General features: G+C 42.8%; 5 protein-coding genes, 1 long non-coding RNA gene, 1 other non-coding gene and 1 pseudogene across 16 annotated transcripts; 4 read left to right on the top strand and 4 right to left on the bottom strand.

Moving 5' to 3' along the window:
* Window positions 1–3,129: 3,129 nt before the first annotated feature.
* LOC129545108 (mitogen-activated protein kinase 14 pseudogene) lies at window positions 3,130–4,079 on the top strand (annotated as a pseudogene).
* Window positions 4,080–20,885: 16,806 nt separating this feature from the next.
* On the bottom strand, window positions 20,886–71,069 carry METTL9 (methyltransferase 9, His-X-His N1(pi)-histidine). 3 transcript variants are annotated; one of them, XM_055409662.2, is made up of 5 exons: window positions 70,985–71,069; window positions 55,920–56,110; window positions 51,629–51,838; window positions 43,920–44,104; window positions 20,886–23,165 (listed from the first exon to the last, which is right to left on the bottom strand). In XM_055409662.2, the coding sequence occupies exons 1-5, from the start codon at window positions 71,027–71,029 to the stop codon at window positions 22,960–22,962; spliced, it is 837 nt and encodes a 278-aa protein (XP_055265637.1). In that variant the 5' UTR covers window positions 71,030–71,069; the 3' UTR covers window positions 20,886–22,959. The 3 variants fall into 3 exon arrangements, with proteins under 3 accessions (XP_055265637.1, XP_055265636.1, XP_055265635.1); XM_055409661.2 differs by lacking the exon at window positions 70,985–71,069 and adding an exon at window positions 68,457–68,864 and having other exon boundaries at window positions 20,886–23,162; XM_055409660.2 differs by lacking the exon at window positions 70,985–71,069 and adding an exon at window positions 68,457–68,844.
* IGSF6 (immunoglobulin superfamily member 6) lies at window positions 25,633–35,292 on the top strand. The gene is made up of 6 exons (XM_055409663.2): window positions 25,633–25,745; window positions 29,909–30,265; window positions 32,544–32,650; window positions 33,475–33,522; window positions 33,866–33,946; window positions 35,097–35,292. The coding sequence occupies exons 1-6, from the start codon at window positions 25,679–25,681 to the stop codon at window positions 35,151–35,153; spliced, it is 717 nt and encodes a 238-aa protein (XP_055265638.2). The 5' UTR covers window positions 25,633–25,678; the 3' UTR covers window positions 35,154–35,292.
* Window positions 68,913–120,142, top strand: LOC148773665 (uncharacterized). 6 transcript variants are annotated; one of them, XR_016036615.1, is made up of 6 exons: window positions 68,913–70,039; window positions 83,758–83,994; window positions 89,060–89,212; window positions 90,845–90,949; window positions 106,223–106,483; window positions 118,426–120,142. It is a non-coding gene; the product is annotated as an uncharacterized LOC148773665 (long non-coding RNA). The 6 variants fall into 6 exon arrangements; XR_016036616.1 differs by lacking the exon at window positions 118,426–120,142 and adding an exon at window positions 92,816–92,918 and having other exon boundaries at window positions 106,223–109,569; XR_016036614.1 differs by lacking the exon at window positions 118,426–120,142 and having other exon boundaries at window positions 106,223–109,569.
* On the bottom strand, window positions 90,450–136,919 carry LOC129545447 (solute carrier family 68 member 1-like). Of its 2 annotated transcripts, XM_088833120.1 has the most exons (7): window positions 136,299–136,919; window positions 132,298–132,472; window positions 129,878–130,603; window positions 123,275–123,429; window positions 120,018–120,101; window positions 115,907–116,029; window positions 90,450–90,648 (listed from the first exon to the last, which is right to left on the bottom strand). In XM_088833120.1, exons 1-7 carry the CDS (start codon window positions 136,352–136,354, stop codon window positions 90,516–90,518), a joined length of 1,452 nt encoding a protein of 483 aa, XP_088689246.1. In that variant the 5' UTR covers window positions 136,355–136,919; the 3' UTR covers window positions 90,450–90,515. The 2 variants fall into 2 exon arrangements, 1 of the variants encoding a protein (XP_088689246.1); XR_016036613.1 differs by lacking the exons at window positions 115,907–116,029; window positions 120,018–120,101; window positions 123,275–123,429; ... (1 more) ...; window positions 132,298–132,472; window positions 136,299–136,919 and adding an exon at window positions 114,536–114,611 and having other exon boundaries at window positions 90,517–90,648.
* A 158-nt stretch (window positions 136,920–137,077) lies between these two features.
* Window positions 137,078–164,155, top strand: CDR2 (cerebellar degeneration related protein 2). Its single transcript, XM_055409658.2, has 5 exons — window positions 137,078–137,489; window positions 149,204–149,316; window positions 161,546–161,694; window positions 161,952–162,116; window positions 163,167–164,155. Exons 1-5 carry the CDS (start codon window positions 137,411–137,413, stop codon window positions 164,029–164,031), a joined length of 1,371 nt encoding a protein of 456 aa, XP_055265633.1. The 5' UTR covers window positions 137,078–137,410; the 3' UTR covers window positions 164,032–164,155.
* A 9,870-nt stretch (window positions 164,156–174,025) lies between these two features.
* Window positions 174,026–206,832, bottom strand: POLR3E (RNA polymerase III subunit E). 2 transcript variants are annotated; one of them, XM_055409654.2, is made up of 21 exons: window positions 206,684–206,832; window positions 200,725–200,798; window positions 199,179–199,229; window positions 194,923–195,000; window positions 194,102–194,217; window positions 193,587–193,669; window positions 190,494–190,601; window positions 190,117–190,166; window positions 189,707–189,826; window positions 188,520–188,605; window positions 188,228–188,272; window positions 188,044–188,135; window positions 187,104–187,224; window positions 184,402–184,483; window positions 183,100–183,159; window positions 182,836–182,993; window positions 182,296–182,357; window positions 181,216–181,718; window positions 178,886–178,963; window positions 176,548–176,673; window positions 174,027–175,462 (listed from the first exon to the last, which is right to left on the bottom strand). In XM_055409654.2, exons 2-21 carry the CDS (start codon window positions 200,758–200,760, stop codon window positions 175,406–175,408), a joined length of 2,112 nt encoding a protein of 703 aa, XP_055265629.2. In that variant the 5' UTR covers window positions 200,761–200,798; window positions 206,684–206,832; the 3' UTR covers window positions 174,027–175,405. The 2 variants fall into 2 exon arrangements, with proteins under 2 accessions (XP_055265631.2, XP_055265629.2); XM_055409656.2 differs by lacking the exon at window positions 190,494–190,601 and having other exon boundaries at window positions 174,026–175,462.
* A 165-nt stretch (window positions 206,833–206,997) lies between these two features.
* Window positions 206,998–207,079, bottom strand: TRNAL-AAG (transfer RNA leucine (anticodon AAG)). The gene has a single exon. It is a non-coding gene; the product is annotated as a tRNA-Leu (tRNA).
* Between the last annotated feature and the right edge of the window lie 11,483 nt (window positions 207,080–218,562).

Below are 218,562 nucleotides of genomic sequence, written 5' to 3' on the forward strand. Positions count from 1 at the left end.
ACAATTCAGTAAGTAGAAGATGAACAAGCCAACAGGGACAAAATATGAACCTAAACTTCATTAAAAAAAAAAAATACAAATGACCAATAAGCATCTAAAGGACTACCAGTGTCATTTAGTTCAGTTCAGTCGCTCAGTCGTGTCCAGCTCTTTGCAAACCCATGGACTGCAGCACGCCAGGCAAATATTAGTTTTCAAGAACATGCTGTTGATAACTAATGAGATACTGTAAGTGAGCCAGACCCTGTGGAGCCTTCCCAGAATGGACCCTGCCAACTCCAACCACCACCACCATGTCCTCTGCCTGCCTCTTGTGTAAAGAAAGACTTTGGCTTCCTAGGCCGTCCCCAAGTTCCAAAGAGTAAATTTAATCAGAGAAGTGAGAAAATGCAGAAAGGAAGGGAAACAGTCAAGCAAGACAAAATAATAATACTTTAGCCATTAAGCAGTGTCAAGGACCTTTAGTTTCTCCTCAAGGACTAAAGATAATATTCTGAGCCATGTCATTTGAGCCGTTTTGTAGATACTAAAAAGCCCTCAACAGGTGGAAGAAGTTAACTGTATTCTGCCCCTGCGTGTGTGCATCCTCAGTCACTTTAGTCATGTCCGACTCTTTGTGACCCCATGGACTGTAGTCTGCCAGGCTCCTTTGTCCATGGGATTTCCCAGGCAAGAATATTAGAGCAGACTGCCATGCCCTCCTCCAGAGAATCTTCCTGACCCAGGGATCGAACCCAGGTCTCCTGCCTCTTCTGCATCACAGGCAGTTTGTTTACCACTGGAGTCCCCAGGGAAGCCAGTATGCTGCCCCACAAGCACATAAACCCCAGACCAGTTGGAACCAGATGGTCACTCCTGATTACCTCACCAGCAACCAATCAGAAGAATGTCCATGAGCTGATCACCCCAAGTCCCTCCCCTTCCTTCACCCTGTCTTTAAAAACCTTTCCCTGAAAGACTTTGAGGAGTTGAGGGAGCCTTTTAAGCACCTGTTGCCCTGGACTCTTTGCTTTGTGCCCTGCAATAAACACAACACTTTCCTTCACCACAACCTGGTGTCTGTAGATTGGCTTTACTGTGTGCAGGCAGGTGGACCTAGATTTGGTGTGGTAACAATTTCACTACATTGCACTAGAATGGCTAAAAGTTGAAAAGATTAACAATGCTAAGTGTTGACAATAATGTGGAGCAGTGTGAATTCATACATTGCTGATGCAGCCACTTTGGAGAACTGTTGGGCAGTGTCTTATAAAGTTAAATATACAGTACTCTACAATCTAGGAATTATACCCCTAGGTATTTACCCAAGAGAAATTGAAACATACGTCCATACAAAGATTTGTAGAGTTCCATTCCAAAAATAAGAAACAACTCAAACATTCAACAGTAGATGAAAGGTTAAACAAACATGATATATCTGCTCAATGGAACACCTCTCATCATAAATAAGGAATGAGTTGGACTTTCTCTTCCAGCTATGATGGAGTAAATGGCAGTAGATAAATTTCCTTGCCTTAAACAATTAGAAAACAAATGAAGCAAAGGTTTTCAGACATTGGACAACAGGTAGAACAAGACTGAGACCCCTGAGAGAAGGAAAACTGTGAGAAAATAGAAAATATTTATTGGTTTCTGCCCCCAGTTCATGAAGTAGGGCCACTAAATACCTTGTAATTTCCTAAATGATAAGAGCACGAGGAGCATCTCTTGTTCTAATACTTAGTTTTTGATCCATCCCTGATACAGGGCTCCTAAGTCCTTGCAAATTCTTAAGTGATATGAGAACTAGGAGCAGTGAAGCCACTCTGGAGAACAGTGTGGAGGTTCCTTAAAATAAAACAGAGCTACCATAGATGACTAATAAGGACCTACTGTATAGCACAGGGAAGAGCAATCCTACTCCTGGGCATATACCCACAGAAAACCATAACAGGAAAAGATAACATGCATCCCATCGTTCACTGTAGCACTATTTACATTCCATCCAGGACATGGAAGCAACCTAAGTCTCCATCAACATATGAAAGGATAAAGAAGATGCAGAACATACATATAATGGAAAATTACTCAGCCATTAACAAAAAGAATGAAATAATGCCATTGGCAACAACATGGATTGACCTAGAGACTGTTATACTGAGTGAAGTAAGACAAATATCACATGATATCATTTATATGTGGAATCTTATAAAAGACTACAAAAGAACTTATCTAGAAAACAGAAGCAGAGTTACAGATATAGAAAATAAACTTATGGTTATGGGACAGGGGAGGGCGAGGGGTAGATTGGAAGATGGGGATTGACATGTACACACTGCTGGGTATGAGAGAGATACTAATAAGGACCGACTATATAGCACAGGGAACTCTACTCAATACTCTGTAATGATGTATACAGGGAAAGAAACTGAAAAAGAGAAGATAAGGGCTTCGCTGGTACCTACCTCATAGCATCATATGAGGATAAAATTAATGAAGTAAATCACTTAGAACAACACTTGGCATGAAGAACGTCCTACGTATGGGTTTAGGAAATAAACAAGCCAAACTGATGTTTTCAAAAATCAAATCATGGGACAGTGTGGAGAAAGAATGTTCCAGAAAAAGGGAATCAGAAGTGCAAAGGCTGTGATGTTAGGAATGCAATTTACATGTTCAATAAATCACACAAAGATGACAACAGTAAGTGAGATTAGGTCATCACAAGCACCTTGACTCCTACTTGGAGGGAGATAGGAGCCATTGAGGGATGTTAGAATGAGAGCGGACTTCACCAGTGGCACAGCAGTAAAGAATCGCCTGCAATGCAGGAGACACAGGAGGCCTGGGTTCAAACCCTGGGTTGGAAAGATCCCCTGGAGAAAGAAATGGTAACCCACTCCAGTATACTTGCCAGGAAAATCCCATGGACAGACGAGCCTGGTGGGTTATAGTCCATGGGGTCACAAAGAGTCGGACACGACTGAAGTGACTGAGCACAGCCTGAGTGTGAAAGCCATGCTCTGACTTTTAAAACACTAGCTCCATAAACCCCAACTGCTTGTTGAGAATACTCTGAACAAGGGCAACAGATAAAGCAAAGAGACCAGTAAGAGGTGAATAGTGATGACTTAGTCACAGATGGCCAAAAGAACCTACAGAGAACTGCGGTTACTTAAACATATGAAGCATGAAAATGTGATTGGTCTGTTAGATGTTTTCACACCTGCAAGGTCTCTGGAGGAATTCAATGATGTGTACCTGGTGACCCATCTCATGCGGGCAGATCTGAACAACATCGTGAAATGTCAGAAGCTTACAGATGACCACGTTCAGTTCCTTATCTACCAGATTCTCAGAGGTCTCAAGTATATACATTCAGCCGACATAATTCACAGGGACCTAAAACCTAGTAATCTAGCTGTGAATGAAGACTGTGAGCTGAAGATCTTGGATTTCGGACTGGCTCGACATACAGATGATGAAATGACAGGCTATGTGGCCACCAGGTGGTACAGGGCTCCTGAGATCATGCTGAACTGGATGCACTGCAACCAGACAGTTGATATTTGGTCAGTGGGATGCATAATGGCCGAGCTGTTGACTGGAAGAACGTTGTTTCCTGGTACAGACCATATTGATCGGTTGAAGCTCATTTTAAGACTCGTTGGAACCCCAGGGGCTGAGCTTTTGAAGAAAATCTCCTCAGAGTCTGCAAGAAACTGCATTCAGTCTTTGACCCAGATGCCGAAGATGAATTTTGCAAATGTATTTATTGGTGCCAATCCCTTGGCTGTCGACCTGCTGGAGAAGATGCTTGTATTGGACTCAGATAAGGGAATTACAGCAGCACAAGCCCTTGCACATGCCTACTTTGCCCAGTACCACGATCCTGATGACGAACCAGTGGCTGATCCTTGTGATCAGTCTTTTGAAAGCAGGGACCTCCTTATAGACGAAGGGAAAAGCCTGACCTATGATGACGTCGTCAGCGTTGTGCCGCCACCCCTTGACCAAGAAGAGATGGAGTCTTGAGTGTCTGGTTTCTATTCTGTTGACCCCACTTCACTGTGAGGGGAAGGCCTTTTCACGAGAACTCTCAAAATATCATTCAAGTGCCTCTTGTTGCAAAGATTTCCTCCATGGTGGAAGGGGTGTGTGTGTGTGTGTCTGACTTTGTGGGAGGGTAAAACATGATGAGCAAACTATCACAGTGACTCTACGTGGAGTGACGGATGCTCCGTGGCGGCCTCTGCTTGTTCTTGTTCGTGAGAGGCCACGAGGCAGGCGAGAGCTGCCACTTTGTATGGTTTGTTAAAAGCAAAGTAAGAAAATATTAAACATCCAAGACCCCAGTCATGCTTTTGCCATCTTGGCCTCTCCTGTGGCCCTGCCTTGATGCTGAGGGTTGGCTTTGACCACATCCCACAGTGGCTCAGAGAGAAGGCTCACACCTCCTGGCTGCTTCACACGGGGCACCATCCCTCATTCTGTGTCAGCCGGAAAGGACCAGCTGGCTTCTGTGCACTAGTCCGTGACTAACTTGATTAGTGTGGTTCTCAGAACTCAACTATGGCAAGCCACTCAAGGACTCTTGCCTAGAAAATCGCATGGACAGAGGAGCCTGGTGGGCCGCAGTCCATGGGGTCGCTACTGGTCGGACACGACTGAGCGACTTCACTTTCACTTTTCACTTTCACACATGGAGAAGGAAATGGCAACCCACTTCAGTGTTCTTGCCTGGAGAATCCCAGGGACGGCGGAGCCTGGGCAGCTGCCGTCTGTGGGGTCGCACAGAGTCGGACACGACTGAAGTGACTTAGCAGCAGTAGCAGTCACAGATGGCAGTGAGGGTGTTAAGAAGTGGTTGGAGATATTTTGAAGGGTTGTTGCTGTTCAGTCACTCAGTCATGTCCAACTCTTTGCAACCCCATGGACTGCAGCATGCCAGACTTACCTGTCCTTCACCATCTCCCGGAGCTTGCTCAACCTCATGTCCCCTGAGTTGGCGATGCCATCCAACTTGCCTGTCCTCTATCGTCCCCTTCTCCTCCTGCCTTCAATCTTGCCCAGCATCAGGGTCTTCTCTAACGAGTCAGCTCTTGGCATCAGGTGGCCAAAATACTGGAACTTCAGCTTCTGCATCAGTCCTTCCAATTAATATTCAGGATCAATTTCCTTTAGGATTGACTGGTTTGATTTCCTTGCAGTCCAAGAGACTCTTAAGAGTCTTCTCCAAAACCACAGTTCAAAAGCATCAATTCTTTGACACTTAGACTTCTTTATGGTCCAACTCTCACATCCATATGTGCCTACTCGGAAAACCATAGCTTTGACTATACAGACCTTTGTAGGCAAAGTGATGTCTCTGCTTTTTAATATGCTGACTAGGTTTGTTATAAGGCACAAGCATCTTTTCATTTCAAGGTTGCAGTTACCATCTGCAGCGATTTTGGAGCCCAAGAAAATAAAGCCTATCACTGTTTCCACTGTTTCTCCATCTATTTGCCATTAAGTGATGGGCTCAGATGTCATGATCTTCATTTTTTGAATGTTGAGTTTTAAGCCAGCTTTTTTACTCTCCTCTTTCACCTTCATCAAGAAGCTCTTTAATTCCTCTTCGCTTTCTGCCATAAGGGTGGTAGCATCTGTATTTCTGAGGTTGCTGATTTTTTGAAGGGTGTCGATCACAATAAACTGTGGAACATTCTGAAAGAGATGGGAATCCCAGACCACCTGACCTGCCTCTTGAGAAACCTGTATGCAGGTCAGGAAGCAACAGTTAGAACTGGACATGGAACAACAGACTGCTTCCAAATAGGAAAAGGAGTGCGTCAAGGTTGTATATTGTCATCTTGCTTATTTAACTTATATGCAGAGTATATCATGAGGAACGCTGGGCTGGAAGAAGCACAAGCTGGAATCAAGATTGCTGGGAGAAATATCAATAACCTCAGATATGCAGATGACACCACCCTTATGGCAGAAAGTGAAGAGGAACTCAAAAGCCTCTTGATGAAAGTGAAAGAGGAGAGTGAAAAGGTTGGCTTGAAGCTCAACATTCAGAAAACAAAGATCATGGCATCTGGTCCCATCACTTCATGGGAAATAGATGGAAAAACAGTGGAAACAGTGTCAGACTTTATTTTTTGGGGCTCCAAAATCACTGCAGATGCTGATTGCAGCCATGAAATTAAAAGACGCTTGCTCCTTGGAAGGAAAGTTATGACCAACCTTGATAGTATCTTAAAAAGCAGAGACATTACTTTGCCAACCAAGGTCCGTCTAGTCAAGGCAATGGTTTTTCCCGTGGTCATGTATGGATGTGAGAGTTGGACTGTGAAGAAAGCTGATCGCCGAAGAATCGATGCTTTTGAACTGTGGTGTTGAAGAAGTCTCTTGAGAGTCCCTTATACTGCAAGGAGATCCAACCAGTCCATTCTAGAGGAGATCAATCCTGGATGTTCATTGGAGGGACTGATGCTAAAGCTGAAACTGCAATACTTTGGCCACCTCATGCGACGAGTTGACTCACTGGAAAAGACTCTGATGCTGGGAAGGGTTGGGGGCGGGAGGAGAAGGGGACGACAGAGAATGAGATGGCTGGATGGCATCACCGACTCTGTGGACATGAGTTTGAGTGAACTCCGGGAGTTGGTGATGGACAGGAAGGCCTGGCGTGCTGTGATTCATGGGGTCGCGGAGAGTCGGACACGACTGAGCGACTGAACTGAACCGAACAGAGCCAATAAACTGAATGTGAGGAATAAAAGGCAAGCTACAGACACCTCCAAGGATCTGGACCTGAGCATCCAGAGAGATGGGAAATAGGAAAAAACTGTAGGATTTGCAGATTTGAGGAAGATGCCCTGGAGATGTGGACAAGCTAAGCTTGAGATGACCATAAAATATCCAAGTGGACAAAGCAAGTAGGCACTTTGGCGTTTGAGTCTGCAGTTAGAGCAGGGCTCAGACTGGAGCTATCTACACAGAGCAGCCAGCAGATACCTGAACCCAGGCCACTGGATGAGATCACCAAGAAAATAAGCACAAGGGAGAACGTGGGTGAGCTTTAAGGACTGAGACCCAGGCGTTCCTTTGTTAAAATGTTAGGTAGACCAGGTGCAATCAGCAAACTCAAGACTGTAGGAAACTCCCCAGAATCAATGACCTAGTTTCTTCAGCAAATACACTGCGAAGAGAGAGACAGACACAGACACACACACACGTACACACAGAGGAAGGAACTAAGAACTTAAAAAACTCAGGAGCTATAACAATTATTTGTAGCATATATACTTTCTTTGGATCCTAATTCAAGCAAACCATGAAAAACAAAAACTATGGGGCAACTGTGGAAACTTGCTCCCTGTCTGGATATTTGAACATTTTAAAGAATTACTGTTAATGTTTTTAAGTTTGATAACAGAAATGTGGCTATATTTTTAAAGGAGTACTTATCTTTTAAAGGAGGGATGTTGGTTAACAATCTGGCCCCCATACAGGTAGGGTAAGGAGAGACTGGAGAAAGAAGCAGCCCCTCCAGATTGGTAGATGGCAGATGTACTAAGCAAGGACACTTACTTACAATGCTTGTCTTTTTGTTGTTGTTGCTGTTATATTTTTTTTAATAATTTTTGTAATTTATTTTTTATTGTGCTCCGTCTTCATTGCTGCCCAGGCTTTTCTTTAGTTGCTATTAGCAGGGACTACTCTTCCTTGCAGTATTTCACCTTGTCATTGGGGTGGCTTCTCTTCTTGCAGAGCACTGGCTCTGCAGGCTTCAGTAGTTGCTACTCAAGGGCTCAATAGTTTCGGTTTCCAGGCAATAGCGCACAAATTCAACAGTGTGGCTTACTTGTTTCATGGCATGTGGGATCTTCCCAGACCAGGGATCAAACCCACATCTCTTGCACTGGCAGGTGGATTCTTTACCACTGAGCCACCAGGGAAGCCTGTTAAATGTTTTAATGAGGATTTTTGTTTTGTTAATTTTTCACTTTATATCGTATAGTTGAGTTATAATTGTCAAGTTGGTTCTTCTTCCATGTTATTGTCTTGTCACGCATGCATGGATGCATGCTAAGTCGCTTCAGTCATGTCCAACTCTGTGCGACCCTATGGACAGCAGCCCACCAGGCTGTCCATGGGATTCTCTAGGCAAGAATACTGGAGTGGGTTGCCATTTCCTTCTCCCATGTCTTGTCATAGCAAAGAGTTGAAAGGACAGACCAGTTACACATCAAACAGGCAAGATTTACTGGGCATGCTGTAAGCAGTACAACCTCCAGGTGTAAGACCTGACCAACACTGCCCCGCCTTGGAGTGACCCTGTCCTATTTTGGCTCCCTCCCCTGTTCCCTCCCCGCAGTTTCCTGGGCTCTGATTGGCTATGCCCTATGCAAATAGAGAAATTGTATTGTTTCTGGGGTCTGATTGGTTACGTGCAAGACCAATCAGAGAAGAGGGTGTGTTTTCCCACCGGAGGTTTTTAGTCCCTTGGGAAGTTTCCCCGTTTTGTTTTTTTCTAGCAGCTGCTTCCTCTGACTGCCATCTTGGACCCTGTTCCCTAGTCTACCTACCCCGCACAATGTGTTAGTTTCAGGTGTACAGCAAAGTAATTCAGTTATACATATACATATATCCATTCTTTTTCAGATTCTCTTTTCATAAAAGTTATTACAGAATATTGAGTAGAGTTCCCCATGCTATACAGTAGGCTTGTCTTGAGAGGCCCCAAGATGAGTAGATCTCTACCCTCACCTCCCCAGAATCTGGAATGTTTACACAGATCTCGGTCAAGTCCAGGTGGTCTCAGCAACACATTGCTCTCGCAAGGTTCCGTTCCGTTCCGTTGCTCAGTCGTGTCCAACTCTTTGCGACCCCGTGGACTGTAGCCTACAGGCTTCTCCATCCATGGGATTCTCCAGGCAAGAATACTGGAGTGGGTTACCATTTCCTTCTCCAGGGGATCTTCCCGACCCAGGGATCGAACCTGGGTCTCCCGCATTGGAGGCAGACGCTTTAACCTCTGAGCCACCAGGGAAGCCCCTCTCAAGGTTACGTCCCTGAAAAAACGTTCCCCTGGTGGGAACAGTGGGCAGAACATACATTCCAAGGATGGGGGAGGGATGAGGAGGCTCTGATTGCTCTGGTCCAGCTTGAAGGTCAATGAGTGGTCAGACCATCCTTTACATGACCTCCTTCAAGGAGTTAGCTAACTACAACCCAAGGGCCAAATTCACAGGTTACCTGGTCTTGCATGGCTCACGAGATAAAAATGGTTTTTACGTTTTTAAACAGTTTCAAAAGAACAATATGTCTGGACGATGAAAATTTCAAGTATGCAATTTAAATTTTAGTGTCCATAAATACAGTTGTATTAGAGGACGACCACTCCACTCACTTAAGTATCGTCTATGGCTGCCTTCACGCTACAGTGGCAGAGCTGGGAAGCTGCAACAGAGGCTATGCGGCTCCGCAAAGCTGAAAATACTTACGCTCTGCTCCTTTACTGAAAAAGTTTGCCAAGCCTGCTCTAGAGCTACATTCTTATGTTTGAGATGGTTTCAACATAATACAGGAGGGAGGAAATAAGTATGGAGGAAACAAGTTGAGAACTGAAGCTGAAGCCCATTATATTCCTGTATCGACCTTTGTATGGGTCAAAATTTTCTGCATACAAAACATAAATTATTTTTTAAAAGAAAAACAAAATAAAAGAAACTGTGTTTTTATTTTTTAAAAAGCGTGGAGAGATGTGGAGGAACTGGGAAAGGGTTCTGAAAGGAGTGACCAGAGGGCTGATAGGAGAACAAGTGACTCCCAGGCAGCTCACAACCCAATCCCCAGTTGCCACCCTCTCAGGAACTTAAAAGGAGCCCCACAATGCACATCCACGGTTTCTTGAGATTACTTTATAGGCACCCCAGCATCCTCTAATACAGATTTCCCTGCTATTGTCTGACTTGTTATGCAAATAGATTCTCTATCCCTCCAAGGGGACTTCCACAACCAGCTTTGGGAACAGTTACACTCATTTTACTGCTCAGGGCAAAAACAAACTGAAATTTTGGAAACCTCCAGACACGGAAGGCAGCACATTCTAACAGATTCTGAGTGAAACTGATCTCAAAGCACTTGGTAGACGCCTTCTGCCCCATCAATCCTACACCGCAGGTGGGGATGTTCAGCTCACCTAAGAGCTCTTACTGGCTTTGGGACTTTGGGGAACCTTTGGCCCTTTTTTCTCCCTTCCCTTTGGTCAGCTGCCCTGGGGCATTGGCCTCATTCACAGTTCTCCAGTTTCCCAGACAATGAGGCTTCTTGTGCTTATTGCTGCAGTCTCCCTATTAATTCTACAAGGGGTTTACAATTACTGAAACAGAAGCCCCACTTTCTGCTGCACATTAAGTCTTCGTTCCAACGAAATCCCAGTCCAAAGCCAGGATGGGATTTGGTTTTAATTAAAAGTCCCTCAGGTCACTCTCTTTCAGGAGCTTGGCCAAGAGAGTTAAAAGGACTGAGCTGGGCAATGGTGATTTGGGGGTCGATAGCTTTCTCCATGCATCCAGCCCCCTCCCCACCCAAAGGTCTGCAGATGGGCGAAAATCAGGCAGGCAAGGACTGCTTTGAAGGAACTCAAAATGAAACGAGTAACAATAACCACAAACCTGAACTGAACGTGGGTGCCTAAAAACCTTGACCGTCGGGGTTTCCTGGGATTAAGGGATTCTGCTTTAAGACCTGGAAAGTTGCAGGCAAACCAGGATGAGCTGGTCATTCAATGGATGAGAGACATTTGCAAAGATGCTGGGAGGTTCCCCCAATGCTGGGGCATCCCGTCCCAGACAGAAACCAACAATTCACAATTACATGGAGTTTTACTGTCTGCAAAGCAGTGCTATTTAAGGTCCATATCATGTATACAAACATACAGGTCTACCTGGAGATTTTCTACTGAAAGCAAAAAAATAACCCCACCAGACCATTTTCATTAGTATTAATGCAAAGGGGTCTAACTTGTCTGGTTTGTAGGCTACCAGGTTATTTGAACTGGATTTAGATTTCATTTTGAACTGTGGTATTGAACAGCCCCATCCCTTGAGTTCTACTCAAGGAATGTGTACTTTCTTTCTAGACTAGAGGCATCAGGCCTGAGTGCTGCTCCCAGGTCTGTCCCTAATGGTGAGACTCTGGCCTGTCATTCGCCTCCCTGTCTTTGAGTCTCAGGAGAGCAAAATGGAAGGCTTGGGATTCTGTGATAGAAGGAGAGAGAGGAGGATGCTGTCTCACTGGGCATCCTCTACCTGCTGGACCAATTCATTTGCTCCATCCACCAGCCCTGAAGGTTTACTTGGTCTCACAGGCGAGTTCAGCAGACACACAGAACTCAAAGAGTGAGCAAATGGCAGAAGGGGGGCCCAGATGCAGGGCCACCTGGCTCTCTAGTGATCATAATTGTAGCGACCATTGAATGAGAACGAAGCCCGCACCCCTCTACACACACTGCGTCACTTAGTCCTTGCAGAATCTTTGAGGCAAATATTACTGCTATTTCTATTTCACAGACAAGGAAATGGGTTTTAAAAGGTCGAGTGGCCTGCCAAGGATCACACAACTATTAGGTGGCAGGACCAGGTCCCGAGCCCTGAGCTAAATGATTCCAAGCAGTAGCTCTGCTCTCCAGCCTCTGCTTCGTGGCCCTGAACCTAAACTCCAGATGACCAGTGCCACCTCAGGGCTAGAAGCCCCAGTTTTCATTTAGACCACTGATTACTAGCTGTGTGCTCTTCAACAGACTCCTTGACCTCTCTGGGCTTACGTTCCCTTGTCTGCACAATGCGGATGGCGATAATAACTCACAAAGACAGGGGTTTCCCTGGTGGCTCAGATGGTAAAGAATCTGCCTGCAGTGCAGGAGACCCGGGTTAGATCCCTGGATGGGGAAGAGCCCCAGGAGGAGGGCATGGCAACCTGCTTCAGTACTCTTGCCTGGAGAATCCCACGGACAGAGGACCTTTGCAGGCTTCAGTCAGTCCATGGGGTCCCAAAGAGTTGGACATGACTGAAACCCCTAAGCAGGGACAAAGACTGTGTAAACGTTTTTTTAAAGTTCATCAATTTATCCAGTGCGTAACGGTGCTGTTTGCTCTACCTGAATATTCTCATTTCTTGCTCACAACAGCCATGAAATATAATTTGAAAAATATGTAAAGAAATTTTCTTGTATGTAAATTATGTAAAAAAAAAACAAACCTGGCCCCAGCACTGGCACATACAAACACTGGACAAATAGTAGCTATTATTACTGATGCTACTGTTGTTGCTATCGATATTAGCATAACAAAGTCCTTGCCTTCATGGCTGCTCTTATTAAGTGGGTTCGGATCCCTTTCTTAGAAATTTCCTCCCCTCCCCTCCCATAGACGCCCCCTCCCCACGAGCCCTTCAAGTCGCCCGAATCTCCCTCTGCCCACTCTCCTTTCTCCCTCTGGCCCCCGCCGACCCCCTTGGAGCTTGCGCCCCTTCTCCAGGCAGCCAGCCCCCCGCGGCGAGTCCCTGGACCCCGCGGGGGCCTCGTCCCTGCCGCCCGCGCCTTACCTGCGGTGCCCGGCGCCGCTGCTCCGAGTCCAGCGCGCGGGCGGTCCCTGCGGCGGCCGGAGTGGAGACCCGGGCCAAAGCGCCGTGGGGGTCACAGTCCCGCAGCTGCAAGACGCCAATAAAGGCGCACGCTCTCCCTCGCCCCTCTCCGAAAGAGCGGCGAGGAAAGAGGCTGAAGGGCTCTCAAAACACATCCACCAATTGCGTGTAGGGACTTTACTTGGATCTGAATTCAAACAAACAATTTTTAAAATGATGGAACAACTGGAGCAATGTGGTCGCTGGAGGTTTACTGGTTAGTTTTTTTACCTGTGACAATTTCAATATGGCTCTTTTTTAAGAGTCCTTATCTTTCGCAGATACATATTTACAAAGCTGAAACATGATGTCTGGGACTTGCTTGGAAATAATGGGGACCGAGGAGTGGCAGGAATCTGGGTGAAACAAGACTGGTCCTGTGTTGATACTAGCTGCCTCCCAAGCAGGGGTTATTATTATCTATTTTCTTCTTTTTCCTGTGCTTGGAATTTTCCATAATACAACGGCAAAAAACCAAAAGAACTGTAAAGATATTCAGACACCTTGGTCAGTAAATGTGACCAAATTTATATAAAGGGGAAAAAAATCATCAGAAGTAAAAAAAAGTTTGTGCACCAAAATATTTAATGCAGCTGCACTGCATATAAATGCAAAAGGAGGATCAGGTAGGAAGAGATCCAATTTGGGTTCCCATTAAGGAAATGGTTACATGAACTATACTACATCAACTTCAGGGGTTACACAGCTCTTTAAATGGGTATGAACGAAGACTGTGTAATAACACACAAGGAAATAATTTTATATCTAAAAAAGTCAAACATGAAGTCATATGTGTTTATGTAAGGGCTTCCCAGGTGGCTCAGTGAAAAAGAATCCACCTGCCAATGCAGGAGACACAGATTCCATCCCTGGGTTGGTAGATCCCCTGGAGGAGGAAATGGCAACCCTCTCCAGCAATCTTGCCTGGAAAATTCCATGGACAGAGGAGCCTGGAAGGCTACAGTCCAAGAGGTTGCAAAGAGTCGGACACAACTGAGCATGCACACGTGCAACATATATGCACTTGTATTAAAACAGGAAATACATTGAAGTGTTAGGTGTGCATGGTGGAAGTATGCATAACTATCTTTCCTATCTTTTCTAAGCTCTATACAGTCAACAAAAACAAGGACCAGGAGCTAACAATGGCTCAGATCTTGAACTCCTTATTGCAAAATTCAGACTTACATTGAAGAAAGTAGGGAAAACCACTAGACCATTCAGGTATGGCCTAAATAAAATCCCTTACAATTATACAGTGTAAATGACAAATAGATTCAAGGGATTAGATCTGATGGACACAGTGCCTGAAGAGCTATGGACAGAAGTTCGTAACATTGTACAGGAAGCAGTGATCAAAACAATCCCCGAGGAAAAGAAATGCACAAAGGCAAAATGGTTGTCTGAGGAGGACTTACAAATAGCTGAGAAAAGAAGAGAAGCAAAAGGCAAAGGAGAAAAGGAAAGACATACCCATCTGAATGCAGGGTTTCAAAGAATAGCAAGGAGCTTTAAGAAAACCTTCCTCAGTGATCAATGCAAAAAAATAGAGGAAAACAATAGAATGGTCAAGACTAAAGATCTCTTCAAGAAAATTAGAGATACCAAGGGAACATTTCACGCAAAGATGGGCCCAGTAAAGAACAGAAATGGTATGGACCTAACAGAAGCAGAAGATATTAAGAAGAGGTGGTAAGAATACACAGAAGAACTATACAAAAAAGATCTTAATGACCCAGATAACCATGATGGTGTGATAACTCATCTAGAGTCAGACATCCTGGAGTGTGAAGTCAAGTGGGCCTTAGGAAGCATCACTCCAAACAAAGCTAGTGGAGGTGATGGAATTCCAGCTGAGCTATTTCAAATCCAAAGAGATGATGCTGTGAAAGTGCTGCACTCAATATGCCAGCAAATTTGGAAAACTCAGCAGTGGCCACAGGACTGGAAAAGGCCAGTTTTCATTCCAATCCCAAAGAAAGGCAATGCCAAAGAATGCTCAAACTACCCCACAATTGCACTCATTTCACATGCTAGCAAAATAATGCTCAAAATTCTCCAAGCCAGGCTTCAACAGTACATGAATCAAGAATGTCCAGGTACAAGCTGGATTCAGAAAAGACAGAGGAAGCAGAAATCAAATTGCCAACATTTGTTGGATCACAGAAAAAGCAAGAGAATTCCAGAAAAACATCCACTTTTGCTTCATTGACTATGCTAAAGCCTTTGACTGTGTGGATCACAACAAACTGTGGAAAAATTCAAGAGATGGGAATACCAGACCACCTTACCTGCCTCCTGTGAAACCTGTATGCAGGTCAGGAAGCAACAATTAGAACTGGACATGGAACAATGGACTGATTCCAAACTGGGAAAGGATAACATCAAGGCTGTATATTGAAACTCTGCTTATTTAACTTATATGCAGAGTACATAATGCAAAATGCCAGACTGGACAAGCTAGAATCAAGATTGCCAAGAGAAATATCAATAACATCAGATATACAGATGACACCGTCCGTATGGCAGAAAGCGAAGAGAAATTAATTAAAGAGCCTCTTGATGAAGGTGCCTTTTCATACTGTTCATGGGGTTCTCAAGGCAAGAATACTGAAATGGTTTGCCATTCCCTTCTCCCATCACTTCATGGCAAATAGATGGGGAAACAGTGGAAAGAGTGACACACTATTTTGGGGGGCTCCAAAATCACTGCAGCCATGAAATTAAAAGACACTCCTTGGAAGAAAAGTTATGACCAAGCTAGACAGCTTATTAAAAAGCAGAGATATTACTTTGCCAACAAAGTTCCATCTAGTCAAAGCTATGGTTTTTTTCAGTGGTCATGTATGGATGTGAGAGTTGGACTGTGAAGAAAGCTGAGCACCGAAGAATTGATGCTTTTGAACTGTAGTGTTGAAGGAGTCCCTTGGACTGCAAGGAGATCCATCCTAAAGGAGATCAGTCCTGAATACTCATTAGAAGGCCTGACGCTGAAGCTGAAACTCCAATACTTTGGTCACCTGATGAGGAGAGCTGACTCATTTGGAAAGACCCTGATGCTGGGAACGATTGAAGGCAGGAGAAGAGGATGACAGAGGCTAAGATGGTTGGATGGCATCGCTGACTCAATGGACATGAGTTTGAGCAAACTCTGGGAGTTGGTGATGGACAGGGAAGCCTGGCATGCTGCACTCCATAGAGTCCGCAAAGAGTCAGAAACAACTGAGCAACTGAACAACAAATCTTTTCTAATGAAAATATAATTGTGAACGCTAGAGATTTTCTCGCAGTCCTTTACATTTAATGAAACACATCTCAATGCCTGAAATTTTTTAAAAACTGAAATGTATAATGCTGACATTACTTTGTTGGTGGCAGAATTACATATACTCTTCAAAAATGACCGACTCCGCTGCTCTGTTGCTCAGTTGATAGTTATTTATAAATATTTATTAATATGTTATTTATAAATAGTTATAATATCTATCAGCATCCTCAAAAACATCCTTTTATTCCTAGGCTCCTGGTTTAATCCTTCAAACAAGAAGCTTACTCTCAAGGACTAGATGATAGAAAATGTCTTCCATCTTTTGTCAATTTTTGATTTAAAAAATAGGTGTCTATGTGTTTCACATGATTCATCTTGGAAGAAGGTATCTTTTATTGTCAAAATTTTTAACGTTAAAAATTTGTAAATGTGTATGTGTGGGCACACACAGATATGTAAAAAAGTCCAGAAGGGTATATACCAAAATGTTAATAGTGGTCCTCTGGAACTGAACTGAAGGGTTATGGTTCAGCTAAAATCTACTTGCATGTTCTTTACACCTGTCTGTATTTTCTACTTTTTCTATAACAAACATGCTACTTATAATGCCAAAACCAGTAGTGTTTTATGATCAGTCACAGCCACCTTAAAAATAATAATAAAAACAAGATGGCAAAATCAAGTGTAGGGAAAACTGTTTTGTTCTGCTGAGTATAAAATGGACTGCCAACATATTCTCAAACATTTCAACTCTACCATTTGAAAAGCATTGAGGGTTCCAAGTTTAAAACCAGTGTCCTGCGTCTTGGTTCCTGGGTTTCCACACCAAAAAAAAAAGACAACTTAGAGAACACACTTACGGTTGCCGGTGCACAATGCTCTATATAAAATGGATAACCAACAAAGGCCTACTGTGTAGTACATGGAACTCAGCTCATTATTACGTGGCCAGCTGGAGGGGACTTTGGGGGAGAATGGATACATGTGTATGTATGGCTGAGTCCCTTCACTGTTCACCTGAAACTACCACAGCATTGTTAATCGGCTATTTGTTGTTGTTGTCTCAAAGTCGTGTCTGACTCTTTGTGAGCCCATGGACTCCATGGACTGCAGCACACCAGGCTTCCTTGTCCTGCATTATCTCCCAGTTTGGTCAAACTCCTGTCCATTGAGTTGGCATACTGGCTATACCTGAATACAAAATAGTTTTAAAAACTGAAAAAAGATGAAAATATAAAATAAAACCAATGTACTGTTGATTTCTGAACAGAAGAAAATAGCATTGGGACATCATATCTGTTCTTAATTATTTTCCACAATTAATAAATGCAGGTGTGTAAGACATTCCAGATTTACATGTTCATTTATTTGGGGGTGTAAAGAGGGGGTCTTTACTTTTCATTTTATACTTCAGTTCAGTCGCTCAGTCGTGTCCGACTCTTTGCGACCCCATGAATCACAGCACGCCAGGCCTCCCTGTCCATCACCAACTCCCGGAGTTCACTCAAACTCATGTCCATCGAGTCAGTGATGCCATCCAGCAATCTCATTCTCGGTCGTCCCCTTCTCCTCTCGCCCCCAATCCTTCCCAGCATCAGAGTCTTTTCCAGTGAGTCAGCTCGTCGCATGAGGTGGCCAAAGTATTGGACTGAAAGTAATTCTTAAATGGTCCTGCACAAAAAATACACTAGTATTTAACTCATGTGAATACAGCATATTGACTCTAATATCCAGAGGGAAATCTTAAGTTCTAGTTATGGAATAATAATTCTAATTCTCCAGAAGTATGAAATTTCACAATGAAAATACTTTGGTATCAGTGTACACTGAGTCCAATTCTTTGATATAAATATGGATAGCAAGCTACAAAGTACAGGTCACTAGTAAATGAAACCCAATGCCATACAAGTTGTACTATAAAAACAAATCACCAGAGAAATGCAAATCAAAATCACTGTATACCACCTCATATCCACTGAACAGCTACTATCAAGAAAAATACAAAATAACAAATGTTAGGATGTGGAGAAATTAGAACTCTTGTGCACTGTTAGTGGGAATGTAAACTGGTGCAGCCACTGAAACAAGATGGCAATTCCTCAACAAACTAAACATAGAATGAGTGTCTGATCTAGAAATTCCACTTCTGGGTATAGACCCAGAAGTGAAAACAGCAACTCAAAACAGATTATTCATACCCCCATGTTCATAGTCACATTATTCTCAATAACAAAAGAAATGCAGGTGTCCACTGACAGATGAATGGATAAGCAAAAGACACAATGGAATATTCAGTTCAGTTCAGTCGCTCAGTCGTGTCCGACTCTCCGCGACCCCATAAATCACAGCACGCCAGGCCTCCCTGTCCATCACCAACTCCCGGAGTACACTCATTATTCAGCGTTAAAAAGGGAAGAAACTTTGACACATATGATAACATGGATGAACTCTGAGATCATTGTGCTCAAATAAGCCAGTCACACACAAAATAATATTGTATGATTCTCCTTATATGAGGTACCTAGAATAGCCAAATTCCACTTTCCAAGAAAGTAGAATGGTGACTGCCAGGGCTGGGGGTGGGGGACGGGGAAGGGGGAAAGGACTAGGGAGTAGTGTTAATGGCTACGGAGTTTCAGTTCTGCAAAATGTGAAAACAGTGAAAATGGGTTATGGTGATGGTTACGCAATATGAATGTACTAAATACCATTGAATTGAGCACCTAAAAGTGGTCAAGATGGTAAATTTCACATGATTTTACAATAAAAATTTGGTAAAAAAATATAAATAATGGTACCGTGTCAATAAACACTAAACAATTTTAAACCTAAGCAACTAAATGGGATGTAGTATGCTGAACTGGCTCCTGGAACAGAGAAAAAGGTCAATAATGGAAAAATGGGCAAACTGCAGTAGTCAGTAGTTTACTAATAGGGTACCGATATTAATTTCTTAGTTTAGACACATAACGTGGCTACTATGCCAGACAATGTTAGGGGGTTAAGGGTATACAGGAACTCTCTGCACTATCTTCGCAAGGTTTCTCAAAATCTAACATTATTCCAAAATAAAAGTAACAACCAAATATGTCAGAATCAACTCCTACACAGAAGATACAAGTGCATATGTGCTCAGTTGTGTCTGACTCTTCACGACTATATGGACTGCAGCCCACCAGGCTCCTCTGTCCATGGGACTTCTCAGGCAAGAATACTGGAGTGGGTTGCCATTTCCTTCTGCAGGGGATCTTCCAGACCAGGTACCGAAACCATGTCCCCTGCCTCTCCTGCATTGGCAGGTGGGTTCTTTACTACTGAGTCACCTGGGAAGCCCACACAGAAGACAAAGGCAATACAAATCTATTAGAATTGATAAAGTAGACACCAAAATATGAACACCTATACAAACAGCTACAGAAGATGTGAAATTATTTTTATTGTGTCGTTCACTATTGCCTAGCTACTGTCTTATCATACAATTGCAAAAAGGCAGGCTATTGAATTTTATATTGTGGTAATATTTCCTTCATGATACTGGGTGCATTTTTTCACTTAGATCTTGCATAGATAGTGTGATCTTCCTTCTGCCAATTCATGATTTTATCAGTTCAGTCACTCAGTCGTGTCCGACTCTTTGTGACCCCATGAATCACAGCATGCCAGGCCTCCCTGTCCATCACCAACTCCCAGAGTTCACTCAAACTCACGTCCATCGAGTCGGTGATGCCATCCAGCCATCTCATTCTCTGTCGTCCCCTTCCCTTCCTGCCCCCAATCCCTCCCAGCATCAGGGTCTTTTCCAATGAGTCAACTCTTTCCATGAGGTGGCCAAAGTATTGGAGTTTCAGCTTCAGCATCAGTCCTTCCAATGAACACCCAGGACTGATCTCCTTTAGGATGGACTGGTTGGACCTCCTTGCAGTGCAAAGGACTCTCAAGAGTCTTCTCCAACACCACAGTTCAAAAGCATCAATTCTTCGGCGATCAGCTTTCTTCACAGTCCAACTCTCACATCCATACATGACCACTGGAAAAACCATAGCCTTGACTAGACGGACCTTGTTTGGCAAAGTAATGTCTCTGCTTTTTAATATGCCATCTAGGTTGGTCATAACTTTCCTTCCAAGGAGTAAGCGTCTTTTAATTTATGATTTTATATCTTTGATAATTTGTTACTTGGTGAGCATCCTGGTTGTTTCAAGTCAATGACAAGTCCAGTTTTGTGCTCAGCGGATTCCTACCCAGCACAACTCAACCTGGACAGCCCTGGCTCAGTGCACTGGCTTCCAGCTGTAACATAGGTGCATTGGATATAAGCCTATTTGAGGAGTACTTAGGTATCTGCACAAATGTGCTAAGTCACTTTAGCCACTGGAAGCCCATGTGGACAGACGGTACTGTAGCTTTTAGAGAAAAAAGATCATGAAATGCTTTTATCAGTAACTAAGCAGGAGCAAGCAGTAGGAAACAACTGGTGAAAACATCTTGCTTCATTATGAATCTGCTTGAATACTCTGAAGAGTAGATTTCAAAGTTAATGAAACATGTTGGAGCTAAGTGAAAACAAAGCTTTACTCAGAAAGATGACTCGAAACAACTAAGTTTTACTTTATTTCCCAGCCCAGCTGCTTTTCTGTTAAAGGTCAATTATGTAAAAACTGATGTGACATAAGAGAAGGGTAGAAAATACACTGTCTCTCTTAACAGCTCTGCACAAGGGAGAAATGACTAAGGCTATTGTGTCTTCTTCCCTTCCATTCTCTGACATCAGTGGTCTAAACACTCCAGAGGCTTACAGCTGCAGGTGCAAAGAGCTTTGACTCACAGGTGCAGCTTGCCTTTCCTTTCTCTGTGACCTTTAAGGTCAACTGGTTAGCTTGCTTTGACTGCAAATAGAGGGCTTCTTAATTCCTCTAGTACAACATTAACTTGATATGAAACACTTACACAAGGAATGGTGCAGACAAGAAGGCAGTTTATTGTTATCAATACTTTGGGGAGAAAAAAGAAAAAACATGATTCCATTTAAGGGGAAATAAACAGTCATTGACGCTCAGTAAGCAACACTGCCATCTAGTGGAATGATGATATACCACCAAGACTTTCAAGACCAGGCATGAAATGTGAGCGGATTTGCCGGTTTAAATTTTCACCAAAAAAACGGCACTTTTGAGAAGATGATTTTCAGAGAACCTCAGACTTTGAGAAAGTATTTGTCTTTAAAATGCATAAATGTATGTACTTTCTCTGATTTGGGGGGGGAAAGAAGGAGGTTTGTTTCTTTTTTTTCCAAATAATCAAATTAATTCTCAATTTCAAAGTTAATGAAACACTTTGGAGCAACCTGCCTCTTTGAGCATCCGTCACTCTTGCACTCTTGTTCAGCAGTCTAAACAGCAACCCCTGATGATGACAGCTTATAAAGAAGTAAAACTCAACTGTACAAGAACTACATAAAGTTTACTCATTTCCTCTATTTTTACAATCTAAGGTGCTAATAAGTATTTGCACTTCACTTATTTGAATTCCTGGAAAAAACAAAAAGCATTAGAACACACCAATAACGCGTTTTCATAAATCACATAACCCAACTCTTATTATGTCTACACAATAACAGTGGAAGATACAGATGTGAGGACATGGGAATGCTGTTCTTGATGAATAATAAAGTCATTCTTCTCAAGGCTTTAATTCTCCTTTATACTCAGGTGCGCAGTAAATGTGCTGATTTGATGACTTCTATGAGCATATAGATGAGAATATTTAATAAAACACCTGGCTGACAAAAGCAAGTTGTGAGAATAATATATTGTTAATAGGCATGATCTCAAATTGGCAACTCTAAGATTACTGAAATTTTAGATTCTGGGTTAAGTGCTCTGCTCTTTGGAACATCCACAGTGGTTACTGATCTTGGTAATGAGCTCCTTGTTGCAACATTTCTGGATATATGGTTGGAGGCACTCACGGATTCTAGAATGTATGAGTCTGACATGGTTTTCTCAAACCATACTCCTGGCAAACTATAAACTCAGTTAAGGATTTCAAGAAAAGCCAAGTTCTGTGAAAGAGGTATACAAGGACAGTTAAGAAGCTGAATTAAAACAATTTTAGGCTGTGTTCTTGTCAGGAGACAAAACTGAATGTTCCAATTCTGAGAACCTGAGATTGTCCAGAAAAGCAAAATTCTGAGTGTATGACACAAGTTACCACAAAGTCAGAACCCACTGCTCTGCGTTTCAAAAAAAAAAAAAAAAAAATATATATATATATATATATATATATATGAGTTAGGGAGTGAGGGTAGTCCCTGAAGTACATCTGAATGAGGTTGTTCCTTTGAGAGTTAGTCCGGGCTGCTTGTGCTCACCACACTTTGCCATAATCACCACACCCCCAGTCTAAAGCCTTCCTGTACCGTATATTCTAGTCTACTTCATCTTTCTTTCAAATATGCTACTACTTGCGCACCCCTGAAGCAAAGCAATTAAAGATGCTTGGGAAGCCTACAGTAACTCCAACATGATGCCAAAGTAACCTCCAAAAAAAGTTTATTAGCATGATTAAAAACATTTTCTGGAATAATGACAGAATTTCTAAACATGAAAGAGGATCAGTGGTTATACTTTATAACCAATATTTGCAACTGGAAAGACAGCTTTATTGCCCAGTCTTCATTTTATTACAAACAACCCACATTTACTGCTTCCCTGTGAAGTCATGACTATTGCTTTGGGAATGAGTCCCTACTGCAATTAAGTATAAAAAATATCTTCCATAATCGGAGTGTGACCTGCATTATTGAGTGAAGAGTTGATAAAAATCCTCAAAGAGTTGGTTTTTTTGTTTTTTAAAAAACATTCCTTTTACACACTACAAAGCAATAATTAGTATTTTGGCTTTTAAAATTCCTACATGATATTTAGAATGGCAGTCCCCAAAGGTCCTCCCTTCACATAACTGAACTCGCAGACCCTCTTCTGGAGTGTACATTCTTGGGGTGGACTCTGAAGACCTCAACCTCCATGTGTTTATACGGGTTTGAGAACAAAGACAGCGTCATCCAGAACGTAGTAGTCATTATACATGTCGCCTTCACACAGGTATGGCAGTCTGGTGAAAGCTTCAATAACAAAACCAGCTTTTCTGAAAACTTCAGGCAGACTATTCACTTGTTCTTCCCAATTCTGTCCCTTGATTTCCAAAATTTCCGATGGTTTATCCCACTTGCCACCTACTAAAACAAAAACATGAAGTTAAATTCTTGAACAAACAGATTATTCAAAAGAGGGAAGAGGGGAAAAACAGTATCTGCTAAGGACTTGGTATGTGCCAAGCACTGGGTGCTTTGATGAATGATCTCCCGGGTGACCCAGCAGTAGGACAAAGAAGAAGTAGAGACTTAGGAAGACTGAAGAACGTGCCCCAACTTGCAAGGTTAATGAACACTGGGGCAGAAATGTAATCCCTCATTAAACAAGACCCAAAGCCCACACTACTACCTTCTCTGACAGTTTCTTGATATCACCTTCCCTTAGACTGACTGGTGTGTAATGCTTAACAGGTTTGGAAAACTGCTTATTAAACACTGGAATATTGAAGCAGAGTGTAACAAAGTTTGAAACAGTGCTTTGGATAAATAAGAAAATGCCACTCGTGTAGTAAAATTATGCCACATATTAACTAGAGAGGTTTATCAGGCTGAAAGTAAAGATAGGTTAAGAGAGGGTTTTAATTTCTAAAAACAGATCATTTGGTGTGCTTTTCAAGGGAGGTCAATCCACTCTCTAACTTTTCGGAAGAATTTCATACAAGTTAACCTCCAGAACCAGAGAGAGGATAACACACTGGAATGGCTGAATCAACCGAGCATTTCTTGGAACAGTGACTCAAGTCTGTGTTACGTTAGTCATTTCCAAACCCATGAGCGTCAGATGCCCAGGTACTGCGTGGTGAGAAAAAGTCTTCAGTTCACATATATACCAAGCACTGATTACAGAAACGTGCACGCGGGGGCACACACACACACACACAGACACACACACACACGTATATATAAAATCTGGGGGGTGCTTTCAGATGCAACAATGATGTAAAAAAAAAAATACATAGTAATGTTAAAAGTATTACTAAATACAGATTGAGAATAACTTTCTGTAAATGACAAAATATATCATCAACAGGCACCAAGCATACAAATAGTACAGTGGAGAGGGTTTCATTGTTTCCAGCAGCGAGCACCCCTCTTCCCCGTGGAAGGCAAAGCCTGGGGGAGCAGCTTCCCCCTCCACCTTCTTGCAGCTCAGGCACTTGCTCATGACCTAAGCTCAGAAACACTCGCCTGAGACCTGGAATGAGGAGCAAGTGGCCCAGAGGAGTGGGCACGTGAGGCTCCTTCTCTGGGAAAGTGGAGCAGTGGTGTGAGTCCAAGCAGCTCGGGCAGCACGGAGTGGTGCTACTGACAGGCTGTGGTCCACGCCAAGGCAGCAATGCTTGCTGGCGGCAGCATGCTCTTCAGATCAGCTCTACAGCAGATTCCAGGGCGTGTGTCTTGCATGTAGACCCCAACACATGATTCTCCAGTCCTCCCGGGGACTTGCTGTGCTACCCTCAAATCCTTTCAATAAACTCCCTCTCACTTATTAAGTCAGCCCAAGTCACTTTCTGCTGTTTACAAAGAACCTGACTGATGAAGCCCCGGAGGGCCTAGGATGGGGTTCTGGATGACAGAGATTCCACACATTTATTTCACAATAAAAGCAGTCGCACAAAACTGGGGCACAAGGGCTTCCCAGGTGACTTAGTGGTAAAGAATCTCCTGTCAATGCAGGAGATGCAGATTCGAATCCTGGGTTGGGAAGATCCCCTAGAGAAGGAAATGGTAACCCACTCCTGTATTCTTGCCTGGGAAATTCCAGGGACAGAGGAGCCTGGCAGGTTATAGTCCATGGGGTCGCAAAGAGTTGGACATGACTTAGCGACTAAACAAAACTGGGGTACAATTTAGTTAATGGCACCCAACTTATTTATTCACTGTTCACTGATTTTTCTCTTGTCTCTACATGAAGATGGACTTCCCAAGTGGCGCTACTGGTAAAGAACCCATCTGCCAATGCAGAAGACGGAAGAGATGTGAGTTCAATCCCTGGGTTGGGAAGAGCCCCTGGAGGAAGGCATGACAACCCACTCCAGTATTCTTGCCTGGAGAATCCCATGGACAGAGGAGCCTGGTGGGCTGCAGTCCACAGGGTCACAGAGAGTCAGAGACAACTGAAGTGACTTAGCACACTACATGAAGATATTTCCTTCTGCTTCTCCTTGATTTCCAGCGGTTATCAGCCCAGCACCAAGAACAAGTTAGAGGCCCAAGAGCAGAGACTGAACTGCTCTAGAAAATTTAAGTATGAGTTATCTGTCAAACAATACTTTCTAGGAATATGCACCCAGGTAAATCAAAATCTCACCCAAAACATCTAACATCTTTGAGGATTTGTAAAACCCAAGAAAAATGTGACTATACAAACATTTAGAAATGTGCTCTAGGCTAAAATCTCAACTCTAAATGGTGAAACTGGATTACAAACAATCTTTACACAATTTCAAAAAGTTCCCAATCATGGTTCCTCAATAAGAGTTCCTCTCTTTGGTTCTTCAAGAGTTCCTCTCTTTGGTTCTTCCTTTCTTACAAAAAAAAAAAAGCCAAAACTCTCTTCAAATACACACTCCCACACCTCATACATACACAAAGAAATGGAGACTGTGAACAGAGCAAAGATCATTCTCGGTCTGGAACTCAATCTGATTCTGTTTTATGTCGGTAAGGTTCTTTTTTTTTCCCTCCATTTTATTTAAATCAATTGCTACTTTTCATCTAAAAATTCATTTACATTTTAAACCCCTACAGATTTTTAAATGTATAACATTATGGAAACTGTCTAAGGTGACAAATTTCCTTTTTTCTCAGAGAAATAGGTAATAAAAGAACAGCTAAGAAAAAAAATTAATATTAACATTGAAAATTTCCTTTGCTATCATGCTGCTTTAGAGAAGAGTACCTCACCAAACAAAGGCTTGAAAATATTCATAAAATCACGTTAATCATCATCAATTCAGTTCCCATACAGGCAAACTGACTCTGCACTAAATATTTGAATATTTTTAAAGAACAGTGTTTCAGAAAAAAATGAATTTCTATAAATTGAAGTACCTGTGATTTAAAAACACTGCAATGGCTCCTTCCTTGAAAAATAACCATGTCACAAGTATATGGATACTTCTGCCTGTTTTTTCTTTATGAGAGTTTCCTATATCACAGTTCTAATAATTTCACCACTGTTTAAAAAAATCTCATAATCTCAGATTTGCTCACAAAGTTTGGGTCATAGGCCAGGAAAGGGAACAAAAGCTCTTATTTTTTTCTCATCTGTAAAGAAATATTTTTAAATATTAACAGTGACTTGTTGGGGGCGGAGTGGTGAAAGGACCACGGGTAACTTTTTTGCTTCTACTTTCAGTAATAAGTCTATTTATTCCCTAATAAGTATATATATTACTTTTATAGAGTAGTCTGATTAGTATTATTTTTTAAAAAGAATTATCTTTCAAAGATATATACTGAAAGATGTGCAGACAGATTATCTGAATTTTGCCCTAAAATAACACGAAAGTAAAGGCACTGGAGAAGGCAATGGCACCCCACTCCAGTGCTCTTGCCTGGAAAATCCCATGGGCGGAGGAGCCTGGTAGGCTGCAGTCCGTGGGGTCGCTAAGGGTCGGACACGACTGGGTGACTTCACTTTCACTTTTCACTTTCACACATTGGAGAAGGAAATGGCAACCCACTCCAGTGTTCTTGCCTGGAGAGTCCCAGGGATGGGGGAGCCTGGTGGGCTTCCGTCTATGGGGTCACACAGAGTTGGACACAACTGAAGTGACTTAGCAGCAGCAGCAAAGGCCCAAGCAGGGAGAAGAGCGGAAACAAGACTAGGCTGAAGTCAGGTGATGGCGGAGAACTGACTGTGCTGGTCAACTACTTCTGCGTCTGTTCGAAATTTTCCATTAAGAGATTTTTTTAGAAAGTTCGAAAACTATTTTTCTATGTATTTCTAGCTTGGTCTTCAAAAACAGTAATCTTTTTTTATTCCCTCCACTAAGAAGATAAACTTTCAACCTTTTCAGAGGGTACTGTGTTTAAAAAGAAACCCTACAGAATGTGAGAGTTCTTAAAGTGTAGCTCTTCACAGGAGTGGGCTGCAGGCTGACACATTATCCAGACTTCCCTTTTGCCCTAAGCTGCTGCCTCTCATTCATGGCGCGGGGGAGGGAGCAGCAGTCTATTCACGGCCTGGGCTCTCACAGGAAACCACCCCACCGGTTTTCTCCCTTCTGAGGCAGTCTCGAGCAGAGATATGAAACTCCAAAGTTGCAAATATTTCACCCTGGAACACTAGTTCTCCAAGAAAAATGTTAAAAGATAGCTTCCCTTTTAAAAACTACCTTAGGGAGGACTTGACACTGGGACGTTGCTGATTAACTTCATGACTCTGACAGGTCCATTTCCACTTCAAGTTCCCACACTTTAACGATTACTAGGGACGGGGATGGCAACCCACTCCAGTGTTCTTGCCTGGAGAATCCCAGGGACGGGGGAGCCTGGTAGGCTGCCGTCAGTGGGGTCACACAGAGTCGGACACGACTGAAGTGACTTAGCAGCAGCAGCAGCAGCAGCAGGGACGGGGAAGCCTGGTGGGCTGCCGTCTATGGGGTCGCACCGAGTCGGACACGACTGAAGTCATTTAGCAGTAGCATACCTTATAAAGCCGTTTCTCTACTTCTAAGGTGACTAAGTCTGGGTAGGAGACCAGCAGTCGCAGTTACCAAACTTAGGAGTGGCCCCTCGGCTGAAGATGCAGGAAGCCTGGTCTTCTCCAGTGACTTGACTTTACCCACTCATCGGGTTTACCTTTACCAGGTTGCTAAAAAGCTCCCAGCTCATCTCCAATTGGACAAATAACAAAAATTACAACATGGTAAGAAGAGATCTGGGTCACATATACCATGATTCTAGTTTTAATTCTTCTGCTCTGGATCAGGACCTATTTAAGAAAAATGTTAAGGGACAAAAAGCTCACATGAAACTTATATCAGACAACTTGGATTATTTTTTAACTTTGTGTACAGTAGCAAAGGGAAAAGTCAGACAAATAAGACCATGTGGAAACATGTAACCACACAAAGTCAGAGTGAAAACATGTACAATTCCAGTTTGCCTCAACCAACAGGATTTCACCCAAAACGGCTGAGGGCAGGTCTTCCCAGTAATAAATACCTGAGCAGCTTTCCAGCTTCACGAACCTGGGATTCGACAGAATCTGGGCCACATAAGGACCCACCCCCCATGACAGGGAAGCAGCATGACATGGTGGTAGAGAGAGTATTGGATGGGGTGTCTAATCTCGGCCCTGCTGACGTGATGCTGTGAAGTGTAGTGAAAATCGCTCAGTCGTGTCCAACTCTTTGCGACCTCATGGACTATACAGTCCGTGGAATTCTCCAGGCCAGAATACTGGAGTGGGTAGCCTTTCCCTTCTCCAGGGGATCTTCCCAACCCAGGGATCGAACCCAGTTCTCCCGCATTGCGGGTGGATTCTTTACTAGCTGAGCCACAAGGGAAGCCCAACAATACTGGAGTGGGTAGCCTATCCCTTCTTCAGTGGATTTTCCCGACCCAGGAATCGACCCAGGAATCTTGTACTGCAGGCAGATTTTTTACCAGCTGAGCTATCAGGGATAGCTATCTCTATTTAGAGCTCTATTTAGAGGTATCTCTAAAATGGGCATATGATACTGTGGGGACAGAAGTAACCAAGGCAGCAGAAATAGCTTCTTTCATTAAATTCTTATTAAGACCCAGGTAAGTAAATATCCCCTGTGCACTGATGACCTCACTGAAACTTCCTGCTAACCTCACGATACTCACAACCCTGTCCCCCTTCTGCTAATGAGGAAACGGACCAGAGAACTAGGAACTAGCAAGAGTTAGGATCCGAGCTCAAATGTCTGCTCCGAATCACAATACTGCTCAAGTAGATTAAAGCTACAAGAGGCTACAAAGCAACACACAAGAGCCAGGAAGGAAACCAACCTGCTGGGCAGTGGCATAGCCAGCTCATCAGGCCTCTGCTCAGCAACGCAAGGCTGGCTAAGTCAGGGCTGCAATTTCCCAGATGAACATCTTGCCTTTATATTTCCCTTTGGGGCAACTAGACTCCCTGAAGAACAACTGTAAACTGTCATGAATTCCTAGCAATCACAACTTCAAAAGGCAGGAAAAAATCCCTGCTGCTCATGTTCTCCTCATTTGCATGAGGGGCTTTGATACCTATTGCTACACTGTATGCAATACTCCTATGAGGCCAGGGGTACAGATAAGGAAACGGGCTCCAAGACAGCAACTGATTAGCACAGGGAGATCAAAGGACACCTCATAAGCACGCCATGAGTGTACACGTGGACCCCGAACTTCTGACTCCGGATCTGCTGTCACCTCCAGCAATGGAGATCCCCACCCCACCCCCAGGGCTGCCCCTTAAGTACCAGACATCACTGTGCTCCAGCAGCCTGAGGTCAGGAAACTCAGAGGGAAAAGAAAAGTGAGGAACACCAGTGTCTACCTTTTTTTCTAAGTCTCAATTTTTTGGGTTGAAGTAAAGTTAATGTACAAGTTAAAAACAGTTACGGGTGTGCTGTAACTTTACATTAGTGATTCACAATTTTAAAGGTTATACTCCACGTATAGTTATCATAAAATATTGGCAACAGTGTCTACTTTTATAGTCTTGTCTGTGCTGAGAGTGAGGTAAAAACAAGAAAGACATGGTTTTCACTGGATTCTTCACCCCAAAATGTCACTAAAACAGGAGCACGGGACAAAGGGAGGTGAGAAGCCCACTGAACAAGCTCATCTGCTTCCTCCTACAGGGGTCGCGGACGACTGCGCTGTCTCAGTATCTCAACCACCTGAACTTGAAGTGGACTACACGCAAAAGGCCGTAACCTTGCCCTGCTCCTTCACCACAGTGGGGTGCCCTGCAGAGCAGCCAACATTCCTGTGGTTTCGCTACGGGACTCACGAGCCTGAGAACCTGTGCTCGAATGGATGCAAAAGTGAGACAGACAAATACACACTTGAGAATCCAGCAAAAAAACGGGTTTCCCTCACCGTGAACAGGCTGACTTTCAATGACAGTGCAATCTACGTCTGTGGAATAGCCTTTCCCAGCTCAAAGCAACCGAGAGCTAAGCAAACAGGAGGAGGGACTGTGCTTGTGGTAAGAGGTCAGTCAAAGCTTTATTCCCACACACTGTGTTCTGCTTGGCCCCTTAAATGCATCACTTACTTCTATGCAGAGATTAGGAGATAAATCTGATAACTTAATAGCTGAGCCAGTGAAAAGCGTGACCTACACACTAGCCAACATGTAGTTTGGATTGAAGAACTACTCCAATCCCATCTCTCAGGCTCTGCAGACAGAGTCAGGGTTATGTCGGGTGCTATATTCTCTGTGTCCAGACTTTACTGGCAAAGGCTGACCAACCATGTCCTCCTCTCTCCATGTTACACAGACTGAAACATGACGTTTAACTGACAGCCTTGTTCGGATCTGGTCTGGTTTTGCACCATCTAGAATAAAACACTGGAGAAGCATAAGCAATCCATCAATTGAACCCATAAAAAAAAATATGCATTATGGAGAATAAACACAAATTTTAGGTAAAGCCACTGGGGGACCCCTGACCTTACCTCCTTGTGCATAGATAATGAACAGAAAAAGGGTCAGTGTGGTTGTGGTTTCCTGAGATTTACTAAAATCCATGACAACTTCCTCATGCAAGTGAGGACACTGAGCCTAGCTAAGACCTATAGATTATGAAATTCTGAGGAAAAGCTTCACATGATTCTGGGGAAAGGAAGAGAAGAACAGTAACTCCATGTTTTTCTCAGACCTCTCCCTTTTAAAGAAACTCTAGTATGATGAGCTCTGAGATCATTAAAACGTAAACTCAAACTGACCAGGCTTTTGGTTTTAAAACAGGACTTCGAGAAGCCCAAATCGTCCTATATTACAATCCTTACTTTGGCGTTCTAATGAACTTTTGCTATTCCACCATCATTTAATATTAGTTTATGCTCACCTGTAGGGGTAAATGATAAATTAGTTAATGCACATAAAGCACTTTTAATGGTGCCTGTTTTATAGCAAATAATTAATGTCAGCTAAGGAAATCAACTCTGAATATTCATTGGAAGGATTGATGCAGAAGCTCCAATACTTTGGCCACCCGATGTGAAGAGCTGACTCACTGGAAATGACCCTGATGCTGGGAAAGACTGAAGGCAGGAGGAGAAGGCAGCGACAGAGGATGAGATGGCTGGATGGCATCCCGGACTCAACGGACTTGAGTTTAAGCAAACTCTGGGAGATAGTAAAGGACAGGAAAGCCAGGTGCACTGCAGTCTATGGGATCGGAAAGGGTCGGACATGACTAAATAACAGATGTTAAAACAAACACACAACAGCTGTGGCAATCTGTATCTCTCACTGCATATAGTTGTCTCCTATAAAAAATAACAGCCAGAAGAAAAATGGTTTGTAAAGAGAAGGAGGTCTCAAACCTGCAAGTTTATGTGATGAAACGCCCTTCTTTAGGAGTAGGAGTGAAAATACCACTGAGACAGAAACAGCGATTTTCTACCTTTATAACAGAGCCTCTAATTTCACACTTGAGACCTTATTTTTTAAGTTTTACAGATATGGTTGCTTTGTTAAGTTTCACAAGAAAAATGTATGTTGTACAAACTGAGCTCACAGGATAAACATCTACAGGCTTATTTAGTTGAAAAGTACAAGTTATTCAGGTAACAATTACAAATTTAATTGGATTCTGTACTTCAAATAATTGCATACTTGAAGATGCGGTATGTTGCTTCATCATTACCTAGAGAACAGGATACTTCCTGCAGGGAAGGAAAGATTCAGAATGTACGATGGATTCAATAATTCTACTTCCAGTTTTACTAGAAAGAAGAGACACACAACAACACTGCACAGACAGGCATGCAGCAAGCACCACAATCTCAATGTATGGCCTTCTCAGGCTCTTCAAAGACTGCACTGTTTACCGATGTGTACAGTTCAAGGTTATAAACATATGTGGCAAAGAATTTTAACCCCATAGACTCTGGGTGACACCTGTACAGTGTATCTACTAAAAGAAACTTGAACAACCTGTCCTGAAATGTTTACCTCACTTTAAGCAACACTTTATATAAAAAGTGATTCTTAGCATCATGACAAATAATTAATTGAATTTATTAAAATTTTAAGTTTTAAAAATGAGTAACATTTTGAAAGAACTAATGAACTGGCTTTAACTATATCATATACTTGAGTGCCTTCTAAATCAAGAGCCCCTGAATAAACTTTTATATGAATAGCCAAAGAGCATAAGCTCGTGTGTCCCCCTTAACCTTTAGTTTCAATTACACTTTATACATATATTTGCAATATGTTTCAATAGTGACTGTGGCTCTTTCTCTGTCTGTAATTAACAGAAATGAAGGTTCTCAGCAAGGAACTGCAGTCCGTCTTGATAGCCCTCTTAGTCCTGTTCTCTATCTACATCACCACTGTGCTCGGGATCCTCATCGTCCTCACCAAAGTAAGTCAAACGTCTTGCATTAGATGTCCCTATGGCCTTGAAAATTATCCTAAGGAAATAATTTCCATCTCTCTACATGTTAGGAGCCTCAGAAATAGCTCACCTAATTAACATCTCCCTTTGCATCTGCAGGAAATACCTACTGCAGAAGAGGTCTGCAGAAAAAAGCAAAAAGTTTTCATCCCTGAAAATTACTAACCAGAGTACACAATTTATATGGTTTTCTTTCCATAAATGGGAATAAGAGATCCTTCTTTATAACCGTCAGACACACGCTACTTTTCCGCTGGTGGGGGAGGTATGAAAGGCCTAAGAACGATCTTTAAGAGTAAAAAAGGTTAACGACAGTGACTGGAGGGACTTCAGTCCTAGCCACTGAAGGCTAGGATTCCATGTTCCCAATGCAGGGTGACCGGATTCAATCCCTGATCAGGGAACTAGATCCCACACGATACTTCCAAAAGTCCTGCATGTTGCAATTAAGACCCGAAACAGCTAAACAAATATTTAAAAAAGAGAGAGAGATTAGACACTGCCTTAAAATATCTTTAAGAGGCCTAAAGTTTTTGACAAAAACTATACTTCTCATTGTTCACATACTATAAGAGAGGGTCTGTATGCGTTATATTAAGTTACCATAAATCTTATTATCAATATCAGCTTGAGCTATTAATAAAAACACCTCAGAAGTGACATGAAAATTACTCTTACTGCATATTACTTAAATATTAAGTTCATTTAACCTTATTATGGTATGATATATCTGCCATGATTGTTCTGAGTACATAACATGTCTTGTAAGACTTTCTTTTTCTTCCTGACAGTCAAAATCTAACACTCAAAGAAAGAAAGAAACAGAAGAGTCACAAAAGGTACAGACCAATGCTGGTAAAACATCTTCAGAATTGTGGTTATTAACTATTTTACATTGAAAATAACTTAAGAAACAGAATATCACCACAGAACAATTTTCATACTGTTTCCTATTGTTGAGAAAAATGATATTCAAGTGGTAGAATATGTGGCAAATTGATAGTTCTCAATCATAAATTCTACTTAATATACTCAGAATATAAGAGTTAACTGTAGGTACAGATGTGTTGGGTGGGGTAGTTTCTAAGACTGGTGGCCAATAAAGAAAAGGCTCAGATAATGTGCAATAATCATTGCTTTTAATCATAAGATAACATTTTTTTTTCTTATTTGTATTTATAGAAAAAGAGTGCCCGGCGTATTTTTCAGGAAATTGCTCAAGAGCTATATAATAAGAGACATGTGGAAACAAGCCAACAAACTGTAAGTGTAAAATATCAAAAAGATGTAAAGCTAAAAAGCATGTTTAACTAAAAAGATATAAAGCATGTTTAACTAAAAAAACTTAGCTGCCAGCAAGCTGTCAATAATCAAGTTTTTCTTTAAAAAGTCTGAAAGAGGACTTTGATAAAATGCATGTGTTTTGATAAATACGTAACAAAGGATATCTGATGCAATATCAAATAGACTCCAGGCTGGCATCTTAGTGACATGAAATCTTTCTGAAATACACTGGATACAGGTAATGCTTTCAATACAGACAAGGATGCTTTTGTGGGTTGAAAGCTTCTTTGGACTGTATCTTGCATCAGTAGTAACCATTAAGCAAATGCTGCAAACATCTGCGGATCAAATTATACAGAAAACTTACTTGTTCATATTAGAAAAGACAGATAATAATAAAAAATGAGTATTTCTTCAGTCTTTGATGTTTAGTGATAGGAAGAATGTATATGTTGACTATAATACATTCTGATAGTCCTTGTACAGTCTTAAAGTCCTATAAAAACAGGTTTTTCAAACAAGACATTGTTTTAGAGCTAGCAGAGCAGACAGTTTCCATGATACCTGATCAAACTGCTCAGATTTAAATTAAAATGTATACAAAATAAAGAACTTATACACTAGCAGAGATATTTTCCTCTTAAACAGCAGCCATGAGGGCAAATGAAACAGAATTCTGATATGAGATGTGATTTTTTTTTAATCTAATTTCTAAAAAGGATTTTCATCCAGGAAATAATATCATCTATGTAGTCGCTTCATCCTTCAATGTATACAGAAGTACATAAAGAAGTGGTTTAATTATAAATACCTAAGATGCCACTCTGAATAATTACAAATGTGTGTTCACACTCTTCTTTTATTGACACAGCAAAGAGGCCAAATTAAATGGCTAGAAGACAAGTCTGGAAGTAGCAATTTTAAAGCCCTCAGTCAGGGCTTTGACAATGGCATGTAAACAAGAAAGTTATTCTTCAGTTCCCATGTCTTACTCCAAATAAAGGGGAAGTGGAAACTGGACCTTTATGGTTACTGGAAAATGCAAGACGGCACTGTAATTAATATGTCACTCTTATATGGTGTTATTGGTTACAAAACTTAAAATGTGGCTTGTTATTTACTATTGCAGGAAAAAGACAACACTTATGAAAACAGAGCAGCGCTTTCTAACTATGAAAGACCATAGAAGTCTTCTGACTTTCAAGGAAGTCACTGAAAATCCAACTCCAGATGTTATGAAAGTATTAGTGGATATACACCCATCAGGGTTTTTTTAGAAAACAATTTAAGGTAAATGGAAACGTCAACTAGCTACAAGAAGGATGCCAGAGAATATAATGAAACTATTACTAATGGAAATTACCAAAATACTAAAACCTAACAAAATGCAACTGAAAAATACTTTCCTAATTTGCTAGGTAGGAGAATTTTAAGCAGTCAAGCATCTTCAAAAACTTCCAATTAAAGCATATGTCCTCCGGTATGTGCTCCATGCACTATAACCACACGATGACTGATGCCCTGAAGATGATCTGAAGTCACACCAAGTGCCTCAGTCTTGCCTGGAAGAACCGTCTTCACGGTTTCTAGACATGGTGGGCCAAATAGACCAAGTTGGCAGGGAAAGAGGACCAGAGGGAGGAAGGAATGTGTCAAAATCTGAGTTAGAAAAAAATCACCTTGAACAGTATTCTGCAGCAAATATTATTTCCTCTAGTATTGCAATGAGCCAGTGGTATAGTACACATTTCCCTGCCAGGTATGCAAAATAACTTACATCATGCTACCAACAAAAAGTGAGAGCACAACAGAATACAGTAACATTTTAGTTATTATAACACTTTAGTTATTTTAACAAAAAATCCAAAGCAGAAGGTTCAGCCAGAGAAAACCTCAGAATAAATAAGCTACGATGGCCTGTAGGTGTCAGTCTTGCGCCAAATAACAGCACCAGGGAAGGCTTGGCAAAGCACTGGAATTGATCAAGCCTTTGCAATATTATTTTCTTCTCTTTTAGTAAGTCATTGTATTACACACACACATACACACAAAGATATACGTATGCACACACACACATTTATACAGACCTACACTTTATACATAATTGGGATCATAGAGAGTATATAGTTTTGTATTATGCACAGTAGTGTGATTTTTAACCAACTAAGGAGGGAAATGTTAGACAAGGGGCAGTGTACAGCAAGGAGGCTTATGGCACTTAACTGCCATCTCACTAAGAAAACATGTTATAGAATTGCTCTCTGAAAGTTACTTCTGTGTAACAAAAAATCTATTTAAAGTACCTGCAAGTATATATTTGCTATTAAACCTGAATTACAATCTATTATGTTTATTTAAAGTGTTTCTCTTAAACTGGTATAAAATGAGATGGATTCTTATTTTTAAGCCCCAGATTAAATTTTCAAATATTTTAAGATCCTTTTAAAAGCATTTTGTACTGATGGCTTAAATCAGGGACCTCTAACCTTTCCATCTGGGTTGGGAGGGGGCACATAACCTCATTTTGTGCGTAAATATATGTGAAAACACATGTGAGTACACACGTGCTTCGTGTAGTTTATGCATATACATATGAGTGTGCATATGTGTATACACAAAAACAAATTAAACAATAGGCGTTAAAAGCAACATAAATAAAAATGTTAACATTTACCTCCTGTACCCCAACATAAAAAGTCTTGCATACTCCCTCAACTTTGAGGCCACTGGCCTGACTGAAATAAATGAACTTCTAAACCAGATGGCAGAAAAGGTTAAGTACTACCACCATCTAGGTGAATAGAAGGGATCTGATCATTTCCTTTTGAATTCTGAAATTCATTACCTTTTGGTCCTTTCAGGGATGAAAATATACCATTCTTCACGTAACTAATGAGGAAACAAAATCCCTAAGCCAAACTTGTATTTGATTCAGAATAAACCTTTCCCTATACAAGCAAGGACTGTGTTTCAGAGACTAATTTTTAAGCTAAATTTTAGAACATATTTTCCCAAGTAGTTATATTCCTTGAGGTCGTATATGAGTGCCTGATATATATAATATTCATTCTTTTATTCATCCAACTAGCCAACAATACTGATTGACCGCTATACTGTCATACAACCAAAGGGTTCTTTGGCATGCTATCCTTGGGTCTCACTGAACTGGAAACCCCACCTGGGAACCCCACCTTGTTCACATCTTATTGCTGTTTCATATGCTGTTTCCTCTGCTTGGTGAAACACTCCATAGATGCAAACACGGGTCAGATGTCACCCGCATGAAAACTTGCCTCACTCCTCCAGCAGTTAATGGAACTCTCCTTCTCTAAACTCATGGTACTTCATGTTTCTTTTCAGACTATCCTGCCACTGTCTGCTTACATCTTCTGAACTATTCTCTAAGTATCTTAAAACTAGAAGCACATGTCTCACTTCTTTTTACTTCTACTGCTTAGCACTGCCTGGAACATAAAAGTATTTTAAATACTCTTACATGAATGCAACTGAACAATGTTTCTACAGAAAAATATTTTTTCGGCCCTTCAACTGAGATACGAAGCACACTTCTCTCCTCAGCCATTGACCCTCATGCCTTGTCATAAGGACCATTCATTGAATCCCTAATATTAATTTTCCTGCTATCTGAGCACCCAGAATTTCTACTGGAAAGGATTAAGCTGTAGTTTTCTGTTTAAATTCACACTTCCCAAGACAATCAGAAGACAATAAATTGAAAACAACTTAAGATGAAAAAGAACAGACCTGGTTCTACTGGCTATACACTCTACCCTCTAGTCTAGAGCAGTGACACCACATACCAAAAGGTGTTAATGAAATTTCCAGAATAAGTCATATCTTTCTCTCTACTATGTAAGTACTAAGAGAGTCTGGAACCCTGGGCTAATAGGCATATATTTCAGTGTCTGTGGAGTCGAGTCACATAAACTGCTGTTTAAGGCACAGATTTTGAGACCAAGCTAAAATGCAAAAATATTGACAAATACTTCAAAGTGAAGGACTGTGAACAAATCTAAGAAGCCACAAATAAAAATAAAGCAAAAGAACAGGATGGAATGAAACAAATCTAACATGTATCAAACACCAATTCTCAGACAGACATGGTTGGGCACTATCCCATACACTGTATTATTTCATCTTCACAACAAACCTCAAGGTAAATATCAGAACCATTTTTACAGATAAAACACTAAGCTTCATGAGAGGCTCAGGCAATAAGGGCTGACTCATATTTCAAAACAGGTTAGCCCTCAAAAGCCCATACTCTTTCCACAAAGCAGTCCTGCCAGAGTCTTGCTTATTTCTATTAAGACTGATGGGCGCTTTAAGACAGAACATGTCTAGTTTAACCCAAACAATCACCCTGGAAGAAAGTGAAAAAGTTGCCAAGGGCTACCCCTCAAAATGTACAGGTTTATTTAGCTGGTTTCAGAGAATTCTATCAAATCTTCAAAAACAATAACCACAATGCTATTTAAACTGTTCCAGAGCATTAGAAGGAATTCAGAAATTATTTTTTACAAAATCAGCAGAACATGAGAAAGATAACATCTTCCAAATAAAAGATTAGATCAGACCATCATTTACCAATAATATTAATGTTAATATTTTTATTTAGAGCTTTTATAAATACAATCTAGTGATACATAGAAGATGACTATCCTACACAAGCGCAGAGCTGCATGAGTGGATATGTATTAGAAAAGTACCATTGATTTAAAAAGACAAGAGAGAAAAAACCCTGTCACCATAGAGGCTGAAAACAAAGGTGACAAAATTCAGCACTGACCCCTGATTTTTTAAACTCTTAATAAAACAGGATTTTTGAAAAATACTGTATCTCTAGTCAAACATCCATCTCAGGCCAAAAGACAGAATCATACTTTTCATTAAAGTAAAAACCAAAGGTTTCCATCATTTTTTAAACATTTTCTGGAAGTAACTACAAATTCACTTGGACCAAAAAAAAAAAAAAGGCTAAAAATAAGAAGTAGCAAAACCATTTGCAGATGTTATACCTGTCTTTTTTAAAAACCCCGACAGAATCAATGGAGGAAACTACTGGAAACGCTAAAATAATCCAAGAAGGTAAATAGTCACAAAACTGGTACAAACACACACACAAAACTGCTTCTCTTGTGTTGTGCATAATATCCGGAGGGCCATCTGAGACAACATGGATAAAACCGCAGGACATTATGCTACCTGAAATAAACTTGATACAGAAAAAGAAATACTACATGATCTCACTTATACTTGAAACTGAAACAAGTCAAACTTGTAGAACCAGAGAACAGAAGGGTGGTTTGTCAGGAGCTGGTGGGTGGGGGAACTCAGATGTTGGTCAAAGGATACAAGCTTTCAGGTGTAAGAGGAACAAATTCTGAGGACCTAGTGTATACTCTGGTGGCTACAGTTAATAATGGTAAAGTGTATACTTCAAATTTGCTAAAAGAATACATTTTAAGCATTCTGCAGACACACACACAAAAGGTAACTATGTGAGGTAATAAATGTGCTAATTGACCACAGTCATCATTTCACAATGTGTGTACTAAATCATCATGTTGAACACCTTAAATCCAAAAAAAAGTTTGTCAGTTATATAAAGCCAGGAAGTTTTTATAGTTTAAACAATGAAGAAGAATCCTATTTATATTATCACACACATCATTAGAATAAATCTAACAAAGCTCGTGTAGGATCTTTATGAAGAAAATTTTGTTATGAAAGAACATAACTGAACAAATTAAAAGACATACTATTATCAGCTAGAAGACTCGATACTCCCTAAATTAACCTATAAATATAATATAGGGGAACTAAGCAAGCTAGTGCTAAAGTTGATCTGCTAAATAAATAAGCCAAGAAAAATCTAAGAGGAACTGATTAGGAAAGACTAGTGCTATGATATTAACATGCATGATGTAGTTACAGTAATTAAAATAGTTTGGTATTGGCACACATATAGAAATATGAATTTTAAAAGAATAGACACAAACATATTATAGAACTTCATGATAAAAGGGCTCCCCAGGTGGCACTGTGGTAAAGCACCTACGTGCCAATAGAGCAAACATAAGAGGCCTGCAAATACAGCAGATATAAGAGATGTGGGTTCGATCCCTGGGTCAGGAAGATCTCCTGGAGGAGGGCACAGCAACCCACTCCAGTATTCCTGCCTGAAGAATCCCACGGACAGAAGAGCATGGTGGGCTACAGTCCATAGGTCGCAAAGAATCGGACACAACTGAAGTGACTTAACACACACAATACATGATAAAGGAGGCATTTCAAAGCATTAGGGAAAGATTATTATTCAATAAATGGTATTAGGTTCACAGAGTAGCTATTTGGAAAACTAACTTTTTAACAAGGAGTTCCACTCCTAGAAATGTATCATCCAGACAACCTTAAACATTATTTCCTTCAGCCTTTTCCCTACATCACTCTCTCAGTGAGGTCTTTCCGGGAGTATCCTCTTTAAAATTACAGCACCTAAGCCCAACTCCCAATTCCAAGAAGCCGCTTACTTACCTTTATTGTTTATTTTTCTTCATAACACTTATCACCAACAACATGCCATTTGTTTACCATATGTCTTCCTCACTAGATCTAAGCTCAATGAAGACAAAAATACGTCTATGTTTTTTGCTCACTTATCTCCAGCATCACTCAGTAAACGCTTGTTAAATGATATTCTGAGTCACAGAGGTATCCCTTCCACCTTCACTGCAAGTTCAGTGCCTATGAGCATGCTCAATCACACAGTCGTGTCCAACTCCTTGAGACCCCCATGGACTATAGTCTGCCGGGCTCCTCTGTCCGTGGAATTTTCCAAGAAAGAATACTGGAGTGGGTTGCCATTTCCTACTCCAAGGGTTCTTCCTGGCCCAGGGATCAATGGGACCTAAAGTGTGATGTACCAGGGAGATTTCTGGAAAAGGTTTCCCTTACTTAAAAAAAAAAAAATGTATGGGAGAAAATGCTTCTTTCTTTCCAAGGCTCTGTCATGCCTACACACGATGCCTGGCGCTGCATCAGCCATTCTGTAACTGCAGGGGATGTCAACACACGGAAGATGAAGAAATGAAAGCAAGTTCTGAACTTCAATGGGTGCTTTCATCACTGAATTAACCAACCTTGGAATCACTCTTCTAAAATAAACTCTCATTTTTCAGTTGCGCCTTCTGTTTCTTGAAACAGATAACATCCCAATACCTACTTACACATGCGTGCAAGACTTGCCTAAGAATATTCATTTCACTTGTCTTTACCAAGCAAACTGCCAGTATCTATAAGTACATCAACAGAGGCCTCATCAAGTTACCAATGCCCAGCAGTGTACTGGTAAATGTTTACCAATAAGCTAGAAAAAGGAAGAGTCTATTTGTAGAGTTTGCCTGTTTCCATGGTGTAAGTACTCCCATCAAGGTCAACTTCAATAATGGCCAAGTTTAACAACCAGCTCACTAAATTCCTGCCAATACAACAGTCAGCCCTCCTGAGCCCGTAAAACCGGCTCCAGCACACCAATGCTTACACACAGACAAGGACACAGACACGAATAATTTCCTAGATGTACTTAAGTGAAAAAGGGCAACAAAACTATTTATAATGGGCTTGGATTACAGAATCAATTTTTTTCATGTCCAAGCATAGTTGCATAGACTATCTTTAGAAAAATAGTCAAGAAACCTGAACAAGATTGTGGAACTGGAGTGGATGAGAAAATTCATTACATACTCTCTAGGAAGCTGCTTAACACATTTTTTTTTTTTACCATGAATTACCTTTTTATAAAAATCATAATTTTTAAAAATTAAACATTATTAAATTTTCAGTTTTGCAATATAAGTCTACTTTTCTTGATTACATACTTTCCCCCTTTTTGATGCTTGAAACAATTCTAGTGAGATTTAACCCCTAACCAGAACTGGGTCAGTACACCAAACAAACTGAAATTAGAAAGATATATTTTGCATTTTTCCCCTAAATTAATCTAAGCAATAAAATTGCTGTTGTTCAACTTTAAGACCAATCAAAAAAACTACACCAGTAATTACTTCATCTACAATTGCTTTTGTTAAATGGAGTCAAGAATGCAAAGTACACTCAGATATCCTTAAACCAGTCCTGTATTCACGAACTCGCACAGCAAGATCACTTTGTACCTCAAGAGTCTTTCGCATGGGGTCACATGGAAATCATCAGGATCTAACTCAGAGAAAGGAAGCAACAACAGAGGACCACAAGCCGTCTCCAAAACCTAGAGGTCACTAAAGGTCACCCACAGCAACAAGGCTCTGCATCTCAGGTTTGCTCTACACCACACACCAGACCCCTTGAACTCAACAGGCAATTCGGTGCATCCACAAGTAAGGAGTCTGTTTTCAGTCCTTTACTAGAGTCTGCCCTCTTGTCCAGTTTAACTTCCTCTCAATTTTTAGTGTCAGAGACACAAGGAAATAGATTTCATGTTTAGACTGACATTTCTTCCCCGGCTCGTGTCCACCTCCTGCTATGCCAGGAAATCGCATTAAAGTTCCATCGTGAGGTTGCCCAACAGGACACAGGAACCCTGGACCCGCCAGCTGATGACTAGTGATGGCAATGCAGTGAGATGGAGCCGTGGTATAATTACAGAGGGAACAGCACTTGAAACAATGTCAGCCCACTGAACTATCAAGGATGACATTTACCAGGTTCCACCCTACACAACAAACACATGCGTAGTATGGCACACACACGTTCAAGCAGTTTTTTCTTTACCATGACAAAATGGCTCAACAAAGGAATGTAAAAATGGAGATGCTAGATGGGGGCAGGGGGAGCGCAGGGACATCTATTCTATCTATTCTCTTCCTACCTTCCTATGTCTAAAGAATTCTCCATTTGCCCTACCATCAAAAACAAATCTACAACATTCGGTAAACATTAAAGACAAGCATTGAATCAGAAGGGACTAAGACCTGAGGGGAAAAAAATAAGAACAAGAAGAAACAAAGAAGCAAATAAGTGGCATCATAAATCCATGGTTTTAAGTAAACTTGAGCATTATTCCTTAGGATGAAGTTTTTACAGGTATTTGATAACTATGATGCTAGCAAAATATTACTGGACTTCTCAAGAATGTCAACAAGTTCTTAAAGAGGTTTTTGAACCCAAAGTTGAACAAGGCAGTAAAAGAGAAAGATTTTCAAATATTAACATGTGTTACATAATAAATAAATAAATTTTACATTATTGTACAATAACTTACAAAAATGCAAACGAGGCTTAAAAATCAAAACTTTCAACATGATCGAAAATGCAAATCACATAATCTAAAGTCAAGTGTGAATTAATGTGACTATGGCCAAAAGTCATAGTAAATATGAAGCAGTATAAAATCCAACCATTTCTTCTGAGATATTCTTCATTCAGTATTGTTAGAGTAAGACCATGCAACTGAAAAACCAAACGTCAAAGAAATGATACATGTTGGGACATAAATGGTCTTCAAAAGGGAAAATGGATAACAATAGCATTTATCATTTTAGGGACAAGAGACGTAAAATACAAGATAGCTATGACATTTAACAAGTATATTCAGATAGATTAAAAGGCATCATTTACTGCTTGACTCAGCTCAAAAAGCTAATAAGTTAGTGGTGAAGGCTCCATTTAAAAGCATTTTAGGCTTTTAATCTTGAGCAGGCAAATCCAGCTCAGTATTAATTATCACCACTGCAAAGAGAGCACAAAGAGAGCACTATAAAATCCACGTTAAGACAACATTAACGGAGGCGACATTTTATATGGGTTAACTGTACTTTGTTAAATCTCAGGGTATTCTAAGAAATGCCAGATCACGTCTAATTGTGCACAGCACAGACTCACAAACACCAATGCTGGATAGTAGGCCTACTAAGCGGGTGTCCACACTTACCGTTCTCCACATAGGGATGGAAAGGCAAGACCAGAGCAAGGATGACCCTGCCTCTGGTTGGCTCCAAGACGCTTCTGATATCTTTTAACAAAGTCAGAGGCTGATCACAGCGATCTAGCAAATTTAAGCAGCTGATGACATCATACTGGAATCCTGTCTTCTGCCATTCATTTATACCAAGCACTCTGGAAAAAATCATAAAGATACAAAAACCCTTAAAGACATCTTTAAAAATATTTAGATGCCAGTAAAGACTTTAATTTTGTCTTCCAAATCAAAGTAAGTTCAAAATCTTCATTTATAATTTGTATTTGCAGTAATAAAATGGCCATGCAAAAGTAAACAACCGTATTTCTTTAAATTCAGCATTTTACCTATTTCCAAAACATACAAAGTTTCCTTTGTAAGAATTAGTATGTTGAATAAGCATGAAGATACAGGTGATAAAAATGGTTATGAAACTAGGGCATCAAATTCTTGAACATCAATTAATGAACGAAGAATTCTACTTTTACATTCCCTGGGATGTAACTGTAGAATACATCATATATTCGTGTTTTCTATTCCTAGGGTGTCTCCTATTTTAAGAATGGCTAGGGTGATATAGCAGCAGCAGCAGGGTGATATATGTTCTTGCCTGGAGAATCCCAGCGATGGGGGAGCCTGGTGGGCTGCCATCTATGGGGTCACACGGAGTCGGACACTACTGAAGCGACTTAGCAGCAGCAGCAGGGTGATATAAGATAATTTCCATTTACAACCTATGATCTTTTGCACACATCTATGTTCTAGGAAAGAGATACTATTTCATACTCTAGAATCTTCATCTAAATAACTAAGAAAAAATAAAGCACAGGACATCCTACTAAAAGAGTCAGTGAAGACCACGGTTAACACACCTCTCAGTGCTCAGTATCTCATGCACATATAGTCACTCTCTCTCCTGCTCCTTCCCTCTCTCCCCTCCCTGCCTTCTGCGCCCTAAGAACACTTTCTAGTCCTTTATAATGCTTTACTCACAGAGGGTAGGAGTCCTTATATCAACAGTCTTTGTTTGTCACAGTGTTAAGGCAATTCTATTCATTACTCACTCCTGCGTGGTTATATCAATCAGAATACGACAGAGACAGGAGCCAAAGCAAACAAGAAAAAGGACCTTTTAAACAAGTCTCTGATCACACTGAGCAGATATCTTATGACATTTCACATTTTTGCATAGAATAAAAAGAAAGACAAACTACTCAGATGCATCTTCTTTTCAATCTGTATTTTTTAAAAAACTAAAGCCGCCTCCAAAATAACACTCTGACGAACTTCAAGGAGCTAGTCAGATTTCTGTCACTTGAAATAAGTGGTGCATTACAGCTCCAAAATCACTTTTAAAGGCTATTTGTATATTAATACCTTAGCCAAACAGCTAGTTTAAATTCATAAACTTGCAGAAGACAAACTATATATCTGATTCAAAAAAACAAACAAATAAACTTAGACCTGATTACAACAAAGCAGAAGCCAAACATCACTGGCATGTTTTAATCTAGAAAAATCTCACCAAATCCATCTCACAATCACTTGAAGATAGGTAGTTTCTATGTTGGTTATTTTGAAAGACAGAAACACATGCTTATAACAGAAAATCAAAATCTTGATAGCCTTAAAGCCAGGACAGTTAAAACTATACTTATAGAAGTCCAACTTCATCTTTACTTCTGTTTTGTGATTTCTACTTGTAAACTGAGTTCCACAGATAAAGACAAATTTACCAGCCCCACTCAAATTGCATATTAGCCCAGGAAACCTAACAAGATGTTTGAATTTTCCTCTCTTATAAGAAAAACGAAAGAAGTGACTTGTCCAAGCTCTTGTAAATCACGAGCAGAGTAGAAATTACAGCTTGGAAACTCTCCTAGTGGTTATGCAAGACAATGAACCTGCTCTCTCCATATAGGTGAGAAAGAACCTAACAATCAATCTTTGTATAAATGCTTCCAGGGTGGTGGGTTAAGAGTGAATGGCTATCCATTCAGTTTCCAGTATCTTTCAATTTAAAAAAAGAAGAGTCTAACATAAGGAATAGAATTAACTACAATATTTTCCTTTCTTTTTAAGAAAGATCCTTAACTTATAGATAATGCATTAAAGTCAAGCATCTTTAAAATTAACATTAAAGATCTTTGTTCTCTGGTGTCAAAAATGTACACACAACCCCTTTCGAACTACCCATGTATGACTGACCCACGCAGATGTAATTCCACGCCCATCCCCACTACCACTCTGCATTCTGCCACACACTGCCATCCTCCACCATCTACGAAACACCATTCAGATCACATAATCTAACATTCACATTAACTTTTGGTAAAAGCAGTCTGAGGAACTAACCATGCTGCCAAAATTGTTTTCCTGCCAAAGAACAGTTTTTATTTCTGTCATTTGAATTGTGGAATTCTTTGTTAGCGTACATAATCAAAACATTATTAGGTTGGTTCAAAAGTAACTGCAGGTTTTCACTGTTGAACTCTGCCATTTGATATTGGAATACATTCTTAAATAAATGTGGTTATGTTATATATCATTTCAATGTGCACTTCTCGCTTTATGTTTTTTTTTGCTAATGACTTATTATTTGCTGTTTATATTTATTTTAGATTGTAGAAATGGTGTGAGACAGAAAGCAAATTCAAGTGATTTTTTTTATTTGTCATAAAGCAGCAGAGACAATTTGTAACATTAACAATGCATTTGGCCCAGCAACTGCTAATGAACAGGCTGGTTCAAGAAGTTTTGCAAAGGAGACGAGAGCCTTGAAGATGAGGAGTGCAGTGGCTGTCAATGGAAGTTGACAACAACCAATTGAGAGGATCATTGAAGCTGATCCTCTTACAAATACACAAGAAGTTGCCGAAGAACTCGACGTAGACTATTCTAGTTATTAACCATTTGAAGCAAATTGGAAAAGTGAAAAAGTTTGATAAGTGGATGCCTCATGAGCTGACCGAAAATAAAAAAAATCATCATTTTGAAGTGTCTTCTCTTATTGTGCACAAGAACAATGAACCATTTCTCAATCAGACTGTGATGCTCGGCAAAAAGTGGTCTTTACATGACAACCAGCTATGACCAGATCAGTGGCTGGACCGAGAAGCTCCAAAGCACTTCCCAAAGCCAAACTTGCACCAAAAAACAGGTCATGGTCACTGGTGGTCTACCGCCAGTCTGATCCACTATAGTTTTCTGAATCCCAGCAAAACCATTACATCTGAGAAGTATGCTCAGCAAATCAGTGAGACGCACTGAAAACTGCAACGCCTGCAGCCAGCATTGGTCAACAGAATGGACCCAACTCTTCTCCACACCAATGCCCAACTGTATGTTACACAACCAACACGTGAAAACTTGAAAGAAGGGGTCTATGAAGTTTTGCCTCATCCGCCATATTCACCTGACCTCTTGCCAACCAACAACCACTTTCAGCATCTCGACAACTTTTTGCAGGGAAAACGCTTCCACAACCAGCAGGAGGCAGAAAATGCTTTTCAAGAGTTGATCAAAACCTGAAGCACAGATATTTATGCTACAGGAATAAACTTATTTTTTCATTGGCAAAAATGTGCTGATTGCAATGGTTCCTTTTTGATTAATAAAGATGTGTTTGAGCTCAGTTATAATGATTTAAAATCCATGGTCCAAAACCACAATTACTTTTATACCAACCTGGTAACTGTATAGGACTTCCCTGGCGATGCAGTGTATAAGAATCCACCTATCAATGCAGGGACACAGGTTTTATCCCTGGTCCTGGAAGATTTCACATACTGTAGGGCAACTAAGCCCGTGCACAACTACGGGAGCCCATGGGGTGCACACTCTACGGCCCACAAGTCACCACTACTGAGTCTGTGTACCCTAAATGAGCCTGTGTGCCCTAACTGAGCCTGTGTACTCTGAGTCTGTGTACCCTAACTGAGCCTGTGTACCCTGAGTCTGTGTACCCTAACTGAGCCTGTATGCCCTAACTGAGCCTGTGTGCCCTAACTGAGCCTGTGTACCCTGAGTCTGTGTACCCTAACTGAGTCTGTGTACTCTAACTACTGAAGCCCGCTCAGCGAGAGCCTGTGCTCCACAACAGAAGCCACCACAATGAGAAGCCCATGCACCGCAACAAAGAGGATCCCCTGCTTGCTGCAACCAGAGAAAGTCTGTGCAAAGCACTAAAGACCCAGCGAAGACAAAAATAAATTTTTAAAAAACTTAACATTGAAAAAAAAAGTAATTGTAATAATCCATTTCTAAATATCTATGGCTCTTACAAAACAGCATTTCTAACCCAAGAAGAAAGGTGTCTGTTCAGGGGGTTATTATTTCCAAGAAAGTGAGTTAAGTAATAGTTTGCCTTCCAGGAGGATTTAAAGTACACCTTCCTTAGAGAAGTAACAAAGCAATCAGTATTGTGATAAATCCTAAATAAAAAACCAAAACACCAACAATGTAAAGAAAAGTTTTAATTTTTTTAAAAAAATCTAAACCACATCCTTAAATTTTACGATCAGGCTTTCTGGCATAAACGATAGTCAATGCAGAGGGGAAATCTGGCCATTTTCTGTTTTATTGATTTATTTCAAAAATGAAATCCAGAACCTTTATTAAAAAGCCAGGATTTTGTGGGCCCATATACTGAAAAACAAAAAATAGCTACCTCCCAAAAAGAAAGACAGAAAGAAAAAAAAAAAAACATGGAAGTAAACTAAAAGTCTGCCCGACCATCATGGATTAGGCAAACCCAACCACTTGTCCATTAAAACCTCAAACTGCACCAAAAGTTGCCACTTTTGTGAATATGCTTTTATTTCATAGTAACAACATCATAGAGGGAGTGTCAACCAATATGAATTCCCTATCTAGGTCAAACTGCAAAAAGACTTTGGCATGTGTATTAGGGGGGCAAGGTCAGCTTTTGTTGTTGATTCATTTTGTTTTTGGCTGCTCCATGCAGCTTGCGGGATCTTAGATCCCTGATCAGGGGTTGAACCTGGATCACAGCAGTGAAAGAAAGTGTTGAGTCCTAACCACTGGACCGCCAGGGAATTCTCCCAAATTAAGTATTTTTTACAAGGTGTACAAGTTTATCAGGTAACATAACATGTAAACTCTACATGTACTGAATCACTAATGTGAACATCTGAAATCTCACTTAAAATTCCATTTGGCCACTTAGTCTCTAGAAGGGTTTAAATGGCAGGCAAGCAAGCAAAGACATGGCTCAGGGTAGGTGGGAGAAAAATCACTTGAAAATATATTTCTAACATATTCCTCCCCATTATTTACTTCAAAACATGGAAGACAGTCAAATTAGGAATTGGGCATGATTTAAGTCACTGTTGTAACAAAGGTCAAAGCCTTGACATGGTGAATTAACTTCTAATTGAAGGAATATATTTCAAGAACCACCACACAGACCCACAAGGATCTAATCTGAGCAGACTACTAGATCTTACAAATCAACCTCACACAGGTAAGTCTGCTGTAACGTCCCTAAGAGCCACTTAAACACTGACAGCGACAAGGACTTGAATGCTCAAGCTCTTAGGAAGGTCAACTCCCTTACCTTTAACTCAACTTCTCAGGCTTTGTTGTGCTTGATTACACCAGAGACTACACCCTCTTCCTCCTTCCATTTGGTAAGGAACCTGCCTGACAGTGCAGGAGATGTGATATAATCCCTGGGCCAAGCAGATTCCCTGAAGAAGGAAATGGCAAGCGACTCCAGTATTGTGCCAGGAGCACTCCCATGGACAGAGGAGCCTGACATCCACACGGTTGCAAAGAGTTGGACACCACTGAAGCGACTTAGCATGCAAAACCCCACTTACAGTAACCCTTCCCCCTCCTTCCGGCTTGGTATTCTCTTCCTCAGGCTAAAAAAAAAAATCTATGTTTTTTCCAAAGTTTAAAACGAATCCTGCTCCAAGAGCTATGCTAATATGTTGTCTCTAGGGTTAGTCTGTTCCTAAATTAATCTCTTACTTACAAACTTACATGGGTAGGAAAGTGAGGGAGTATGTAATTGATCTTTCTAAGTCTAAGGCTGGCTTCCAAAACATCAAAGGAGACAGGTTATATACCTCTACCTCTCAAATTCTATACTCATTCTATACTACTTCTTCTTCCATTCAACAGAATCCATAATGAATAAAGAATAACCTTCTTCCTAAGTCTCTCAAGCAGAGGATGGTCTGAAAACCAAGATTTCTCATGTCATGTCCATTTGGAAGAATATTATCAAAAAAAAAAAAAAGATCAGAAAACAACAAGCATGGCAAAGATGCAGAGAAACTAGAACCCTTGGACACTGCAAGTGGGATGTAAAATGGCGCAGTTGCTGTGGAAAGGTATGGCATTTCACCAAAAAATTAAACACCAACTTACCGTATGATCAAGCAACTCCACTTCTGGGTATGTACCCCAAAGAAGGGAAAGCAGTGACTCAAACAGCTATCTGTACACCCATGTTCATAGCAGCATTATTCACAATAGCTAAAAGGTAGAAGCAACCCAAGTGTCTACTGACAAATGAATGGATAAACAAAATCTGGTATATACATACAATGGAATATTATTCGGGCTTAAAAAGCAAGGAGATCTCGACACATGCTGCCACATGGATGAACCTTAAGACATTATGCTCAGTGAAATAAGCCAGTCACAAAAGGACAAATATTGTACAACTCTTCAAGGTTTCTAGAGTAGTCATAGAGACAGAAAGTAGAACAGTGTCTTCCAGGGGCCACGGGGACAAAAGACTGGGGAATCAGTTTAATGGTTTCCCAACGTTTTAGTTGGGAAAGATAAAAAGGTTCTAGAGATGAATGGTCACAGTGGTTATACTATAATGTGCATATACTTTATAGTACTGTACCCTTGAAAATTGTTAAAGTGGTAAATTTTTTGTTACCACAAATTTTTTAAAGTTTTTTTTAATTAAATAAATAAACAAAAAACAAGATTTGAGAATGTCAGGTTCAAATTAGGGAACAAGTCCCTACCTTTGACCTCTCTTTTCCACACTGTCTCTCACCTGCCTTGTTCCTCCCCGTGTGTTTTGTGAGTCACTTAGTCATGTCCAACTCTCTGCGACCCCACAGACTGTAGCCCACCAGGCCCTGCTGTCCATGGAATTCTCCAGGCAAGAATACAGGAGGGAGTAGCTATTTCCTTATCCAGGGTATCTTCCCGACCCAGGCACTGAACCTGGGTCTCCTGCATTGCAGGCAGATTCTTTACCATCTGAGCCACCAGGCAAGCCCTTTTCTTCCCTACAGTGCCAAAATCTCAAGTTCAGAAAAACACTGCCACGAAAGATGATTTCTCTCAATTTCCACTTGATTGTAAGCTGACCCTTGAACAATACTGTTTTGAACTGCCTGGATCCACTGACACATGACCCATATTTTTCAAAGGAGAATACTACATGGTCTGCTGCTGGCTGAATCCATGGATGTGCAGGAACTGCAGATACAGAGGACTGACTATGATAATACGTGAATTAACCCCTGCGCTGTTCAAGGGTCAGCTGTAACATGGAAAGATCTTTTTAAAATTCCTCATCATGGAAAACTGTTTCTGATTTGTATCATTTAAATAAAATAATATTAAGAAGAAACACATCTAAAACCAAGAAATACACTCTAAACCATGTCTAAAAACTACACCTGTATTTCTTCTTCTGCAGCTGCCATATCATAGTTTCAGACAGCTCAGTGGCATAAATTTCTTCAAAATGAGGGCTCATGATTTTTGTGACTTCTCCATCTCCAGCACCTAAATCAAGAAGTCTATGGGTTTTCCAGTCTGGATTAATTTTAAGCAGTCTCTGAAACTGATCTGGTGAAAACACAAACATTGAGCCTCTTCCTAGCAACCTGGAAAAGAGAAAAAGGACAAAAATGGATGACTGTGTACGAAGTAAGCACTCCCACCCAACATCCACACAAAACAGTGACATGGCACCAACAGCCTTCTGAATTTACAAAATGCTTATTTTATAAGATTATATGATTAAAATAGACATCTTCTACATGATTCATGGTTAAAAAGCAAAGTTAACAACATAAGAAAACACCTCCAAATATCATCATCTGTCTCTGAGGCTCCAAACAGCCCACCCAAAAGAGTGGGGACAGGGAAAGGAAGAAAAGGTGTGAAGGCAGGAAGAAAAAGTTAAGAAAATAAAAGATGACTGAAAAACTGAAGTCAAAATAGGAAGGCGTAATAGAAAACATGTATATCAGTTTAAAAAAATGTCAGGCCAAAAGAATCAGACCACAACACTAGCCAATAACACTGAGCAGAAAAAGCAAATGGCGGGGGCGGGGAGAGGCATTTACAATATGAAACTGAACAATGAATATAAAAAACAGGTCTAGATAATAGATTTTTAAGAGACACTAGAGAAAAGAGGAAGAGTGGTCCTTGTGGTATCAGTTAATCTGCATTTAAAAGTAGATTCATACTTGGGTCAGTTTGTATGTTATACAATTGGCTAGGTCCTCTTATTTCTAAAAATCCTAAAAAAACCTCTAAAACTTAGTAATGTCTTTGAAAATAGAGGAGTTAAAATAGAGATCAAAGAGTGCTCTAAGAAAAGCAGCCACAGATCACACCAAGTCTCAAGGAAGCATCGTCTCGGGAAATAAAATGTGTCCCTACTTAGAACTTGTTTTCTAGCTCTGAAATCCCAGTCTGTCTAGGGCAGGGATTCCAAACTTCCTGTAAGCAGCAGGAGCATTTCTTTAAATGAAGCAGATGTTACTCAGACAACGTAAAACGTAACAGAGAGCGAAGAGCGCCAGCACTGCTGCCAGCCCGTTTCCACCCTTTCTCTGCAACCTGAAGCAGCTCCTCAGGCGCTTCCTCTTCAGAACCAGGAAAAGTCTGAAAACCACTGGTCTAGGAAATGGCAGGGAAATCTGTACTGGAAACAATCATAAGGTACAATAAGCTTATGCAACGACTGGAAGGATGTGTGCAACTGGGTGTTCCTGGTAAGACTGGTTTCAGAAAAAAATTAAAATTATGGAGCGAGTTCCTCCTCTCCTTTCCCTTAGGAGAGGTCAACCAAATCTAACAATGTGTTTGCAGTAAATCTTCTGCCCCGCAGAAATGCTAAAAAAAATGGCACAGGGAAACCTTCAGAGATTTTCACCAATACAACCACCTCCAGAGAAAACTTCATCTCCTAAACTTTGTCTTTGACTCTCAATTGCTCCTATCTTCTAATGGGAAAACAGGATGAAAAAGAAATCTGAGAAAAGGAACTGAACTTTCTGAAATAGCTACGTAAAACTTCACAGAGGAACCACAATCAGAAGGAGAAGAGGTAAGAGAGGTTACAAGCCTGGGGGAGCTTGGGGGATGCATGTTTCAAAAGTTGGTGCCCACCTGACATAGAAAAAAAAGTAAATTGCAAAATAGTTACATGGCTTCAGCTTTCCCAGTTATAAAATAACACGCTTCCCTTGCCATATCTTTTGGAATCTAAGGACCCATGATATGATAATCATAAAATTCTAGAGCTAGAGGTCACCTGAGGTCAAAGCTCATGTCGAAAGGGCATCAGAGAAAGAAGCATTGCCCTATATCCAAAGATCATGAGCAACAGAGGCTATACCAAAAGATTTAAACAAAATCTCACAACAAAAATCTAAATTCATCGAACCCAAATGACCTTAGCCCTCTAGGGAGCACTAGGAGTAAGTGGGAAGAGTTTTGGGTGGTCACAAAGATTTGAGGGTGCTACTGTCATTTAGTGGGCAAGGTCAGAAAAGTCAGACTTCCTGAAATGTGTGGGGCAGTTCCAGACACTGAAGAATTATCCCACTTAAAATACCAAGACAATGACTTTGCTCAATACAAGGTTTCTGGCAAACACATACCATGGAAAGGTATGGCTCTCTAATTTGTCCTTAAGTCCCAAAGTTAGTGATGTCCATGTATGCATATGTATGTATGTGTGGGTGGGTCACGCACGCGTGCGCGCGCGTGTGTGTGTGTGTGTGTGAGAGAGAGAGACAGAGAGAGAGAGAGAGAGAGCCATTCTAGATTCTCGCCCTAAATTCTCTGTAGATTTGGAATCTACAGAGGAAGTATGCCTCCCTCCCCACTCCCACCCCACCCCCATCCACAGGCTCAGTTATGTCTGACTCTTGTGACCCCATGGATTGTAGCCAACCAGGCTCCTTTGTCCATGGATTTCCCAGGCAGGAATAATGGAGTGGGTTGCCATTTTCTGCCTCTGGAGATCTTCCTGACCCAGGCATCGAATACCATGTCTCCTGTGTCTCCTGCATTGCAGGTGGATTCTTTACCCCCGAGCTATCAGGGAAGCCCACAGAGGAGATATACCTCCTTACAAATATCTTTATAAAAGAATACAGCTATCAAGTCTCCCTTTCTTGGTTTTCTCCTTTCCCACAATATATAATATGTATCTTACTTTTTAGTTCAAGAAGGTTACCACACTAATTATTTCTGTAAGAGACAGCCACTCATGGTAATAAGCCACCACCACCATGGAGAGAAGGTATCACTGGGCTCAAAACTAAGCTTCCAGCTGAGAACAGGGCACAGGGCAGGAGATGATTTTGCTTTATTGCTGGAGGGGGCATTGAGGGTGGATGATGGAACGGGTGAGCATGGGGGTTATTTAAAAAAGAAAAGTAGAAGAGCTGTAGATGAAGGAACCCACAGGGGACTTAGTATTGCCCCTCTGACCAAAATGTGAAATCCCAGCGCAGAGAATTTTAACCAGGGGCCAATAGGGTAGAGGTAGGAGGAAGGGTTAGAGTTTGAAATCTCCCCAAATTATAAGCAAAATGTTAAATGTAAGGACTATTTGAACAGAGAATTTCTACCTTACATCACTTTCAAAGAGGTACAGAACCCCAAAAAGGCTAAAAATCACTGCTGTGGTGACTAGCCTGGTCCCCTCCCGCAACAAAAAGGTATAGAACAGAAATTCAATGCAGTGAATTTTAGAAACAAAATGGCAGACCTAGTTGTATAAATTCAACTACCAACACAAAAATAACAACTGTTTGCTGAAGCCAATTAAAGGCAACTTCATATAAACAATGAAGAAAGTTAAGAAATCTTGAGAAATGGCTCATGGTGCCTGAAAACATATTTAAGGACCAGACGACAGACTGGGAGCCAGACGAGACATTCAGTAGAAGCTGGTTCCAAACCTGAAGAGAAGGAACAGTGGACCCAGCCAGTAGCTATAAACGGTCCAACAGGCTTTTCAAGCACTGAGCACCGCCACTTCTCTCTTTGGAGTTCTGGATTCTTAGGCTTTGGGGTTTGAAAAGTTGGCTGAGAAAGGATAAAAATACTACTACAGTGTTTTCCATAGATTTAGGTGAGAGAACCACTCGAGAGGCAGAGAATTTTATAAGTTTACAAAATCCTGGTGAGTCTAGACTTTACATAAGAATAGAGGGAGAATCCGTCACTCAAACAAATCCCATTTACTGCTGGGCTGAAGTAAATTAGATCCTTCCCCAGAATACCTGCTTCTGGGAAGTGTGCTTACGGCAAAGATCTTACTCTTCGGCCTATAGCTTGGTTCCAAGTATCCTGTTCCTCTCTAATAGATCAGCAGCAGGATAGGCATTACCTGGGAATGGGTTAAAAATTGGGACCACAGAAAGTGTGGTCCCACCCCAGACCTGCTGACTCAGACTGTACTTTAACCAGATGCCCAGATGATTTCTGTGCACATCAAAACTAGGACGCACTGTATCCCATCACAGAAATACAGAACAATGAGGCTCTTTATCAAGTTATAGGGACTTTTAAAAGCAACCTGCTGAGGCTGAGACACAGGGCCAAGGATTTTGACTACAAGCGTTGTAGCTGTGGAGATGGTCAACATCTCAACGAGGTAACTTTTCTTTTTCTTAGACCTAAAGATAAAGAAAAAATTATCCAAGATTAACTTACCCATTGATAGATGTTCTAGACATAAACAGGCTAAAAACAGATGACACGAAAGAGTGATATAATTGGATAAATAGCCAGCCCGATTTCTCAATGCTGTTGTTTAAGAAGATCTGTGTTCCTTGATCAAGGTAACTCTGAACAAAGACAGCCTGGAGTGACTCGCATAATTTCTCTCTGTTGCACACATACCACTAAAAAGAAAGAAGAAGAAGAAAATGAAAACACAGAACTGAAGCATCACCTAAAAAATCCAAAAACGAAAACCAGAAGACTTAATTGGGTCTAAGATTTCCAAATACCATAAATCTCACGGCACTTTGAGAATAATCATCTCTTATACGACCCATAAGGTATAAAATACTTCCTCCTACCTAGTTTCTGGTTTAACTCTCATTCCCTTCAGGGGCAGGTAAGAGAGTGGAGGAAGGGTGAAGAGGCTTGCGAGCCATGCAGCTTGGTAGGTGACAGAGCCAGGCAAGTGCACTGACTCCTGGCCCAAAACTTCTAGCACTATGGCCCGCTGTGCCCCGAGATTAGGAAAGCTCTGTTGGCCTCTCCTTCACGGAGATTCAACGCAAGAAGGCAGTAACTACCAACATAACCTTGTTTTCTATCTAAAAACACTCAATGCAGTGATTTCACTTGAAGCCACCAAACACATCAATTAGCAGGATTTAACATTCCAGTGACCAGGGACTTCCCTGTAGTCCAGTGGCTAAGACTCCATGTTCCCAATGCAGGGGGTCCTGGTTCGATCCCTGGTCAGGCAACTAGATCCCACATGCTGCATCTGAGAGTTCTCATAATGCCATGAAGATTCAAGACCAGATTTAGCTACCCTTTTTATTGTGGGCTATAAAGAGACCTGTAGAAACACTGGTGTGCTTTACCAGATCATTTAACACTCTAACAGACAGGAGCTAAATGTGCTTGAGAAAGATTAAGATCTTACTTAAGGTCATATGCAAACAATAAGAAGACAAAGTAATAACATGCTAAGAAGCAGATTACCAGGAACAGGCTCTACCCAGAACACACATTTTAGAACAAAATTCAAGGACCTCAATTGTGGCTAAAGTGTGATCTTGTGTAATAAATGTTTCCCATTTTCACTGAGAGTTAGTACACCAAAGCGGGAAGCAGCCTGTGGGGTGCAGCAGCTACAGAGTGAGCCCACCATCAAGTCCCGGCTCAGCCATTCCTGTGTGTGAGCTCATACAATCACTTAAATCTCTGAGACTCTGTAAATTCATCACTGGTTTCTGTCTATCCTGGTAGGTTACTCTGAGGATTAAACGAGTTAATGCAGGCTTACTCTCAATACAGGGCCAGACACCAGACTCCTACAATAACAGCAATGAGATAAGGGTCCTCTAACACGGCCTGATAAATAAAAGTCAGTCCATTAAGTATACGATGAAACTGCTGAGTAGATTAGTTACTATTAATCTCTTATCAAGTAAGAAACAATTTCCCCCAATGAAGAGACAAAAGTAACCTGCTTACCCTGACAAATATGACCATTCATCAGCAGTAGGTGTCCCGTAACTGCTTACATAACCAATGGACCAATTTTACAGTCATCCAAAGCTTGCTAAAATACTGAAAGAAATCTTGGGTAACATTGCCAACACTAACGCTGATATAACCAAACAAGCACATTAAAGTTTCAAAGATTATTTTTTACAAACTCTGTGCCCTGACTTGATAAACCAAATCTTTCAAACTGCTAATGGTTTTGGGTTAATTTACCATTAAACACTTTTACCAAAACTGCTTGAACTTGATACTCTTTATTTTTCCCACTAAATGATAAGCTATGAAGCTTTTTACATTCACTGCCTACACTTTCTATCTTGGTCTGAAAACGTTCGTGCTTAACCATTAACTAATCCTTAATACCCATTGTGCCTGAAGTTATGCCCCAGTGCAGGCCATAAACCATTTTTTATTATACTCCTGACCTCCTGGTTCACATTCTAAACTCTAATACTGAAGCCATTCTAACTTTTATTTTCTCTTAATTCTCTGAAATGACTAATCAAGATGAAAGCCATCACCTGGGTAATAGGCAATCAGGTACATTCTATTACTGTGGACAAGAAGTCATTCACGTGGAACAGAGGAGCTACGAATTCCTTGGCACCCACTTGTAAATGGACAACCAGAACAATAACAGACTCTGACTTCCAGAACTAAGCAAGAACTGGCACCATTAACTGAAAATAATGCTTACAAATGCCGCCACCCACTAAAAAAGCCTCACGTTTTAACAGCATTTCTCTCAATTCATCAATATTAACACATGTGGTTGAACTTTTACTGCCAGACAAATCTTTCAGAAAAGAAAATGCTTACTGATCAGAATATGCTACAGAATAAAAGGAGTAATGCCCTTCTCTTTAAAGATGAAGGTTGAAATACATGTTCCTCCTGACAATTTGTATGAAACAAATGTCAATTCCACGGCAGCATTATTCATAATTACCAAAAAGTGGGACAATCCCAATGTCCATCAACTGATGAATGGATAAACAAGATGTAACTGATCCATACAACAGTGTGAATATCAATCAAACATAGAAAGGAATGAGGCACTGATGCCTGAGATCTGAACCATGATTATTATGCTAAGTGAAATCAGCCTGTCACAAAAGGCCACAGATTACATGATTTCATTTACACAAACTGTCCAGAATGGGCAGATTCAGAGACAGAAAGTAGATCGTGGTTGCCAAGGGTTTGGGGAGAGGACACAATGGGGAGTGTCTTCATGCTAATGAATATGGGATTTCTTTATCAAGTGATGAAAATGTTCTAAAATTAAGAGAATGGTGATGGCTGTACAATTTTGTGAAATCTCCTACTAACCATTGTACACTTCAAAAGATGAATTTTACAGTCATGAATTGTATCTTGATAAAACTTTAAAAAAAAATACACAAATATCAAAATGTAGGTGGCATTTTGATCTTCCAGAAATTAAAAATGGTTTTAAAATTTAAGGAACTAAACATATTTCTCTGAAACCGCAAATTTTTAATTGCAAATCTTATCATGTCACAACCCTGCTTCACAGAAGTCATCTCAAAATAATATTCAAAATATTTAATATGGCTTAAAAGGCCCTACAAGATTTGTCCATTCTGTATCCACAGCCTCAACTCATGACGCTATCAACCCATAACACCCAGTCACTCACTACGTCACAACACTGCACCCTTCTTTCTTTTTCTGGAAGGCTCATTTCCCAAAGCTGTTTCACCTGGTATTTGCTGTCTCCTACATTTCCCACTACCCCCAACTGACCTAAGCCTAAATATTTCCCTTGAACTTCCCTGACTAGGATGGATCCCCTGTTCTAATACTCTCTCACATCTCATGTCTCCTCAATAACATTTATAACCACTGATCTGAATCAGTTCAGTTCAGTCACTCAGTTGTGTCTGACTCTTTGCAACCCCATGGACTGCAGCACATCAGAACTCCCTGTCCATCACCAACTTTTGGAGTTTACTCAAACTCACGTCCATTGAGTCGGTGATGCTATCCAACCATCTCATCCTCTGTTGTCCCCTTCTCCTCCCTCCTTCAATCTTTCCCAGCATCAGGGTCTTTTCAAATGAGTCAGTGCTTCGCATCAGGTGGCCAAAGTATTGGAGTTTCAGCTTCAGTATCAGTGGCTGATCTCCTTTAGGATGGACTGGTTGGATCTCCTTGCAGTCCAAGGGATTCTCAAGAGTGTTCTCCAACACCACAGTTCAAAAGCATCAATTCTTCAGTGCTCAGCTTTCTTTACAGTCCAACTCTCACATCCATACATGACCACTGGAAAAACCATAGCCTTGACTAGACAGACCCTTGCTGGCAAAGTAATGTCTCTGCTTTTTAATACGCTGTCTGGGTTGGTCATAACTTTTCTTCCAAGGATAAAGCATCTTTTAATTTAATGGCTGCAGTCACCATCTGCAGCGATTTTGGAGCCCCAAAAAATAAAGTCTGACACTGTTTCCCCATCTATTTGCCATGAAGTGATGGGACCAGATGCTATGATCTTAGTTTTCTGAATGTTGAGTTTTAGGCCAACTTTTTCACTGTTCTCTTTCACTTTCATCAAGAGGCTCTTTAGTTCCTCTTTGCTTTCTGCCATAAGGGTGGTATCATCTGCATATCTGAGGTTATTAATATTTCTCCCAGCCATCTTGATTCCAGCTTGAACTCCTCCAGCCCAGCATTTCTCATGATGTACTCTGCATATAAGTTAAATAAACAGAGTGAAAATATACAGCCTTGACGTACTCCTTTCCCAATTTGGAACCAGTCTGTTGTTCCATGTCCAGTTCTAACTAGTTGCTTCCTGAACTGCACACAGATTTCTCAAAAGGCAGGTCAGGTGGTCTGGTATTCCCATCTCTTTCAGAATTTTCCAGTTTGTTGTGATCCACACAGTCAAAGGCTTTGGTAAAGTCAATAAAGCAGATGTTTTTCTGGAACTCTCTTGCTTTTTCGATGATCCAATGGATGTTGGCAATTTGATCTCTGGTTCCTCTGCCTTTTCTAAATCCAGCTTGAACATCTGGAAGTTCATAGTTCACATACTGTTGAAGCCTGGCTTGGAGAATTCTGAGCATTACTTTACTAGCGTGCAAGATAAGTGCAATTGTGCGGTAGTTTGAGCATTCTTTGATATTCCCTTTCTTTGGGATTGGAATGAAAACTGACCTTTTCCAGTCCTGTGGCCACTCCTGAGTTTTCCAAATTTGCTGGCATAATGAGTGCAGCATTTTCATAGCATCGTCTTTTAGGATTTGAAATAGCTCAACTGGAATACCTGTATATAAATTGCATGCTCAGGGTCTGTCTTCCCAGGTAGATACAAAGCTCCATAAAAGGTCAGGGACAATGACTGACTTCAGTGCCTGGTACGGTTATAGATGAACAACAAAATGTTCCTCTATTTAACAATTACTGTTAAAAAATCACAGGCTATCTAACAGATAGAATTTAGTGTTTCTAGTAAAATCCGGAAGAGAACACAAGGATAACCATGGAGACAGCTGTCACTGGGTTTTGTCAGTTTCTAAAACTTTAAGGTTTTTGCAAGACCTTGCTTAAACCCAATTCTGCAAATAGCGGTTAAGCTACCCACCCACCACGGAATTACATTAGTACAGCAGGCAGTGAAGGAAGACGCAGAGTGCCTACCTTATACCAGGCACCTGGCAAAGCACTGCATGTTTCGTTTCGCACCTTACAGTACCAAATAAACGGGCTGCTGAGCACTCCCAACTGATTCAAACTCCTGTTCCAGGTGCTTGTGGTTTTTTAGATCTTTTTTCCAAGAAGCTTCTCTTTGCTTCGTTCTTTCCAGTGTGTCTGTCTGTGAGATTCAATTCCAGAAAAGAAAGCAGGACTATTCTGCCCAATTACGACTGGATAAATGGGTCTAAAGATAATCTGATCTAGATAATAACAGAATTACACTAAGCCAGCGTTTCTCAACCTCAGCACTATTGACATTTGGAGCCGGATAATCCTTGATCTAGGCTGTGGGATGTTCAGCAGCATCCCAAGCCAGTGCCCATCAGATGCCAGCAACAGTTCCCCACCCCCAGTCATGACAAACTAAAATGTCCCAGACATTGTCAAGTTTCTCTGAGGGTGCAAAATCACCACTGCTTAAGAACTCCTACATGGGCTTACCCAACTGCTTTAAAGTAAAAATGCAATGTTCCTATAAAATTGTATTTGCTTATCAGACTGAGGAATAGAGTTAAAAGTTTTTCTGAAATTACTTTGAGTTCCTCAACTAGTTAGACACATGGCATATAATAATCTTTTCTTCCAAAATACAAAAGACTTGAGCCCATTAAGAAAATGAGAATTAGAAAGTTATTTTAGAAAACGAACTTTCTGATTTCAGGTAATGTCAGTTCAGTTCAGTTGCTCACCTGTGTCTGACTCCTTGCAAGTGTCTTAGGTAATGTGGTTCAATAATAAATAAATATTTGGTCTTTATCCCCAGTTCCCAGAACAGAGCTCCTAAAACCTTGGGGAAACTCCAGAGTGAGTGTAAGGTAATGTGAAGGCCGGGAGGGCAAGATGGAACTTTCAGTCCCACCTCTACTATCCAGGGAGGGGAGAGAAGATAGAGATTGAGTTTAACCAACACTGGCCAAAGATTTCATCAATCACACCTTGGTAATGAAACCTCCATAAACCCCTAAAAGACAGGGTTCTGGGTGCTTCCAGGTGGCTGAACACACGGACATGCTGGGAGGATGGCTTACCTGGACAGGGCCTGGGAGCTCTGTGACACCCTCTACCTTCCCCTGCCAGTCCCTCGCCCTATGCCTCTGTTCCATTTGGCTGTTCCCAAGTTGTATCCTCTATAAGAAACTGTAAACAGAAATCATGTGTTTTCCTAAGCTCTGTGAATAGTTATCTAACTTGATGGGGGGTTGTGGAAACCCCAGAATTTGTAACCAAGTCGGACAGAAGCATGGGTAGGCTGTGGACCCTCAACCTATAGCTGGCATATGAGACACACACGAGACACGTGTGAGGACAGTCTTGCAGGAGGGAGCCCTTAAATCTCTGGGCTGTGTCAAACAGAAGTGAATCACAGAACACCTAGCTGGTGTCAGAGAATTGGTTGGTGTCACAAGAAAGACACCACAGTTAAGACTTTTGTTCCCCAATGTTAAATGTGACCAAAGCATGCACAAACTGGATAAAGGCCAGAACTTCAAGCACTTGTTTTCATCTTTATCTACTCACAAACTGCAAAGACAACTTGTATTGTTACATAATATCAGTGTCTACACAGAGCTCCACTAGAGTGGGTACAGCTTGCTATTAAGAAGGCAACCTACTTTCACAGCCCTTCCGGCAACTAGGCTTGCTAAGAGGGACACCATGAAACAGTGGGGAAAGCCTGGGCCTTGAAACCAGACAGAGCAGGATTCAAAATTCCAACTCTGCTGTCTGTTAACCATGCTCTTAAGTAAGGTTCATCGCTCTTAGCCTCTGTTTGTAAAATGGGGCTGTACCACCTACCTCTAAGAGTTGTTATAAGGATTAGAGAGGATAATATATATACACAGTGCCTGACACTTAACAGAAGTCCAATAACTTGATTTTCTTTCCCTTCCTATTCAAGGTTCACAAAAGCCAGTCAGAGAACTGAGGTTTAAGAGAAAGCCCAAAACCACACTGTAGGTCTCGGCACTCTGCTATTCTCAAAAGAAGCGAGTGACCAAAGACCTGAGATATTCAATACCACTAAAGGCAACCAGAAAGGCTCCACTAACGGAGTACAGGAGAATCTGAGCTACTACAGTGGGTGGGAAGACCAAACTGAGGACACTGACCTTGACAGCTAAGGATTCAAAAATCACATTCTAAGTTCTACAATGCAATCATATCAGTCCAGACATTTAATCACTGATGCCTTGTGTATCAGATACAGTGATACCTTGTACAAGGGCCTCCCTAGTAGCTCAGACGGTAAAGCAACCGCCTGCAATGCAGGAGACCTGGATTTGGTCCCTAGGTCAGGAAGATCCCCAGGAGAAGGGAATGGCAACCCACTCCAGTATTCTTGCCTGGAGAATTCCATGGACAAAGGAGCCTGCTGCTGCTGCTAAGTCACTTCAGTTGTGTCCGACTCTGTGTGACCCCATAGACGTCAGCCCACCAGGCTCCCCCGTCCCTGGGATTCTCCAGGCAAGAACACTGGAGTGGGTTGCCATTTCCTTCTCCAATGTGTGAAAGTGAAAAGTGAAAGTGAAGTTGCTCAGTTGTGTCCGACCCTTAGCGACCCCATGGACTGCAGCCTACCAGGCTCCTCCATCCATGGGATTTTCTAGGCAATAGTACTGGAGTGGCTTGCCATTGCCTTCTCCGACAGAGGAGCCTAGAGGGCTACAATCCAGGGGGTGGCAAAGAGTCAAACACAACTGATCAACTAACACATGCACACCTTGTATATATGCACAGCACAGGTGTAAATATTCAAATCATTCATTCTTTTTCTACAAATGATACAAACCTAAACCAACAACCTCTTTATAGGAGACTTGAAAGCGCAGAGTAACAAGATACCCTTGTACTTCCATGCAGGAAAGATTAGATTAAATCACTTCAATTTTGATTTAATAAACAAATTACTGGCAATCTTCATTTCAAATACTCACTAGCTGTTAGTATTTTATAATCCCAAGACTTTAACAAAGCTTCAGATAATCTGAAACAGTCTTTTACAGGAAGTAATCAGGGTCCGAAGGGCACCTTCACAGGGGAACATAAAGGCCTCTGGTATACCCCGAAGAAGAGACCTTCCTTGTGATCTGTAAAACTGAAGCTAACACTTGTTCAGGGTTTCAACACAGGTTATAAGGAAGGAAAGAAACTCTTTTTCAAAATCTCTTTGGTATTCCGCTACAAAGGCCTCCGGACTTTCAAAGGCAGTTCAGAGGACACAAACCTATCTATCAGCATCTGTCTGGCTAGCTGGCTGACCCCTCTGGGCACTGTTAACTCATGCCTAACTTTGGTCCACCTCCACAAGGTAAGTGGGGAGTGAGGAGCAGGAGACAGAACCCGTGCTTTAGCACAACCTTTGACCTCTGGCTGTGATGTCCAAGTACTGATATTTTTTCATCTGAAAGAAAATCCAAATTGTTTCAGTTCTATCTTAAATCCATCATTGCTTATGGCAGAGCACATTTCTGAGTTTACATAAGAAGGTAAAAGAAAAACTAAGATATACACATATATGCAATTTTAAGTTACCTTATATTTTTATTAAATTATTTTTCATTGAAGGATAATTGCTTTACACAATTTTGCTGTTTTCTGTCAAACCTCAACATCAATCAGCCATAGGTATATATATATATCCCCTCCCTTTTGAAACTCCCTCCCATCTCCCTCCCCAAGTTACCTTATTAATTCCAGATAATGTTATCTGTGCTCTTAAAAAACCTGGCAGTATATCAACTGGAGAAACAGTCCTGGCCTGGTTCCAGGGAGTTCTATAACAATTCTTTTGTCACTCCATCAATTGAGAAGCTGTTGAATGACTCTTATTATCAAGAACCTAGTTAGTGTGGCCTAAGAGTTCTTTCAAGTTTCAATAGCTCTTTAACAGTTGCGTTAACTAGCAGGTGCAATGCCTCAAAAAGACTAGATTCAAAGTTATTGTCATTACTACTTTCTAAGTTCCGGGTCGGCCAATATCGAAAAGTCATATATCTAGTTTCTCACTACCTGCCTCAATTTCTTCCCAATAAGTCAAACTACCGAGCTTTCAATCTGTGATTAAGAATGTGCTGCTGATTAAGAAAACTGGAAAGTTTCTCTGAAGCAAACTTCTTAAAAAAAATTTTTTTTTTCCCCTCACTTTACATTTACAGTCTGTACAAAAAAGTCAGTGGTGCCTATTTGGCCGGCAAGCCATATCCATCTGTGCTGAGAAACCCCTTCCCTTCCTTTTCACTTTCCCAAAATGAAAAAACAAATCCCAGTTGTGAAACTCGCACACCAAGCACACCAAACCAAGGCATTAAAATGGTGCTGTGACTATGGTTTAGAGCTGCTTTAGCCCAAAGGAGCCTTGCCTCTCCAGGATTCAGTAACTAAATAGCTATTTTTAATGAACAAACATTGCCTAAGATCTCTCTTTTAAACACAGAATCCACCACCACAATTTCTTAATCAAACATAAGGAAAACTTGTAAGTATAGTTCAATCAAATCCATAACCCTACTTCCATGTAACTGCAAAAGAACCAGATGGCTGGCTATGGAAGCCACATACCCACGAACACGAGACGACCTAGTATGAACTATTAACTGGAAGGGAGGGAAAGCATTTAGAGTTAAGTTACTTCACAAGCAACAAAGTTTATAAGGATCCTGGAACACAAAGCAGATAACAAATCATCAACTCAGCCAGGGCAGAGAGAACAGTTTCCTATTTCATTTATTTCACTGTGGTTTCCATAAACATCTCTTTTGTTCACTTTAATCTTTTATTCATGGACAGTATTTTCATAATGTGAATGCATCAACTCAAAATAATATCTTGAGTGACTGTTTCAAGGAAAAGAGCCAATCTTCCCCCTTCCACTCAATATTCAAAAAGCACCAGATCAGTCTTCATTTGGAGAAACTAGCAGCCCAAATTGTTATGTGCAACTCGTTAAAATACACACTTATTACACATACTTGAGTATCTTAGAAACATAATGAAGCAAAGAAGGTATTGGAAACCAGCATTAATTTTCCTTAGAACTTGACAGATCCAACTTTGAAAAAGTACACAATTAGAAGACATTCTGAGATGTCTTGTTAGGACATCATCTGAGGCTGTGTCTGCAACTATAATTCTACCTAGGCCCCATAAAAATCAAGTGACGTAAACAGTTGGTTTTTCCAGTGGTCATGTATGGATGTGAGAGTTGGACTGTGAAGAAAGTTGATCGCCGAAGAATTGACGCTTTTGAACTCTGGTGCTGGAGAAGACTCTTGAGAGTCCCTTGGACTGCAAGGAGATCCAACCAGTCCATTCTAAAGGAGATCAGTCCTGGGTGTTCATTGGAAGGATTGATGCTAAAGCTGAAACTCCAATACTTTGGCCACCTCATGCGACAAGTTGACTCACTGGAAAAGACTCTGATGCTGGGAGGGATTGGGGGCAGGAGGAGAAGGGGACGACAGAGGATGAGATGGCTGGATGGCATCACCGACTCAATGGACGTGGATTTGAGTGAACTCCGGGAGTTGGTGATGGACAGGGAGGCCTGGCGTGCTGTGATTGATGGGGTCGCAAGAGCCGGACATGACTGAGCGACTGAACTGAAACAGTTTTTCAGTTTTTATAATATGTCCATTTCTTTTATGAGCACTGAAAACATCAAGTATACTGAAGTAGTAGTAATCTCAAGTGTTATAATAAACATCCACAATCAAGAGACTCTACTATAATTCCACGTCAATGGAAATAAGCCTCCTTATCCTACCCAGAACTTTATTTCTACCAGCTGTTAAAGATGACATTTCTACTCACTGTTTTATACATCATTATCCATGTTACTTCGAGATATATATCTTAGAAACTGAACATTATCACTACAGTATAACCCTAAAAATGACTAATCCATTGCAGAGAATGTGGTTTTACAGGTTAAGGTCACCTACTAAGTTTATGTACACCCCTAACAATATCGTAGGAGTGATTAACAAAGTGTTAGTACAATACCTGTGGGATTACAAAAAAATTCTATGGACATTTATAGATTTCCCTTAAAAATAGAAAAAGCCCACTACAAATATTTTCTAAATAAAAACTAAATACTATTTCTCTGAATGAATTGTTTTATCTCCTTAGAGAATTCTTTAGTTTCATTAGAACACATGAAATCAACTTCAGGGTAAACACCTGGCGTCAAAAGAAAAGTAATATATGAAAATGAGAAATCGTGAAACTGATGAGACACAAGATGGGGAGTAATTAGCTACCGCTCTCTGGGAAAGCAAAATGTACTAACTGCTAGCTATTATAAACCAATACTCCGGCAGAGTTCAAAAGCCAAGACTTTCTTCTCAATGTCACGTTAACCGCAAACTACATTATAATCAAACACGAAAGACCTCACCCTTAATTCTGCAAATGCACATACTTAAGTGGCACAAAACTAAGATAATGAAAAAGACTATCCAACCAGCCATGGTGCACAACTACAACTCTTTTAAAGCATTCGCTCCTGCCCAGTTCTAATAACCCTTCCAGTGAAAGCTTGCATCACCTTTCTTGTTACCACATCTCTCCGGTCAGATACCAAAATCACAGTCTGAATAAGATAATCTCTGTCTTAGGTAGGAGGGGAAGGTTCGACAGGAGAGAAGTGACGACTTATCAAACACATTTTTAAGTGCTTGCGGAAAATATCACCCGAACGAGCCCAGAGAGTTAAATGGCTCACGCTGCACGGTTAAATCTCTTTATGGAACCTTTGTACGTTCAGAGATTCAACCAGACAAAAAGAGGGACCGGCTTTTCGGCGTGATGCTCGGGGCTGAGGGAGGCTGTCGGGGGTAATGGGTCTGGTCGGGTCACTCAGTTCCCAGGCCTCGGTGCCAGATGGGTCCCCAGACGGGCCGCCACGCGCCGGCCCGAAAGTTGCTCCGGCCGGCCGCCGGGAGCGGACGCCGAAGCGGCCGAGCGTCTGCAGTCACCCGCCGGGACGCGGGAACAATGCGGGGCTCCGGGGCGCTCGCGCCGGGGCCCGGGAGGGAAACCGGAGGCCGTCCTCCTCGCGAGCCGCCGAACAAAAGGAGCCGCGGGGCGCCGACCGGGCGCGCGGCCCGGAGGACGGGGGCAAACTTTGTGAGGGGCCGGCGCGGCGGGGCGCGGCCCGGGGGGCGCCTCACGCCGCGACGCCCCGCACAATGGCCGGGCCGCGCGCGGGAAGGCTGGCCGCCCCGCCCCGCCGCGCCGCGCCCGGGGTCGGGGTCGGGGTCGGCCCCGTACCTGGTGGTTCTCCTTCCTGCCGCCCGCGGCCGCCGCCGGCCCGCCCGGGCCGCTCGTCATGTTCACGTACAGGGAGCGGGTGAGCGGGCTCCGCAAGGTCCACATCCTCCGCGCCAGCCACACGGACGCCAGGCTCAGGCACAGCCAGCCCGCGAGCAGTCTCATCGGGGGCCGGCGGCCGCTCGCTCCGATCACCGCCGGGGCGAGGAGGAGGAGGACGCGCCGCCGCCCCCAGCCGCTGCCGCCGCCGCCGCCCAGGCTCGAGCCATCGCGCCCGACTCGCCGCCCATCCAGCCCCTGCAGCGCCGAGGCAGGGGGTGGGGAGGAGCGGGCGGCGCTCCACCTTCCCGCCTACCCGGTCCTCTCCGCCCCCGGAACGCCGCCGCCGCGGAAGGCAGTTTCCACCCGGAGCACAAACGCCACGCCTGCGGCGCGTTCTCTCCGAAGCGCGTTCGTTCTGCCCAAAGAGCCAGCCGGCCGGGAGGCGGGACAAAGGGAGCGCGCGTCCGCCTGGCGCGCGTCCCCGCCTCCCGTCTGGTTGCGGCTCCTTACAATGGCGGAGGTGGTTTTAATATTAATACTTATAGCCAGGGGTGATCTTTCCGAAGGCGGTAACTGAAGCCTCCCCGTCCCTCCAAGGTAGTGTCCGCAGTTCTTCTGGTCTCTCGTCGCCTCAGTCTTTGCCTCTGGGCCCCTCATCCACCCCTGGGCGGGACTTTTCTCCAGGTTGTGCAGATTGACCCCGGGGTGACCCTCAGCCCTTTCGTACATCCATTCAGACGAAGTCAGAGACAGAGATTGCCAGTTTTAACATAATTGTCAAGCTACATGGCTTCCTATTCACATTTAGAGCCGGCTGATGCTAAGGCTGAAACTCCAATACTTTGGCCACCTCATGCCAAGAGTTGACTCACTGGAAAAGACTCTGATGCTGGGAAGGATTGGGGGCGGGAGGAGAAGGGGACGACAGAGAATGAAATGGCTGGATGGCATCACCGACTCGATGGACATGGATTTGAGTGAACTCCGGGAGTTGGTGATGGATAGGGAGGCCTGGCGTGCTGTGATTCATGGGGTTGTGGAGAGTCGGACACGACTGAGCGACTGAACTGAACTGAACCAAACCTCCACCCCAAGGACCTACACCCTGCTTCGCAGGAGCTGCAAAGTAGACGTAAATCTAAGTGCAAAATGTTACCGCCAACCCCTCCCCACCTACCTGCCCAGTTCCTCAAGCCTGGCAGGTTGCTGGCTGCCTGTTTCTAAGAGGCATCGGCGAAAACCCTGCCTCTGTTTTTGGAAGCTTCTGCAGTTGGGGCACCTACAAGTTATGTTCCGGTGTATTGATGACCCTGTCCACGAATGAAGACCCCAAATTCGAGTCCCTGCGTGCTTGTTTCCTTGAATTAACAAACGGAAGTTGGATCCAGTACTCTTAAAGCCAACTAAGATTTGCGAGCAGTATTTACCCAGATGTGTCTTTGATCATTTATAGCACAGGAAGACCTAGCAACGTTTCAAAACTGAAAGGTTACACTGTGTTCCTGTGTCTGAAGCTCTTCCTGCTGCCACCAAAGCTACAAGTAAGGAGTCAAACATCTCATGGGTCCTATCCCTTTAACACCTCGCTAGGTTTGTTTAGAAAATGCCTCTAATTTAACTGCACTAGACATCATGTAATACATTTTAATTCAAAACAAAAGAAACCTTTCTGTTAACTCCATTCGTGCACTTCAGAGATTGTCATTTAAAAGTGTAGTGGTGATCACTGATAAGGAACAAAGCCCTTCCTTATCCACAAACATTGTTATTAGCTTCTAAGAACCTCAGCTTGGCACCTTTCACTAACAGGGACATCTTGTTGCCTAATGTAACACAGGCTATAACAAACAAACCAAAAAGACAGAGAGGGGGAGGGTACTTTGTGTTCTCTTTCCAGCATACTCCTTAACTGCTTCCAGCCAAAATCCCAAACAGCCTGCACCTTTAAATCTAGTTCAAACCTCTAGTGGTCCTGACCCAAATCATCAAAAAGGAACTACAGTAGCAAGCTCAGATAATTCAGACTGCCTCTCAGGATCAGTGTCACAGGTAAAGCAACTCTGCCAAAGAAAGCCTTCATCTTTTTAGAGGGGGTGAAGGGGGTTGGGCAGGGGGCTGTAAAAGACAGCATGAACGCATAGAATGACATATTTCATTTCTGCAAACAAAGGAGACCACAAGATAAGCCCCTCAACTATAGAGTAAGCCTGGTGAGCTGAGAAGCAGCAACTAGATGGCTGCTGTTGTCTGAAGGGTTTAGGGTCAGTTGACTGCCATGAAGCCCAGCATCTCAAAGAAGCAGATTTTCACTTCAGACCTGAGCAGGTGGCCTGGAAAAATAAATCAGTCTCACATTTAAATACTCTATAATAATCACAGAATATTCAACTACATGTTGTTTACACTTAGCAAGCACAGGACCACACCAAAGCACAGCATGACCAAATGATTTGCCTAAAGGTAGCAGAACAAATTCAATAGCAGACCTTTTCATAGAACCTGGTATCCCAGCTCACAGTCCTTCGATCCATCTAAGAAGCCTTGCTGTCTCTCCCTTCTCAGAGAGCCTCCTGAATTACAAATGAGGAGGAAGGAAAACAGCAAGAGTAAATATACTAAGCAGAACTTCAGATTGCCCTCAGGGACTGCCCCTTTCCTACATTAACTAGCATGTCACTGGCTGTATATTAAAACCTCAGTTATCCATCACGGAGAGGGGAAGAGGCACAGATAACACAAAAAGCCGGCTAAGAGCCAGTATTTTTTCTGGCCTTGAAATGCAGTGATATTCAAAGGACACATAAATGACACCCTCTGTGCTGGGCTCTGCTCAGTGCCCCCACTGACCGGGGCTCAGGTGTCTGGCTTGGGTAATAGCTCTGTGCATAGGTCCCAAATCTTGAATGGATCACTTTCCTATCTAGAACTCTAGGCAGGGCGCTTTTTGTTGTAATTGTTCTTATCGGTTGCAATTTACGGCATTTTGATGTTCTCTTTTCAGTTACAAAGAGAACCTATAGAGAGAGAGCTAGATCTGTCGAGAAACACAAAATGTGCTGCCATGGTTGTTCGTTGTCATCTTGTTACAGAGATAATGATCTAAAAAGAGTATAATCACATGTTTTCATGGACTTAGGTTGTTTTTATGCTTCTTAATATTTTGCAGAGTATAAGAAGGGTGCAGGTTTTCCCCAGTGTATTCAGTAGATGTTCCTTGTGGTTATTAAGCAGTGAGCACCTCTAAAGAAATAAAATTAGTGAATGTATTCAGTAAATTTTTATATTAGTAAATGTAACGGACTTTTATCTGAACTTTGTTGACATGATTTCAGGCATATGCAATGACACCACTATGGTCTCTGATAAAGTGTAAGCTAAGGCAAAAGTGCAAACAGAAAGAGAGAAACAAATACTATATATTAACACATACAGATTCTGAAAGAAAATGGTACTGATGAACATATCTGCAGGGCAAGAATAGAGACACAGGCATAGAGAACAGACTTGTGGACACAGTGGGGAAAGGAGAGGATGGGATGAATTGGGAGAATAGCAGTGAAACCTATACATTACCACGTGTAAAATGGATAGCTAGTGGGAAGCTGCTGTGTAACACAGGGAGCTCCACCTAGGGCTCTGTGACCACAAAGAGGGGTGGGATGGGGTGGGGGTGGGGAGGTTCAGAAGGGAGGGGACATGTGTATACCTATGACTGAATTACGTTGTTGTACTGCAGAAGCCAACACAACTTTGTAAAGCGGTTATCCTCCAATTAAAAGTAAAAAAAATAGAGTGTTTAGTATAGTGCCTCAGGACATAGTAAGTTCTCAAAAAAATGTTAATTTTCTCTTGCTTTCACTATAACTTGGATAATTCACCCTCTCCTGAACCTCCCTTTCCTCATCTGTAAACTGGGGGCCATGATTTTGAGAGCTTCCCTGGTGGCTCAGTGGTAAAGAACCCACCTGCCAATGCACAAGATGCAGGAAACGCGGGTTTGATCCCTGGCTTGGGAAGAGCCCTTGGAGGAGGAAATGGGAACCCACTCCAGTATTCTTGCCTGAAAAATCCCATGGACAGAGGAGCCTGGCGGGCTGTGGTCCACGGGGTCGCAAAGAGTCAGACTGAGCACACACACACACACACATGATTCTGAACCACTTAGTTCAACCCGTCTGTGAGAATCAGGTGATCTAAATGCCTTGTAAACTACAAAAACTCAACCAAGGTTATCAAAATAACGATGCTTATTCCCAATGTGACTGATCTCTGCAAAGCTACCTTCCATAAGACATTCCTTTAGAGCCCAGGATGTTAGCTCCTCCTCCTGTGTCTATTCGCAGACCTGTTCCTGAGACTTTGAACTAAGAGACTGAGGATGAAAGTGGCTGAAAGGAATATGAAACACAAAACTGCTTAACATTCAAGCCTAAGAATCACAAAATCAGGCAGCAAACTCAAGTTTATGTACTTGTCAGGCGTGCCTATCTTCTTAGTAGGAAAACCTTTGCTCCTCTTTGCAGCTGGCTCGTTTGCATCACCTCTGTGCCAGCCACAGCACTTCACCTACTTAGAACCTTCTGGACCCCACAGCCTCCCTCCCATGGCAATCTCATACCTGTTTCAATTTATGTCAGGGATAAAATTGGAAAGACAAAGAACTACCACTTTCACACTGGCAAAGAAGGTTTGTTGAGTACATGCAAGACGTAGGCACTGGACTAAATGGAGCGGAAAGCAAAATAAACACAATGACATCCTCAGCGCTTACTATTTAAGAGGGAGGATTACTTTGTGGGTCCAAGTAATCACAAAAGGAATAGTTCACTGCAGTCTGCTGAGTGCTACAAAAGAAGTATGCATTGTTAGGAAAATGAAAGCTGTCCAGAGGAAGTGTGGCTTTGCAGCCCTCGTTTTGACATCTCCTTGCTAAGCCTGAGAGCTTCCGAGTTGCCCAAGTTCCTCTGGACTACAGGTGTATCCCGTAATTGTGGGATAAAAACGTGAGGTACCTCTAAGAGTCCTCTGGGCTGCGAACATCACAGTAAGCCACCTATGTGCTTATGTTGTACATGTATGCTACTGCTTCTAGGATCCCTAAAAGAAATTTGCCCATGTAATAGTTTGATCCATTTGAAGGAAAAATGTTATTTCTTTAAGTGTATATTTCAACCTGGCAAGGTCTTTCTAGCAGCAGGTCTGAATCAGAGCTCGGATAAAAGAGAAGACTTGTTTTCCTTCACTTTCTGGGGCATTTTCAAAGGTCCAGAACTCTTTGTTCATCTTGTTTTACGTATATTTTCAAAACATCCCTATCCTTGGCCTCTTAATTGCAGTCTTCTGCATGTATGTGGGTTTGATCCTGTGAAGGGCTGCTTCCTCTCCACCCAACTCACCCTGTAACTTCATGCCACTGTGTTTTCATAGTCTGATTTTGAAAATATAAAGCCTTCTCATTTAGTGACTCTAAAATATTCAAACATATGGTCTATATGAAATACATGAAAACATTGCATGGTATGTTAAGAAAGCTTTTAAAACTTTAAATATTTTATAGTAGACAAGGCATGTATGTATGTATGTACATAAACGTGTGCTAAGTCACTTCAGTCATGTCCTACTTTGTGCGACCCTATGGGCTGTAGCCCCCCAGGCTCCTCTGTCCATGGGATTCTCCAGGAATCTGGAGAATACTGAAGTGGTTTGCCCTGCCCTCCTCCAGGGGATCTTCTGACCCAGGGATGAAACCCATGTCTCTTATGTCTCCTGCATTGGCAGGTTTGTTCTTTACCACTAGCGCCACCTGGGAAGCCTGTCCATAAACCTAAGTATCTTAGTTTGCATAACATACCACAGAACCACATCTCTGCTGGCATGAGAGAAGACCACTATTTTATCTGCACAACCACAACCACAGACTGGTCTAAAAATGAGAAAGAATACATTTATGAAAGATAACACTTGAGCAATCAATCAGCCTGAAAATCAGACAGAACCATCTCCCTTCTCTGTGAAAACTGATTGATTTGTTAGTAGCCACAACTAACGTGAGTTTGTCTTACAACCTAGCCTGGGATCTTCCTTAAACTTATTGTGTGCACAAATCATTAAATCCAGGCGAAAGGCATTCAGTTATTAGATAACCAAAACCTTAGATTTTTGAGATCCCTACAATTGTTCCATATACTTCCCTAAAATTGACAAATACCGAAAGCAGCTATGAAGCTCTTCTACAGTTGTTGTTGTGTAAGATGCTCAGTCGTGTCTGACTCTTTGCGATCCCATGGAATGTAGCCTGCCAGACTCCTTTGTCCATGGGATTTCCCAGGCAAGGATAGGGGAGTGGGTTGCCATTCCCTTCTCCAGGGGATCTTCCCAACCCAGGGATTGAACCACATTGAACGCAGATGCTTTACCATCTGAGCCATCAGGGAAGAAACTTTATTTGCATGTTCATTAGCTTTCTATGCTCAAGTCTTTTTTAAAAAAAGTTTTAGATATGACAGCAGCCTTTCCTCCACCACAAAGACTTGTTCTGAGCCAAAAGAACTCAGATCCCACCTTCCCCTCTTGCCTCCCACACCAGGCCCGAGAGGAAGCGGGGTGGGGTCGGGGGTCGCTGGGGAGAAGCCAGTTTTGCTCAGGAAGCTCACTAAAGTGAAGTTTGGTATTTGTGAATATAGAACAGGCTGTTCTTCCTCCAGGAACGATCTGTTTCATAACCAAAACTATAAATGATACTGGAGCCAAATTTGTTAGTTTTCAGACATCTTACAATTTAAACAAATTGCCTTGGGTTAGTGAAATGCATCTTTTTTGCTTTCATTAGGAGACATTTATAGATTATTTTCATCACATCTACAATGCTCATCATGATTATTCAGTGGAGTAAGTCTTCAGGAAAATAAATCCAGGTTATTCCTGTAGGGTTTGATAGTACGATGGATTCATTTTTAGAATCTCCAACCCCCTGTTTGATTCATGGACTGGAATTTCTCCACTGTTGTCTATAAATAGCAGCCCATGTCTGTAAATACATGAGTGTATTTTCATCTTGACACTCGGTAACTCATGTCATATTTGAGTACATCTAACATTTGTTAGCTTTTTTAATTTGGAACTTATGTGTCTGTTTGGACACAAGCATCAGGAATAAATTATTTTTTGACATATGTTTAAGGATGTTTCGAGAAAAAAAAACTGTCAGATTTTTTTTTGACATGGTTAGTGGAACATGGAGTCAATCGTAAAATTGTATTCAAAAATTCTGGAAACTGGAAAGTAAAATTGCTGAGAATCACACATTGGGTTATGTGCTCTAACCCAATGCACACAATGGGTTAGAGCAAAGTGATGCAAAGTCACGTTTAAAAAGGCGGGTCCCCAAGCCAAGACTTGACTGCACATTGACTGAAGGAGGGTAATAACATACTAAGAATTAACCGCTCATTGTGGTTGGAAGATGGAGAGGATTGGATCAGCCTTAGGAAGTGGAAAGGCAGGTTGATTTCACAGTGGCTCTCCACCATAAGCCCAGGAGACCAAAGTCTGGTCTGCTTTGCTCCAAGAAGCAGGAACCACTCTGTGTAGCTGGAGATGGGCACATTCATTTTATCAAGCACCATGTCTTCGTCCATTAACATCATCCTGAATTGCCATGTCCCTCATTCCCACGTGTTGTATTCCTTATATAGCATGAAAATGTGCTGATGGGGGAACACAGCCATCTAGTCCATGGATAGTTTTGTATCAGAGTATAAATTAATAAATACATTTGGGGCTTTTTTTTCTGCATTGGTCTGTGAGTTATATCCATGCTAACTTCCTGTTAGAGATGATTCCATTCTCAATGTACCAATGTATTAAGTTTCTATAACAATAAAACCTCAGACAGTGATGAATTTACCTACATCATACCTGCCTCCTATGAAACCTGTACGCAGGTCAAGAAGCAACAGTTAGAACTGGACATGGAACAGTGGACTGGTTCCTAATTGAGAAAGGAGTACATCAAGGCTGTATATTGTCACCATGCTTATTTAACTTATCATGAGAAATGCTGGGCTGGATGAAGCAAAAGGTGGAGTTAAGATTGCCAGGAAAAATAGCAATAACCTCAGATATGCAGATGACATCACCCTTATGGCCAAAAGCAAAGAAGACCTAAAGAACCTCTTGATGAAGGTGAAAGAAGAGAATGAAAAAGCTGGCTTGAAACTCAACATTCAAAAAACAAAGATCTTGGCATTCAGTCCCATCACCTCATGGCATATAGATGGGGAAACAATGGAAACAGTGACAGACTTTATTTTCTTGGGCTCCAAAATCACTGCAGATGGTGACTGCAGCCATGAAATTAAAAGATGCTTGTTCTTGGAAGAAAAGCAATGACAAATCTAGACAACATATTAAAAATCAGAGATATTACTTTGCCTACAAAGGTCTGTATAGTCAAAGCTATGGTTTTTCCAGTAGTCATGTATGGATGTGAGAGCTGGACAATGATAAAGTCTGAGGGCCAAAGAACTGATGCCTTCAAAGTGTGGTGCTAGAGAAGACTCTTGAACTGCAAGGAAATCAAGTCAGTCAGCCCTAAAGGAAATCAACCCTGAATATTCATTGGAAGGACTGATGCTGAAGCTCTAATACTTTGGCCATCTGATGCAAAGAACTGACTCATTGGAAAAGAGCTGATGCTGGGAAAGATTGAAGGCAGGAGAAGAAGGGGACGACAGAGGATGAGATGGTTGGATAGCATCACTGACTCAATGGACATGAATTTGTGCAAACTCCAGGAGATGGTGAAGTACAGGGAAGCCTGGTGTGCTGCAGTCCATGAGGTCACAGAGTCGAACACAACTGAGCAACTGAACAATAGCATACTCCTTATGGGAATGATGATGACCAGTCAGCCTTCCCTCACCCAACAAGTATCAGCCCTCACTTGCCTGAAACCCACAATGTATGGGAATGAGGCTTTCTCAGATGCCTGTGGTTCTTATTCAAAACCTTTTCTATCCCCCCACAGACTCCCTCCCAGTCCCTCGTCCCCATATCAGTTTGTTCAGCCCTCATCTTTACCATCAAAAACAGGATGAATACTTACTGCAGGAGGCAGGAAGTTAAAATTCTAGTTACAATCCTGATACTTTCTGTGTGACCTTGGAAAATCGTATAACCTTAATCATTTTGTCTGTAAAATTGGAGATTAATAAAGACTACCCGTGCATAAGGTCATGGACTTGGATCAGAGACTTTTAAAGTCTCTGCCAGTTATAGGATCTGCTCCTTCATTTGCTTACTTTCTTTTGTGAATTATAAATTCTGTGGATTTTCCCCAAAGGTTAATATAAACATATCTATACTTACATAGTGGTATAATTTTCTGTGTTTCCCCACATACTTTAAAAACAGATCTCATAAATTCAGAGTTGCATAACACTCTATAAGATAAATGAGAAACAATTTCCTGCAAATAGTGCATACTGTGACAAAGTTTAGAAATGGAGATTTTTGGTTTTGAGAGTGATGTGCTTGACTAATTGTCAGCTCCTTATGACCTGAAACCAAAGCCCTTGCATTTCTGACTCCTCCCACCCCATATTCATCACCCTCTCCTTTACCTCCACTTGCTGTTTCACTGTATGAGACTTGCCTAGTCGCCTAGAAAGTACCTGGAGGAAAAGCACTCTGGAACTGTGGTAGAACCACATGAAATTCTTCGTCTGAACCACAGCCTCACTGTTCAAGAAAAGGAGCCTCCTACAACAGCATTGCCGGAGTATCACACATGCTGCTGACAAGGACAGCACGTACCAGATACCAGGCTTTGTGCTAACACTTTTAATCCTCACTACTTGAGAGTCCCTTGTACTGCAAGGAGATCCAACCAGTCCATTCTAAAGAGATCAATCCTGGGTGTTCATTGGAAGGACTGATGCTGAAGCTGAAACTGCAATACTTTGGCCACCTCATGCGACGAGTTGACTCACTGGAAAAGACTCTGATGCTGGGAAAGGTTGGGGGCAGGAAGAGAAGGGGACGACAGAGAATGAGATGGCTGGATGGCATCACCGACTCTGTGGACGTGAGTTTGAGTGAACTCCGGGAGTTGGTGATGGACAGGGAGGCCTGGCGTGCTGTGATTCATGGGGTTGTGGAGAGTCGGACACGACTGAGCGACTGAACTGAACTGAACTGAACAATTTAATAAGGTTGATACTATTGTTATCATTTTTTTTTTTTTACAATAAAGAATCTAAGGCACAGAAAGCTTCCATTGCACAGCAAATGAGCAACTGAAGCATGGCTTGAAAGCAGGCAGTCTGATCGCAGAACCCACTTTCTTCACACAAAGCTCTACTGCCTCCTAGTGGTAACTAACCATCCTTAGACCACGAGCTTCAGACTCCTTGATGATGCTGATTAAACGCAGTTTCTTGGGCCATTCCAGGTGTGTTGATTCAGAATCCTGCTATAAATAGAGTTTTCAACATGTTTCACCAGGGAGAAGTCAGAGATAAGATCCTTAGCAGAAGCAATATGCACTTTAATTAAAAGTATTCAAAAGTCATGATATTATTTAATTTTTGACTGCATTGGGTCTTCATTGCTGCAGGTTGGCTTTCTTTTTGTGGCAAGCAGGGACTACTCTCTAGTCATGGTGTGTTGGCTCAGTAGTTATGGCACACAGGCTTACAACATGTGAGACCTTCCCAAACCAGGGATCGAACCCATGTCCCCTGCATTGACAGGCAGATTCTTAACCACTAGGCCACCAGGGAAGTCCATGAAATTATCCTTTAATGAAGCAATTCTTTTTTTAAGTGTGCAGATAATCCACAAGAGGAAAACAGCATTTCTAAATAGCAAATTAAATGGTATTTGTGTAATTGCTTTAGGACAGTCTTCCCAAAATAAAATGAAAACAAATGCTATGGTCTGTAAATTTTTTCCAGTCACCCTATGTAGTGTACAATTTGTGAGTCTTGACAAATGCATACAACTCTGTGTGTGTGATAGTCGCTCGGTTGTGTCCGACTCTGTGATCCCATGGACTGTAGCCCACCAGGCTCCTCTCTCCATGGAATTCTCCAGGCAAGAATACTGGAGTGGGTAGCTATCCCCTTCTCCAGGAGATATCCCCAGCCCAGGGATGGAACCTGGGTCTCCTGCATTGCAGTCAGATTCTTTACCGTCTGAGCCATCAGAGAAGCCCACCTGCTGTTGTTCTTTAGTTACTAAGTCGTGTCCAGCTCTTTGTGACCCCATGGACTATAACCCTCGAGGTTCCTCTGTCCACAGGATTTCCCAGGCAAGAATGCTGGAGTGGGTAGCTACTTTCTTCTCCAGGGGATCTTCCTGACCCAGAAATAGAACCCGAGTCTCCGCTTGGCAGGCAGATTCATTACCTCTGAGGACCCCAGAAGTATCACTTAGAATATAATACATCCTTTTTCACCAGGAAATGCTAGTACTGGGTGTGGGGATCAGGGAGGGTCTGCAGGCCACCAATTCTGGTCAGAGGCTTGGTTAGGTAGCCAAGGTAGAAGGGAAACAGACAGCTCATCTCACATATTCCAAGTTCTTGAATAGTCCAATGACCTCAACTGTACTAAGAGAAGCAATTTCAACATTTGGCTAGGCTAATGCTTATTAGAAATCAATATGATTTGAAAAAGCAAAACATAAAAACTAATGAATTCAGTATACAATTTTTTTTTTACAATTGCCCTTGTGTACCTTTTCATTGTATTAGCTGACACTTCACTGCATTTAACAAAGGTAATCCCAGGTAAATTTCTTGTTGATGCTTATGTTTCCAAATTCTCAACTTTTCCAGCATTTGTAGAAAAAGCAAGAGAATTCCAGAAAAACATCTATTTCTGCTTCATGGACTACACTAAACCCTTTCACTGTGTGGATCACAACAAATAGAAAAATTCTGAAAGACATAGGAATACCAGACCACCTCCTGACAAACCTGTATTTAGGTCAAGAAGCAACACTTAGAACCAGACATGGAACAACAGACTGGATCAAAATTGGGAGAGAAGTATGTCAAGGCTGTATATTGTCACCCTGCTTATTTAACTTATATGCAGAGTACATCCTGAGAATCGCTGGACTGGAGGAAGCACAAGCTGGAATCAAGATTGCCGGGAGAAATATCAATAACCTCAGATATGCAGATGACACCACTCTTATGACAGAAAGCAAAGAGGAACTAAAGAGCCTCTTGATGAAGGTGAAAGAGGAGAATGAAAAAGCTGGCTTAAAACTCAGCATTCAAAAAACTTAAGATCATGGCATCTGGCCCATTCACTTCATGGCAAGTAGATGGGGAAACAATGGAAACAGTGACAGACTTTATTTTCTTGGGCTCCAAAATCACTGCAGATGATGACTGAATGAAATTAAAAGATGCTTGCTCCATGGAAGAAAAACAATGACCAACCTAGACAGCATATTAAAAAGCAGAGACATTACTTTTCCTACAAAGATTTGTATAGTAAGTTATGGTTTTTCCAGTAGTCATGTATGGATGTGAGAGTTGGACCGTAAAGAAGGCTAAGAGGAGTGGGGGAAAAAAAAAAGGCTGAGCACCGAAGAATTGATGCTTTTGAACTGTAGTTGGAGAAGACCCTTGAGAGGGACTCCAAGCAGATCAAATCAGCCAATCTTAAAGGAAATCAATCCTGAGTATCCACTGGAAGGACTGATACTGAAGCTGAAGTTCCAATACTTTGGCCACCTGATGCGAAGAGCCGACTCATTGGAAAAGACCCTGATGCTGGGAAAGATTGAAGGTAGGAGGAGAAGAGATGACAGAGGATGAGATGGTTGGATGGCATCATCGACTCAATGGACATGAGTTTGAGCAAAGTCCGGGAGATGGTGAAGGACAGGGAAACCTGGTGTGCTGCAGTCCATGGGGTGGCAAAGAGTCAGACACAATTGAGCAACAACCAGCATTTATAACCTTTAAACAACTTTTCAGTGTGGTATCACTGATATTCTGTAAATAGTGAAATTCAAGAAACATTACCTCAATTAAAAAGTATTCTGAACTCTACTTGAAGTTGTCTCCAAATATTTTGGCAAGGAGTCGTTTCAGTGTATTCTCTGGGGCCTAATCAGAACTGAGCTTCTACTGCAAGCTTCACTTTGTTCACACCACTGCTGGGCTTAGCAGAATGTGGCCTCTCTGATGCTGGATCAGTGTTGTTCTCTCTCTATAGCCTTCCCACAATATTTATCTGTATAGGATTTTTCCTCAGAGTGGACTTCCTTGTTTTTATTGAGATTTGAAGCTGAAGGCTTGCCCACATGCAGAATATTTGAAAGGTTTCTCTAGTGTGTGGATTTTGAGATGATGAGTAAGACCTGACTTCTGACTAAAGACTTTGCCACACTCTTTACCTTGATAACACTTCTCCTTGTTGTGAATCCCCTGATGTTCAGTAAGATGTTCTCCACTTAAGAAGGGGCTTCCCCAGTGGCTCAGTAGGTAAAGAATCTTGCTGCAATGCAGGAGACCTGGGTTCGATCCCTGGGTTGTGAAGATCCCCTTGTGGAGGGCATGGCAACCCACTCTAGTATTCTTGCCTGGAGAATCCCATGGACAGAGGAGCCTGGTGGGCTCTAGTCCATAGGGTCCCAAATATATCTGACATGACTGAGCAACTAACATGCACATATACCCTTGTGAAGGCCTTGCCACATTCAGGACATCGGTAGGTCTTATCCCCCACGTGGATTCTTTTGTGATTTCTCAGGCCAGTTAATTGTGTGAAGGTCTCCCCACACTCATCACACATATGTTTTCTTGGTTTAGGAAGGTTTCCATGCTTCCCTTCTAACTTGTGTTTGTTAAGCCTGGGTGTTGACTGAAGGCTTTACCTCACTCATCGCATTTATAGGGCTTCTCCCCAGTATGACTCCTCTGAGAAATGATCAGGGTTGAGTTTAATAGAAAGGTTTTTCCATACTCACCACATTCGTAAGGTTTTTCCCCTGAGTGAATTCTGTGATATATTACAGGTTCTGAGCTCTGACTAAAAGTTCACCACATACCAGGTCATCATTCAAAAAGTTTCTCTCCAGTGTGGATTCTCCAGAGTTGGTTAAGTCCTGCATACTGAATGGCTTTTGCACATACTTTACATTCATAGAGTTTTTCTTTACTGTGAATTCACTGATGTTCAGTAAGATTTGAACACTGCCACCACAATCAAAATGCAGAATATTTCCATTGTCTAAAATCCCTGTGTCCCTTAGTAGTCAGCCCATCTCCCCGCCTTCAGGCCCTGACAACCACTCATGTGTTTGCTGCCCTGATAGTTTTGCCTTTTCTAGAATGTCATGTAAATGGAATCGTACAGTAGATAATCTTTAAGTCTAACTTCTTTCACTTAGCATAATGCGTTTGACATTCATTTATGCTGTCATTGGTATCAGCAGTATTGCTTTTTCATTGACGTGTAGCATTCCACTGAGTAGATGTATCACATCTTGTGTACCAGTTAACCAACTGGAGGACACTTGTTTCTAGTTTGGAGGGGAGTAATTATAAAGCCATAAACAAATGTGTACATATTTGGAGTGAACATAGTTTTTCCTTCTTCTGGGAAAATAGCTTGCAGTGGGAATTCTGCAGTACATGTCAAGTGTATATTTAAATTTATAAGAAGCTGCCAAAAGTGTTTTCCAGAGCAGCTGGACCATTTTAATTCTACCAGGAAGCATGAGAGTTTTGGGTGCTCCACCATCTTGTCAACATGCAGTATTATTAGCTTGTTTTTTAAAATTCTGTTCATTGAAATGTGGATTTTCTTTTTTTTTTTTTCCATGCCACGCAGCTTGCAGGGTCCTATTCCCTGACCAGGGATCAAACCCAGGCCCACAGTAGTGAAAGTACAGAGTCCTAACCACTGGACTGCCAGAGAATTCTCATATTATTAGCTTTTATTTTAGCCATTCTAATAGTTACATAGTGATATCTCATTGTGGTTTTTAATTTGGATTGTCCTAGTGACCAGTAATGTTAAACATCTTTTTCTTGTACTTATTTTCCATCTGTGTATCTTCTTTGATGGAATGTCTGTGCAACTATTTTGTCCATTTTTAAAATTAGGTTGTTTTGTTATCTGTTCACTAGTTGTGAGAGTTATTATTCTACCTGCAAGTCCTTTAAAAAAGATGAACTTTGAAAATATTCTTCCCCAGTCTATGGCTTATCGATCCTTTTTCTTAACAGTATCTTTCAGTGGGGCCTCTCTGGTGGCTCAGTGATGAAGAGTCTGCCCACCAATGCAGGAGATGTGGGTTCAGTCCTTGGATAGCGAAGATCCCCTGCAGAAGAGCATGGCAACACACTTCAGTATTCTTGCCTGGCAAGTTCCATGAACAGAGGAGCCTGGCAGGTTACAGTCCGTAGGATCACAAAGAGTCAGACACAACTGAAGTGACTTAGCATGCATGCATGCAGCTGGAGGTTTGTACCTTTTGGCCACCTTCATCCAATCCCCACTTCCCCTTCCCCTCCACCGTCTCTGATAACCACAAATCTGATCTCTTTTTCCGTGAGGTTGTTTGTTGCTTTTGAGTTATACTTGATATGCCACACTATGTCAGTTCCTGGTATACAGCATGTTCTGTTCTGTTCTGTTCTGTTCAGTTGCTCAGTCATGTCAGACTCTTTGCGACCCCGTGGACTGTAGCCTACCAGGCTTCTCCGTCCATGGGATTCTCCAGGCAAGAATACTGGAGTGGGTTACTGTTTCCTTCTCCAGGGGATCTTCCCGACCCAGGGATCAAACCCGGGTCTCCCGCATTGGAGGCAGACGCTTTAACCTCATAGTGAGTCTATATTTCTGTACACTTCAAAATGATCACCATGATAAATCTAATTACCATCTGTCACCATGCAAAGATATTACATAATTATTGACTTATATTCCCCACACTGTAAATTTCATATCCAACACTATTTTGTAATGGAAAGTTTGTAAGTTTATATCTTTCAATCTCCACCTATTTCTCTTCTCCTCCATCTCCCTCCTCTGGCAACCACCCATAGATTGTTTTGACTGTTCAGGGTCTTGTGTGTTTTCATACAAATTTTAGAATTATTTGTTCTAACTCTGTGGAAAATACCATTGGTATTTTGATAGGGATTGCAATGAATCTTGATAACTTTGGTATGGTCATTTTAACAATATTAATTCTTCTAAGCTATGAACGTGGTATATCTTTCAACTGTTTGTGTGCATTTTCCTGTTTTTCTGCATGCTCTTGAGTAATTCTTATTATTGTATCTCCACTATTGGTTTTTATTTGTGCCTCACTTTAAAAATATGTATTTAGTAATTGCCCTAGAGTTTAGAATTAAAATCTTTAATTAATTAGATTCTACCTTAAAATATTGTATCTCTTCCCACCTAGCATTAGAATCTTATGACACCCAATTCCTCCCATATTCTAGGGTATTTTTGTCCTACATTTTATTTTTGTATATTCTGTAATTCTATAATACATTATATAAAGTACTGTTCTTTTTACTTCAGATGGTCAGTCATCTTTTATTGAAGTAATTGTAGATTCACATGCTGTGGTAAGAAATAATAGAGAGATCCATGTACCTTAACCCTATTTACTAGGGTTTATAATGGGAACATCTTTCAAGCTGTAGTATAATATCACAACCAGAATCGACACTGACATTAATACGATCCACTGATCTTATTCTGATTTCCAGTCTTACTTGTGTGTCTGTGTGTGTGTTTAGTTCCATACAATTTTGCCACATGTAGATTTATGTATTTGCCACCACAGCCAAGATTCAGAGCAGTTTCATCACCACAAAGATTGCTCATGTTGTCCTTTCGTCACCACACCAATTTCTGTACCTCCTCACCCTGTCCCAAACCCCCAAAGACCATAAATCTGTTCTTCATTTCTAAAATTCTGTTATTTTTAAAACTGTTACATAAACTAGTCATGCAGTATGCAACCTTTTGTGAATGGCTTTTTTCGCTCAGTATAATTCCCTTGAGAGTCATCCAAGTTGTACCATTTTTACTGTAGAATAGTATTTGATGGGTTATATGTATCACAGTTTATTTAACTATTTTCCTGTTGGAGGACATCAGAGCTATTCAGTTTTGGGCTATTGTGAATAAAGCTGCTATGAATAGTCATTCACAGGTTATTGTCTAAACCTAAGGTTTTTGTTTCTCTGGGATAAACGCACAAGAGTACAATTGCTGGTTTGCATGACAATTGCATGTTTAGTTTTAATAAGAAACTGCAGAACTGTATTCCAGACTGACATTACCGCTTTACAGTCCTACATAAATGTATGAGGGATCCTCATTTACCTTTTAAAGTGATTGAAAAATAAGAAAAAAATGTCTTTTATACTTATCTTCATTTTAATCACTTTCAGAGATTTTCATTTCTTAGTAAAGATCCCAGTTTCTACCTGGTAACTTTCTTGAGCATTTCATATAATTCTGGTGTGTTGGTCCTGAATTCTCTCAGCTTCTGTTTGTCTGAAAAGTCTTTATTTCACCTTAACTTTTAAAGACATTTACACTGTGTATAAAATTCTGGGTTAACAGATTTTTTTCTTTCAAAATTTTCAAGATGTCATTCCATTGTCTTAAGTCTTACATAGTTTCTGACTTACAGTCTGCTGTTATTAATTCTGATTTTTTTTGTCTCTCTGTATGTAACATGTCTTCTCTAGCTGCCTTCAATAATTCATCCTTATCTTTGGTTTTTATCAGTTTGAATATGATGTGTCCCTCATATTGATGTGTCCATCATATGAAATGGTTTTGCCTTATAAGTTTGTTTGTATATTTATCCTGGTATTTTATTTATCCTGGTTCTCTGAGCTACTTGGATCTTGAGTTTCTTGGTTTGCTGTTTTTCATTATATAAAGACAACAAACAAACAAATAACAAACGCTTGATTATTGTTTCTTTAAATATTTCTTGCTGCCTGGTCTCTCTTTCTTCTTTTCTTTGGCATTTCATTCAAAAGTGTGTGTGACTGCTCCACATTGTCCCAGACATCTTGGGTATTCTATTTTCTCTCTCTCCTCTTTCTGTGTGTGCGTTTTTCAGCTTGAATACAGGTATATCTTGGCGATCTTGTAGATTTAGTTCCAGATCACCATAATAACGTGAATACCACATTAATTTTTTGGTTCCCCAGTGAACCTAGAAGTTATGTCTACACTCTGTGAAAGTGTTAATCACTCAGTCATGTCCGACTCTTGGTGACCCCATGGACTGAAGCCTTCCAGGCTCCTCTGTCCGTAGAATTCTCTAAACAAGAATACTCGAATGGTTGCCATTTCTTTCTTCAGGGCATCTTCCCAACCCAGGGATTGAACCAAGGTGTCCTGCATTGCAAGCAGATTCTTTACAGTCTGAGCTACCAGGGAAGCATACTATACTGTAGTCTATTAAATGTGCAATAACATTATGTCAAAAACTCAATGTATACACTACTATATATAAAATAGATAACTAATAAGAACCTACTGTATTACAGAGAGAACTCTACTCAATACTCTGTAATGACCTATATGGGAAAAGACTCTAAAAAAGAGTGGATATTTATAACTGATTCACTTCACTGTACACCTGAAACTAGCACAACATTGTAAATCAACTATATGCATGCATGCTAAATCACTTCAGTCATGTCTGACTATTTGAGGCCCTATCTACTATAGGTCCCCAGGATCCTCTGTCCATGGGATTCTCCAGACAAGAATAGTGGACTGGGTTGCCATGCCCTCTCCTCTGTAAGTCAACTATACTCCAATACAAATTTTTTTAAAACCCTATGTACAGAATGTTAAAACACTTTATTGCTAAAAAATGCTAACCATTATATGAGGCTTCAGAGAATTGTAATCTTTTTGCATAGTAACATCAGAGATCACTGATCACAGATCACTATAACAAATATAATAATGAAAAATTTAGAAATACTACCAAGAAGTGAGAAAATGCTTCTGGGAAAATGATGCTGACAGACTTGCTGGTCTCAGGGTTGCCACAAAACTTCAATTTATAAAAAGAGCAGTGTCTGTGGAGTGCAGTAAAGTGAAGCACAGTAGACTGAGGTATGCCTGTAATTTCCATTAATGTAGCTTCAAGTTCACTTGATTCTCTGCTCGCAGGATATGCTGCACGTTACAGTTTACACAAATACAAATTTCTTCACAATCTTTAGCTTCCCTTTTAAGATTAAGTGTGTGAATTTATGATTAACAGACCTTGCTGGAAGATAATGCCATCAACATCACTGTCTCTGGCCTTCCCCATCTCCAGGCCCTGATAGAACTTTGCTGATTTCAAGGAAAGCAGAAAGAAAACAAATTCAGGAACTACACTATTTTGCACTCTCTTACTGCAAAGGCCTGGCTTGAATCAGAGAAATCAGAATATGAATCAAGTCTATTCCACCTACACCCCTTACACTTCTTATTGAACATGCCCACCCACAGACCAAGTAGCAGCAACACACATGGTACTTTTGTGAAGTACACCCAGTGGTAAGCTAACTGGAGAGAGCCATAGCTAACTTTTCATGTCATGGCTGACTGAATGCAGTTCTGAAGTGTGTCTTCATTATTTGTTTTGTCTTCAGGTCAGTTCAGTTGCTCGGTCGTGTCTGACTCTTTGCGACCCCATGAATCATAGCACACCAGGCCTCCCTGTCCATCACCAACTCCCGGAGTTCACTCAAACTCATGTCCATTGAGTCGGTGATGCCATCCAGCCATCCCATTCTCGGTCGTCCCCTTCTCCTCCCGCCCCCAATCCCTCCTAGCATCAGAGTCTTTTCCAGTGAGTCAGCTCGTCACATGAGGTGACCAGAGTATTGGAGTTTCAGCTTTAGCATCAGTCCTTCCAATGAACACCCAGGATTGATCTCCTTTAGAATGGACTGGTTGGATCTCCTTGCAGTACAAGGGACTCTCAACAGTCTTCTTCAACACCACAGTTCAAAAGCATCAATTCTTCAGCAATCAACTTTCTTCACAGTCCAACTCTCACATCCATACATGACCACTGGAAAAACCATAGCCTTGACTAGACAGACCTTGGTTGGCAAAGTAATGTCTCTGCTTTTTAATATACTATCTAGGTTGGTCATAACTTTCCTTCCAAGGAGCAAGCTGGATGGCATCACCGACTCTGTGGACATGAGTTTGAGTGAACTCCGGGAGTTGGTGATGGACAGGGAGGCCTGGCGTGCTGTGATTCATGGAGTCGCAGAGAGTCGGACACGACTGAGCGACTGAACTGAACTGAACTGAAAACAATATTTAGGTTGGAACTACACTCCTTGGTTAATGATATGGGTGACTTTTTTTGGAATTGAATGATAATCAAGCATTTACTCATAGTTGATTTCATGACTATTATTGCCAATATAGAAATTTCTAGTGGAATATGGAATTTGTAAGTAATAGCAAGTTATGGGACCTCCCTAACAGTGCAGTGGTTAATACTCAGTTCTTCCATTGCAGGGAATACAGGTTCAATCCCTAGTGAGGGAACTGAGATCCTGCATGACTCACCCTGTGGCCAAAAATAAGGAAAAAGAAAAAGAAACAGCAAGTCATGCTGAAATTATAGGTATATGGAATTTCCGAAAAAGGAGCCATGTTTTATTATGATTTGTAAGTCATATACTGTACAGATTTTTATCAGTAAAATTTATAATAAAATTACATATGTATAAATGCTTACTTTTTTCCCATAGAGCCAATCATTAAGCATTTCTATCACATCAGTGTGTCCTAATGTGTCATGCTGGTCCAATTATCACTGCTGGATAAGAGAATCTGGACAGGCACACAGAGTGCAAGTCAGTCAGATGAAGGTGGGTGACTGAACTGAAATTTCTGGTTCTCAGCCAGTTGAGAGAGAGAGAGAGGAGAAGAGAGGGAGACAATGAGAGAGAAAAGCCTGAAGGTGACAGAAACAAACAAGAGCACCCTGACTCTCCCCTCTGCTGCTGCTGTTGCTGCTAAGTCGCTTCAGTCGTGTCTGACTCTGTGCAACCCCATAGACGGCAGCCCACTAGGCTCCCCGGTCCCTGGGATTCTCCAGGCAAGAACAGTGGAGTGGGTTGCCATTTCCTTCTCCAGACTCTCCCCTCTAGTCCTGTTTTATTTCCTGTCCCAGATTCCCCTGAATTTATCTACTGCATCCTTACCAGAAACCTCTCTTTAAGACAGCTGAAGTTGAATTCCTGCTTCTTCACAACCAAAACCTCTGCAAGCAAGGCAGTGAACCACATAAATCTGGACTATATGGGTCCTCTTATCCTGGTCCCTGAGATTCCCAAATCTGATGACTGTTAATCACAGGGAATCTACAGACGATGGTGAAAAAGTATTACTTAATGAAAAGGAGGGGGAGGATGTATCACCAATAAAATCAGTCAAATAAGCAATATGGGGCTTTAACAAAAAATGACAGTGGTACACAGAGTCAGGTGAGTTCTGGGAACCCCAAAGCAACTCACATAGCAATTCAGGGGTAAGGAGTGAAAGGTTGTGTTCAGGCTATGAGACCACTTGGAAATGGCCAACTTAATTCATATTTAACGTTCTTTTAAAAAAATATTTATTTATTTATTTGGCTATGCTGAGTCTTAGTTGTGCCATGCAAAAGTTTTTAGTTGTAGCATGTGGAATCTTTAGTTGCAGGATACAGAATTCACTTCCCTAACCAGGGATCAAACCCAGGCCCCCTATATTGGGAGCACAGAGTCTTAGCCACTGGACCACCAGGGAAATCCCCATATTCTTATTATGGAGTCAAAAACTTCTACATTTGATGGACTTTTTTTTTGTTTATTTTTTTTCTAAACAAATCAGAGGTTATAAAGAACATTTTTGCCCTGTGGCATAATGTAAACTCTATGAAAACAAACAACTGAAGTTCATTTGACTCCTGTAATGGCTGGTGTCACCCTTAGAAGGCCCCTGTGTAGTCTGTCCTCTTCCTGATGGAGAATGGGCTCCAAACCAGGATCTGAATTGCTGCGATGCCCAGTGGGACCAGGCAAATCAAATTAAACATGGCGTCATGAAGATCTAAGGTTGTACTGAGAGGGGAAAAACATATTGAAACACAGTTAGTTTCTCCAGTGGCTTCTTTTCTTATTAACTCAAAGCTATACAACAAGAAGTTTCAGAAAAGTTTTGATACCTACTGAGCCCATTTAAAAAGTCAATGAAATTTTATCAAATAATTTTAATTATTTAAAATAACTGAATAAGTAAATAATCCCTACCTTCCAGTTGGTTCTACCAGGGGAGTTGATACTCCTTTGATCACAAAGCCTGGGGAGAAGTGCTGTGGCCACAGTGAAGGACCCCACAAGGCGCAGAAGGACAGAATTGGAGGTGGGTACAATGCATTCAAATATGTATCTACAGACTCATAACACTTTAGTCTTGAAAGCACCATCCAGAGAGTTTCAAACAAAGAGGCAAGAGATGGGCATTCATTTTTATTACTAAACTGACTTCCATTCTACACCATTTGAGATTATGAGAGGAAAGCAGGCTTAGTAATAATATTAAGAAATGACACAACTTTTTCTGCCAAGAACTTCATTAAGCCCAAGATGCCTATGGTTCTCCATTATATTTAGCAGATAATATTTTTTTCATTTAAATCATACACAGTAAAAGAGGCCTCCTAGTTATTTGGGGGCTGATTATCTGGTTTGCAGCTTCTCTTTGGTTACTTGGGCTACCTAAAACAGCACCTCGTTGATCAGCCAACTGAGATAAGTGGAAAGATCAAACTATACGATACGAGAAAAGGAGGTGGTTTGTTATATTTTCATACCAGAATCAGTTGATATTACCAGAACATATGTATCATTCAAAAAATGATTTAAAAAATAGGTATTGTGTGATTATTAATGTGCTAAGCACTGGGTTCAGGACTGGCTATCCAATGGTGGCAAAACTGACAGATATCTTACTTCATGGAGCTCACCTCCCAGTTCTGGAGATAGACCTTAATCAAGTCATCACAAATAAGATGGACTTACCCATGATTACAAATGAAGAAAAAAAATGCTGAGATGGAAAAAAGCAAAGTATTAGATAGGAGCTCATTGTCAGAGCATTTTCAGGTAGAGTCTGGAGAAGGTTCTCCCAGGGAAGTGGGATTTGAGCTGAGTCCTGAAGGATAAGTAGATATTAACTAGAAGACCCCTGACTAGAATCATGGGAAAACATCCAAGCATTGCTACCTCTGCCTCTAAAGGCCACAGGCAGGAAACTCTTGGGTGCTCTGGACTGGATTGCGTTTGCTTCCAATTACTGCTTCACAAAACCTCTCTTTACCTTGAATCCTAGTCAATCCAAGAATTGATGACTATGACTTTCCCCATTCTTTGCTCCTCTGCTGTTACTTTCTTGGCTCTGAGACAATCGCAAAGGTGTGGGCCATCAACTGGACTTCCCAACACACCTTGACTGTAGCCTCTGGAAGTAACAGAGGAGCCCATATGCTGCCAGGACACAGTTACATTTCTGCTCCACCCAGACTATCAATGAAAAACTTCATTTCTAGGTGCACACGGTGTTTTGTCTTCCTCGCATTTCTTCCTTTAAGAAAAATCTGCCCTCTTCCTGTTTCAGTCCTGAAGATTCAGTGGATGTCAACTACCCTGCTCCCACACCAATGTCAGGCATACACCAAGACCTGGTCAGTGTCAGGCTATATAGCTACTGTCTCAGGAATGGACATGTGACTCATGCAAAGCCTTTCAGGGCCCAACTCGGAGCTTCTGCTGTGCTACTGGGACAAATGTTTCCTCTAGGATCTGGGTCTATAGGCCCATGTAAAGCTGGAGTTACCTTGCTGCCACGTGGTAAAAGTTTGTACTCAACACAGAGGGAAAGTCATGGGCAGAGAAACAGATTCCTAACATCATTTGAGTACTACCTACACAGAGCCCAGCTCTGTCTGACTTTTCAGTTATATGAGCTGGTAAGTTCCTTTTTCATTTGAGCTTACTTCCATTGAGTTTCTGTCACTTGCAGCTAAACTGGCCTGAAAATTGTATCTTTACCATTGGCACTCATGTCCAAATTACCATAATTTGGCCTCCAACCACTATAGGGATGCGATTCAGTGATTTCTAATTGGTCATTACTAAGAAAGACACAGGAGGTTTGACTGAGCTGATCACAGATTTCGAGAATGAGAAGACATGGTCATGACTATACTTTTGAACTTGATGTATGTAGAAACACGATGCTTCTTTCCCCACCTTTGACTACTCTCTGACTGGAACCACAAGACAGACCAGATCAGGGGACTGGGTCAACAATGGGTGCAAGATGCCAAAAGGTAAGGGAAAATCAAGTTCCACGTTGTTGGTGGTCTTGTTGTTCAGTCACTAAGTCGTGTCCGCCTCTTTTCAACTCCATGGACTACAGCCAGCCAGGCTCCTCTACCTGTAAGATTTCCCAAGCAAGAATAGTGAAGTGGGTTGCCATTTGCTTCACCAGGGGAATCTTCCAAAACCAGGAACTGAACTTGCATGTTCTGCCTTGGCAGAGTCTTTACCACTGAAGCCACCAGAGAAGACCAAGTTCCACTTTGTCACAGCCTAAATCACACACTTCTTAAACACACAGAAAAAGAAAGGAAGTGGCCTAATCAAAACCTTTAATGGACAAAAAAACCACAGAGCCATGACCATGAACTGCTAGTCAAGGAATTATACACTATGTGCTCAAAGCCCAGTGTTCCATGAAAAGACTGGTTTCTGCTTGGCTGAAGCACCTGTGTGCTTTCTGTCTCAGTGCTTAACAACAGGAGCGCACTGTCCTTCTGAGTTCTCTAGCTATAGCAGATTCCAGTTTCAGAAATATCAAGAAATTGGATTCCAGCTGATATGGGTTCTCTCTGGGAGATTTCTGATCTCAAAGACAGAACTGTCTTTTTCTCTTTTTTCCAGGGTGAGAGGAGACGTAGAGAATATCTGTGATTATCTGCAGGCACAAAGCCTCCAGTGAGTGTGCTGACAACATTACAGGGAGAGAGCTTTAGGCTGGAAGTTCAAGGGAAGCCAGCAGAATGAACATTTAAATGACTAAGGCAGTTTGATAAATACCATGTTGTGGTCTAACCCCCAATGCTTTCAAGGCTGACACCATTATTACTGAAGCTGCAACCATTTTCATTTCCATATTACTTCACTGAATCACTTGATGCTCTTCAAAAATTTCCTTGATCTTCCTGCTCTTTTCTTAAGATTTCCTCTTCCTTTTAAGATGTTATTCTAATCTTGGAGAGATGCCCATGATTTAGAGAATTTCTTTTCTTCTTTCACATTGCATACCCTCTACTGGGATATGGATGAACTTAGAGAATAGCAAGGAGAGATAAGAAGGGCTTCTTAAGCCAATGCAAGGGAATAGAGGGAAACAATAGAATGGGAGAAAAAGAGATCTCTTCAAGAAAATTGGAGATACCAAGGGAATATTTTATGCAAGGATAGGCACCATGAAGAACAGAAATAGTAAGGACCTAACAGAAGAGGAAGAGATTAAGAAGAGGTGGCAAGCATAATATACAAAAAAGGTTTTAATGACCTGGATAACCACAATTGTATGGTCATTCATCTAGAGTCAGACATCCTCAAGTGTGGTCAAGTGGGCCTTAGGAAGCATTACCATGAACAAAGCTATGGATGTGATGGAATTCTAGCTGAACTATTTCAAATCCTAAAAGATGATGCTGTTAAAGTGCTGCATTCAATATGTGAGCAAATTTGGAAAACTCAGCCTTGGCTACAGGACTGGAAAAGGACAGTTTTCATTCCAATGCCAAAGAAGGGCAATACCAAAGTATGTTCAAACTACCATACAACTGGGCTTATTTCACATGCTAGCAAGGTAATGCTCGAAATCCTTCAAGCTAGGCTTCAACAGTACCTGAGCTGAGAACTTCAGATGTTCAAGCTGGATTCAGAAAAGGCAAAGGAACCAGAGATCAAATAGTCAAGAGAAAGCAAGGGAATTCCAGAAAAACATCTACTCCTGCTTCATTGACTATGCTAAAGCCTTTAGCGGTGTCAAAGGCTTTTTCACAACAAACTGTGGAAAATTCTTAAAGAGATGGGAACATCAGACCATCTAACCTGTCTCCTAAGAAACCTGTATGCAGGACAAGAAGCAACAGTTAGATATGGAATAATGGACTGGTCCAAAATTGGGAAAGGAGCATGTCAAGACTGTATTGTCACTCTGCTTGTTTAACATATATGCAGAGTTCATCATGCAAAATACCAGGCTGGATGAATCACAAGCTGGAATCAAGGTTGCCCTGGAGAAATATCAACAACCTCAGATATGCAGATGATAGCACTCTAACGGCAGAAAGTGAGGAGGAACTAAAGAGCCTCTTAATGAGGGTGAAAGAGAAGAGAGGAAAAGCTGGCTTAAAACTCAACATTCAAAAAACTAAGATCATGGCATCTGGTCCCATCACTTCATGGCAAATAGAAGGGGAAAAAGTTGAAACAAACAGGTTTTATTTTCCTGAACTCCATAGAAGGCTGACAGCGACTGCAGACTGTGACTGCAGCCATGAAATTAAAAGACACTTGCTCCTTGGAAGGAAAGCTATGACAAACCTGAAAGTGAAAGTTCGTCACACAGTCATGTCCTGCTCTTTGCCATGCCATGGACTGTAGCCGAACAGGCTCCTCTCTGTTGATGGAATCCTCCAGCAAGAATACTGGAGTGGGTTACCATTTCCTTCTCCAGGGGATCTTCCCGACCCAGGGTTTGAACCCGGGTCTCCTGCATTGCAGGCAGATTCTATACCACCTGAGCTACTAAAAACCTAGACAGTATATTAAAGACAGAGACATCACTTTGCCAGCAGCAGTCTGTATAGTCAAAACTATGGTTTTTCCACGTGACTACATAGGTAGTCTTGTACAGATGTGAGAATTGGACCATAAAGAAGGCTCAGTGCCGGAGAACTGATGCTTTCAAATTATAGCACTGGAGAAGACTCTTGTGAAGGAGACCAAACCAATAAACCCTAAAGGAAATCAGCCCTGAATATTCATTGGAAGGACTGATGCTGAAGCTGAAGCTCTAGTACTTTGGCCACCTGATGTAAAGAGCTGACTCATTGGAAAAGACTCTGCTTCTGGGAAAGATTGAGGGCAGGAGAAGGGGGAAACGGAGGATGAGGTGATTGGATGGCATCACTGACTCAATGGACATGAGTTTTAGCAAAATCTGGGAGATAGTGATGGACAGAGAATCCTGGCATACTGCAGTTCATGGGGTTGCAAAGAGTCAGAGGTGACTTAGTGACTAAACAGCAACAAAGTGACCAGTTGGCCTTTAATGCTTTCAGAATGTCAATTGCAGCATTAACAACATTTTTGAACAAATTTCTGGTAGAAAAATAATACCTAAGCTCTGCTTATAATTTAATTCACTCAAATATTTATTGCCCACTTACTGATTTAGGTTCTTACAGTGTAGAGTAAATAAATCAACAATGATTCTTACCTTCATCAAAGTTTATGTTCTAGTGGAGGCAAAGAGACGATAAATATATTTCATTTTATCTTATAATAAGAACCTCTGCTTATAGAAAAAATTTTGCACCCAATTTTCTCTCACAATGCTCTACTTTTAAAAGAAAAATATCTATCTGCAGCTTATTACATTCTAAAATATTGTCTGGCATCTTTTTCTTCATTTGCTTAGCTTACTTTCTTAGCTTACCTTGCTACACGATTTATAAATTCAGCTCTATAGGTAAAAGGGGGGCAAAAAAATCATCCTGTCACCTCCAAACCTATCACACTGGGGCTCTTCCACATCTAAAAATGAAAGCAAAGTTGGCGTCCTTTCCACTCTCCTTCTCTGCTATCAATATAAGCTCAAAAATGTATAAAATTAATAATGTTGCTTCCTAATTGGATCAATGAAACGTGTTGATGGTTGAGTTCAGTTCAGTCGCTCAGTCGTGTCTGACTCTTTGCGACCCCCTGGACTACAGCATGCCAGGCCTCCCTGTCCATCACCCACTCCCGGAGTTTACCCAAACAAATGTCCATTAAGTCCGTGATGCCATCCATCCATCTCATCCTCTGTCGTCCCCTTTTCCTCCTGCCTTCAATCTTTCCCGTCATCAGGGTCTTTTCAAATGTGTCAGCTCTTTGCATCAGGTGGCCAGAGTATTGGAGTTTTTGCTTCAACATCAGTCCTTCCAATGAACACTCAGGATTGATCTCCTTTAGGATGAACTGGTAGTATCTCCTTGCAGTCCAAGGGACTCTCAAGAGTCTTCCCCAACACCACAGTTCAAAAGCATCAATTCTTCGGCGCTCAGCTTTCTTTATAGTCCAACTTTCACATGCATACATGACTACTGGAAAAACCATAGCCTTTACTAGATGGACCTTTGTTGGCAAAGCAATGACTCTGCTTTTTAATATGCTGTCTAGGTTGGTCATAATTTTCCTTCCAAGGATTAAGCATCTTTTAATTTCGTGGCTGCAGTCACCATCTGCACTGATTTTGGAGCCCAGAAAAATAAAGTCGGCCACTGTTTCCACTGTTTCCCCATCTATTTGCCATGAAGTGATGGGACCAGATGCCATCATCCTAGTTTTCTGAATGTTGAGTTTTAAGCCAACTTTTTCACTCTCCCCTTTCACATTCATCAAGAGCTCTTTAGTTCTTCTTCACTTTCTGTCATAAGGGTGGTGTCATCTGCATATCTGAGGTTATTGATATTTCTCCCGCCAATCTTGATTCCAGCTTGTGCTTCATCCAGCCCAGCGTTTCTCATGATGTACTCTGCATGTAAGTTAAATAAGCAGGGTGACAATATACAGCCTTGACGTACTCTTTTTCTATTTGGAACCAGTCTGTTGTTCCATGTCCAGTTTCAACTGTTGCTTCCTGACCTGCATAGAGATTTCTAAAGAAGCAGGTCAGGTGATCTGGTATTCCCATTTCTCAGAATTTTCCACAGTTTATTGTGATCCACACAGTCAAAGGTTTTGGCATAGTCAATGAAGCAGAAATAGATGTTTTTCTGGAATTCTCTTGCTTTTTCCATGATCCAGTGGATGTTGGCAATTTGATCTCTGGTTCCTCTGCCTTTTCTAAAACTAGCTCAAACATCTGGAAGTTCATGGTTCACGTATTGCTGAAGCCTGGCTTGGAGAATTTTGAGCATTACTTTACAAGCGTGTGAGATGAGTACAATTGTGTGGTAGTTTGAGTATTCTTTGGCATTGTCTTTCTTTGGGATTGGAATGAAAACTGACCTTTTCCAGTCCTGTGGCCTCTGCTGAGTTTTCCAAATTTGCCAGCATATTGAGTTCAGCACTTTCACAGCATCATCTTTTAGAATTTGAAATAGCTCAACTGGAATTCCATCACCTCCACTAGCTTTGTTTGTCGAAATACTTCCTAAGGCCCACTTGACTTCACATTCCAGGATGTCTGGCTCTAGGTGAGTGATCACACCATCGTGATTTTCTGGGTCATGATCTTTTTTGTATAGTTCTTCTGTGTATTCTTGCCACCTATTCTTAATATCTTCTGCTTCTGTTCAGTTCAGTTCAGTTCAGTCGCTCAGTCGTGTCCGACTCTCTGCGACCCCATGAACCACAGCACGCCAGGCCTCCCTGTCCATCACCAACTCCCGGAGTTCACCCAAACTCATGTACATCGAGTCGGTGATGCCATCCAGCCATCTCATTCTCTGTCGTCCCTGTCTCCTCCTGCCCCCAATCCCCCCCAGCATCAGAGTCTTTTCCAGTGAGTCAACTCGTTGCATGAGGTGGCCAAAGTATTGGAGTTTCAGCTTTAGCATCAGTCCTTCCAATGAACACCCAGGATTGATCTCCTTTAGAATGGACTGGTTGGATCTCCTTGCAGTCCAAGGGACTCTCAAGAGTCTTCTCCAGCACCACAGTTCAAAAGCATCAATTCTTCGGCGATCAGCTTTCTTCACAGTCCAACTCTCACATCCATACATGACACGGGAAAAACCATAGCCTTGACTAGACGGACCCTGGTTGGCAAAGTAATGTCTCTGCTTTTTAATATGCTATCTAGGCTGGTCATAACTTTCCTTCCAAGGAGTAAGCGTCTTTTAATTTCATGGCTGCAATCAGCATCTGCAGTGATTTTGGAGCCCAAAAAATTAAAGTCTGACACTGTTTCCACTGTTTCCCCATCTATTTCCCATGAAGTGATGGGACCAGATGCCATGATCTTTGTTTTCTGAATGTTGAGCTTCAAGCCAACCTTTTCACTCTCCTCTTTCACTTTCATCAAGAGGCCTTTGAGTTCCTCTTCACTTTCTGCCATAAGGGTGGTGTTATCTGCATATCTGAGGTTATTGATATTTCTCCCGGCAATCTTGAATCCAGCTTGTGCTTCTTCCAGCCCAGCGTTCCTCATGATGTACTCTGCATATAAGTTAAGTAAGCAGGGTGACAATATACAACCTTGATGTACTCCTTTTCCTATTTGGAACCAGTCTGTTGTTCCATGCCCAGTTCTAACTGTTGCTTCCTGACCTGCATACAGGTTTCTCAAGAGGCAGGTCAAGTGGTCTGGGATTCCCATCTCTTTCAGAATGTTCCACAGTTTATTGTGATCCACACAGTCAAAGGCTTTGGCATAGTCAATGAAGCAGAAATAGATGTTTTTCTGGAACTCTCTTGCTTTCTCCATGATCCAGCGGATGTTGGCAATTTGATCTCTGGTGCCTCTGCCTTTTCTAAAACCTGCTTGAACATCTGGGAGTTCACGGTTTACATACTGCTGAAGCCTGGCTTGGAGAATTTTGAGCATGACTTTACTAGCATGTGAGATGAGTGCAATTGTGCGGTAGTTTGAGCATTCTTTGGCATTCCCTTTCTTTGGGATTGGAATGAAGACTGACCTTTTCCAGTCCTGTGGCCATTGCTGAGTTTTCCAAATTTGCTGGCATATTGAGTGCAGCACTTTCACAGCATCATCTTTCAGGATTTGAAATAGCTCAACTGGAATTCCATCACCTCCACTAGCTTTGTTCGTCGTGATGCTCTCTAAGGCCCACTTGACTTCACATTCCAAGATGTCTGGTTCCAGGTGAGTGATCATGCCATGGTGATTATCTTCATCGTGAAGATCTTTTTTGTACAGTTCTTCTGTGTATTCTTGCCACCTCTTCTTAATATCTTCTGCTTCTGTTAGGTCCATACCATTTCTGTCCTTTATCGAGCCCATCTTTGCATGAAATGTTCCCTTGATATCTCTAATTTTCTTGAAAAGATCTCTTGTTTTTCCTATTCTGTTGTTTTCCTCTATTTCTTTGTATTGATCGCTGAGGAAGGCTTTCTTATCTCTCCTTGCTATTCTTTGGAACTCTGCATTCAGATGCTTATATCTTTCCTTTCCTCCTTTGCTTTTCACTTCTCTTCTTTTCACAGCTATTTGTAAGGCCTCCTCAGACAGCCATTTTGCTTTTTTGCATTTCTTTTCCATGGGGATGGTCTTGGTCCCTGTCTCCTGTACAATGTCACGAACCTCCATCCAGAGTTCATCAGGCACTCTATCAGATCTAGACCCTTAAATCTATTTCTTACTTCCACTGTATAATCATAAGGGATTTGATTTAGGTCATATCTGAATGGTCTAACCTTCCCTAACTTTCCCTAGGAAAACCTTCCCTACTTTCTTCAATTTAAGTCTGAATTTGGCAATAAGGAGTTCATGATCTGAGCCACAGTCAGCTCCTGGTCTTGTTTTTGCTAACTGTATAGAGCTTCTGTTAGGTCCATACTATTTCTGTCCTTTATTGAGCCCATCTTTGCATGAAATATTCCCTTGGTATCTCTAATTTTCTTGAAGAGATCTCTAGTCTTTCCCATTCTATTGTTTTCCTCTATTTCTTTGCACTGATCACTGAGGAAGGCTTTCTTATCTCTCCTTGCTGTTCTTTGGAACCCTGCATTCAGATGGGTGTATCTTTCCTTTCCTCCTTTGATTTTCACTTCTCTTCTTTTCACAGCTATTTGGAAGCCATCCTCAGACAGCAATTTTGCTTTTTGCATTTCTTTTTCTTGGGGATGGTCCTGATCCTTGTCTCCTGTACAATGTCATGAACCTCCATCCAGAGTTCATCAGGCACTCTGTCTATCAGATCTAGTCCCTTAAATCTATTTCTTACTTCCACTGTATAATTGTAAGGGATTTGATTTAGGTCATACCTGAATGATATAGTGGGTTTCCCTACTTTCTTCAATTTAAGTCTGAATTTGGCAATAAGGAATTCATGATCTGAGCCACAGTCAGCTCCAAGTCTTGTTTTTACTGACTGTATAGAGCGCCTCCATCTTTGGCTGCAAAGAATATAATCAATCTGATTTCGGTGTTGGCCATCTGGTGATGTCCATGTGTAGAGTCTACTCTTGTGTTGTTGGAAGAGGGTGTTTGCTATGACCAGTGCGTTCTCTTGGCAAAACTCTATTATCCTTTGCCCTGCTTCATTCTGTGCTCCAAGGCCAAATTTGCCTGTTACTCCAGGTGTACTCCAGGTGTTTCTTGACTGCTTTTGCATTCCAGTCCCCTATAATGAAAAGGACATCTTTTTTTGGTGTTAGTGCTAGAAGGTCTTATAGGTCTTTATAGCACCGTTCAACTTCAGCTTCTTTAGCATTACTGGTCGGGGCATAGACTTGGATTACTGTGATACTGAATGGTTTGCCTTGGAAACAAACAGAGATCATTCTGCTGTTTTTGAGATTGCATCCAAGTACTGCATTTCAGACTCTTGTTGACTATGAGGGCTACTCCATTTCTTGTAAGGGATTCCTGCCCACAGTAGTAGATATAATGGTCATCTGAGCTAAATTCACCCATTCCAGTACATTTTAGTTTGCTGATTCCTAAAATGTCAACGTTCACTCTTGTCATCTGTTTGACCACTTCCAATTTGCCTTGATTCACAGACCTAACATTCCAGGTTCCTATGCAATATTGCTCTTTACAGCATCAGATTTTACTTCCATCACCAGTCACATTCACAACTGGGTGTTGTTTTTGCTTTGGCTCTATCTCTTCATTCTTTCTGGAGTTATTTCTCCACTGATCTCCAGTAGCATATTGGGCACCTACTGACCTGGGGAGTTCATCTTTCAGTGTCCTGTCTTTTTGCCTTTTCATACTGTTCATGGGGTTCTCAAGGCAGGAATACTGAAGTGGTTTGCCATTCCCTTCTCCAGTGGACCACATTTTGTCAGATGTTGATGGTTGGTAGTGTAGACATAGACATCTCTTGTCAAAAAGTTGATATCAGAAGCAGTATCGTGAGCGCTCCTGCAGAGAAATAGGAGCCCAGGGTGATCTAGGCCAAAGAAACCTAAATATGGTTTCTGTGGCCATATAGTCTCCTTTCAATTAGGGTCCAGAATACCTGAGTCCATGTGAACTATTACTTCCTCAAGAAGAAATTTCTCCTTTCTAGGGTGATTGATAGGGTCGCAAAGAGTCAGACACAACTGAACCGACTTGGCGCACATGCAGGGTCAGCCTGATGAGCCCCTTGTAAGAAAAGTGATGGCATAACACGTATGGCAGACTTTCTGTGTACCATGCCCTGTTTGACATTTTTCTCTTGTTGCTACTGATTTTCACAATAACCCTGAAGAAGACACTAAGGTTTAGCCAGGTTTATTACATCACCCAACTTTCCACAGCTGTTTGGAGCTGAGATTTTTATCTGCTGCTGCTGCTGCTAAGTCACTTCAGTCGTGTCTGACTCTGTGTGACCCCATAGATGGCAGCCACCAGGCTCCCCTGTCCCTGGGATTCTCCAGGCAAGAACACTGGAGTGGGTTGCCATTTCCTTCTCCAATGTGTGAAAGTGAAAAGTGAAAGTGAAGTCGCTCAGTCGTGTCGGACCCTTAGCGACCCCACGGACTGCAGCCTACCAGGCTCCTCCATCCATGGGATTTTCCAGGCAAGAGTACTGGAGTGGCTTGCCATTGCCTTCTCCGGAGATTTTTATCTAGATTTAAACTAAAAATCTCTCCAGGAAAAAAAAAAGATATTTATAAATTTATTAGAAGGGAAAAAAACCCTCATTTTGAAGGAGAAAGTCATATACTCTCTGCAGAAATGAATTCAGAAACTCTTGTGAAGAGACAACTGTCTACAACAAATATCAAGAACAAGAAAGAATAGCTCGATAAGGACTTCCCTGGTGGTCCAATAGAATCTGCTTTCCAGTGCAAGGGACGCAGGTTCAGTCCCTGGTTGGGGAACTAAGATCCCACATGCCATGGGGCAACTAAGCCCATGCACTGCAACTAGAGAAGCCAGTGCTGCAGCTACTGAAACTACTGAGCCTGTGTGCTCCAGAGCCCACGCTCCACAGCAAGAGAAGCCCAGGGGCCACACAAGAGAAACCCGAGCACTGCAACCAGAAGCCCTTGAGTCACAACAACGGAAGCCCACGTGCCGCAACTAGAGAAAGCCTGTGCACAGCAAAGACCCATTGCAGCCAGTTAAAGAAAAGAGTAGCTTGGTAGATCACATTCCGTTCCGTTCCGTCGCTCAGTCGTGTCCGACTCTATGTGACCCCGTGGACTGTAGCCTACCAGGCTTCTCTGTCCATGGGATTCTCCAGGTAAGAGTACTGGAGTGGGTTACCGTTTCCTCTGAGCCACCTGCTGACACGGAAACATAGAGATTTAACTTCTGATACACCTGCTTTTCTTTGCCAGAGGTTGGAGGCTATTGTTAACGTTTCCAACTATAAAGACTAAATGGAAAAAAATAAGATCATAATATTTCTCCAAAGAAAAATCTTTAGTGTTGGTTATATCCTCCTTAGGACATAATCTTGTCCTCAGGCAGTCCCTTTGCAAGAAACATTATGACCCTTATTTACAGAGGAAGAGAAGTGAGCCATAGGGATGAAATCAATACAACATTGATAATTCTGTGGCAAAACACAGGATATATATTATTATGGTCCTATGAAATTCCAGATAGAATTTCCTACACAAAAATTTTCACATCACAGCCTCATTTCTGACACTATTAATAAAGTTTTTCAGCTTCAGTTAGGATATTTTAGGCAAAATATTACTAATAATTTAGAATGCTACAAGTGCTCACATGTTCATCACAGTTGGAATATGGACTTACTATAAGAATCTTATTAAAAACTGATTATCCCAGGACTTCCCTGGTGGTCCAGTGGCTAAGACTGCACTCTCAAGGCAGGGGGCCCAGGTGTGATCCCTGGTAAGGGAACTAGATTCCACATGCTGCAACTAAGAGTTCACATGCCACAAGTAAAAAATGTTCCCACATGCTGCTTCAAAGATCCTGTGTGTAGCAAGTAATACCTGGTGCAGCCAAATAAATAAATAAACATTTCTTAAATTCTAAAACAAAAAAAAAGATTGATTATCCCAATATTCATTCTAGCAACCCCAACGAACGTACATGCTTACACGTGTGTGCATGCTCAGTCATGTCTGACTCTTTGCGACCCCATGGACTGTAGCCCAACAGGCTCCTCTGTCCACAGGATTATCCTGGCAAGAATACTGGAGTGGGTTTCCATTTCCTTTTCCAAGGGATCTTCCCAACCCAGGGATCAAACCCACATCTCCTGCGGCTCCTACATTGCCAGGTGGATTCTTCACCACTGAGCCACCTGGGAAGCCCATATCCTTATATGTACAGAGTTCATATGCACAACTGTAAGATACTTTGTATATATTATAATCTTTTGTTCCCAAACAGACAGTGATGGGGAAGATGAAAGTCATGTCTCACCAAAATACAAAATTTGAGGTTCTGAATACATGGAGAGTTCTAAATTGCTGAGTATTTCTAGCTCTCCTAGTGATCCTATAGCAGGATGCATGAACTCCTCAGAGAAAGGGCTATTATTTTTCCCTTTTTAGTCCTCTATGCTTCATCAGTAGCCTCATAAAGCAAGAATATGTAAAACTTTAATAAAGAAATTCACAATAAGCATATCATAACTACAACGGAATCAACAGTATAACATAGTTTTGATACTTTGAGAGAACAAGATCCATCAGAACCAAGTATAATACATAAGACTAGTTCATTTCTACCCTAGGTAACTTAATCTTTAACACTAAATAAGACTACTGATTTCATCCTAATATGGAACAGAAGTCAGGAGAGATTCTTGCCTAAGGATCTCCAGGCTGTCACTATGGTAAATCTCTAGTACTTGTTTTCAAAAAACAGTTTTAAAATTGATTCTAATGATGAACTCAGTTCAGTTCAGTTGCTCAGTCGTGTTCAACTCTTTGCAATCCCATGAATCCCAGCACGCCAGGCCTCCCTGTCCATCACCAACTCCCGGAGTTCACTCAAACCCAGCTCCATCGAGTCAGTGATGCCATCCAGCCATCTCATTCTCTGTCGTCCCCGTCTCCTCCCACCCCCAGTCCTTCCCAGCATCAGACTCTTTTCCAGTGAGTCAGCTCGTTGCATGAGGTGGCCAAAGTATTGGAGTTTAAGCTTTAGCATCAGTCCTTCCAATGAACACCCAGGATTGATCTCCTTTAGAATGGACTGGTTGGATCTCCTTGCAGTCCAAGGGACTCTCAAGAGTCTTCTCCAGCACCACAGTTCAAAAGCATCAATTCTTCAGCGATCAGCTTTCTTCACAGTCCAACTCTCACATCCATACATGACCACGGGAAAAATGATTAACTACATATAGTTAAATACCAAGAATGCTTTCGTTATTTAAAAAACATAGGGTTGAGATGCAGATATAGAGAAGAGACTTGTGGCCATAGTGGGGGAAGGAGAGAGTGAGACAAGTGGAGAAAGTGGCATAGACATAGAAACACTACCATCTGTAAACCAGAGAGCTTGTGAGAAGCTGCTGCATGACACAGGGAGCCCAGCCAGATGCTTTCTGCTGATCTAAGGGTGGGTTAGTGGGAGGGGAGGGAGGCTCAAGAGGGAGGTGGCATATGTATAATTATGGCTGATTTGCACTGTTGTATGGCAGAAACCATCACAACGTTGTAAAGCCGTTTTCCAGCAATTAAAATTTGTTTTTTAAAAAAGCAAGAGTTGAGGTTATTTTTTCTGTCAGATATTCAACCCTGAAGCAACTCATCTTGGTTCTGCTTCTTTGCTAGAGTTGAAAACAGTATTGTTTACTCTGTAATTAAGAGAAAAGTCATTTCCTAAACTTTTGTTACAAGTATAATTTGGGAAGTATCTATTGTGAGGCTTCCAGAAAAAAAGACAAGAAAAAGGAAGGCTGCATACTTTGACACATTGGAGAAGGAAATGGCAACCCACTCCAGTGTTCTTGCCTGGAGAATCCCAGGGACGGGGGAGCCTGGTGGACTACCGTCTATGGGGTCACACAGAGTCAGACACGACTGAAGTGGCTTAGCAGCAGCAGCAGCAGCGGCATATATAATATTTAAAAACACATTTGTATGTATGGCAGATTGATCTAGAAGACTCTATTTGGGTATGTGAAGGATTTTATTTACATTTCCTGTAAAGTCTTTACAGATGACACTGTAATTCAGCAAAGAAATTGACAGACTTTGACCACTAGAAAAATGTGTGTTTCTATTGCAGAATATGCAGCAAGCGGCAGGAATTTGGCCAGGGCTAAGAGACAGTGCTGCCACGTGGAGTCAGCTCAGTGCCGAGCCCCCGAGGGCCAAGTCTGTGCTCTTGCTGCACTCCGTGCTCCTCTTAACCTTGGACTTGGCTCTTTGCCCTGGACTTTCCGGTCTGCCGCCCCCACTAACACCACATGAACTACGAAGAGGTGGAAAGGCAGCACGTCGTACGACTCCTCCTTTATCCCAGCTTCCAGCTCAGTGCTAACATCCAGTAGGTACCCCGCGAATGTTTACTGATCAAAGCATGCAAGTGTAATTAATTGAGCAAATGGACAGAGTAGTCCTTTTTCTATAATACACCAGAATTTCACGGCTGTTTATTTTGTATAAAAAGTGTGGACTTTCTTGCAATTTTTTAATAGAAACTGCATGTATAAACTAATTAGGCAATCAATTTCTAATATTACTACATGAAATACCTTATTCCCTATAATTAGAAGAGAATACATGGTGCTTTTCTTGCCTAAGTACCTCTCTTATGAATCTCCAATAATAATAAGTTGAACCATTACATTTACAGGCTACTGCATAGATTTACTAAACTTAGAAAAACAATCTACCCCCTGCAGAACAAACATTTCTCTAACTATAACAGAGTCACAGACCATCTTGCAAAAATCACAGTTGGAGAGAATACTATCCCTGAACCGAATAGCTCTGTATATTGTAAAATATTAATCTGATAGTAGAAAACTCACTTGCAAGTAGGAAATTTACTTCAAATAGACATTTTTGCTAACTTTGTCACACTGGTGACTCTCATAGCACTCTCTGATCATCAGCCCATATCCTGGTAAGTATACAGTTGCCTCTGGACTTCAGTCAGACACTTTCAGATTGGCAATAACTATGTGAGGCCACGAGATGCCAAATGTCAAATTATCAAAGATAAATGATACTTGAGTGCCCTGAACAAGTTTATAACTCTAAAAAATGCTTATGATATCACAAGATTAGACTGCCAACGTGTCTGGTTGTCAACATATCTATGCCTGAGTCACCAAGAATTAGTCTCCAGGACCTCTGTTTTCAAGGAAGTCAATCTGCAGGTCCTCCACGTCGGCTGCACACTAGAACAAGCAAGGGAGCTTTTATAAGTACTGATGCCCAGATCTCACTCCCAGAGAATCCAGTTTCACTGGTCAAAGGTGTGACCTGGGTCTCAGGACTTTTTCAAGCTCCAAGTGATTCCAGTGTGCAACATGGTTGAGAACCATTGTTTTAGAGCTTGTGTTTCTCAAAGAAAATTTGGAGGAGCACAAGGTCAGTGCACTGTTTTTCTCTCCATTGCTCTCACATCCACCAGCAAATGAGCTTTGAGTCCTTTCTACCCCAGAGTCTGTTCCTCTCCCCTTTTATTAATAGTCACCATGGTTTTCTTCTGCAACATGGTTTGAGGTTTTTAAGGCTACTGAGATTTCAAGCAGCTTCCCTATTGCAGGTAGAAAACATTCACTTGCTAGATGGAGAAGCTAAGACTGAGAGTTTCTTCAAGTTCTACCAAAAAATGTGTTCCAGAACAGTCCATATACAATTCTTTCATATATGCCACTCATTGCTTAACACACAGTTACCCAATTATCAGTCATGCCTCCAAATCCAAGGATCACTAAATTCTGTTGATTCTGACGCCCTAATCTCTCTTGGGTCAGGCTTCTCCTCACCTTCGATGTGACAGTGCTTTAGCTCAGGCCCTCATCAGCATTTTGCATATAAAACCAACTCTGGCCTTCAAATTATTCTTTCTCTAGGATTTGGCTAAGCTCACTTCAAACCATTCTCCACATCTCCAGGGTGATGTATTCAAAGACAAGTATAACATTATTACCCATTGGTTTAACAACCATAATATTTCATTCCTTTAAGGAGCAAATCCATACTTCTCAAACTCTGCTGAACCATGTGCAGTTCCTCCAAGCATGTCACATGATCTCTCTGTACTTGCAGACTCCTGCTACATTTTCACAATTCATCTGAGATCATTTCTTTGCTACCCAGTCTGAATTATGTGCTCAGGTAATGTGTTCTTCCACAGCATCCCACACTTACTTATATCGATAACACCTAACACATAGCATTATTTAATGATCATTAACTGTGAGCTTAGTCTCTTTGTTCTTTGGGCTCAGCACAGGAGCTGGTATACAGTTAAGTGTTCAGTAAATATTTGTTGAATGAATGTCCCATCATTTCACATGTCCATGCTTTGCAATATTCATTCTCTTCCCTGGTTACGTCCAGTCTTTATTTATAGTATTAATGTCTCCTCTGAAATGACTGAAGCATCTTTTTCTATGTACAGCCTTCCCAGACTTGGTTTCTGAAGCAGTGTCTTATCACACCCACATTTTAGCCACTGTTATACGTTGCATGTACTTCTAATTATGGCACCTACCACTCTGTTCTGAAATTGCCTGTCCTCATATCTATCACCTTTACTAGACTGTAGGCTCCTTAATGGCAGCAACCTATTTATCTTTGTATCCTGAGCACTTTTTCTATAGTAGGTGACCAGTAACTAAGGTTTAATTCCCTCCCCCTTCCAGTCCTTTATAGAATACTTTAAAACAAAATTCAGATTATGTCTTGCCCAGGTTTAAAAATCTTAAGTTACTTCCTTTACCTGCAGCAGTCTTCCCCAAAGTACAGTGTCTGTACTCCTGGTAGTACATGTGATAATTTTCGGATGATACACAGTAGTTCTCTTTCAGTGTTTAAATTTGTTAGGAAAGTGAAACCCACCAAATGAATGATTCCATGTATACTTTCTAAGTAATTTAATTTAATTTTTGTTCGAGTATAGTTGACTTACAATGTTGTGTTAGTTTCAGGTGTATAGCAAAATGATTCAGTTTTACTTACAATGTTGTGTTAGTTTCAGGTGTATAGCAAAATGATTCAGTTTTATATGTATATCATATATACTTTTGCTTATGATTTTTAAGTTTATGATTTAAAATAAATTTAAAGAAAAATGTTAAGTAAATAATAGTACATAGAGTACTCACATAACAAAAGTTTAAAAGTTATCACATTTGGGACACGCTGATGAATATGACTGAGAAAATTTAAATGCAGCATCATCCCCTGACCTTTCCAGTCTCACCTCCCTCCAGCTGCCATCAAGCACAATCATATATCATGTGTTGTTAAACTGCAGGTTTCCCATGTCTTACTCCTCTCATTCATCTATTTCTCACAGCAGCCAGAAGGATGCTATTAAAAGATAAGTCCAATCAGGTCATTACCGTACTCAAAACTCTTCAAGCAAGATGCTTTTATTTTTAGGACATGTAAGCTAACCTACGGAGAAGGCAATGGCAAGCCACTCCAGTACTCTTGCCTAGAAAATCCCATGGATGGAGGAGCCTGGTAGGCTGCAGTCCGTGGGGTCGCTAAAGGTCGGACACGACTGAGCGACTTCACTTTCACACGTTGGAGAAGGAAATGGCAACCCACTCCAGTGTTCTTGCCTGGAGAATCCCAGGGACGGGGGAGCCTGGTGGGCTTCCGTCTATGGGGTCACACAGAGTCGGACACGACTGAAGTGACTTAGCAGCAGCAGCAGCAAGCTAACCTATAAGATGTACATAAGCTATAAGATATATGACATGCTACTCTATTTGCAACTTAACCAAATACATATTATGCATGTAGGCATGCATGCTAAATCGCTTTAGTTGTGTCTGACTCTATGCGACCCTATGGACTATAACCTGCCAGCCTCCTCTGTCTATTGGATTCTGCAGGCAAGAATACTGGAGTGGGTTGCCATGCCTTTTGCCAGAAATGCATATTATATACACATAAACACAGGTAAGGCCGAGGGCACAGTTCAAAACTGTTGAATCTTAAGGAGTGGGTGCCTGGATTTTCTCAATATTTTTCTTTCAATTTGTGTTTAAAATTTTTCATAATAAAAAGTTATAAAGAAAAACAGGGGAGGGAGCTAGGCAGTAAGTTCAAAAGGGAGGGGATATATGTATACCTATGGCTGATTCATGTTGAGATTTGACAGAAAACAAAATTCTGTGAAGCAATTGTCCTTCAATTAAAAAATAAATAAAAATTTTAAAAAGTTCTAAAGAAAAACAAAATGACCTGATATATATAGATAGAAGGATGGATACTTTTATCCATATGTGCTAAAATTAATATAGTAAGATATAGTTGAATTTAGGTGGTGAGTATATGTTTTCACTGTACAACTTTTTCAACCTTTTTGTATATTTGAAAATATTTATAATAGAGATACGAGGGGTATAAGGAAAACTTTAAAAAATCAATTTCTGTCTGTAGAAAATCCAAAAGAACCAACAACTAAAAACGAAAAAGCAGTCTCTGAAACTAACAAGTATTTATAGCAAGGTTGCAGGTTAAAAGGTTAACATACAAAAGTCAATTGCTTTCCTGCTTCCCTGGTGGTTCAGAGGGTAAAGAATCTGCCTGCAATGCAGGAGACCTGAGTTCAAACCCTCAATTGGGAAAATCCCCTGGAGAAGGAAATGGCAACCCACTCCAGTATTCTTGCCTGGAGAGCTCCATGGACAGAGGATCCTGGTGGACTACCGCTCATGGGGTCACAAAGAATCAGACTCTACTGAGTGGCTAACATTTTCACTTTTCACTTTCATACCAGCAATGGAACTTAAAACTAAAAGTGTTATACCATTTACATTAGCACCCCCAAAATGAAATACTTAGATATAAATCTGACAAATATGAAAGAAATCAAAGATAAACTAAATAAACAGAGAGATATTCCATCTTCATGGACAGGAAAACTCAGTACTGTCAAGATGTCAGTTCTTCCTAACTTGATCTATAGATTCAACACAAGTTGTAACAAAATTCCAGCAGGTTATTTTGTGGGTATCAACAAACTGATCATAAGTTTTATATGAGAAAGATGAAAAATAGCCAATGCAATACTGAAAAGGAATAAAGTCAATGGACTGGTATTACTTGACATCATGACTTACTATAAATCTACAGTAATAAGACACTGTGTTGTGTCTATCAATATATGAGATGATGGATATTCACGAAACTTGTGACAGTCATTTCCTGTTATATGTAAGACAAATCATGCTTTACACCTTAAACTTATTCAGTGCTGTATGTCAATTATATTTCAGTAAAACTGGAAGAGAAAAAATACACCGTGATATTGACAGAAGGGTAGACAGACAGATCAGTGGAGTAGAATGAAGAGGCCAGAAATAGCCCCACATAAATACAATCAACTGATCTTTGACAAAGGAGCAAATAAAGTGAGGAACAGGTTCAACAAATGATATTAGACATCTACATGCCAAAAATTAACCTAGATACAGATCTTTTACCTTTTACAAAAATTAATTCAGAATGGATCACAGGGCTAAAAGTAAAATGCAAAACTATAAATTCCTAGAAGAAAGAATAGAAAATCTAGGTGGCAAAGACTTTTTAGATACATCATGAAAGGCACAGTACATGAAAGTATCATTGATAGGCTGGACTTCATTAAAATTAAAAACTTCTGTTCTGCCAAAGACATTGTCAAGAGAATGAGAAGACAAGTCATACATGAGAGAAAATATTTGCAAAAGGCATATCAAACAAAGGACTGATATCCAAAACGTACATAGAGATCCTAAAACTCAGCAATAAGAAAACTAACAACCTGATTTAAATATGGGCAAAAGACCTGAACAGGTACCTCACCAAAGACACACAGTCGACAAATAACCAGGTGAAAAGATGTTCCAGATAATATGTCATTAGCAAATTGCAGATTAAAATGAGATACCACTATACACCTACTGGAATGGCCAAAACCCAGAACACTGACAATGCCAAATGTTGATAAGGATGTGGAGAAACAGGAACTCCCATTTCTTTGCCAGTGAGAAATTAAAATGGTATAGTCACTTTGGAAAACATGTTGGCAATTTCTTAGAAAATGAAACATACGTGTATAATGTTATCCAGTAATTGTGTTCCTTGGTCTTTACCCAAAGGAGTTGAAAACTTGCTGCTGCTGCTGCTGCTGCTAAGTCGCTTCAGTCGTGTCCGACTCTGTGCGACCCCATAGACGGCGGCCCACCAGGCTTCCCCATCCCTGGGATTCTCCAGGCAAGAACACTAAACTTACGTCCACACAAAAACCTGCACATGATGTTTATAGCTGCTTTCTTCATAATTGCCAAAACCTGGGAACAACCACGATGTCTTTCAGTAGGTGAATGAATAAACAAGCTAGGGTACATCTACACAATGGGATATTTATTCAGTGCTAAAAAGAAACTAGGGCTTCCTTGGTGGCTCGGGCAGTAAAAGATCTGCCTGCAATACAGGAGACCCGGCTTCGATCAGCTATCAAACCATGAAAAGAAATGGAAGGATCTTAAATGTGTACTACTAAGTGAAAGAAGCCAATATGAAAAGTATGATCCCAACTGTATGACATTCTGGAAAAGGCAAAACTATGGAGACAGTAAAAAGATCAGTAGCTATCAGTGTTGGGGGGAAGGAGGGATGGATATACAGAACACAGGATTTTTAGGGCAGTAAAACTATTCTGTATAATACTGTAATGGTGGACACATGTCACTGTCCATATGTCATTATTCTATGGGTTATTTGTCAAAATCCATAAAGTATGTAACACCAAGCACAAACTCTAATGTAAACTCTGGACCTTGGTGATAAGGATGTAAGCTCGTGGATTATGTACCACTCCGGCTGGGGATGCTGATAGTGGAGGAAGCTGTTTGTGTGGGAGGGCAGAGAATTTATAGGAGCTCTGTGTACTTTGTGCCTAATGTTGTTGTGATCCTAAAAGTGCCCTAGGACTTCTGTGGTGGTGCAGAGGATAAGAATCTGCTTGCCGTGATTTATGTCGGAGAGTGTTTTTAGAACTGCCATATGATCCAGCAATCGCACTCCTCGGCATACACACTGAGGAAACAAGAATTGAAAGAGACACATGTACTGCAATGTTCATTGCAGCACTGTTTATAATAGCGAGGACATGGAAGCAACCTAGATGTCCATCTGCAGATGAATGGATAAGAAAGCTTTGGTACATTTACACAATGGAGTATTACTCAGCCATTAAAAAGAATACATTTGAATCAGTTCTAATGAGGTGGATGAAACTGGAGCCTATTATACAGAGTGAAGTAAGCCAGAAAGAAAAACATCAATACAGTATACTAACACATATATATGGAATTTAGAAAGAGGGTAAACTTAACCCTGTATACGAGACAGCAAAAGAGACACAGGTGTATAGAACAGTCTTTGGGACTCTGTCGGAGAGGGCGAGGGTGGGATGATTTGGGAGAATGGCATTGAAACATGTATATTATCATATGTGAAACGAATCACCAGTACAGGTTCGATGCATGATACAGGATGCTTGGGGCTGGTGCATGGGGATGACCCGGAGGGAGGATACGGGGAGGAGGGAGGTGGGAGGGGGGTTCAAGAAGGGGAACACATGTACACCCGGGGCGGATGCATGTCAATGTATGGCAAAACCAACCAATATAATAGTGTAAAGTAATTAGCCTCCAATAAAAAAAAAATAAAAATAAAGAAAAAGAATCTGCCTGCCAATGCAGGGGACTCGGAATCGACTCCTGGTCCAGGAAGATTCCACAGGCTGCTCCACAACAGCTAAACCAATGCTCTAGAGCCTGTGAGCCACAACTACTGAAGCTGATGAGCCCTAGAGCCCACATGTGGCAGCGGCGGAAGCCGGAGCAGCCTACAGCCCGTGCTGCACAACCAGGGAAGCCATCACAATGAGAAGCCTGTGTACTGCAAGGAAGAGTAGCCCATGCTCACTGCAACTAGAGAAAGACCAAACAAACGCAAAGAAGACCCAGCGCAGCCAATAATAATCATCATCAAAGTGAAAAGTGAAGTCGCTCAGTCGTGTCCGACTCTGTGACCCCGTGGACTGTAGCCTACCAGCCTCCTCGGTCCATGGGATTCTCCAGGCAAGAATACTGGAGCAGGTTGGCATTTCCTTCTCCAGGGGATTTTCCCGACCCAGGGATCGAACCCAGGTCTCTCGCATTGTGAGCAGACATTTTACCCTCTGAGCCATCAGGGAAGCCCAATAATAATAATCATTTTTTAAAAAACTGCTCTAAAAAGTGTCAGATAAACAAATGAATAAATCCTCCACTACCTCACCATCACCATTTACCTCGTAGTGAAACCAGAGCAATAAAGAAGGGCTGCAAGGACCAGTGGATTTGGTCTCTACCTGCTCACTCTGCTCCAGTCACACAGGGAGCCTCCTCATCAGACCGAGTGCCAGACCTGCTGCACTTCAGTGCTTCTACACTCATTGTTCTTTCTCCTGGGAACACTCCTACCGGAGAGCACCCTGCTTCCCTCCCACCTTCCTTCAGGTCTTTATTCAAATGTCACCTACTTGGCACCTTATATAATAATGCAGCTTTCCCCAAGCCTTCCTGTTCTTCTTGTTTTATTTTTCGCCAGAGGACATCTCACCAACTAACACACTATGTATTTTACTTAGCTAATTTCTTGTCTGCCTTTCTCACTCTAGAACATAAGCTCTGTGAGAGCAGAGGCTTCTGTTGTTTTGTTCCCTGCTGTTCACTGCCTTATCACAGAGCCTAGGATGTGGCAGGCTCTGGACAATGTTTGTCAACTGAATACATGAATACCTTCATGAGTGTTCTCTCATGCTTCCAGACATTTGCCACACTGTTTTCTCTGCCTGGAATGACATTCCTCTGGGTTCAGAAGAGAGAATCCACTCAACCTCCAAAATTCAGCTCAAGAAACCTTTCTTTTGCAAAGGGCTCCCTGACTTTAGGCAGACAGAAGTAGGTAGGACCCTCTTCCCTGCATTGCCACAGTGTCCCGTTATCACCAAAGGCTGGTGGGGCCTTAGACAGTGTTTTGCAAGCTGTGGGGCTCCATGGAGACTACTTATTTATCTTGTATCCCCAGCACCTTTGAACCTGGCAGATAACAGCCAGCTCTCAGAAACATTTGTGGAATGAAATGATAAATGAGTGAATGACGTAGAAAAGCAATCCATAGGTAGTTTAGTGTGAATTATGTAGACATTTGTAGCATACATAATTTAAAGAATACCCTTAAAGGCTTCCCTGAAAGTTCCATTGGTAAAGAATCCGCCTGCAGTGCAAGAGACCCCGTTTTGATCCCTGGGTCAGGAAGATCCACTGGAGAAGGGTAGGCTACCCACTCCAGTATTTTTGGGCTTCCCTTGTGGCTCAGCTGGTAAAGAATCTGCCTGCAATGTAGGAGACCTGGGTTTGATCCCTGGTTTGGGAAGATCCCCTGGACAAGGGAAAGGCTACCCACTCCAGTATTCTGGCCTGGAGAATTCCATGGACTGTATAGTCCATGGGGTCCCAAAGAGTCAGACACGACAGCAACTTTCACTTTACTTCACTTCAAAGGTATTCCTACTGAAGTTTGTTTGACATTAATACTTTTTATAATAGTTTACTCACAACCTGTAAGTTAATGACTTATACTGTCCAAAGTCTGAGATATCACCCAGTCATCAATGTAAAAGGTTGAGTTTGCATTCACATTTCTATTACATTGTTCCAAAGTGTTTTTTTTACTCTACCTTTTGTTTGGGTTTCCATATCCAAACTGGTTTAGCCTTGAGAGTATCACCATGGGAGCTAAAGACTGAGCAGGTTTGGTAAATAAAGCATTGATGCCAAAGACCATGGAGAAAAGCGGTGACCTGGAACAGAAAAAAGTAGCAGAGGTCTACGTCACACACAAATTACATGTATGTATACATGTAAGTGTGTAAGTGTATATACACATACATAGTGTATGTGTATACACTATGTGTATGTAAGTACCAAGGACCTTTCTGACTATTAAGTCCTACTTGAGCCTAAATAGACAATAATAGAAACAACCTATAAAATGCTGACCATCATCTGATAATGCACAGTTGTCATAAACCTGCATTGAACAAGTCTGTTTATCCAACAGAATTTTCTCTTTCTGCCTCTGAGTCACATTTTGGTGATTCTCGCCATATATCAAACGTTATCATTATTATGCTATTTGTTTCAGTGATCTGTAATCAATGATCTCTGATGTTACTATTGTAGTTGTTTGGACATTTCATTTTTTAGCAAGAAAGAATTTTTAAATTAAGGTACATACATTTTTAGACACAATGCTATTGCATACTTAAAAAACTACAGTCTAGTATATACACAACTTTTACATGCATTGGAAAAACAAGGAATTTGTCACTTGCCTTAGTGCCTTATTTGCTTTATTGCACTGGTCTGCAACTGAACCCACAATACCTCCAGCAACAACATGTATTATTTCACATAAGCCCCACAACAATCCTGTGAGGAAGGTATTATCACTCCTGTTGTAGGGCTGAGAGGACAGACTAGCTTCTCCACAGACACGCACCTAGCAACTAATAGAACTGGGATTCACACCTAAGTCTTCCTCCTCAAATTTTATAAAGGATTACTTTAATACATTCTCAGTGAGAATCCTGCCACATCATTTTTTGATAATTAAGTTACATCATATAAAATAAATCAAGGGCATTGCCTGAATAAACTGAAATTTTGTCTGTGTTTCAACCAATGATGGAAAACTTGCAACTAAGAAAGAAGAGAAGAAAAAGGGGAGATGAAGAAAGGGAAGAAAAAAAGAAAAGGAAAGAGAAAAGATGAGGCCAGAGAATTGGAAGAAGATGGATCTGACCATAAGACCTTGAGTTTCATCCCTCGTTCTTCAACCTGTGCTTACATTACTCTGGGAAAGTTAACTCCTCAAGAGTTTTAGTTTTCTAAAGATGAGGATAATTATGATTTCATGATAATATAAAAAGATAACCGCCATCAGTATCCTCCACTAGACCATCCAAGTCACAAGGGCAAGGGTTATATCTGCTTTGGCTTTCTGATTAAGTTCTTATCTGACATGTTCTTAACTGACAACACCAGTTGACTGAAGCAAAAAAAAAATCATTTTCAGAAGAGGAGACATTGACCATTCTATTTCAACTTAACTATATTCATTCACTTATCTTTTTTTTGAGTACAGGTCCACTGATGAAAGTGCTATGCTATCTTTCTGGCACATATACTATCCATACAACAGGATCTATGGTTTCTACCATCAGTTATAGAGAGAACCTAAAGTTGTTTACAAGGCATTCTGAATACAGAATACTTTTAGAATTTTCTATTTCCCTAAACATTTAAAGTTCTCAAGACATCAGGTATGATAGTAAATTTTTTATACTTTATCATGTCTTTCTAAAGCATTCAACTTAGTTTTCATAGAAATGTTTAATTTCATACATATATTTCCTAAGTTTATAAAATATAAGTGTAACTACATGTAATTAGGGGGCTTTCCAGGTGGAGCTAGTGGTAAAGAACCGGCCAATGCAGGAGACATAAGAGTGGGTTCGATCCCTGGGTTGGGAAGGTCCCCTGGAGGAGGAAATGACAGCCCACTCCAGTATTCTTACCTGGAAGATTCCATGGACAGAGGAGCCTGGCAGGCTCCAGTCCACAGGGTCGCAAAGATTTGGACACGACTGAAGCAACGAACTGAACTGAACTGAACTGAAGCGACTTAGCACAGCACAAATGGAATTATAATAACAATTGCACCTGACATTAACCTATTTGAAACAAAAAGTACTGACTGTTGGTAAGGATACAACTTATGGGAGCAGAAAAGCATGTGTCTCTTCAAGAATAGCCATTCAGTTAGAAGCATCCAGCATGGGCATAGGAGAATATGTTTTTAGGAGGGATTTGCTACTACAAAACCTGCTGTATTGTATCCTTAGCATTGACCACAGGGCCTGACATACAGGAGGCAATCAATAAATATTTTTTGAGTCAGTAATATCCACCACACACAGCTGGTATGAGACTTGAATGAGCAAAAGCCATACAGTGCTTGTACACACTGGCATTTGGTAAATATCGGTGCCCTTCCCTTTCCAACTGTTTGAGGCATTTTATTCATTAGTACCCAGTTTCATTCAAAAAGTATTTGAGTGTTAAAAGATGTTAACTGACATTTCTTCTTGTTAATTTAAAAAAAAAAACTGATTTATGTCTGTCATTTTTCTAGGCAATCAGGGGCATAGTTCTGAAAATATGACTTAGCAACAAACTCTGAAACATGGAAGAAATTATTTGAAGAAGAAATCACCAAGTTGGGTTGTCAAAGCTTCCTTCAATTTAAGTTACATTAAGAGACATATTTTGTCAACAAAGGTCCAACTAGTCAAGGCTATGGTTTTGCCAGTAGTCATGTATGGATGTGAGAGTTGAACTATAAAGAAAGCTGAGTGCCGAAGAACTGATGCTTTTGAACTGTGGTGTTGGGGAAGACTCTTGAGAGTCCCTTGTACTGCAAGGAGATCCAACCTTTAGTCCATCCTAAGGAAATCAGTCTTAGGTGTTCATTTTAAGGACTGATGTTGAAGCTGAAACTCCAATATTTTGGCCACCTGATGAAAAGAGCTGACTCATTTGAAAAGACCCTGATGTTGGGAAAGATTGAAGGCAGGAGGAAAAGGGGACAACAGAGGATGAGATGGTTAGATGGCATCACCGACTCAATGGACATGAGTTTGGGTGGACTCCAAGAGTTGGTGATGGACAGGGAGGCCTGGCATGCTGCTGTTTGTGGGGTCGCAAAGAGTCGGACATGACTGGGCGACTGAACTGAACTGAACTGGAAAAAAAAAGGCCATGCAGTTTCTACTAAAGCTAATACAGACTGTGCTGGTCTTAATACATTCCTCTCTAATCCATAAAATAGAGCACATATCAGAAAATATTTGTCAATAAAGTGAATTTTATGGCTGATCTAAAGCATTTATAATAACCATACCAAAGAACAAAACCTCTCATCATCAGCTTACACTTTTTCAAGTAAAAAAAGGATAAGATGGACCTTGATTTTCAATTTCTTGTGATGCTACAGAGTAAAGGTCACTTTGCCTGATCATCCAGTGCAGTACAGTAAGTCCCTTACATACGAATGAACTGTGTTCCAAGAATGCATTCATAAGTCCAACAAAGTTAGCCTAGGTACCCAACTAACTCAGTTGGTTATATAATGCTGTACTATAATAGTCTGTAATACCTTTCACACAAATAATACATAAAAAACAAACACAAAACATAAAGAAAGCATTTTTAATCTTATAGTACATTACCATACAGTACAACAGCTGGCACTGGGTGAACAGCAAGAAGAGTTACTAACTGGAGGAGGGAGAAAAGATGAGACAAGATGAAGCTGAAGGATTGTCAGCAGTAGGAGGGCAAGCTGAAATTTCACTTAGCCTGAAGCTGATGCACATCTGTGAACGTTCACAACTTGAAGGTTCGTACGTAGGGGACTTACTATATTATAAAATAAAGCTATTTGAGATTTCACTTTGGTTTCTGAGATTTAACCTTGTCGTAGCACCAGCCGTATGAAGCTTTGGGATGAAAAATTACCATGTCCTCTCGAAAGCAGGGACAAGTTGCCCAGGGTGAACAACTGTGACTATCTTATTATGTTCTGCTCGCTGACTTCCGGTGCTGCTTCTTATGACCATCTCTCAGTGACGTGATTTGTAGTGGCAATATAACAGATACGGAGACACTAATGTGTTCTCCCTCCATGTGATATCTGTATAGCTAATATTTGAAAAATATACTTACTGCCGATTGAACTTCAGTAAGTCTGCATCGACCATGTCAGCCAGTGGCAGGTTAAATAAGCAAAAAGAAGCTTGCACAATCACCCTAGAAACAATTGTAAAGCACACATATGAAAATTCGATAACTAGGAGACACAAATTAGTTTAAAAATCAAATGACAAAGTTGACATTTGGTTTGCAGGAAAGGAAAAATGAAATAATATGGTATAAAAATAAAAATATATTAGGCACACACTTCTATCCTCCCAGAATGTATCTATGAATATATAATTCTCTTTTAAAAATAAGTACATTTTGAAAATTTTACTATGCTTTTTACTCGTTCTCAGTTGACTACCTGTTCATGAAATCTGCTTAAATTATGAATAGGTTCTAAAGAACAAAACATGCCATGGAAATTCATTACTTTTCTCCTTATTTTCCTTTTTCCCCTCCTTTTCCCCATGTTTTTCCCTATAGTTGATCACTGCCTTAATAAATACGAACTTTAGCTTCATGAGCATGGTAATAATGACATGGAGTTTTGGTTTAAATTTTAAACCGAATAAATATTTTGTAAACTGTACAATAAAACAAGAAGTGAGAATCCACTTTCTCCCATTCACATTAATATATAATTTAAAAAATTATCTTTGATAACAGAAGTCAAGTACAGGAGATATTTTAGACTTTTTCTCAGTTTAACTTTAAAATCTACTGCTTATGTTTGCTAATTGTTTATCATAAGCTAAGGAAAAACAATGAGATAACTAAAATATTGCATATTGTAGTATTTAATAACATAAATTCCAGGGCTTTCCTGGTGGCTCAGTGGTAAAGAATCCTCCGGCCAATGCAGGAGACTCGGGTTCAATCCCTGGTCTGGGAAGATCCCACATGCCACACAGAGCGGCCAAGCCTTTGCACCACTACTGAACCTGTACTCTAGAGCCCAGGAGCCACGACTGAGCCCCCTACTGCGACTACTGAAGTCTCAGAGCCCTAGAGCCTGTGCCCTGCAACGAGAAGCCACCGCAGTGAGAAGCCCACGTGTGTCAGGTAAGAGTAGCCCCCGCTTGCTGGAACTAGAGAAAAGCCTGTGAAGCAACAAAGACTCAGCACAGCCCCAAAATATATATATATATATATATACATATTCCAATATATTTTAACTGGAGAAGCGTTTAGAAAGTCTTCTAGTTCAACATCACACCCAATACAGAAATCTTTTGGTATCAAGAGGAAAATTAAGAACTACTAAGGGACATAAAACATTTTAATTATGATAGAAGAAAGAAAATGGGGGAATGGTTTAAGTAAAAAAAAAAAGCAAACAAAAATTTTCATTCTAAAAAATCACTATAAAAATGTCTTTTAAATATGACATAACCAGAGCTACCACTGTAGATTTACAGAATAGTTACCTATATGGGGTTCTAAGTCTTCAGGTTTTACAGAGATCACTGCTGCTGCTGCTAAGTCACTTCAGTCGTGTCCGACTCTGTGTGACCCCATAGACGGAAGCCCACCAGGCTCCCCCATCCCTGGGATTCTCCAGGCAAGAACACTGGAGTGGGTTGCCATTTCCTTCTCCACTACTTTGAGTTAATTACTATATTTGCCACTTCTGATTTACTCAAAATGCAGTTAAGTCTTCATGAAAAGTTTCTCAAATTGTTCCAACAGGGACCTGGAGTTAGATTTACTAGTTCGTTCACCCAAAACACATTTTCTAAGGATCAACTATTTGCAAGAACTGTAGTAGATAATGGGGCCACAGTAATAAGAAACTAGACCTTGTTCATAATAAAGCTCAGTCCAGTGGGGGCCAAAGGCAGTCACAGACAGGAGGATCAATGCTACAGCAGAGATAAGCGTGGGGCATTGGGGTCATTCAGGAGGTACACCTAATCCAGGTGAGGAAATTGTGGAAAGCTTTCCAGAAAGCACGTCCCTGAGCTGCAGCCTAAGGGAACAGTAGGAGACAGCCGGGTTAAGAATGGTGAAAGCTCCTCAGGCATAGAATGCTGCATGTTAGACAAGGAGGTGTCTGAACCTGGCACTGCAGAGTGTTTCTCTAGGGCAGGAGTTCGTTGTAAGCAGAGTAACAAGAAATGGAGATGTCGCGGTAAACAGGGCCTGTATAACAAAGGACCTCATATGTTATCATTTTGCATTCTATCCTGAAAGCAGGGAGAAGCCACTTAAGATTGTTAAGCAAAGGAATGATGCGCTCTTCTCAAAGCAACTGGGGACTAGGGGCAAGGGGACCATGTAGGAGGTTATATGGAAATCCAGGTAGGAGATGACAAAGACCTGAGCTAAAGGAATGGCAGTGGGAACAGAGAAGGGATGGATTCAGGACATATTACAGAGCTAAACGGTGAAGGCAATGGCAACCCACTCCAGTACTCTTGCCTGGAAAATCCCATGGATGGAGGAGCCTAGTAGGCTACAGTCCCATGGGATCGCGAAGAGTCCAACACAACTAAGCAACTTCACTTTCACTTTTCACTTTCATGCACTGGAGAAGGAAATGGCAACCCACTCCAGTGTTCTTGCCTGGAGAATCCCAGGGACAGGGAAGCCTGGTGGGTTGCCATCTATGGAGTTGCACAGAGTCAGACACGACTGAAGTGACTTAGCAGCAGTGGCAGCAGGGAGCTAAAACTATTAATAATTGGTAGCTTATTAGATGTAGGAGACAAGAAAGGGATAGCAAAGACAACTTCTTAGTCTCTGACCTGGGCAACTAGATAGATGGTAGAGCCATTTCCCAAGATGGCAAAGAACATCTTTTGGGGATAAGATCTTTATTTGGCAGCGGGATTTGCTAAACGATGCACTTTAACAGGTTAGAAAGAGGAACTAGACTTTACTACAAAACTTAGCATTAGAAATCTCTGCAAAAATGAAGACAGAAAAGTGGGCTTCCCTGGTGGCCCAGTGGTTAAGTCTTCACCTTCCAGTGCAGGAGGTGTGGGTTCAATCCCTGATCAGGGATCTAAGATTCCCATATACTTCCTGGCCAAAAAACACCAAATATAAAACAGAAGCTATATTGTAACAAATTCAACAAAGACTATTTTTGGTTAAAAAAGGGGAAAAAAAAAAGACTCCACATTAAAAAAAATCACCCCCAAAATAAGAAGACAGAAAAGTATAATGACTGCCTAGGACTGAATACGAAACACATTTCAGATCAAAGCTGTTTCACTGCTTAAAAGGAAATGGCAAGATCTACTGTAATTTGGGGATTGACACTGGCATTTACTTACATGATAACAGTGAGATACAGAGCCAAAAAGTAATAGTACTGCTGTCCGAGAAGCAACATGACAATGGAGGCTGTTCCTTCTAGGTAGAACGAAAATAAGATAATTTTATAGTAACCAAACTTCCTCAGCCAGGACTGGCTGATAAGTACAAGGCACTGAAATGGAAACAGATGGGCATTACATTAAGATGGAATCCAGTGAAATAGGTTTACTCTTCCTGACAACAAAACGAACATTCTCAGCAAAAAATAAACCCTGGTCATAATATTGCTTCTGAATCATAATATCGGTTGAAACACACAACTAATACTACCTATCATGGTTAGAAGTGTTATTATCCATTTATACCCATAAAAGTTGACTAATATACTACAGAAAAACAAAGAAACAGCTATTATTTCCTATAAAATGAACAAAGTGGGAAATAGTTTCATACATTTTTATTTTCACACTAACATGAGGAGGTTTTAATAAAACCAACTATGTTTTTATTTATTTATTTGTGTCAGGTTGCAGCATGTGGGATCTAGTTAGCTGACCAGGGATCAAACCCAGGCCCCCTGGATTGGGAGCACAGAGTCTTAGCCACTGGACCACCAGTTCAGTTCAGTTCAGTTCAAGTCCTTAAAACCAACTAAGAAAGAACCATCACTTTGAAACAACCAGCATTGCTTTATTGTAATGTGAAAAGGCCACCTCAAATCTAAAATAAATTCAGATTTTAAAATTGGGGATTAAAGCTCAGAATTCACATCGCACACAGTAGTGAATAGTAAAAATAAACATTTTACTATTCTTCTTAGTAAGAATTTCAGATATATCTGAAATGTACTTTTTTATCCTAAAATCAAGCACCAGAAATTAACAATAGTTTATGATTGTATCGACATTTCTTCTGTTTGTGTTTCTTGTCTAATCTCATATAGTTTCATCTTTCTAATAGATTCATGTTGAGAGTTCAATTACATTTTTTCCTACATTTCTTGCTAGCAATGAAAAAGTTCATTGTTCTAGACCAAAAAGTTAGTGCTAAATATACATATGTACGTTAACAAAGATTAGAAGATACTCTTTGTTTTCAATTTAAAAAGTACATTGTTTAGCCCTGAATCATTTTCACTAACTAAATGTACATACAATTAGAAGAGAATTTTTAATGATGTAAGTATAATAATAATATTCTTTAACAAACATAAGGGTTTCCCCCCGACTGATTTTTTGGTTTACTTCTCTACTTTCAAGGAACAGGAGCCCTTTTTTTCTGGATAGTAAAACGGTGATTGAGAGGATCCACACCATTTCTCAGAGTTCTGTAAGATAAAGTATGTAAAACAGACCAAGTCCCCTTATATTCCTATATATAATAATAATACTGTAAATTTACACAGTTCCACATTTTGAAATGAAGCTTCTTGTTCTCAATCTCCAACACAAAATACTACACAAGATATAAGAGTAATTCTCTAAGAAACATGTGACAAAGTAGACAGTGCAAGATTTTGAAACCAGATTCCTTAGTGTCAACCACAAACCGGCACTTGCCGTGGGTGCTGCCGTCTACCTCTAAAAGGATTAAATCAAGTTCTCTGGAAGCTGTTGACCTCCAACACTCCCCTGAAAGGTTTAGAGTGAGAGCAGAAATGAGGCACTCTGTGCTCCCAGGAAACTGACAGGACAAGTCTTCAGTAGTAAGACATTCTCAGGAGCTGAGTCAAATTCTTGTATCTCCTCATACCTAGAAAAGCACTAAAGTCCTTCATAGTGACGACTGTTTTTTTGTGACTAGCGGAAGCTTCACAGGACCAGCAGAAACTTTCTAAAAAATAAGCATGCTTGATTGCATGTACTCCCCCTTTACCAAAATCACGTATATACTGTCCTCTACCTCTTTGGAACAGTTTCTCAGAGTTGTCTCTCAACAACTCAGACAACAACCTGAGTTGTTATCTCCCGGGCAGCACTCCTCATATTGCCCCAAATAAAACTTAACTCGCAACTCTCATATTGTGCATTTTTCTTAAAGTTGACATTGGGTTGAAATTCCAGCTCTGTCACTTTTACCAGCTTACTTTACATAAGAACCATTTCCTCCTCCCTCTAGCACTCCCCCTCTGTCTGTCTCTCTCATCATACAAAGTACTTAATAATTAGTAGTTGTTATAATTCTGTCCAGTGTAAAAATATATGAGCCAATGATGAGTAATATAACAACAAAAAGAGACTATTTTTTCTTGTACTAAAATACAGCCTTCCACAGACTGAGGATTTTGGCTCTTCATTCATGTGTTTATTAAATAGAAGCTTGTGAATAATGTGTCCCAGCACAAGTGTTAGCAAACAGATGCCAAAGAAGCTTAAATCAAAACAAGGATAAAGGCAGTGCTGTGTTTACAGTGAACATTTAATAAATATTTGCTGTACTGAGATTTAATAATAAAAGTTAATATTTCTAGAATGTTTATTTTGTGCCAGGAACTGTTTCAAGAACTTTGCATGCCTTACAAAGTTAATTCATTTAATTCTCATTATAATCTTTAGGCACCATTTTTATTTCCATTTTACAGAGAAGGAAACTAAGACACAGAGAGCTTGAATAACTTGGCCAGGGTCACACAGCTAATAAGACGGGAGGCAGGCTTCTCCCTGGCAGCCTCCATGCTCCTAACCCATTTACTATTCTGCCTTTTGGAGGTTAGTGGGATGTGAAAGAGTCACAAACCTATTAAAACAGTTATTACAGAGAAAGACCACTTCCTCATTCTTCTTTCCTTTCATTTATTCAACTCCGTAAAAGAAAGCTATGGGGTAGACACTCTGAGAAAATGAAAATGCAGCGCCTAGCCTTCATTACCAGAACCAACAGGCAGTGTGCTAAAGTGACCTAGCCGAATAAATAACAGCAAATACCAAAGAGCTGTCTTTTATGCTCCCAATAATTTATAGGTGTCACTTTTCGAGAAATCAAGAATAAAATTTAAGGCAATTTTGGATTTCCACTTTATAATGATTTTTTATTGAGATCAACAGAAACACATATTAGTATGAAGGTTTGAGAAAAAGAATCATTGAAATCTTTTGGCTATACTTCTCTTAAAATTTAGTAGCCAAGAGAGACTGGAAGAAAATATTGCTGAGCATACATCTAAACATTATACAATTCAATTTTTTATTTATTTTTCTTAGTTTTTGACATTTTAATTTCTTTTGAATACAAGTCACTTTTTGCAAGCTAGGAGGCAGATCAAGCTAAGGCAGTCCAGTCTCTAGAGATCCAGGCCAATTCTTAAAATCTTCAGCAGAATGACATTAATACAAGGTGCTAACAATAGGGTTATAAACTCTATAAATAATAACCATTCGTCTACATTTCTTCCTTAGGAAACAGCCAAAAGTCTAGTCCATAAAGGTATGATATAAAAACATCTTGATCTACACAGGACAGAATGACCCAAATTATATGCTGGCCAACCTATCAGTGAGCCAGATCACAGCTGGCCAAGGATTGGTGTACAGAGAAAAGTGTTTACATTTTGAAAATTTGCTTTGAGGTTTAAAAAATTCCTGCTGCTGCTGCTGCTAAGTCACTTCAGTCGTGTCTGACTCTGTGCAACCCCATAGACAGCAGCCCACCAGGCTCCCCTGTCCCTGGGATTCTCCAGGCAAGAACACTGGAGTGGGTTGCCATTTCCTTCTCCTATACAATTCAATTTTTTAAAATTTGAACAAATAATTTATCAAAAAGATATATGCATGGCAAGTAAGCACATGAAAAGATACTCAACATCATTAGCAGTCATCAGGAAAATGCAAATCAAAGCCACAGTAAGATACTGCTGCTTCACTCCTACTAATACGGCCAAAACTAAATAGCCTGATATAGTACTGATGAGAATGTGGAACAACTGGAAAACTTTACATTATTGGGAGGAATGTAAAAGGTGCAACCACTTTGGAAAACACGCTGTCAGTGTCTTCAATAAACATACACCTACCATGCAGTCCAACTATTCTACTTCAAGGGGTTTACCCACGAGAAAGAAAAGAATACGTCCCTACAAAGACATGAATGTTCATAGCAGCTTTGTCTATAATAGCCAAAAACTGGAAACAACCCAAATGCCCGTCAAAAGGTGAATAGGTAAACAAACTGTTGTATATCCATACAATGGAATATTATTCAGCAATAAAAAGGAGTGAAATATTGATACCACAACAATGCAACAGAAAAAAATGGTACATATTATATTATTCCAGGTATATAAAAATCTAGAAAATAGAATTAAAGGGACGGATTACAAAGAGGCACAAACACAATTTGGAGAGCAATGGGTATGTCTATTACTTTGATCGTGGTGATGGCTTCATAGTACAGACATGGGTCAAAATGTACCAAGTCATATAGTTTAAATACATGTAGTTTACTGAGAGTCAATCATACCTCAGAAAAACCATAACCAAAAAACTACCTTATTTCAACTCATACATATTTTTTTTTAATGAAATGTGCTAAAATTGACTGTAGTGAGCCTTCCATGGTGCCCTGCTGCTGCTGCTGCTGCTGCAATCTGGGTCCAGTCTCTAGTTAAGGAACTGAAATCCTGCAAGCTGCATAGCACAACCAAAACGTTTTAATTTTTTTAAAAAAGTAAAACTGACTATGGCAATGGCTGTATGTGTCTGTGAATATACTAAAACCCACTGAATTGTCTACTTTAAATGGGTGAATTAATAAGTATGGTATGTGAGTTACATCTCAACAAAGCTTAAAAATACCCATGTGTGTGTGTGCTCAGTCACTCAGTCCTGATTTTTGTGACCCTATGGACTGTAGCTCGCCAGGCTCCTCTGTCCATGGGATTCTCCAGGCAAAAATAGTGGAGTGGGGTGCCATTTCCTTATCCAGGGGATCTTCTTCCCAGGGAGCTAACCCATGTCTCTTGTGTCTCCTGAATTGGCGGGCAGATTCTTTACCACTGTGACACCTGGGAACTCTTCAAAAAAAAAAAAAAAAACTTAGGTAAGAGTTTAACAAACTTGTTTCTGCCTGGAGAAAAGGAGATACTATAGCAAAGTACATGATTAAAAGTGAAAATGTATATGTAGCCTAGAATCTGATGATAACAAATAGAGACAAGAATTCAAGCAGCTCCCCATTCTGGGTCATTGAGCACAGCAACAGACAGCTTGAAAACTCTCAAACTGCCATTAAGGGAGAGTATCATTTTATTATGTACACATGGTACCTGGGACTATATCGCTAAGCCAAAACTGATACTCTATTTGGTAACCTCTGCTAAACAGACCATGAAGAATCTTAAAGTGCACAACTTTAAAGGCCTCTGAGCCTCTCTTTTTTCATTTGGAAGGTTTTTCTCTCAAAGATAGTTGTCAGGATTACACAAGATAATGGTAGTTAGGATTACACAAGATAATGTATATGATGTACTTGGCATAGTCCATAGTACACAGTAAGCACTCAAAAAATCTGAGTTCTCAATATTATGGTATATACAATAACCAAACTATGATAAAGGCCTTGAGCTAATGGCAGAAAGGGAAATTCTATTCCATATACTTTGCTTAAGAAAGTGTGGCAACACTTAGAACATTTCAGAACTATTTCTATTCCACAGGGCTTAAATCTTTGTAAAAGTTAGTAAATAGTAAAAACTCATCTAAGTTATTCAACTTACTCTCTGAAGAGTATAGATTACATATTTTAATTGTGAAAACAGGAAAAATCCATATCATAGGCTAGGTCAAGTCATATTTTTGGAGGATAGATTTAGGTTAAGGGAAGCAATTTTATTCATGAGTTCTCCAAATCGTGTAAAAAACAACAGGCTGGTATATTTTTTGAAGGAGGACACATGCTCTACAATAATGGTCATGGTCATGGAATTTTACTAACACTCTGGAATTCTAGGACTTAGTTTTTTAGCCAAGTGCTTTTGAAACCTGCCTTCAGGAATCCATGATCAAAAATAACTCTTCTTCCTTCTAACAGCCAGAGGAATCTTAAATATCAGGATAAAGTAAAATTACATGCTCACAGGAAGTCATGCATTTTCTTCCATAACTCTGCAGAGGTTTAAATGAGGAAGCTCAAGAGGACAAAATTCAAAAGCTAAAATAGTAAAAACATCACACAGCTCAGCTTTTATTGGGTTCTCCTTCTTTTCTCCTTTGCATCTCTTGTTTCCATCATATTCCTACTGAATCTTGTCTAATGTAGGGACTCTGAATCTTTGGGCCTCTTAATAAATCTGAATCATTTTTTCATTACTGATACAATCAGGTTTTTAATTCTCAGCCAGGTAAGTTGCTAGTCGCTAGGTCATGTCCAACTCTTTTGAGATCCCATGGACTGTAGCCCACCAGGCTCCTCTGTCCATGGGATTTCCTGGGCAAGAGTACTGGAGTGGGTGACCTGAAAACTGCCATTTCCTCCTCCAGGGGATCTTCCTGACCCAAGGATTGAATCTGCATCTCCTGAAATGGCAGGTGGGTTCTTTACCACTGAGCCACCAGGGAAGGCCCTAGCCTAGGTAAGAGTTATATCTTTAATCCCTGTAGGAAGATACATGAAGAATCATCACATACCTGTGGGCAGATAAAGCCTGCCCCATACATGATGCTCCTTACGGAAGAAGGAAGAACATCCGTGGGAATGAGGTTATCAACAAATATCATCATGAAGTTACTGAAGAAGGTTAAATGGAAGACTTGGAAGAAATTCACCATCAGAAAAAGGCGAAAGTTTTTCTGGGTCAAGATTTGTCTCATCAATGAGATGACGGAGGTCCAAGGGAGATCCTGTACAGTTTCTGAGAAAAGGTTTTCCTCGGGGCTTCTTTTAGGTTCTAAGTGACTCATGTGGTACATGCCACTATAAAGGCTGGCAGTAGCCAAAATGGCAACAACAACAGCTATGACCTGAAAGTTGAGCAAAATTTCCATGTTATCAGAGACGAGGCCACAGAAAAGGATACTGGTAGATCCTACCAGTGACGCCACTTGGTTGATTTTAATAAGCTGAAGCCGACTTTCATATCTAGTGAAAATTTCTGCAAACAGTACACACTGGGCTTGCTGAACAAAGGTAAGAGTGCTATCAAAAGCACATAATGATACCACCAGGTGAAGCCCACTAAGCCAGTCACCTTCATGATAGTGTTTCCAGGGGAACCAAGGAAGCAAGAAGGCTGCTGCATATAAAGGGGCACCATACAAAACAGAACTGTGACGATTGGAACAGCAGTCAGCCTTAGAGTTGTTGTGAAAATACCCCGTCAGGTCGTTAAGAGCATTCCAGATCATTAAAATCATCTAGGAGAAAAAAAAACAAACCACAGGATTATTTTAGCGTGGTTTACACTGATGAAAGTAACTTGAATTTTTAATTAATATGAAGTAACCCAAGTTGATCAGTTGGAAAAAAAAGTCACTGCATCCAGAATCTGTAGGAAGTATACATACTGATATAATAATTTCAGCTAATACTACCCCAAAACCAGAGTGCATCCACTTTGTGTTTAGGCACTGAACAAGTTTTTACATGAATTATTTCATTAAATCCTTAAAACAACCCTATGAAGTAGGTACTATTCTTATCCCTTCTTATAAGGAAACTGAGGGTCAGAGAAGTTAAGCCATTTGCTCGGCTAATAAATGACTGAACCAGGGCCTGAGCCAAGGCAGATGACCCTGGAGTCCCTGCTTTCAATCATTATGCTACTCTGTCTCCCCACAAGGCACATGGCCACGCCTTTGCAAAGAATGATGGCCTGTTTCCAGACCATGGCACTGCTGCTGCTGCTGCTAAGTCACGTCAGTCGTGTCCGACTCTTTGTGACCCCATAGACGGCAGCCCATCAGGCTCTCCTGTCCCTGGGATTCTCCAGGCAAGAACACTGGAGTGGGTTGCCATTTCCTTCTCCAATGTGTGAAAGTGAAAAGTGAAAGTGAAGTCGCTCAGTCGTGTCGGACCCTTAGCGACCCCACGGACTGCAGCCTACCAGGCTCCTCCATCCATGGGATTTTCCAGGCAAGAGTACTGGAGTGGCTTGCCATTGCCTTCTCCATACCATGGCACAGTTTTACATAATTTCATTTGGAAAGGTTAAAATATTAGTGTTTGCTATCTCAAAATGGATAAAACACTTATTAGATCAAGGATGTTGTTGTTAGTAATAAACAAGTAATATTATAAACCACATGGGTTTTTAAGACCATGAACTCTATCCATCCTGACCACCTAATTGGTAATGAGTTACAATTTGTGAATATATGGGCCTTTTCGAAGCATAGAATATCTTAATAATAATTCTAATTTTTCCACATAAGGAATTTTTCCAGATAACCAAAAATGTATCCACTAAACTCTGTCATTATTTATTATAATTAGGATATAGTTGCTTTACAATGTTGTGTTAGTTTCTGCTGTACAAGGAAATGAATCAGCTCTATGTATACATATATCCCCTCCCTCTTATCCACCTCCATCCCACCCATCTAAGTCACCAGAAAGCACTGAGCTGAGCTCCCTGTGCTATACAGCAGGTTCCCACTGGTTATATGTTTTACACATGGAAGTGCACATCAGTTCAGCTCAGTTCAGTCGCTCAGTCGTGTCTGACTCTTTGCGACCCCATGAATCACAGCACGCCAGGCCTCCCTGTCCACATACGTCAATCTAAATCTTTGGATTCATCCTAACGCGCCCGCCCCCACCCCACCCATCGTGTCTACACATCTGTTCTCTACATAGGCATCTCTATTCCTGCCCTGCAAAAAGGTTCATCTGTATCATTTTTCTAGATTTAACATATATGCATTAAAACTGTTTTAAGTGACCATCTTTTAAAAGTCTCTTTGCCTTTAAACAGAGGATCTTGGACATGGATAACTTTTTCTTGATAACTCTTTCAACTTGTGAAGAATCAGCTTTTTGGAAAATCACAAGGCACAACTAAAAGGAGACACTTTCCTCAAGTTAAAGGACAACAAGGGCTCCATCTCACCTGGGCTTGGTAAAAGGCCACTTCTGAAACCTTGTACAGATGTAAAAAAAGCTTTACATAGTAGAAACTGAAGACAGAATTTAGCATTTCAGTCCCTAATGTTATTAGAGAGAATGCCCAAGCAATGGGTTTGATATTTAAAAATGTCATTTTCCATGCAGAGGAATTCTTCTTCCTTTAGTTTAAGAGAAAAAGAAATGGTTAACATTCACTACTTGTGTACAAGAGCTGATGGGTAACAAAATTCCACCAGATACTAGTTAACTTTAGTTAAATAAAAGTCCAAAAGCACTAGCTGTGAATATCCAACCAGATTTAACACTTTACTTTCTTAATCCACTTACTCGACAATTTTTGAGACGTTGCCAGGAACACTGTTTTGCATAGAGTGTGGCTTTACTTGAATATATATTTTAATATCTCTTCTAACTTATAAAAGTGAAATATATCAAAGAGTTTAGACATGTTTAACTAGTGACCAGGGAGATGTGTTTATGGCATTATTATCCTCTTTACTTGGGAGGGCGCAACAGAAGAGAAACAATGAGGTAACATCCTCGAGTAGTGCCTGAAAGAAAGAATAGAAGCAAGCCTTTCGTATTAGTATAAAGTTGTCCATTCAGTAGTATGGACTTGCATTGGGAGATTCATTTTTTATCTTCTCTTGTTGATCTTTTGATTCTCTTTTGATCTTACAGCCTATGTAACTTTGGCCCAAAGGACATGGCTAAGAGAGGTATAGAAAGAACTCATTTGGTCCTTGCTGTCATGTAAACCTTCCTCTTAAATCCGGCCTATTGTTTTACCCATCCACGGACTTGATTGATCCAACTGGAAAGCAGGAAAAGGTTAACCAAGCAAGAGGTAGGGATAGACTCATCTTGCTTTTTAAATCTGGACTATAGTTTTAAGATAACACCAGAATTTTCCTCTTTTATAATGGTGTGTGTGTGTGCTAAGTCACTTTAGTCATGTCCGACTCTGTGCGACCCTATGGACTGCGACCTGCCAGACTCCTCTGTCTGTAGGATTCTCCAGGCAAGAATACTGGAATGGGATCCCTTCTCCGGGGGATCTTCCCAACCCAGGGATGGAACCCATGTCTCTTACATCTACCTGCATTGGCAGGAGGGTTCTTTAACAGGCAAGTCTCCAAAATCTTACTCAAGCAGAGAACACAAATATTCAGTTAATTCGAGAGATGCTACTTGTTTAAATAATCCCTGGGAATTAAGCAGGCACCTCAGTCTATACAACCCAATTTCCTTGGGATGCGGAGAGCAAGTTATAAGGGGGAAGTGGACATTTGGCTCAAATGATCAAATTACCTAAGTCCCTGAGCTTCATTTTGCATCATGTAGATGCAAGAATGATTTCAATTCTATAGGAAGTAGAGAATTATCAAAAAGGGTTAATAAATCCATTTGTAGATCAAGCATTGTCTATAAACAAAATACAGACTATCTGCCTGTTTGTGTACTCAGTTCAGTGCAGTTGCCCAGTCGTGGCCGACTCTTTGCGACCCCACGGACTGCAGCACGCCAGGCTTCCCTGTCCATCACCAACTCCCAAAGCCTGCTCAAACTCATGTCCATCGTACTTACTTGTGTACTAGCTTTCTTAAAATGTCTGTAGATTCTGCTGTAATGATAAAATACATATATATCAACTTCTTTGTTACTATGCATGCTCAAACCTTTGAAAAATACAAGTACTATTATGTGGAGATGAACCAACATTTTTGGCTATGAAGGTAATTCTTCAGTTTGAAAAAGCTGGGAACTACTGCTGAAGACCTCACTCTAGGGACTTACTTTGGGCATAAGTGAGAATGAAGACTGAAGCCGAGGCCACTGGTTACTAAGAGAGCCAAAAACAAGGAGGTCAGGAGAACCAAAAGCCAAGATACAAATTTGTTGTTGTTTAGTCACTAAGTTGTGTCCAACTCTTTTGTGATCCCATGGACTGTTGCCTGCCAGGCTCCTGTGTCCATGGGATTTCCCAGGGAAGAATAGTGGAGTGGGTTTCCATTGCCTTCTCCAGATCTTCTCAATCCAGGGGCTGAACCCGCGTCTCCTGAATTGGCAGGCGGATTCTTTACCATTGAGCACCAGAGAAGCTCTACGACACAAATTTAGCCCAGCAAAATCTAGGCACTCTTCTTTTTCTTAGTTTTATTTCAGGCACGCTAAAACAAGAAGCGTGCCACACCTTCTGAACTGATCTATCATTAAGTCAGAAGGCAGGTATTTATAAACTCAGAATTTTGCAAGCAATCATAAACTTGCTTAGCTGAGTTCAAATTTTTTAAAAAGATTTTGAGTTAAGCACCCATCTTGTCTGAAACATAAAGTTAATGTCATATATCTATATACACACATATATGTATATATATGGTGGATACAAAGTTTTGATAACATTATAAAAAATTCCATAGCCTGAACTTCTGTTTATGACAAAAGGAAGTAAATATCTTTCTTATTTCCATCTGCAAAAAGAACTATTGATATTGTGTTTTATTTTCATTATAATAAATACTTATTTCAGTAGGTATCAAACTGAAAACCACCACTTACAACCACTTTAAAGTGAACACTACTTAAACTCTCACTTGACTTTACTATAGCAACAAAACACCAAAGAACAAGAATAGTAAGTATATCTTTACAAGCAGGAACAAAGGATTTCTGAACCTGGTTCTTCTTTAATACAAAATGTTTTATATAGAAAAGTTTAAAAGTAGCAAAATGGTGTAATGATTAGGCTGGGAACATGCACTAAATACTGGTGAATTATTAAATGAAAACCCAAAACCCTCCTTTCAGAATCAATTCGGGTTGTTATTGTTAACCTATTGTTAAACCAAATAATAATGTTGCTGAAGAGGCTGCTTATGATTGCTTCTCAGCTATGACTACATGGACTCTAAATAACGATGGAGACCCCTTGAAAGCAGGGCTTTTAGCACTGAAAGCTAACTTGTCTTTTTCAGTGCAATTTTTGTTCAAGCTTTTCCGGGGGGGAAAAAGAAGTTCCCCCAGTGTCCTTAAAAAGAACACACTAATACTAAAAGGCATAAAGTCTGGTGTGTTGGGTTTTGTGTGGACTTTTGCCATTTAATATCATCAATAACTTTAATTCCTCAGATCGTTCTTTTTTGTTTTTGATTTGCAATTGCTTTTTGAAGAATGCTAAAGAACATTTCAATACAGTTTCCTGTTTGATTTGGAGTCAAAATAAGCTTTTGCCATGGAGAAAGGGTTAGCATTTTCAGTTACTAGTGGCTATGAAAGATGAGTCTCTTGAAGGTCAGAGGCATGATTCCGGCCCTTCACTTTCAACAAATCACCATCAGCAAATCCTAAATCCAATCATCTCTCTTTCCAAAGAGCTTTATCTGTTCAGTTCCGTTCAGTCGCTCAGTCATGTCCGACTCTTTGCGACCCCATGAATCACAGCACACCAGGCCTCCCTGTCCATCACCAACTCCCACAGTTCACTCAAACTCATGTCCATCGAGTCGGTGATGCCATCCAGCCATCTCATTCTCTGTCTTCGCCTTCTCCTCCCGCCCCCAGTCCTTCCCAGCATCAGTCTTTTCCAGTGACACACGAGGTGGCCAAAGTAGTGACTTGTAAATTAAGATAGTTATTTTCTTTTGGCTGTGGACTAATACCTCTACCAGAATAAGGGCAGTTAGGGCAGAACAGTGAACCTAGTTTATTTCTTAACCTAACAATAAAAATAGATCAGTAACATTTTACTTTTTAGTGTGCCTGGATTTAGAAGAAAAGGATTTGTGAGTTTACCATTCCTCTTTTATCACCTCTGAAACGACTGTCCTTTCTAAGCTTATTGGCAGGCATTCTACCATAGCTGTCTTCTGTCAGCTGTACCTTTACCATTACATCAAGGCTAAGAACACTGACTTTCTGATCTGTCACCCTATTTTAGAATTTTTGTGTTTTGTCTGCAAGGAGATGGTAAAAGCCACAACCTACGAGCGGTATTTATTTTGGTGTGTGCAAAGAACAGCTTTCATTGTCCTACAGGCCATCAAACGCTAGGGCTGCATTCTCCTCTCTACAGGTGTAATGTCACGACTCCAGATGCTTAACTTGTGATCTCTCTTTTTAAAAAAAAAAAAAAAGTGTGCAAAAACGCTTGCAATTTTTTTCTCGGGAGTAGCTTCAACTGCACCTTCAGACGGGTCTGAGGCCCACCGTTTCAGGAGCAGTACAAATGCTTAGCGATTTGGAGGTGAGGGCTCAGATATCAAGAAGAAAAAGAGTTAACTGCCTTGAACTTCCGACCGATCCTCGATTTCCCGGCATCAAGCAGAGCAAATCTGGGAGTCAGAAGACCAGCAGGGGTCGGCGGGGCAACGGACCTCAGGGTCCCGGCACGCCTCACGCCTCGCGCCCGCAACCGTCCGCTGCTCGTAGACCGTACTTCTGACCCTCACGCCCACTTAGCCCGTCCACCGGCCGGGCAGCCGGGCACCCACCACAGGGGCAGCGGAGGCCTCCACCTCCCCACCCCAGCTCGCCGAATGCACGCCCAGAAGCGTTTAGAAGCGAGGAGAGGGCGGGACCTTCGGCCGCACCCCTTGGCCTTTTCCCGCCTTCTTTGTTTCCTTCGGAGTCACCATTGGCTGCCTGCCCCTGATACTGGGCGAACCGCGGGCCTGCGGCGAGACGCGATTGGACGACGTCGCCGCCGCTCGGCCGGCGGCCTGCTCGCGATTGGCCGAAGCGCCGCCGGGGGTTTGAATCGCAGCCCCGGTCCGGGAGGGTTCTGCCAAAGTGCCACGTTGGGCCCGGCAGCGGCGTGAGGAGCCGGCTCGGAGAGCCGACTCAGGCGCTCGCGCTCGGGCGCCGGCCGTTGGGGCGGTTGGGCGGCGCGAGGGAAGCCGGTCCGCGCTGTTCGCTGCGGGCCGCCCCTCGGCGGCGCCGGCGGCTGTGGTCGGGCGTCGCGGTGGAGCCTGGGCGGCGGCGCGTCCTGCCCGAGGGCGGCTCTGGCTGAGGGCGGAGGGGCCGGCGGAGAGCCCGGGGCAGCGGCTGAGGCGGGCCGGCGGCGGCGGGGGCCGCTGCCCCCGGAAGAGCCGGCCGAGATGCTGGCGGAAAACCTGGTGGAGGAGTTTGAGATGAAGGAGGACGAGCCGTGGTACGACCACCAGGACCTCCAGCAAGGTGAGGGTGCGGTCGCCAGGCGGGCCTGGCCAGGGCGGCCGCCGGCTTGAGGCTTCGCCTCCTGGCCGCGAAACTGTTAAAAAGTTGATTTTGCTCGGGGCCCCCCGACGCCAGGGCCGGGGAAGGTCTGGCGCTCACCTGGCGTTGGGACTGTCGCGTCTGCCGGTCCCGCGCGGGAGGACTGCGCCGCGCGGGCCTGGGCTCCTGCGCGGTAATCAGCATCCCCCGTCGTCCCCGCCACTGCTGCGTGTCCGGAGCTGACCGGGCGCCGGGGATTAACTGATTTAATCCCCACGGAGTTCCTCGGAGCGGCGAGGGGCGGCCCCTTCCCGGCTGTCCGCGTCGGGGAGGAACCACAGCCGGCGAGTCTGAGCTGCTGCAGGTGGTGGACCCGGCGTGGCAGCGCCGTGTGGCAGGAGTCGCGCACACATTTGATCCGCACAACAACTCCGTTGAGAGAGTAACTCATACTGTTTCCCTTTTCCAAATGGGTAACGCGGATGCTGAAGCGGCCAAGTGACTTCCCTCAAATGTGGGAGCAAGTCGTTTTTTGTTTTTTTGACTGATTTTTATTGTAGTATAGTTGATTTACAATACTCTGTTAGTTTCTGCTGTAGGGCAAAGTATTTTTGAACCCGCACACTCAGAATGAGGAGTCGTCCTGGTCACTGCTCAAACCCCTGTCTCTTCTTCGCCACCTGGTTTACAGCTTTCAGTTTGTGTTAGACGGGGTGAGAGGGGGGCTCCTTAGGTGTAGTTTACCTGATGCCAAGGGAATGACTTGAGGGCACTTCTACCTCAGCTGCTTCTTCACTTTGCCCCTACCTTATTAACAACAGGCATTCCTCTCTTGGCCTGTCGTGGATTTCCTGTCTCCAGAGAAATTTTTTTCAGGCATCTTCTATTTCAGCAATTCTGTGTAAGTCAAGTATTTCATCTCTCAACTGGCATAAAAAGTTAACATCTCATTTAGTTGAATATTAAATGGCCATGGTGTTTGTTCATGCTAACCATTGAACCTAGAGGGGGAAAGAATGTAGGCTTAAAAGACTCATACTTAGAAAATAAACATAAGGAACTCTTTTGGGGGAAGGTGATTTCTTAAATCAATATGTCGTGGCCTGTCGCTTAAATCAGAGTTTATATAGTCTTTATATAAGTTAAAGTTTATGTAAGGAATTATGCTTACATAGTCCAACCTGTTCAGTGGCTGCAGTGCAGTATTTGCCATCATATTCACAGCATCCACAAGGCAGATTTGTCTTACGTTTTAACCTGTTTTCAGAATGCCCCAGAAGGATTGATGGCCTAGTTTGATACTTTCACCAGAATTTATGAGGCAACCATTTTGCAATTGCAGTCTTTCCCTATAAAGAAATGAAGCAGTTTGCCCTATAATCAAAACTAAATAGTTTTCTTTACTGTATTTAGAAAGTGTACAGGTTTTTGTTTTTGTTTTTAATCTATCTAGCACAATACTTAGCACATAATAGAAACTCAATTTTAACATTTGTTGACCTGAACTGAGGCCCTCACACAGAATTATTGTTTTCATGGCCCTCTTCCACCAGGCACATTAGTCTACACTGCACTTCCCCCCTGTGGGAGGTTGTTAGGAACAACCACTTGTAATATTTCAACTTAACTGAGGAGCAAATGTAACATATTGAGGTTAGACATGGAACTCTGTAACCTCTGATTGAAATCAAGTCATCAGGTGTAAAAATTCAATGAAATCTTGAAGCGCACAGGTCCAAACTTCCTAGCACCAGTTTCCGTTTGGAATTTGGTCTGTTCTTTTCAGAGGACTTTTGTATCTGTTATCACAATGGACTTTGACATAACCCTGTGTGTCATTACCAAGTGTGTGGGGTAGTAATAGATGTGAAATTCCAAGTCACAACTGTGCATTTGGCCTGTGAAAGAATGAAGGCTACAGTGTGAATAGAAGGGTCTCTTTGTCCCACTCTCATTACATTATATGTTAACTCCTAAACTTGTAATGGATCTTTTGTTAATTTTTCAGAGATTGTATTTATTCTGTGCCAGGTGTTCAGTGAGGCACTAGGACTACAGGGCCTGTCCACAGGACAGACAGGATCCTGCTCCTTTACTAGGAATCTGTTGACTGGAGGTGCTGCCTCCTGGTGTGCCCGCTACAGTGCTTGGCAGTGGGTGGGCCCTCACTAGATAATTTTGCTGCTGAGTAAGGTTTGGGAGCAAGTCTGTCCTCTTAGACTGATAAGCAGATCTAGTGGGATTTTATCAAGTGCAGACACATGTCTGTTCATTTTTTAACATCCTCACTGTTAATTTTACTGAGCGCCTTATTTGAAGAGAGTTGCTAACACAGTACAGTTTTCTAAGATCCTGTGCTCAGTCATAGAACTACAGTTTTTTTTTTCTTCAGCAATAGAAGCATTACTTAAGTAGATTGAATCTCTTTACCAAAGTTTGCTTGGGGCCTTCTTTGTAAAAATTAAAATTGTTGAAAGTTTCTAACCTCAGAAGGCTGTGGTCTACCATTCATACCTTGTTAGAAACATGTGAAATTGTGTGCAGGCAGAAGAAGAAAACCCGTTGCTTTTATAAAACACTTTGAAGAGAGCTTCTTTTGTCAGAGGGCTGAGTTGACAGAGTAAGAATACTGACTGTGATCTCTGTGAGTAAGATCCTTTCTGGGACAGCAGGAGCCTTCTCTGTAGGTAATGATGGTGCTTGCTTTGAAATGTGCCCCTGAGAACAAGGTGGAAAGACTTCAGAGACTCGGTTTTCTTTTAGACCAGCTGCTGTTGTAATTGTCGTTTGACGAGCTGTACAAGCTTCGAATAAGGATTTGGGTTTCTACTGTATGGATCAGCAAATGAAATCTTAGTTTCAATTAAGATTTCTACTTTATAAGATGAGCACATTTTCCATATGAGCAACGAATTTGCTGAATCACTGTTTGGAGGGTCATTAAAACTGACACCATCATTTTTCTTGATGTTTATATTCAGATTTTTTGCTTTCCCAATTATAGTAACATCGGCAACAGGAGTTACACAGAAGCATCACCGGATGACGCATTTGTTTTTGTAATAGGAAAAACTTTCAGCCTTAACGTTATTGAATGAATGCTAGAGACTACAGCTAACATGGGAATATGTCATCCTCTTCAAAGAAAAACAACTGAAGAAAAATGTAATAGCAGTGAAATTTAAAGATTTCAGAATTCTGGAAGGAAGGAAGTTCTTTTTTAAAAATCACCTGACTGCTAGAGTTAATTTTTTACCTAGGGCATAGGGCTGAGTAGACTATCTGTTTAAAGCTAATAGTTTATATTGTTAAAATAGATTAGTATCACTTGCAAAGACTGATTAGTGGAAGAATATTAAACATAAAGGTATTGAAGTTGCAGTTCTCAAGCCTGCAGTAAATCTGCGGTATTTTTAGTGGTTGCCTACGCCAGTTCAAGAGGATTTAGAAAAGACAACCTCTTAATGAAAATCCTTTTTGTAAAGTGAGATGAACAGGTGTATAAAGCTTCAAAACTATATTGTTTCCTTTTCTTTTGTGTGTTAAGTAAGAATAAAGGACACTGAATATTCTCCCAGTCCCTCCACAAATTATTTAGAAAACCTTCTTGGGCTTGCTGCCAGCTTTTGGCTCCTTTTGGTAATGGAAGCCAGATGCTACACAACAGGAAATAAACTTCTTTTTTTTTTTTTTTAAAGACCAAAAAAGACTTTTGTCTTTAAACTAACAGATGAAGTAATATCCTATTATACAGTGTGACTTCACAGACGCTTTCTTGTAGTTGAGACTTGTTTTGCCAGAATACTATCCTCCACGTCCAATGAAATATTTAGACGACTGAGACTTCGGGTTACTGAGCCAGGCTTGGGTTTTGTTTAACTCAAAATAAGGATTGCGATAAGGACAAGTCTCAAATTCTTCTCTGTTTGATATTGACTGCAAGAGTGCTATACTTGGCATCTCTTCTGCGACAGCAGGAACAGGAAAGGTGCTCCTGGCTGATATTAAGTAACATAGGTAGTTTCCTAACTGAAGGAAATAGCTGTTCAGTTCAGTTCAGTTGCTCAGTCGTGTCCGACTCTTTGCGAAATAGCTGTAGATGGTCTCAAATTAGTCTTGTTTCTGGAAGAGGTTTTGGCTCAGGTTTTGGTTGCTGGATGAGAATATCTTTGGTGAGTCTCTGGTCTTTCCCAGTGAGGAATTACTTACCACTTTGTAGAAGGCCAGGAGAGACTTAAGTAATGTCTAGGTAACGTTTGCTTTGTCCTTAATAATTCAGCATGATGGTTCCTTTGTGGGGCTGTGTATACACATTACACACCCTATGAGTGTAAAATAATTATTTCTGGAAATCTCAGCTGTACGTAGTTCCTTTTTCATTTAGAGAAAACAAGATAACAACTTGCCTGGGGTTGTATATGCTTTCCCTGGCAGCACAGGCAGTAAAAGCCAAAGAGCTCAACTCTAGTTTCTCATTGTCATCTAGGAAAACAAGTAAAAAGACTGAGGAACTCTGTACCTTAAGCAAAGATGTGGACATCCCTGTCAACAAACTTAAAAGTGTGTAGATATGGATAATAGAGAATTGTAATGAGGGTGAAAGTTAGAATCTGTTGACAGGGATTTCTCTTTTGCTTATTATGACTCACCACGTGGAATTGGTCAGATCACTTTCTAAGCATCTCTGTGCTTCTTATTTGAAAATCTGAGTTAACTACCTTGAAAAGATATAAAAAATTAATGTCAAATGTTCGCAATGTTGAACAGTTTGTAAAGGGTTTCGATGTCTTGTGAATACAAGATATTATTTCATAGATTTGGTATATGAAGTCTTAAGTACATTAATAGACATTGTTAGTATTTAAATCACAAGAGAATGTATTTTAACACTGATCTACCAAAAGTATACTGTTTTAGTTTAAATGGGTGTAAGATGTTTTAAAATGAGCTGGAGTGGTATATCGTGGGTTTTGCTGCCTTCTGTTTTCCTTGTGAGGGAAAACTAACCAACCACAATGTTAATTATGCCCTCAAATGGCCAGTACCAGGTAACAAAAGTTGCTTTCCAGTTACCACTTATTCTGGGTTCAGTTCTAATATTGGTTTAATGAATTAAATGTTAAACCTTGTTTGTCAACCTCTAAAAATTGTTTTAAAATCATATGTGGTGAGGTTCCCTCTTTTGATAATAAGTGTAATAAGTATATTTTTCGACACTGGGTGAAATGACTTTCCAGTATACTTAGAATAAAATCTAAACTTTCCTTACCATGGCTGATAATACTTTCTGTAATCTGAACCGTACCTGCTCCTCCAGCTCCCATACCACTCTCCCCGGTGAGCTTCTGTCACACTGGCTTTATGTTGGGCAGCTGTTGTTCAGTCACTCGGTTGTGTCCAACTCTTTGTGACCCCATGAATCGCAGCACGCCAGGCTTCCCTGTCCATCACCAACTCGCGAGCTTGCTCAAACTCATGTCCATCAAGTCAGTGATGCCATCCAACCATCTCATCCTCTGTCGTCCCCTTCTCCCACCTTCAATCATTCCCAGCATCAGGGTCTTTTCAAATGAGTCAGTTCTTCGCATCAGGTGGCCAAAGTATTGGTGTTTCAGCTTCAGCATCAGTCATTCTATTGAATATTCAGACTAATCTCCTTTAGGATGGACTGGTTGGATCTCCTTGCAGTCCAAGGGACTCTCAAAAGTCTTCTCCAACACCACAGTTCAAAACCATCAGTTCTTTGGCACTCAGTTTTCTTTGTAGTCCAACTCTCACATGCATACAAGACTACTGGAAAAACCATAGCTTTGACTAGATGGACCTTGTTGGCAAAGTAACATCTCTGCTTTTTAGTAAGTTGTCTGCGTTGGTCATAACTTTTTCTTCCAAGGAGTAAGCATCTTTTAATTTCAAGGCTGCAATCACCATCTGCAGTGATTTTGAACATAAAAAAATAGTCTCTCACTGTTTCCCCATCTATTTGCCATGAAGTGATGGGACAGGATGCCATGATCTTTGTTTTCTGAATTTTGAGTTTCAAGCCAACCTTTTCACTCTCCTCTTTCACTTTCATCAAGATGCTCTTTAGTTCTTCTTCGCTTTCTTTCATAAGGGTGGTGTCTGCATATCTGAGGTTATTGACATTTCTCCCGGCAATCTTGATTCCAGCTTGTGCTTCATCCAGCCCAGCATTTCTCATACTGTACTCTGCATATAAGTTAAATAAGCAGGGTGACAATATATAGTCTTGACGTACTCCTTTCCCAATTTGGAACCAGTCTGCTGTTGCTTCTTGATTTGCATACAGATTTCTCAAGAGGCAGGTCAGGTGGTCTGGTATTCCAATCTCTTGAAGAATTTTCCACAGTTCGTTGTGATCCACACAGTCAAAGGCTTTGGCATAGTCAATAAAGCAGAAGTAGATGTTTCTCTGGAACTCTCTTGCTTTTTCGATGATCCAGCGTATGTTGGCAATATGATCCTGGTTCCTCTGCCTTTTCTAAATCCAGCTTGAACATGTGGAATTTCATAGTTCACGTACTGTTGAAACCTGGCTTGGAAAATTTTGAGCATTACTTTGCTAGTGTGTGAGATGAGTACAGTTGTGCAGTAGTATGAATATTCTTTGGCATTCCCTTTCTTTGGGATTGGAATGAAGACTGACCTTTTCCAGTCCTGTGGCCACTGCTGAGTTTTCCAAATTTGCTGGCATATTGAGTGCAGCACTTTCACAGCATCATCTTTTAGGATTTGAAATAGCTCAACTGGAATTCCATCACCTCCACCAGCTTTGTTCATAGTGATGCTTCCTAAGACCCACTTGACTTCTCATTCCAGGATGTCTGACTCTAGGTGAGTGATCACACCATTGTGGTTTTCTGGATCATGAAGATCTTTTTTGTATAGTCCTCTGTGTATTCTGGCCACCTTTTCTTAATATCTCCTGCTTCTGTTAGGTCCATACCATTTCTGTCCTTTATTGAGCCCATCTTTGCATGAAATGTTCCCTTGGTATCTCTGATTTTCTTGAAGAGATCTCTAGTCTTTCCCATTCTGTTATTTTCCTCTATTTCTTTGCACTGATCATTGAGGAAGACTTTCTTACCTCTCCTTGCTATTCTTTAGAACTCTGCATTCAAATGGATATATCTTTCCTTTTCTCCTTTGCCTTTCACTTCTTTTCTTTTCTCAGCTATTTGTAAGGCCTCCTCAGACCACCATTTTGCCTTTTTGCATTTCTTTTTCTTGGGGATGGTTTTGATCCCTGCCTCCTGTACAATGTCATGAACCTCTGTCCATAGTTCTTCAGGCACTCTTATCAGATCTAATCCCTTGAATCTATTTGTCACTTCCACTATATAAGCGTAAGGGATTTGATTTAGGTCATACCTGAATGGTCTAGTGGTTTTCCCTACTTTCTTCAATTTAAGTCTGAATTTGGCAATAGGGAGTTCATGATCTGAGCCACAGTCAGCTCCCAGTCTTGTTTTTGCTGACTGTATAGAGCTCCTCCATCTTTGGCTGCAAAGAATATAATCAGTCAGATTTCGGTGTTGGCCATCTGGTGATGTCCATGTGTAGGGTCTTCTCTGGTGCTGTTGGAAGAGGGTGTTTGCTATGACCAGTGTGTTCTCTTGGCAAAACTCTATTATCCTTTGCCCTGCTTCATTCCGTGCTCCAAGGCCGAATTTGCCTGTTACTCCAGGTGTTTCTTGACTGCTTTTGCATTCCAGTCCCCTATAATGAAAAGGACATCTTTTTCTGGTGTTAGTGCTAGAAGGTCTTGTAGGTCTTCACAGAACCGTTCAGCTTCTTCAGTATTACTGGTCGGGGCATAGACTTGGATTACTGTGATATTGAATGGTTTGCCTTGCAAACAAGCAGAGATCATTCTGTCATTTTTGAGATTGCATCTAAGTACTGCATTTCAGACTTTTGTTGACTATGAAGGCTACTCCATTTCTTGTAAGGGATTGTTGCCCACAGTAGTAGATATAATGGTAATCTGAGCTAAATTCACCCATCCCAGTCCATTTTATTTCACTGATTCCTAGAATGTCCAATTCCTAAATTGCCATCTCCTGTTTGACCATGTCCAGTTTGATTCATGGACCTAACATTCCATGTTCCTATGCAATATTGCTCTTTACAGCATCGGACTTTACTTCCATCACCAGTCACATCCACAATTGGGTGTTGTTTTTGCTTTGGCTCCATCTCTTCATTCTTTCTGGAGTTATTTCTCCACTGATCTCCAGTAGCATATTGGGCACCTACCGATCTGGGGGGTTCATCTTTCAGTGTCCTGTCTTTTTGCCTTTTCATACTGTTCATGGGGTTCTCAAGGCAAGAATACTGAAGTGTTTTTGCCATTCCCTTCTCCAGTGGACCATGTTTTGTCCACTCTGTTGTTCCAATTCTATTGTTTTCCTCTATTTCTTAGCATTGATCACTGAGGAAGGCTTTCTTATCTCTCCCTGCTATTCTTTAGAACTCTCCATTCAGATGTGTTTATCTTTCCTTTTCTCCTTTGCCTTTTGCTTCTCTTGTTTTCTCAGTTATTTGTTAGGCCACAGACAGCAATTTTGCTTCTGGCATTTCTTTCTCTTGATGGTTTTGATCACTGCCTCAGGTGCAGTGTTACAAACCTTCATCCATAGTTCTTCAGACACTGAGTCTGTCAGATCTAATCCCTTGAATCTATTTGTCACTTACATTGTATAACTGTAAGGGATTTGATATAAGTCATACCTACATGGCCTAGTGGTTTTGCCTACTTCATTTTAAGTCTGAATTTGGCAATAATTGTTCATGATCTGAGCCACTATCAGCTCTTGGTCTTGTTTTTGCTGACTTCATAGAGCTTCTTCATCTTTGGCTGCAAAGAATATATATAATTAGTCTGATGTCAGTATTGATGTCCATGTGTAAAGTCATCTCTTGTGTTGTTTTAAGACAATGTTTGCTATATCTAGTGTGTTCTCTTGACACAACTCTGTTAGCCTTCCCCCCTGTTTCGTTTTGTACTCCATGACCAAACTTGCCTGTTAATCCAGGTATCTCTTGACTTCCTACTTTTGCATTCCAGTCCCCTATGATGAAAAGGACATCTTCTTTTGGTGTTCATTCTCTAAGATCTTATAGGTCTTCATAGAACCATTCAACTTCAGCTTCTTTGGCACTAGTGGTTGGGGCATAGACTTGGATTACTGTGATATTGAATGGCTTGCCTTGGAAATGAACAGAGATCATTCTGTCGTTTTTGAGACTGCAACCAAGTACTGCATTTCAGACATGAAACTATGAGCCATGTTGGGCCGTACAGTGTGCCAGTTTCTTTCCCATCTTAGGACCTCTTCCTGGCGTTTTTGTGGTAAGATCCTCCTCCTTCAAGCTTTAGCTAAAACGTTTTCTTAGAGAGACTTCCATCATGATCTCCCTTTCTAAAACAAGAAAATCCTTTGTGCTTTATCATAAAACCTGGAAGTTTTTTTTCTTCTCTCTCACATAGCACATTTAATTGATTAACAAATCCTTTTAGCTCTACTTTCAAAACACATCTAATATTTGACACTTCTACTCATCTCCATCTCTCCCACTCTAGTCTAAACCACCACGATCTCTCACCCAGGTGACTGCAGTATTCCTGTCACCCTGCCGCCATCTTATTCCCTTTCAGCTGACTAAACCAGCAGCCAGAGTGGAGCTGGTCAAAAGCCTCAGATGGTTCCATTTTACTCAGTGAAAACCAGCATCTTGATCTCCTTAGTTTGGCTTTAACAAGCTGGCCATCCTTGGAACCCCTCTTTGTCTCCTGCTACCCCAGCCACAAAACACACACAGACACACACAGTGTGCTCAAGCCTCATTGGTTCCAGTCCTTTTATCGCCAGTCATGCTTCCTCCCAGGAATTTTGCTCTTCTTTTGCCTCTGCCTCGAATGCTGGTCCCCTCAGTAGATCTATGTGAATCACTTATTCAGTCCTTCACATCTGGAGTCTAATATCACCCTGTTGCCTGTTCTTTACTTTCAGCCTCCCACATCCATACCCTTCCTTCCCTCTTCCTTCTTTTTTTTTTAAGCATTTTTTGCTGTCTAGTATATATTTTTTCATGCTGTTTCTCCCATGAGAGTATAAGCTCCATGAGGGCAGGGAGTTTGCTAGCTGAGTTCATTTGTATATTCCCAGAATGATGTCTAGTATTATTGAATATATGCATACGGGTATGGATGAATAGTGTTTATCACAGTTTTCAAGTTTATTTACTTATTTGCTGTCTGACTTCCCCTGTAAATCTGGGAGTGTCAGGAAAGCAGGAACTTCATCCATTTATTCAGTATTCTAGCCAAATCTTAGCATGGTGTCTGTTAACAAAGCAGCAGTATGGTATGTGTGGTAACTCAGTCATCGCTCATGCTTTCATTGTGCTGTAGCAGTCAGCAACAAAGTCATTCACTTGTGAATCAATGAATACTAATAATAACTTTGCCTATGTACTGCTGCTTAGTTTGTAAAGTATTTCCTTATGTATTATTTCATTTGATTTTCACAGTCATATTTACAGGACAGTCATCTCTCTACACAAGAATACTAAATGTAGAGATGTTTAAAGTCACTCTATTTAAAGCGTTCACTTGGCAAATGGCAGTCAGAACTGAACTCCAGATTTTCCTACTCAGTTCAGTGCATTTTCCACTGTTATCAAAGGACCTCTCCAATTTACTATGCAGAAAAGTGTTTCAGGTACCTATGTTACAACTATTGTCCTTTTTTGTATCAGTAAATTTTTGTTTCTGGGATTATGTGTAACAGACTAATGCTGTCATATATGCACATATGCCTAAGAAGAGAGAGTGTTGAAAGTGAGGTTTAAAATGGAAATATAATTCTGTGTTAAATGAAAGTATGAGCTATGACTGAGTTACCACACAAACTTTCTGCTGCTTTGCTTATCTGGTTTTTTCATCTTGAAGAAGGAACGAAAAGAAATAGAAAAAATGAAAGAGACCTGCAGTAGTGTTCTTATCCGTTCCATTCCGTCGCTCAGTCGTGTCCGACTCTTTGTGACCCCGTGGACTGTAGCCTACCAGGCTTCTCCGTCCATGGGCTTCTCCAGGCAAGAATACTGGAGTGGGTTACGTTTCCTTCTCCAGGGGATCTTCCCGACCCAGGGATCGAACCCAGACCTCCCGCATTGGAGGCAGACGCTTTAACCTGTGAGCCACCAGGGAATCACTTATACCATTTTCCTTTTTTTGACTTAATTTGTAGTCCACTGAGGAGGCCAGGGTCTGTAACATACTTGCTTTGACAGTTGCATTCACAGCAGCCAAATTCATGGCACTTTAGGTTTGCCTGTACTTTGACAACTAATTATGATCTTAGACGTCACAATGCTGAATGATCATTCCTAAACAAATGAATACACCTCCATAAAGTACATCACTATTCTTCATGTCTTGTCAGTAAGGGTACATCGAGAGTACAGTATCTGGTAAAAGGCCCCATTGTCACTGAACTTTAAGTAGAATCGGGTTTCCTTCTGTGCCATTCCATCTTCCATTGAGATCTGACTTAAACTTTATACGTTGGGTTGGGTTTTGGTTCATTCTTATTTTAAGCCCTGGCTTATGTAAAATGTTGAAATGAGATCATTTGCACTACCGTAATAAGATTTGCTTGTTGTGCTAGATCTCCAACTTGCTGCTGAGCTTGGGAAGACATTACTGGATCGAAACACAGAGTTGGAGGATTCTCTTCAGCAGATGTACACAACCAATCAGGAACAGTTACAGGAAATCGAGGTAATTTACTCAACGGGAGAGTTACTTTTGAGGTATTGGCTGTCTCTGCTCTTATACCAATGGTATTCTACTGAAGTAACACTCGGAATTAAAAGTAATGTTTAATTTATAATGCAGACTTTTTTAGTGTAAAGAATCATTGGAAAGTGTATAGAGGTTGATTTTTACTGTCTTTAAGCTTTCTCAGTACATAAATCTGTTATGATGAAAGACATTTCTCTCTACCCCCTTGGTAAAGCATACCTAGAAGTAAATAGTCCAATATTTACCAATATGTGAAGCAAAATAAAGCTGTGAATATTACATTTAGTTTTTTATTTTTTTCTTTTAAAAATGAATTATGCAAAATTTAAGATATGCAAAAAGGTACAAGAGAAAAATACAGTGGGCACCCTTGTACCCACCAAGCAGACTGAGAAAGAAAACTGTCTGTTGAGACTCCCTCTGTAAACCCTGTTTGGCTACATCCCCTTCCCTTAACCAAATACCATCCTAAATTTGATGAAAATACCTGATTTCATAATACGAAAGATGCTGGCTTAAGGCTTTAAAATGGAAGTGCTGTCTTGCAAATGGTCCCATTAATGTAGCCCAACTATGTGTAGGCCAGATGACTGTAAAGATGATAGTTGTGAATATTAACCAAACAGTTGTCTCTCAGAACATTTCATGCCCCAAACTACCCTCCCACCTTAAAGAAGTCTTGCACTTAAATTGTAACTCCTTCCCCTCAAATTGATACAGTAGAACCAGGACTCTTACAAGTCTATGTGCAGAAAAATGTAGAAGACCTTAGAACACAGAAACCATTCATCATGGTCAGAACTTACTAGGCTCTGATTATATACTGAACCAGGTGCTAGAAATGCAAAGTAGAATGACATAGTCCTTGACTTCAATAGAAATTACAGATTTCAGTTTTTGAATATGAATAAACCTGTCATTAAAACAAAGACAAATTTATCATTTCAGTATTCTTACTTTTACATAGTGATCATAATTAAGATGCATACAGTAGATTGCCCTCCCCCCTTCTCAGGATTTATGAATTTAGCCAATGATGTGACAAAATATGCTTTTATAATTCTAGAAAGGTATACCTTATAATGATATTGAAGTCATCAACTATCATTTTAAGTATATTCTATATCAGAAGAGCATAGAACTTTCCATACCTAAAGTGGAATTTATTACTCATAGAATTGGGCAGAAACCTAAAAATGCAGGAAAACCAGGCATTTTTAAACTGTGATATTCAAGTGTCATACATAGTCAAGAAACTCATTCCTATTTTGTTTCATGGGCTTTGTTTTTCAACTGCTGGAAGATTTCATAGAGTGGTCCCAGGGGATATACCTGAAGTTTATCATGTACTGTTTGGCACATTTATTTGAATTTGGGTAGAGACATAGTCTTAATACCTTGTATTGGTGTTTTTCATGAAAGCACCTACAAATCACCATAACTGAATACTGTAGTGAATACTTATTTTAGCACATCTGCCAAATACAGATTTAAAAAGTGCAAACATTTGTATAGAGAATGATGCCTATTTGTTACTGTAAAGATTGAAAACACAATTGCTTTATGGTCTAAGTTACCTGTCTTTCTACTTTTGTTTTCTGTGGTATTGAAGATGATTAAACAATTAAAAGAGGTCATTGACATTCTGAAAAAAAGCCAAAGATCTTTGAGATTCTCCAAATCTATAAATAACACTCCACTATCTAATGTCTTCTGTAATATTTTTTTTTTCCTTAAAAAATATGTTTGTATTCAAGGTTTCACACAGATGTGGTACTGTGGCCCCAGCAGTCACCTCTCCCCAACCCCTGATTCTTATAAGATATTGGAAAGGATAATAGAAATGAAGTATCCAGGTCAGACCTTAATGATTAAATAAATATACAATCAACTATATGTATTAATATAAAGCTAGTTGAGTCAGTTTAACCTGGAGTACTTCCAGAAACATTTCCATAGATCTCTTGTTTCTGTAATGGACACACAGGTCCAGTGGTTCATAGACCAAGTGTTGTAGTATTCAGCATTTTACTCTTTATCCAAAGATATTTTTTGAGTAAGAACAAAGATTTCTTCTCTTTAGAAATCTTAGATTTCTTCTCTGCCATTATGGTTGACTTTTTTCTTTCTTTCTCTTTATAAATCGCTTCCTGAAAGTCAATAAGGAGTGGGATGAAATGGAGATGAAATGGCAATTCTGTCTAAACCCACTTACCAGCCAGGGGCCTCCTACAGACTAGACTTACTGCCTGCTCAATTTATACCTGTGCCCAGGCAGACTTGCAGATCATGACAGACTTCCAAGATCTCTATCCAATGCTACTGCTGCTAAGTCACTTCAGTCGTGTCCGACTCTGTGCGACCCCATAGACGGAAGCCCACCAGGCTCTCCCGTCCCTGAGATTCTCCAGGCAAGAACACTGGAGTGGGTTGCCATTTCCTTCTCCAATGTGTGAAAGTGAAAAGTGAAAGTGAAGTCACTCAGTCGTGTCCGACCCTTAGTGACCCCACGGACTGCAGCCTACCAGGCTCCTCCATCCATGGGATTTTCTAGGCAACAGTACTGGAGTGGCTTGCCATTGCCTTCTCCGCTCTATCCAATAGTCTATACCAAGGATGGCCTGAACACTCTCGTAAAAGTATCCGGGCAGCTGAAGAACCTGATTCTCTACTAAATGATGACCCATGCAGTATATATAGTGTCTCCTATCATTATACCCTTGGAGAGCCCCCTAAACTTTATGAGGACTCTTCCTTTAATTCAAACCTGATGTTTTTTTTTTTTTATCTTTTAAGTAAACTTAAAAAAATATACACATAGGGAAAAAGCACAATGCTAAGTCTGTAGTTCAGATAATTTTCATAAACATAACCTTGCAGCCAACACCCAGATGAGAAATGAGAAAGTGGGCTTCCTTGGTGGCTCAGTGGTAAAGAATCAGCCTGCCAGTGCAGGAGACATGGGTTCAATCCCTGGTCCGGGAAGATCCCACATACTATGGAGCAGCCAAGCCCTGTGCCACAGCTATTGAGCCTGCGCTCTGGAGCCCAGATGCCGCAACTACTGAAGCCCACTTGCCTAGAGCTTCTCGTGCTCTGCAACAAGAGAAGCCTCCACAATGAGAAATCCATGCATTACTGCTCTCTGCAACTAGAGAAAAGCCCGTGCAGCAGCAAAGACCCAGTACAGCCAAAAATTTAAAAACTAATAAAATTATAAAAAAAAGAAATAAGAACATTATCAGCTCTTCCAGTCACCACCCCCACTAAGCAGCACTCTAATACCCTTAGATTAGTTTAGCCTATCTTTGAACTTTGCATAAATGGAATCGCTTGTACAAGTTTTAAACTAACTTTTTAGAATGTTCATTGGAAATTTTCCTGATTTGAAAAGTAATACATGGTCATTTTTTAAATTTAGAAAATATATTGAAAGCCAAAAAGGAACCTCTTTACCAACCCAGAGAAATTTTAAATCATCCAGAAAATAGTCCTGGAACAAACTACTCAAGAATAGATGAAGAATGGTGAGGAACTGATGAAAATACTAGGATAAAATTCCCAAAACTGTGACTCATTATGGAAATAGACAACTAGGAAACTGTCAAAGGATATTTTCTCAGTAGAACAAGTATGCTTTCAAAAACTGTTCGTGGGTTTCAAACAGTCCTCATAAAAATTGATCAGTATTTTGTTAGGCATTGTGTTTTTTTTAAAAAAAGATTAAGCTTTGAAAGTAATGATTGGCTCCAGAGATGCCTATACTGTGTGGCTTTTACTCTGCATCTAATTTTTTAAGATTCCACAGCAATTTTTTTTTTCTTGGCTGAAGAGAAGGAGAGAAGCTTTGGAGAATAATGAGATCTGACACCATCAAAAACGATTGGATTCTCTTAAAGTTTCTGACAGTTGTGTGAGCAGCCTACAGCCTTGAGTATTTTTTGCTTCTCTGCTTGGAAACCTGCGTTATCCCCACAGGAGTCAAAGGAGTCTGGCCTTAGGGGCCTTTATTTCAAGAGCTCATGTCTTCCTTGAAAACTTAAAAGCGTTTCATGCTTCCCCTACTACATTTATCAATATTCTACTGTATATTATACTTATTTCTTGATTTGTTTTATTCTCCTTCTCTCCCCGCCCCACCTTTCCTCCCCATTTGAAGGCTGTTGCTGTGTTTATTCATGGTCTTTCAAACATAGTAGATAATCAATGAGTACTTGTTCAAATCAGTATCTTAACAGAGGACAGATAAGCAGTTTACAAAGCACTTCCAATAATTCCTAAATGTTTCCACCTCTGGAGATTTTGAAAGGAAATGGAAGGAGCTCTGACCTCAGTGTTAGAGGATTCAGACTTCAAACCTCAATTCCATGGCAAATAGCTAGATTTTCAGTTCAGTTCAGTTTAGTCGCTCAGTCATGTCCGACTCTTTGCGACCCCATGGACTGCAGCACGCCAGACCCATCACCAACTCCTGAAGCTGGCTCAAACTCATGTCCATTGCATCGGTGATGCCATTCAACCATCTCATCCTCTGTCTTCCCCTTCTCCTCCTGCCTTCAGTCTTTCCCAGCATCAGGGTCTTTTCACATAAGTCAGTTATTCCTATCAGGTGGCCAAAGTATTGGAGTTTCAGCTTCAGCATCAGTCCTTCCAATGAATATTCAGGGCTGATCTCGTTTAGAATGGACTGGTTGTATCTCCTTGCAGTCCAAGGGACTCCCAAGACTCTTCTCCAACACCACAGTTCAAAAGCACCAATTCTTTGGCACTCAGCTTTCTTTATAGTCCAACTTTCACTTGCATACATGACTACTGGAAAAACCATAGCTTTGACTAGACAGACCTTTGTTGACAAAGTAATGTCTCTGCTTTTTAGTAAGCTGTCTGGGTTGGTCATAACTTTTTCTTCCAAGGAGTAAGCGTCTTTTAATTTCATGGCTGCAGTCACCATCTGCAGTGATTTGGAAGGCTAAAATATAAAGTCTGACACTGTTTCCACTGTTTCCCTATCTATTTGCCATGAAGTGATGGGACTGGATGCCATGATCTTGGTTTTCTGAATGTTGAGTTTTCAGCCAACTTTTTCACTCTCCTCTTTCACTTTCATCAAGAGGCTCTTTGTTCTTCTTTGCTTTGTGCCATTATGGTGGTGTCGCCTACATATCTGAGGTTATTGATATTTCTCCCAACAGTCTTGATTCCAGCTTGTGTTTCATCCAGTCCAGCATTTCTCATGATATACTCTGCATATAAGTTAAATAAGCAGGGTGACAATATACAGCCTTGACATACTCCTTTCCCGGTTTGGAACAAGTCTGTTCTGGTTCCAGTCAGACTCCTTTGTTATTCCATGTCCAGTTCTAACTGTTGCTTCTTGACCTGCATACAGATTTCTCAAGAGGCAGGTTAGGTGGTCTGGTATTTCCATCTCTTGATGAATTTTCCATAGTTTGCTGTGATCCACACAGTCAAAGGCTTTGGCATAGTCAATAAAGCAGAAGTGGACGTTTTTCTGGAACTCTCTTGCTTTTTAGATGATCCAGTGGATGTTGGCAATTTGATATCTGGTTCCTCTGCCTTTTCTAAATCCAGCTTGAACATCTGGAAGTTCACAATTCACTTACTATTGAAGCCTGGCTTAGAGAAGTTTGAACATTACTTTACTAGTGTGTGAGATGAGTGCAGTTGTGCAGTAGTTTGAGCATTCTTTGGCTAGATTTTAGGCCAGTGAATTACCTCTCAGATCCTGTTTGCTCTGCTGTGTAATGGTGATAAGAACGCTTGCACGACATTGGCACAGGGCTGTTCTGAGGTGATTAAATGATATATACACTTATATATATGTGAGTGTATATATTTTGGACAGTATGAATTGTTGCACTGTTGATCTATGTTTCAAGAATTTTAGTAATGAAAGAATCTTAATTCTGAAAAAAAAAATCCTTTTCAATTACTGGAAAGTAGATCTAAATTAAAACAAGCAAAGCTTTTAATAATGAGATTATAAGTGGTTTTTATTTTCATATTTCATACTTTTTAAATTCTTCATAAATTTCCTCCAAGGGAAATGTAGTATTTTAATCAGGGGAGAGAGATTTTTCAAAGGTAGTGGGAAACATTTCTTTAGTGTTGTAGAAGGTCATTTTGATACTAAATTCAGAGGAGTTGAGCTGTAATCTTCAGTATAAGGATAATCCCAACACTACTTAAAAGCCAAATTTCCATTCCATTCCTTATGAGTGTTTGGCTGTGTCTGTCTTTTCCAGCATTCCGGGTCAGGGTTCTACAGTTGCAAATAGGTGTTAATTAATCCTCCTGTCCTTTTTCAAAGGTTTGCCACAATTATAAAGACAGCCTGCTTATAGGTTCTTCACATAACCTGAACCTTATACTCCTAAAAGGTGTATACTCCTTGAGCTGACATTCTGTACATATTCTAAGACATTTGGGAGACAACCCATGGAACTTAAACTTTGATACTCTTGCCTATAAGTTGACATTTTTGCCTATGATTTTGCTACCTCCATGTTCCCCTTCTGCCACTGTTTTGCTTAAATATCCCCTCATCACTCTCCCCTGTTTAATATGGCAAATACTTGTGTACTCAAGCTCTTTTTGGCACTTGAATTTTAGGATCTCTGCAGTCCAGGCAGATTCATTTGAGGCTGTGATCAAAGATTCTGAATTGGAAAAAACCAGAACATAGGAAGCATAGCCATGCCTTTAAATAAAGGGTCGAAAATAGGCTAACCCCATTTCCTTGTAGAATTGGAAAAATTTGATTAAATACTAATTTGAAGTTTTAGAGGCCAACCTTAAAGCAATGTCTGACTACATGGATTCTGATTCTCTCGTCTCATATCACTGCTTGCTGAGAGGGCTCAACATTTTCCTTAGAAGTTGCTGACCAGTTTAGTCAGACTCCTTTGTTAGGTAACCTATCACAGAGTCTTGGAGAAGTAAAGGGCTTTTCTGTTTAGCTTTGATTTAATAATAATAATAAGATTAAACTCCTACTACATGAAAACAAGCTCCCTGCCATTCTTCAGATTGTCCTTAAAGCCAAGTCATCTAAGACCAAAATATCACAGGTTCTTCCTATATGGTTTCATTGTGTTTTCCCACCCCTCCACAGGTTTTTATATATCAAATAAGGGGCACCTACTGTAGTTTTGTAAACAGCCTCTTTGTACTTACGTGCTGACTTGTTTCCTTTTTACTGGCCACAAATCTAATTTGAACATTGTATTTTTAAAAAGGTTCAATATCTTGGCGCCCATGTAAGAGAGACTGGTTAAAAAAAAGTCTGTTTCAGATTGCTGGGGCATAACTGTGCCATGGGGAATAAACACAGAGAAATTATCTGTAAATGGAGCTAGGAAGGAAGAATTAGTGACTAATAGGGCCTTTTCCCAAAAGGGCTATAGCCAAAGCTCTTCTCAGCTCTTCTCAGCATTCCAGCAGTCTGAGTTGTGGTACTGGGTGTGATAATCTGTTGTGAAGAGAGGTCTAGAGATTGTCAGTTACCAATATTTTTTTAGTCCCTATTGTGTATCAAGAATTGTGCTAAATGGACTAGATATATAAGAGGCTTCCCTTCTTCAAGGAAGATTAGAAAGATTATGATGTTAACAAGTAAGCAGTTTGGTTGTTTATTAAGTGCAAAGTATTTTGAGAGAAATTATTCCATAACATCTTATGGAAAAACCCAAACGAACTTTTTGGCCAACCCAACGACAGTGTCCCTTGGGAGTGGTACTGCTTTGAACAGGGTGGCCTAGAAAGGGTTCTGAAGCCTTTATGTTTGCATGGAGGCCTAAAGGATAATCTTGAGTGTTTTAGCCATCTTTATGCTGTGGATCCCTTTGGCTTTCTAGTGACTCTGTGATGACCCTCTTAAAATACATAAAATACACAGAATTACAAAGGGAATTGGTTATATTGAAATGACTATAAAAATACTGAAAAAAAATTCTGATATATTAACATGTTTATTAATACATTAAATATCAAAATCAAATGGTAATCTTAAAAACTGTAATTTCAAATAGTGATGAAATAAATCAGGATTTCTACAACCACTATCATGTGATAACTGTGGTTTCTGGTGGTGATGAACTCCTAAGGATTCCAAGGGGTCGAAAAGAGTTGATTTCAGGGAATTATGACTGTAGGAACATGTCACAATATAACATGATAAAGAGTGCTGTTGTTTTTCCATTTCTGAGATCAACATTTCTCTAATTGTGATCCACGGACCACTTATACTAACATCACCTGGGGTTTTTACTAAAAATGCAGAATCCTGGTTCAGTCCCAGTCTCATGGACTCAGTTTTAGGGGAAAGGGGCCAAGGTTCTTATACTTTTATAAATACCCTAGATGAATTTTAGCACATGAAAAGTTTGAAAACTTAACTGTAAATAAGAATGAAATAGCTGCTCTTATTGAGCAGTTTTACCATTTGCAAGATACCGTGCTAAAAACCCTTCCCTCATTAACCTCACAGCAGCTTTGTGAGATAGGTGATGATGGAATTTCACCTGAGAAAAACTGAGTTCCTTATAGAAGTCATCCAGTTAGAAATGGCAAGGTGGGACTCCAAACCAAATTCCAACCCCACAGCCTGTGCTCTTAGCTACTCTACTGCTGCCCCCCTTCAGGCCGTCTCTCTTCCTCTGGTCCTCTGCCTACCAAGAGTTCCATGGGCACTGGCCTCCCACCTGCTCTTTAGGGGCAGATCCTAAGGAGGATGTGAATAATCCAGTTAGTGGGCAGGAATATCTCTTGTTGTAAATTAATAATTAGTGTCTGGTCTATGCTGCAACCAGGAATTGCAGGTTCGATCCCTGGGTCTAGAAGATCCCCTGGAGAAGGAAATGGCAACCCACTCCAGTATTCTTGCCTGGGAAACCCCATGGGCAGAGGAGCCTGGCAGGTTACTGTGCATTGGGTCACAAAAGAGTCAGACATAACTTAGTGACTAAACACACACACGCTATGTATTAGACTTTTAGATTGTTGTGAATTGTCCCAAAGAATACTTGAGACCTTTGTTGTTTAGTTGCTAAGTCGTGTCTGACTCTTTGTGACCCCGTGGACTAAGCATACCAGCCTCTTCTGTCCTCATCTTTTACCCGGAGTTTGCTCAAGTTCATGTCTATTGAGTCTGTGATGCTATCTTAATGATCTCATACTCTGCTGCTCTCTTCTGCTTTTGCCTTCAATCTTTCCCAGCATCAGGGTCTTTTCCAGTAAGTCTGCTCTTCGCATCAGGTGGCCAAACTATGCTTCAGCTTTAGGATCAGTCCTTCCAATGAATATTCAGGGTTGATTTTCTTTGGGATTGACTGGTTTCATGTCCTTGTAGTCCAAGGGATTCTCAAGAGTCTTTTGCAGCACAGTTCGAAGCACTCAGCTTTCTTTATGGTCTTTTTTTCACTTTTTTTTTTTCTTTATGGTCCAGTTGTTACATCTGTACAGGACTACTGGAAAAAACCATAGATTGACTATACAGATCTTTGTTGGCAAAGTGATGTCTCTGCTTTTTAATATGCTGTCTAGGCTTGTCACAGTTTCCTTCCTCAGTCATGTCCGACTCTTTGCGACCTCATGGAGTATAACTTGCCAGACTTCTCTTTCCATGGAATTTTCCTGGCAAGAATACTGGAGTGGGTTGCTACTTCCTTCTGCAGGGGATCTTCCCAACCCAGGGATCAAACCCAAGTCTCCCACATCTCCTGCATTGCAGGAAAATTTTTTATTGCTGAGCCACAGGGGAAGCTCTGCTTGAGACCTTATACTTGACATAAATTAGCCTGCAGAATGTCTGCAGCTGTTAAACACATTTCTGTATTCTAAATCTTTTTTCCACTCCAGTGTTCTGAAGAGATTGAGCACATTCCCATCAGTGACAGGAACCCACCAGGACATTGCTAGACAGAGGGAAGGATTAAGGGCACACCTCTAGGAGAGGCTGGTGGGGACTGAGGGAGTGAAGTAAACAGGCTTTCACAGGGGCTATGCCTTGTGGTCATTCCCTCTCATTTAATACTTTCAGTCCTACGAAGTGAAAGTCGCTCAGCTGTGTCCGACTCTGAGACTCCATGGACTATACAGTCCATGGAATTCTCTAGGCCAGAATACTAGAGTGGGTAGCCTTTCCCTTCTCCGGGGGATCTTCCTAACCCAGGGATCAAACCCAGGTCTCCCACATTGTAGGCGGATTCTTTACCAGCTGAGCCACAAGGGAAGCCCAAGAATACTGGAGTGGGTAGCCTATCCCTTCTCCAGGGGATCTTTCCGATCCAGGAGTCAACTGGGGTCTCGTGCATTGCAGGCAGATTCTTAACCAACTTAGCTATGAGGGAAGCCCCTTCAGTCCTACAAGGTAGGCATTAACTGATCCACAATTCATTTTTAATTCTGAACCCAAAAAGTTCTATAAAAACAATATTTTTTTTTTCCCAAGTGCAGCAAATTCATTTGACAGCAAACCTTCACCTGAACTCGTATGAGGCTTTCTGTAATCTTTACTCATACTCTTTGATGAGAATATTAAATCTTGATTACAGGGTTTTACCCAGCCCTCACTGAGGATGGTATAAAGTGTGTGTTGTCTTCCTAAAATTCAAAGAATTTTCCAGAGCATTCTCAGCCAAGAATTTCAGGGTATGAAAAGGTATGAGAATGAAGTGTTTTCTCAACACATCGCTACTGAACTGTGTTTTGAAAAACGACCTCATATACTTTTTTCAACTCTGCCACACTGCCATTTAGAGAGCCCGTTGAAAGTCATATAGCCTGTTCTTTGAAAGAAGTCCATTAGCTTTGCAAATACTTAACAGATGTGTCTGAAGATCCTCAAGAAAGTATTTTTAAAGTTGTGTCTTTGGTCTGTTACCATTTGGTCATTGGTCTTCAGACTTACCTTTTGCCTCTTTCTGGTTGGGCCCCAGAGAAATATTATGACTGTTTCATTTGGATTATATACAGTGTTTCAGTCTTCAGCTGGAGTCCAGTGGCAGGGGGAGTGGGGGAGATGCAGCGGGTAGGGAATCAAGGTAAAGTGACAGTGAGGCATTAAAATTGATTATTCCCTTTTATCCTCGGCCAGTTGGAAGGCACCCTTAGCAAAATAAATAATCTGGCAGATTTCTCACAAATAAGGAGGATTATGATGACAACATTCTCACAGAATTAAAAATATTGTTGAATAATATTAAGTTAAAGTATCTTTTTCTGGTTAAATCAATATTTTTCCCCTATTCTTTGTCCAGAATATCTCATCTAGAAGAAAGAAATAAAATATTTTTCAAGCAAAAATCATCTAAAATCCTCCCACTTAGGCTTTCCTTATTTCTGTAAAACACATTTTTGCTTAAAACTTTGCTCATGTGTTCCAAGCTTTTTCTTTTGTGGGATTATCATGTCTTAGATTTTCCTGTCAAACATTAATTTTATGTGTGTTTTGTGCTTTGTAAGAGTAGACCAGCCTAAAATGTATTGATGAGCTTTAGGGGAACTAAACATATAAAGGATGGCCTGTACTCAGTTCCTTTTAAGAAAAGTAGTTTAATTGAGATTTTAAGTTCTTCATTTCGTAAAATAAACTTGTGGTATTGTGGTATCATGAAAACTATATATTTGACCTTTGTCCCCATGTCCTGAATCGCTTGGAATTTCCTGAATGATAGAATGAGACTGGTCGCCAGAGGAGCCGACCACATGATTAGAGGGTTAGAACTTTCAGCCCAGTCCCCTGCCTCTGCAGAGGGGACAGGGACTTGAATCAAGTTTGTTCACCAGTGGCCCATGATTTAATTAATCATGCCTGTGCCCTGAAGCTTCAGTAAAACTCTGAAAGGAAACTAAGGGGTTTCCAGGGAGGGTGGTGCATCTGAGAGGAACAAAGCGGTAAGTGTAAGTAAATCCCTTTCCCAAGCTCTGTGAGTTGTTTTAGCAGATTATTAAACCTGAGGGGAGGTCATGGGAATTCCCAAATTTATAGCTATTTGGTCGAGAGGACGGGTGGTCCCAGGACTTACCGCTGGTACCTGAATTGGGGGCAGTTTTGTGGAACTGAGCCCTTATCACTCCAGGTAGTGTCAGAATTGAATCGCAGGATACATTCTACACTATACCTGGAACACTGCAGGTATCCGACATGTTTAATGTGTAACCTGGTCACAATGATTTCTCCCAGTATCTGACCAAGCAGGTGGAGCTTCTGCGGCAGATGAATGAACAGCATGCGAAGGTTTATGAGCAATTAGATGTCACCGCGAGGGAGCTGGAAGAAACAAATCAAAAGCTCGTTGCTGACAGCAAGGCCTCACAGCAAAAGATTCTGAGGTAAATTTTTTAGAATCCATTGAAGAAGCCCTAGGGGAAGTCATTTAGTATAAATTAGAATAGAACATGGCTGTAGTGGGTTCAGGTCAGTCTGGGGTAAGCTTTAATTCAATTCTCTATGGAGAATAGAGATTAAATAGAAGTCTTTTCCAATTATAAAAGCCCAGTTTGAGTGGTTGCCAACTAAGCTCTCCTCACTGCTTATGCCTTTAATTTAATATGACAAGCTGCAATTGGCTTCTGTCTGTTCCTCACAGTCTGACTGAAACAATTGAATGCCTGCAAATGAACATTGATCACCTCCAGAGCCAAGTGGAGGAGCTGAAATCATCTAGCCAAAGGAGAAGGAGCCAGGGGAGGCATGACCAGGAGAAATCGGCACCCAGCTTCTCGTCTTTGAAAGAGCTGTATGACCTCCGCCAGTAAGAGCCCACCTTCCATTTGCAAGCAGGAGAACATCTCATGTCATTGGCACATTCTGGATCCCAGTAGATTAAAAGTACCCTTTTAGGAAATGCAGCTTGGCTATTAGACTACCAGTGGTTTGAAAAAAACCACTTAAACATACAAGTGATAGTTTTTGTTGTTGTTATTGTTTAGTCCAATGAAATTTCAGTAAAACAAAATCCAGGCAAACGGAAGGGTTGTTTTTTTTTTGCCTGCAGAAAGCCTTTTACACTTTAGACTTTGGAGATTGAATCTTCATTTAAGAACTATTTCTTGAACACCTGTGGTAAGGCAGGTGCTATGCCAGATGTGAGGAGTGGTGAGCAAAACAGAGTTCCTGCCCTCATGGAGCTTTCAGTCTCAGGAAGAAACAGGTAGGAAATAAGTACAGTTACAAGTTGCCCAGGACTCTGACCAGGAGAGAGACCAGCTGGTGCATTTGGTGGGCCTCAACCTGACTGTTCATCAGATCGCCGTCAGGCCTAATCAGAATCTCTAGGTGTGAGTAAAAAGGCTGTTCAGGTGATTCTGATGTATGTTCTTGGTATAAAATCACTGCAGCAATGGTTCTCAATCTTAGCTGCATATTATGAATCATAGGAAGAGCTTTAAAAAAAACAAACCCTCTAGTCCAGGTGGCAGACCAGCTAGGTCAGAATCTATGGTATTGGGACCCAGGCGTCAGTATGTTTTAGGACTGCCCAGGTGATTCTAATCTGCAGCCAAGACTGAGCGCCACTGCCTGTTCTGATTTCCTTGAACAATTTCAGTCATACTGCTGGTCTTTGGGAATGGATGTTCTGTAGCATTTTTAATGTTTTAAAAAAGATTAATTACAAAAGTTATGTTTTCTTCCATGTGTTGTCAGCCTCACACATTCATTTTAGCCACTGCTCTAGGGTGGAATAGGCAAAAAATCAGTCATATCACAGCTCCTCAGAAATACGTAGTTGGAAAAAAATCATCAGCCTCCCTCTTTGCATTCTCAGTCGGCCTGTATAAGAGTCTTTCAATATTTCCCCCAGGCACTTCGTGTACGATCATGTGTTTGCCGAGAAGATCACTTCCTTACCAAGTGAGCAAAGCCCCGATGAAGAAGAAAACGAGCATTTGAAGAAAACAGTGACAATGCTGCAGGCCCAGCTGAGCCTGGAGCGGCAGAAGCGGGTGAGCATGGAGGAGGAGTACGGGCTCGTGCTGAAGGAGAACAGCGAGCTGGAGCAGCAGCTGGGGGCCACGGGCGCCTACCGAGCCCGCGCGCTGGAGCTGGAGGCGGAGGTGGCGGAGATGCGGCAAATGTTGCAGGCGGAGCATCCTTTTGTGAACGGGGTGGAGAAGCTGGTGCCGGACTCTCTGTTTGTCCCTTTCAAAGAGCCCGGCCAGAGCCTGCTGGACGAGATGCTCCTGACCGTGCCCGAAGCGCACAGGAAGCCTCTCAAGCGCAGCAGCAGCGAGACGGTGCTGAGCAGCCTGGCGGGCAGCGACACCGTGAGGGGCCACGAGGAGACCTGCATCCGCCGGGCGCAGGCGGTGAAGCAGAGGGGCATCTCCCTTCTGCACGAGGTGGACACACAGTACAGCGCCCTGAAGGCCAAGTACGAGGAGCTGCTGAAGAAGTGCCAGCAGGAGGAGGACAGCCTGTCCCACAAGGCTGTGCAGACCTCCCGGGCTCCCGCCAAGGACCTGGCTGCCGTGAACGCCCAGCCCAAGCCCAGCACCCTCAGCTGGGACCCGGCCTCTGTCGCCCCAGAGCTCATCAGCTCCCCTACCACCTCGACGCCGCCGGAATACAAAGCGCTTTTTAAGGAGATCTTTAGTTGCATCAAGAAAACTAAACAGGAGATAGATGAACAGAGAACCAAATACCGATCTCTCTCCTCTCATTCCTAAGTGAACCACCAGCTCCACGACCAACTGGCCTGTTTCCTGTTACCTCTCTCTCCCACTCACACAAGTGTGTGTCGACTGCAAAGCCTGATGTTGCTCCTAACGCTGGCCTCATTGCTTTGCTTATTTATTAGCAAATGCATAGAGTGAGGAAGGAAGGTGGCTCCTGGTGGCAGTTGTATAATCCAATTCGTTTAAGCTCCTCAGGAAATCCCATGACAGACTGGCCTCTGGCTAGTGCGATGATTAGGTTGCAGTTCCTTGAAAAGCCCCAGAACCAGTGGAGGGAGGATCTGTGCCCCTGGAGAAGTAGGCCTGGAGTAACTGTAGTATGTAGTATATATAATATACTGTATATTAGATAGGGGAAATGGCAGAGTTGAAACAAAGCTAATACAATTCCTGCTGCCTTCTTGCTTAACTTCTGAAAACTATGTAGAAGTCAGACGGCTGCCACATGAAAAGGTCTTTCACAAACACTTGGATACTGTGAATTCATGAAGAAGAATGTTCAGGAGAAAGCAGGGGTCCATCCAAAGCAAATGGCATTAACAAATACTCCAAGCCTTTGAGTTCGTTACATCTGCTACCAGTGGAACTGTGACTGACAGGTAATCCTAATACATCTCAGTCCAGCTGAATACCAAATTGAAAGGGCAGGCTCTGGTTGGCCCAGTTAGCTTGTTAGCAGAGCCCTGGAGGGGCTCTTCTCCCCACATCAAGTGTTTGTACTCAAAAGCTGTAGTGGCTAGGGTACACAAGTCATTCTTTTCTTCAATTCACACTAAAGGGGCCAGATGAAACCCTCACCCCTGTGTTGTCTGAGCTGGCTGGCCCACTGGTCTCAAGCTGCTCCTTCCTGCTCACTTCCTACCATTCCTGTAAATGTTTGTGACTTGCTGCAGATATTCCTATCTGCCACTTTATTAAACAGTGTTGATGTCCTGACTGTGGAAATACACTTGTCCTCTCACTTGCATACTTTTAATTTAAAACTATTTAAGAAAACTGAGGTTCCATTTATTGTATATATTTTTCTAAAAACCAAATAAAATTACCTATGAAAATGAACAAATGGATCAATTGCTTGTTATTTCGATCTTAAGCCATTTCACTGTTATTACTGTTTACTTTTCTTCTTCCAACAGCATCTCTCTGGGAAGAACTGATAGTGATTTTTTTGTCCATTTCCATTTTTCCAATTCATTGGGATTCTGTAATATCACAAATTCTGCTCATATTGATGTTCATTAAAATTATGATTAAAAATTTTATATGCTGTATATAATTTTCACTATTTTAGAAATGTCAGACTTGTTTCTAAATTAATAGCATTTGGCTAGTTGATTCTTAAAACATTTGATAATTCAGTTATAGGAAAGACACTTTAGAGTGTTCAGATGTTAAAATGAGCATTGAATCTAATTTTGCACAGTGGCAAAGCTGGATTAATGGGTAAAACATTATTTCTTCAAACAGTATTAAGAGTTTATAAAGTGGGTTGTCTCATGTTCCCTGACCCTCTGACCTCCCAACCCTTGTCCTGTCCAGTTACCAGTTTATTGGTATATCATTCCAAACTATTCTGTGCTTAGATAAGTACATGAGTGTCACCCCATATTTTAAAATGAGTGTATCTTGCATTTTTACTGAATCGTGCCTCTTTAAACCGTGTATTTTTTTTTTTATTGAAGTGTAGTTGATTTACAATGTTGTGTTAGCTTCTGGTGTACAGCAAAGTGATTCAGTTATACACATGCTGCTAAGTCGCTTCAGTCGTGTCCGACTCTGTGTGACCCCATAGACGGCAGCCCACCAGGCTCCCCCGTCCCTGGGATTCTCCAGGCAAGAACACCGGAGTGGGTTGCCATTTCCCTTTCCAATGTGTGAAAGTGAAAAGTGAAAGTGAAGTTGCTTAGTCGTGTCCGACCCTTAGTGACCCCACGGACTGCAGCCCACCAGGCTCCTCCATCCATGGGATTTTCCAGGCAAGAGTACTGGAGTGGCTTGCCATTGCCTTCTCCGGCAGTTATACACATATATATTTTTATATTCTTTACCATTATGGTTTATTACAGGATATTAAATATAGTTCCCTGTGCTATACAGTAGGACCTTGCTGTTTATGCATTCTGTATATGATAGTTTGCATCTGCTACCCAAACGCCTAATCAATCCATCCCTCCCTCATCCCGCCACCTCCTTGGCAACCACAAGTCTGTTCTGTGTCTGTGAATCTGTTTTGAAGATAAGTTCATTTGTGTCATATTTTAGATTTCACGTATAAGTGATATCATGTCTGTTTGTGACTTAGTTTATAATCTAGGTTCATCTAGGTTGCTGCAAATAGAATTATTTTATTCATTTTATCGCTGACTAGTATTCTGTTGTTTATATATATACCACATCTTCTTTATCCATTCATCTGTTGATAAGACATTTATGTCTTGGCTATCATAAACAGTGCTGCTGTGAACATAGGGGTACATATATCTTTGCAAGTTAGACTTTTCTCCAGGTACATGCCCAGGAGTGGGATTGCTGGATCATATGGCAACTCTATTTTTAGTTTTTTGTGAAACCTCCATAGTGACCGCACCAATTTACATTCCCACCAGCAATATAGGAAGGTTCCCTTTTCTCCACACCCTCTCTAGCATTTATTTGTAGGCTTTTTAATGATGGCCATTCTGACCAGTGTGAGGTGGTAGCTTATTGTAGTTCTGATTTGCACTTCTCTAATAATTACCAGTGTTGAGCCTCTCTTCATGTGCCTGTTGCCATACCAATAAACTTTATGACCCTTGCCAAACTAATAGAGGAAAAATGGTGTTTTCCTTATTGTTTAGTTTTGCATTTATTAATAAGGTTGAATATCTTTTAATCTGTTCAAAACCATTTTTGCATTGCCCTTTGCTGATTAAAGAGCTCTAGAATTTAGGAAATTCACTTTTGCAATTAGATATTACATGCTATTTATCTTTTTACCTTATTACTGGAATTTTGCGAAATAAGATTTTCATGTAGTTTTATTAATCTTTAAACACTTTATTTCTTTTTGTGCTTGACAGTTTGAACCATCTGAACTTCAAGTTTTCTGGGTTTTTTATTGTGGTAAAAATACACGTAATTAATATTTGAACCACTTTTAAGTGTACAGTTCAAACATGTTAAATACATTCACATTGCTGTGCAACCATCAACCACCATTCATCCCCATAATTCTTACTCTTTAAAACTGAAACTCAGACTTCCCTGGTGGTTCAATGGTTAAGAATCCACCTGCCATTGCAGGTGACGTGGGTTTAATCCATGGTCCAGGGAGATTCCACATGCCTCGGGCAGCTGAGCCAGTGTGCCGCAGCAAATGAAACCTGCGCTCTAGAGCCCACATGCCGCAGCTGCTGGGCCCATGTGCCTAGAGCCCGTGTTGTCCACAACAGGAGAAGCCAGCACAAGAAGGAGCCCGTGCACCACAGCTAGAGAGCACCTCTGCTTGCTGCAACCAGACAAAGTCCATGTGCAGCACTAAAGAGCCAGCACAGCCATTAAAAAAAACCCAAAAGCTGAAACTCCACCCATTAGACAGTAACTGGGAGGCAGGATCAAAATGGTGTTGTAGGACCCTGGGCTCACCTCCCCCAACAAACTCATCAAAACTGCAACTACATGGGCTTCCCTGGTGACTCAGTGGTAAAGAATCAGCTTACCAATGCAGGAGACACAGGTTTGATCCAGAAAGATCCCGCATGCCGAGGAGCAACTGAGACCGTGTCCCAACCACTGAACCCAAGTGCCGTAATTACTGAAGCCCATGCACCCTGGGCCTGTGCTCCACAAGAGAAGCCTGTGTGCCACAACTAAGAGAAGCCCATGCAACAGCAAAGACCCAGCATAGCCATAAATGAATATAAATAAACCTTTTTAAAACAACAAGCCTACAGCTCCATGTAGTTCTGAGAATGACCTGAAGATGATCAGTGTGGCTCTCCCAGAACCAGGCAGTAAAACAGAACCATACAGTCTTACAAGAAGGGAAAAGCGATATGGTCTGAACCTGCAACCCCGGTGGGTGACCCAGAAGAGGGGATGTCACAGGGCAAGCCAGGGCTCCACCCTGGGCAGTAAAGGGTTCAAGTCACATATTAGACACCCCAGCCCTGGGGCCCAACACCAAGATGAGCCTCATGAGGGGACTTGAAAATGGTTGGGTCTTACTAGAGAGCTGTAAGTAACCAGTCCTCTGCTCCTGAACAGCACACAGACTTGCTTGCTCCCAGTCAAGTGCGGAGGCTGCAGACTGATGACCACCTGGGGCTCTGGCCTGCCTGCTGGGACCACCATAAGAGACCCGTCCTGCACCACTCCAGCACTTGATGCTTTGAATAAGTGTTGCAGTTCCTCGCCCATTTTTTGAATTGGGTTATTTTGAGTTTTCGTTCTGTATACAATTTGGATATTAATCCCACATTAGATAGCAATTTACAAGTATTTTCTCCTGTGGGCTGCCTTTTTACTCTATTGAGTGTCTTATGATGCATAAAATTTTTAAATTTTCACCAAGTCCAGTTTGTCTATTTCCTCTAGTTACCTGTGCCTTTCAACACCATATGCATAGACACAGTTGTGTCCAACTCTTTGTGACCCTTTGGACTATAAGCTGCCAGGCTCCTCTGTCCATGGGATTTTTCAGGCAAGAATAATGGAATGTGTTGCCATTCCCTTCTCCAAGTAACACTGTAGTTCTAAAAGGTTTTTTTTTTTTAGATCTTGCGCCATTTTTTCTGTGATGATACTTTAGGGGCCAAATTTGTTGTTTAGTGTAAAAGACTATCTTATTTTCCCAGCTCCATTTATTGAAGACTGTCCTTTTCTATTTGACAATATATGAGTGTTAATTTCAGGGCTCTGTTCCATTGGTCTATTTGTCTTTATAATCAGTGTATCTTTGGTAGTTAAGTTTTGAAATCAATTTTGAGTCCTCCAGTGTTTTGTTCTTTTTCAGGATTGTTTTGACTACTTGGTTGGTGTCCTTTGAGATTCCTTATTAATTTTAGGATGGGTTTTTCTATTTCTGCAAAAAACATCATTGGGACTTTTATAGTAATTGCATTGAATCTGTAGATCACTTTGGGTAATTCCTGAACAAAAGATGTGTTTCAGTTCAGTTCAGTTCAGTTCAGTCGCTCAGTCGTGTCCGACTCTCCGCGACCCCATGAATCACAGCACGCCAGGCCTCCCTGTCCATCACCAACTCCCGGAGTACACTCAAACTCATGTCCACAGAGTCGGTGATGCCATCCAGCCATCTCATTCTCCGTCGTCCCCTTCTCCTCCCGCCCCCAACCTTTCCCAGCATCAGAGTCTTTTCCAGTGAGTCAACTCGTCTCATGAGGTGGCCAAAGTATTGGAGTTTCAGCTTTAGCATCAGTCCCTCCAATGAACATCCAGGATTGATCTCCTTTAGAATGGACTGGTTGGATCTCCTTGCAGTATAAGGGACTCTCAAGAGTCTTCTCCAACACCACAGTTCAAAAGCATCGATTCTTCGGCGATCAGCTTTCTTCACAGTCCAACTCTCACATCCATACATGACCACGGGAAAAACCATTGCCTTGACTAGACGGACCTTGGTCGGCAAAGTAATGTCTCTGCTTTTTAATATACTATCAAGGTTGGTCATAACTTTCCTTCCAAGGAGCAAGCGTCTTTTAATTTCATGGCTGCAATCAGCATCTGCAGTGATTTTGGAGCCCAAAAAAATAAAGTCTGACACTGTTTCCACTGTTTTTCCATCTATTTCCCATGAAGTGATGGGACCAGATGCCATGATCTTTGTTTTCTGAATGTTGAGCTTCAAGCCAACCTTTTCACTCTCCTCTTTCACTTTCATCAAGAGGCTTTTGAGTTCCTCTTCACTTTCTGCCATAAGGGTAGTGTCATCTGCATATCTGAGGTTATTGATATTTCTCCCAGCAATCTTGATTCCAGCTTGTGCTTCTTCCAGCCCAGCGTTCCTCATGATGTACTCTGCATATAAGTTAAATAAGCAAGGTGACAATATACAACCTTGACGCACTCCTTTTCCTATTTGGAACCAGTCTGTTGTTCCATGACCGGTTCTAACTGTTGCTTCCTGACCTGCATACAGGTTTCTCAAGAGGCAGGTCAGGTGGTCTGGGATTCCCATCTCTTTCAGAATGTTCCACAGTTTATTGTGATCCACACAGTCAAAGGCTTTGGCATAGTCAATGAAGCAGAAATAGATGTTTTTCTGAAACTCTCTTGCTTTCTCCATGATCCAGCGGATGTTGGCAATTTGATCTCTGGTGCCTCTGCCTTTTCTAAAACCTGCTTGAACATCTGGGAGTTCACGGTTTACATACTGCTGAAGCCTGGCTTGGAGAATTTTGAGCATGACTTTACTAGCGTGTGAGATGAGTGCAATTGTGCGGTAGTTTGAGCATTCTTTGGCATTGCCTTTCTTTGGGATTGGAATGAAGACTGACCTCTTCCAGTCCTGTGGCCACTGCTGAGTTTTCCAAATCTGCTGGCATATTGAGTGCAGCACTTTCACAGCATCATCTTTCAAGACTTGAAATAGCTCAACTGGAATTCCATCACCACCACTAGCTTTGTTCGTAGTGATGCTTTCTAAGGCCCACTTGACTTCACATTCCAAGATGTCTGGCTCTAGGTCAGTGATCACATTATCGTGACTATCTTGGTCGTGAAGATCTTTTTTGTACAGTTCTTCTGTGTATTCCTGCCACCTCTTCTTAATATCTTCTGCTTCTGTTAGGTCCATACCATTTCTGTCCTTTATCGAGCCCATCTTTGCATGAAAAGTTCCCTTGGGATCTCTAATTTTCTTGAAGAGGTCTCTTGTTTTTCCTATTCTGTTGTTTTCCTCTATTTCTTTGCATTGATCACTGAGGAAGGCTTTCTTATCTCTCCTTGCTATTCTTTGGAACTCTGCATTCAGATGCTTATATCTTTCCTTTTCTCCTTTGCTTTTCGCCTCTCTTCTTTTTACAGCTATTTGTAAGGCCTCCTCAGACAGCCATTTCGCTCTTTTGCATTTCTTTTCCATGGGGATGGTCTTGGTCCCTGTCTCCTGTACAATGTCACAAACCTCCGTCCAGAGTTCATCAGGCACTCTATCAATCAGATCTAGTCCCTTAAATCTATTTCTCACTTCCACTGCATAATCATAAGGGATTTGATTGAGGTCATATCTGAATGGTCTAGTGGTTTTCCCTACTTTCTTCAATTTAAGTCTGAACTTCGCAATAAGGAGTTCATGATCTGAGCCACAGTCAGCTCCTGGTCTTGTTTTCGCTAACTGTATACAGCTTCTCCATCTTTGGTTGCAAAGAATATAATCAATCTGATTTCGGTGTTGACCATCTGGTGATGTCCATGTGTAGAGTCTTCTCTTGTGTTGTTGGAAGAGGGTGTTTGCTATGACCAGTGCATTCTCTTGACAAAACTCTATTAGCCTTTGCCCTGCTTCATTCCGTGCTCCAAGGCCAAATTTGCCAGTTACTCCAGGTGTTTCTTGACTTCCTACTTTTGCATTCCAGTCCCCTATAATGAAAAGGACATCTTTTTTGGGTGTTAGTTCTAAAAGGTCTTGTAGGTCTTCATAGAGCCGATTAACTTCGGCTTCTTCAGCATTACTGGTTGGGGCATAGGCCTGGATTACTGTAATATTGAATGGTTTGCCTTGGAAACGAACAGAAATCATCCTGTCATTTTTAAGATTGCATCCAAGTACTGCATTTCGGACTCTTTTGTTTACCATGATGGCTACTCCATTTCTTCTAAGGGATTCCTGCCCACAGTAGTAGATATAATGGTCATCCGAGTTAAATTCACCCATTCCAGTCCATTTTAGTTCACTGATTCCTAGAATGTCGACATTCACTCTTGCCATCTCCTGTTTGACCACTTCCAATTTGCCTTGATTCATGGACCTAACATTCCAGGTTCCTATGCAATATTGCTCTTTACAGCACCGGACCTTGTTTCTATCATTGGTCACATCCACAACTGGGTATTGGTTTTGCTTTTGCTCCATCCCTTTATTCCTTCTATAGTTATTTCTCCACTGAGCTCCAGTAGCATACTGGGCACCTACCGACCTGGGGAATTCCTCATTCAGTATCCTATCATTTTGCCCTTTGTTACTGTTCACGGGGTTCTCAAGGCAAGTATACTGAAGTGGTTTGCCATTCCCTTCTCCAGGGGACCACATTCGGCTGTGGTCCATGTGATTAGATCAGCTAGTTTCCTGTGATTATGATTTCAGTTTGTCTGCCCTCTGGTGCCCCCTAGCAATACCTACCGTCTTATTTCGGTTTCTCTTACCTTGGTCGTGGAAAATCTCTTCACAGCCGCTCCAGCAAAGTGCAGCTGCTGTACCTTACCTTGGACGAGGGGTATCTCCTCAAGGCCCCCCCTCCTGACCTTGAACGCGGAGTAGCTCCTCTCGGCCCTCCTGCGCCCGCGCAGCCACCGCCTGTTGGACGTGGGGTAGCTCCTCTCGGCCGCCGGCCCTGGCCTCAGGCGTGGGGTAGCTCCTCACGGCCGCACCTCTTTGCGTGGCTCGTTCCGCCGGGGCCGGCGTCTCTCGCGTCGCGTCTGCGCCGCCGGGGCCGGCGTCTCTCGCGTCGCGTCTGTGTTTACATTTGTCTTAATTTCTTCTGGCAATGTTTTACGGTTTTCATTATACAAACCTTCCACTTCCTCGGTCAGTCACTAAGATTTTTTTTTTTTATGCCTTGGTAAATGGAATTGTTTTTATTTCCTTTTTATTGTTAGTATGTAGAAATGCAACTGATTTTTGTGTTGACTTTGTAGTCTGCTACTTTGCTTAACTCATCCAAACTTTTGTGAAATATATAGTTTTCTACATATAAGATCATATCATCTGCAAACATATTACTTCCTTCCCAGTTTTTTTCTTGCCTAATTGCTCTAGCTAGTACTTCCAATACTCTGTTAAACAGAAGAAGAAATGCCCTGATAACACCCTTGCATAGACATGAAAAGCTGAAAGTCACTGTCGTGTCCAACTCTTTGCGATATAGTCCATGGAATTCTCTAGGCCAGAATACTGGAGTGGGTAGCCTTTCCCTTCTCCAGGGGATCTTCCCAACACCAGGGATCGAACCCAGGTCTCCTGCATTGCAGGCAGATTCTTTACCAGCTGAGCCACAAGGGAAACCCAAGAATACTGGAGTGAGTAGCCTATCTCTTCTCCAAAGGATCTTCCCAACCCAGGAATCAAACCAGAGTCTCCTGCATTGCAGGCAGATCCTTTACCAACTGAGCCATTAAGGAGCCCTTGCATAGGCATGGTTGACTTAATTCTTTACATGTTACTGGAATCCACTACTTATCCTTTTTATTCATATGCTCTCTTTGTCAGACTTTAAGATCAATGCTTTGATAAGAATCTGGGGGACCATCACATGCTGTTACATCATAAAGATTTTATATAATTCAACTGTGATAATCCCTGGCCCTTTTCTTCTCTAGTAATTGCTCTGTTGCAATTTCTTTCCAACCACTTTTAGTAATTTATGTTTTAGTTAGAAATCATGTAATTCCTCTAAACTTTCCCTATCTCATTGTCTATACAAGCTTGTGTCATTTTCCTTCATTGATAGCTATTGGTATATCTTAATTTACATTTTTACCTCATTAATTTTTATTTTTAAATATTTCCTTCTCTGTTCTTCACTATTTTCCTAGCTATTTGAATTCAGTGTTTAATCATTTCTCTTTATTAGTGTTTAAGGCTTTGACTCTTCTAAGCCCCACCAGTTCCAGTTTTTGCTGTACCACAGGGGGCCTCCCTTTGAGTAGAGCTATATGATAGCTGGACACACTCCAGAAAAATTTTAGAAGGTTTTTACTCTTCAGACTCATGTATGTTAACAGTTAGAACCAAGAACATAATATACAATCAACCTGTTAAAACTTTCATTACCAAAATATTGTCTCTCTTTTCTTTTGGGGGGAGGGGGAAGTACATACACATATACCATCATCTAAATCTTCAGAGAGTAGTGGCTCTACTGCCCAGTAGACCACAGCGAAAGTCTTATTTTAGCAGAATTTCCTGTCTCGCCCAGTCCAGCTTAATTCTTAATTTTTCACAATCCTCTAAGGGCTGACTACTGGTCACTATGGGCTAGCCACATGTGGCAACTGAGCACTAAAATCGTAGCTACTCCAAACTGCGAGTGTGATAAGTATAAGATAAAAAGTGAAAGTGAAAGCCGCTCAGTCGTGTCCGACTCTTTGCGACCCCAAGGACTACACAGTGTATAAGATACCAGATAGTAAAAACTTGGTACCAAAAAAATTTAATATTTTTATTACATGTTGATATTTTCACTATATTAGGCTAAGTAAAATACATAAAAATTTAACAAGTTTCTTTGTACTATCTTTAATATGTGTACTAGAAAATTTTACAATTACATATGTGACTGTACAGTTCCACCGGGCAGTGCTGCTGGCTGCCATCCCCCTGATGTATACACAAGGCTCTGAGAGCAGACAGCACTGCCTTCTTGCAACCATTTGAAGACAGCAGCACCATGATGCCAGGTTAGTGTTAGCATTTATTTTAAAAATACACAAAATATAAATTTTTTACATCAAAGTGTGATGACCTCACTTATACATTGTTCCGTACTTACCTCGTTTTATTTGCATCCATATGCAAACATTGAGAATAAATGTATTTGATTCTGATTTTTTTCTATGGTTCATGTAAACAGTTGAGACTGCGACTTTTAAAGTAGGTTGTTTTAAAACGTAAAATGGCCACAGGAAACCAACAGTGAAACAATTCGGTTTGGTTTGTTTGTTTAATGAAGTTGGCAGAAGTCTTAGCAGATAGGTAACTGAAGACTTAATATTGGCTTCCAGGCATTTAAAATTTTAAAAACCTCGAGGTTTTCTTCATCTTGTAAACATAACTCAGATCTTGTTGGCATTAAGTTTGAAAGTAAAATATTAGACCATGATTTTCGTCATCCTGCCGGTGACAGCGTACACTCTCTTTATTAGGAGAATGAAACCAAATAATAAGCAAAATACATCACGAATTTCAAACTGTACTGCAAAGAAGGTCCCAGCTGGTCTCTTCTGGGAGCCATCTACCTTAAGTTGACCCTGCCACTGGCTGAGTATGATCCCCTCTGTCCACTGGACAGTGCGAGGCCCCAGGCCGAGAGATGGTCAGTTCCTCTTGCTCTGAGTCTTCTGAAGCAACCGAAACTCTACTTCCACCTCTGCTGGCTCTGCCGTCTGTCCTTGGGCTTGGATTCACTGGGTTAGTGATTTGCAACTGTTGTCAAGACTGTACTGTCCCTTTAAGGTACCACATGCCACCGTAGCTTACACAGCAGTCCTATGAATAAAGAAACATGTTGAGAGCAGACATTAGCAGGAAAAGGAGCACATTCTGTGCAGAATATCAAAACTTGATTTACGATTCATGGAGAGAACACAAACAGGAGATCAAGACCTGCCTGACGCTGTGGTCATCACTGCCCAGCCTCCTCCATGCGTGGGTCGTGACCCCTTCTTTCCCCAGGGGTATCTTAAGAGTGAGGGACTATAAACAAATGTACTTTATAAACACAAGATATAAGAGAGATATGAATAAGCTAACCAGAAAAAAGGTGCTTCACAAATTGCATTAGCATCTATGGACCTAGAATATAGGGAATCTGTCATCAGTTTTCAGTAAAACTGAATGCTAAATGCTAAAAGTAAATGCTTCTGCGAGTATGGTATTTGTGCCACACAGTCAACTCATAAAGACATTATAAAAAAAGTGTTAAGTCACTCAGTTGTGTCTGACTCTTCACAACCCCACAGACTGTAGCCCACCAGGCTCCTCTGTCCATGGAATTCTCCAGGCAGGATTACTGGAGTGGGTAGCCATTCCCTACTCCAGGGGATCTTCCTGACACAGGGATCAAACCCAGGTCTCCTGAACTGCATGCACATTCTTTACCATCTGAGCCACAGGGAAGCCAATGCATTAAGTATTTTTATTCCTTTTTAAATTTGATTTAAAAATTGTTCTACTAAAAGCAAGGAGCACAAAAGTTAGTATGGGGTTACAGGGGGAAAAAAAGTGGTACACAATTCAGAGGAGTGGGGTAAGGATTCTAATCTAGGCCCTGTCACTGTAAAGAATGATGACCTGCTAGACTATTCATGGAGTTTACATCTTATTCAATTTAGCCCTTTTGCATAAACCCACCAGACCAATGCCAATTATCTGTTGCTGAAGACCCAGCGAGGGGTGCAGAGGAAGCCTGATTAATCAGCACAGCCACGGGAAGGGTACCAGACGAGATCCCTTTCCACACAGTCAGTCTCCACCTCAGACGGGAAGGAGCCAGCTGTGGGCATCGTGGTTCTTAGGCTCACAGAATGGCAGCTCAGAGCCTCTGCATATTATTATACCAAAAATGGATGTACCTTTAGCACTTTATCCAGCTCCTGTTTACTCAGATCTTCTCCACACTCTTGAGTCAGCCGAGCCTGAATCATGTTCCGGCGCACCCGGTAATTTTTGGAAAAAATTTCAAGCAAAACCTGTCGATGCTTTAGTAGCAAAAACATATTATTATGGGAAGTAATCATCTAAAACAGAAACATCCCTAAATAAGAAATCTAAAGTTAAGGACCCAACTCCACACTGTAGTCTGTGATCAAAGTCCTTGCGCAGGACTTCTGTTAAAGACAAACACGTATGGCCAGTTTGTCATCTCCTGAGAGAGATCCCAATAAAATGAAGAAATAAAGATATATGCACACAAGAACAAAAATGCCAGTGAAGCCAGCAGCAGAGGAGCAGTTTTTAGATATACTTTTGTGCGATAGAAAAACAAGAGGTAACTGACTGAGCAGGCAGGGGAGCCACAGCCTTAACGCGTGAAGACAGGACAGGATGAGGAGTGAGTGGCTTACAGTCCTGACGCATAAATAAGACAGGATGCCATGAAAAGCATTATGTCCCAAAGAAAGGAGAGAAGACTGTCAAAATCCCTCCAAAAGAACAAAAGGGGTTAAATGAGGGAGAAAAGATTTGATCCACTATGTCTAACGTGTGACCTAAGAATTCCAAAAGAATAGAGAAAAAATAGGTAAAGAAACTTCAGAACTTTGTAAGGATGACTCAACCGTCCAGCACAGTAATAACCCACACAAGGGCACATGTGGAGATGTACTGATGTGCTAAATGAAGAGTAAGAATAAAACCTTAAGTCTGGTTTAAGGGAAGGATGTGGATCAAACTGAAAAGACCGAGAGAAAGAGGACCAAGGAATGAGCAACCCTGAAAGCTTGAATACAATGGAACAGTACGGTAAATTCAGAGGAAAATGCTTTGCCCTCCAAAACTTAGTCCTGGACAAATAATACTTGAGGACAAAAGAAAGCCATTTTAAGACTCTGGAAGGATGCAGAGAACCCCTCTGGTAGAAGCTAAGATTAAGCAACAAGGAAGACACAAGATTGCAAGCCAGCAAGAGACATGGAGCTGGTCCCACTGGAGAGGTGTCTGGGACTCGAGAACAGTACTCCTAATGGTATCTGTGTTCAGAAAACCATGCAAGTGAAAACAAGAAAAGTAGTATAAAACAGAAATGGACATGGCAAACTACTGATATTTGTCTCCACAATGAACACATTTCTAGTCGAGCATTGATATGTGATGTAACTAAAAAATACATCCCACACCTGTCCACATTCTCCCAACATAGAAGCCCACTGAAAATAACAAGGTGAGACAGCAAATAGCAGAAGCACAATTTATGTGTGTGTGTGTATATATATAATGATACCTTGTAATTAAAAAGTGATTGCCTCTGAGGAGCGGGAATCAGGTCAGGCAAAGCAGACCAGTTTCCCATACAGCTTTCAGTCTTGTTTTGAAGAAGATGCACTTACTACCTTTTTTTCCTTTTAATTATTGGAATAGTTCAAGAGGAGGAAACCCAGATGCCACCCACTCTGGCCAAAAGCAGAGACCTGTTCCAGATGGCTCTCCATCACAGAAGGCCCTGCCCCTCTGGTGTTCTCAGCCTGCCTGTCAGTCTCCTTCTAAGAGGCAAAAGGGGACACAGATCTTAGTGGGGGCTTTTGCTCACTCCCTCTCTCCCAGTTACTAAGGACAAGACCTGGAAAAGGACAGATGTATTGGAGTCTAGCAATTAAATCTTAATCTTTAACATTCAGGCAAGCTCACGATTTAAGGAAAACTTCTGGACATCAGATCCTGCTGGATGAATTCATATTCTGTTCATTCCTGTCCAGGTGTGACTAGAGGCAAAAGGACTGACCTGATTTCTCTGACATCTGATCTGACACCTGAGATTGATAAGAAATCCTTTTGATTCCTACCACCATCAGTCACCTGAGAAACGTGGTCCATCACTGGTTGACAAGCCTGGCTGGGCAGTAGAATCATCTAAAAGGCTCTGTAGAAACTTAAATACCTAAGACCCTACCCCATTCCTATAGAACTGAACTGAATCTCTGGGGGTCCTGTACTTTTTAAAAGGCATTTCTGATGCAGCCAGTCCAGCCTGACATTTGGGCTCACCAGCCTGCTTTTGGCTCACACCACCGGCACATCCAGTATGTTTTGAAATATACGGAGACACAGAAACTGAATATTTAAAACCAGGAGTGGCTGGAAAATCTGAAATGGACACGACTAACACTTTGGGTCTCCCCAAAGGTCCCCGCCCCCCCCCGCCTCCTGCAGAACACCACCCTGCTCCCTCCTGGGGAGACAGGAATGTCACCTCACCTGGTCACTAATGTCTCCAGACTCCCAGAGGGCGAACACCTTCTGCTCATCTGGGGAAGCAGCCGTCTGTGGGGGAAACTGACCGAGGCCCAGGCGTGAGTTGGCTGTTTGCCTTTAACACACGAATCTACCCTCCCCTTGGTCCTATTGGTCTCACCCGCCCAGTTCTGGGAACAGAGTTTCAGTCCTAGCTTCTGCCTCTCACTAGCTGAGGGAGGCTGCTAACCTGCCTCTGCTTCTCCCTCCTCACCAGCCACATGTGTGGAGACCGCTTCTGTGAGCAGACACGCCCGGCCCGAAGCCACAGACATGCTCGGGAAGGTGGGGAGGCAGCGTCTGCTTTTCCCATCAGCCTGCCACTAGCTCTCCCTTCTGCTTTAACATCCTGTGTCCTCCCTCCCTAAAGCAACCCTCAGGTGTGTCTGAGAAGCACTCCTGCCCCCCTAACTCCTTAGGAACATCATGAGATTCCTTTCAATCCCTCCTACAAAAGCCATGTCAACATGGTTAGAGGCCCTGATCCACCCTGAGCAGCCCGTGCCATGTGGCTCAGCAGAGTCTGAAGATGGACCACGGAGACGGCAGTCCAGGCTCCTGGTGCCTGGAGAAGGGGATGGTGGAAAGGGCACCTGGCAGAGTGGATTCCAGTCTTGGCACCATAACCCAAGTAACAGTAACAATTTCTACCACGTAAAGTCCCAGGTGGGCTTTAAATCTCATTTGCTACCAGACAGGGAGCCACTCTCCACAAGGGAGGTCCCATGCAGAGAGGTTTACTCAACGTTCATGGTCATACAACTAATAAGCAGTAGAACTAGGAGGTGAGTCTTTGCGAGTATACCCGCTCTCCCTGGGCCTCAGCTCCCTTGTGTTAAAGCAAACAAAAAATGAGGCTGGACAGGTCTGAGGAATCTTCCACCTTGGATATGACTAAGATACAGAAGGGAAGTCAGCAAGAGAGCTGGAAGAGAAGGCCAGGGTCTTCTCAGTAGGGATACTGATCCTACTGAGAAGCACAGGTTGAGCAGGTCCTGGGGATGGCCACTCCGTGTCCCTTGTCCTCTATCCCCTCTAACAGCCCAAGATGGCCTGGCTAACATCAGGCAGGCGCCCCGGCCTTGCCTGGCTCAGTCAGAGAAAGGCGAGTCTGCAGGTAACTGCACCCATTTGCTAGGTGGACCAGGGAGGCTCCAAACAGGGCAGGGCGCCCAAAGTCACCTTCTGTAGAGACCTCACCAAGGAGGCCCCCTGCCGTGAGGGCCGGGTCTCTGGGGACACGCCAGCCAGCCTGGGACCCAGGGCCTCTTGTCCTAGTTTCTGCTCCCCACATACACAGGGATGGGCCTTTGCCTCAGATCGCCCAAGGCTGCACGTGCTTCTGACCTTACACTGCGGACGCCAGTGCTCCCTTAAGAGGCAGACACGGCCCACTTCACCCGACTTGCTGACAGGTCTGGACAGAGTCTGGGAGGAGAACGAAGAGCGCACCCAGCTGGGCACCCTTGTACCCTCAGCTCAGGGAGGTGGTCTCCAAAGATCCCTCTGCTCCTGCACTTCCTCCCCTCTAGGACCCCTTCCAATGATGGGACAAGACAAGGAGCCTGGGGTGGAGGTGGCCCACCCTACATCTGCAGGTCTGGCACCAGAACTGCTCACTGAAAAGCCACAGAGCTCATGCTGGCCAGCTGGCTCTAGGACAGGGAGGCCCGCCAGGACCCAGGCACAGCTGAGGGCAGCTGCAGCAGAGAGGATTTAAGACTTGCAGCCACTGTACTGAGGCTGAATGTCCAGCTCTATCACTTCCTGGGTAAGTGCATTTTATTTCTTTGAAACTCGGTTTCTTCATCTGCTGTTATAAGAAGATCAAATGACACTAGAAGTGAAATCATTGTAAAAAATGGCAGAGCTGGCAGGAATGGGTGGGGTGCTGGCACAGGAAGGGGCTAGACCCCAGGATGGGGAGCTGGCATGACCAAAGCCTTCCTGTGTACCAGGCACAGGTGATGGCCTACAGGCAGCTACTTGGCCTTCACCAAAGCCCGTGACACAAAACTAACATTCGCCCACTTCAGATGAGGTACAGGGCTGGGAGGCTGACCAGCCCAATGTCGTACACAGCGACCACGTGGAAACCTACATTTACACCGAGGCCAGCGGTCTCCCAAGTGCCCCTGCCCCACACACCCTACCAACAGCTGTTTCCCCAAAGCCAGCAGGTCTCAGGCCAGTCTGGTTGCCAGCCTCTTTCCCACAGCCTCTTTCTCCTGGACAGGCGTGCGTGCCCAGGAGCCCTCCCCAGGGCCTTGTCTGCTGCCAGGGGCTCTACTTACAGGCACCAGTATCTGCTTGCAGCCGGCAGCCAGCACCGTGTCCTGCAGCATGCGGTCCGAGATGCCGCTGAACAGCATGTGGCCGGGGGGCAGGCTGGCCAAGTGCAGGTTGAAGAGGCGCTTGAGTTCGCTCAGGGTGAGCACAAACTGTTTCTGAAAGGTGGCCTGCACAAAGGCCCTGAGTTCTCGGGCTACGGGGGTGCCGGCAGAGCCGGAGGGCGGGTGCCCATTGAAGCTGTCCCCGCCTGCCGCCCGCCCAGCAGGCAGCCCGTTGGCCAGCCCGCCGTGGAGGCCACCGCCGGGCGAGGTGTCCATGGGCTCCTCTTCGTCCTCCGCCTCCTCACTCATGGGCTCCTCCTTGATCCGCACGCCGGGCAGGACCGCGGACGCCTGCAGCTGCTCCTTCCTCCGCTGCAGCTCCCGCTCCAGCAGCGCGTGGTTCTGCTGGGCCTGTCTTTTGGCGACTTGGACTCTCTGGTCCCCAGAGACCAGCCCCACAGGCCCTGGGAGAAGACACAGGGGTGCTCAGGACAGTAGAGACCGTGCAGGGAAGGACCTGGAGAAAAGGCCCATGGCCCCTCTGCCCCACGGACACTCCCTTCTGTCCTGATGGGGACACTCTGCTGACCAGAAGAAGGGGACAGGAAAAAGGCAAACCAGCTGGTGCAGAAGCAAGTGGCCCAGTCTGGCCTTTCACCACCACCTTACCCAGAAGGAATTTGGCTATCCCAACCATGAGGGAAGAAACAGAACCAGAAAAATCAGATTTCCACATTCAGAGACCCAGTAAGTTACCACTGAATCCCTGCCAGTAGCCACCCTGCCAACCCGAGGGTGAGAAGTCTCCAGGCCGAGAACCCAGACACCACCCTGGAGTCCAGAAGCCTCAGTTCCTGAGGCAAGGGTTTGCCACTAGACAAGCCTTCAGTAGGTCTGGGGGGAAGGGGAAGAGGGCACAGAAGGACGGTCACCACTGAGCCCCACACCCCTCTCCAGGCAGACCCCTGACACGCCCTAGAAAAGCAGCCCTTCTGGAGCTAGTGTTAGGGTGAGGGCCTACCCAGCCAACGCCCTCCACACCTGATTGTCCATCCGGCTTCTTTGGCATGGCTTCCTTCACAAGATTATAAACTTTTTCTAATCTGAAAAGAAGAACAAACCCTCTGAACTGTAAATCATGTCCCCGTTCGTCTGCCTCTCAAGAGAAACGTCCCCACAAGACGCCACGCGTGTGGAGCTCTGGTGGTCCCCGCCTGCAGCTTGGGGCTGGACGGTGGCGGTGGGCAGTGGCAGCCCACCCTCCCTTGCTCAACCGGCCTCCCGCCAGCCTGCTTTGGGCCATACAAGCCTGGGACCTTGCTCCTGAGTGCTTCCACCTTCCTCCCCGACCCCTCACAACAGAGGCTGGCCAGGCTGGACCAGCAGGAGGAGCAGTGCCAGGCCTCTGCCAGGGGGATTCTGGGATCACGCAGCAAGTCCACCTGAGTGGAGGCAGAGTGCGCACAGCTCCAAGCTGGCATTCACCATCCCAGCTGCAGCCAGGCCGCACTCCCGCCGGAGGCAGGGCAGCTGGGAACAACGGGACAGTCCTCTCCCCTTGTCCGCCCGACAGGCCCTTACTTGGCCTGGATGCCTGTCCACAGCATGTGCTGCCGCTGCACCACGTCCGGATGCTTCTTGATGAACTCCCCGTCGTAAGGCAGAATGAACTCCCAGCCCTTGTTGATCCGCACTACAGCCATGTGCTCCAGAAAGTCCTTCACGTCTTCCGTGCAGAGCTGCGGGGAGGGGGCCAGGTGAGGCACGCCCAGCCTGCAAGTCCCACTCGGCCCCCGTCCCTGCAGTAGTGGGACCAGACCTCAGGTCAAGCAGGACATCACTTACCTTCGTCACCGCTGCCACCTCTTTCCTTACCACCCACCGGCTCTGTGTGAACTTCCACATCTGAGGGAGAAAAAGAGGTGCGTTTCTAGGACTCCTGGGACTGACTGTCCCCCAAGCCCCTGCTGTTGTCCTGGGAGCCTGGGATGAGGGCACAGAGCAGAGGCTCCTAACCAGGCAGGGGTGTCAGGCAGACTGGGTCTGGATCCTGGCTGTGGGCAGTCACTTCCACTCTGAGCCTCCGTCTCCTTTGTGAAGAAGCTCCAGGGCCACCACCTCCAGGATGGCAGCTGGACCCACCCCACACCACAGAAGCTTCCTGAGGGGGGATGTCTTCCCCATGTCACCTACATCAACTCAGGTCCAACAAGACCCTCTCCCAGACAACACATATGACACTGTCTGCATGAACACAGGAGAGCTAACAGGCAGCTAAGGGTGAGCAGCACACGTGTGCCATGAGTGAGTGTGGGAGTTGGTGCCGCTGCACCCTGATCCCCAGAGATGAAAATAAACCACACAGGCATCTAGATATCTGGTCAGTATCCAAAGAAGCCGGGATACCCGGGACAGAAAAGAGAAAATGGAGACACTCTCCTAAACAGCTTAGGGCTGCCTGGTGTGATCAGACCTGTGCATGAGCTCACCAAGGTCACCACAGACAGCTCCAAGGAGACACTGCTGCAACTGCCAAGGTCAAGGGAGGGAGTGCAGGCCGCGGCAACTCAGAGGCCAAGCCTGAGGAGGGATGCCTTGGCTGGGACTTCGGCTCTGGATAAGCGCGGGGGTGGGGTGGGGGGAGGACAGGGTGACGGGGTGAGGGATGAGCCAGCGCGTTGCTAAGGCCCACAGCCACAGTGCAGGGAACAGTGTGCCAGGGACTGTGGTGAACGGGCAGTGCCAGCCCTGTCCGAAGTGGCTGCTGTTTGGGGGTTTAGGTCCAATGATACCAGACTGTCCAATTATTTAAGACAAGGTAGAAATCTAGCGTGAGTCTGATTGCTTTCTGTAAAAACAGACAGTAAATCAACATTTTAAAAATACCACTCAGGTCAAATGGCTCCTAGGTCAGAATCTACCCATGGGCTTCCAGGCTAAGAACTCAAAGGTTCTTATGAAACTGAAGATTCCAGGGTCTGAGAGGAGGGAGAAGCAAGGCAGAGTCCAGAGCCCTCTACTCCCCACTGCCCCACCAGGCCCCCCGTTCCTGCCCTTTGCCCGCTGCCTGGGCGAAGGTCCGGGACTCTGTGCAGCCCACATCCACTCCCCACCCTCCGCCGGGAGGCCAGAGAGCTGGGCACTTACCACAAAGTCTCGGCCCCTGCAGAGCACCTCAGCCGGCACGCCGCTGTGAGGGCTGGAGGAGTCCTTGGGGTACAGGATGTCACTGCCAAGGGGACGGGGTGGCCAGTTAGGCCCTGTCCTCAGCCCTCCTGCCTCCCACTCCCTCAAGCTCCAAGTGGAAGCCCAGGCCTCTTTCCAACATGGGCCCCAAGGGCTCCCATCACCCACCATTTCCCCCAGGAGCCTGGCTCCCTGAACCCGTGTGGAGGAAAGCAGCAACCGAGTTCCTCTCCTCCCCCTTTCCCAACGCCTCCCTCACATGGGCCCAGTCCCAAGGCCCCTGCATGGTCGGATGGTCAGGGGCTCAGAGACAGACAGGCTGAGCCCAGGACTCTGGAGGACAGTGAGTCCCACATGTAAAGCAGGTGAGATGCCAAGAGAGGCCAGCAATAAAACAACACCCAAGGCCTTACCCCTGGCCCAAAGGGAAGGAGTGGGCAGTGTGAGTTGAGGCAGGAGGGGTCAGGGGTTGGGATCCAGACAGACCCCAAGCATGGGTGAGGCTGAAGTCTTTGGGGAGAATGGGACCAGCATTCAAGGCTCAGGGACCTTCAAGGGCAAATGACAGGTACCAAAGCTTAAAAGCATTTCCTGCACAGCATAACCCTGACCCCACATCCAGACACATACCCTGCTGCCAGACACCAGACCCTGCTGCCCAGGGACACATACTCCTTTGCTCCCCCTGCCCCACCTGCCCCCTCAAGCCCACCTGGCACCCAATTACTACTTTCCTTCAAGGCTGAGTTGTGCCCACCTTCCCATGAAAGCCTTACAGGACAGGGCCCTGGCCTGGCCCGTCCATCTCTGCCACACAGAGAGCAGGTGCCCAGTAGTGAGTCAATGTAGCCCATGCACTGGACTGTAATGGTGCCCACCCCATCCCTAGACCCCAGGCCTTGCCCCAATTTCTTAAGGACAAGACAGCACAGGGCAGGGCACAGAACAGGCAGTCCAGACACACTGACTCAACCCATGGGGCACTCTGTACCGCATCCTCACAGGGACACAGGAGGACAGGGCACGCAAAGACCACTACCCATAGAGGGGGCGGCAAGACCCAAAGCAGCGCGTGGACAGAACACAGGAGGGCCTACTTGCAAGTCACAGGAACGACAGGCCATGAGCAGAACGGGGCACGTGCGGTGCTGGGCCAGCGTGAACCCGGCTCTGTGGCTTCCCGGCTGCCAGGAGTCTGGCAGGTCTGTGCCTCCCGTGGGTGCGTGGCCTCAGAGCTCTGGTGGCACGGCCTCTCCTGGCTTTCATCCACCCACAGCAACACACATACGTGGTCCCGATTAACAAGGGATGTGCCATCCCAAAGGCCCTCATAATTAAATGCTTGTGTCACATAAGACAACAACTGCAAGGCCCCACAGAGCACACGAGGCACCGTCCGTTTTCCAGGGAAAGGCTGTCACCATGCAGTTCTAACATGAATATACTTTGCAGTTTTCTTGGCCAACCAACCGGGAAATGATGGACTTTTTGCAATGAACAACTTTTTAAAAAAATCTAGAACAATTTACACTTTGACAGATTGCTCACTTTGTATCACATTCCTAAACAGTGAGTATTCAATGTGTTCTACCTTATACAATTTAGAAGTAATATAATTCAAGTGTGCATTAAACGTGGCCAGGTGTACCAAGGGTTGGCCATGTGCCAGGCATTATACCCAGTACCAGGGAAAAGGGGAGTCAAGACAGTGCCCGCCCCCTAGAAACTGACAGTCTAGGGAGAAGGCAGAGTCTGGAGAAGGAAGCATGGAAGAGAAGCTACTAGAAGGCAGCAAGCCACAAATCCAGGACCTATGAAGCCCAACAGGATACATAAGAAATTCCCACTTAGGCACATCTTAACAAGCTATGCAAAACCAAAACCAAAACAAGAGAAAATCTTAAACGCAGCCAGAGAGAAACAAAGAAACATGTTAGACAGTGGAACATACGCTGGCTAGACAATAAAAACAATGAAGGTCAGAATATTATCAGAAGGTCAGATTCTATCAGAGTGCGGAAGGAAAATGACCAAATTAGAATTCTATTCTCAATAAAAAATATCCCTAACATTGTAAACCACCCACACGTCAATAAAATTAAAAACAAAAATATCCTTTAAGAACAGAGGTGAAATAGACATTTCTGGACAAAGCGGAAACAAATTTATGACCTGCAGATGCTCACTTTCGCAGAAGGAAATCATCATGGTTAGGAACTCAGAGATACAGAAAGAAATGATGAGCAAAATAAACTAATTTTAAAAAAAAGAATATTAACTGGATAACATAATGTCTCACAGGATTTAAAACAGACTTAAAATACACAAATACAATGATAAATGAGTTGAGAGGAAGATCAACATAAAATATTCTAAAGGTTGTTGAGTTGTCATGGATGAGGTAAAAAGTAGCAACTAACATTAAACTGAGAAATCCGCAGGGTAATCACTGAAAGAGTTGAGAAAGGTAACTTCCCAGTTACTGGTGAAAACAGTAACAAGAAAAGAAGGTAAAAATGAATATAAAATGCAATGTAAGCAGGACAAACAGAAAGCACTACGCCAGATTTAAGCCCAAAACCTTAGTTTTTGTCAGTAAATCAGTACTTACATTCAGTTTACCTGGGTCAAGTGCTCCCAACTAAGGAACTAGAGGAACTTACCTCTTCACCACCCAGTTTCCTTGGACCAACATCGCCACCTTCTGGATGCCACGCAGAACAGCCACGGAGTCGACAGAGGGGCCCAGGAGGCTCATCAAGTTGGCAAAAGGCATGACCTTCACTGAGAGGACACAGGAGACAGACGTCAGACAAGCCAAGAGGGGCCTGGGCTCAGGCAGCAAGTCCAGCAGGACAGTGGGAGCGCTTCTTCACTCGGGGCAGGCAGCCGCCTCCCACCAAGCCCTGGAGGAATACCCACGGAGGAAGGCAGGAGTGCCTCACAAGGAAGATCCAGCCCAAGGTTTCAAAATTCACCCATGATCACTTGGCTAGTGACAGAGTCAGGACTTGAACCCAGGCCCTCTGGGTCCAAAGTTCATACACTTGATCACTGTGCTCTGCGCTCCCCGCCCCCAACCCTAGTGAGCAGCGGCAGGGCCTGGGGAGGTCCATGTTTTCTGGAGCAAGGCCGGCCCCGCAGCCCTCATGCTGGCATCTCAGAGGAGCCTTGGGCCTGGGACTCAGCTCTGAGGTGCAAGGCTCATGTCCACTCTGAAGGCTCTGGCCTCAGAGTTCTCACTGTAGGGAGCCTGCTGAGGGACCACAAAGTGGTGCAAGGAAACACACTTCACTGTGAAAATGAACACAGCTCATGCTCACTCGTGAGGCTCTGCACAATCCTTTAAGAAGCCTCACCTCTGAATCTTCACCTCAGCCCCGTAGATACCTTAGTTTCTTTTCATAAACAGACAACGCATCCCAGGAAGGCCAGCGGCCTGCCCAGGCTCACAGGGACCTGCAGCCGCTCTAATGTGGCTCGTCACCAGCTTCAGTGCACTTTCCAAAGGCCTTGGGCCTTGCTCCTTAAGTCTGTCCCAACTCCACTTCCCCATGAGGTGGCAAGGCTGGGCCCCTCCCCAGGGCAGGGCTGCCCACTCACCGTTTTTCATCAGGATCTTGATCTGATCAGCCAGGGGCAGGGTGCGCAGCTGGGCCATGGACAGGACATTGCTGGGGGCCACGGGTTTGTCTCTATTAAAAACCAACGCCAGGGGTTAGGAGGCCAGGGGCAGGTTAGCGGGTGGGAAGGGCAGTGGGGAAAGGCGTCCAGCCCCTCTACTCACTTCTCCTCCTCCTGGCTGGGGGGCATCAGCATCATGAGGTACTCACTGTTGGGGGAGAGAACAGGTCAGCAGCTCACAGGGCTCTGTCCTTCCCCAGGTTGTATCCAAGCCAGCCCCCCAAAGTCCCACACCCCCTCCTGGCCCTCTCCAGAGGATGATGGACCCCTCCACGTCTCCCCGGCATGTTATAGAAGGGGCCACAGGCTCAAGACAGAACCCATGAGAGAAGGATGCTCCCATTGCCAGTGTCAGGCTCAGCAGCCCTCCACAGCCCTGCCATGGCTGATCTCACCTGGGGGACTTGACAAGCTCCGTGTTCTCAACCCCACTGGAGCCCTGGCACAGCAGGTACTGGCGCTCGTGCTCAGAGCGACTGTCCTGTGGGGGAGGAACAGGGAGTCAGGAACCTGAGCCAACATTCCAGGCTTCCCCCTGCAACCGGTTCTCAACCCTGCATCACCTTCTGCTCCAGCCACCCACTGTCTGGCTCCAAGGCCAGCCACGGAACCATCCCAACTTCCTGAGCAGAGCATTCAAGGCCTCTGCATGCGACCTCAACCACATCCCTTCCTGCCTTTGTGACTGCACAGTCCCAGCGCACCTGTGCCTCAGGGCCCTGTCTGATACAGGAACACAGACAGCAATGATAAGAATAACAGCTAGTGTTCACTGAGCACCTACCATGTATGCACCAGGCTCTGTTCCTATGCTGCATACATACCCCAACTCATCCCATCCCCAGAATAACATCAAGTTAGGTACCATTATTATTATTCCCATTTTATAGATAAGGAAACTGAGGTTCAGAGAGATTCAGTAACTTGCCAAAGGTTACACATTAGAAAACAGGAGAGCTTTTGGAAGTCTGACTGACCCAAAGTCTAAGGCTCTGTCAACACAAAAACTTCTTTCAGGAAGGTTCCAGAAGTTGCTCCACCTTGACAAAAATGTTGGGGAGACGGAGCCTATGGTGTCTTTGTGAGCTAATATTCAATTGCTTCCCTTACTCAATATAGTTTCAAGGACTGGGCTCTAAGTCAAGTACAATAAAAATCACCCTTGGCGGGTGAGGTGCACAGCGAACTCAGCCATGGGACAGATAGCTGATTCTCCACGGAGCTCCTGATGGAGTGTCTGGCCTTCATTCAGGGCCCACGATGCATAAACGTGTGTAACCAAACACCAGCCTCACTGAGCCCAACAAGATGCTCACAGTCAGCAGGAGCCCAGGGGCACCACCTCCACCAGTGACACAGTCACTCACTCCCCGGGGGCGCACACAGGCAGGAAGGCGGGAACGCAGGGCAAACGGCCCCAGAACCTAACCTCCCCCTGAGGCACTGCCAAGTGGCTACAGCTCAGTCTCAAATAAAGGGGCAGGGAGACAACGAGGCCACCAGGCAACACTCCCGGGCCCTGGGCTCCTCCCCAGGAGCCCACCGAGGCCAGTGTCCACGCTGCCCAGGGACCCCAGCTCACCCTCAGGCCGTAGTAGTGCAGGTGGACCCAGGGCTCCTCGGCATGCTTCTTCTGCAGGAACTCGTAGGACTGCACGCGGCGCTGGCGGGCCTGCTCCGACTCAGGCCGGGAGAACCGCACCTGGGGTTGGGGTCAGGACCTCAGGCCTGGGGCATTTCCAGGCCGTCGTCCAGGGCCCACCTGGAGGCCAGAGGACCTGGCATCTGGGGCATTTCCCACTCCCACCCACCTCATGCCCGGCAGACTACCCCTCCAGTAGTCCAGCAAGAAGGTTCTAAGGGATGGACGCTTTCTGTTTCACCCCCAGAGCCTATGCTCCATGCAGACCCGCCCACCCTTGCTGCCTCCAGACAGCTGAGTACAAAGCTGGCCCCGCCGCCTCCCGGTGCGCTCTAAGGGCCTGGGCTCACCGTGATCTGCTTCACGTCTTCCTCTGCTTCGTCCTGGGAAGAGTCTCCCGCTGCAAAAGAAAAGGCACCGCTCGTAGCCTCTGCGGAGGCTCTCCACCCCACCCACCAGGCAGGCCTCAAGCAGTAGTGTCTGAATTCTCCTCCCAGACAGAGGTAGCTGCCTAAGTCAGTGGTTTTCAATTTCCCCAGGAGACTCTTGGAAATTCAGAGACATTTTTGGTGGTCAGAATCGTGGGGGCAGGTGCTACCGGCATCAGAGGGTAGAGGCCAGGGATGCTGCTAAGGATCCTGTAATACAGCCCTTTAGTACTTTTCCCACGACTGACCTCGCCCACTAACATGTATGAGAGACGCAGGGCTGGGGGTCCCGAGCTCACCCTCATTGGCTGCCTCCCTCTCACGGTGCTTGGCATCTGCCTTATCCAGGTAGGAGAAGCTGGGCCGCAGCTGCAGGATGCCATGTAAAGGTGTCAGGTGGAGCTCACCTGGCAGAGGAAGAAGGGCTTGGACCTGACGCTAGGAGCTGAGGCTGACCCACCCAGCTGGGCTCACGGGAGTCACCAAGGGCCCCAGATTCCCTGAAAGGCCTCAGCTCACTGTCCAACTGCCTCCAACTGACAGCTATTTGCAACCCAATCTGGCTCTGTTGGACACTGCAAGCAAATAAACCAGATCAAGACGTGAACGCAGACTCTTGTTCAAAGTTGCTTTCTTAAGGCTTACCTGCAAACCCTCCTCCACAAACATTCAAGGGCCTCTCGAACCCGGAACCCACTCCCCTCCCTGCAAATTGCTTGTTCTGGCCCCAATGGTGACTCAGCAAACACACCCCACTATCCCTGGCCCCCACCCAGGCCTCTGCCAGACCACCCTCACTGCCTCCCTAACCCCACATCCTCCAACCTGTCTCCCTGTCAAATCCCACCCACCCTATTAAGAAGCTGGCTAGTATAGGGGTCCCCTGGTGGCACAGAAGATAAAATCCCACCTGCCAATGCAGAGGTAACAGGCTCGCTCCCTGGTCTGGGAAGATCCCACATGCCACAGGGCAACTAAGCCTGTGTGACACAACTACTGAGTCTGCGCTCTAGAGAGGCTGCTGTAATGAGAAGCCTGTGTGCTGCAACTAGAGAAAAGCCCAAGCAGCAGCAAAGACCCAGCGCAGCTCACAAACAAAAGGAAAAAAAAAACCTGGCTCCTACAAACGGGGCTGGAGAGAGGCCTGGCGGAGCCGGGTAGAAGAGTGTCTACATGTCTCTGACACAGATCCGAACTTTTTCTTGGGCCTCAGACCTGTGCACTGGGAGGCGGTGCAAAGATAATCAGTTTCAATCAAGTCAATGTAGGCTTGAAAGAAATCAGACAGACACGAGGCTCTGTGGAGGTTCTCTGGGACACCAGAGGGAGCAGAGTGCTCGAGATGAAGAGTAAATACATAACTAGCAGAGGAAGGAATCTGGCTTTAAAGACGTCCCTGGCAGCCCAGCGGTTAAGACTCCGTGTTCCCAAGGCAGGGGCCCTGGGTTCAATCCCTAGTAGGGGAACTAGCTCCCACATGCCGCACACAACTAAGACCCAGCACAGCCAAATAAATTAAAAAAAAAAAAAAAGGAATGTGGCTTTAAAGAACTATATCCTTGAGATATGAGCTCAAATCAGAAGAGTATAGCTATTTGATATTACTTTTATTCTATCCCAGTTTATCACCTAAGTGTTCAAATTTCTTTATTGCTTTATAAACTCTAAATGCTTATAGTAAGCTTGCACGTTTGAACAGCTTTACTGAGATAACTCACATACCGTACAATTCACCCATCTCAAGCATACAATTCAATGTGCTTTAACATATTCACAAAGCAACACATCCAGTACCATAATCAACTTTAGAACATTTTCAGCACCCCCAAAAGAAACCCTGTTCCCATTCCACTCTTCCCAGCCTCTGGGAACCAATAATCTACTGACACCTTCTGTCTCCATGGGTTTGCCTGTCCTGGACATTTCATAAGCATGGAATCATGTAATGTGTGGTCCTTTGTGTCTGGCTTCTTTCATTTAGCTTAGTGTTTTCAAGGCTCATGCATGCTGAAGCATGTATCAGTACTTCTTTCCTTATTATAGCTAAATAATATTCAAATGTATGGCTATACCATATTTTGTAATCCATGCATCAGCTGATGGACATGTGGATTATTTCCATTTTTCCCTACCGTGAATAAATGCTGCTGTGAACACCTATCCACAAGTTTTTGTGTGGCGATGTTTCATTTCTCTTGCATAGATGCTTTCTAGGAATGGAATTGCTGGGTCATAAATACCTTGTATTTAAGATAAAATTCTACTCCTGCCTCAAAGGTTATGCTGTGTGTATGTCTGTGTCCCAGGAAGATGATGACCTTGGAGCCCCACCCCATCAGGTCTGGCAGGATCTGTAAAAGTCCTTGGAGGTGGCCAAACCCCAGTCCCCTGACAGCCTGTCTGGCCTCTGTGGGTGAGAGGGTAACAGGCAGGAAGGCTGCTGCTGCTAAGTCACTTCAGTCGTGTCCGACTCTGTGTGACCCCATAGATGGCAGCCCACCAGGCTCCCCCGTCCCTGGGATTCTCCAGGCAAGAACACGGGTCTCCAAATGGAGGAAACAGGCTGCAAGTGTCAGACGTTTTTTCCTCTCTCTCTTAAGCAGCAAGAGGAAATAAACTACAAGTGTCAGAGATTTTTTTTCCCTTCTCTATACAAATTTAAAAGGTTTCTCTTAAAATTCTGTGTTGCCATAATGACACCGGATTCCACCTGAACTTAAGTTTTCTCAAACCTTGAGCTAACCAACGCGTTTTTCTTATGGAAATGTTTGTCTTAAGCTATGTTAATGAACTATGTATTTACCCTAGACTCTGTCTTTCCTCAAGATGGTTTGCATTAAGACTCAGAGTTGGCAAGGACTCAACAAACCAGTATGTTTTACTCATACACTGTTCTCCTAATCTATGTTAATGAGACTATATATTTACTTGGAAACCTGTCTTTCTTCAAGATTCATGTCAATGTTTTATGGCCCAGGGTGACACACCTTGTGCCCGTGTTATCTCAAAATGCATGTTGCCTGGTGCCAGTCTGAGTTCTGAGATATTCCCTTTCTCTAATTAGCAGCCTGTAGCGGTATAACATCTGGCTGAAGACTAGCAGGGGAGCACTCTTTCTGCCCCCTTCTGATGTCTATGTCAGAAGCTTTCTCTATCTCTTTTATACTTTAGTAAAACTTTATTACACAAAAGTCCTGAGCGATCAAGCCTCGTCACTGACCCCTGATTGAATTCCTCTCCTCTGGAGGCCAAGAATCCCGGCATCTTTCACGGCTCAGCAACAACCTTTCAGATGCAGCCTTTGCGGTGTCCTCTCCTGGCCCCAGCCCTCATCCTGCTTCCCTCCCACCCACTCAGCCCCCATGGCAACCCAGAGTGCCCGGAATGGGTACCTTGCCTGTAGAGCGCTGCAGCGTAACGGGACGTGTTACTGGTGGTCTGGGAAGAGCAAAACGTCTGTTTGTCCATCAGCTTCCTGGAAACACAGGGAGAACGGAGGTCAAGGGGAAGGGAGCTCAGGCCTGGGCCTGTAGGCACAGCCCCCTCCACCCCAACACCAAAGACTCCAGAGACCAACAGCCAGAGACCAAGGCCACGCGTGCTGCAGGAGGGGTGCTGGGATGAGGAAACTCAATTGCGGCCCAAGAGACACGCAGTAGATGGGAGCTCCCTCTCCCATCAAGGGGCCAGCTTTCCTCTCGGCCCAGTTAGAACTTGGTCAGAGGAGCCATCTCAGGAGGGAAGACGATTTCCCTGGGGACGAGTCCGTGCCAGGCCCAGTCACGCAAAGATGAGCAACTGGTGGGAAGCCCAGCTGTGGGGCAAGGGCCTCTGTGTCGCTGAGGGCTGTGGAAGGCTCTATTTGAAGAAAGCGAAGCTCGACGCCCTCAGCGCCCGGGGCACTCACGAGGAATACGTGCTGGTCTCATCAGCGCAGGCCCCATCCACGTTCAGCGCGATCTGCTCCCCTTTGCTGCGGCAATAGTTGGGATTCAGCGTGTCGATGGCCATCTCAAGCTCTACCTGGAGGCACCAAGCACCCCCACCAGCTATGAGGACCCCGAGGCACAGCCCTCAGGGGACACCCCAGTCCCACCACACCCACCTCCTAAGCCCAATCTCTGCCAGAAGCAGGACTGACACCATCCCTCCCGAAAGGCCCCTGGACTTCAGTCCACACAAAGGCTACAAACCCAAATTCCAAGAGAAGGGCCTGAGTGCTTTTTTTGGAGGGGGTTCATGTAGTTTTGCCTGCCGCCACATTCCACTCCCCAAAGTCTACATTAGGTACCCACATTTAAAAATCAAGAGCTTTTCTCTTTTCCTTATTTCCAACTTCCTTTCAAATGTCAGAATTGGCAATAGCTTTTTACATGACAACAGGGCTTAGAGCTGCAGCTGCCTGAGGACAGGCCAGTCTCCTGGTCCCTGTCACCCCAGCCCTGAGAGGCACGAGGGTCCCCATACTGGGCCCTCTTCACACTGGCCCTGTCCTGTGAACTTGAGTTCACCCCATCCCGTGTTCTAATTCACCTCAGGCCTCACTCCTGCCTGGGCTCTCTAGAGCTACCCAACCCCTTTCTTTCTAGAAGTTTCATTCTGCAGCTCTCAGGCCCTGCAAGTTGCTGGTTTTCTTCTTCACTCTCCAATCACTCCTCTGGGCTTCTTTCAGCTCCCACTCTGTCACCTCTCCCGTCCCTCCACCTCCACCCAGGAGTCCAGTCCCACCTTCTGCTGCTTGGGCTTGATCTTGGCTGAGAGGTGTGGAATGTCATCATATGTCATCGAGGCTGGACGCACTGGGTACTGGGGAAGGGAAGGGAGCCGTCAGTCCACCCTGCCCAGTTCTGCCCAGAGCTGGGCTCTAGGGGCACTGGCCAAGAATCAATAGCTACTCTCCACTCCCGCCCCAAACAGGAGGCCCCCACTGGTCTCCTGCATCCCTTGTCACTGGCTCCATATGGCCTCCTTCCAAAGAGCCACTTTCACACATCCAAGGGACGTGCCCAAGCATTAGGAACCCCAACAGGCCCCAGCATGCATGGCCCTATGGCCCCGAGGAACCCAGCACAATGCTATGGGAGTCAAAAGTAAGGGTCCAGAGTCTTAACTGCTTATTTTCAGGCCACCCAGGTGGAGAATGACAAGTAAAATGAGACCACAGGAAGCAAAGAAGGAAAACAAAAGCTGCTGGCTGCTGAAGCACCTGCCACAAAGGATGCTGTGGCCTTCAAACCCTCTGCCACTGCAGCCACTCCACCTACAGGGCACCCTAAGAGAAAACAGGGTGCCTGACAGTTAGGGTGCATAACAAAGGACCGACTTCAAAGAGCCCAGGATGTTCCCACTTCCCACACACAGAGAAGCTGTTTGTCTGCAGAAACTCCTGTCTATCCTCTCCTCCCTCATCTCTTCAGAACGGTCCCGCAGGGCTGTCTGAGAGGCTATCTCTGGGCTTTCCTCTTCAGTACATCTGCTGAATCAAATATAACTCTCACTCAACTGTTAAGTTGTGCTTTTTTTTCCCAGTCAACAGATCTATGGGAATCACTATCCCATTCTCTCTCCTTCTGCTGATGCGCGGTGGTGGTGGTGGTGGGTTAGTCGCTGAGTCATGTCCAACTCTTGCAACCCCATGGACGGGAGCCTGCTAGGCTCCTCTGTCATGGGATTCTCCAGCAAGAATACTGGAGTGGGTTGCCATTTCCTTCACCAGGGGATCTTCCTGACTCAGGAATCGAACCGGGGTCTCCTGTCTTGCAGGCAGATTCTTTACAGGCTGCAAGCTGATGTGTGGGCTTTTCCATAAAGTTGGAAGGGAGCTGTCTGCCAACTGACCTGCTCAGAGAGGCCTCTCTGGGCCCCCGTGTCAGCAGGTATGAAGTTATTTTGCATAACACATGAGTGTTCTGCTCTCAGATCGCTTCTTTTGCTCTGAACAAAGAAGGCCGTGGGAACATCCTTCCTCACAGACCGACTTTTCCTTTTTTCTCCCATGCTGTATGTACAACACTGGGGGGATGGATGACTCACGGTTTGGACTCACTCTCAAAAGACTGTGGCCAACGTTGTGAGAAGCACAACAGCCTCCAGAAGGAGCCTGGCAGAGGTGTGGCACTGTGTCAAGTAAATCCTCCTTCGGAGGCCACCTGAGATCAGTTAGTTATATTCTAGCCCAAGGAAATGGCTGTTCCATAAAAGCTCTCTTAAATAGCAATAGAGTGACTCCTCCCTGCTTCCTGGGCTGGAGCTCAGGTCCAGGAGCAGCCTGGAACACAACTGATCTGGACTGGGCCTGGAGCTGGGACAGACTCGCCCATGACAGCCAGGAGGGCCCCGGTCTGCAAAATTCCAGGGCAGCCCTGTGACTTGTGACCGCTGGGAAGGGTGGTGGGGAAGGAGCGGATCTGGAATCAGACAGTCCTCAGTCTGCCACTTGCTCCTCGCGCGCTCAGGCAAGCTGCTTGCCTCCCAGGACCACTAGGAACAGGGAGTAAGGCAAATGAAGCCAAAGCCCAGCACGGGGCCTGGCGCGCCATGAACTGTCACTCCACCTAGTCCATCACTCTGCAGTCAGTGGAGAAAGCAGGCACAGAGGCCCCGGACATAGGCCCCGGACATCCCCCGGCCCCACAGGCCCAACACCAGGTCTCTTCCCAGCACAGCGGCGTGTGCGAGGAGGGAGCTGCTGCCCCGTCCCAGGCCCCGTTCCTAGCCTCCCTGGGCCTTTTTCTCACATGCAACACGGGGACGAAAACACTGGGTTGGCCAAAAAGTTCGTTTGGGTTTTTCCATAAGACTTTATGGGGAAAACCCGAATGAATTTTTTGACCAACCCAATACTTAATAATCTTATTGCTGGGAATATAAATTTCCTCAAAATATTAAACATAGCTTCCACAGGTTCCAGCAACTTCAAGACAAATGAAAACCTCTCGACACAAACACCTGGGACAGGAATGTTCATAGCAGCATTATGCATAATAGCCAAAACACGACTGTAAGGTCAAAACGGCCCAATGATGTTAAATAAAAGAACCCACACGCCAAATAGATAATAACAGGCTTTAATGGCTAGGCACCCCCCGGCAGGATTCTAGGACCCAACAGAGCGAGGTTGAGGAAGTCCGCACAACAAAGGCAAGAGGCAACTTATATTAACTTTAGGCAAGGTTTGGAATGGTGGTCCCTCATCGGTCAGTTAGCCAGGGGCAAGACTGGGCTGGTTGCCCGATCTGCTCAAGGTTGTGCTGATACAGCGGAATAGTTCTTGCTGTTTCTGGGCAGAATGCTGTTTCTGGACAAGAGGTTAGGAGAGGGTTGATTTCTACCAGGAACCGATACATCAAGGACATTCCAGCAGTGGGGGAGGGAATGAGAGAATAGAGCACAGTAGTCAGAGTCCGGCAGGGCTTTTTCCCGCAAAAGGGAAGAGGAGAAGGAGAAGCCAAGAGGGCCACCCGGGTCCAGCCTTACAACGACAACAAGCCAGATACTCATCAGCTGATGCATGGAGAAATAAAATGTGGTATACACGTCCATACAATGGGGTATGTTCATCCATAAAAAGAAATGAGGTACTCATACACATTTTAACAAGAGAATCCTGAAAATATCTCACTAAACAAAGGAGCCAGGCACAAAGGCCACATATTACTTGACTCCATCTATATGAAATGTCCACAAAAGGCAAATCTATAGACAGAAAATAGGTTAATGGTTGCCTAGGAATGACAAGCTGGATGGCATCACCGACTCTGTGGACATGAGTTTGAGTGTACTCCGGGAGTTGGTAATGGACAGGGAGGCCTGGCGTGCTGTGATTCATGGGGTCGCGGAGAGTCGGACACGACTGAACTGAACTGAACTGAGGACTGACAAACACTTCCTAAAATAGACTGGTGTTGGTGGTACAACTCTGAACAGACTAAAATTCATTGCATTTACACTTAAATGGGGGAATTGCATGGGTGTGAATCAGATCTCAGTTAAGCTGTTATTAAATTACAATAATAACCACTGCAGACAGTCTAGGGTTACAAGGAGGAGTGACCAGGATTAAACTATTGGCCCAGGGACTCCCCTGGTGGTCCAGTGGTTAAGACTCTACATTTCCAGTATAGAGGGTACAGGGTTCGATACCTGGTCTGGGAACTAGATCCCCATTCCCCAACTAAGACCTGGCACAAGCAAATAAAAAACTACTGGCCCAGCAAAGAGGGGAAGGAGTTGGCTGATGCTGCCCTGGAGCTGCCGCAGAAAGCCCTTCCCTGAGTCTCAACTACAGCGGCAGCCATCATTCGCGGTGCTAATATTGTGCCAGGCAGTGTTCTAAACATTTTAATAAGGACACACTTGATTCCCATGAGGACCTGATCAGGCAGGTATTATTACCATCACCAGAGTGCAATTGAAGAAACTGAGGCACAGGCATTTTTTTTAAGGAACTTGTCCAAGGACTCACAACCGAGCCTCACTGCTAGCAGACTGTCCCCACGGCCTAAGCTTCATCCAATACACTGTTGTCTTGGTTTTCCCATCTTTGAAATTAGAGACTACTACTGACCCATCTGGGTGTTGATTGGAAGGATTGATGCTAAAGCTGAAACTCCAATACTTTGGGCACCTCATGCAATGAGTTGACTCACTGGAAAAGACTCTGATGCTGGGAGGGATCGGGGGCGGGAAGAAAAGGGGACGACAGAGAATGAGATGGCTGGATGGCATCACCGACTCAATGGACATGAGTTTGAGTGAACTCCGGGAGTTGGTGATGGACACGGAAGCCTGGCGTGCTGTGATTCATGGGGTTGCAGAGTCGGACACGAATGAATGACTGAACTGAACTGACCATCCATGAAAGCACAGAGACTGTCTTAGCACACCCTCTGTGCCAAGAATTCTAAGCAACTGGAGGTTTCACATTGTTCCTTGTCTATCACTGTGTCTCCCCCGGCCCCCTTACCTTTATGTCTCATAATTACCTGAAACAGATAGAGCTTCTCTGCCAGACTTTTGGCCAAGTACACGTCGATCTGGGAACAAGAGAAGAAGACGACTTAACTGGGAGACAGAACTCAGTGCCCAACCTGCCCCGGGCACATGCTTACTCCTCAGATTTCAGGGACAGTGGCTCTGAGGCAGTCTGGGGGAAGACGAAATAGCTCAACTGATGCTAAAAACAAAGGGAACCAAATCTCCAACCCAGGTATGTCCTCCGCCCAGGCTCACTATACCCAGTAAAAATGCACTCCCTGAGGGTGCCCAGATCAGATGCATCTAGAGGGACCAATTAAACGCTTTTCTGATAAGGAAGGGGTTGGGTGGGGGGCCTCCTCCCTGTGCCCTCCACCTCCCGTCCTGGGTTGATCTGTCTTAAGGTGGTCAGAAAGCTGATCGCCAAAGAATTGATGCTTTTGAACTGTGGTGTTGGAAAAGACTATTGAGAGTTCCTTATACTGCAAGGAGATCCAACTAGTCCATTCTAAGGGAGATCAATCCTGGGTGTTCATTGGAAGGACTGATGCTAAAGCTGAAACTCCAATACTTTGGCCACCTCATGTGAAGAGCTGACTCCCTGGAAAAGACTCTGATGCTGGGAAAGGTTGGGGGCGGGAGGAGACGGGGACGACAGAGAATGAGATGGCTGGATGGCATCGCCGACTCTGTGGACATGAGTTTGAGTGAACTCCGGGAGTTGGTGATGGACAGGGAGGCCTGGCGTGCTGTGATTCATGGGGTTGCGGAGAGTCGGACACGACTGAGAGACTGAACTGAACTGAACTGAAGGTGGTCTGACTGGCCCTACTTTCTTTTCAACCCTTATTTCCCCTGCTGCACCTTGCAGTTTACCTTCCTGCTTCCTAGCTCTTCCTGTGAACTGTGGTCTCTCCCACCTCCAGGCCTTAAGGATGAGAGAAGGCTCATCAGGCATGGGGAGGCACACGAGGAGGAAACAGCGTGTGCAAAGGCCAGTGGCTTTGGATGTGTCTTAGTCTGGGCTGACTCTGGAACCACCCCTTCCTTATCAGTCTTACAGACCCTAAGTTTCCCACAGGAGGGAGCACTGCCTGGCTCACTGCTGTCATAGCCCCCAGCACATAATGGATTCAGTGAATAACTGCTAAATGACCGAATCTGGGTAAGTCCATGCATTCAATAGTCACTGAGTATTAGTTGCCAGACACTGAACTTGGCTTTGTAGACACAGTGGTAAACAGAACAAAATCCCTGCCCTGAAGAGGTTTACACTCTAGCGGAAGAAGACTTATGTGTAGGGGCTGAGAAGTGCTGTGGCCAAACGCAAGGCATGGCCAAAGTAAAGGGCTAGGGAGGGCGTGCACAAGAACCTCACGTGAGGCAGGCTGGTCAGGGAATCCTCTCTGACAAGGTGATGCTAGATCAGACACCTAAAGGAAGTGAGGGGGTCAGCCAGGCAGGTAGGAGGAAGAGGGTTCCAGGTAGAGAGGAAGTCAACAGGTCCTTGGCTGGCCTGAGCATGGATGGAAGGGTCCCCGCCCTGGCAGTTACCTCCTGTACGACTGGGTCATCCTCTTCATTGGCCATACTAGGGGGGAGCCAGCCACGTGGTCCTCGGACTCGATCTGCAAGGATAGCAAGAGGCCTGTCAGTCATTCAACCAACACAACTGGACACCCATTCTGTAACGAGTCCTGCTCCGGGAGGAAGAAGCCTGAGGCAATCAGAAACAGATCTTATTCCTATATCTCTCATGGAGTCAAAAGTGGACAGCCCACATCATTTTTGCTGATATACCCCATCAATCAAAAAGCAGGCAGAAACCACTAAGCAGTGGGTGCAAACAGGTGGACCCAAGACATCACATGTGAGTTACACCCATGGGAAAGAATAAATGACTAGCCTCAGGGGTTTTCTGACCACTGACAAAGAAGAATTCACCACCAGGCAGGAGGATAGTGGCTGGCTGGTCCACAGTCATGAAGAAAACCTTGGAAAGTAATCAGGTGTCGTGGGGAACCTTTAGAGGAGAGCCCGATGTGCAGCAGGAAGAGCAGACAGTCCCAAGGCCCGGATCCCAGAGTGACTACGTCTCTGATAGCTGATTTTTAAGCTGACTTTAAACCCAACCCCAAGTGAGATGACCTCCTTTCTGTGATTTTCTGTGTGTGTATGTCTCAAAATGACCTTCTTCTCATACACACTCTTCTCTCACCTGTCCCTGTTTAATAACAAGGAGACTGGAACTCAGACACTATTTTGTGTTTTACCAAAGCCACACAGGAAGCAAGAGGACCAATAAGACACCACCACCATCCGACTTCAGGTCTCAGCTATAGTTCGGGAGTTCAGGGGAGGGAAGGGGAGTTTGGGCTGGGTCTTGAAGGACAGAAGGATTTGGACAAGCCAGGACAGCAGAGGGGAAGAGGGAGTCCAGGCAACAGGAAGCACTTCAGGTCCCTGGAGGAGAGCAGGCAGGTCTCCATGGCAGAGGGCAAGTACACTGTCCTCAGTATCGGCTGGGAAAGGGGTGGGGGGGACACTGGGGGAATATCATCTCTGAGCTTACTCGCTCAGTCGTGTCCGACTCTGAGACCCCATGGACTGCAGCCCACCAGGCTCCTCTGTCTATGGGGATTCTCCAGGCAAGAATATAGCAGTGGGTTGCCATGCCCTCTTACAGGGGATCTTCCCAATCCAGGGACTGAACCCAGCTCTCCCGCATGACAGGTGCATTCTTTACCAGCTGAGCCACCAGGGAAGCTCTAAATCACCTTTGCTGCTGCTGCTAAGTCGCTTCAGTCGTGTCCGACTCTGTGCAACCCCACAGACGGCATCCCACTAGGCTCCCATCCCTGGGATTCTCCAGGCAAGAACACTGGAGTGGGTTGCCATTTCCTTCTCCAATGCATGAAAGTGAAAAGTGAAACTGAAGTTGCTCAGTTCTGTCCGACTCCTAGCAACCCCATGGACTGCAGCCTACCAGGCTCCTCCGTCCATGGGATTTTCCAGGCAAGAGTACTGGAGTGGGGTGCCACTGCCTTCTCTGAAATCAACTCTAGGTTACTTATAATACCTAATACAATGTAAATGTTATGTAAATAGTAAAAAATACAATGTAAATACTATATAAATAGTTGCCAGGGGCAAGGCAAATGTAGTTGCTGAGTTTAGCTGAATCCAGGAACGTGGAGGTCTGACTATAATTCAACTTCATATTCCTAAAGGGAGGAGATGCTCACAGTTAGAAAGGCATCTAGGCAGACTTTCCTGGTGGTCCAATGGTTAGGAAACTGCCTGCCAAGGCAGGGGACATGAGTTCCATCCCTGTTCTGGGCATTAAGGTCCCACGTGCCAAGAGGCAGCTGAGCCTGAGCACCACACCTGCTGAGCCCAAACACCGCAAACTACTGAAACCCACATACCCTAGAGCTGGCGCTCTGCTAGAGAGGCCTCACTCATGCATTGCAACTGGAAAGCAGCTTCCACTAGCCCCAACTAGACAAAGCCCGCAGGCAGCAACAAAGACCTAGGGTAGACCAAAATAAATAAATAGGGAACCTGGGCAGCCTCTGATCTCAGCCTTTCCCAGACCTCTCCTTTTGTTAAGCCCAGCTCAATTTTTGTCTAATCTGCTTAACATTGGAATGGTTTAATATTTAAAAGAGCATACATACTTTCAGCACAGGATTCAACGGCATCTAGGCCCCTGTCCGAGCCACCATGCAAAGTCATCTTGTTTATTCCAGATACACATTCCAGACACTGACAAGGGTTAGGCCAAAGCACTGGCATCATCCTCGATGTTTCTCTTCCTCTCATCCCACACCAGCAAATCCTGTAAGTTCTACCTTCAAAGTATGTCAAGAATCTGGCCACTCCCACTGCCACTTCCATCTCCTGCCCGCCTTAGAGCAGCAGCCTCCTAACTGGCCTCCCTGCTTCCACCTTGAACCCATAGCTAGCGATCACATCACTCCTCCCCCTTAAAAGTCTCCCCATATCACCAGAAATAAAAGCCAGCATCGTTTCCATCCCATGTGAGGCCCTAAACAACCCCTCCCCGACCCTCTTCCTTTCAGACCTCATTTTCCACAGGTTTCCCTCCCTTCCCCAATCCCACCTCCGGGTCTCCATCCCTGCTCCACTGGCCCCCATAAGCTCCCAGCTCGCTCCTTCACCTCTTTCAAGTTTTTGCTCAGATTCCACCTCATCGCTGAGGCTTTCCCTGCCCACCCAATTAAAACCACAATACCCTCCCAGCCAGTTCCTTCCCTCTCTGGTTTTCTCCACAGCCTGGATCACCACGTGACAGTTTACAGCTTTGTGTTTATCATCCATCCCCACCCCCACTGCCACTCAGTGGTAAACTATACAAAGGCAGAGATTTTCATCTATTGTGTCCCTTGCTGTACCCCCAGAACAGCAACCAGAGCCAAACTGCCAACATCCGTTGGATAATAGAGAAAGCAAGGGAATTCCAGCAAAACATCTACTTCTGCTTCATTAACTACACTAAAGCCTTTGATTGTGTGGATCACAACTAACTGTGGAAAATTCTTAGAGATGGAAATACCAGACCACCTTACCTGTCTCCTGAGAAGCCTGTATGCAGAACAAGAAGCAACAGTTAGAACCTCACAAGGAACAACTGACTGGTTCCAAATTGGGAAAGGAGTACGTCAAGGCTGTATACTGTCACTCTATTTATTTAACTTCTATGCAGAGTACATAACACAAAATGCCAGGCTGGATGAATCACAAGCTGGAATCAAGGCTGCAGGCAGAAATAGTACAGCTTCAGATATGCAGATGATACCACGCTAATGGCAGAAAGTGAAAAGGAACTAACGAGCTTCTTTCTTGATGAGGGTGAAAGAGTGAAAAAGTTGGCTTAAAACTTAATATTCAAGAAATGATCATGGCATCTGGTCCCATCACTTCCTGGCAAATAGAAGGTGAAAAAATGGAAGCAGTGACAGATTTTCTTTTCTTGGGCTCCAAAATCACTGAGGATGGTGACTACAGCCATGAAATTTGAAGACCCTTGTTCCTTGGAAGGAAAGCTATCATCCCCCCACTCAAAATTCTTCAACTGTCACATAGAATAAAATCCAAATTCCTTTCCAGGGCCCCAGGGTCCCATATGATCTTGCTGGGCCTCCAACAAGCTAAGCCCCAGCCAGTCTCAGGAAATTTGCACATCATTTATTTTCCTCAGGTCTTTTCAAAAAAGGCTGGCTCCTATTCATTAGGTATCACCATCCCCACCCGCTCCAGGAACAATAAGTTTCCCTGACCATTCACCTTAAAGGCCCCCCCACCCCTCACCCGGTTCCAGTCACTACCAAATCCCTGTTTTCTTTCTTTCATGGTTCTTATCATAACCTGGAACTACCTAGTCAGTCTATTTGCTTATGTGTTGTCTGTCTTCTGCACTACAATGTATGCTCAGGGATGATTTAATTTACTCTGTGGAGTTGATATGGGCATTATTATCTTTTTAAAAACTTCATGCTCTTCTCCCAATATCTAGAACAATGAAGCAAACACTTAATATAGCACAAAGAATAACTAAATGAGTGCATGAGATCAGGCAGTGACAGACCCTTTACCCAGTGATCCTAACTCAGCCCCATCCAGAGACTAGTGTGGCCTTAGGGTTTGGGCCTTCTGGATCCTTGAAGAGAGGGGTGTGGTCTGTACTTCCAGGCCACCCCTACAAGGCAGCAGTGACCACCTTGACCTCATCAGGGTTTCCTCTGACCACAAAGGTACTCTATGGCAGTGGCTCTAAGGCACTGGGCACAGAAAACATCCGCACCAGGGGGCTGTTCAACAAATGGTAAGGGGACAAGGTAAAATCTCAGGGAGGGTCCAGAGCAGAAGAGATGCCTGAAAGCCATAGCTGGGTCACGCAGGAATCTAACCTGTAAGCCAATCAGAAAAACAGAGGCAAACAGAAAAACAGTCTCCAGCTACTGGAAGGAGAGAGACAACACAAAACTGAATTAAGGGGTAAGGGGCCCAGGATAAACAGTCTCGAAGTCTGGATTCTTATTGGCTGTGTTCCTCTTCAACAAGGCATGTCCCCTTTTTGAGTCATTTCAGTTTCCACCTCAATGAAAGGGAGAGGTGCCCCAGAGGCAAAAAGAATTAATTCTTAACTCATAAGACCCTCCCTTCTCTAAGGACTTAATATATTCATCCTCATGTAATCTGTTCAGCAGCTCTATAAGTAAGGATGTATTGATACCATCCCCAATTAACAAAAGAGGAAACTCAAGTTCTGAGAGTAACTTACCCAAGGTCACAGTGCCAGAGAAAGGCAGAGCTAAGCCACAAACCTAGGTCTAGCTGATGTCAAATAGCCTTATTCTCATTCTTAACGACTGTGCTGCTATATTCCTTAGTGGTAGGCAGGATGGCGTAGTGGGTAAAAGCCTGGATTCTGGAGTGAAACTGCATAGGTTCAAATCCCAGGTCCGCCGTTGGTACCCCTAGCCCGTCTAGCAGTTTCATATTCACTATTTTCACCCAAAAAATGGGGATAAACAAAAGTACCGACCTCAAACAACTGTGAAGACTAAGTAAAGTAGAAACGTAATGCCTCGGAAGATTTGTTACTTAATCGACACAACGTTTTCTTCCAATATAAAAGGGGAGGAGATATAGCCACGAAACAAATGCTGCAACCTGGAGCTTCTCCCGTCTTACCCTATTTAGCCCTCATCACAACCCTAGGAGGTGGGGGAATCCTCTTATCCCCAATTCACAGATGAAGAAAACTGTGACAACTGCTTTAAGATCTCCTTTTTCTGCCCCCCAATGATTCTAAAGCTAAAACAACAAAACGAGCTTTTCTATTTACTGGTTTACTTGACGTGCTTACTGACACCTCGTCTGATCAAACCTTCAGGGCCCCATCGGCCGCACGTCGCTGGCTCCCAATTAGCACTGAAGGGTGGCTGGAATAAATGAATGGAGAATTCCAGGCCTAGCCGGACGCGAGCTGATCCGGTTCGGCGGCGAGGAGGGGACCCCGGACACCCTCCCCCTGCCCATCGGGGCGGGCCGCCTGCCCCGCGCCACCCTGTCCAATGGGTTTCGCCTCCCTCGCGGGTGGTCAGGCCCCCTTCTCACGCCCACCACGCAGCCACCGCCACGAGCCGCCACGCCGGCAGGACACCGGCTGCCTTCGGACAGGTGCTCCCGCAGGAGGCCCGCCGGAGCCGGGTGGGGCAAGGCGAAGGGACCCTGAGTCACCGCCGGTAGCCTCGGCCTCGGCGTCACCGACTGCCGGGCCGAGGCGAGGTCGGAGCCTGCGGCCGGCCCGCGTCTCCTGGGGCGGGCTGCCCGGCCTTCCCGCCGGAGTCCCAAGAGGCCCCCGGCCCCTGGGCACCGCGCGGCGCGGGCCTCCCGGCCTACTCAGCAGCCCCGCCCAGGCCCACCTCGTGAGTACGGCCCGGCTCCAGCCCCGGGGGGCCCTGCCGAGACGGCCGGCACTCACCTCTCCGCGGGGCCCGCGCGCGGGCGGCAGCAACGGCCCAGGTACCCGCGGGCTGCAGAGGCGGCAGGGGCCAGACTCTCCTCTCAGGCAGCGGCCATGTTGCCGGTGGAGAAACTCGGGCGGACACGTGGGGGGAGCGAGCGGGGCGGGCCCTAGCGCTTCCTTTTACCCACAATGCCCCGCCCCGGCGCGCGCGGACCCGCCCCCTCCGCCGCTCCATTCATGCGGGCGGCCTGCCCTGGCCTGGCAGCAGGGGGCGCTGATGCAGGCGCAAAACAGCTGAAAACAGTCAGCGAAGGGCAAAACACTGACTCTGGCAGCGGTGGGATTCGAACCCACGCCCCCGAAGAGACTGGAGCCTTAATCCAGCGCCTTAGACCGCTCGGCCACGCTACCCAGTTGCTACTTGGGTTTTCCAGGAAGCTATTTAATACATTTACATGCAAGTACACTTCATTTCTGTTTCTTTGTTTGATTTATGTTTTACTTCATCCCTACAAAACTATTTTAGAACGTGTCGGCTACTAAAAAGAAAATATTTGCTCCAATAGTTAGACCCACACTTCTTCCAAACAGGTCTTAGAACGAAAAGCAGTGTAAGAATCTGTTTTCTGAGTAGGACGTTTAACACGTTAAGCAGGTTTACCCACACCGGAGTAAATGATGGATTTCAGCAGTAACCCGCACCAGGGGTTCCGAAAGCCAAACCCGTGGACTGGTGTAGGCAGTTTTCTCTAAAATTATGTGTTTGAATTTTTAGTTACACAGATAATATGTGAATTATTGCAAAATATGAAAACTTTGTAGATAAAGTACTAATGTTCTTTTACCTTTGGTATCTAAGTCCCTTCTGCAGAGGTAACCATTATACAGCTTATTATACTGCATATCCTTCTGGATCTTCTATTGTGAATTTATGTGAATATTTATGGATAGATATATCCATAGAAATAGGTGTTTTGTTTTTATTGTTATGGATTTTACATAAATATAAATATTCATCATACTAGTAGTATTTATTGCAACTGACTTTTTTCACCTATGTTTTTTTAGTATCTATCCATATTGATATATATGTAGATATTTTAAAATATAGAAAAAGTACAAAAAAAAATCATCCATATTCCCACTACGTAATATCGTGGCATTTTACTTCCAATTCTTTTCTTATGTATATGCTTTTTATTAAAAGTGTGAATGTGATCCTTTTAAAAATCCATTAAAAATGTATAGTGTGATCTTGCTTTTATTTACATAATCCTTTCTACAGTATACCAATATTATTCTGCAACTTGCTTTTCTACTCCAATATTACACTTTTTATTTATTGTGATACATATGGAGCTAATTTATTCCATGCTATGAAGATGGACATTTAAGTGGTTTATATTGTTTTATTCAAGTTTCTGGTTAATATCCAGTTGGCACACACCCTGATATTTGGGCATTCCATATTCCTCTGTCTCTTCAATTCCTCTTTAATGCATTTGTTTTTCTCCATTTATCTTTAAAATAAGTATTGACCTACAAAGATTTTCATTGTACTGGGAGAGTCTGCTACTTTTAAAGCAATCTTTAATAAATACAGAAGCAGCCATCTATCTCAGCCAGGCATTGTGAGAGGATCAAAACCAAGTGAGGAATAGTCCTTGCAGTCAATAGAAACATTGACCTGCTCATGGTGTTTTAGTACCAGGAGGAACTGTATTTGTTTGTGAGTTATGTGCTGGATTTTGCAAAAGGAAATATCCCCATCATGAAGAATAATTGCTGGAATCTCTGCCTAATTCTACTTTTCTAGTAATTGCCTGACCAGCCCAGAGAGTGGCTCTCTGGCAGTCACCTTCCCCTCACAGTGGCCAGTGGGCTCTATGGTAAACACAGGACGGAGGTCAGACCAATCACGAGACATGGTGAGTTCCTGATTTGTTATTATGACTGTACTAAGTGTTGGGGTCAGTCTCTGAGACCGACTGACTGAACTGGGATTTGGGGTGGCCAGATTCTGTGAGATGGACTGGAGAAGAAGAGAAAACCAGTGAATGGAAAAATAATGATAAAGTGAGAGGAAGAGTAGAGAGTCACAGAGAAATTCTGATGTTGTTGTGGCCCCCAGCTTAAGACTTTTCCAGGGCCCGGTGGCATTCACATTCTTGCAGACATCCCTTTATCATTGTAATAAATTCCTCTTTTCTGCTAAAGCTAGGGTTATCTGTTAACTTTAACAAATGAGCACCGCCCCCCCCAGTGTGGAAAGGGCTCAAACAGAGGTAAATTATATCTACCAGAACATTCTGCAGCAATTCACATCTGTCCCTATCAATATTTACTAAACAAGATGCCTAATAGGAATGCCAGGTGATCCTGGAAGGCAGAGCCCAGGGCCTCCTTTGGGTGTTTCTTGCAGACCTGCAGTGCCATCACACAGCTGTCTTGTGACTGTCAGATGTGAAACTAATAAGCAAGAGAAGCAGAATGCTGCACCAGAACTCGGGACCTTCTGGGTCCCAGCAACTTTATGTAAGGGGAGAGAGGAAAGGGCTAAACCCCAACTGTCCTTTGGCATGTCTGCTCTGTCCCTTGGCTAAATAGCAGGGGGTGGACGGGAGAAGGAAATGGCAACCCACTCCAGTGTTCTTGCCTGGAGAATCCCAGGGACGGGGGAGCCTGGTGGGCTTCCGTCTATGGGGTCACGCAGAGTCGGACACGACTGAAGTGACTTAGCAGTAGCAGCAGGACGGGACAGAGGGCAAGCACCACAGATGAAACATTGCCTCTGGCCCCCACCCCCAGTCTAGAAACTGTCAAGTAAAGGGTGTCTGTCTCTAGATCATAGCCCCTCGGCTGGGGGCAGCGGGCATGGACATGGGGGCTTAGTCCTGGATCCCCTGCAGTCTTCACTCCCTTGCCCCTGCAAAAGGAAATTCATCCCAAACCCGGTTTGAGAGCAAACCCCACTGCATGAACCTCCTTCTGGAAAGAAATTATCATTCCCAATAAAATACTTAACCATTTTTCTTATGAAATTTACTAGCATTAAAATTTGTTCTGGGAAACGAGTTTTCTACCCATCCACCAGTTGACTGTTTGCCATTCAAGAGAGTAGTGAACTTTAATGAAACATCCCCGCCCCGTCCTCCTGAATCTGACAATGATTGTATAATCATTCTCTTGTCCTATAAAATGTCTCTACCAGAATAGAAGTCAGAAGAATGGTCACCCTTGTGTGGGTTGGGGTGGGATGTAATGCCAGAGGTGGGGGGCGTGTCTCTGAGGGAGCTTTCTAGAGTGCTGTAAATGTTCTAAAATTCATCAAGCTCTACACTTAAGATTGTACACTTTACTCTATGTAGGTGGTACTGTAATAAAAGGTAAAATTTTTTTAATGTCCCTACCAAATATGGATCTTTGAACTAGCCTCCCTGAGGATTTACACTTCCAGGAAGACTGTAATAAAATTTTAGCGTAGGCTTGCAATAAAACTGTCTGAAAAGTTTTTTTTTTTTTTAACATTTTCCTCTACTCTTCAGGCCCTTTTCTTCTTCCTACCCAAAGGGAATACTCTCTCTGGGTGGGAATGTGTTGTTTTCCCCTTCCCAGAATCCTTCCCCCACTCTTCTGTTTCTAATACTGATTTTCCTTTGAGGAAACACTCCTCCCTGTGTTTTTTTTTCAGTTAATTTTTATTGGAGTATAGTTGATTTATAATGTTGTGTTACTTTCTGCTGTACAGCAAAGTGAATCAGTGATACATATATTCACTCCTTTTTAGATCCTTTTCCCTTATAGGTCATTACAGAGTATTAAGTAGAGTTCCCTGTGCCATACAGTAGGTTCTTATTAGTTACCTATTTTATATATGGTAGTGTGTATATGTCAATCCTGAGCTCCCAATTTATCCCTCCCCAGCTCCTCCCTGTGGTCTTGAAGGAACTGTCAATCAAAGCACCAGGATCCAAATTAGGCCAATCAGATGCTTCATCCTGGAAATCCGAATCTGGATACTAGAGCCAACTTAGCTCACTAATGGGCCAGGAAAGGAAACTTTTCGACTATTACCTTCTGCTAAATCCCCACACTTGCCCTGGGACCTCCTTTCTGAGGCCTGATTAATTCCCTTTTACCTTCCAAAGTGTAAGTTACCTCCTTCTCAAAAAAAAAAAAAAAAAAGCTTTGCTAATGTTGGTTGATGTTAATTTCTATTACCTGCAACTAAGGATCCCCCAATCACCTAGGCCTCCCCAAGAGGAACCCTGTTTTTGCAGAGGAGATACTTTAGTTGTGTGCAGGGTGATCAGAGCATTTCTGTCTAGAACAAATGCTTAATTAGAAGGAAAACTGGGACACAGGCATGAACTAGGACTCTCCTTGGCAGACGGGGACAGGCAGTCATCTTACACCTTGACCACTTAAAGGTCCACCTAAACTGAGAGACCTGGGAGAGGTTTCCTGTATTGAGTCAAGATAAGCTGAAGACTCCACTACTGCTGGCACCCTCCCTCTAATACCTTTAAGTTTCAGCTTTACACACGCATTCCTCTGTCCCATGCTGGAGGTCATAGGAATAAGGCGGCAGCAGCAGCTGCAGGTGACATCATTTCTGCTGGAACTATAATGATACTTGAGCTTCAAACCTCCAACTTCCCTTCCTGATGAATGGAAACATTCTTATCAAATGTTTTTGCTGTGTTATACCTTTAAGCCTCATTTTCTCATCTGTAAAACGTTCACAGTAATACTGAAGTTGGTTGCAGGGTTAGAGGTGACTGTGTATGTCCAGCCCAATGTCTGGCAGGCCATGTATCATTATTTCTAAGAAACGTGTTTTTTTCACATTTTAATATCTCTAAAATTGGCCTGTATCTTACGATCCATGGCATACAGTTTATTTTCAGTGTTATTTTTTTTCTTATTAATACAGAAAATAATGGTCTGTCTTAAGATCAATGGTGTCTTAAGATTCAACAAAACATAGTAGTGGATTTCAATACATAAATTATCATGATGAATTTTTAACTTAGCAAACTTAATTTAGCATTTTTAGCTTAGTAAACATTTTAAATTCTTTCTTTGAGCTCTGCATGCCATCAGTCTCCAGAGAGGAAACAGGGCTAATGCCTCCTGCAAATTTCTCTTGTGGTTTCTCGTCACTGGACATGGTGGGAAGGGAATTTTGGAAAATGCAGTTTAGTTTAGCCCAGTCGACATCTAGTAACCACCACAGGCCATTACCGAAAGCCTACTGAATGCGGGCTCTGTGTGTCTGTGTGTTAGTTGCTTAGTCATGTCTGACTCTTTACAACCCCATAGACTGTAGCCCACCAAGCCCCTCTGTCCATGGGATTCTCCAGGCAAGAACACTGGAGTGGGTTGCCATTTCCTTCTCCAAAAGGAACTATAGAAAGAAAGAAAGCGAAGTCACTCAGTCATGTCCGACTCTTTGCGACCTCATGGACTATAGCTTACTAGGCTCCTCCATCCATGGAATTTTCCAGGCAAGAGTACTGGAGTGGGTTGCCATTTCCTTCTCCATGGGGGCTCCAGCCTATGTGATCAGGCATTAGAGATGGAAGTCAACATAACTGATAGATTGTATCAATTTTCTAACAGCCTAGGAAGAAGAGGAACAGACATAAAATGCAACAGGAAGCTGTGTTACTCCAAAAATATCACAGCATCAGAACACCTGAAAACCTTCATGGAACATTAGACTATGACACCATTCACATCTGGATGAGCTACAATGAAGAAAACATCAAATTTACTAAAGGAAAGATGGCTTGCTTGATGCTATGTAAGATTCAAGGTAGTATGAAACATGGCCTTTCTCATGACTGATCTTACCATTTAATTGAGGAGCTAAGACACATGCTAGTGAAAAATTAAATGCCGAAAGATAAGCGTGTGTATAAAAAATAACAAATTCTTCAGTTCAGTCGTTCAGTCATGTCCGACTCTTTGTGACCCCATGGACTGCAGCACACCAGGCCTCCCTGTCCATCACCAACTCCCAGAGTTTACTCAAACTCATGTCCATTGAGTTGGTGATGCCATCCAACCATCTCATCTTCTGTCGTCACCTTCTCCTTCTGCCCTCAATCTTTCCCAGCATCAGGGTCTTTTCAAATGAGTCAATTCTTCACATCAGGTGGCCAAAGTATTGGAGTTTCAGCTTCAGCATTAGTCCTTCCAATGAACACTCAGGATTGATCTCCTTTAGGATGGACTGGTTGGATCTCCTTGCAGTACAAGGGACTCTCAAGAGTCTTCTCCAATACCACAGTTCAAAAGCATCAATTCTTAGGTGCTCAGCTTTCTTTATAGTCCAACTCTTACATCCATACATGACTACTGGAAAAACCATAGCTTTGACTAGACGGATCTTTGTTGGCAAAGTAATGTCTCTGCTTTTTAGTAAGCTGTGTGGGTTGGTCATAACTTTCCTTCCAAGGAGCAAGCGTCTTTTAATTTCATGGCATAAATTCTTACTTTGATGATTTTATCAAAGTTGTACTTGTGTATGATATTAATTCTATAAGGCATGTTATAAAAATGAATAGTATGCCTGCCCCTTCCACTCCCGGCAACCACTCTCAACTTTTAGCTGATTCTTGTGGTGTTTATCTCCATATGTCTAAACAACATGCTTGTATTGCTGCTTTCTTTTTTTCTGTTTTAGGCATTTCCTATTGACTTCCTACTAAAGAAGATAATAATTTAACCTTAATCACCTGACTTCTGCCATCACAAACACCTCAACCCTCCTGAAAGAATCATACTATAATTTCATTTGAACAATAATCAGTACATGCTACTCACTAAGCTTAAGCTTAACTATGTTCTCAACTATGATTATTTTTCCTCTTCTGGAAAATATTGTTTATCTTATTCTTTACTTAATAACTACCTTTAAAAAAATTTACCTATGAATTCATCCATAACTCAACTTCAAACTGTCCATCCTTGTCACACAAAATTAAGAGGTGCTCTATTGCTTCAACTTTTTGAAGACATTTCTCCCACAGCCTCCTGAGAGATGCCCTAAACTCTGGCCTTTCACCCTCGTATAGGGACTGACTTTGCCTCATTTTTAGTCTGGAACCCATGCCTTTCTTATTTCCCCCACAGTGGCTCTCTTTTGATAGAACAACTCTTCCAGTGTCTTCTGGAGAAAGAGTACTCAAGAGATTACTTTTTTTGCAAATTTACACATCTGAAATATCTTTATTTCACCTTTATGCTTGCTTAATAGTTTGGGCATATGATTCTCCATTAAAGAATATTTTCCCTGCAATTTAAAAGGCATTCAACTTCCAGTGTTACTATTGAGTTGTCTGATGTTATTCTGATTCTCAGTCATTTGTATGAAACTTTTTCTTTCCCTCTGGAAATTTCCAGTGTCTTTTCCTTGCCCTCAATGTTCTGAAATTTCAGGAAGATGAATCTTGGCATAGGTCTAATTTTATCCATTGTGTTAGATACTTAACAGGGCCTCTTGTTCTGGAGACACATCCTTCAGTCCCAAGGAATGTTCTCAACATTTAAAAAATATTCTCTCAGGGAATTCACTGGTGGTCCTGTGGTTAAGACTCTGCACTTCCACTGAAGGGGCAAGGGTTTGCTCTCTGGTCAGGGAACTAAGATCCCGCAAGCTGTGTGGCTGAAATTTGGTGTTGGATAAGACTCTTGAGAGTCTCTTGGACTGCAAGGAGATCAAACCAGTCAATCCTAAATGAAATCAGTCCTGAATATTCTTTGGAAGGACTGATGCTGAAGCTGAAGTCCAATACTTTGGCCACCTGATGTGAAGAACTGACTCATCAGAAAAGACCTGATGCTGGGAAAGACTGAAGGCAGGAGGAGAAGGAGATGACAGAGGATGAGATGGTTGGATGGCATCACTGACTCAATGGATCTGAGTTTGAGCAAGCCCCAGGAGTTGGTGATGCACAGGGAAGCCTGGCGTGCTGCAGTGCAGAGGTCGGACATAACTGAATCACTGAATTGAACTGAACTCATGGTGTAGCCCCAAAAGATTCTCTCCTCTCTACTGTCTCTGCTCTAACTTGAGCTCCTAAAATATCTTTTTTTTAAGCCAGGCCAAGTGGGAGATTAATTCCTTGACCAGGGATCGAACCTATGTCCCCTGCATTAGAAGCTCAGAGTCTCAAACACTGGATTGCCAGGGAAATCCTATATTTTGTTTTATTTTAATTAAGACTACATTTATTTTTTCAATAGATACTACTAGTATTACTCTTTGGAATTAATTTCATTTATAACTGAGAAAATTAAAATTGTGCATGAAGTCAGAAAGATAAGTATGTAGGGAGAAAAACAGATGGATTCCTCAGATGACTCATAAAAGGAGGGGGGGGAACACACCCAATTATAACCAGACTTTTGAGTTACTTTCAGTGATACTTTCTTTTTTTGGTGATCTTAAATATTAATAAGTATGTCTGTTACTAAGTCCAAGCCCACCAATGAGTTGGAGATAACATGTTAAGGCAAGGAACACAACTTTATTCAGGAAGCCAGCAGACTGAGAAGATGGCAAACTATTGTCTCAAAATAACCATCTTGTTGGGGTCTGGATGCCAGGTTATTTTATAGAACAGAGATGGGGGGAGGTGAGGAAGAAAAGTAAAAGGCCATTAATCTTGCAAATATCTCCTGGAATGGCTAGTCTTGGGGAGGAAATGTGTTCATTTCTTCCTTCCTATAGCCATCCCCAGATGGACAGTGTCCTGAACAGAGGCACTTTGGTTCAATATTCAGGCAGAGGAGCAGGGGTACCAGAGGCAGGCCATTTCATATAAACAGTGTCCTTTTAGTGAACAAAAGCAATGGGAAGCAAAGGTTAAAGTAAAAGAAACAGATCCACCGTGGAGTCAGTTATTTCCAGTAACATGTCAAGATAGAAGAGAAACCAAATCTTTTTGGAAACTTCACTGTATTACAGTGAAAGCAATCTCTCACTTCTAAATGATTTGCACATTGGCAGCACTGAGTTAAACTTCTTTACATTTTAATCTACATGCTGAACATAATTCAGTAAAAATGATATCTGTATCTACACATATGCTTAATTTCTATTAAAAACCTATATGAAATTTTTAGCTATGAAACTAGGATCCTAGAATTCTGTCCCCAAATTTTAAAAAGCCAAGGAAAGATCCTTAAAAGGTTACACATACATAATCTCAGGCTGTTTTTAGCTGATTTATCCACAAAGCAAAAAAAGGTTTAACAATTAGAACTGTTTCACTGAGGAATAATAGTTGTGCTGCCCAGAATGCCTGTTCCTTTGGCTTCTAGAATTTCCTTTCCTATTCTTCAGCATTTTTATTCTTTTGTTTCACTTCCGGGGAAATTTCCTCTACTTCATTTTCCAGGATTTTATCTAAGGATATTGATGGGTTTTAAAGTTTTCTTCTCTAGGTATATTGTTTCCTCAAAGATGCTGTTTTCTGTTGGTTCTGTTTGTTGTATGAAATACCTTCCGTATATATGGATCTTTGGGTGGCTGTTCAAGTTTAAGAATGGGGCTCCAATATGTTGTCTGGGAATTTCTGTCTGTGTGGTTGTGGGTGGGACTGGATGGGTGAGACTTTTTTTGTGAGGTGCTCTGGCCGGCCTGTTTTGTTAGGGGGAAGTACTTTAGGTCTTTTATCTTAGGCTGCTAAGAAATTTTTCCAGTTGTCTGCCCTCCACTAGGAGGGACAAAGTCAGCTGCCAGCGTGCCTGGGAGCACAGGGGCAAAGCAGGCTGGTGGACACTCTGCAACAACACAGAAACTTCCACAACCCTCCTTTCAGGACAGTAGCCTTGATAGGGCCAGAGTAAATGGACAAAGTAGGTAATTAAATAGTTAATCCCACTAGAGAATCGTAAGTAAAGAAAAAGTATGGGGAGACCCCTGTAAGTTAATGATTACTCAAGAAAGTAGGTGTCCTTAGCCACAAAACCAAGCAGGCTTGCTTAGCAACAAAATCATGCAGGAGAAGTATGAGACATGCCCCAAAACAATGAAACGACGGGTGCATGAGACCAACATCCTGCCCACTGGAGCTCAGTAAGTTAATGAACCCTAGGCAATGGCAAGCCACTCCAGTACTCTTGCCTAGAAAATCCCATGGATGGAGAAGCCTGATAGGCTGCAGTCCATGGGGCCGCGAAGAGTCGGACGCAACTGAGCGACTTCACTTTCACTTTTCACTTTCACACATTGGAGAAGGAAATGGCAACCCACTCCAGTGTTCTTGCCTGGAGAATCCCAGGGACGGGGGAGCCTGGTGGGCTGTCCTCTATGGGGTCGCACAGAGTTGGACACGACTGAAGTGACTTAGCAGCAGCAGCAGCAGCAGCAGGACATGCTCTCTACACACATAAAAAAATGTCTGGGCCTTCCCTAGTGGTCTAGTGGTTGAGAGTGGCCAGTGCAGGGGACACGGTTTGATCCCTGGTCAGGGAAGATACCATATGCCGTGGAGCAACTAAGCCCAAACACCACAACTACTGAGCCAGCGGTCTAGAGCCTATGAGCCACAACCACTGAGCCCACATGCCCCAACTACTGAAGCCTGCGTACCTATGCTCTGCAAAGCATAAAGAAGTCAGGACTATGAGAAGCCAGCGTAACACCAAGAAGAGTAGCCCCCGCTCATCACAACTAGAGAAAGCCTGCGAGAAGCAACAGAAACCCAGCACAGTTAAAAATAAATAAATCTCAAAAATAAAAAAGACAATCATTTATGGAAAGGTGACGTTTCAAAGTAAAGACCCTCATTGTGCTGAGACCTGAAATAATTTTTCCGTAATGCTGTGATAGCCCCAGCTTGACCACGTAGGGATAAGAAAACTCCTCTGCCCAACCTGGAGGAGGGGCTGATGATGGCTGAATGAGGAAGGTGGTCTTTTTCCCCTCCCTGCTTTTTCCTTTGATTATAAAACTATAGGCCACTAAGTTCTCAGGGTGGCACTCTCTTGCCTGCCTGCTTATCAGCCTCACAGGCATCCTATTTTAATAAGTCACTTTCTACCCATTACTTTGCCTCTCACTGAATTCTTTCTGTGCTGAGACGCAAAGGACTGGAGCTCCTCAGAGCACCCCCCGAAGTGCCACCTAGCAGTTCAGCCTCACTCGCTACTGTGCCTGGTGTCCTAGGCTTCTGCAGGGTGATGAAGGAGCAGCTGACTGGCTACACAGGGGAGATGAGTGGGTCTAGAGGTCTGATGCTTTAAGTCTGTCAACTGAACCTACATTTTCAGCACCATTTTACGCCCACCTTCCAAAGGCTCCTGGTGTCTATTGCTTATTGTTTTGGGGGTGTCTTCAATGATGAAAGCGTGGTTCTCAGATTTCTCTACAGCTGACCTAGGATCCAGCTTTCTTGGGTCTGCTAATTCACAGTCCATCTCCTTTCTAGCATCCAGTATTTTGTTGTTGTTGATGTCTCCTCCTTTTCATCCTCATGGGCTTATGCCATTAAGAAAATTTCTTTCCTGTCATTTTAGTTGGGACTTCAGAGCAAATGGACTAAAAAATGTGTGCCCAATATATCATGTAAAGTTATGCTAATGTTCAAATTTCTTAATATTCTTAAAATTTTAAAAGAAATTCTCATTGAATTTCTTAAAAAGTTATTAGCTTGAAACCAAATGATCATGCAAATAAGCAATATTTTTTCAAGTTTTTGATCACAAAACATCTATTACATGCATTTTCTTTGAAACTGATGACAACTCTATTGGTAAAAATTATTGTTTTCTAGGTCAGAAAAACCAAAAAAAAAGAGAGAGGTACATCTTTATATAAAGCAAATGGAAAACATATGTGTCAAATCTGGAAGGTTTTTGGTAAGAATTTATTAGAA

Source organism: Moschus berezovskii, chromosome 27 (genome assembly GCF_049115385.1).
Source record: "Moschus berezovskii isolate FMDL1 chromosome 27, NW_MosBer_1.0, whole genome shotgun sequence".
Lineage (NCBI taxonomy): Eukaryota > Metazoa > Chordata > Mammalia > Artiodactyla > Moschidae > Moschus > Moschus berezovskii.

Excerpts from the sequence above, each read along its gene's own strand:
- IGSF6 (XM_055409663.2), top strand. The coding sequence starts at position 25,679 with ATGGAGACTGTGAACAGAGCAAAGATCATTCTCGGTCTGGAACTCAAT. Across the intron at positions 25,746-29,908 it reads TCTGATTCTGTTTTATGTCG|GGGTCGCGGACGACTGCGCT; the intron begins GTAAGGTTCTTT and ends TTCCTCCTACAG. Across the intron at positions 33,947-35,096 it reads TGGAAACAAGCCAACAAACT|GAAAAAGACAACACTTATGA; the intron begins GTAAGTGTAAAA and ends TTACTATTGCAG.
- METTL9 (XM_055409660.2), bottom strand. The coding sequence starts at position 68,621 with ATGAGACTGCTCGCGGGCTGGCTGTGCCTGAGCCTGGCGTCCGTGTGG. Across the intron at positions 56,111-68,456 it reads GCAGGAAGGAGAACCACCAG|TGGTATGTGTGCAACAGAGA; the intron begins GTACGGGGCCGA and ends CTTTCTTTTTAG. Across the intron at positions 51,839-55,919 it reads TCTAGAACATCTATCAATGG|GTTGCTAGGAAGAGGCTCAA; the intron begins GTAAGTTAATCT and ends TCTCTTTTCCAG.
- LOC129545447 (XM_088833120.1), bottom strand. The coding sequence starts at position 136,354 with ATGGCCTGTAGGACAATGAAAGCTGTTCTTTGCACACACCAAAATAAA. Across the intron at positions 132,473-136,298 it reads CACCAAAATAAATACCGCTC|GAAGAAGAATTCCTCTGCAT; the intron begins GTAGGTTGTGGC and ends CTTAAACTAAAG. Across the intron at positions 123,430-129,877 it reads CAGGCTTTATCTGCCCACAG|TGCCTTGTACTTATCAGCCA; the intron begins GTATGTGATGAT and ends TTTCCATTTCAG.
- CDR2 (XM_055409658.2), top strand. The coding sequence starts at position 137,411 with ATGCTGGCGGAAAACCTGGTGGAGGAGTTTGAGATGAAGGAGGACGAG. Across the intron at positions 149,317-161,545 it reads AACAGTTACAGGAAATCGAG|TATCTGACCAAGCAGGTGGA; the intron begins GTAATTTACTCA and ends GATTTCTCCCAG. Across the intron at positions 161,695-161,951 it reads TCACAGCAAAAGATTCTGAG|TCTGACTGAAACAATTGAAT; the intron begins GTAAATTTTTTA and ends TGTTCCTCACAG.
- POLR3E (XM_055409654.2), bottom strand. The coding sequence starts at position 200,760 with ATGGCCAATGAAGAGGATGACCCAGTCGTACAGGAG. Across the intron at positions 193,670-194,101 it reads GAGACCAGCACGTATTCCTC|GAAGCTGATGGACAAACAGA; the intron begins GTGAGTGCCCCG and ends CTGTGTTTCCAG. Across the intron at positions 188,273-188,519 it reads GAGCTTGTCAAGTCCCCCAG|TGAGTACCTCATGATGCTGA; the intron begins GTGAGATCAGCC and ends CTCCCCCAACAG.